General features: G+C 41.1%; 6 protein-coding genes, 1 long non-coding RNA gene and 2 other non-coding genes across 16 annotated transcripts; 4 read left to right on the top strand and 5 right to left on the bottom strand.

Annotated features, from left to right (window-relative positions):
* Nucleotides 1–11,456: 11,456 nt before the first annotated feature.
* Nucleotides 11,457–45,290, bottom strand: LOC124863096 (protein kinase C and casein kinase substrate in neurons protein 3-like). 4 transcript variants are annotated; one of them, XM_047357343.1, is made up of 10 exons: nucleotides 45,088–45,290; nucleotides 40,558–40,625; nucleotides 34,521–34,677; nucleotides 34,192–34,427; nucleotides 22,873–23,028; nucleotides 16,356–16,531; nucleotides 15,966–16,086; nucleotides 15,808–15,878; nucleotides 14,816–14,895; nucleotides 11,457–13,924 (listed from the first exon to the last, which is right to left on the bottom strand). In XM_047357343.1, exons 2-10 carry the CDS (start codon nucleotides 40,615–40,617, stop codon nucleotides 13,815–13,817), a joined length of 1,167 nt encoding a protein of 388 aa, XP_047213299.1. In that variant the 5' UTR covers nucleotides 40,618–40,625; nucleotides 45,088–45,290; the 3' UTR covers nucleotides 11,457–13,814. The 4 variants fall into 4 exon arrangements, with proteins under 4 accessions (XP_047213299.1, XP_047213298.1, XP_047213300.1 ...); XM_047357342.1 differs by lacking the exon at nucleotides 45,088–45,290 and adding an exon at nucleotides 44,703–45,040; XM_047357344.1 differs by lacking the exon at nucleotides 45,088–45,290 and adding an exon at nucleotides 41,207–41,379.
* Nucleotides 43,159–50,341, top strand: LOC124863097. The gene is made up of 7 exons (XR_007037058.1): nucleotides 43,159–43,221; nucleotides 45,760–45,894; nucleotides 47,509–47,591; nucleotides 49,062–49,186; nucleotides 49,759–49,797; nucleotides 49,980–50,024; nucleotides 50,235–50,341. It is a non-coding gene; the product is annotated as an uncharacterized LOC124863097 (long non-coding RNA).
* Nucleotides 49,597–49,688, top strand: LOC124863622. Its single transcript, XR_007037178.1, has one exon. It is a non-coding gene; the product is annotated as a small nucleolar RNA SNORD88 (small nucleolar RNA).
* Nucleotides 49,833–49,924, top strand: LOC124863621. Its single transcript, XR_007037177.1, has one exon. It is a non-coding gene; the product is annotated as a small nucleolar RNA SNORD88 (small nucleolar RNA).
* A 4,334-nt stretch (nucleotides 50,342–54,675) lies between the features above and the next one.
* On the bottom strand, nucleotides 54,676–171,945 carry LOC124863095 (SH3 and multiple ankyrin repeat domains protein 1-like). Of its 5 annotated transcripts, none has more exons than XM_047357337.1 (27): nucleotides 171,651–171,945; nucleotides 137,524–138,063; nucleotides 123,434–123,637; nucleotides 121,434–121,505; nucleotides 121,198–121,306; nucleotides 117,714–117,868; nucleotides 115,664–115,831; nucleotides 114,594–114,710; nucleotides 114,208–114,285; nucleotides 113,941–114,007; nucleotides 112,996–113,165; nucleotides 111,379–111,500; nucleotides 110,624–110,775; nucleotides 108,569–108,682; nucleotides 107,323–107,398; nucleotides 80,897–80,979; nucleotides 80,654–80,778; nucleotides 78,474–78,609; nucleotides 78,299–78,379; nucleotides 74,006–74,014; nucleotides 73,741–73,767; nucleotides 73,597–73,653; nucleotides 73,307–73,422; nucleotides 69,192–69,312; nucleotides 61,264–64,777; nucleotides 56,905–57,795; nucleotides 54,676–55,535 (listed from the first exon to the last, which is right to left on the bottom strand). In XM_047357337.1, exons 2-27 carry the CDS (start codon nucleotides 138,010–138,012, stop codon nucleotides 55,448–55,450), a joined length of 7,341 nt encoding a protein of 2,446 aa, XP_047213293.1. In that variant the 5' UTR covers nucleotides 138,013–138,063; nucleotides 171,651–171,945; the 3' UTR covers nucleotides 54,676–55,447. The 5 variants fall into 5 exon arrangements, with proteins under 5 accessions (XP_047213293.1, XP_047213292.1, XP_047213295.1 ...); XM_047357336.1 differs by lacking the exon at nucleotides 171,651–171,945 and adding an exon at nucleotides 140,999–141,168; XM_047357339.1 differs by lacking the exon at nucleotides 171,651–171,945 and adding an exon at nucleotides 140,999–141,168 and having other exon boundaries at nucleotides 69,216–69,312.
* Nucleotides 171,946–181,656: 9,711 nt separating this feature from the next.
* On the bottom strand, nucleotides 181,657–197,281 carry LOC124862931. Its single transcript, XM_047357138.1, has 8 exons — nucleotides 197,169–197,281; nucleotides 196,082–196,247; nucleotides 194,184–194,293; nucleotides 193,915–194,078; nucleotides 191,746–191,765; nucleotides 191,458–191,594; nucleotides 191,198–191,370; nucleotides 181,657–189,068 (listed from the first exon to the last, which is right to left on the bottom strand). The coding sequence occupies exons 1-8, from the start codon at nucleotides 197,279–197,281 to the stop codon at nucleotides 184,099–184,101; spliced, it is 5,853 nt and encodes a 1,950-aa protein (XP_047213094.1). The 3' UTR covers nucleotides 181,657–184,098.
* A 3,338-nt stretch (nucleotides 197,282–200,619) lies between these two features.
* On the bottom strand, nucleotides 200,620–218,710 carry LOC124862833 (serine/threonine-protein phosphatase alpha-2 isoform-like). Its single transcript, XM_047356985.1, has 8 exons — nucleotides 218,549–218,710; nucleotides 218,190–218,299; nucleotides 207,902–208,033; nucleotides 207,429–207,659; nucleotides 207,231–207,335; nucleotides 206,918–207,141; nucleotides 205,638–205,772; nucleotides 200,620–203,327 (listed from the first exon to the last, which is right to left on the bottom strand). Exons 2-8 carry the CDS (start codon nucleotides 218,242–218,244, stop codon nucleotides 203,208–203,210), a joined length of 1,002 nt encoding a protein of 333 aa, XP_047212941.1. The 5' UTR covers nucleotides 218,245–218,299; nucleotides 218,549–218,710; the 3' UTR covers nucleotides 200,620–203,207.
* Nucleotides 218,711–225,352: 6,642 nt separating this feature from the next.
* On the top strand, nucleotides 225,353–229,120 carry LOC124862467 (claudin-4-like). The gene is made up of 3 exons (XM_047356413.1): nucleotides 225,353–225,490; nucleotides 226,339–226,471; nucleotides 228,016–229,120. Exons 2-3 carry the CDS (start codon nucleotides 226,340–226,342, stop codon nucleotides 228,517–228,519), a joined length of 636 nt encoding a protein of 211 aa, XP_047212369.1. The 5' UTR covers nucleotides 225,353–225,490; nucleotide 226,339; the 3' UTR covers nucleotides 228,520–229,120.
* A 4,325-nt stretch (nucleotides 229,121–233,445) lies between these two features.
* LOC124862366 (coronin-1A-like) lies at nucleotides 233,446–240,752 on the bottom strand. Its single transcript, XM_047356234.1, is given in 12 exon segments — nucleotides 233,446–233,806; nucleotides 233,904–234,119; nucleotides 234,200–234,257; nucleotides 234,605–234,750; nucleotides 234,837–234,878; nucleotides 234,880–234,942; nucleotides 236,060–236,179; nucleotides 236,858–237,039; nucleotides 237,409–237,538; nucleotides 237,619–237,741; nucleotides 239,378–239,581; nucleotides 240,644–240,752. Coding segments are annotated over 11 exon segments (1,371 nt in total). The 5' UTR covers nucleotides 239,576–239,581; nucleotides 240,644–240,752; the 3' UTR covers nucleotides 233,446–233,713.
* Between the last annotated feature and the right edge of the window lie 4,583 nt (nucleotides 240,753–245,335).

Below are 245,335 nucleotides of genomic sequence, written 5' to 3'. Positions count from 1 at the left end.
GCCCAGGGGCACATCAACATGTGGTAGGAGGAAGCTGGAATGAAACCCACAACCCTCGGATTGCAAGACAACCACTCTTCTCACTGAGTCACAGTTGCCTACAGATAGATAGATAGATAGATAGATAGATAGATAGATAGATAGATAGATAGATAGATAGATAGATAGATAGATAGATAGATAGATAGATAGATAGATAGATAGATAGATAGATAGATAGATAGATAGATAGATAGATAGATAGATAGATAGATAGATAGATAGATAGATAGATAGATAGATAGATAGATAGATAGATAGATAGATAGATAGATAGATAGATAGATAGATAGATAGATAGATAGATAGATAGATTGATTGATTGATTGATTGATTGATTGGGGCCTCATCTGTGGTTATTTCTGTGTTGCTTTGGTCTCTTGTAATGAAAAATGAGCCGAGTCTTAAAGGAAGCTCTATTTTTACCAGTCTGTCTACATTCTGGCCCTCACCTGTCGGGAGACACGGATTATGATAATAAAAAAAAAGATCCCAACTGTAAGGAGTTTTCTCCAGAGATAGGCGGAGGATCTCTGTCATCTGTGGGGAGCTTGAAGTAGAGCTGCAGCTCCTCTGTGCTGAAAGGAGTCAGTTTGGTTTGAGTGTTCAATCAGGATGCCTTTAATGCACCTCCCTTTTGAGGTTTTCTGTGGATGTCCCAGCAGGAGGACACCCCAGGGAAGATCCCAAACCTGTTAGATGGACTACAAATTTCTTCTGGCCTAGGAATGCCTTGGGACCTCCCAGAATGAGCTGGGGATGAATCGCTGAGGAGATGGGATGTCTGGGCTTCCCTCCTGGACTTGTTACTTCAAGATCAAGATAAATTTTGTTATTAACGAGGGGTCATTTGTTTTGCAGCCAACAGTGAACAAAGGAAAAATAACAAATACAACTGAAACATGTACAAAAAATAATAATATTCAGGATACAAATGTAGGCTTCTGCATTTCTATTTGGCCTATCAGGTCAAATTAGTGATGATCCCGGATCTGACCCAACCTGATAAGCAGCAGAACATGGATATACCTATGGATGTAGGGATTTTTGAACATTTACCTTAAACTTCTCGTGTCTCTGATTGGTCTGTGCGGTCTGACAAACTGTTACTGTGACCATGGGTTTCTTAAGAAAGTATTTTCCTCCGGAATGTTATCATCGCTGCCTTTGACTGTGTGCGTTAGCTTCCCTACTTTTGATTAATGTTGTCTGTCAAGCTTTCATCCACCTGTAAATCACCTGAACTGTACAACACTTCCATCTACTTAATTTAATTAATGATTAAACTGGCAGAAACCCTGGAAGGAGCCGAGCTCTGCATGAATCTCTTCTCCTGGCTGGTTGATGTACATTTCTGTCTCGGTTATAAATACGTGAGTTTGTGCATTGGGAGCTAAAGGGTCTGACTCACCAGAGGCAACCCTGAAGGTTGTTGTAGTTGACTGTAGGAGTATTCTGAGATGCACACATTTTTTCCCACTGCTGTGTTTCTTTCTGTCTTTCTCATAGTTTTATAACCTAGTCTGTCATGTCTCATCCCATTCTGTCCCTTGGCACTGCAGGAACCAGGAAGCTGGCTAATTAATCTATTAATTTAGGAACTCTCTCTTGATTGGAAAATTATTTCTTAGAATTACTACAATACTTATTGGCAGTCTTACACTGTTTATGTTCAGCTTGTGTGTCTGTGTATTTGTGATTTTTCCATCTAGCTCTTTCCAATTCTTGAGTGTACGTCCCCAGAGGACAGCAGGCGGCCTAGACAATTTTCTTTTGTTCAACAGTGACATACTTTGGTCTATATTTCATGTCACTTTGACTAAACTGCCCCACCGTTGAGATGTCCACATTAAAGCTTGATGCACTCCCCGTGTATGGATTCGGCAGCCATGCCAGCAGAGCACTTTGCCTTGAGAGAGAAATTAAACCCCCGAGGTTGTTCTAAGATAGATTAAAATGGGAGATAGAGCCGAGAGAGCTCGACTCCTGGGAGCGGCGCTAACCAAATATAGAGAAACCTACCAAATGCCAACAGGGCGTGGGCGAAGAGGCTGGCCTTTGCTGATGAGCATGTCTGTACATGTGGGTGGGATCTCACATGCATTATGAGGATTTTCTAGGGATGTGTGTAAAATAACACGCATGCGTGAGATTTTCTGCACGTGTTGAACACATGCAGACGGGATGAAGACTCATGAAGAAGCATGCACATGAACACAGCTAGTGGAAAACACTGCTGTCATGGTAAAAATATACCACACCCTCCTAATTATAGGTTAGTACAGACCCACATCTCACCTAATAAAATGGCTCCTTTTTGATAAAGTGAAAATCTTTACTGTTTTCCAGTCATGCTTTTCTTGGATTTACTGGGTCTCAGTGCTGCGTTTGATGGAGCTGATCCTAACATCCTGATTGACAGAGTGGAAATGGGCAGGATTGTCTACTACTGTATTAAACTGGATCAGATCTTATTAGACAGAATAGGGTGACTTTGTGTCATTTGGTAGGTATAAATCTCAACCAAAAAGGCTCATGTGTGGAGTTCCTCAAGGCTCCATTCTAGAACTGCTTTTATTCAACATTTACATAATTCCACTGGCTCAGATTATGGAGTACCAACATTTCTTAAAATGTCTTTGCTGATAACCGAAACGTTATATTTCTATGCCCCGACTTGACCAGAGTCCACTACAATCACTGACTGTATGTCCAAGAACACAGAGCAATCAAACACTTGGGTTCAGACCAGTTTTATAAACCAAATAAATCAGCCTCCTGCCACTTTAACAACATTTCAAAAATAAAATGTTTCTTTTCAAAACATTTTCAGTAGGTTAGATTATTGTAAAGGTAGAAAAAAACCCAATGAGGGAGCTGTAGCCCATCCAAAATGCTGCTGCCAGAGTTCTGACAAAATCAAGATCTCTGGAGCATTGTCCTTTGGACCTATGCTCCTTGCTCTGTGTCCCTTGGTCCTTGCTTTGTTCTCTCAAACCCCCAGTCGGTCGTGGCAGGTGACCGCTCATACTGAGCCTGGTTCTGGTTCTGCTGGAGGTTTCTTCCTGTTAAAAGGGAGTTTTTCCTCTCCACTGTCGCTACCTGCATGCTCAGTATGAGGGATTGCTGCAAAGTCAACCCCAGTGACTGTCCACTGTCTCTACATGCTCATCCAGGAGGAGGAAATGCTGCAAGTCACTGACTGGATGCAATCTGCTGGGTTTCCTGAGACAGAAAAACTTTTTATCCAATTTGAATAAATAACTGAATCTGACTGCACTGTTCAATGGTTAGGATTATTTGGAATGTATGAACCCGACTGTTGTGAAGTGCCTTGAGACGACATGTGTTTTGAATTGGCGCTATATAAATAAACTGAATTGAATTGAAACCTATGAGACCATCCTAAAAGTGTGTGCTCGTATTTCACAGTGGCATGTTTGTAGAAAATCAAACACAGCATAGCAGTGCAAACACCTAATACCAACTGTGAGACACGGCAGTGGAGGGCTGGAGATTTGGGCTTGTTTTAGTAGCCACAGGACCTGGGCAACTTGTAGTTATTGAATTGACCACAACTTTCTAAGTATTTTAGAGTCATATGTGCTTTTCCATAATGACTTCATGTTTGGAATTAATGAGACATCTGTTATGAAGTTCTGTTTACTTATTTCTGTTAAAAAAATTTTTTAAATTAAAGACCAGAAATTAAAAAATGATTTATCTTGTTCTTATAACTGGCATTTCTGTGTGGGTTTGAACTGAACTTATTCATTTCTTTATGTCAGATCGTCTCAAGTTTAGACTGCAAGAAGCAACAAAAGGAAAAATTAAGCAGTAAACAAAATCTTTATACGGAAGAGCGGATGAAAAGAATTAGTAATGGGAATTGTTTCAAAATCAGAGCAGAAAGGAGTGAGAGAAAAGGTTATTTGTTATGTCTCATGTTTGGTTACTCAAGCTAATAAGTGGCAATTAGACAGCTGCCAATTAACTCTGTCCATCAGACTGAAACAGAGGTAAACCAAAGAAAGAGGAGGAAGGAAAGAAGCAGAGGAGGAGTTGGGGGTTGCGAGGGAACGAGGGAATATTCAAACGACCTGGGAATCACAGGCGGCGTTTTTCTGCAAGAGATGTTCATGCCTGCATTTGCATGCAAATGAGGCACGCGTGCACACAGATGGGGTTGTGTGCGTGTATACGTGTTCCAGCAGAGGGAGCTGTGTAGGCCCATGTCGCTGTTAGTGCTCTACATGACCATCTGGCTCTCACCATCAGACTGAACCTAAAGTTAACCCTCTCACTGCCAGACTCTCCTCCAATTCTATGGGATAAAAATAGACCAGGATGTCTGAGTAAGCATTCAGACACTAAGGAAGATTTTGGTTTGTTTTTTAGACATACTTTGTGAGTTCCTGATCAGTTTTTGACTAATAATCCAGGATATAAAAGGGTGACACTGTAGTGGAGATGTTGTGTAGCTTTGAATCTTCTCTGGCAGCCTCTATGCTGACCAGATTGTGTATGCGCTTCAGGCAGCGGAGACAAGGAAGCAAACGGTTAATTTCTCATTCTGACTGCTGATGCAGTGTTCCAGCTGAACCCCTTGGAGAGCCTTTCACTCTCTCACACTCATATATTCACACACAAACACACACCTAACAGTACACACTGTAGCTCAGTGCTTGTCATTCTTCTGAGAAGCCGCTGACCCAACTTTATTTAGGCTAATTGAAATGGGAGAATAACATTTTCTTGATTGCTGGGATTTTTTTGGACAGTTTAAAATGAAAAGCATGCTTATACAACCAGAATCCTGGAGAGTTGCATGACATAATGACCCTGTTGCTTGATGCGGAAGACTTTGGCTGCTGCACTCTGGATCCTAAGGCATAATTCATGTCCGTTGTCCATTTGGCCGTCTTTTTGATCGGCATGCTTTTGTCTTCTGCTGCCTTCCCCCTCGAGGCTTTGTCCAGCCTGTGCAGTTTAGAATATACTACTTGCATGCTAACAAACTTGTGTTGTGTGCAAATGCTTTCAAATGACCACATTTATTAGTGCTTTTATTATTTAAATTAATAGATTATCCATCTGTCGAGCACAGTGGTGGTCACATCACGCTGTGGGACTGATTTGCTGCCAGAGAAATCGGTGTATTACTTAATGTGGAGGTAATTATAAAAGAGAAATACCACCAAATTCTTCAACTTCAACAGCAAGATGGTTGGAAACTGGAGGGTTTTCTAACTGGACAATGATTCTAAACATTGGTTTTGGAGGCTAAGATCAAGCGTCTGTAATGGCTTTGCCCTAAAAGATACCTTAACTCTGCTGAATATTTGTGGTCTATGCTTAAAAGCCGGGTCTGTGCCAGAAAACCACCAGTTTAAATCAACTTTACCATTTCTGCAAACCTGTAGGCTTTTATAAAGTTGTGCACACACAACTAGGTTTGTATGAAATATGAACTAATCAGGACTGTAAATTTAGACATTTCAGTGTTCAAGTGACTGAAATGAGCTTCTATCATCGTCTGAGGATAGCTCAGTATGGAGCTGCCTCATTTGCATGGAAAGAAACCAGATGAGGTTATCTGATCAGGATGCCTCCCTGGTGCCTCCATTTGGAAAATTTTCCAGGCACATCCCTCTGGCTGAAGACCCCTGGGCAGACCCAGAATTTGCTGGACCGACTACATGTCCCCTCCGGCCAGAGAACTCCTTAGGATTGCCTAGAAGGAGTTGGAGAAAGTCCCTTAGGAGAGGAAGGTCTGGGTTTCTGTTTTGAACCTGGGACCTCTGTGACTCGACCTCTGATCAGTTAAAGACATTAGCTGGATACATGAATTTCAACTGCTGCCAGTAACATGTGGAGGTCCAAAAGTCCAGTTTAACAAGTGCAGCCCAGAAACACAACAGAAAACATAATAAAACAGCAGCGGGTGCACTGAGGACCAGAAGACAGGAAGTGATGAGGATGCTTGTATTCAGGAAACGTGGAGATAGGGAATTTTTCACTTCATAGCAACTTGGGGGAAACGTCTCTCATCCCAAACAGTTAACAACCCACTGCATTATTGCCACCTATTGGCTGGAGTTAACCCAGACATGGTGGTGTTCTTAACCTTAAAACACTGTCAAAAGAACTGACTTTATTCCAATTGTTTTGTTGTCATGGACACAGAAACCGTGTTGAAGACTTATTGGAGATCCCTGGCTTGGATGCCGAATAAATCTCTGCTCTGTGCTCCTTTGACTCCCTTAACCATTTTAGTTATTGCTTTTGCATTTCCAGGTAGACATTCCCACACCAACAGGCTCGGTCGTAATAAACAACAATCAGAATTTGATCCTTATGACAAATTGTCTAAATATATTTTGCACATGAGAACGTTTTGCACTTTTCGCTGGTTGGTCTGTTTTTCCGGTGTGGGAACCCCTGCCCCTGCCCTGTATTGGACTTCAGCTCTGACAGTGCCCTCCCCCAGGCCCGTCAAAGTCCAAATGAGGAAGAAATAGGTTGGCCCAGATAAGAAAGATCTAAACATTCGTGTGCATACAGGGAGGAAAAAGTTATGTTCTTTTCAGCCTACGAAAATGTTTGATTGTTGTCTCTTGTACAAGGAAGGTTAGTCATACCTTTAGCACATGCAGTCCTTGGCTTTAGAGGCACATCATTAAGTCCCATGGTAGCTGCTACAACAGTATACAGAGCTAATCACTGCATGGTATAATTTCAAACATTTGTCAAATGTCCACATCGTGAATATATGAAGTCATTTGCCTCTGGGGATCTATGAGATTTCCTCATTAACTTCTCAAAATGTAATGAGTCACGGAACCGAGTTCTGTGGCTCTGTTAATTATGACCCATCACAGAAGCTGCTCGCCATGGCAACCAGAAGTTCTGCCTGTCACCAAGTGAAAGACGAGGGAATAAAGTGATTTTTTACCATCAGGCTGCCACCGTGCACATTTCTTCCCTCAGACAGGCCAGCTGGGGCTTGTGCAGGTGATCTTTTAGCTCCCTCTGCTGAGAATTAAGGGTAGATCCCCCTTAAGAACATTTTCCACCAGCAATGTGTGTGTAAACCATCATGAATACGGTGCCTTGCAAAAACAACAAAAACATTCATTCATTTGTAATCAGCTCCCCTTAAGTTAACACTTTCTAGAACCACCTTTTGCTGCAAACACAGCTGCCAGTTTTTGTGGGGCATTTCTCTACCAGATTAATATACTAACTGACATTTTTAGCCCTTGTTCTTTAGAATTCTTTAGTTAGATTTAGGTCTGGACTTTGACTAGTCCATTCTAACACATAGATAGGTCGATTTACGTCACAAGTAGTTTTCAGCTGCTTGGTAGGTTTGCAGTTGTGTCATGTTCTTCATTTTCAGATGATGGATTGAACACAGGTCTGTGAGATTGTATTCTTGTGATTTAGGTGTGTTCAAGCAGGAAAACATCTAAAATAGCAGGACACTGGCTTTTGAGGGCCAGGTTTGCCCATTTTCTTTGTTCATGACAAAACTTGCCTCTAAGCATCTCTGTACTTCATGTTATGAAGAATCGTTCTTTCAGTCATCTCCATCTACTTTTTTATCTGCTTATTAATTGCCAGACTCTGTTGCTTCTACCCCCACTAATGATGGCAGAATAGATCACACTCTCCACAACAGACATTTAGAAGATCTGCAGCATCTTGCTGCAAAAACTGAAGAACCTAAGCTTCCTCAAGAAGTACAGTCTGTCCTGAAGGGCAACAGGTCTGTAGTCACTGAGAACAGATGGGTGAGTTTTCTTTGGTACTGGAACAAGGCAGGATGTCTCTCAACAAACTGGAACATTCTCCTGGGCCAGGCTGAGGTTGATCATGATGCTGTTTGGTCACTGATGTTCTCTAACAAACCTTTGAGTTCTTCAGAGAAATCTTAACAAATGCACAGTAGAGTTTTAAAACCTTTTTATTAGTAACAAATATTGAAAACTATGTATCCCTTTCATTATGTTTCCTCATTCACAAATCTGCACTACCTAACATTGGTGTATCCCATGGAAAGTTCAACGTTTATGAATAGATTTAGAGGGATGTGTAAAGTTGTGCATCACAAATGAGTTTCTGGTCTGAGAGTGGGTGTCCACATGTTGACCTCAATGAAATCAGCTATGAAATATCTGCATCTAAGTGTCACCTAATTGAATATAATGTGGCTATTAGCATGCAAGGGTTTTCTCTCATTATTATATCTGACAAACAGGAGTCTGGTAATGGCGTGTTTACATTTTGCCTCAACAATAGACTGAGGAAGAGTTAATGAGCAGAGAGCATCACAGAGCATTGCTCAGGGTCGCCTGTTTGCATTGAAAAGTTGTTTATTTACAGCAAATGTCATGATGTAATCTGCAGATGTGTGTTCATATCAGTATTGCAGTTGGCATTTTTCTTGTTTCCTTGTTAACCGAAGCAGAAAGTTCGCCTTCAGCTCTCAGTAATGTACTAGAAAAAAGGAGACCAAGCCCTGGATTCAGACCAAGTTTCTGCATCACCAATTACAAGCTTTGTGTCTAAGTGGCCAAGTGCTGAAGCTGCCAAATACATTCTCTGCTGGGAGCTCATGACTTATTCGCCTCTTCTCATCCTGGCTTGCTTTCTTTGATATTTATCAAAGTATCAAGACCAGTCGCTTCCATCAGAGCAGGTTTCACTTAAAACCCAAACCAGTGCTTCTTTATAGATGAGTGTGTTCATTCTGGACGACAGCAGATATTTACTGGAAATAACCATTTTCTGTCAAAGTGATCTGTGGACCAACGCCAAAATAAAATCCAGACGTCTTTATGAAGGAGCTGGCAGAGCGCTTCACTGCAGAGGGGAAAACGCACTGGAATCGTGGACTGGGTTTGTCTTCTCTCATAAATGTTCTCCTTCAGCTTGTTTGAAGTAAGATAAATGGTGACTCACAACAAAGTCACTTTAATTTAATTTATTGGTGAACATCGTCTTGACAGATCCTTTGCTGATTTAGCAGTCAGGGGCGGATCCTAAAACATAACATAAGGTGCCAAAAAGGGGGCAGGAGAATTTCTTTGTGGTGGCATCGAATGGCTTATATATTTACATATGCAAATATAATCACAATCAACCACAGGAATATCAAAATCTAAGCAGTGGAAGGCGTATGTCTTGAATGTGCCCCGCTCATCAGCAGCGCTAACACAGCCCTGGCCAACAAGGGGTTCTCTATAGTCCAACCAATGCTTCTGATTAAATCATTTCAGTCATAAATGATAAGAAAAGAAAACACAAAAAAGACATCTTCAACATCCTAATTGGTAGGTGAGTTTGGTAGAACCCAATTACACATTTAATTTTAATTTAATACATTTTTTTATTACAAAAAGGACAACTTTGTTTTCCTATTTCTATAACAAAATGTGTACCTTTTGTAGATTTTCAAGCTACATTTTAAAATTCAGGGTTATTTTCACATATGGTCCATTTTTATGGAGCTAAATTGGGGCCATAAAGTTTGTTCAAAAGAAAAAAATTTAAGCCTGAAAAATAAAAGTTTGTTCAGAAGAAAACAATTTGAACCTAAAAAATAAGTTTATTCAAAAGAAAAACATTTGAACCTGAAAAATTATTTTGAACCTCCCCCCCCCAAAACAATGTGAACTGAAAAAAAAGGTTTTGCAACTGAAAAAAAACAAACAGATGTGAAAATGAAAAAAAAAAGTTCAAAACTACTTTTCAGATTCAAGTTTTTTTTCGATCTTGCAGATTTTTGTTTTCGACTTCAAACTTTTGGCCCTGTTTTGGCGTGGGGGGCGGGGCCTCAGATCACGGGGTTGTGGAGTCATGACTGACAGCTCAACACAGCGGCTGAACAACAAATTCCCAGCTGTTGCATTCAGGGACCGTGGGAACTGGAATTATCTGTAATACATCATCGATATTCTATATGTGATTGGTTTTGAAAGATAACATGCTTTACCGATAGAAGCAGCTTACATGAATACACGACGCGCATCTCAGAGGAGAAAATATGATCTTGACAGATTTGCACAGCATTTTAAGTCCGTGTTGGAGATTTCCCATGCTCTCAACATAAAGCAAAAGAACCGCTAGACTAAGCGACGGTATGAAACCAGATGCAAAACAAGCCGGTATTTTCCAAATATCCTTCCATAAGTACGCCTGGACTTGTTTTCACATGGACTGGACTTAGGTTTCGGTTTCTGGTGCATTTTTGATTAAAACGTGTTTGGTCTTCATTTAGTGAAGTGACTCAGTGGCTTAGTGGGACGGTGGTTCACTTTAGCCCACGAGTTGAACCACCGGCACACCACCCCGCACAGACGCAGGGCGAGCGCGACATCAAGTACACAAGAGGCAACAGTTTCTGGGGCGCTGATATTTTGCTGGACCATTGTGTCCTAAACTATCCCATATCAACCTGTTTATTAATATGACTCATAGCTGTTTTTTCCACTTATACCATAATGATATAACAAACTTTATGGCCCAAATTTAGCTCCATACATTTTTATGTTAAACATCTTACACCAAATTAGGTGAAATTATGTATTTTCCCTGTAAAACACAGAATTAGGAAACATCCATCCATTTTCTATTCCTGCTCCTTCCGTACAGGGTCACAGGGGAGCTGGTGCTGGTCTCTAACGGTCTATGGGCAAGAGGTGGGGTACACCTGGACAGGTCACCAGTCGCAGGGCAATACAGAGACACACAACCATTGCACAAACTCATAGGGGATTCTAGAGAGACAAATTAACCTAACAGTCAAGTTTTTGGACTGTGGCAAGCCGGAGTACCTGGAGAGAACCCAAGCATGCACAGGGAGAACATGCAAACACCGTAGAGAAAGATCCCTGCCCAGGAGTCGAACCCAGGACCTTCTTGCTGCAAGGCAACAGTGCTACCAACTGTGATACCGTGGAGCCCATTTAGAAAGCAATTGTTGATAAAATGACGCTGATTTTCAGGGTCTCTCACACTAACAGATATCCAGTTGTGTTTTATTAATTACCTATGATGAAATATTATAAATAATCCACATATTTAATTGATTGAGACCAAGCCTAGGCTGTGTCTGTTTAATACACTGTTTGGTAATGGTGTGTGGAGCATTAATTTTACATGTCAGTAATAGTTCAAATAGTTCAAATTAGACATTTTATTCTGCCTTATAACATTTAAACATAAATGTCAACATGTCATTATAAGAACATTATATATTAAAATACACAATATTAGACATATAGGAAGTATTGTTATATGTATGTAATGACAGGAATGGTGAGAATGTTACTCGTTCCTGTTGATAACATCTAAATGCTTAGAGGGTTCTAATAAAACATGATTAAATGAGCAGGAAAAAACATCTATGATCAGTTTACTGAGGCCTGTCCTTTCCAAGAACCAACTTTATTTCATTGTAACATTTTTAAAAAGAATTTTACAGATTTTGCTTGATTTTATTTTACACACAGTCTAGTGCTTGAAAATGTTTTTAAAGTATATTTTCTCCAGTCGGTGCTACTCTTCTTCAGTGTTCAATCGTAGTTTTAATCGAACTGTCTGCAATGAGCAACAAGACTGTCATCAAGTGTAAAAATTCCTTCCAGGGGGAAATTATTATCTCTGTTTCTTAAACAACAAGCGTTCCTCCGCTTCTTTCTTCTCCTTGAATTCATGTCAACACTTTGGCTTACCCTAATTTCCCCTCGGGGATCAATAAAGTATCTTTGAATTGAATTGAATTGAAACACGAACGCTGGCGGGTTGCTCGGTTGGTGGTCATTTTGGCTCCCTGTCGGCAGCTGTGTGAACGTCTCAATATGTGTATTTGTGACAACCACAGGTAGAGCTCAGAGGATCCTGAGGGAAACAACGCTGTGATTCACAAACGCACTCTGCCACACACACTTCTACTCAACATAAATGCAGCCGTTTTAAGAGTTTATTTCCAAAAGACACCAAGATTGCAAATGCATAGTTTTCACATGACAAACAAAGATAAAGTTCGTGAATATAGGATATTAGAGAGGGGGTAAGCAAGGCCAAGAAAGCATTTTCTGGGCTGTTTCCTAACTTTGGTAAATATTGTTAAATTTGAAAATAGAAAGATAGAAAAAGCTGAAAAAGATGTTTCATGTTGAAGGAACAGACAAAAAAAACATGGTTGTTAATCTGATGCAATATTATAATAATAATTATAATAATAATAATAATAATAATAATAATAATATAGTTTCACCTATAAATACAGATTAACGAGTGCCACATCTTTGCAGACAGCAGGCTTCACATTCTGCCTCCTATTCATAAAGATCAGCTGGCATGGTTGATCAGATCCAGCCTGATGGTTGGAGCAGTTCTGGTGTTCAGTGTGGGCCACTGATGGGACCAGTAACATGCCATTAACTGAGCCAACGCTGAACTTTCAGAGCTTCAGTTCAGTTTTCCAGCTCATTATTATGATCAGGCAGCAGCTCCTTTTAAGAGAAAAAGGCTTAAAGGCATCCAAAAGGTCCAGGAAACTCTAGAATGGTGTTTGTTGTCTCCAGTGCAGAGCTTGCTCATCATTGTCAAAAGGTGGTTGAGGGTGCATCTGCATGGACTGCAGTCTGCAACAAAGAAGCCCCTTCTGTCTAAGAAAACCATCAATTACAGAGTGAAATTTTGCAGGAAGTGCGAGGGTGTTGCAAGGGAAATTGATAAAACGGCTCAAAGCTCAGAAAATTTAAATTTTGGATCTAAAGTCAGCCAGATCTTAACCCCTCTTGGAACACGTGGATAGCTCTCAAGCGGCAGGTGGAGAAACAGAAGACCAAGTGCTGAGAAGACCAGAATGGGGGACTATCAGTCAAGAATTAGCCCAGAAGTTGCTATTTAGCAAGTCAGAGAGAATAACAGCAGGTATACAGAAGAAGGCTGAACACTTTATGTACTGCATCTTTGCATAAATGTACTGTATTAACATCTAAAAGCCTTTGGAAACATTTAAATGTTTGTGATAATTCTTCAGTTTATTGTAAAAATGCAACGTTTGTGTCAATGCCAAAACTCATGGCCCTGACTGCATGTGTAAGAGCAGATTTACGTATTCTGGATGTCCTGAAGATATTATAAAGAAATAAAGTAATCAGAAAGCTCATATAAAGCTCGATAAAAAGGGAATAGCTGCAATAATTGATTCTGGGTTATGTGATTGCTCCCTTTCAAGTAGTGAAGTGAAAAAGTGGAGGTGAAATGCACTTTTAGTATCAAAAAGTCACAAATTAAGACATATTCAAGGTCAGAAGGATGTGGGCTGATGCTGTGACTTTGTCAGTAAAACTGCTTGAGATTAATTTAAACCACACTGCTTGTTTTCCATACTTAATGCAGCAAGTTCTTAAAAGCATTGTGATAACATTTTAAAAAGAAGGCTAAAATAAAAACAAATCTCGGTTCTGTACCGTATCTTCAGTACCAACTTTGTTAGGGTGACTTTATACTCAAGCATATGTTATCGTTACATAAATGACTTGCGTGCTTTTATCTTAACACATTCAGTAAAATACTTCAGGCGTTACAAATCTGTATTTTTAAAACAGCTCAAAGTAGAACCATGCTTTCATTTATGACAAACATCTCGGTGTAAATTCTGAAAGCACTGATTTTCAGATCAGAACCAGGCTGCAAAGAGGAGAACCTAATGCAGCACCAGGATGTTTTTTCTATATCCGTTCTGACTGTGGCAACTATACCACTTCAACATAGTTGGCAGGATAAAGCCCCTCCCAGCCTTCGTCCTTCTTCCCCCGACACCAGCCCTGGTCATCCTCATCCTCTATCTTCAGAAACTCCTCACCTGCAGGGAGAAAGAAACCATTACTCTCTGATATTCTAGGCTGCTTCCTTCACCTGACTTTTAGAGATTTATGTAATAATTTCAGTGGCAAAGCAAATCACAGCTGGGCCTTTTCTACTTGAAAACCCTTCTTCCACTCACTCCCTATCCTCAGCTACGGACACAGATGAATAAGGTTGCAGGGGAGAGCAAGGCATTTTCAGCCCCTTTGCACCAGATTACGATGTTTTAAAAAAACAGCCAGAACATAGATGGCCTTTGCAGGAGGGATTCTCCAGGGAGCTGTGTGTAGAAGCATCTGCATATTCTAAATGCATTTAGATGCACTGGATTTTATTTTGGGATGTAAGATATAAGAAGCTAAATACAGATATGCATCACATTTAGGATTTGTATTTGTAAAAAAAAATGGATCTATGTATTATGCTTCCACTTCACAATTATGAGCTACTTTGCTTTGGTCTATCACAAAAAAATTCCAATAAATCACATTAAAGTCCCTAAGAAGATGCTGTGTTTGGGTGCTTTGGCTGCAGCTTTAGCTACACAGCTAGGAGTCTCAAAGTCTTTCCAATTTTCCACCACCTTCCCGGCCCAAACCAGCAGAACCAGCAGCAGAAACTCATGAGATGGACTAAGTTGTGTGTGCCTGCAGCCATTTTCAGAGTCGCCGAAGGACTGGCTTTTACAGTTTTACAAGAACCACTTTAATTTGTCCAGTTTGTTAAAGTTTTCAATAAAATAATTATTTTTGTTTACTTCTGCTGCCCACTTAGAGTCTTTTCTAAACAGCTTGAAGGTTGGCCAGTGAATAATACATCATCAGGAGTATTGCCAATAAATGCTATGCACAATAATGCTATGTATGTGTTTGCATCAGTGCCCATTTACCTGCTTTAAAGGAGAGCTCGTCTGTCTCCTGACCGACATAGTCATAGAGAGCTCTCACTCTCACTCCTCCAATCATCACACTGGGCAAAACAGGAAGAAAACACAAAGCAGTTTGATCAAAATTACATCAACACTGCATCTAAAATGGTAATAATAAAATAAACACAAATGCAGGTAAAGGGGAGTTTTTCCATCCTCTGATTTCTTTTACTGAGTCAATGATGTCGAAGATGTTTTAAGTAGCCATATTTAAACACGTTTTAAGCAGCAATTCTGTTTTTTTCTGCTTTTAAGAAGATATTTGGGCTCATTAAAATGGTTGAAGAGCAGAAAAGGAAGTCTTGTCTTGAAGGAGATTAGCTGCATTTCAATTAAAATTTGGGAGGTTGAAGTTTTATAAATTAAATTTTTACTTAAAATAAAATGTCCATCAGGCACATCCAGTTTACTCAGTTTACTGCAGTGTGTGCTCTCATTACGCAGTATATATAAATTTGGTTGGCAGTTGACATTTCTGATGTTTCCAGCCTCAGTTCTCTCCGTTGTGTCTTATTTCCTCCCAAATGAGGAAAAAGAAGATCTGAGAAGTGAAAAAGCGTGTGGTGGTAGGATGATGCTGCGGGGCTGTTTTTCTGCCAGATGAATGGGTTCATTGCACAAAGTAGATGGAATAACGAAGAATGACGTCTACCTCCAAGTCCTACACCTTCATCTAATTCAGCAGCTACATGATTGAACTCAATAGAACGTTCAACAGGTCAGTGATCTCAAACACAAGTCCAAACTGGTTTGGGGATGGATAAAGCTAGCCAATACCAAGTTTCTGAAATATCCCCGATCTCAACACTATTCTGGGTTATATTTAAAAGCAAGGTCCATACCAGGAAACCAGCCAGTTCAAATGAACAATTTTGTCAAGAACAATGGTCAAAGATCCATTTATATGACATTCCTACCCATGGAGCCTGTATGTAAAGACCAGATCCACTAACCTCTTTTCTATCGTTTCTTTCTTTTCCACCTCCTTCTTCCCCTTTTTGGTTTTCTTTTCAGGTGAATAATCCTTGGAAAGATTTAAATCAGGTAATGTTTAAAGCCACAGAACTGAATTTCAGTCTAAAAGGCATGAATGATGGACCAAAGCAAACACCTGGAAGTGAGGCCAGTCAGTCGGCATGCCGGGTCCAAGAGTGTTTTTCCACCAGCGAAGGTCTTCTTGCTCATCGATGCCCATCAGGGTGTTGTGTAGCTCATTGTACACGGCCCTCACACTAAGTGACAAGTGGTGAACAAAAATTGATCATCTTAGTAAAGAACTGCTTCAAATTAAAAAGCATTAAGACTATATAATATCTCTGATCTTAACTATTCCCACCCTGCAGCTGTGGTAGATGTTTGAAAATTAATGAAATGGCTATCTTATCTATGCTTTTCCATTAATAGACGTGCAGTCGATTCACTGAGAAACACTTGTGCATTAATATAGAGTGGAACAGATACCTTCATGGTCTCCACATACAAGCAGCACGTTGCAGCTCACCTCTCGTTGTTGGTGACGTCCAGGTGTGTGTGGATGGAGAGGAAGGCCTCTTTGAGAAACAGAATTCTCCTTCGCTCTTCATCCTGGGATTGGTCGAAAATGGACTCCATCTCCTCCATGTAGCGAGGAACGTAGCGGTTCACCTCCTCCAGGACCTTCTCATAGCGAGCACGGACCTGCAGAATCACAGACCCAGGCAAAGAAATGGTTTTATACAGTATCATGTAGCTAAGACATATTAGGCAACATTCTGTAATATTTGACTGATTTCACAAGTATATACAGCAGAAGTTTTAAACACAACATTTATCATTATATTAATTTCCACAGAGCTAGTCTTGACCAATTGTCCTTGAAACTTTTTAAAGGTAATTTGCTTTTGACTTATCTTGGGCTGTTTCTCGCCCAGATAAGGTGTCAAGCTTATAAAGGGTTAACTCAAAACATCTGAGTCAAATGGCGGTACACTTATGGATACATTTTAAGGTGACACCTCAAACACACTGCTTCCTTTTATGAAATATAAGTCAAGATATCTGGAGGGGACTTTTGGACCTCCACAAGTCTGATTCACCTTGAGTATAATACTGTATGCCTGAAGCTGCCGCAATTATCTGTTCAAACAGCTATATGAAGTATAAACCCAGCATGGGTATGTCAAGCCATCATGCTGCTCAGTAAGGGGACTGGTTCTGCGTCCAAGAGATAAATATGTTTTGGTGGTTTCCTCAGAGAGGAAAAAGCCATCACTCCAAAAGCAAAGTTTGAAAATTTTATCATGGACAAAGACCTTAATTTTTGGAGACATGTCCTGTGGTCTGATGAAACCAAAATTCACAAGTTTAGTCACAATGACCATCGTTACATTTAGAGGAAACTTGCACCATCCCAACTGTGGAGTATAGGGAGAGAAAGAATCATGTTGTGGATGTGTTGTGCTGCAGAAGCGACAGGTGCACTTTACAAAATATATGGAATCATAAGGAAAGATCTTTAATTGGAAATATTGAAGCAAAATCTTAAGACATCAGCCAGGAGATTTGGGCACAAATGGGTCTTTCATAAGTCTGAAGAGTTAAAAAAAAAATCTCTATATCATTATTCCAACATTTAGCAAATACAAGTAATAAAGCATGAAGAGTTCAGTCTGATTTAATCTCAGACAGTGAGAAAAAATGTCATGTGTCTTTGTATTCAGTGTGTCCATAATCTCAGTGAGTGGGTGGGTCAGAATCTCTTCCAGTTTAACACAAAAAAGACAAAAATTATTGTTTTTAATCCCAAACTGCAAGGAGACAAATCAGCGCTTAACTAGTCTCAGTGGGACTAAAGATTATAGACAAAGCAAGAAACCTTGGTGTTGTTTTCAACTCAGAGCTAATTTTACCAACCCCATAAAATCTGTTCAATCAGCTTACTATCATCTTTACAAGACTGCCGGAAAGGAGAATTTCCTGTGTATATGGGAAACAGAAAGACTGGTGTATGGTTTCTTTCAGTAGGTTGGATTATTGTAATGGTGTCTTTACTGGTCTCTGTAAAACCCAATCAGCTCATCTAAAAGGCTTCTAGAGTCCTGATCAACCCAGGAAAATGGATCACATCAAACCCGTTTTTAAATCACTTCCCTTGCATCCCGTTTATAAAATGATGGACTTCAAAATGTTGCTATTGGTCTACAAAGCACTAATTGGTTCTGAACTGTAGCACATTTCTGAGTAGTTTAGGCAGTATGAACCGTAAAGACTTTACTGCAGTTTTCCCGATCATTAAAGAGTGATAAAATGCTAAAACTGTTTGTACTGTAACATTTCTTGATTTTTGTGCATTGCTTTTAATGTTTTGCATATTGAGATCTCTTTTCAGCAACCCTACAAGTGTTTGCTATTTTGATGTCTTTGTTTTTGATTTCCTGTAAAGTACCGTATTTTCCGCACTATAAGGCGCACCGGATTATAAGGCGCACCTTCAATGAATGGCCTATTTTAGAACTTTTTTCATATATAGGGCGCACTGGATTATAAGGCGCATAGAATAGAAGCTACTGCAGTCAAACGTTTGACTGGGGTTGCGTTATGCATCCACTAGATGGAGGTGTGCTAAAGAGAATGTCAACAAAACAGTCAGATACGTCAGTCAGTCAAACTTTATTAATACACTACAAACCAGCGTTCTGATAACTCCATTCACTCTCATGGTAAGGTCTCCTCTACATAGAATTCTATTGAATAGAGCCAATAGTTAGGAATGCATTGGAGTCTATGAAGTTGAAGTTGAAATCAAACGTTAGTTAAAACGTGAAAGGGAACTTTTCCCTGATTCAGTAAACACGTAAAAGAAACAGTTTGATGCACTAAATCAAACGTTAGTACTGTTAACCTTTCCTGTTTCTGTCCCCTGACCGTAGTCTGATGACACAGGGGAGACGCTTTCTCCAGGGCTGAAGTTACTAGTTTCCTCGGGGTTAACTCCCTCACTCATACGTTGCTGAGTTGAGCATGAAGAAACAGCATCAAAACACTGAGTTGTTGACGAGATTCGGGGTTCTTTTTAATGACTTTGCAGCATGTAAAAACACAGGGCTTACAGACTCATACACCGCTGCACCGGTCGCCGTCTCTACCCACCCCACACACACAATAATACCGACGTCACTCCTTCACTCTTGATTCTCAGCTACGGCAGCACACAGCGCCACCTCTGTCCGGAGGAGTAATGTCAACATCTTCCATACACACACACGAAACATACACCCCACACACTGAGCTTCTAATCACATATAGTTCAGGCAATTCCTGCAACAGTACATTCAACCGTTATACACACACAAGTGGTGTTGGACTAGGAGTAAGCACAGTACAGGTGTTTACCGCTATTACTTAGGCGACACCCCTGACTACGGTAGCCGTAATACTGCAAGCGGTGCGGCTTTGTAGTTTACCAGTCGTACTGAAACATTTTGACAGAGCGCCGTGTACAACCAGTATGGAACAACCAATTAACCAATTGATCCGTATACAGGTCCTTCTCAAAATATTAGCATATTGTGATAAAGTTCATTATTTTCCATAATGTAATGATGAAAATTTAACATTCATATTTTTTAGATTCATTGCACACTAACTGAAATATTTCAGGTCTTTTATTGTCTTAATACGGATGATTTTGGCATACAGCTCATGAAAACCCAAAATTCCTATCTCACAAAATTAGCATATCATTAAAAGGGTCTCTAAACGAGCTATGAACCTAATCATCTGAATCAACGAGTTAACTCTAAACACCTGCAAAAGATTCCTGAGGCCTTTAAAACTCCCAGCCTGGTTCATCACTCAAAACCCCAATCATGGGTAAGACTGCCGACCTAAAGGCACCTCAGTGGGAAGTCTGTGGGAAGGAAAAAGTGTGGCAGAAAACGCTGCACAACGAGAAGAGGTGACTGGACCCTGAGGAAGATTGTGGAGAAGGGCCAATTCCAGACCTTGGGGGACCTGCGGAAGCAGTGGACTGAGTCTGGAGTAGAAACATCTAGAGCCACCGTGCACAGGCGTGTGCAGGAAATGGGATACAGGTGCCACATTCCCCAGGTCAAGCCACTTTTGAACCAGAAACAGCGGCAGAAGCACCTGACCTGGGCTACAGAGAAGCAGCACTGGACTGTTGCTCAGTGGTCCAAAGTACTTTTTTCAGATGAAAGCAAATTCTGCATGTCATTCGGAAATTAAGGTGCCAGAGTCTGGAGGAAGACTGGGGAGATGGAAATGCCAAAATGCCAGAAGTCCAGTGTCAAGTACCCACAGTCAGTGATGGTCTGGGCTTGCCGTGTCAGCTGCTGGTGTTGGTCCACTGTGTTTTATCAAGGGCAGGTACATGATTATTTGAAGGTTGACGTTTTTTGTATTAAAAACACTTTTCTTTTATTGGTCAGATGAAATATGCTAATTTTGTGAAATAGGAATTTTGGGTTTTCATGAGCTGTATGCCAAAATCATCCGTATTAAGACAATAAAAGACCTGAAATATTTCCGTTAGTGTGCAATGAATCTAAAATATATGAATGTTAAATTTTCATCATTACATTATAGAAAATAATTAACTTTATCACAATATGCAAATTTTTTGAGAAGGACCTGTATAAGGCGCTCCGGATTACAAGGCGTACTGTCATTTTTTGAAAAAATTAAAGGTTTTTAAGTGCGCCTTATAGTGCGGAAAATACGGTACTCTGGATTGCCTTGTGTATGAATGGTGCTATGTTAATATACACTCACCGGCCACTTTATTAGGTACACCTGTCCAACTGCTTGTTAAGGCAAATTTCTAATCAGCCAATCACATGGCAGCAACTCAATGCATTTAGGCATGTAGACATGGTCAAGACGATCTGCTGCAGTTCAAATCGAGCATCAGAATGGGAAGAAAGGTGATTTAAGTGACTTTGTTGGTGCCAGACGGGCTGGTCTGAGTATTTCAGAAGCTCCTGATCTACTGGGATTTTCACGTACTACCATCTCTTGGCCAGAATTACAGAGAATGGTCCAAAAAAGAGAAAATATCCAGTGAGCAGCAGTTCTGTGGGCGCAAATGACTTGTTGATGCCAGAGGTCAGAGGAGAATGGCCAGACTGGTTCAAGCTGATAGAAAGGCAAAAGTAACTCAAATAACCACTCGTTACTACCAAGGCATGCAGAAGAGCATCTCTGAATGCACAACACGTTGAACCTTGAGGCGGATGGGCTACAGCAGCAGAAGACCACACCGGGTGCCACTCCTGTCAGCTAAGAACAGGAAACTGAGGCTATAATTCGCACAGGCTCACCAAAATTGAACAATAGAAGACTGGAAAAACGTTGCCCAGTCTGATGAGTCTCGATTTCTGCTGCAACATTCGGATGGTAGGGTCAGAATTTGGCGTCAACAACATGAAAGCATGAATCCATCCTGCCTTGTATCAACGGTTCAGGCTGGTGGTAGTGGTGTAATGGTATGGGGGATATTTTCTTGGCGTACTTTGGGCCCCTTAGAACCAATTGAGCATCGTATCAACGCCACAGCCTACATGAGTATTGTTGCTGACCATGTCCATCCCTTTATGACCACAGTGTACCCATCTTCTGATGGTTACTTCCAGCAGGATAATGTGCCATGTCATAAAGCACGAATCATATCAGACTGGTTTCACGAACATGACAATGAGTTCACTGTACTCAAATGACCTCAACAGTCACCAGATCTCAATCCAATAGAGCACCTTTGGGATGTGATGGAACGGGAGATTCGCATCATTGATGACAAATCTGCAGCATCTGTGTGATGCTATCATGTCAATATGGACCAAACTCTCTGAGGAATGTTTCCATTACCTTGTTGAATCTATGCCACGAAGGATAAAGGCAGTTCTAAAGGCAAAAGGGGGTCCACCCCAGTACTAGCAAAGTGTACCTAATAAACTGGTCAGTGAGTGTACTTGCCTTGCCTGTAATAAGTAAATATCTGATTTTAACTATAAATATATGACAAGAATGGAGAAAACCAGTAAAATTGAAATACGGGTCTAACATTCACACTGTGGGCTAAAAGTAGCAGATCTATGGTACAATAACAGAGATGGTGAGATGATACACATTACCTCCAAATTTAAGACTGTGTGATCTGGTAAATCTTAGATCTGTTGTGATCCTTGAATGATCGTTTTTTTAATTTCAGATTTGTTTATTTATCTCATCTTCTCCCTGTTGTTTATTATGTTCTTATAGGTCTTGCTTTACCCTGTTCATTTCTCTGTGTTCATTATAGTCTCTAAGGTGCTCCCATATTAGTTTTTGGTTTACCGTTTCCTTATGTCTTAGTTCAGCTTCTCTGCATGTATTCGTCTCCCTCCCTCAGTTTCCCTGTCTTACCTTCTGCCTCAGCTGTTCCACATTTTCCCCTGATTCACACAACTTCCTATGTCATTCTCCACACCTCCCTCAGTATATAAGCTCACTGGTTCTCGTTTTTCATTGCTGGATCCTTCCGTTACACTGTCTGTTACTTTCCAGTTGCCTGTTTATCCATTCATTTTTCATGTCCTGTTCTCTTTGTGCTCTGCTGTAAGCTTTTTCTCACTATGCTGCTCCTATGATCCTGTCAACACTTTGGTCCAGCTCCAAAGCAACAATTCATGACAACATCAAGGTTTCCAACAAAAAAGAAAAATTAGACTTTTTTACAACATGTCGCCTCCTATTCAGCCATTAGTGCTTGATGGTGCTGGAGCACTTGATTTGCTGTTAGAAACCATTTTTATTGTTGAGTGGGAGTCCCTGATAGAACCACCGTCTGTGAAATTAATAGACAACCAGCTGTCCTTCCTGAGATTTAATCTGTTTTCACGGAAAATTACGGTGCATATTTAACGCCACACAAGAACTCCGAATTTTCAAGTTAGCAGGTAAATGAGTGGAACAGATGGGGATGAATTTTAAACATAATTTAAAGCCAAAGAAACTAAAGGAAAAGAATGCATGAAACTCACCTTCTCAGCCTCTTGCTGAGCCAGTTCTCTCTCCTCCTGGATCTTTTTCTGTTTGTCAATAGAAACATCTGGGTTTCCCTGAGCATGAAAGTCTCTCTCCTTAGCACCATGCTCCTTACGGCTCACCTTATGGTACGCCCTTCTAGCTTTGTCCAACTGTGCAAAAAACAGAATATTTGGTCTGTAGAGATTGTTTAAAACAATGGATATACTGTAGCAGGTCTAAATGAGTTCCTACAATTTTATTTAAAATCAAAGAATTCAAAGCAAACCTTTTGAAACCACAATATTCCTACATATAATTAATTTAGGCATTTTATTTGCTAAATAGAAAACCTGGATTCATTATTTTAATCAAAATATTGCAACCTTGTGGGGTTGCTTTCAAGTCAGGTGTGTTTAACATCAGGTGTGTATAACAAATTTGATACATTGTTGGGACCCAGCCATGGATTTCAACATTAACACTCCGGTACGAAGAGTTTGTTGATTGAAATATGTTTGACTTTAAGTTGACTTATTTTTGTTAATGTATTTTAAGAAATTGTGTGAATTTATTCCATATATGTGCGGAGTTTTGCTGTTCAATAATGTCAGAGCTCGTCTCACACCTTTCTATTTTGTCCTAATACCATCGCCTTACTGGGCTGGTATTCACAGGACAACCCTTAACAGACCGAAATATTATTTGATAAAATATTAAAATATTAATATTAAATAATATTCTCAGATTCATAATCACAACATTTGGCGTCCCTGGGTGGACATTATTATCAACAGCTTGCACTGTACATAAATGTGAATGAATAAACGACAGCTGCACATTATTGATGCACCAAGTGATGAGCTTAAAACCAGCTGTCACTGGTCACAATAGGACTCAAAACATCAGAGTTCTAACGTCAGATGTCCCTGATTATATTTAAGAGAACATTATAACTCGTGACATTCCAGGAGTTAACAAATTTAGACTTTTGTCAAAATTAGTAACTCCAATATCTTCATGCTAATAACAATCAACTCTGCTACATAGGCAAAATTTTAGATGCTCTGACTCAGTCTGGTTTCTTCTGTGTAAGCATTAACTTGAGACTTGGTTTAACTTCAATTAACCTCACTGTCCAGACAGTTGCTGCACATCTATATCCAGAGGCTGTGTTTTGTGTACAACCACAATCTGAAACTGAATTAACTTTGCAGTTAAATTAGTATCTGACCTAATTTTGATGCATGTATCCATTCAGTAACTTTATAGATTTTTTTATGTTTTGAAAGAACAGGATTTATTGCCAGATTAAATCCCAAATGTAATCTGCTGCCATAAAGGGGGGTGAACCAAAAGCCAAATTGCAATTATTACCCTTAAGAGGTGTAGCAATTTTCTTTTTCCTTTGCATTTTAAACAAAATCCCCTTAAAGGTTAAGAGTACTGTCTAATCAATAGTTCTCCCAAGAAAGGTGAAAAAGTAACACTAAAATCACAAATGTCCTTAGAGAAAGGAGTAGCATTGTAACACTTAGAGCATAGTGTTGTCATAAGTCACAGGTTGAATGATCAACTTCTGTGCCCATTTTACACTCATACAAATGTTTCCAATATACAGGTCCTTCTCAAAAATATTAGCATATTGTGATAAAGTTCATTATTTTCCATAATGTCATGATGAAAATTTAACATTCATATATTTTAGATTCATTGCACACTAACTGAAATATTTCAGGTCTTTTATTGTCTTAATACGGATGATTGTGACATACAGCTCATGAAAACCCAAAATTCCTATCTCACAAAATTAGCATATCATTAAAAGGGTCTCTAAACGAGCTATGAACCTAATCATCTGAATCAACGAGTTAACTCTAAACACCTGCAAAAGATTCCTGAGGCCTTTAAAACTCCCAGCCTGGTTCATCACTCAAAACCCCAATCATGGAGGCAGTCTTACGACTGCCGACCCGACTGCTGTCCAGAAGGCCACTATTGACACCCTCAAGCAAGAGGGTAAGACACAGAAAGAAATTTCTGAACGAATAGGCTGTTCCCAGAGTGCTGTATCAAGGCACCTCAGTGGGAAGTCTGTGGGAAGGAAAAAGTGTGGCAGAAAACGCTGCACAACGAGAAGAGGTGACTGGACCCTGAGGAAGATTGTGGAGAAGGGCCAATTCCAGACCTTGGGGGACCTGCGGAAGCAGTGGACTGAGTCTGGAGTAGAAACATCCAGAGCCACCGTGCACAGGCGTGTGCAGGAAATGGGCTACAGGTGCCGCATTCCCCAGGTCAAGCCACTTTTGAACCAGAAACAGCGGCAGAAGCACCTGACCTGGGCTACAGAGAAGCAGCAATGGACTGTTGCTCAGTGGTCCAAAGTACTTTTTTTGGATGAAAGCAAATTCTGCATGTCATTCGGAAATCAAGGTGCCAGAGTCTGGAGGAAGACTGGGGAGAAGGAAATGCCAAAATGCCAGAAGTCCAGTGTCAAGTACCCACAGTCAGTGATGGTCTGGGGTGCCGTGTCAGCTGCTGGTGTTGGTCCACTGTGTTTTATCAAGGGCAGGGTCAATGCAGCTAGCTATCAGGAGATGTTGGAGCACTTCATGCTTCCATCTGCTGAAAAGCTTTATGGAGATGAAGATTTCATTTTTCAGCACGACATGGCACCTGCTCACAGTGCCAAAACCACTGGTAAATGGTTTACTGACCATGGTATCACTGTGCTCAATTGGCCTGCCAACTCTCCTGACCTGAAACCCATAGAGAATCTGTGGGATATTGTGAAGAGAACGTTGAGAGACTCAAGACCCAACACACTGGATGAGCTAAAGGCCGCTATCGAAGCATCCTGGGCCTCCATAAGACCTCAGCAGTGCCACAGGCTGATTGCCTCCATGCCACGCCGCATTGAAGCAGTCATTTCTGCAAAAGGATTCCCGACCAAGTATTGAGTGCATAACTGTACATGATTATTTGAAGGTTGACGTTTTTTGTATTAAAAACACTTTTCTTTTATTGGTCGGATGAAATATGCTAATTTTGTGAGATAGGAATTTTGGGTTTTCATGAGCTGTATGCCACAATCATCCATATTAAGACAATAAAAGACCTGAAATATTTCAGTTAGTGTGCAATGAATCTAAAATATATGAATGTTAAATTTTCATCATGACATTATGGAAAATAATTAACTTTATCACAATATGCTAATATTTTGAGAAGGACCTGTATGTATAGTCAGATATACATATATAGCTGGACATACATTTGCTGGATGTTGTTGCTTTTAGCAATTTCTCAAAACTTTGTTGTTGTTTTGTGTCTGCCAGAATGATGGAAACAAACTCCATTATGAATTCAGCAGATGTGGAGATGCAGAAAGTGGTGGTTGCTGATCTCATCCGTTTTTCTCCAGATGAGCGGGATGTTTTAAATCAGTTTGACCTTGCTGCATGTGATGAGAGGATTCAGGAGTTGGTAAACTTCATTAAGTATCCGACTAGAGAGGCTCTGATTTCAGATGTTCTTTGCCAGCTTACCTTGTTGTATCAGCAGAAATCACAACTGGAAGCTAAAAGATATTTTCAGTTACAGACTGCCCATCAGATGACCCTCGAAAGAGAGAATGCTGTGAAGCTTGAGCTCTCAAAAGCTGAGGAGAGGACCAAGAAAGCTGAAGCAAAGTTAGTGGACCTGAAGGCAGATGAGCTCAAGAAAGCTTCATCCCAAAAGCAGGAACAGGCCCCCACCTTTCAGGTACCAGATTTGCATTTTCACTCACAGCAGCCACAGATGGGGCCAGACTCAGACAGCAGGCATTCAGCACCTAGGTCAGAGTTTAGTCCAAGTGTTCAACTTACTTCCACAGACCTCAACAAAAGTGTTGGAAGTCAGATGGTCTCCAGTGGTGTCCTGCTAAATCCCATTGCAGTGAACAACCACCAAGATGACCAAGTGCCGGACTCAGCGTGCACAAGTGGTCCAATTTGGTGGGAGGAGCACCCTTCTGGCCTGATCGGCATCCCTCTCCCTTCTGACTCTGTGTCAACCCCTAGGGGCCAGGAGAGACACACATGGCTCTCAGGTGACTCAATCCAACCTGACCCACCACCACTTGCCTGAGTCCATTCATTAGAAAGCTCTCATTTAAGTCATGAGAAAACTTGCTTTCTTCCACCATTTCATGAACCTAACCAGTATGACTTCTCAGATGGACGTGGTCCACCTTGGGAGCATGGTGTCCGTTTCAAACAGCTTGAATCCCTTGCTAAAGACATAGAAGTTTTTGATCCAGGTAGCCAGGAGTCAAATATTGAGGCTTACCTGCTTGAGGTCGAACATTGTCTTCTTGACTTGCGTTTTCCTTCTGATCGTGAGAAGCTGAGGCTTATTTGGAAAACAGCTAAGAGTGTTCATGTGTTCATAAAAACTCTTCCTCCAGAAATTAGGGACAGTTATCCAGCTCTCTGTCAGGCTCTTAGAGAGGAGTACTGTGTTTACAGAGATGAAGCCGCTGCCACTATTAATGCTTTGACAATTTTGCAAAAACAGGATGAACCTCCCAGAGAATATTTCCACCGTTTAAAGACAGCTTATTTTCAGGGATGTTATGCTCCAGGTCTTGAAGAAGACCACACTTTTAAGTCTTTGTTTCTTCACAACCTCCACGTTAGCGTGCAGTATGAAGTGACCGTGCATTGCAGAACAGAGAATCTCTCCATGCAGGAGACTCGTAGATATGCACAGCTTGTGTGGGAAACACGTGTCCGTTCAGACAGAGCAGGAAAAGGCAGAGTTAGAGTGTTAAACATTCAAACTGAGAACAGGCCTAAGAAGAAGCGCAAAGTAACTCCCCAAGTGATGCAACAGAACCAGTGGGGTGGTAACTGGCGCCAGCGAAATGACAAGCAGCCAGTTAAAAGACAAACACCTTTTCACAATGCAACATCGAACTGTAAGGTTGGTGGTAAAGAGTGGAGCCACTCCACAGATGTCATCACAAAGGAGTTTGAGATGATCTGCAGGTGCGTTACAACTGAGGTAACGGCATTCCTAAAAGACATGGCAAGAATCAACCCTGTAAAATTTATCAAACAAGGTATGAAGATGGTAAATAATTTCCAACACCCTATGTTCTGTTTTAATCTTTTTCTTTTGTATGGTTTTGAACTTCAGAAATTAAGGCTTAAAAGCAGTATTATTATGGTGTGAAAATTATTACATGACTTTTTTTTTTTTTTTTTTTTTCCTCTTTAAAACATTTTATCAGTGTTAGTCTCTGCCCAAACTTGACTCACTCCTGTCCAAACACAAACCTCTGAACTAAAATGAACTGTTGAACTCTGCCTACCTACAGGAAACCAGTGACTCTTTTCACATGGCTGAGGATGGATGTTTAGCCCCAAAGACTGTGGACTTCATCCCATTCTTCGGAACTAAAAGGGGGGATGTTGGGACCCAGCCATGGATTTCAACATTAAAACTCCAGTACGAACTCTTCTTGAACTTTTCAAAATAAAGTGTATTAACCTTCTTCCAGCACAGCCAGGAAACAGGATAACTGCGGACTTCCTGTGAAGCCCCTACCCAAATAAAAGCACAGCTGTTGCTACATCCGCCCTCTTCCACACGGCCTTCAAAAGGGACCGGATAGGGGAGACAAGCGCGCTGATGTCTTTTTGCTGGCAAAAAGACATAACTCTTCAACTGGATCCAAGAGTGTCATAAGATCACGTGATCATATGCACAAGTTAAGTATGAGTGAATAACTGTTTGTGTACCCAGTATTCATTCATAAAAACGGGAATTAAGGTACACGCCTGGGTTGACTTTCTCTCTCTGAAGCCTGCAGAAGCAAACTGTCCCAGAGAAGTTCCCTAAAGAGAAGCGGTCTCTATGAAGCCAAGTGGAGCGGTCTCCCAGTCTGGAAGGAAGACAGCAGAGACCCCATCACCGTGGTAACGGTAACGTGCAGTGTGGTTAGCGGAGAGAACGGGCCGCTCTCTTCAAACTTTCTCGTCGCTTGGACAACGTTCCTCACCACAGTTCATGAGGTTAAGTGTTTGGCAGAAAAACATAGAAGTGATTTAGGTTGAAATTATCTAAACGTTTTTCATTTTATGAAGTTTGGTTTTGTTTGTGTTGAACTCCGCTATCTTGGTGCTAGCAGACTGTCTGCAGCACACGTGCTCAGGTTGTGTTCTTTGTGTGTTTTTAAAGTTAAGACAAACTTTATTAAAGGGTGATTTGAAACAGAAGATTGATCATAACGCGCTGTCCGCGCTTATGTATTTTAACCCTTTTATTAACGGTATTTTTAAAGGTGTTTGTTTGAATCTGGTGCTAAGCTAGCAGCTTCTTTGTTAGCTTAACTGCTAACAGCTAAGGACATGTGCTTGCTGCTAAATAATATTTACCCAGAAAGGTTTAGTTTTCAATCCAGTAAATAATGTGTCCCTAACATCATTTTATTAAATTTGATAACTAAGTAAACACCATTAAGCCCCATTTCTCCAGAAAGATTTGGTTCTTTTCCAAAATATTCCCTTAATAATATTTCTTCAAATATTATTTTAATAAATAAAGGCAGCTAATGAGACACCTTTGAGAAATGGTCATCCAGAAGGTTGGTTTTATTCAGCAGATCATTATTTAAGACATTATTTTATTAAAATAATATTTTAACTGATCTTGCACTGTGAATGGTTGTCTAAACGTTTGCTGATTATTGCCTAAGTTAGTTCCAAGACTAACATAACTTCATTTCCAGATTCTTCAAGATAATCCTTGGTTCTCAAACATAAATAACATTGCATGGTAATGTTGCATCACTCTTTTGGTCATGGTTCTCAATCATCTTTGATCAACTTGTGTATATTGTACATAGGCCATTAGTCTTTGTTATTCCTTAATTCTGCTTGGTACTTTAGTTGGATTGTTTTAGCATAGTAAAGAGTTTGTTGATTGAAATATGATTGACTTGAGTTGACTTATTTTTGTTAATAAATTCTTGTATTTTAAGAAATTGTGTGAATTCATTCCATATACAGGGGTTGGACAATGAAACTAAAACACCTGTCATTTTAGTGTGGGAGGTTTCATGGTTAAATTGGACCAGCCTGGTAGCCAGTCTTCATTGATTGCACATTGCACCAGTAAGAGCAGAGTGTGAAGGTTCAATTAGCAGGGTAAGATCACAGTTTTGCTCAAAATATTGAAATGCACACAACATTATGGGTGACATACCAGAGTTCAAAAGAGGACAAATTGTTGGTGCACGTCTTGCTGGCGCATCTGTGACCAAGACAGCAAGTTTTTGTGATGTATCAAGAGCCACGGTATCCAGGGTAATGTCAACATAGCACCAAGAAGGACGAACCACATCCAACAGGATTAACTGTGGACGCAAGAGGAAGCTGTCTGAAAGGGATGTTCGGCTGCTAACCTGGATTGTATCCAAAAAACATAAAACCACGGCTGCCCAAATCACGGCAGAATTAAATGTGCACCTCAACTCTCCTGTTTCCACCAGATCTGTCCGTCGGGAGCTCCACAGGGTCTATTGCCAAACCTTTGGTCACTCATGCCAATGCCAAACGGTTTCAATGGTGCAAGGAGCGCAAATCTTGGGATGTGGACAATGTGAAACATGTATTGTTTTCTGAAGAGTCCACCTTTACTGTTTTCCCCACATCCGGGAGAGTTACGGTGTGGAGAAGCCCCAAAGAAGCGTACCACCCAGACTGTTGCATGCCCAGAGTGAAGCATGGGGGTGGATCAGTGATGGTTTAGGCTGCCATATCATGGCATTCCCTTTGCCCAATACTTGTGCTAGATGGGTGCGTCACTGCCAAGGACTACCAAACCATTCTTGAGGACCATGTGCATCCAATAGTTCAAACATTGTATCCTGAAGGCGGTGCCGTGTATCAGGATGACAATACATCAATACACACAGCAAGACTGGTGAAAGATTGGTTTGATGAACATGAAAGTGAAGTTGAACATCTCCCATGGCCTGCACAGTCATCAGATCTAAATATCATTGAGCCACTTTGGGGTGTTTTGGAGGAGCGAGTCAGGAAACGCTTTCCTCCACCAGTATCACGCAGTGACCTGGCCACTATCCTGCAAGAAGAATGGCTTAAAATCCCTCTGACCACTGTGCAGGACTTGTATATGTCATTCCCAAGACGAGTTGACGCTGCAAAAGGAGGCCCTAAACCATACTAATAAATTATTGTGGTCTAAAACCAGGTGTTTCAGTTTCATTGTCCAACCCCTGTATGTGCAGAGTTTTGCTGTTCAATAATGTCAGAGCTCGTCTCACACCTTTCTATTTTGTCTTAATACCATCGCCTTACTGGGCTGGTATTCACAGGACAACCCTTAACAGACCGAAATATTATTTGATAAAATATTAAAATATTATTATTAAATATTAAATAATATTCTCAGATTCATAATCCCAACACATTAGGTACGTCAGCATAATTTTTAAGCAAGTGTCCTTTAGGCAGCTATACTTAAACAAGAGTGTAAGATGGATCCAAATAGCCAATTGCTTTGCTTAAAAGATATGGAAGCAAATCGTTACCATATTTCAAATGAAAAAGCATTTTCAGAAATGCTTTTTCATTTTAAGAATGTGGCAGCATTGTTTGACTCATAAATGAAATTAGTTATCAATAATCCTATTTGCATTTTAATTTTCTTCTTCAAGACTGCTCATTCTTTCACTGAATTAAAATGAAAAAGAAAAAGACATTTGAGATTTATTTTTCAAAATGTACCCCAGCAAATAGATACCAGAATTCAATTTGAAATGTAAAATTTGAAAATGAAAAAGCATTTTCAGAAATGCTTTTTCATTTTAAGAATGTGGCTGCGTGGTTTTGACCCATAAATAAAATTAGTAATCAATCATCCTATTTGCATTTGCATTTTCTTCTTCAAGACTGCACATTTTATGCCATAATCAAAAAGAAAACAAAGCAGACATTGCTTTTTCGTTTTCGTGGTCTGCCCGCAAAGTACTGCCCAGAACTCGAAAAAGCATTCCGAGCTGCGGGCGCAGAAGAGTGACGTCAGCAGCCGCTCTTCCTCAGCTCCCTGCTGACCGAGCTACCCATCTTGTTCGGTGGGAGGCGCTGTGCATGTCTGCATTGCATTACATTGCAAACGTGCCGAGAAATTGATTGAATTGCAGCAGGGCCGAGCTCAATTTGTGGCAGTGGCAGGCAGAACTGGTAGTTCCGGTGGCAGCTTCGGTGGCAAGCTGTGGCGGAACTGCCACAGCTTGCCGCACGGTGGCACGGGATTCCGCGAGGATGCCAGAAGGTGGCAGACCGGCCGTAAAAGCTTGCCAATGCGGTTGCCGCTGTTTTTGTGGAAGCTGATGCTGATTATCGGCAAATGGGATGTCATTGTTATAGCCTGTTACTTTTAAATAATGATATCATTATTGATTATTATTTAATAAACAGCTTTAGACCCATAACATAAGGTGATTGTATTTACTTGACATGGAAAATAAATAGCACTATGTGTTTGTGTGACGTGTTGAAAGGATGACGAAGATTTATTGCACAAACAGCCGGTTTATTATAGAGTATGAGCGGCTATTCTGAATTGTCACTCACAGAAAAATATAAATAAATGCTTAAAAACACGCTGGATGTCCCAGGCCATAAGTCTGCCACAAGGATGCCACAGCCTGCCACCGGAACTACCAGTTCTGCCTGCCACTGCCACAAATTGAGCTCAGCCCTGCTGCAATTCAACCAATTTCTCGGCACGTTTGCAATGTAATGCACTGCAGACGTGCACAGCGCCTCCCACCGAACAAGATGGGTAACTCGGTCAGCAGGGAGCTGAGGAAGAGCGGCTGCTGACGTCACTCTTCTGCGCCCGCAGCTCGGAAGGCTTTTTCGTTTTCGAGTTCTGGGCAGTACTTTGCGGGCAGACCACGAAAACGAAAAAGCAATGTCTGCTTTGTTTTCTTTTTGATTATGGCATAAAATGTGCCGTCTTGAAGAAGAAAATGCAAATGCAAATAGGATGATTGATTACTAATTTTATTTATGGGTCAAATAATGCAGCCACATTTTCAAATTTTACATTTCAAATTGAATTCTGGTATCTATTTGCTGGTGCATATTTTAAAAAATAAATCTCAAATGTCTTTTTCTTTTTCATTTTAATTCAGGGAAAGAATGAGCAGTCTTGAAGAAGAAAATTAAAATGCAAATAGGATTATTGATAACTAATTTCATTTATGAGTCAAACAATGCAGCCACATTCTTAAAATGAAAAAGCATTTCTGAAAATGCTTTTTCATTTGAAATATGGTAACGATTTGCTTCCATAAAAAGAAGCCTAATATGGTCAAACAGCAATAATAATTACAAGAAACAGATATCTGTAACCACATATAGTTATATGAATTTGGTTGGGGTTTGAAGCTTAAAAAACAACTAAGGTTATAGACCTCAATCAGAAATATGCTAAAAAGCATGGCTGATGAGCAGACGTCTTCCTTTAAATTCAAAGAAAAGAGAGCAAACCATTTTTTGTCAGAAAAAAACAAAACAGAAATCATCTGTACAGCAATGTGTTCCTTCTGGATGAGATTACAATGGCTTCCACTATGAGCTCAGATATGTGTTCAATTAATTCTCCAAGTAATTAAGTCACTAAAAACCAGTGGTCTAAAGCATTGTTGGCCTTTTTATGTTTCTGTAAAATTTGGATTCTTTCTAAACTGGATTTGATAACATTAATTAGTTAACCAAATTTGCTAAAAACAATCACAATCACAAAATGTCACGTCTGCAGGTCCATGTGTACACTGATCTGTATCTGCAAGAAAATTAATGCATTCGATGTTCTCATGACCACTGAAAGAGAAAACTGCACGATTTCAGGGGTAGTTATACATAAACATAATCCGCTAACAAGAAGCCACAACTTTAAGTGTGAGCAATATTATTTACAGCAGCTTGGATGTTTTAATGATAAACTACGCAGCCCAAGTTTTTACAAGAGGCTAAGTTCACAACGACACAAGCTCAAGAAGGATTACTGTAATTTTCAGAGCAAATATAAAAGATTGCATTCATTGTATGCTTAATATCATGAGTTGCGAATAGTTTAATTAAAGCAATTAATAAATGTCAATTCCAATTTCATGGATTAAACCTGAATTGAGCGACTCAAGCTGGAAAGGATTTTTTGAAAGAAAATAATCACACATGCAAAATACTACTATTAACTTTTGATGCAAAAGTGCAAAAGAGGCACACTTTTATATTCGAATTGAATATTACCTTTTTAAGCCGTTTTGCCCATGGCTTCTGAGCCCGTGTAAACCCCGTCTCAATGTCCTGGGACTCCTTGAAGCCTCCAAATACCTTCTTGTGAAAGGTGTCCTTCTGCCAGGTCCTGACTCGGTCTGCGTCTTCCGACACCAGGGAGCGACAGATGGAGGCGTGTAAAGAGGCCAGCCGGTCAGCGGAGGACAAAAAACACTGCCAAGCTTTTAAAAGAGACCCATACAGAGGACCTGGTGGAGGAGCAGGAGGCAAAGGAGCCTATTTTTAGATTTATTTTGCATTGTTTATGCATTCATTATTTGTATTGTAGAGATAACACTAACTGGAGTCCACTACTGGTTTCCACTTGTTGCTCCATTCATTGAGCTGCTGAGCATACTGCCTCTCCAAGCGGGCTCTCTCCTGGAAACACGCCACGATGTCGTTACAGGCCTGGAAGGCATCTTCTGTGCGTTTCACGGTGCGATGATAGTTCCCAGGCTGTCACGATGCAAACATGGAGGAGGAGGGAAGGTTGAATAGATGCAAAGATTAAATCACCCGAAGAAAACCTTGACCTTTGTGGTATACGTCTGTCTGTGCTTTGTATCCAATTTATTTACTCAGGGTTTGGTTTACATCACTCCTTGTTTTATTACAAATAGATGTACATTTATAGACCTTGATGACTGCACTTAATATTTTTGCTATATGAAATATTCAGTTTGTTTTCATGGTGACTTATGTTTTTATAAATATATACACAGTCTAGCAACCAATACTGTATAATAAGACAATAGTTGCCAACAGCACATTGTTTTGGTCATTTTGAATGTATTAAAGTCACCAATGAAAAGACTTGCTGAGTTTTTTAACTCAGTACCATGAGCTTTTTTGCCTAATAATGTAATAAGGTGTTATGTTATTATCTGGTTAACATGTAGCTCACATGAGCACTGTTTTCTCCCTGAATTCTAGCTACTGTAAACTTCATTTAACATTAAATATTATCCCCCAATTTCACACATGAAATCATAGATTTAGATATTTAAAGAAATAAACTAAATTCAAAATAAAGGTTTTGTGCAATACTTGAAACTTAAATTGGCTTTATGATGTTATTAAATTTATTACATTTAAATTGGCCAAAATCATTTCATAACTGACAGGTATTATGTTATTGGTCATATTGCTAAATTACAAGGCACACAGATACCGCTTAGAATATTTATAACTCAAATTAAACTTTAAAGGAGGCAACAATAATTAATCTTCAGAGGTATGATTATATAGGTATGATTTAGGTGATTTATATAGTAATATATATCAATGAATACAACACAAACCAAAAAAAGCTGAATTAATCTAACAATCCAAGACAAAATAAAATAAATTTAGTCATGATAACAATATAATCCAAGTCAATGTATGTTAAGTTAAAATCAACAAGAAATAAGCTAAACCATGTTAACAAAGATACACTTCATTAAATTAAGCTACAATAAACAAATAGACAAGCCACGCAAATCTAAGATGAACTAAGATAAAGTAAGCTCCACCAAAATAAACCAATGTAAACTAAAATTAATTAAACCAAGTGAAGACAAGATTAAGTAAGCTAAGTTAAACTTTCATTAACTCAGATGAATCAAGGCAGTTACGGTTAACAAATCTAAAATTAGATGTAAATTATCATTTAAATTAAGAAAAGCTAAGCTAAAATCAGATAAGCTAAACTAAATGGACTTAACTAAAATCAGCTACGCTAAGGTAAAAGTTTACCAAACTAAGTTAAGTGCAAATCGGGATGAATCAACCCCACCTATGACACCCAACGATATAATTAGCTAAGATCAACTAAGATAAGCCATAATAAAATAAGTAAGGATCGCTAAATTAAGCTAAGCTAATAAGATAAGATAAAATGAGGCACATGATGACACAACAACTGAGACGGACAGAGCGGGGGTTCAAACCGGCAACCCATCGGTTACAGGACAAACCCCTACCACCGTCGCCACCAAGAAAAGACAAACTAAAATAAGGCAAACTAAGTTGGTAGCACGGTTGCTTTGTAGCAAAAAGCATGGGGTCTCTCTGCATGGAGCAGGCCTGGGTTCTCTCCTGGTACTCCAGCTTCCTTCCACAGTCCAAAAACATGAATGTTAGGTTCAATGGTCTCTAAATTGCTTTTAGGAATCAACGTGTTTGCATGGTTGTTTATTCTCTGTATCTGTGTTGCCCTGTGATGGACTGGCAACCGGACCAGGGTGTACCCCATCTCTCACTCAATGACTGCTGGAGATAGGCACCAGCCCCCACGTGGCACAAAATGGATCAGACAAGATCTATTTATGAATCAGTTACTTCTGCTAAAGGTTCTTCTTCACTTTACATTAAATACTAGTCCATCTTTCTTTTGAAGATGAGTTACTGCTGCAGCCATGTCACATTTTAACCCCTACTGACCAGCAGTAGCTCTGCGTGGTTGGTGGACGTAAGGGGCAAGGAGTGAGGACAAGAAGGTTGCAGAGGCCCAGCCCTAAGTCTAATAACATATCCGCAGAAGGTCTGTTGTTTGTGGATGTGGAATTTGGAAATATCTGCTATTTTCCTGGCAGCCGCCATCAGCGCTGGTTCTACTGTGCTCTTCGCTTTCTGTCAGGCTCTTTCAGTAACTGGCATGAGGAGACAGCTGGTTAAAAGACACCTCAAACCGTGTGTTGTCACAGTTTGTTATATCATCCGAGGCAGTGCACTTCATGTAAATACCAACGGGTAACACATGTAAGCGAGGTCTTCTCAAAGCTGACTGTTATACCAGTCAAACAGATGTTCCTAATCCCACCGATGATAGAGCGCCTGTTAGTGGACTTGTACACGTTGGCACACACACATAGGCCTACAGTTAATGACAGAGCCAATATAGTATTACAGGCATGTAAACAATTCCTATTGTTTCTGCAACGATATGGATTTAATCAAAGACAGTGCAACATTCCTTTATTTATTTAGTTATCTTTACTTTTAAAGGCCCTCGCTAATTCAACTTCACTGTATTTTATAGTTAATGTCTCATGAATTGCATTCTGTGATATAATAGAGTAAGTTAATGCCGAAGCTTTATAAAGGCAATGTTGGCGCTCATTGTGCTTCTTAATGAAATAATGTAGTTCTTTATATGCCCTAATTGGAACCATTTGGGGTCTTTTACATCCATGCCCTCCTTGTTCCCCTCTCTCTCTCTCTCTCTCCTCCTTTATTGTTTCTTTTTCTCTGCGTCTGTTGTGGTTTCCAGCAACTCTCCTTCTCTCGTCTGCGAATGAAGCAGAAACAGCTGAGGAATCCAGTTTGAGGCCAACAGCACCGCTGCACAGACCCAGTTGGCCAGTTTGAGGCAGATCTAATTCTACTGCTCAGAATCTGTACGGCTGAAAAAAGAGGGATCAAAGAAAGATGGCCACAAGGGTCAAATGTCACATCTTTTTACTTAATATAATATACAATACAGTATTTGAACTTAAAACGCGGCATCTTCTTTTGTCAGTTGGCACATAAATTGTGTTTTATAGTCAATTTTCATCAAAATATTGTTTGAGAACTCAGTTGTATGCTTTTCATAAAATCATATTGTCCAAACATGCACAAAATTGCATGTTTAGGACTTGTAAGGTTAAATGATCTTATAAGCTGCAGCAGCAATAGAGAACTGTAAGTTGATGCACTACCTTTTTCATTAGATGCAACATGTTTATAAAAAGATTTTTATTTTAAACTACTTCAGCCATGAAAATTATGGTCAAATAGGCAATTAAGAGCTGTTTTCCAAAGTTTACCATAAGCCTAAACACACGATCCATGCAGAATGCCGTACAAAAGTTTTAAACCACTCCTCATTTCTTTATTTCTTTATTTATTTTCTGAAGGGCTTTTCAAAGTTTTCTTTGGACTTTAGCTTTCATGATGCATATTTTTTAGAAGACGTACGCCACTGAAGAACAAGAGCTATTTCACTGTTCTTTTTAAGAAATCAGGACTGTGTTTGATCATCTTCAGGCAGAACAAGGGGCTCTCCTGGGGTGCTACTCACACATGATATACTACAGACTGGATTGATATTGAGTGAAAAACCAGCCAAAATCCAAAGAAATACATCATGGGGATCTGTTGGTCAGGATCACTTTAAAGAAATAGGAAACGGTAACAACCAGGGATGATTTAAGACGTGTCCACGTCATAATAAACTCTCCTCAAATTCATTGTAGTGTGACTTTGCAAATATGGAACAGAAGAGACCAAGCTGCAGACTAATGACAGCCAGGCCTTCAGCGTGGCAGCAGGATGATAGACAGGAAGTAGTCTGGAAACACAAAAACACAACAGGAGGCTTCTTAAATTATAGGAGGAGAGAGATCAAAGTGGGGCAGCCCGGTGATCCCAGTAAAGCAGCAGCACACTGTTGAAACAGTCTGCATGTTTGGTTTTAGTCAGTTGAAACATGGTTTAAAAAAATCACAGAAAGAAAAATAGATTTGCTCCCTCACAGATTACCTTTATTTTTTTATTGTCCTACTTTAATGCTCCAGGTCGCTTGTCCCTATGGGAAAAAGTAACTGCCCCCTAAACCTAATATGCGCCACCCTTGGCAGCAACAACAGCCATCAAGCTTTTACATCACCGTGGAGAAATTTCAGCCACAGTAGAGGGTTTTCAAGCACAAACATTGTCTTTCTGCATAACCCAAGTGCACTTGAGCTCAAGCTCAGGAACTGATGACTGGACATTTTCCTACAGAGCGTTCTGATAGAGAGCAGAATTTATGATTCCATCAAATTCAGAAAGTCGTCCAGGTCCTAAGTTTGACTATTGGTATGATTTTTCTTTTACTGAAATGCTGTCATTTTATACCAGATGTAACAGGACACATGCCTTCTAAAAAGTTCAACATGTGTCTTGTCAGTGTGGAGAATATTCTTCTGAGAGCCTGGGGGATCACCAAGATCCTTTTTTTTTGTAAAGGTGAGACGGGCCTTTGTGATCTGTTTGGTCTGCAGTGGTTTTGGCCTTGGAACTCCCCCCTAGATGCCATTTCTGCCCCGTCATTAACTGTGTTCTTTTAGGTCATTCCAATGAAGTTTCTCAACTGTCCCATGTTTTCTCCATTTCTGGATAATGGTTCTCACTGTGGTTCAATGGAAACCTTCGAAATGACTTTCCAACCCTTTCCAGAATGATAAATGTCAATGACTTCTCATCTGTTATTTAGAGACATAATGTATTGCCATTTGAGATGTTTTGGCCTACTTCATGCTGTTAGTAAGTTACTGTTTAAATGGTTTTTTGATTCTACAGGTCCTGCAATAATCTGGTCAGGGTAGGGCTGGTTGCATTTTTTTACCCTTCATAAATTAAGTCATAATTTGAAACCTACTTTTTGTATTAACTCAGGTTATCTTTGTCTTACATTAAAATTTATTTCATGATGAAGTGAAGAGTGATGAAAATGCAAAAACAGAAGAAAGCTCTGAGGGAGGGGGTGGGCTGTTTTTCCACAGAACTATATCACCCTATCAACTAGTTCAAGCATCCAAATTTCACTTTCTGTGTAGAAAACACTGAAATTAAAATCCTATATATAAAGATATACAGTGTATATATATATATATGTGTGTATGTGTGTGTGTGTGTGTGTGTGTGTGTTCCTGTCTTGGCATCACAGTGAGAACCATTTTCCCGATTTCACCATCAAATTGAGGACCGTTTGTACCAAAGTGAGGACATTTTGCTGGTCCTCACGACCTATTTTGCTAACGGTTAGGTTTAGGACTAAGGTGTGAATTGAGTTTAGGTTAAGGTTAGGGTTAGGCATGCACTGGTAATGGTTAGGTTTAGGGTTATTGTCAGGGTTAGGGCATAGAAAGGGTTGAAAATGACTGAAAATCAATGGAAGTCAATGGGAGTCAACACATGGTCCTCACTACATATAGCAAAACAAGAGTGTGTGTGTGTGTGTGTGTGTGTGTGTGTGTGTGTGTGTGTGTGTGTGTGTGCTGCACTGCTGCAGATACGCATTGATACCGGGCAGAGAAACGTTCCTAGCAAAACACTAGATGAGCCAAAAAGCAACATAAAAACCTTCTGCAGAGCTTTTAGATCCAAATGAGGAAGTTCAGAATGCCCAGTAGTTACTGCTGACATTCAACACTGAAAGAAAACCCTTATTTCTGAAGGTCTGCACCCTGAGCAACAAAACTATTTACTCTGTTTTGACTGGAAGTAACATGGCCTTCAGATTGAGAAAGAAAAGCCGTATCTCGCTGTCCTGTCACCCCCCCCCCCCACACACACACACACACACACACACAGGCTCAGTGCACATACCATCCAGAAGCTGCGATGGTTGACATCCTCAGGATTGTTTTCTGATGACGACGTCGACATCCTGTTCTCTGTGAAAGTAAAGCATCTCTGATTAGTTTTTGTATTAACTCAATATCCTTGACAACAACCATCATTTATGTCTGCTAGCTCAGGACCTGGCGGCATAAGGTGGCAGATTACAGAGGATAGTTAAATATTTTGCTGCAATAGTTCAAAAAACAGACATAAAAGTAACACATTTGTCCAACTAGTAGCAGCCAAGGTACTACTGGTCAGCCAAATGGGGAATATTCTAGTCTACCAGCACAAGTCTCAACTATCCCATCTTTGCAATAATAGTTAACTAGTGGGCATTAAAAACACAAGATCTGTCAACCTATGTGTCTATCTGAGTGTCACTAAACTGTAAGGCAGATTATGTTTGGACAAGTTAACATTTTAGGGCTACTTCTACTGGTGCAGCTAAAATATTGAAGTAGTTTGAGTAAATGTCTAACTCATGCAGCTTAGTCATGAACTAGTGAATAAAACCCCACACAACAAGCCATACACCTCTGCCTTTCTTTAACATGTATTAAACATAACTCTGAAACTTTACTTTACATAATTAGCCAAAGCAGACTGTTGCAACTCCATTTTCTTACTGCACCAAGGAATCAGTGAAGCATATCCAGCTCCCAGACCATTGCTCCCTGTCAGAGCTGATATGAGGAAACACAGCTGCTGTAACACGTCAGTTCCTGAAAGGCATAATGGAGGATCTGCGTGCCCAATAAAAAGGTGGAGCCACTGGTGGAAGTTGATTTGTGTTGTAAATTTGAACCTGAAGGCAGTATTTACAGTAAACGGAGGCTGCTAATAATGAGCTCTGACGACTACAGTGAGAAAAAGCCGTATGCTCCCAGCATTCCCAGCTTTGCAACATGAGCCGTCCGAAAATAAATTGGGACTATGACTAAACTCATCCCAACTCTCAGAGTCACTTATATACAGTTGTAGTGCACATGTGTGTAGCACAAACAAACAAATAACCAGTTTCTGCTCTTATATGGTGTATTTACAGCATGTGTTACAGCCTGAAGGTAGAGAGGTTCGGTTAAAGATTTCAAATAAAGCAATTAACTCTCTGTAGTGCTTTGCCAAGTCAGGGAAATCCTTGCAATGGAGTCTATCATGCAAGAAGTGGTAACCGCAGAGTTGTCATACTGTTAAGTGGGAGTGATCCACACTCACTAAACAAAGGTTTTCATCGAGGCTCTCTAGATTCTAGTACATAAAAGCAGTTGAGGGCATCATCGTCTTTCTTGCAGTTATCCACAAAACAGGACAGGTCCAGACTGCAACGAATAATCAGGAATGCAGAGAGAATAATCAGGGGTGACCTTCCCTCCATCCAGGACTTATACAGGTCCAGGGTCAGGAAAAGAGCTGCAAAAATCTCTGCAGACCCCACACACCCTGCACATAAACCGTTCAGAGTTTTACCCTCAGGCCGCCGCTACAGAGCACTGTTCACTAAAACCAGCTGCCACAAAGTCAGTTTCTTCCCCCAGGCCGTTTCTCTGTTGAACATTCAATAACGTACAGAGCAACAGCATACAGATGTTGCAAATGCAGCTTTTTATTTATATATGTGTATATTGTACATTGTAAATTTGTATATTCTGTAATGCAAAAACAAAAACAAAGAGCAAAGTGTACCGGAGTCAAATTCTTTGTTTGTATGTACGAACTTGGCAATAAAGCTGATTCTGATTCTGATTCTGATTCTGATTCTGATTGCACAGAAATAGTTTTTGGAAAATACAACAAGAACCGGGATCTTGTTTCAAGATCTTTGTTTCAACTCCAACACAGAGACAGTCTTAGATGGTAAAAGGGAAATGCATCCACGGTATTTGTGAATCTGGTGTGTACATCCTGAAGTCTTTTTATACATGGCCCTGAATGCAACCCATTGGGGTTTTTGCTAACCTTGCAGTATTTTGAAACACCAAACTAAAAGAGAATATAAAGCATCCAAACTCTCCAAATTAAAGGTAGCACCTTAGCTTTTGTTCCTCTTCAGCATTATGTATTTCCTATTATGAAAAGTAAAAGAGAGATCTGATGAGAAAGCTTCTTTCACCTTTTACTACCTCAGCTAGGCATTAGCTGGTGTTCAGTTCTCGTGTTTTGATGACCTTATAAAAAATACCACAGTGTTACGGTATCTCTGTATCAACCCAAAGATGTAAAGCAAAAATGTCTAACATGATTGTATTGCTTTTTAAACAGCTTCTCATCCAGCTCAAGATTCACTAACTGTTTTTTAAACACTGGTAGTAAGAGCAATGATGTGTTGAGCTTTTCATGACTGTATGTTCTCCCTGTGCATTGGGCGGGGCAGGGGGAGGGGTACTCCAACTCCACAGTGATGGACTGTCGACCTATAACCCCGCCTCCAACTGACCATAGGAGATAGACACCCACACCCCTACAGATGGACGGACGAACGGACGAATGGATGTCCTGTGTTGTTCCTCTGGAAGACTGGTAACCTGTCTAGGGTGTAATCCACCTCCCGCCCAATGATTGAAGGAGATAAACACCCGCACTTTTTTCCGGTTTAGAGCCATGGCTTCACACTTCGAGGAGCTGACTCAAGCTTCTCAAGAGTACTGGGTAAGTGGATGGTCTTATCTTGTGGATGCATTTATAATTGACTCTCTGCCAATAATGCTTACACAGCTTTCGCTTTGGAGCTACAGAGACCAGGTAGCCTGTAAAATTTACTTCGAAACCTCATATAAAAGCAGGACCCTCCATGAAACGTCTCAGGGGATGCAGTCTTCACCAGATCTGGAGATCTTCATAGCACTTAGTGGATCTGGGACAAAACTCCCGTGACCCCCTCAGCAAATCAGCAAGGGTATGAATCTGGTCCACTGTCTCAAGACCTGGGTGAAAGAGATTCTGTTGTCTTCTATCTGAGGTTGGAAAGTCAGCCAGAGCTTCCTACCAACACTCATGCATAAACTTTCCCAGAAAGCCCGATAGCTGAATCATTTTCTGATATAATGAGGCTAAAATAAATAAATCAGGAAGAGAAGTCAAGCCTTCTTGGTCATTTCTGGAAAACATCTCAGTCAGGGCGGACATACAGCATCCTGTCACGAAATTTTGCAGGTTAGTCTGCTTGTTCGTTCACATATTCTTTAAATGTGATTACAGATGTTGTCGTCCTGCTGGCAGCAACGATACAGACGGTTGTTTCTAAGAACAGGGTGGTCTTGTACTGTGGTGTCTGAATGTGACTTTATTCTCATGTGAAAACAGAACTGTTTCCAGTTTAATATTAGCGCAAACAGCCGTTAGGGCTTCTGGTGTTTCTAACCCACAGTTGCTGGAGAAACTGAACTCCACCCAGACAGAGATGGCAATTCTTCCCAGTTTTTCCTCCCTGCAACCATCTCTCCTCTTTAGGCGAACAATTAGATCCAATGATTTCCCTCCACGTCTCGCTGGTTCACAGGACATCACATGCTCCACTGAGAAGACGCTGTCAAGGCTCAGTCTTCCCTGGCTTAGCTCTGCCGTTAGGGGTTGCACAACACAGAGATCTGCAGGAGGTCGCAGAAATATCGAGTGGGCTTCCTTTGAACCCCTGCTGACCTTCACTTCCTGAATCCTTTCCCCACGCTGGCCGGCCCTCCTCAGGGTATTAAAGAGTTCTCAGAAGAACATAAGGGTTGTGGAGCTCTGCCCCCTTGTCTTCCTCTAGCTGTTACGTGCAAATCTTTAGCAAAGATTTTCAGCAGCATTACAGAAGAAGAACTTTACCACATGTGAGCAGAAAGGAAAATAAATTAGTCTACATTTTATCCTTGCTATGATCTCCTTGTAGGCATCTCTGGTGTAATTTTTTGCAGGCTCCTTAAGTCGGTTACTCAACCAAACTGCCATTACAGAACTTCATCGGTTTCATTTTGAGGTTAAAGTCCTTTCAGGGGGAGGCGAATGACCCAAATTTAATTGTCTTGATAACTTTTGAAAATTATGTTTGCATCTTCTCCAACATATTCACCCATTAATAAAATGTGGAAATCTTAAAATTCTTCATGCTGTTTCTTTCTGTTTGAGGACAATAAAGGTTTCTGACTTACCCCTGCCTTTTTGATCCTCACTTTTTGCATGCCCCGATGAGGAAATGATCCCCTACTGTTTCTTTTTTTTTCAGAAGTCCATTATGAATTCAGAAATTTGCGTCTAACAGTTTACACTTAGAAGAACCGACTGGATCTGGAGTTCTGTGGTGTTGTCAGAGTTCATACAGAGCTTCCAGCCAAGCACACTCTTCCACCTCTTGAATCCTGGCTCACACACTCCCTCCTCCCTCTGTCCTCATTTCATCTGTCACACATAACTCAACACACACACACACACGTTGCATGCAGGAAATATATAGCAACAAATAGACGGGGAGCAGAAATAGGAGCCTCGTGACTCCAGCAGATCCTCATCTAAATGAAAACCATCAGAGCTCCTTACCTCTTTTAACAAAAGATACTTCCTGATTTCCCTTTTTTCTCTTTCTTCTTCACTTATTCTCTCTGAAACCTTTCTGCTCTTCTTCCAGCCTCTGCTGCACTTCTCTACGCTGTCTTGTCCTCTTTCAGCTCCTCCTCTTAACCCTCTCCAGCTTTGATTTTCCACCCGTCCAGGACGCTGCTGCTCCTGTTCTTCCCCTTTCTTTGCCCCACTGTTTGTGTCAGATGTTTTTTTCTCCTCCTCCCCCCCCCTACATAAATCTATCTCTCCTCCTTTTCTCAACAGCTGCAGAAAGGTTTTTCTCCTGTTCGTTGTACGTCTCCACTTGTTGGAGGTTGTCTCTTTGATTTAGATTTCTAAATGAAGTCTAAAATGAGTTTAATCACCAAACTAGTTCTTGCATGGAATGGCAGGAACAACAGCTGAATTACACTTCTGTGCATTAGTTTATCCCCTTTTTCACTCCCCTTCACATTCCCTGGGATTTTTGGGAAGGCGAGCCTTCACCGCTGGATGAAACGTCTGGAGTGTGTAAATAAATGTGTTTCTGAGCAGCTTTAAAGTCAAACACCCTGGATGAATAACTGCACACATTCACATATTTCTGACTTTGTGGCAATTAGTCATGAGATTTTGTCCTGCCAGAGCATGCCAGGGTAAATACCTAAACAGGTGTGTTGCAGAGCTCGCACGCAGCGGCACAACCTGCTCCCAGGAAATCTATAATCAACCCTGGAGGGACGGTAGAAGGAAATGACAACACTTCGACAGAGACGCCGCAGAAAACGATGAGGCAGGAGAAAAGAGGTGAGATTGTGAAATTTACACTGCCCTCCACACGTACTGTCACCCGTATGAATTTATTTTCTACGGGGTGATGGATTTGAGTCATTACTAAGTCTCACTAAATCTAGTGGAGGCCACCAGATTTGTATTTATCCTAACATGTTTTACCCTAACTGAGAAACAGACCCACAACATCAGACATCCTCCACCTTACTTAACAGTTGTCATATCTTTACCACATATTTAACCTTCGTTTTACCTCAGACCCTGTTGTTTGTCAGTCTTCAGGTGTTTAAGCTTTTTTAAATGTTGGGCTATGAGTAGATATAAGCAGGTGTAGCAGACAAGTTATTTTTTGTAGTCATTTACTGACTTCTGAATATCAGCTTGCATCAGACTTATTTAAATAGTATGTACTCTCGTATTTACCATTTTGAATAGTGGCTAAAAGCAACAGGTCTCTGTGTAGTGTCTCATTTATACCCAGGGATACAAAAACCCATGGATTACTAATAAAAAAAAAAACTCCACAATAACGTCTTATTATGATTGTTTTCATTATTATTAATAATTATTATAATAAAAACAAGAACCTACCAAATACTTCTAGAAAAACGTATAATTTATGTTGAGATAAAACTTTCAATAAGCAGGTTATGACCACATGATAAAAGATTGAAGATTTATTTTAGGGTTTGTTTTTTAAACATCTTTCCCTTAGGTACCAGTGGATGTGGAGGACAGTGTAAGTTTAAACCTATTAATCACTGGTGCAATTCAAATTTTCAAGGGAGGTTTGCAGAGATATTTTTGTTAAAAGCTGGATGAAGGCCACAGTAAACTGTGAGCATGCAATGTTGATAAAAGTATGATTTCACAAGAACAACGAAGAACCACCTCGGTTTTTCTAAGAATAAAGATATTTGGGGGGGAAGAAGTACAGCAAAACATGCCAGTTTCTGCAGTAAAGGAAGGTAGGATGCTGGGTGGTTGTAGCTGCAGTCGCCCAGCATGCAGGACATCCAGCTGTCACATTGTTCTGATGCTGGAGTCACACTTACAGGAAGATTTGGTTCATCTTGAAGAGGTCAGTAGTCCATCACAGGGCCAGCACAGAACCACATGAGACAAACAACCATAGACCATAGATGTTTTTGTACTATGGCAGAAAACAGTGATTCACGTTCTTTTTATATTAAGACTGTATTATGGAACTACATTAGAGTAAAGAACTGTTCTAAAATTTTTATTAGATGGCACATTACAGCAACTAGATCCTTTATAGCCTCCCTTAAGGTCAAGTTACAATGAAAGTATTCTTGTTCTATTTGCATTAATGCTGTAGGAAATTCCAATATATACAGCCATATTCAATAAATTAGAATATTATTGAAAAGTTCAATCATTTCATTAACTCAGTTCACTAAGTGGAACACATTATATAAATTAATTAGCCACACACTGATGTTTTGAAGCCTTTATTTCTGTTAATATGATGATTTTCCAGTTAAAGCTAATGAAAACACGACCTTTAAGATTATAACATTACTTCACACCAATAAAAATATACATTTAATAAAGAAATGCGGTCTTAAATGAAAGTATGTTTAACATCTGCGTTATTATTTTCCACAGGTACTTTTAATCAGACAACTGAGCCTCATTAGAGCGCACATTCTATGTGTAGAGCCGAACGAGAGTGCCCTCTAGTGGTCACAGTAAGTAACTGTACCTATTTCCAGTAAAGAAGAATGTTCTGAGGATGGATCAGATAAAAAGCACTGGTACTACGCAGATTTAGGACATTAGAAAATCCAGACATAACGCCAACAATTTTATTTAAAATCTGTATGTTCTGGCTTTCTAAAACATAGACAGCCACATCTGTCCTGATGCTCTGATGACTTCCTCAGCCTAACTGGATGTTCTCCTTTTACAACCTGAACGTTTATTTTGAATATGCTCCAAATTTTAGACCCAGATGACTGTGAACACCCAACATCAACAACTAAACAACTTCAAAACGTGGCACTGTAGAAATGTTTATGTCATCTCTGTGAACTGTTTTGTTTCCTACAAATTAAAACAAGTGATTAAACATCCTCACAGAGTACTGACTCCATTTATTTTTATTAGAATTTGCCAGTATATAGGTACAGTAAATGTTAAAGTCAAAAATCTTCAGCTGTTAAGATATTTTTTGACCCTTCTTTTCTTTTTTTTTATTTGTTACAAAGTTCAACATCTGGTGTAAAATCCTGCTAGGTGTTATTTTTTTATTTTATTTTATTTGCCATGGTTCCAATAAATAAATAAATGTACTATAAATACAATTCAAACTCAAAATCTTAATCTGTTAAGTTAGTTTAGAGTCACATCTGAATTTTATTTGTTTGTTTGTTAAAAAGTAAAACAACTGAACATTCTCAAAGAGCAGTGAGTCAGTTTATTTTGGATATTTATTACCATTTATTTAAATTGTAGATTCTCACCAAAAGCAACAAAACTGAATGAACACACATGGAATTATATAGTAAACAAAAAGCATCAAATAACTCAAAACATTTATATATTTTAGGTTCTTCTAAATAGCCACCCTTTGCTCTGATTACTGCTGGTGGTCACCTGAAAAGAGACAGCCAAAGGTTAATATTTCAGTCATCACAGCAAAGGACTGCTACTTTAAGGAATCAAAAATAAAAAATATTTAAAGTTATTTAACAATTTGTTTTGTTTGCTACATAATTCCATATGTGTTTATTCACTCTTTTGATGCCCTCAGTGAGAATCTACGTACAATGGAAATAGTCGTAAACATAGAGAAAACCATTAAACAACAACGATGTTCTAAAGCTTTTGACCGGTAAATAGTTAAATGTTTTATTTTATAGAGTTAAAATGTTTTGCTTTTAAGTGTGTTCTGTCACATGTGTTTTTATTTATGTATTTATACCATCCATTGTCCATACCTGCTTTTGCAGAGGTTATTTTGCCTATCTCCAGTAGTCATTGGGCATTTATTTACTTACTTACAGGAACAGTGTAAATAATTGTTTTGTATTCTAAGTCAAAATGTTTTGGTTTTTTATTTGTTATTTTAAATGAATACAACCAAATGAAAGTTAACCAAGACTGTTACACTTTATTTTAGGCCCAGGGTAAATTTTGTTTCTCCTCCGGTCCACCAGGGGGAGCTAACACGGCCGTTGCGTTGCTAACAGTAGTCAAACTGCGCAGCCTCCGGTCTATCCTCAGCACATTAGAGTTGGAAGGGTGGAGACCAGTTTCCTAACACGCTGCTTTCGATGAAGAGGTAAGAGAAAAGGACTTATGTCACAAATGATACAGCATTTTAACCGAGAAGCAGATTTGTAATTAGCCGTTAGCTGATATGCTCAATATCATTAAAAAAAGTCATTAAATATTTTTGGCTTATTTCTTCTAATTCTAAATGCTTTGGTGGATTAATTGTGAGCCGAATTTAACTGAATAAAGTGTGGATGTGAAGTAAACATCTTTCTCGCTCACAGGGCTTAAAATTCGCCTTGGAAACTAGTTAAAATTAAACTTAACAGTTTTTCTACGGAGATCAGTTTGCTTCCACGTGGACTACACGTGTTTAGCATAGGCTCTTAGCATGCTGGCGAACAATTGTAGTCCGTGTGTCCATAAAACGCAAATGATTTTTAGTGTCTTATAGGTTTAAATGTGAGTTTTTGCCCAACTCTCATGTGATGACTTGCACTGGGCTCTGATTCTGTATGGAGACAGACGTGCATCTCCGGCCTTGACAAGCTGGAGTTTCTGAGGAGAAAATCAACTTTGTTGAACTGAAGTGATGATGATAACTGTAGATTGAACTTGTTTTGTCTCTCTTGGTTTTAGGAAATGCAAACTGTTTAAGTGAAGGTGAACTCTGGCGAGGTGGGTCAAACTACTGCATCATATCACAGTAAAGCCTTCTCCCCTGATGACTTGCACTGGGCTCTGATTCTGTATGGAGACACATGTGCATCTCTAGCCTTGACAAGCTGGAGTTTCTGAGGAGAAAATGACTTCATGATGTCCTGATGATCAAGCTCTAACTAACATTCCTGTCATTTCAGGGTTTGAATGACTGGGAAACACACAAAAGACCAGAGAATAATCAGGTTTGTTCAACTCCATGCTGAATTTGACGTCAGATGCTGTGAATGTTTTCTTGTGATGTTTGCACTGGGCTCAAAAACAATCCGTGCTGACAGAAGTGCAGCTCTGCCCATAACAATGCAGAGTCTGAAGATCTGAAAATGACCAAATGACCTTTCCTTGAAAGGTCATTATAGTTTATTTTGCTTAACTTGTTTTTTTTTTTTTTTAAGGTATTCATGTTCCTGCAGACCTTCTGTCCAAGTTCCTGCCACGTTTTCTTCAGTTTCATATAATGTTCTTTGTGTAATTGCTATTAATAAAACTTGATTGAATTATTTTTTGTCTGTGAGCGTGCATAATTATCCTGACATTCATGTAGTTACTTCATCTCGATTAAAATTTGATATTCATAAATCTTTACAGAACAAAGAATTTCTACATACACATATATCATTAGTTTTGTTAAATTCAGGAAGATCCAATAATATCAAACACCCAATTTGGATGGGTTCTGGGGTTAGTACTTCAAAATGAAAATGTCCTCCAGCTAAATCGAGTTTTTTGGGGTTTTTTTTGTAGAGGGTGTTCTGACTTGGGTCTGTAGTTTAACAAAGAAGTTCAAATTGAACCTCATTACCCTGAATCAGCTGTACTCCAGACTCATTCAGTCTGAATACAGGATTGTTGGAAAACGGGCTTATTTGATGGACCTGTCTTCAAATATCTGATGCATATTTGGATTTTATTGCTGAAATTAACTTTTTGAAGATACACTTGATAAATAGTCTTGTAAAACTTACCTGGTCAAGCAAAATAAAGAGAAACTTGACTTAATACATTCCAGGTTCACACAGCTGCCAGTTAAGTAGGAAGAACTTTGGGGTTTGATCTTTAATTTATTTGTGAATTTTTACTTCCAGAAAGTAGACATTTCTCCTTTTAATCTTCATCTTATCCAGACCTGCAAAATACCTGATCGACACTTGATAGGAACACGTTTGTTTACTGATATGAGACACTTTACAATTTAAAGATGTTTTTCTGTAAATAAACTTAGCACAGATTCAAATGTTTCCAGACTTACCTGTAGCTTGAAGACAAATGTGACTTTTAAAGAGGCTGGAAGAAAAATGGCACAATTTTTCTTCACAGGAAGACAAACCACCATAAACTAGAGCTTTGTTTATCTTTATTATAATTCTAACAAGTTATCTCTTAAAACATTTGAAATTCATATATCTTTATATGAATGCGTGTATATGCATATCACATATACATATATATATTCTGTAAGATACTTTTCTCAGTTCATACTCTCATTTTTTTTTTAAAGATCTCTTAAAGGAAAAGAAATGCTTTCTATAGAGTCAGACCTATTCCCTCAGATTGTAACCTTTAACCCCTGTCAGCTGATATGTAACCTCTAAAATAAGAAACCCAGAACAAAATCCAGAATTATTTCTCAAAAGAGTCACAAAACAAGCGAGATGAGTTTTTGTTGAGCTTAATTTACACTAGGAAACCTTTTTACAGACCTGATAGAAACATCTGGTGGTTCAGCAGGTTTAACAGAAACATCCTCTTTAACGTTCACCAAATATGCTGGAAGCAACATGTAATACCTACAGGTATTACCTCTAGTAGTACCTCTAGTGTCAGAACCTACAGGGTACTTACAGGGGTGTTTAATGGCTATTTACAGGGTATGCATGTGATGCTATTAGTCAATATAAGTTAGGTATCATTAGAAGTTGGTAGTAATATATTTCATAATATCTGGTGTTGAACATTATTTTTCATTGTAATATAGAAAAAAGTACCCGGTAAGTACCCTGCTTGTACCTTGTCAACCTCCCAGTAGGTGCCCTAAGAGTAACCTATAGGTGTCCTGTATAAAGCTCATTAGGTGCCCTGTGAGGACACTGCAGATACCCCACAACTACCTGACAGGACCTGTAAATACTCAGTACATATCTCAACAGGTACCCCTTAAGGACTTGTTCATAACTCCCAGTCCGCTCTACTGTCCACTTGACCGTAAATGTGTGATAAATGTGATTAAATACCTGCCCAGTAGGGGCCGCTAGCTAGTATGAAATGACCCGCTTGCCAGGAAGTCCAAATGGCTCATGCACAAGGACACACAGAACGTACCTTGCAAATTCCACGTTGGTATTACCTTTTAGGCACCCCAGAAGTACCGTTTAAGTAACCTGTGAGTAACTTCTAAGTACAATAAAAGTATCCTGCAGGTACCATCAACGTTCTGACCTGTATTATACATTACTACTGACATTTCAGACATGTGATGGTACATGTAAGGTCTTAATGATGGTGAGGCGACCACTGCATTATATGTTGTTTACAAAAATAATGCAGTGTCATCATACAGGCTCACATAAACTGGAAGAACTGCGAGTGAACGAACAGGCCGGAGCTTGGATCAGTAACAGTGGCAAGATGCAGAGAATGGGTCAAACTGTATAGAAAGCAGAACAGTTAAATAAATACATCTTCATGATAAACGTTATTTGGAAGACAGAGATTCTTTAGAACTTTTTTTTACACCTTAAACCGTATTTAATGACCATTATTTTCATCGTCCTTATTGCTATTTCCTTATGCAGTCTAAACATAATCTCCTGACCCCCTGCTTTTGTAAAAACAAATCACCATTTGCAAATTTACATTGACAGAGTGAAGATATGTACAACGAGATGCATGAAAAACTAAATTTTCTGCAAAAATAGACTCCAAGTTTGATAAGACTGTGTTCTCGGACTCAGAAAGCAGCAGGGGAGGTGAGAGCGTGAAGAAGTCACGAGAGAGCCCTTATAGTCGATCTCAGAGGTTGATGTGCCATGAAAGCTGATGGGAAAGTAAAATGACTTTGGGAATACACATGGCACACAGATCAGATAAGAGGGGCTGGTTGTAATTAGGGTTTGGATAAAAAAAAGTTTTGATATGTCCTGGGCATCCCCAGAGTATCAGTTGCTACATTGTTACAGCATCTGACTAATATTACCAACGTTTACAGGAAAAAAGCAAACTTTGAGGCTTTTAAAGTTACCATGGTCATCTGATTAAAGCTGCACAGTCAAAAACAACAGGATAAAGGGAAAAATATCCATCAATGTGCTTCACATTCTGTTCGCAAGGCTTCCTTTCATGTGAAAACAATGTTCAGGATTCAGCCCGAACATGAGCGCCACCTGAGCCCGTAAGGAAGAAACCGGGACTTTTCTGAGGCCGGAATAACAGTAAGGACGATGATAGTAACGATAAGGAGTAACAACACATCTCGTCATATCAATATCGGTGTTCCAGTGTTCCCATTTAAAGTTTAAAAACTGTAAGAACAATCGTAGTATTAAAATTCGATACAAGCGTTTCTCTTGGATGATCTCTCTTTGTCGCCGCGTGGATTTCGTCAGAGGGGGGAGGCCACTCCTGGAAGGAACAGGGCAGGTCAGGAAGGAAGACGGTAGTTTTTTTTATTCTTCCCCTCCCCTCTCCTTTCAGGTGTCCCGGGTCCCAGAAGCTCTGAGCAGAGTTGTTCTCCGGAAGAAAACTAAAATCCTTTGGAAGGTTTCTTTTCGCGTTCTCTTGGATCCAGTGTAACAGTTGAAAGCACAGTCTGTCTCCTTCGCACACAGGTACGTCTCTGTGACTTTATATATTAGGTGTTAAACTCTGACACAAACAGAGTGCTTGTGTTTATCTACATGTTGGTGTATGCATGCAGGCATGGAAAGCAGTAACATGGGTACCTGACTGTGTGCATATCAGTCATTTATTCTTTTTATGATGTAGGTCTGGGCACTTATTTTTGCTACAAATTTGTGATACAGTGACCAGTCTGTACGTATGTCGTTATAAGATGATAAAGAGCTATTATGGGCCAAAAATAAATAAATAAACGCGCTTGATCCCAATCACAGGATCCGCAGTGAGGACAGAGCCCTACCGGTGATGAGGTATAAAACAAGACGGGACCAAACGCAGCCAGACACACACACAGCGAAGACACCGGTCATTCATCTGCGCCCTGGACTCCTCTGAAAGATGAGGAAGCTGTTGAGGTGCAATCATGGTAGAAGAAAGTACAACCTGTCCTGATTCTTGGGTTTTATGGATCAGGATATTATGAAAATGATCTGGACTTTACCAGGCTCTTAAATTATTCAACTCTAACATCAAATGCACAAAGCATAAAAGATTTCACACTGTTGTTAATAATTAAAGATGAAGCCAATTTGGAAAAGCTGTGTGTGGAACATTAAGTACACCCCTCGCTGCTTCTGTGGGACTTAGGAGGGAAAGACAGAGTTACTTAAATTCAACTGATGTCCTGACCAGTCCTGTTAGCTTGCTGCTCTGGAGCCAACAGGTGTTAACACAATGCCAAGACGGAAAGACATGAGCAATGACCAGAAGCAACTGCTCCCCATCAATTTGGTATGGGTTCTACAGCTATCTGATGGAGATGGATGGGCCCGATACTGACTGGTTGGACCGCATATAGGGCTGAGCCCACAGTATGCTCCTGTGTTACTGAAGTTATTTTTTTACAGATTTTTCTCTGGAAATTTAAGCTTACAGCAAAACTGCCTCCCGACTTAATAAAAATACATATCATAAAATGTACAAAAACAAATGCTTCAAATATATAAACGCTAATATTTTTATTTCAATTTGGCAGATTACTTGAAGTTAAAACACATGGACGAAGCTTGATGTGATGATAGACCTGCTGACATTGGACAGAGAAAGCACATGCAGCGGTGGAGGTTATGTTGGACTGTCGCAATAACTGACGAGAAGACTGTGCATATGAACTTGGTAAAGACCAGATCACTTCCAGTATCTCCTCACATCTAAAAACACGGGCTGTGTGTTATTTTTTACCACGACTCAATAAAATAAAACACACACAAACGAAGCCTCGCTCCTGTGCACATTACAGAACCTCCTCCTTTCTGACACGCAGACATGTTCCTAAAACATCTCACAGGAAACCAAACTCTGAATCCTTTCACGCCTTAAACCTGAACAAAAACAACCTGCCGTCCTAGAGGACTCATCTCTGAAACCCAACACCGATTTATTCCAGTGTAACTAGTTTGTGATGTTCCACTTAATAAATGTAACCTTATAATCGCGGCTGCAGCCATGAAGCCCTACTATGTTCGGTGAGAGGAGGTTTAGTTGGATTGTGTTGCTGTTGGTTGTGTTTGGATGGATGTACGGGGTATTTGTGTGAATCAGGGAGCACCAGCCGGTGTGGGTACGGATCATCAGCTCTTCTTCTACCCTGTTCTCCTCCTCTCTTTGGGACTCCCTCTTTCAGTCGCTGTCTGTGTGAAATCTGTTCGCTCAACAGCCATGGCTTCCTCCCTCGCTGGCTGGCTTCAACCCCTCCCCGTCCACCTTAGCGGCCTCAGCTCCGACTCCCGTCGTCCCTCCTCCTCTCAGTCTGCCCTTCCCGAGGAGAGAGAACAGAAATGGGAAATGGGCTGCTGGACATCCTGAGGACAAAGAGACACAGGACACTTTTAATGTTTCTTTCTTTCTTGTTGAAACACATTGTATCGCAGAACATGACTAAAAAAGTGTGAAAACATTGATTTTCTGTTGATATTGTCAATTAAAAGCAAGTGACAGCTCCTGGAGGGCATTTCAACACTAACCAAGAAGAGGGCGCTGTTTATCTGTTAAAGTAAATCCAAAGTATCAAAGGAATTTCCTTTTTTCCTTGGATTTTCAGGTAGAATATAAAAAACATGGAACAATTCACAGAGACATATTATTTTGCATAGCTTAGATCTTAATAATTAAAATTATAATGGATGCTTATTTCTTTACAGTAATTAATGCATGGGAAATATATCAGGAAAAATGTATGAAAACACATACAGATGGTAATGCATACACCGACTTACTGCAAGAACTGAAGTAAACATTTTAATGAAGAATACTGGAATAAAAAATATTTGAGACTATCTCAAGATTTTTACTTACAGCTGAAACCAGATATTTAAAAATATTATATAAAAAGACGTTTTTTTTCGCTCCATCTGACTTTAAATCAGACTAACATTTCTTTGGGTTTTCCTTTTTTAGAGACTAAATATTCACTAATATATATTCATACTAATATATTCAAAGCCTCCAGTTTCATCAAATACTACGTGTTAGTAGACAACAAGTTAAGTATTGCCAGAAAGTAATTTAAATTAGTTGGACAGAAAAAAAAACATATTGATGTTCTTTGTGGCCTTGAGTTCTGGAGTAATTAATCATAAGTCACAAAGGACGTTAAATAATAATGTAACTTTATTTACAATGTTGCTCAGAAGAGTAGCTGCCTAAAGAATCAGAGACATAAACACTAGATCGTTATTTTACAACGTGTTTCTGTAACTTAAACTGAGGTGAGATGAGTTTTAACCTTCTGTGAATCTGCGGCTGGGACGTCCCATCACATCATGTTAAAAACTACACGCATTTGATGATCACTTATGAGAGAGGCGACTAGATGATCCATGAAATTTAAATCATGGGTTCAAAGTTAGATTGTTACCAAGAGTTTGGGTAGAGACGTTTTTGCTGACTGGTCTCAAACCTCAGTTCCTCCAGGGAACTCATTGGTTTTAGATCTTTCACTTGCGCCTCTTATTTTGCTCAAATTTAGCTTCTGCGTTCTTTGGCTTCTGTTTTGCCCCAGCTTGACTGTTTTTACGTTGACTTATTTCCTGCAAGCGTTTGGTTAATGTTAGGAAATGCAAAAACATTGGAGAAAACCTGTAGGTTTTTGCGGCTCCTAATGGCATTAATTCAGACCAAAAAAAAACATATGTTGGTAAAAATAATGCTAACCTTTAAATGCAACCTTACCTGTCCATTACACTCCTTAGGGCTCGCTCTATATTCATTCTATGGCCTACCCGTGTCACCCCCAGATCCAGGTAGTCTTCCTTGGTCAAAGAGGGTAAATGGGTGCCATCGATCTCGTTGTCAAGAAACCGTTCTCTATGCTCACCAAGGTTGAGGTACGCCAGCCAGTCTGCAACATCGTACTTGGTCCAGTAGGGCAGTGGCTTCGAAGCAAAAGGCTTTGTGGGGGAAGGCGGTGGTAAGTGGGGGTAACTGAGACAGGTGGGTGGTGGGTGAGGGTGCAGGGGTGGAGAGGATGTCCCAGACAGAAAATGAGTCGGAGAAAGAGATCGTGAGACTACTAAGGTGGAGTTAGGAGGTGGAGGGGCCCCAGAGGGGGCGAACAGGGGAGGAGAGGGTGAGAAGTAAGGATCTCCAAGAGGATTCCCAGGTGACGGTGGGGTGATTGAACCGCGGAGGTCGTAGATGGCACTGTACAGAGGTGAAGTAGGGAGAAGGGGAAGTGACGATGGGCGGGGTGGGGCCACTTTGGGCCTCTCTGATTGAGAGATGAGCGGACTCGGAGCTCGTCGGCGCTGAAGAATGTGAGATTCTGCTTTGCGGGACTCTCGACTGGGGATAAACTGGAATTCCAGAGCTTTGGTCCGGTACACAGGTCTGTGCTTGGGAGATGTAGGGTAAGGGGAATAAGATGTTGGGGACAACGGGGAATGTGAGCGTGGAGGCTGAGAAGCGGCTGGAGGCTGAGGTGATGGGGAACGTCCCCAGTTTGGGTACTGGGAGGCCGGGGTAGGTGACGGCGATAAGGATGGCTGTGATAAAGAGATTGGAGACGGAGACTGGGAGCGGACTGAGGGCGGGCTCAGAGCTGAGGCTGAATCTTCAGAAAATCTGTGAACAGAAGCATAAAAAAGATGACAGGAAACTACGACAGAGACCAGACAGCAGTGAGATGAAACAAAGACAATAAAACTGGGATAAAACCAAACGTGGCATTTTTAAACAAGTTTTAGAAAAGGCACAGAGAGCCTTTCTAATTTAAATTATCCTATTTCTGCTGTTAGCGCTCAAAAAACTGCGTATCTTAAATACTTCAGATCTTTGTAAGAAGATTAAAGTTTTGGCACAGTCAGAGGGCATTATTTGATCCCCTGCTGGTGTTGTAAGAAATCTATTGTTACTGTAGTTTAATTTTACTGTAAATTTTGGTTGATAACAGAGATTTTCATTAGTAACCACATTTTTCCACCTTCACATGCTTGAAAGTGTGGATGCTATTCTTTGGGTCAAAGAACACCGTCCAAATGAGGCTGGCTGAGCTGGTTGGTCTAATCTGACTACATTACTTTCCCCCGGCCGCTCTTTGAATCAAATGCTTTTTGGTTAGGTTTCCACATTTAAACACATCTCAGCAGGGTTTTTGGTCTACTCCTCCAGACAGAAACTCTTCTTGGCTGCCACAACTCCTCAAATGTTTTTTTGGAGACTAGTTAGGCCGGTCCATTGACCTTAATGCGTTGCCTTATCCATTTCTTTGTTGCCTTGGCAGTATGATTTGGGCCATCCTCATGCTTAAACACTCAGCTTCAGTGTTCTGGCTGACAAAAGGTTTTATTCAGAATTTTATGGTACATGATCCATTTTAATGGCTCCCCAATGCAGTGAAGCAACAGCTGAGCTGCTAGCTGTCTCCAGACAGATAAAACTGATTTGTTTTAGACAGTAAACTATCTTTGCGAGATGTTAATGTCCTTATTTGCAGCCCAAAATGTGATTTAATTAATTTCTGATGAGTAACACAGATTGAATGTCTATGAAACACCTTTGCAATGCATTGTGAGGCAGATCTTAGCAGATGCTGGTGTTTCTCCAAAATTAGTGCGAGTACTGAGAAACATTTTAGTAGATTAGAATGAAAAATTTTGTAATTGTGTTTTATCACTGTTGCTGGGGCCTAGCTCCAGGGATCATTGGGCGAGAGGCGAGGTATACCCTGGACAGGTCGCCAGTTCATCGCAGGGCAACACAGACACACAGGTCAGACAAGCAGGCGCACACACACACACTCATACCTAAGAGCCCTACCTTTAGAGAGACCAATCAACCTAACAGTCATGTTTTTGGATTGTGGGAGGAAGCTGGAGTACCCAGAGAGAACCCACACATGCACGGGGAGAACGTGAGAACTCCATTTAGAAAGACGCCAGGCCGGGATTTGAACCCAGGACCTTCTTGCTGCAAGGCAACAGTGCTACTAACTGTCGAGTCCCTGCTAAATGAAGGAGCCAAACTGGAACTCTGTTATTCTGAGAAAATAATTTTGTTAAAAAGTCAGAAAAGATGTTTTTCATTTATGACATATGGTAAACCTTTAATATTGTTTCTAGGTTAAATTTATTAACAATAATACACCAGTAGTTGTCTGAATTAAATAAGAAAAATGAAATTCTCCACAGCTTGGACAACCTTCGAAATGTTTTGAAGTGATCTTCATCAATAGTTTAGTTTTCAGAGTTTTTTAATCCAGTCCAGTCCAGTCTGTCTGCCTGCCTGACCAACCCAGGATATTGCCCAGTGTGAGCTCAAACCTTATTGAATCAGTAAACTGGGACTTTAAAATATAACAAGAGGTGCTCTGTGGAAGCAAAATACAAAGTAATGAAGAATAACAGAAGACTTGTCCACTGTGCTGTACGTCTTCACTGTTTCACAACTAGCTGTGGACTGAGGCAAGCTGGGCTCAAGTTAAAACATCGGGTTCTGCTGACACAACAAACCTTCTCCTGCTGCAAGGAGAAAACATGGAAAAAGCCAGAGAAACAGAAAGTGTGGAGACAATTTCTGCAAAACATAGACAGCGTTGCCATTTCCAGTTCATACTCAGCTTTTTCTGGAACGAAATGAAGCTGTTAATTTGTATCCAGCATAGTGGCATTTTTTTACTTATATAAAGTACATTTTTCCAAATGAACTCTGAATTTTACTGTCTGGCAAATGTAGTTTTAGGACTCCAAGAACTAAACTCTACCAGGAGCAAGTTGTTTAGAGTTATGTTATTACATAACAGGCATCACGACCAAAATAAATAGAAATGGAGCCTAATACTGAGTTTTTAGAAAACAAAAATATGTGGGATTTTGTACTATTTATCTATATATATCATAAATATTCATAAAGAATAAACTGGAATGCTATGTTTTTTTTATATAGGTACAAAAGTGGTTTGTGTAACTTTACAAAATGGAGGGATGGAATATGATGGGCCCAACCCAGTGTAAAATACGATTGGACCCTAAACTGACAGCAGATATTGGGTTAAGGCCGCCGATCCAGATGGCGTGGTCTTGTGTTGCTACAGGTCATATTGTGATTTTCTGGAAGTTAAATATTTTAGTCCAAAAATTGTTTCACACACAAATTAAAGACAAATATCAAAAAAACACAGCATGTCTTTTTATTTGTATTTAAATAATGTTTAGAATATCATCAACATTTGTTGTATTTTCTGGGATTTGGCAGATTACTATAAATTTAAACGTTGGGGGTGGAGCTTGTTGCGGAAGCCCTACTGTCATTGGAAAACTGCTGCCCTTCTGTGATAATTTAATTTTAAAACAAAGAAAGGACCCACATCTATTTGTTTGGGGTTTTGTGCAAATAATCAGAGTGGTGGTGGGGGTTACGTAGGACTGAGGAGGAAACTCTGCGCTCTGGAGCTCTGCAGAGGAGGAACAAGGAGTTTCAGCAGCAACAGGAGAACTACATGGAACGTGACTTATAGGAATGCACAATATATCGGCATAAACATCGGTATCGTTCCCATAAGTCAAACTCTGGTAACCAGTTATTATTAAATGATGTTTACTTCCATCTTGTTGCTGTTTGTGTAGGTGTTTCATGTGGGGGCGGGGGTTGACCATACTTGTAGTGGCATGCTGCAGTGAAACCTGTATATATATCAGTTATGTGCCGTAAAAGCAATATTAATCTCGGATATCGGCCCACATTTTTATATCGGTGCATCCCTAGTGGCTTTATTGAATTGTTTTAAAAATCGAACCACTATCTGCTGCTGATGTAGCATCTGGGAATGTTGGCAGCCTGTTGGAAGACTTTGACACAAAGTATGGATATTTACAATCTTGTATTTACCTATAAAGACTGCTAGTGAGAAATGCTATCCATCGTGGCAAAAAGCAACACTATATCAAATAAATGTGCTCTGTATGGGAAAACATCTGTATTGGGAGATCAGATCAGAACCCTAAAATACTGGATCGGAGAATCTCTAGAAATGTGGGGTACAAAGGTGCAGTAAGGATGCTAACAAAAACATGATGTAACGAAGTTCCTACCAACCTGTGTCTACTTAGTGGTCTGTGGCTGCTCCAGCTGTCTTTACTTCTTTGCTGCAGTTTGCTGCTCAGCTCGTTAATAATGCTTGGCTTCATACTAGATGCAGGAGGGTATATCTTCCTTCCCTCTAAAAGCAACGCTGACTGGCTCCCCCCATTGCCGCTCATCTGGCCGTCACCCCAGAGAGGCCTCATTTCAGGAGTGCGCGGTCGCTCATAGTATGGTGATGTGGGACGGCCCAAATTCTGCATGTCCCTCACCCCGTATCCATCTTGACCACTCTCGTCGTCTCCCAGTCCCTCCTCTATTTCGTCCTCTACCTGCCCATCTCTTTGCCTGTGGGAGTGGTAGGATGCAGGAGCGGTGCTGGTCTGTCGATGAGAGTCAGTAGTGCGGCTACCTTCTCTGAACCTGCTGGTTTTTGGGTAGGTGGAAGCTGCTGCCGTTGCATTCTGCATCTCAAAGGTTTGCCCGTCCAGGTAGCTCATGTATGACTCCAGAAAGTCCCCTCCTCCTCGTTCTGTTTCCCCTGTACCCCCACCCATCCGCCCTGTACCTCCAGCTCCGATTCTCTCTCCTCGATCCAGCCTGTCTCCACGGACACCAGCCCCACTTAGACCCAAAATGCTGTCCAGATGGTGGTCACTGCTACTGCGGCTATCAAGCTCCTCAATCCCAGAGTCCACAACTGTTTCCTGAGACTCTCCTTTTTTGGCAGTGAGATGAGGACGGTGGTGCTCACTTGTCCTTCCTGTGATGGTGGTGGAGTGTGTTGAATGAGTGTGGTGTGTTCGCTCTTGATGGAGCTGAGTGGAGGTGCTTGTTTTGGTGGCAGCAGTGGTGGTTGTAGAAGCACAGCTAGCGGTCGTGGCATGGGAGGCAATGCCCCTGTGTGGGACGGAAGTGGCAGCAGTGCAGGAGGGAGTTGGGTGACCCCGGTAAGCTGGGGGAGGTGCGACTGCATGCTGGGGAGGCGTTGGTGAGGATCGTCCAGATGTGTGAGTGCTATTGTAAAGGTGGTGAGACATTGAAAATGGTCTGTGGTAGGAACCGGTTCCAGGAGGAGGTGGAGGCGAGACTGCAGGGGGAGGAGGAGGACCCATGGTTAGCTGAAGGGTTGAGGGTGAGGAAGGGGGTGGTGGATTTGGTGATGTCTGGGAAGGGGAAGGAGCAGACTGAGTCAGATTTGCCACCTCGCTGTCATACGATGTGAGGCTAGATGCAGTGGAGTCGCCTGCTTGAGGAGAGTGTAGAGGTGTGTGGGCAGGAAAGCCACTTATATAATGTTCTTTTTGAGGGGGTGGTGGGGGTGGTGGAGGTGGAGGAGGAGGTGGAGGAGGTGGTGGAGGAGGCGGACGGACTTGTTGTTGCCGATGGATCAGGCTGTTGGAAAGCATCCTGTGTTGGGAGTATCCCGATATCCCCCTGTCAAAGCTGTTTGCAAACTCTAAAGGAGGTGGGAGGGGGTCTGCGTAGACAAATTCATCGTCCGCATCAACGGAGGGAGCAGGAGGAGGAAGAACCATCAAACCTGTCCCAGTGCTTCCAGAAGTGTTCACTGCCTGTTGATTAAGGGTTGCTGGAGGAGAGGGAGGTGTGAGGGACAGGATATAGGCATCGGCTTGACTTTCCATCCTGAGAAAAGAGGGTCTTCGGGGCTGCTGGGCAGAACTCTCAGCAGCCTGCTCTGCCCTCCTCATGTAACCTTCTCTCTCTTTGTCCCTCTCCCTCTCTCTCGAATGGTCTCTCTCCCGATCCCGCGACCTCTCCCGCTCCTTATAGGACGGCTGATATGGCTGAGACTGATAGTGGTGTGTGTGGACTGTTTTGTCCTCAGAGAACCGAACTCTAAGTCCCTCACGCGCTCCTCCCCCTTCCCGCTCCCGCTCCCCACCTTCTTCACCCCATGTACCCCCAACTCCTCTGAGAATTCTGGGTGAGGGTGGACGACCGACTGTGGGCGTGGTAGCTGCCAGAGAAGAGGAGGTGACCAAGTAAGAGCTCGAAGACTGCGTCGTGGATGATACTGGCTGAGTGGTGACAGCAGACGAAGGGAACACCACGTTCGACATCTGGCGGGTGAAGAGATGCTCCGTTCCCCTCCTTAACCTGCTGTCATCCCTTAGCGCACGCTCTCTGGCAGCCAGGGCAAGGCCCAGAGGTGATGTGGGGTCGAGCGCCTTCCCAGTTAGAGGATGAATGAAAGTGGTGTTGCTGGAGGGAGCTGGCTGTCTGCCTGCTGATGTGTACAGATCAGCAGGCACAGATTTGGGCTGATAGTCCAAGGCCGTAGAGGCGTACTCCGGTAGGCCGAAGGCTGGAGGCATACTCCGGGTGTGTTGGATAAAGGTGTCTGCAGAGAACATGCCCTCATCAATTGACTTGGAAGGGCGCAATCGTGTTGACGAACTTTCAGGCTGAGTGTTTAGCTGCTGCTGAGACACCTGAGTCCTTGATGTTCCTCCTAATGCTTCACTCATCCCAAGACTCAGGTCCTCCTCAGCAGACATGAACAAGGAGGCACTCTTACGACGGGCTTCAAGAAATCTCTCCCTGTCTCGGCGAGCCGCACCAACAATGGCGGCCCCAAACTGGCTGGTAAAGTCCAGATTATCCTGGGCTCGAATTGAAGGCAAGGATGGGGGTGGTGGTGCTGGAATGGATGGTGGAGCAGGTGGCTGTGGAGCAGGAGTGGACGGAGGAGGGCCGTGAGGTGTTTTTGTATCACCTGTCTCCCCTGACCCAGGGACATCAGCCTCCACACTGCTGCCCTGGCTGCTCCGTCCACTGCTGCTGGTTGAAGGAGCCTTGACAATTATGGTGGGGATGGGAATGGAGCTTTTCTCCACCGAGTCTTTGCTACCTAGGCTTCCCTGGCCTTGGCGCAGCTCCTCTATCTTAGATTGCTTTACCAGAGGCCCTTTGCCTCTCCTGGTCCCTCCTTTTGGGCCACCTGCTCCAGCTGCACTTCGGTCTGTCCGCTGGGGTTGACTCTGGGTAGTCTGTTGTTGCTGGGGCATTACAGTAGCAATGCTGGACGGGGGTACGGCTGTGCTGTAGCCTCTTCTCAGGCCTGCTGGTTTAGCCCCTGTGCCGGCCCCGATCCCAGCTCCAACAGACTCTCCACTATAGGCAACCTTTCGCGATGCAGTCCTGCTTTGAGCTGTATGGACAGCTGCGTGTACATAAGGTGTCGTGTGGTCTGTTGCTCCACCAGCAGGGCCTGTGATGTGGCCTGTGGTAGCACCACCTGCTCTCTCCCTGCCACCCTGGCTCAGGTGTCCTGACTGGGAGAAGGGCTGGTAGTGCGTAGAGCTGGATGTTGACTGAGACACAGAAACAGAGGGCTGCTGGGACGACTTCGTTCTCCAACCAAGTGGAGGAGCGGAGGAGAACGGAGGTTCCGGAGGAGCTGTCGTGGGAGGAGGAGGAATATCATCTGGACCAGGCACTGACAGACTCCGTGCAAACTTCATAGCAGGAGGATGCAAGAGCTGCTTCTCCTCCTCAGGCACACCTGCAGTACAGGATTCACAAAGAACAGTCCAGAAAAATTAACATGTAATAAATAACAACAAATAGAGACTATAAAAAGTTTTTGGTTATGTAAATTTGTGAGTGTCTGTCTGAATCGGCCTGCCCAAGAAAGTCTGTCCTTGGTTCCTTAATTTGTAAGTATGTAAATCAATCAGTACCTCATATTTCTCAACAAAAACAGCATTACATGGCAAAATTCGCTTGTTTCTCATAAAAGCTAAAAACCAAAGCACATTGCAGGAATATTTACTATTTTGTTACGTTGTAAAAATAAACTTCAGTGCATTTATTCTGATTTCCTGTGATAGACCAACACAAAATAGGGTATAATTGTGAAGTGGAAGAAAAAAGATAGATTGTTTTTTAAGATTTGTTTTTATGCATTTAGATCATCCAACCCTGTTTACTCTGATAAATTTAAATTATTTGCAATAAGTTTCCTCCAGAAGTCACTTAATTACTAAATAAAGTCCATCTGTGTGTAATTTAACTTTAAATGGGAATAAATAAGCCTTTTTTTCAACAACGACTTTCTTCTCACTACTACTCCACAAAGGCCAAATTTGTGGAGTGCTTGACTACTAGATATCCTGCATATCCTGGATTTATACTAAAGAGGGTGCTCAGTGTACATAAGACTGGAGTTCAACCTTCTGTTCTACATGTAAAATTTATTTATTTATTTGGATCCCCATTGGCTGTCATAAGCTTGACAGCTACATTTCCTGGGGTCCTTCTACAGACAGTTTACATAATACAATATCAATACATTTGCATGCTAAAACCATATTAGAACCAAATTAAAGCATCACCTATGACTCAGAAAACATGGCTTCAGTCCTGGGTCTTGGATGGACCACATGACCATGAAAGGCTTGTCTAGTGGAATAATTGTGTTGATCTCTCACATAACGTAAGCACCCATGTAAATAAGCAGGTTGTCTGCTATGACATATATTTCTAAAGAAGCAGAATAATTGATACTTAAGTCTTTCTTCCATCCTGAGCCATGACAGATGTGCATGAAGAGCAGCTGAGCTCTGTCTCCAGTCAAATGGACAACAACCTAATGCCAATCTAGCAGCTTTATTCTGTATAGTCTGAGGTTTAAAAAGGTGTTTTTTGGACGCCCCAGACCACACCACAAAACAGTAATCCAGTTGGGATAATACCAAAGACTGAACCACCAGGACTCTGAAAACAGGGATCAGAAGTGAGCTACATCTCTTTATACAAGACATATTTCTACCTACTTTCTTTACAATTGAACTGATGTGCTTCTCCCATGACAGCTGTTCATCAGCTATTATTCCGAGGAGTTTTACCTCCTGCACTTGCTTAATTTCCATCCCTGTAAACATGATATGAAGTACATCACTGGCATGATGTCTAGATTTAAATAGCATACTCTTTGCATTCAAAATCAATGTTTTCTCATTTATTCAGCCTTGTAGCAGCTGTAGATCTGACTGCAGTGTAAGTCTTAGCTCTGCCATATTACTCGCAGCAGAATAGACTGTAGCGTTATCTGCATAAAGAGTTCAACTACACCTTTTAAAGACGTGTGGCAGGTCATTTATAAAAAGTTGAAAAAGTAACGGGCCCTAAGCAGCTGCCCTGTGGCATACCACACTGTAAACATTTAAGAGAAGAACTCCCATTTAAAAATACAGATTGACATCTACAGGTTAAGTAACTTCTTATCCAGTTTAGTGGTGTGTTAAAGAAACTATATGCAGATAGTTTCTCTAGTAACAGGTCATGATCTACTAAGTCAAAAGCAGCAATAAAATCTAGAAAGACTGCACCCACCATCATTCTGTTGTCAACACTGGTTAGCCACCGATCAATCACCTGTGCCAATGCAGTACTAGTTGAGTGATTTTGCTTATATTCATGCTGTGATTCAAAATTTAATTCATTTACATCTAAGTATTTAAAAATCTGCACGAAAACTTCTTTTTTTATTAGTTTGCTCAGGATAGGAAGGATACTAATTGGCCTATTTACTGCTGAGAAGCCATCACTTGTATTCTTCAGGAGAGGAATTATTTTAGCAGATTGCCATGCCTGTAGAAAGATTTCTTGTGCCAAACTTAGGTTGAATATGTGACACAATGGTACAGCCATCTTACTCACTGCTAATTTTAGTAATCTACCATCCACCTCATTTATTCCTGATGGTTTGTAATCATTCAGATTATAAATAATTTTCTCCACTCCTCCTGGACTCAATAGATGAAACATGAAATTACAATCTTTACCCCTCATTATTGAGTCCTTAATTATTTTAGATGAGGTGCCATAACCACTGTAATTTACAATTCCTTGTCTAAACTTATCAATTTTATAATCAAAACTAAAATAAGTTGCTATCTGTTTGCCTTTTGTTAGAAAAAGGCCATCCACTTCTATGAATGGTGGAGTGTTTGATTTTCTCCAACCCCTTAACTCATTCATCATTTAGTCCATTTCTTTGGGTGTGCAGTTTTTCCTAAAACACACGCTTCCTTTTTCAATGAGTCTCTGCGTGCCATGCCCTGTCTAAACTCAGCATCAATCCATGGAGCCTTATTAGCTTTCACTGTAAACTTCCTTAACTGTGCATGTTTATCCACTACAGAAAGACACAACTCATTGAAAGGTTTGACAGCTATATCTATGTCTTTGATCCCCAACACTTGGTTCCAGTCTATTTCCTCTATCTGACTAACAAAATAATTTTTACAAATTATTTTTCCTATAACTTCTCATCTGAAGTATTCTTGGACCAATCTTTGGTGCCTTAGCTTTCCTTACCACAGCAACTACATTATGATCTGTAAAACCGACAGGGGCAGAATCTGCTTTTGAGCCAACAACACTGTTATTGGCATAAATATGATCGATGCATGTTGAAGATATGTGCCCTGAGTTATTACACAATATTCTAGTGGGTTGTTTAATGAGTTGTTTTATGTCACAAATAAGTGCAGTATCTTTTAGCCTTTTCTTTAGTGGACATGTTTTAGACTGCCAGTCGATATTTAAATTGCCTAATATATACATTTCATTGCCCACTCTGATATCTTTGTAAGCAAAGCGCACAATGCATCTACATATAGTGCATTCAAACCTAATAAAACACTACGAATTGCAGCACACTAAACCTGCACATTCCCCTGACGCACTGTCCCAATCATTAAAACACAGTGGTGGCAACAACATGCTGTGGGGATGCTTGTCTTCAGCAGAGACAGTGAAGCTAGTCAGAGATTATGAGAAGATGGATACAGGGTCATCCTGGAAGAAAACCTGTTACAAGGGCTGCAAAATACTTGAGCCTGGGGCAGAGACTCAGCTTCTAGTCGGTCAGGACTAAACATACAGCCAGAGTTAGGACGGAAGGGTCTAGATCAAATCATATTCATGCGTTAGAATGGCCCCGTCAAAGCAGAGACCTGTGGCAAAACTTGAAAATTAAAATTCACAGATGCTCTACACGTAATCTAACTGAGCTGGAGATATTTTGTAAAGACAAGTGGCAAAACAGTTGTGTCTAGATGTGTAAAGATGGTGAAGACATACCCCAAAAAACCTTTAGCTGTAACTGAAGCATAGGGTTGTTCTACAAAGTATGGACTCAGGGGGTCTAAATATGAATGCATGGCACACTTTTCACAAATTTTATCTGGGAAAAAAAAAAAAGGATCATTTTTCTTCCACTTCACAGATATGCACTACCTAGAGTTAGTCTATTAAAACACACTGAGGGCTGCAACATGACAAAATGTGGAAAGTTCAAGTGACAAGAACACCTTTGCAGGGAACTGTGTGTGTAAAAAATGTTTGGAAATTATATGGTTATTCTGACATCTCGTCACATTTTCATAGGTGAGTTATTCATGTTGTGTTTTATTTTCCTATGTGTAATGCAGCTGAATGTTTCTCATCGCTTATCAAATACTCTTCCCATGATTTAATCCCTAAACAACTACTAATAATAAACTTCACATGGATAAAACCTGTCTGGCAGATAAGAGGATGCAGTGCGGCTAAAGATGTGTCTTTTACTGCAGCAGCCTTGTTTAACTTTTATCAGTTAAATGGGTGACTCCGATTTATCCAACTGAAATTCTTCTAAAGGCTGTGAGCTGCATGTCATATGCTGACTACTCATAAACAATCCGCGAACACAAAAACAGAAGTATGACTTAATTAGGCAACAAATCAGATAAAGTAAAAATACTATAGTGAAAAAGGTGTTCATACAGTATACAGATACAGGTGAAGTACATACTCTGGGCCACAGACAAGACATCGCTGCAGACATGGGTCAGAACATCATAGAGCTTTACTGGACCAGAGGACAGACAGACGGACGAGGGGCAGACGGAAAAAACAGACAACCTCACCGATAGATTTCTGCCGCAGCATACCGTGCTGTGGGCCGTGACCCGAGCTGTACTGGCCACGCTCGTAGCCAAGTCCCAGTCCCGACATCATCCCCATGCCAGACTGATCCCCGTAGTTTGGCTGAAACGATACAGGACATGTGCTGCACAAAAGTGTTTTTCATTTCGAAATCTCTGGCTTTTCCAGCCTCCAGTTTTAGGCCAATATTTGGCCCATTTTTAAAGAGCAAGTCTAAAGGTTGATGTTTTATAACAAACCGATGTATCTACCTCTTTCTCATCTCTACTGAAAACAAATACCCTTCATTGGGCAAGAGGTGGGGTACACCCTGGACAGATCAGTCCATCACAGGGCAGCAGCACGGAGACACACAGGACCAACAGCCATGCACACACACATACCTAACGGCAATTTAGAGAAACCAATTTTCTAAATTGTGCAGGAACCCTGTAATTCCTATTTTATATGAAATGTTAAAGCAAATGAAACAAAAAACCCGAACACAGAACAAGTATTAAAAATAACATAAACCTTACTCTTAGATGGATGTTCACCCAGAACCTGTTCCAATCAATGGGTCTTTTTTCCAATCTTATAGGGGAAAGATATGCAATCATGAACCTGATTAATTGTCTCCATTTTAGAGCATCGATTTCACTAATAAAAAACTGCATTCTTCATCAATCAGGTTTGATCAGCTGACTGATCCGCTTTGCAGGAAGAAGCGATTTTTGTTGATTTCCAGCACATCTGTTTTAGTGGGATTAAGATATGGACTATTTGCTGTTCAGATGTATTATCATCCAGAAAAATTACCTCATAATCACCAAACCTATTTGGACTCATGTAATGAGGAAACTGCCTCAAGTTGATAACATGTGTTTATTGTCAATGTGCTGACCATCTGACCTGCTCGTTTGCTTGACGTGCAGCCCTGCATCATCACTATAGATGAACTGTGCTGGTTTACACCAGCCAGTCACCATGTTTTATTGGGGTGGCACCAAACAAACGTTTTCATCGCAGTCATTACAGTTAAAAGAGAGATCATATTTCTCCTATTTTAGCTTCCCTTCATTGGCTCCCTGTTAAATCCAGAATAGAATTTAAAATTCTCCTCCTCATATAAAGCCCTTAATGATCTAGCTCCATCATACATCAGAGATATGATTGGTCCATATGTTCCTAACAGAGCACTTTGTTCTCAGACTGCAGGTTTACTGGTGGTTCCTAGAGTCTCTAGAAGTAGAATGGGAGGCAGATCCTTTAGTTATCAGGCTCCTCTCCTGTGGAACCAGCTCCCAGTTTTAGTCCGTGAGGCAGACACCCTGTCTACTTTTAAGGCTAGGCTTAAAACTTTCCTTTTTGATAAAGCTTATAGTTAGAGTGGCTTAGGTTATCCTGAGCTACAGGGGTTGGACAATGAAACTGAAACACCTGTCATTTTAGTGTGGGAGGTTTCATGGCTAAATTGGACCAGCCTGGTAGCCAGTCTTCATTGATTGCACATTGCACCAGTAAGAGCAGAGTGTGAAGGTTCAATTAGCAGGGTAAGAGCACAGTTTTGCTCAAAATATTGAAATGCACACAACATTATGGGTGACATACCAGAGTTCAAAAGAGGACAAATTGTTGGTGCACGTCTTGCCGGCGCATCTGTGACCAAGACATCAAGTCTTTGTGATGTATCAAGAGCCACGGTATCCAGGGTAATGTCAGCATACCACCAAGAAGGATGAACCACATCCAACAGGATTAACTGTGGACGCAAGAGGAAGCTGTCTGAAAGGGATGTTCGGGCGCTAACCCGGATTGTATCCAAAAAACATAAAACCACGGCTGCCCAAATCACGGCAGAATTAAATGTGCACCTCAACTCTCCTGTTTCCACCAGATCTGTCCGTCGGGAGCTCCACAGGGTCTATTGCCAAACCTTTGGTCACTCATGCCAATGCCAAACGTCGGTTTCAATGGTGCAAGGAGCGCAAATCTCGGGTTGTGGACAATGTGAAACATGTATTGTTCTCTGATGAGTCCACCTTTACTGTTTTCCCCACATCCAGGAGAGTTACGGTGTGGAGAAGCCCCAAAGAAGCGTACAACCCAGACTGTTGCATGCCCAGAGTGAAGGATGGGGTTGGATCAGTGATGGTTTGGGCTGCCATATCATGGCATTCCCTTGGCACAATACTTGTGCTAGATGGGCGCGTCACTGCCAAGGACTACCGAACCATTCTTGAGGACCATGTGCATCCAATGGTTCAAACATTGTATCCTGAAGGCGGTGCTGTGTATCAGGATGACAATGCACCAATACACACAGCAAGACTGGTGAAAGATTGGTTTGATGAACATGAAAGTGAAGTTGAACATCTCCCATGGCCTGCACAGTCACCAGATCTAAATATTATTGAGCCACTTTGGGGTGTTTTGGAGGAGCGAGTCAGGAAACGTTTTCCTCCACCAGTATCACGTAGTGACCTGGCCACTATCCTGCAAGAAGAATGGCTTAAAATCCCTCTGACCACTGTGCAGGACTTGTATATGTCATTCCCAAGACGAATTGACGCTGTATTGGCCGCAAAAGGAGGCCCTACACCATACTAATAAATTATTGTGGTCTAAAACCAGGTGTTTCAGTTTCATTGTCCAACCCCTGTATCTCTGTAGTTATGCTGCTATAAGCTTAGACTGCTGTAGGACATGACTACTTTCACTCTCTCTGCTACTTTCGTTATTTGCTGTTATTTGAGTTTTAAGTTTTTTGAGTTTCTCTCTGTTTTTTTCTCTTTATAAAAGCTACATCTGGCCTGACTCTGTGTCTACCTGTGACACCTTTCTGTAGGGGGGGCACCGGCCAAGCTGCTACTGCCAACAACTTCATGTTCACCTTCTACAGATGATACACATGGCCCTGTCTTTCAGTGTTTAACCCTGTCTCTCCTAGACATAGCTACTGGATGAGCTTCTATTGTGACTAACTGTGTGTGCTCTCTTTCATTCTCTAGACTTGAAAACTGGCTCAGAGTTCATTTGCTTAGCTGTCATTCTCTCCTAGATCAAGCCACTAAAGAAGCTACATCCACTAACATTTACTTTTCCTTCCCATAGAAAGGACTCCTGGATCAGTGCTTCCTTTGTTCTCTTTGTGTCTCAGCTCGGTTCTCTCAAACCCCCAGTCGGTCGTGGCAGAAAGCCGCTCACACTGAGCCTGGTTCTGCTGGAGGTTTCTTCCTGTTAAAAGGGAGTTTTTCCTCTCAACTGTCTCTAGATGCTCATCCAGGAGGAGTGAATGCTGCAAGTCACTGACTTGATGCAATCAGCTGGGTTTCCTTAGATTTGAGATGACGTGTTGTGAATTGGCGCTATACAAATAAAACTGGATTGAATTGAATTGATACAGGATTCCTCACCGAATATCATAAATACATCCACAGTACCACTGACTCTATAACCCACTGGAACTTGTTTTTTCTGTTTAGCTGTTAATGATGGTTCTATCTTGGCTTTTCTGGATTTAGCTGATTTCATTCAGTTGATTTCTTGCAGTTTGTTTTTAAACATTGATTTCTGTTTCTGCCCATTTCAGGTTATTGTGCAGTTTCTATTTCCAAGGCATTTTGCTTTGAAGAGGCTTTTCGGATCCTTTTTTGGTCCACCTGCATGTTTCCTTTTTACATCCTTCGTCTTTTGTTTGGACCTGGTCCAAATTTTAGACCCAGCTGACTGGGAACAACCAGCATCTTTAGCCACACTTCGTATTTATTGACCTTCATGAAGGAGTTTTAGAATCCTTTTCATTGTTTCAGCTGCCAGCTCCCTTTTTCTGGGACCATGGGTTCTGTCAATCAGCCAGCTGCAACTACTCAGCAGCAGCATCAGAGTCGTTAGCAGAATTAAGCTTGTGCAGGAATTTGTTTCAGAAATGCAAATTACAGTATCAATCTACAGTTTTTCCTCTACTTGATCTGAAAAGGCGAAATCATTCATAACAATCTCATAAGTAATGTTCGGCCATTAGATAAAATAGTTGACTGAAGAGCTGAATGAAAATCCACAAAGAGTAGCGATTTCATATTTTATCCCACACATTAATTAATGTCACAATGCAAACCTCATTGCCATAGAAACTTCTTCCCCTGTCCCTCTTTGGCCCCTGTCCCCGTGTCCCCGACGCCTCGTTGGTGCTGATTGTCTGCTGAGCTGCTGCAAGAATTTCATCGAGTTTATCTGAGAGGGATAAAGGAGTAAAGAGACAAACAGAGAGACAGGGAGAGAGAAAGAGATGTACGGCAATGAAACAGGTATACGGACAGCAATAAAACAGGGAAAAGTTGACAGAACAGATGATGAAGGTTTGGGAGTAAAGAGGGAGATAATCAGGAAACACTGAAGCATCCTTACTCAAAGCCATCTGGTAGACTGTCCGCTTTTTCTCTGAAACTTGTGAGGATTCAAACTCTAAGAGAGGGGAAGGAAACGAGGCCGGTGAGAGTGCCGAGTCATTCTGGACACATATAAATGCACAGTTTTTAACCGGGAGTGTACCTGATTTTTTTTTCCAAGGGGTAGCAGCTGGAAGGAGGACAAAAGGAGAGTCAAGTTTTGGCAGGAGTGAAAGAGCGTTGTTACACTGCATACTAATCATATTCCCCAGAGCTCGACAAACTGAGTCACCCCGTGAAAAACGCACATTCACACCGCCCGCAGCACACAGCCAAAGCATGCACACTCATGTTACAGTAAATAGGCTGCAAACACATATGCTGCGATTTCACGCGAATATGGAATTAGGGCTGGAGCTGACTCCCACCTCTCTCCACTGTCAAACGGTTAGGATCCCGTCAGCGGGGCAGCGAGGAGACAGAGGAAAGGCAGAGTTAGCAGTTAAGCCAGAATATGGAGAAGTGCAGAAAGGAGTGAAGAGGAAGAATTTAGGTGAACCTCACATTCTCGGGTATGACTGAGGTTTGGTGTAAATGCAACAGAGATGGGTTCAGCAAACCACATGTTTTATTGTCTGTAAGTTACTCCAAACATATTCAAACAACATGTTCCTAGAAATTATAGCCAGTTTGGAGACCCTGTGTGCCCTGCGGGATAACTTGGATTTGAATGTTCTTGTTATCGCGCTTCATGACTTACAGGTGAACTGGGATACTGCACCAATCACAGAGGTCAGAAGGTTGACCGCACATCACAACTAAATGAATTCATTAGCATCAGAATCAGCATATGGCAGTGGTTGATGTGGCTTCATCACAAAGTCTGCTCTTTTCACCTTGATTCAAGGACGGAAACAAGCCATGCAAGCCTCACTTGACAAATTAGGCTAAATTATTTTTTAGAAGATTTTAACTCAGAAACATATTTATTTCTTATGCAAAGAAGATTTTTTTATTGGGTTCAAATAAATATTTATCCAAATACATTAATAGTTGCAGTACTATTTCATGTTTACACCTATATACTGTGTTTCAAAGTTATTTATACTCCTCAAACCCAAAAACTGTATTTTATGGGGATTTTATGTGATGGACCAAGTTAAAGCAGTGAACATCTCACAGTTCAAGCTCTGTTCAATCTATCATCTGAACATGGAAAGAAGGTGGCAGAACTGGAAACGTACCAAGACACGAACGTCCACCTAAACTGAAGGCCTGGGCAAGGAGAACATTAATGAGAAAAGCAGCCAAGAGGTGCAAAATGTTATAAGTAGTGGAAAACTAACACTGTGCGTCTACTTAAACACCATTCTTACTGTAGAACATGGTGGTGGCAGCATCATGCTATGCTTTCTTTCAGCGAGGAAAAGGAAGCTGAACAGTTAATGGGTTCATGGTATTCACATGTTAGACTGGCCCAGTCAAAGTCTAGAGTTAAATCTAATTGAGGATCAGTGGCAAAACGAGAAAACTGAAGTTGACAGATGCCTTCCATCCAATCTGAGCTTGAGTTATTTGCAAAGAAGAATTATTAGAGACAGAAAAAAACTGAAGGCCATGTATCCATTTCCTTCCACTTCTCAATTATGCTCCACTCTGTGTTGGTCTGTCACATAAAATCACAAAGAATATATGGAAACTTGTGGTCGTAACACGACAAAATGTGTAGAAGTTCAAGGGGTTGGAATACTTTTACTGTATACATCTTTAACATTAATATGATGAGGTTATTAGTTTTTTATGTCAGATAAGCCACTTGATTACTTTTACCCCTAATCTTATTGCTTGTTGAATTTGATGTAAATGTTAATGTCATGTAAAAAAAAACATTTGAGTTTTCCCTAATCTCTTTGGATTTTTGCTGATCTTCTGACGATCTGTAGGTCTTTTTTTAGACATTAGCTGCTTTTTCACTCATTTTATATCCAATAAATATTTTAGCCGGTTAACCCAGACCTGACCCAAATCATGAAGCAAACAACCATTTAATTTTTAGAGTTCATTGCTTTGCATTCGATTTTTTTTGCTTTAGCATTACATTTGACTCAGGATCTACCAGATGGTCTCATAGTAAACTTGTAATTTACCACAGTGAAATATGTGCCCTTTACATGTATATTTAGTTTTCTAAATCACTGTAATTTCATATGCAGGAGCAACATTTAATGTGTCATATAGTAAATGATAAAACATATAGAAAGATTAAGGTTTCTAACAGGTTGACCCCTCAAGGAGAGAATTACAGCAAAAGGTCAACACAGTCAGGAAGAAGCTCTAGATGGATAACTAGTGCAAAAGAAGACAAAGTCCAAATAAAACCTCTGAAGAAGAGAAACTATTGATGAAGACCAGATAGAAGACTATAAGGTCTGGCTCACAAGAAGCATGAAAAACTTTTTTGTCAGGAAGTTCCGAGTAGGACTTTAGACTGAATCTGTGAATAATTTAACTGGAAAGTTCAGTGAGTATATATTGAGAACAGTGACATCAGAAAAGGGGATTGGTGGGATTTAGGAAACCTGTGCCTTTGTGTCTGAGGGACTGAGGTGTTCATGCTTTGGTCAGTTCAGGTGATCTCACAACCACAAGAGAAGGCAGGGAAAAGGAGGAGATGTGACAACCAATTAGGCAAAAAGGTTTATGTAGTTCAAGACATCTGAAGCGAGGTTCTGTTAAAGGTTATTTAGCATAAATTCACATTAGTTGGCCCTAAAGCAAACTACTATCACCTTAAAATTTAACCTCAAAAAAACCTCCTAGCAGTGATTGCGAACGCTGCTTTATCAACTTCATATATCTATGATCACGTTTTTTGTTGGGGGGTTATTTACTCATTATTCATTCATCTTCTACACCTCTTATTCCATAGTGGGTCACGGGGGAGCTGGTGCCTATCTCCAGCAGTCTATGGGCGAGAGGCGGGGTACACCCTGGACAGGTTGCCAATCCATCGCAGGGCAACACAGAGACAAACAACCATGCCAATACTCATTCACACCTAAGGGCAATTTAGAGACCGGTCAACCTAACAGGCATGTTTTTGGACTGTGGGAGGAAGTTATTTACTCATTATTTGCACAGGAAACGGAGGTAGGAGACGGCGCGATAATTTTTTTCCTGTTTAAAACATGTATCTAGAACAGAACATGTAAATAGTTTCTATTCAGAGTAACTGTCTGATTGTACAGTGGTAGAGTGGTACTGAAATTGTAATGTTTTATTTTATTTTCCAACCATTTTCAAAATAAACAAAATAAAATACACACTTTATTGATTTTCAAACAGCTTTACTTTTAAGTCACACAGTTACAGTTTAAAAGCTTTGTTTTCAGCGTGTGTTTCACACAGGAAGACCATTAATGGTACACCATCTAATATAATTAATCCTCATCTTCTTTAAATATGGATCTGAAAAACTATTTGCCCCCTAACAAATTTCTTCTATTACTGATATTTTCGGTCGTTTCAGTAGTTATCAAATGCTGATTTATTTATTAAAGGAAAACAGCTATCCAACCCACCTGGTCTTGTGTGAAAAGGTTATTGACCCCTACCCCTACCCCTCCTCTCATAGTAGGTGGAACCATGAATTCTGCTCTTTAGCAGAAAAAAATCAAGATGTCAAGAGTTTTCCCCTGCAGGTAAGATATTATCTGCTCACAACTGTTTAACAGAACCTCACTTTGACAAAATCTTCAACTATCCCTTTAAGTTTTAATGCAGTTGTTAGCCTTAGAGAAAGGCCAGCTCACTGACTCCAGCAGCTCTATTTATCATTGCCTTTTATTAATCAGCAGGTGCTCACTGAGCATGCTCAGAACCACCCAGCAGAAGCGGTAAACACCAGAAGATTTAAGCCATCCACAATTAAAACACTGGCAAACATTATGATCTGCGAGTGGGGGCGTTGACCCTCGCTTTGCTCTCTCCTCCCACAATTTTGCCTCAAATAGAGACAGCTTAGCCACACATAATGCTGTTACCATAGGAACAGACCAGGAAAAAAGTTAAATTACTCATCTCAATAATTTTATTCCTGGTGGGATTTCTTCCAGAGGAATTAACAAAAATGTTCAACATAAGCAAACAGAAAAAGGATCAGCTTAGACACTTTGTGGCACCTCTCCTCGAGTGACACCCGTTTTCTGAAAGTGTTTGTGTGTTTATGTTGAGCAGTAAGGCAGTTCGGTTGTCCTCTGACGTTGAAGCTGTGGGAGGGTCAAGGGGGAGTAGGGGTGCAGGAGGTTAAAGGTAAGAGGGCAGTGAGAGAGGAATCACACGGTGGATGGCGACACGTTTCTGGGTGGGGTTACCTGTAGTGGGGGTGCTGGTAGTGACAGTGTGGAACCTCTGAAAAAACAGTGAAATGCATTGAGACCATCATCTGACGCCAGTCTTCATTGTCTTGTTCCTGCAACTAAATAACTGCTGTCCCCTCTTTGCTGTCTAAATTTATCCCTCGCTCAAGTTCGCTTCACACTTTCAGAATCTTTAACACCCCTCAGCTCTGCTTTCACACTGCCTCCATCATTCCTCATTACCTGAGTCTGTTTCTAACCAGTAAAATACCCTCATTCTTTCTCTACATCTCCATAGCAATATGTTCCTTCATCCTTCTGCTTTTATCTGCCAAAAAAAGCTAAATTAAGCCTGTTTCTTACCCATCTCCTCCAGCTCTGAAGTCATTGATTTGGAGCGCAGAGCAATAGCTGGAGTGCTCAGCCTCTTGCTCTGCTGTGGGACTGGAAGACAGGGACGAGGAGAAATGCAGCTGTGGTCAGTCAAGCTGCCCAAGATGAAGCCTTAGTTATTGTGAGTAATTACAATGACTCTTACTCTTCTTCCTCGAGCCTTCCTCCATGTCAGGGTTGCGGGTTACCATGACAACCTTCACCATGAGGCTGTTGCCGCCCTGCCGGATCATATTGACGACCTGCCGATGGCCAACCTTCACAACATTCTGACCGTTGACCTAAGGCATAAACAGAGAGTTGTTCTTATATGGGTTTAAAATCATTTTTAGAGTTTTTATTTATAGTTTTATGGCTATAGGATCAAAATCACACAAAGTAATTGCCCCCTAAACTTAATAACTGGTTGTGTCACCCTTGGTGGCTGCAACTGCCATCAAGTCTTTGTGAAGACTGGCAATGAGTGTTTTACATCGCTGTGGAGGAATTATGACCCACTCTTCAGCCACATTGGAGGGTTTTCAAGCATGAGCACCCTGTTTAGGGTCACCCCACAGTATTTACGTTAGATTTAAGTCTAGATTTTACTAGGCCACTCCTAAACCTTCAATTAGTATTTTTTAGCCATTCAACAGTGGACTTGCTGAAATGCTCTGAATCGTTATTTTCTTCTTACTCTCCTTCTCATCTGTGCCTCCATCACCCTATGGACTTTAACACTTGGGCAACCTGATTTGTGTCCGGTGTGAGCATCTGCTGCAGTAGTTGATGCGCTCCAGGAGAAGGTTTGTTTGGTACACCACTGTTCCATATCGTCTCCATTATTTGTGGATAATGTCTCTCACTGTGGTCCACTGAGGTCTCAACGCCTTCAGAAATGTTTCTGTACAACAACCCGCTCCGGAAAGATAAATGTTATGCATCCAGCATCTCATCTATTCTTGGATTCGTTTAGATCAGGGCATGAGGTGTTGTTTTTTTTTTTTTTAATCTTTTAGAAGCAGAATCAGCTTTATAGGCCAAGAATTTGACTTTGGTTTCACAAGTTCTCAGCATACAAGGTGTCAAGGTGAGGTTTTAAACTTAATGACTCTGTACAAACTGTCAAGCAAGGTGGTGGTAGCATCATGTCGTGGGCTTTCTCAGGGCCAGGGGAAAGGGTGCATTGCACAAAGTGGATGGGATAATGAAGAAGGTCAACTAGCTTAAAATCCTTTAACTCAACAGCTGGATGATTAAAAGTTAGAAAGAGTTGGGTTTTCCCACAGGACAACAATCTTAAACCCACATCGAAACTGGTTTTGGAATGGATAAACCAGGCTGACATTGTGCTCCTTTAATATCCTTCTCAAAGCCTGGACCTCATCTCTATTAAAAATGTATGCAATATGCTTCAAAGCTGGGCTGGTGCCACAAAGCCAATCAGTTTAAATGAGTTCTACTATTTCTGCCAGTCAGAGGGCTCTAATATCAGCCAGAATTAGTTACTGGTGGTTATAAAACTCTGGTTGAGGTGCATCTTGCTAAGATAAATTAAGCAAGAAATTGTGATGGAGTTTGTTTTTGTCCAAATTTGTGAACCCATTTCAATGCAGCTTGATGCTGTGTAACTATTCCTCTATCTAAAAAGAACAGTTAACATAAATCATTAAAGGCCTCGAGTTAATATGATATCCATGTCCATGATGAGTGGATTTTAACTGCTTACCAGAACCAAGTCAATGTTGGAAATATGTCCATTTAGCAACACCATATGAGTTGTAAAGCAGTCAAGAAAGGTTCACACCACTATTGTTAAGAGTGTTCAGATATATAAAACCACCAGAGCTAATGAGAGTTAGCAGCTGCTCCTCCTAGATGAAGATGGAGATGTTCACCCTATCTCCTATAGCTACAAACTCATTTTCTTGGTTAGGATCCATATCCGATGACCACAGATGTGGATTACAAGCTAGGAAGACCTGTAGAGAGAGGTCCATGTTTTAGGTTTAGCTCCCTTTTAATCCCAAGAGATTTTAGCAGTTCTGTAATTTCTTCAGACAGAGCCCCAATCTGGTCATTCTGGACAGATCGCCAGTCCATCACAGGGCAACACAGAGACCCACAACAATGCACACACATACTTAAGGCCATTTTAGAGAAATCAATTAACCTAGCAGTCATGTTTGTGGCAGGAGGCCGGAGTGAACCCAGGTGTGCACGGGCCCCAGGCTGGGATTCAAATAGATTCTTCTTGCTGCAAGGCAACAATGCTACCAGCTGTGCCACCCTGCAGCCCCATGCTAATATTATCCAATAAAGGTTTGAGTTTAAATTATGGCGTACCTCTATGAGAAAATCCCCCATCCTGAGACCGGCTCTCCAGGCCACACCGCCCTCATCCACTGATTCCAAATACTGCAGGGCAGGGAAGGCTGGAGTGGGAGTAAACTCTTCAATAGGAGTTTGAGCTGGAGACACCATAAAATATTAGGATCAGTATTAGGTCTGCAAGAGGAGGTTGTGAAACTACTTTATTACAGCGTATGAATCAGCGTGACAACTTTGAGTTCATCTCAGATTTCTTACCTTTGGCCCCTCTCAGCACAAAGCCGAATCCTTCACTGTCTTTTTTCTGCAGCAGCACCGTCTTCTCCTTGATTATGTAGTCGCTAGCAGAGAGAGGAGGTGAGTCAGAGAGTCAGAAATATTACAAAACCCCAAATAAATAGAATACAGAACTAGAAAATCCTTCAAGTTAAAGACACTGTTCTCTCCGTTTATCGGTCTTCACACCAATACGTAAATACCACTGGACCCACAAATCATCCAGAACTACTAAACCTCTTCCATCTGTGTGCTGGAAAATAGTTGGCCTTGATCTGAAGGAAAGATGCTAAATAGATGCCGTCTTTTAAAGACACAGTGGCAGCATTACTGCAGCTTGGTCACTGAGAATTCGAAACAAGACTGGCCGCCCTGTCGCCATGCCGATGCTCAACTTCTTCATGGCAGCATTGTCCTACTAGAGTCCCATGATCTTTTAACACCTTGCTGCACCCTGAGGCGGATCTAGAGAATCCTGCAATGGCGGCGCTCTATGTGTCAGGATTCCCATAGGAATGTTGCACTGATGCACAGAGCTTTGTGCGGTCACAAGAGAGCTTCTGACGGACACAGACAATAGTTTGGAAAGTTCTGCTGCCCAAACTGAGAGCTTATTGCCTTCAGGGCAAAACTGACGCCATGTGCTTGCTGAGGATGAGGGATTGCTGCAAAGGGAGTGACTTATTTGGATTGGGCTTTCTTATAAAATATTGCATTATATCTCGGATTAAGTTGGATTGTATGTATTTGGATCTGAATCTGTAGTATTTTATATTATTGCAATAAATCATATTGATTTTAATCGAATTGGGAATAAACTGAATACAGTATAATTGGATATGAACTGGATCGGTTTGTCTTGTAAAGAGCATTGAGAGGACATCTGTTAAGATTTGGAGTTATATAAATGAACAGAGCAGAGCTGAACTGAATTCACACTGAAGGAATTGTGTCCACCTGCATCTACTGCCTGTGCTGGCGGCACAAATGTGTATCGTCAGAGTCCACACAAAATCCTTCCAAGGACTGCAAATGGCCCACAGGCCAAACTCTGGACACCCTGGGCCTGATTAACACTGTTCACTCTCTTTTTACTGATTTTCAGTCCAGTTTACAATGATTTTCTAAAAACTTTTGACTGATGCTCACTCAGACTTAGACTCTTAATAAGCAATCCTTAGTTTCATTTTTAATTGAATCTTTAGGCACTTTGTTAGCAGCAGCCATTCTCAAAAGGCATAGTTCGTTCTCATTCAGCTGACTTTTAAAGGTACCAAGGTTAACACAGTTGGACATGTAGGAAATAGTATTTTAGTACCATTAAGGCTTCCCAGGATTGCCAAAGGGACGAAAACTTGGCCAGCATTAGAAAGCAAACTAAAGCACAATGCATCTCTCAGGTCTTTGCTACCTGTTTAATGGTTCTTAAAGACTTGGCTTGCAGATAATGTTTTTAAAGCTTCTTCTTTCATTCTCCTCTTTAATCACCCTTTGAACCAACTTCACATGAATTCATGATCATGTACAAAAACTTAATAAACCTTCTCAAAACCACGAGTATTATTATTGCATTGATTATGACATACTGTCGCTATCATTTTTACATTCAATTTTATTAATTTCTGTTTTCCTATGAAAATCAACTCTATTGATCTGTGTTCACATCTGTCTGAGGTTTCATTGATTAACATTCACTGAAAATGATCAAAAATAGCATTTGACTTTGAATAAACATGATTTTACATTTAGACAAAGGATAATGTTTGCATTTCCTAAAGAATTTAGTTTTAAAAGATTCGAGACTTTTGTCCAAAAGCGACAGTATTTAACAGACTTGAAAGGTCTAACTCCTTGGTAAAAACATAAGGGATTAGGATAGGGATCCTTTCAAATATTGTAATTTATATATTTGCATGTTTTTTTATGCATTTGATGTATGTTACTTATTCTAGTGACTTTACATGTTTGTAAATACAGCATTTTAAAAACAGGGATAACAGAGATTTACAATATTTTTCATCTATCTATGGACGACTTGATGGAACTTAAAATATATCTCTGATGGTAACAAGCTGCAAATGAAAGCAACAAACAAATATTGTTTTTATTCAGAATAAGATGAACATAAAAATAGTTTTATATGCCGCTGCTTCTGGGATTAGCTGTGCCTCACTTTCGTGAATGCTTTTGACAGTAAACCCAGCGCCAGTATTTACCAGAACCAACAGCAGGAGATGCTATATACAGTACCGCTTGTTGCCTCAGCAACAGCTAGAACTGGACACAGAGAAAGTTAGGCAGGTCCACAGCAGAGCCAAGATATGTAATGGTAAACTATTAGTCACTGACAGCAGAGAGCAGGAGCTGGATACGTACAGGTGGAGCTGACTGTGTGACGGTGCTAAGGCAAAACCAGGGGGGATAAACGGTGTATCCACCGTGTAATGAAATGTGCATTTACTCAACTAAAATAGTTATAAGGTGCTTTAGCAGATTCTGTTTTAAGGAAAACATTTTTCCTTGACTCTGTTATCCTTGTCTTGAGCTTTTCTCGTGCAGATAGTCCTCCCAAGTCTGCGGCCTGATTCAAAAGCTGAGCTAGTTTCTCTTGTGTTTCACAGGAGATTATGAGTTTATGGCACTAGTGGCCTTAATTCACGGTATTTCAGACAGGAAATGGGTATGGAAGAAGTGGAGAAAGACATGCAACAAAAGTCCTGAGGTTGGGTGTCAAACCATGTTGTCGACATGAAATAGGTAGGACAAACTACCATGCATGCACTGACTCATACCTAAAGTCAATTTACGGCAACTAGTTGATTTAACCTTCATGTTTTTGCACTCTGAGAGGAAGTCTGGAAGTCAAAGTACCTGGAGAGATCCGCACATGCATTGGGAGAAGATGCAAACTCCAGGTAGAAAGAGCCTAGGCTGGAATTCAAACCCATTACCTTATTGCTGCAAGGCAACCGTGATTTCAACAGCACCTCATTACAGTGATAAACCTTCCCAGGAATGACCTAAATTACTCCAAGAGCGCACTAACGACTCATCAAGGAGGTCACAAATAGATCCCAGAACAACATCTAAAGCTCTGCAGGCCACACTTACTTCAGTTGAGATCAGTGGTCATAATTCAACATTAAGAAAGAGACTGGGCAAAAATGTCAATCATAGGAGAGTTACAAAGTGAAAACTACTGCTGAGCAAAAAGAACACAAAGGCCCAAAAATAACTTAATTATCCCTGAGACATTTGGGAAAATATTCTGTTGAATGATGAGAAGAAAAGTGGAACTTTATGGAAGATGAGCCTCCAGTTACACCAGGTGTAAAGCTAAGAAGGCAGTCATCAGCACATCATCATATCGACAGTCAAACATGGCGGGGGTCGGGTAATGATCTGGGGCTGCTTTTTTGCTTGAGGTCCCGGGTGCCTTGCTTTAATGGATGGAATCCATGAAGTCTACTCTCTAGCAGAAAATCCTGAAGGAAAATGTCTAAACACACTTGGTTCATGAAGCAGGAAACCATCTGAAGCACATCAGCAGGCAAAAAACAAAATTATGAGTTTGGAGTGGCCTAGTCAAAGCTCCGACTGCCAGTTATCACAAACACTTTGCTGCTAAAGGGGCACAACCAGTTTGGGTTAGGGGGCGATTACATTTCCACCCAGGGCTAGGTTGATTTCCATAACCTGGTCCTCTAATAAATGAAATCATCATCCTCTCATTCATTCATCTTTGTCTGATATTAAAATTAGTTTGATGATCTGAAACATTTAAATGTGACAAAAAAATCAAAAACAAGCAATCTGTACAGCACTGTATCCAGACATTAATTTCATACTTTTTCAAACCATGTAGAAACAATGTAAGAGAATAAAAATATTCTATATAATGTGTTATATATAATATAGTACTGTTGACCACAAGATGAGAACTGTCCAGTTCTATCCAGTACTGCGAATGTTCAGAGATTTGTCCTGTTAGAAACTATTGAACCCAGACCCAAAGTTCGGGAACATCTTAGAGGAAAAATAAGAAACCTTAAACAATGATCATGCTATAACAATCCTCATAACAATCCAATATGTCAGATATTAAGGTTTCATTTTATTTTAGCAACTCCAGTATAGTTTGCTGAAATGTCTTATATAATTACAGACTTTTCATAGACCTCAGACCTGACGTAGGTTTCTACCATCCCCATCTGTAACATATCTGCTGTGGTTGTCTTGTTATGAATGAACACGCCATACAAAACAGTGACTCAGAGAGGCAAATATATATATATATATATATATATATATATATATATATATATATATATATATATATTTATATATATATATATATATATATGGTATCTGCTGTAACATACTGTAACCACATGCCGATAATCCCATCATGCACCAAAATAGTCCCAGCCCACTCCATCTGTTCAGTCCTCTCATTTCCTCTTTTTTCACTTGTTCCCGTTCGGACAGCTCCTCCACACTGATCCTCCCTGATCACAGAGTTAGTTTTTCCCCCTAATCACATTTCCTCCACTGAGATCTTTTCCATTCACTCTATTAAGTGTGTAATTCTGTCTATGAGCTGTGAGAGCCACTCTGTCCCTACCACAGCACCATTATTCTTGTCTCCTTTGGTCCATTTCTGCTGCCCACCTCAGATCTGAAATTTTCCCAAGAACCGGGTGAACATATCGCATGTTCTATGTGAAACGTTTAATTTAATGTTTATCGTTCGTTCGTCGTCTTCCGCTTATCCAGGACCGGGTCGCGGGGGCAGCAGACTCAGCAGAGACGCCCAGACGTCCCTCTCTCCAGACACCTCCTCCAGTTCCTCCAGGGGGAGCCCAAGGCGTTCCCAGGCCAGCCGAGAGACATAGTCCCTCCAGCGTGTCCTGGGCCGTCCCCTGGGCCTCCTCCCGGTGGGACGTGCCTGGAACACCTCCCGAGGAAGGCGTCCAGGAGGCATCCGGTATAGATGCCCGAGCCACCTCAACTGGCTCCTCTCGATGTGGAGGAGCAGTGGCTCTACTCTGAGCCCCTCCCGGATGGCCGAGCTCCTCACCCTATCTCTAAGGGAATGCCCGGCCACCCTACGGAGGAAGCTCATTTCAGCCGCTTGTATCCGTGATCTCGTTCTTTCGGTCATGACCCAAAGTTCATGGCCATAGGTGAGGGTAGGAACGTAGACCGACCAGTAAATTGAGAGCTTTGCTTTTCGGCTCAGCTCTCTCTTCACCACAATGGACCGGCACAGCGCCCCCATTACTGTGGCAGCCGCACTGATCCGTCTGTCGATCTCCCGCTCCATTCTTCCCTCACTCGTGAACAAGACCCCGAGATACTTAAACTCCTCCACTTGAGGCAGGAACTCCCCTCCAACCTGAAGAGGACAAGCCACCCTTTTCCGGTTGAGTACCATGGCCTCGGACTTGGAGGAGCTGATCCTCATCCCAGCCGCTTCACACTCGGCTGCGAACCGCCACAGCGCATGCTGTAGGTCTTGGCTAGAGGGGGCCAGCAGGACCACGTCATCCGCAAAAAGAAGAGACGAAATCCACTGGTCCCCAAACCAGACCCCCTCCGGCCCTTGGCTGCGTCTAGAAATCCTGACGCCCTGTGGGGGGTGCTCCAGGAATATGGAATCGGGGGCCCTTTAATGTTTATCCTAAAAATTTTATTACAATAAGGGTTAAATTCACATTGAGCCCAACGTTCTTTAACTACTCAGCTTCAACCCAACACAAAAACTAAAGGCTTTTAACCCTCAACATCTCTGATTGAGGTAAACCCAGGAATAATGAGACCAACAGCTGCAGTAACAATTGGTTTACAGTGCATTTCTAAGTACTTTTTTATCTCCTAAACAATCATAGTGATAATACAGTGCAGATGTCCAGAGCCTTCCAGTAACATAGACTTTCTTGCAATCTCCTACATTGGTCTTAATCAGCAGTTCTCAAGGCTTTCTAAAGGTGTTTAAAAATTTGTAGGTAGACTTTCTCTTATTTTCACTCCAGTTCTTGACCAGTTTCAGAAGACTTTTATTTTTTCTGAGTTAATATATTTAATTATAAAATGAATCATTAAGGGATAAAGATTCTCCTGAACTCAGGAGATGAATATGTTAACCAACACCACTTGTCCCTTCCCTTTGGACAGGTACCGTTTCTGCCTGTAGGGGCAGAACAAGGCTTACAGAACCTTGCAAAAGTAATCAAGTACCTTTTTCCTATCCTGTCACAGTAAACCACCAACTTCCGTGTATTTTAGTGGGATTTTAAGTGATAGACAAGAGTCCAGCTGACAGGTCAGGGAATAAGTTAAAGCAGAATTTTGTTATAAAGCAATATCCCAGCATGGTCATGCTTCGATCTAAACCATGTACCCTGAAAGGACTTGTAGATGCAACTGCAGCCAACGGTGGTTGATTCAGAGAGGCCGAGTAAATGTGCACAACATACGTAAACACAGCATAAAATCCTAACAAATACACTGATGTTTATGTGAAAGAACTTACCAAAGTAGAAGCAAAATGATCACTTTAGTTAATATGCTTGTCCAGGGAGTACACAGAAAAAAAAAAAAGAGTACAAAAACTACAAACTGCCTCCCCGACTGGTGTAAGAATGAGACTATGAACTAATCTGACCAACAAAGCTCCATCTGCATCACACAACATCCTGCAAGAAAACAAAAACAAAGCCAAAACGATCTCTATTAATGCATTCAGTGCTGTGTGTGTAACTCATAAGCTGCCACGTGCCCCCACACTGTGAACAAATACTGACAGAAATAGCTTTAGAATATATAATGAGCAGGCCGCTGGAAGATGAATGTTGCACTTATAATCAGTCTGTTTGTTTTAGCACTTACATCACATCCAAACAGTAACTCTGACTCAGGCTCTGGCTTTGCCATCAACAATAAGTGATGTTAGCTGTCCCAACTAACCGGGTCTGTCTTCTCAACCAACTGTGTCTGACAGCCCTTTAAAAAAACAGCTGTGTCACATTGCAACAAGCATTCTGCAAATGCAGCTGAAAGAGATGCAGACTATTTCAGCCCTCTGCTTCCTTAGATCTGCAGATGTGGTCATGTCTTTTCAGAGTTTCTGGGTAATCTTCTTACATGTGTGACGTCAGAGGATGTCTGTGTGTCAGTGCTAGCACTGTTTGTACTCGAAGTTGTCATGGTTTGGTGAAACGATACAAGAAACAACATTTCACTATGAATGAAAGAAAGCTAAGATCTTGTGTTGAGTCGCTGTTAAAAAGCAGATAAAACTAACTCTGTTTCGAGAGTTTTGTGCAAAGGTCGAACATTTTGTTTCAAAAGCTACCAGACAGTGTCATAAGTTGTCAAGGCCTTCAAAACTCTGAATTTTTCCCTTTCAAATTATTGAATGTTTTCAGATGGATCTTTCAGACAGTTTAGGACTTTGGGATAATCCATACAAAGGATGGACCAGTACAAATCCCAGTAGTTTGTATTTGTGTGCTGTTTTACCAAATCATAAACCATTTAAAAGAAATCTACAATCTGTGAAGATTAATTCAGTCCACCTTTGACTTCTCAGAATACTGCAGTTTCCAAGCAGGACCCAAACTAAGGCGGGCCTATTGCAAAAAAATAGAAGCGAATTTAGCAAAGCTGTCAAAAAAATCTCTATTTATCGTAGAACCATCCAATTCAGGTCGGATCAGTTTTTAAATTTTGATAACTGATGATTAAATGCCCTCCAGAATCTTTGAAAAAGAATGGTAAACTTTTCTTGTATTTCACAAGTAAAATGAATAGTTAACAAATCATAAACTGTGTTTCAAAAAATCAGTAATCAGTGTAAGAAAATGGAGTTTAGGTTTGACCAATATTAAGTATTTTAGATTTTAAACTAAGAATAGGAAGTAGCTAATTGGATTCTACCCCACAGTCCCCTGTGTATGATATTATTCTCCATACATGTTGAGGGTTGTATTAATGCTAATTCAGCCAAACAAGGCCATCCTAGCTAGCAGTTTGTCAAACATTCAATAGGAAAGGTTTGAACCTTAAGAACTTCAACACATTAAACTAAAGTCTGGCTCCTTAGAAAAAAAATTTGTTTGATTGTCAGGAAGCAGTAGTAATTGCCAACAAGGCCTGTTCTCCAAACGCCTGGACCAAGGAGTTTGGTTGGGACACAAAAACCATTTCCTCCAGAAAAAGAAACTCTGGCTGGATTAAAGCCGACCAAAACCTTTAGGGAGAATCTGTTGAGCTCTGATGAAACTGAACGTTAAGTTTTGAGGCATAATTTCAAATGGTATTTTTGGTAAGCGGGCTTGTTTGGACCAGGTAGACCCCTCTTTTGTAAGAGGCCCCCACTCCGGTAGAACATGGGGTTGGAGCAGGGGGTCTGGGTCTGGGCCAGGGTCGCTCGGGTTTGGGTGGTGCCGGCACTAGTCTGGGCTGGTGCTGGGGCAGTCTGCCTGTCTCCATCTCAGAAGGAAGGGGACCACCTCCTGGGTCCAGGGGCTGGTTGCCCCTCTGGGGTATTGGTATCTGGACCTGGGAGAATAAAGTATGTATGGGGAGTATGAGTGGGTGTTCCACGACCATTGTTGTGTGTCTTAATGTTGGCTGTGTGGGTGTGAGTGTTTTTAACCTGTACACATGAGGGTGTGAATATGTGATTGTGACTGTGTGTGCCTGTTTTTGTGTCAGGTTGGTTCTTGGGGTGCTCCCTCTCCAGGATCAGTTTAGGCCACCCATCGAATGTGGGGCCTATTTCCTCCCCACCACACTCCCTCCTAGTGTATTGGTGGTTCTCGGTGTCCGGGGCTGGGTGCTTCGGTGTGTGTCGGCTCACTCTCGTTGGCTGCTTGTCAGGGCCTGGGCCCCCTGGCTCTGTCGGGCCTCTGCTTGGGGAGGGATGTGCCCCGGGGTCTCGGATCTCTGGGTCCATGGCTGGATCTGCTCTGGCGTAGACGGCTGCCGGCGGGGCCTGTGGGCTCGTAGGCTATGCACAGTGGCTGCTGGGTGGTTCCCCTGAGGCTCTCCTCTGCTCTTCTCTGGGGGCATTGCAGTAGTCCCAGCGGTGGTCCTCCAGGGGTTCCCATGCTCTGGGGGGCCTTTGAATGTCTGTGGCTCAGATCTCCTCTGTGTCTGTCCCAGGTCCAGGTGGGCAAGTTTGTGACTCCTCACACTCGCTATTGCATATTTTTATAACCTTCTATACACAAGTGTGCTTACACTTACACCCACAGGTGTTTAGAATCAGATGTTAGCCATAATGCTCCACTTGTGAAAGTAAATCTGTTGGGCTTCTTCTTGGCACTCAGACCACAATTCTGAGTGCTACTCTGCCAGACGTGAAACGTTAAAAAAAATAAAATAAAACTAATATACAGGTCCTTCTCAAAATATTAGCATATTGTGATAAAGTTCATTATTTTCCATAATGTCATGATGAAAATTTAACATTCATATATTTTAGATTCATTGCACACTAACTGAAATATTTCAGGTCTTTTATTGTCTTAATACGGATGATTTTGACATACAGCTCATGAAAACCCAAAATTCCTATCTCACAAAATTAGCATATCATTAAAAGGGTCTCTAAACGAGCTATGAACCTAATCATCTGAATCAACGAGTTAACTCTAAACACCTGCAAAAGATTCCTGAGGCCTTTAAAACTCCCAGCCTGGTTCATCACTCAAAACCCCAATCATGGGTAAGACTGCCGACCTGACTGCTGTCCAGAAGGCCACTATTGACACCCAATAATGAACTTTATCACAATATGCTAATATTTTGAGAAGGACCTGTATATATATATATATATATATATATATCAAAAGGTGCTTCAAAAAATGACATTTAGCAGGAGTGGGAAGATATGACAGCCACCCTCTGCTTTACATGGATCATTTTTGTTAAAAATTAGAATTTTCTGAAGATCTCAAGACGACCACATGTTGATTTACAACCCCAACTGAGGGAATTGCTGCTTCATTGCATATTCGAAAAGAGTTTTAGCTTAAACAAATTAGGGATCAGCAAACAAATTTAGGTCTGTAGCTTAGCTTTTGTAGGTTATACATTTCAGAAGACATACCCATTGACCTGGGACATCATGTTTTATTTTTCTAAAAGCCAACAGAGGGCCAAGCTACACACCATAGACAGCACCGGTTAAAAGCCAAGCCTTTAAACAGATCTGGCCCAAGCAGGCTTCCACAGCGGAGTCAGAAAGCTGCTGGAACTTGTCACGCATGCCGCATCACTAAAATTCCCACATCAAAAGCTGTAGACAGCCTCTCTCACACAAAACATGCCGCACATCAAACCAGACCCAACTTTGAGGTGTTGCATGTCCCTGTGTGACATGACAGCTGGAGAAATTTGCCAAAAAAATGCCTTCTGCTTTAATCCTTTTTTATTTTTCAGGACAGCAGCAAACAGCATTACTTCACATGGGTACACACACACACTTTGGCATATGACTGACATAAACAAACATGCAATCAGCCTCCACATCAGTAAAGGCAGCAGGAATCACTTGTGCCAGTGCAGCACCGCCAGAGGACATTTGTTCAGAGAACGATTCAAAGCGGGGAGCAAGAAAGCGACACACTCACACATGTCCGTGGAGCGAATCACACAGAACGACTGTGCTGCTCACACGGCAGCAGCAGCTCCTCCTCACACACTCACTAAATTGAACACATCGTCTGCACGCATGCTTTGCAACATCTGCCAATCTAGTCGATCCTGCCCTGCCATCCGTGATGTCTACATGCATGCACCCCTCCTTCTACCCCTACCTCCTCATCAATTACCACCAGCAACCAGAGGAAGAGGAGGTTGAAGAGGTATAAAAAGCCATGGCAGGTACCTGTAAATGAACCAGACGCTCCTGTTCACAGGGCCCAGCGACGGCCAGGAAGAAGAGAGGGAGAGGGAGAGGGAGAGATCCTCCTCGCCGCATGCCCCCATCGCCATTTCCTCCCCTCCCTCTCCTCCTCCTCCTTCTCCTGGTCCTTCTCCTTCTCGTCTTCCAGTGAGACAGCAGTGAGCGCGAGCAGCGAGAGAGGAGAAGAAGAGGAGGAAGAGGAGAAGAGAGAGACAGAGGAAGGGAAAGGGAGAGGGCCAAACTCTCCCAGCCCCTTCATACTTAAGACGGAGAGGAGGAGGAGGAATAGGAGAGAGACTGAGGGATTGAGATGGTTAGCTGTGACTGCGGCACAGAGAGAGAGGAAGGAGGAGGAGGAGAGGAAGACGGTGGCTTAAAGAAGTAGAAGAGATACTGGGATGGTTCACAGGGGTTTCGAACATAAACACACACAATCCATGCATGACTCAATCAATCTTTCTTCAACCTCCTCATCCCATTTCATTTTATTCACTCAAACAGTTTCAGTAATGCCATAATTTCTAATTCATTGGGATAGATGTAACTGGGATAAGTCTGAACCACAACTCTACATTAATCTTCAGCCACTTATCTATCGATTTCTATACCTGCTCAGTCCTTGCATGGTTGTGGGGGCTGATGGTCATCTCCAGAGAAGACCCTGGACAGGCTCCAGATACATAAAGGACAAATACAAATGCACACAAACACTCACACCACGGGTAATTTAGAGCGACCACTTAACCTAATGTGAGAACATGCCAACTCTAAACAGAGAAGTCCCAGTTTGGATTCAGGATCCCCAGGATCCTCTTTCTGTGAGGCAAAAGTGCTAACTACCGCCCCACCCTGTTTGTAGTCATCCCTGACACAGTCCCTTGAAGTCCTTCAACTTTTCCACTTTTTTCACATTAAAACCATAAACATCAATGCATTTTGTTGGGATTTTATGTGACAGACTACACAAAGAGCCTTATTGTAAAATAAATATACCCTCTACAGGGTACTCGAGGGTTCATGGGAGTTTGCCCAACTGGTCCACATGTGTTTTGTGGACCTGGAGAAGGCATTCGACTGTGTCCCTCGTGGTGCCCTGTGGGGGGTGCTCCAGTAGTATGGAATCGGGGGCCCTTTATTAGGGGCCATCCGGTCTCTGTACAAGTGGAGCAGGAGTTTGGTCCGCATTGCCGGCACTAAGTGAAGCGGCTGGGATGAAGATCAGTTCCTCCAAGTCCGAGGCTATGGTTCTCGACCGGAAAAGGGTGGCTTGTCCTCTTCAGGTTGGGGGGGAGTTCCTGCCTCAAGTGGAGGAGTTCAGGTATCTTGGGCTCTTGTTCACGAGTGAGGGAAGAATGGAGCGGGAGATTGACAGACGGATCGGTGCGGCTGCCGCAGTAATGGGGACACTGTGCTGGTCCATTGTGGTGATGAGAGAGCTGAGTTGAAAAGCAAAGCTCTCCATCCATCTGGCCTGGGAACGCCTTGGGCTCCCCCTGGAGGTGCTGGAGGAGGTGTCTGGGGAGAGGGACATCTGGGTGTCTCTACTGAGTCTGCTGCCCCCGCGACCCGGTCCCGGATAAAGCGGAAGACGATGAGTACGAGTACGAGATATATGCATTAAATAAATACATTTATCGATAATGTCAGGATCTGTGCCATGTCTGTTTGTTTGGTGCTGTTTACTATGCTTAACCTCTAGATGGCGTGGAACCTGGAGGAGAGGTGACAGGTGTTTTCTATTTCCCTGATTACCTGCTGAGGAATATTTAAGGAGGAGGCTGCCAGCAACTCACTGCCAGAGTGTTGTCTTTAGTGGATTACCTGAACCTGACTTTGCCTTCTGGATTGAACTCTGCCTGGATTGCCCTCTTCTGGAAAGAAGCGATCCAGCTCCATGAACAAAGACTCAAGCCTCTTGTTACTTCGTTTGATCACACCGGCTGGCAGCCTCCTGATTTCTTCGCTCCTTGGATCACCCTCCATGAACCCTGTCCACCCTCCTCCATCCACTGCACCAACTTCAGAAACTCTTGGACCAGCTAACCATCTTGGCACACCAGTATTCACCATCCTCAGTCTCACGGGTAAACAACCCTTTGTTCTCTCCACCTCCCTCTGGCGGATCTCCCCATCTATCCAGTAAGACAGAATTATTATTTAAGAATTCAGATCCTGAGTTACTCCTTGCTTACCGTTCTGTTTATTTTACAGTTGGTATCCCGGTTCCAGTTCCCTGCACATTTCCTTACATTGTAAATAAACTCATTACCGTTAAACTCAGTCTCCTGAATTGCTTTGTGCATGTGGGTCAAAGCTGTTCGAAACATTATGACAGAACACTCTGGCCATCCCGACCCAGCAGAAGCATTCAGGAGAACTCTTTCTGAACAACACCACCAAATCATAACCCACGACTCATCCCTCCGTTCTCTTTTTGAACAGCAGAAACAAACCAGAACAGATCGCTGTTATGTCCCATCTCTCTAGCCAAACCACTGAAACTATTCGTCCCACCTCAGTTTCACAAAGTTTAGGAATGGAACCCATGCAGATTGGGCATACTTGTCTTTCCCCAGAGGAAAAACAGACGCCACCAATCTAACCAGTGCTTTTACTGTGGCTCACCAGAACATCTCCTTGCCAACTGTCCAATTCGTCCCTCTGGGCCAAAAGGCCAGGTCCGTCAGTAAGTGAGGGGAGACTGACGGACCGGTCTCTTACCCCCAGACTTAGTTTGCCAGCCACGTTAATTTCACACCGTCCTTTTCAGAATCTTTCCTCTCTTATTGACTTGGGTAGCGACCAGAACCTTATTGATCAGAGGTTGGTTAATGACGCTCAGATTGAGACTGAGCCACTCCCAACACCTCAGTTAGTTTCATCATTAGATGGACAGAAATGACCACGAATCACTCATAGAACCAAACCTTTGACGCTAATTCTTTCCGGGAATCATAGGGAGGAGATATCTCTTTTTGTGTTTCCCATCTCATTGAATTCTATTGTTTTAGGTTTTCCTTGGCTCAAAAAACATAACCCTCACATTAACTGGGCAGAAAGCCGAGTAGAATCCTGGTCCACTAACTGTCTTTCTTCTTGTCTACAGTCAGCAGTGGCATCACTACCCTCTGAGTCAGGTCCCGCAGAAAATGAGATTTCCGATCTCTTTAACGTCCCTCCACAGTACCATGATCTCAGGTTAGTTTTTAGTAAATCCAAAGTCTTGTCATTGCCCCCGCATAGACCCTATGACTGCGCAATAGATTTGCTTCCCGGTGCCCCCCCTGCCTTCCAGTAGGCTCTATCACATCTCTGGACCAGAAAGAAAGGTTATGGAGGACTATATTAATGAGTCTCTGGTGACTGGGTTAATTCGCCCCTCTTCATCTCCACTCGGAGCTGGGTTTTTCTTTGTGGAAAAGAAAGATGGTTCACTCCGCCCTTGTATCGACTATAGGGGGTTAAACCAAATTACAGTAAAAAACAAATACCGTCTTCCTCTCCTTTCCTCGGCCTTTGAACCTGTTCACGGTTCCACTATCTTTTCCAAGTTAGATATCCATAATGCCTACCATCTAGTTAGGATCCGCCAGGGGGATGAGTGGAAGACCGCCTTCAAGACCCCGTTAGGCAATTTTGAATACCTTGTCATGCCTTTTGGACTAAGTAACGCACCAGCAGTCTTTCAGTGCCTAATCAGCGATGTTCTTAGGGATTTTTTGAATGTTTTTGTCTACCTTGATGATATCTTGATCTACTCCAAGGACATTAAAGAACACACCCATCACATCCGTCTAGTTCTTCAAAGACTGTTGGAGAATAGACTGTGTGTAAAAGCCGAGAAATGTGAGTTCCATAAAACATCTATCACATTCTTGGGATACATCCTGGAGGGTGGACATGTTCGCTCGGACCCTGAGAAGATCAAGGCAGTACTGGAGTGGCCTGTTCTGGACTCCCGCAAGCAGCTTCAGCAGTTCCTTGGATTTGCGAACTTTTATCGGCGACTCATTAAGAACTTCAGTTTGATAGCTGCACCACTCACCGCCTTAACCTCCACTAACATTGTGTTCACCTGGACACCAGAGGCTGACGAGGCGTTTCGGACATTAAAAGACAGGTTTTCTCAGACTCCCATACTGGTTCATCCTGATTCCTCCAGACAGTTTATTTTGGAGGTTGATGCCTCTGATACAGGTGTTGGTGCAGTACTTTCTCAGCAGTCTCCCATGGATAGAAAGCTCCACCCATGTGCCTTCTTTTCCCGTCGGCTAACAAACACCAAGCGGAATTACGACGTGGGAGATAGAGAGCTGCTCGCCATTAAGTTAGCTCTCGAAGAGTGGAGACATTGGCTGGAGGGTGCAAAACACCCCATTTTAGTGTGGACCGATCACAGAAATCTGGCCTACTTGCAATCAGCCAAAAGACTGAACCCACGCCAATCATGTTGGTCACTGTTTTTCTCTGGTTTTGATCTCTCTATTTCTTACAGACCTGGCTCCAAGAACCACAAACCGGATGCTCTTTCCCGGCTTCATTCACTTGACTCTACCGTGAAAGAGGCAGAACCCATTTTCCGTCCCATTGGACATTTGGAGCTTTAGTTTGGGAGGTGGAGGACCATATAAACAATGCCCAACATAACGAGCTGGACCCAGGTACAGGTCCTCCCAACAGGAAGTATGTTCCTACGTCTGTTAGGTTTAGGCTTATCCGTTGGATTCATACTGCTAAATTCTCAGGTCACCCAGGGGTTAGCAGAACCATCTAGCAGAACCACCTTGTACCACTGAAAAAACTTCCATCTGCTTTCCAAACTGCCCAGCTGTTGGTTCAGCATGTTTTTCGCCTTCATGGTATACCTCAGGACATTTTGTCAGATCGAGGCCCCCAATTTATCTCTCGTGTTTGGAAACAGTTTTGTTTGGCCCTTGGAGCCAAGGCTTCCCTGACGTCTGGGTACCACCCCCAATCTAATGGACAGACAGAACGCATGAACCAACAGATGGAGTCCATCCTCAGATGCATGACCACATCTGAACCTCTTGATTGGTGTATCTATCTCCCCTGGGTCAAATATGCAGTAAACTCTCGAATCTCATCTGCAACTGGCCTCTCTCCCTTTGAGGTTTCTATTGGTTATCAACCTCCCCTATTCCCCGCAAATGAAAAGGACATAGCCGTAGCATCCGTTCGGCACCACATACGCCGTTGTAAATGGATCTGGGGAAATGCTACCAGAGCTCTCCTTCGTACAGCGGACCAAAACAAGAAGTACGCTGACCGTAGGCAGCGGCCTGCTCCGGCGTACCAGCGTGGCCAAAAGGTTTGGTTGTCCTCCCGGGACATCCCATTGAAGGCTTTGTCCAAGAAACTGTCTCCTCGCTTCATTGGTCCCTACAGTATCGACTCAGTGATCAGTCCCTCTGCTCTTCGTCTGCGTCTGCCTTCCAGCCTACGTATCCATCCTGTGTTTCAAGTCTCTCAAGTCAAACCTTTCATTTCCAGCCTGTTGCCTTTAGTGGATTACCTGAACCTGACTTTGCCTTCAGGATTGAACTCTGCCTGGATTACCCTCTTCTGGAAAGAAGCGATCCAGCTCCATGAACAAAGACTCAAGCCTCTTGTTACTTTGTTTGACCACACCGGCTGGCAGCCTCCTGATTTCTTCGCTCCTTGGATCACCCTCCATGAACCCTGTCCACCCTCCTCCATCCACTGCATCAACTTCAGAAACTCTTGGACCAGCTAACCATCTTGGCACACCAGTATTCACCATCCTCAGTCTCACGGGTAAACAACCCTTTGTTCTCTCCACCTCCCTCTGGCGGATCTCCCCATCTATCCAGTAAGACAGAATTATTATTTAAGAATTCAGATCCTGAGTTACTCCTTGCTTACCGTTCTGTTTATTTTACAGTTGGTATCCCGGTTCCAGTTCCCTGCACATTTCCTTACATTGTAAATAAACTCATTACCGTTAAACTCAGTCTCTTTGTGCATGTGGGTCAAAACTGTTCGAAACATTATGACAGATAATTATTAAATGTTTTAATTTTTTTAAAACAAGAAAATACTTAAATGGGAAATTATACATTAAAAGCACCTAGAATTATTGAATTATTATTTTATATACAGTACAGACCAAAGGTTTGGACACACCTTCTCATTCAAAGAGTTGTCCTTATTTTCATGACTATGAATATTGTAGCTTCACACTGAAGGCATCAAAACTATGAATTAACACATGTGGAATTATATACTGAACAAAAAAGTGTGAAACTGAAAATATGTCTTATATTCTAGGTTCTTCAAAGTAGCCACCTTTTGCTTTGATTACTGCTCCACACACTCTTGGCATTCTGTTGATGAGCTTCAAGAGGTAGTCACCTGAAATGGTTTTCACTTCACAGGTGTGCCCTGTCAGGTTTAATAAGTGGGATTTCAAGCCTTATAAATGGGGTTGGGACCATCAGTTGTGTTGTGCAGGAGGTGGATACAGTACACAGCTGATAGTCCTACTGAATAGACTGTTAGAATTTGTATTATGGCAAGAAAAAAGCAGCTAAGTAAAGAAAAACGAGTGGCCATCAGTACTTTAAGAAATTAAGGTCAGTCAGTCCGAACAATTGGGAAAACTTTGAAAGTGTCCCCAAGTGCAGTCGCAAAAAACATCAAGCGCTACTAAGAAACTGGCTCACATGAGGACCGCCCCAGGAAAGGAAGACCAAGAGTCACCTTTGCTGCGGACAATAAGTTTATCCGAGTCACCAGCCTCAGAAATCGCAGGTTAACACCAGCTCAGATTAGAGAATAGGTCAATGCCACACAGAGTTCTAGCAGCAGACACATCTCTAGAACAACTGTTAAGAGGAGACTGTGTGAATCAAGCCTTCATGGTAAAATAGCTGCTAGGAAACCACTGCTGAGGACAGGCAACAAGCAGAAGAGACTTGTTTGGGCTAAAGAACACAAGGAATGGACATTAGACCAGTGGAAATCTGTGCTTTGGTATGATGAGTCCAAGTTTGAGATCTTTGGTTCAAACCACCGTGTCTTTGTGCGGCGCAGAAGGGGTGAACGGATGGACTCTACATGCCTGGTTCCCACCGTGAAGCATGGAGGAGGAGGTGTGATGGTGTGGGGTTGCTTTGCTGGTGACACTGTTGCAGATTTATTCAAAATTGAAGGCATACTGAACCAGCATGGCTACCACAGCATCTTGCAGCGGCATGCTATTCCATCCGGTTTGCGTTTAGTTGGACCATCATTTATTTTTCAACAGGACAATGACCCCAAACACACCTCCAGGCTGTGTAAGGGCTATTTGACCAAGAAGGAGAGTGATGGGGTGCTGCGCCAGATGACCTGGCCTCCACAGTCACCGGACCTGAACCCAATTGAGATGGCTTGGGGTGAGCTGGACCGCAGAGTGAAGGCAAAAGGGCCAACAAGTGCTAAGCATCTCTGGGAACTCCTTCAAGACTGTTGGAAAACCATTTCAGGTGACTACCTCTTGAAGCTCATCAACAGAATGCCAAGAGTGTGTGTAGCAGTAATCAAAGCAAAAGGTGGCTACTTTGAAGAACCTAGAATATAAGACATATTTTCAGTTGTTTCACACTTTTTTGTTCAGTATATAATTCCACATGTGTTAATTCATAGTTTTGATGCCTTCAGTGTGAAGCTACAATATTCATAGTCATGAAAATAAAGAAAACTCTTTGAATGAGAAGGTGTGTCCAAACTTTTGGTCTGTACTGTAGATTAGGGGTCTATTTGACCAGAAATATTGTAAAGCCAAAGACAAATTTCCACATATGTGGACAAAAAAAAAAGATGAACTGTCCATTCCTTGTGTTCTTTAGCCCAAACAAGTCTCTTCTGCTTGTTGCCTGTCCTCAGCAGTGGTTTCCTAGCAGCTATTTTACCATGAAGGCTTGATTCACACAGTCTCCTCTTAACAGTTGTTCTAGAGATGTGTCTGCTGCTAGAACTCTGTGTGGCATTGACCTATTCTCTAATCTGAGCTGGTGTTAACCTGCGATTTCTGAGGCTGGTGACTCGGATAAACTTATTGTCCGCAGCAAAGGTGACTCTTGGTCTTCCTTTCCTGGGGCAGTCCTCATGTGAGCCAGTTTCTTTGTAGCGCTTGATGTTTTTTGCGACTGCACTTGGGGACACTTTCAAAGTTTTCCCAATTGTTCGGACTGACTGACCTTAATTTCTTAAAGTACTGATGGCCACTCGTTTTTCTTTACTTAGCTGCTTTTTTCTTGCCATAATACAAATTCTAACAGTCTATTCAGTAGGACTATCAGCTGTGTACTGTGTCCACCTCCTGCACAACACAACTGATGGTCCCAACCCCATTTATAAGGCTTGAAATCCCACTTATTAAACCTGACAGGGCACACCTGTGAAGTGAAAACCATTTCAGGTGACTACCTCTTGAAGCTCATCAACAGAATGCCAAGAGTGTGTGTAGCAGTAATCAAAGCAAAAGGTGGCTACTTTGAAGAACCTAGAATATAAGACATATTTTCAGTTGTTTCACACTTTTTTGTTCAGTATATAATTCCACATGTGTTAATTCATAGTTTTGATGCCTTCAGTGTGAAGCTACAATATTCATAGTCATGAAAATAAAGAAAACTCTTTGAATGAGAAGGTGTGTCCAAACTTTTGGTCTGTACTGTAGATTAGGGGTCTATTTGACCAGAAATATTGTAAAGCCAAAGACAAATTTCCACATATGTGGACAAAAAAAAAAAGATGAACTTAACTTAATAACAAATAAAGAACATTTTCATAAATGATTTCAGCAGTCCATCCAGACCCGCTTCTTCCATACAGGGTCACGGGGGAGCTGGTGCCTATCTCCAGCAGTCTACGGGCGAGGAGCGGGGTCCACCCTGGACAGGTCACCAGTCCATCGCAGGGCAAGACAGAGACACACAGAACAAACAACCATGCAACCCGCTCACACCTAAGGGCAATTTAGAGAAATCAATTAACCTAACAGTCATGTTTTTGGACTGTGGGAGGAAGCTGGAGTACCCAGAGAGAACCCACACATGCATGGGTAGAACATGCAAACTCCATGCAGAAAGGCCCCTGGCCAGGAGTCGAACCCAGGACATTCTTGCTACAAGGCAACAGTGCTACCAACTGCGTGTAGCCCTGATTTTAACAATTTAATATTTAATTGTGTATTTAATAACTTAATCACACATTTTGCAAAAATTCTGATAAATTTTCCATTTGTTTAATGTATTTATTACAGATTACAGAATTGTATTTAACTTATTTCACAATTTCATAATTAATTTATTTTTTGTGTTTCTAATATATTTGCATATGTGTGAATACCCCTAAACAAATACTTTGATTCAATTTCAGCTTTCAGTCTTCTTGTGATCACACTTATCAATCACAGTAAATCTGGTTGACCTGAAATAAAGTACATTTGCCCTAGTGGGATTTTCCAAAATTTGCTTATTTGCTTTCTTTAGTAAAAGCCAGAGTTCAGATGATCAAAAGGATCTCTAGGCATAAATGTATAAGTCAGGAGAAGGTTGCAAAAAGAGAAATAAAAAAACAAAAGATTTCTATAACAAAATGAATGAAAAGACTGACTGGTCAGGAAAGCAGCCAAGAGGCTGACAGCAACACTGAAGGAGCTGCAGGAACTGTGACTAAAATATATAGGGTGGAGAGTAGGGCTGCGAGACAGAAAACAGCCTCTCAAAGAAATCCTCCAGGCCAGGCTACAACCTCCCAGAACATTGTGGTAAAATGTGCTATGGTCTGATAAAATTAAGCCCTCCGACTATAGTTACAAAAGGCATGTTTTGGTCATGTTTGAGCAACAGTGGTGGCAACATTATGCTGTGGGATCACTTCTCCTCAGATGCAGGAGTTTTTGTCAAGGTGGATTAACATTTTAACAGCTCTGAATGCAAGTCAACGTTGACTAAAAAACCTGAAGGTTTCCACTAGACAGCTGAAGATGTGAAATGAGATTTTATTTTTCAGCATCACAGTGACCCCAAGGATAAACCCAAAACAACAGAAGAAGAAAGCTTCAACCAGAGAAATAAAGTGATGGATTTGAATGGATTGGTCAGTGCAGAACTAAATCTGAAGGCTATAGACAAGAGATTTCCATACAATCCCAGAAATCTGGAGAACCTCTACAGCCAAAAGGGTCAGGTCAGAATGTGGCATGCCCTTAGAATCCCACCAAAGAAGACAGAATGCCTAAAGGTGTTTAGGTTCATGGCTGGTAGCCCTATAGCGCAGTTTTTGGTTGATAACCTCTGCTTTATACCTTCAACTTGCACTAATACCATTGTTAGAGGGTCCTGTACATGCACTTAAACAACACATGCACTAATTCCTGTTGATTGCAGTAAACAAAGCATGAATGAGAGGGTACTGCAGAGCGTTTGGATGCAGAAAAGAAGAGCAGAGACAACAGAGAAACAGCTGGGAGACAAGTGGCTGAAGGAGGACAAGGAGAAGGAGGAGAAAAAGCGAGAGACGCATACAGATCCTCTCTGAAAGGCACTCACATCATCTCTCCATCAGAGCTTCCTTCCACGTATGTTTAAATCGTCATCCTCAACTTGCCCTCCCTCCCTCTTCCTTGCCTCTCTGCCTTTTCTCTCCGTTTCTGTCATCCTCTCGATTCCCTCCTGCCTCCGATCACAGCTCTCGTCCTCTCTCCTCTCATGTCTCTGCGTTTTTGTTTTCCTCCCTGCTTGTCAGGCTACACCGCTGTGATTGTGAGTACATGCACAGAGAAGGCTGGGCTGGGTGGAGCAAGTGTTGACAGAAGGTCCACATGATCACATGTTTATGCTGGGCTGCATGTTCGCACAAGGTGTTCTCTGTAGCTCTTCTCATTGAATCCTTCGTAACGGGACCCCGACACGCAGTCGTTTAAACGTTTACATAAAAAAGCCTAATCAATGACTCTCTTATTGTTCTTACAATGTGTGTTTTAAAACTTACTTTTATCAGATTTTGTTGAAATGCACTTAGATGAGGAATAATTGTTTGGTTTTTTTTAAGAAATTTTTTCAGCACTAGAGGCCTTTATTTTTTGATAGTAGGCAGACAGGAAGGAGGGGCAAAGAGAGGGGAGACATTCAGCAAAGGTCGCCAGGTCTGGGACTTGAACCCGGGATGGCCACTTCGAGGACTATAGCCTCTGTATGTGGTCACGCGCTTAACCCCTACACCACCAGCACCGCACCGAATGAAAAGTATTTTATAATTTAAAAAAATAGCGTCTATTTCGTTTTTAGTGTAAAAGCCACTATAAGGGGAGGTCTACTTCAGAACTTAGTTCAGAACTTTTTCAAATTTACCTTTTTACTGTTTGAGCTGATCCTGGTTTTAGTTCCTGTAAAATTGTTACGTTCAGGACTTCTATATGTTTTTCCTTCCAAACTTTCCAGACCTCAAGGTCCCAGTACAATACAGACGTTCACTACTAAGTGAATGGATGAACGGACGGAAGGACGGACGGACGGATACATTTTAGGAAATTCACTATGTATACAACCGCTGTTTAAATAAAAAATATTTTTTTATGCGTTCCAGACAGAAAATAAATGTCAAACTCTTCCAGACTTTTCCAGACCGTCTAGAACCCTGTAAGTTCTGCAGCGCTGCTCAGAAGCTTCTCTTGACAGGATGAGCTCCTGGAAATCTAAACAATCAACATATTTAAGACAAACTATCAAATACTCAACCATCAAAACATCCTGGAGTATATAAATAGTGGTTGATAACGGATTTTTCTACTTAAATCAACATTTTACAGACAGTAGCTCCAGCCTTAATACAGAAACAGTCAACTTTCTACAGGATCCTAACAATAATCACAATCTCCAAAAACACAAGATCCCCTTCCTTCCTACATTCAACCTCTTCTCTCTCGTCTACCACGAGTGCCCTTCACTGTCTGACCTCCAGATGGAGACACCGCAGGGAAGTGAGAGTGATAGAAAGAAAATTAAAAAGTGCAAGGGGGGCCCGCAGTACAGCGGGAAGCAGAAATGGTCAGGAGATGCAGCCAAATATGAAAGGATGAAAGGAGGAAGAGGTGAAACGATAAAAGTAGGCCCATGTGAGGGCGGATCTGACTCAGCCGTTCATGCCTTTATGTCCACAAGAGCTCCATCTATGCTGCTACAATGCTTGAATTATGAATGATGTGTGTGTGGCCACATGTGTACAAACACATGAGTGTGAATTTGCATGGTCGAGGGCGTCTCTTGCATGAAAAGCCAGTGTTGATGAAGCATGTTAATAATATATGAGTTTTAAAGTGAGTGATGGGAGGAAAATACAAAGAAGAAAAGAAGCAGGGCGCACAGTCGCAGTTAGATGATAGGTGAAAGTATGAATAATACATGTGATCAATAATTACAGTATTTCTACATGCAGTGATTTACCATGTTGACAACACAAGATAAATCCAATCACATCATAATAGGAGGACATCATTATGAGACACCATACAACTACAGTGCATACAGGATCTTTCTGTCAGCACATATGCTTTGATGTTACCCAGGTCATCCTGGATATGAGCTTCAGAAATAAACAACAGATTATGATGTCAGAAACCTGAATATGTTTTTATTAGGTCAAAATAAACCTAATAATGAAAGATTTCAGGACGCTGTCAGCGCTTCATCCAGGTTCCTAAACAACAGATGGTAGAAAAGGCTTATTTTATTTGATTTAAAAATAATTATATGTCACAATTCCATTACCTGAACATATTAGTAGATATATTAGGCTAGAAACTTATTTTGTATTGAAAGAGAAGATACAATAATTAATTAAAGCTGCAAGCAGCATTGTAGGCCCTCGCAGCTCAGCGCAACTCGGCCTGTGCAGTGACCGCGGGAGCTTGGCATCGCCACCTGCACGCCACCGCCATGGCCGCCGCTCGATTCCACACGTCGTCACTATCTGGCGCTGAGTGAACTGTTATACGATCTTCGGTCATGCCGAGTTCTGCTTTGGGGAGAAGTTTTCAAAATTTTGGCGAAGTCCGACCTGCCCGATGGAAGCTGCACTCACTTCTTCATTAGTGGGCGGGGCAAGAATTATGTCATCAATTGACTGTGGCAACATGTTCAGCATTGATCAGTGATGATGTATACATTTGAAGTGGATCCAATGATGTATGAGGGAGATAGAGTACTTGAAGTTTCCTAGGGGGCACTGTTGATCCAAATTCCAATGTAATCCAATAGAGCTGTTAGTGGGCTGACAAAGATCAACCATATTTATTTTGGAGTGAATCGGACCATGCATATGTAATTTAGAGCCAAACGTATGGCCGTGGTGTGACATCAGAATTCGTCACAGCCACACCAGTCAGTACTGGAGACTTTCTTACACCATCATGTTATCTCTCACTTGGGACAGTTTCACATTGGACCATCAAAAGGAAAACATGACACTTCCTGTTCTCAGGGGGGGGGGGTGCTTCAATGATGTCAGCATCTGATCAGTGAATATTGTTCAGGGCCAGAGGCAGATTAATCTTAGAAGGTTTTAGGTGTCTGTGACTTTCCTTATAGGAGCTATATCAATGTTTTCTTTTGTGGCGAGAAGTCATATTTTGAGGTGTGGCCACGCCCACGCGCTTTCATATATCAAAAAGCTTTTGATAACTTTTGATCCCCAGTGCCTTAAGAGTATACTGAGTGATTTTCAAGTTCAAAGTCAAAAGCTGTAGGAGGCGTTTGCTCAGATATGTGGGATAGAAACGCCCAAAACTGGGATCAAAATGGCAACTTCAATCCAAAATGGTCGACTTCCTGTGGGGTTTGGACCAATGCTCCAAGAGACTTTTTTGTAGGTCCTGAGAAGTTACATATGTGTACCAAATTTCAGAATCCTCGGTCAAAGCATGGCTTGGGGATGATTGTTTTTTATTTTCTAGGGGGTGCTGTGGAAGAATTAGGCCACGCCCACCAAATATGTCATCAGATCTCTTTTGGGGACTGGAGTAGGATCAATCACATTGAATTTGGTGCAGATCAGATGATGTATGTGGAAGTTAAAGCCAATTGTATGGCCATGGCGTGACGTCCAACTTCGCCACGCCACCATGGCCACGCCCTTTTATGAAAAGTCACTGTGCTTCAAACGAAATTAGACCCACTAGTTATCAGGCAACTGACACAGTTTGAAGCGGATTGAGTGTAGACAGCGAGAGAGTGACCTTTCCCAGTAAAAAAAGTGACTTCCTGTTCTCAGGGGGCGTGGCTTTGATGATGTCAGCATATGACCACATAGGATAGCCGGTAACCCGAAGGTCCTCCTTCATGCCAACTTTGGTGAGATTTGGCGTTTCTTTGTGAAAGTTATTGCATTTTTTCACTTTCGGAACGAACACCACGTTCTTGCACCAGCCACGCCCCCTAAACATGACCGAAAAGTCAGGATTTTGATAACTTTTAATCCCCATGCCTTAACTGCATATTGACCAAATATGAAGGAGGACTTCGTTAAAGTGCAAGGTGAGTAAAAGTGAGAAACGGCCAAAAAATAAGCCAATCCAAAATGGCCAACTTTCTGTGCATTTTAGGGCATACCCCCAAGAGACTTTTTTTCTTGGTTTCAGGAGCTCTACCAGTTTGCTAAATTTCAGATCTCTACGACTTACGGTTCCGCCTATCTCACGTTTGGGGGCGTGGCTAAGAGATTTGGTCACGCCCATTGACGACGACATTACAGAACAAAAATTTCACACGGGGGACAATTTTGGGTAAAAACGTGTGCATCTAGGGGCTTGGTAAAGTCCCCAATTGCCCCGCAAAGACGCAACAGAATAATAAAGAAAGAATAAGAAACACCACGATTACAATAGTCAGTCAGTCATTTTCTACCGCTTATTCCACTGACTGACTGACTGACTGACGATTACAATAGGCCCTTGCAGGCCTTCCTGCTGGGGCCTAATTACATGATTTGTATTTAGAGAATACAGGATATTTTTCATTGTTGAGCTCATATGTGACTGTAAGGTAGCAAAAATTCCAATCATCTAAACAAGATAACCCTGAGTACACATCTTGAAATATGAATGATGTTGGGAGCTTTCATGAACATTTGTCTTGAGCAAAATTGGAGTTCTCTTTATCTCAACTAGAAGACAAAAACACATCAACACAAATAGACAAGGCCTTTGTCTCCAATGCTGGTAGAGGGAAAAACATCAAAACATCTTTGAAAATACTCTGGACAAATGATGTTATTTCACATATTGACCTGAGGTTGTGTTGGACAAACCTTCAATTCAGCTCAACCAGTCGGAATACCAATCAGAAACTGTAGATTTATTACCATGTGAACCAGTTTCCCAGTCCAGTGTTCAGCCACAGTTAGCATAAAGGCAGCTTTCAATTGTTTACAGACAGAATGGAGAAATTCAGCTTTTTGTTCCTACCTTGGAGCATCAAAACTGTCATATGATCCCACAGTGTAATGGCGAAACAACCTTTTGGCTCGTTCTCCACGACTCTCTGAAACATAAAATGACTGAATAACAACACAATCAATAACGTTTGTCTAAAACATTGCAGTCTCTGCGGGAATTTATGAAGCAATTTGCTCCATCTTTTGCACATGTTTTGTATGCAATGTTTGCCTCAAATCTGTACTAGTTTCGGGGCACAGACTTCTCTTCTCCCTCCTGCACTAACCCAACCCTCAATACAACAACTAAGTGGGTCAGAAGTAAATTTTGGCTATTTTAGTTTTGTTTGTTTACCTCTGTATGTGTAACGCTGCTGTAAAATTCAACAATCATAAGGTTTGAATTCTCACTTTTTAGAAAAATAAAACGGCATGCTTAGATAATTTATTTAATTACAAAACTTGTCAATAAAAAGGTTTTTGTAAAGCAAGAAGCACAGGTGGAAACTTTTTCCCTTATTTGTTCTTTTGAGTTAGCTTTCAGCAGGTGGTATTTTTTCTTGCAATCTTTGTAATGCAAACTGTGCTTTTGTTTCAGTTTCCAAAGAAACTTGACCTGCTCTGCCTGCAATTAACATAAATTCACATATTTTCCCTAAATGCACACAGGATGCAAAATTTATTTGGACAAAGTGAGCACAGATTTACTTTTATTTTAGGAGCAGGTCATCCTTTCTGTGCCCTTTGAGAATTTGGTAACACATCTAGAGGCTTTGTGAATCCCCGCCTCTGTGTAAATCCAACATTGGAGCTATCTCCAGCTTCACCAGGTTTGCATTATAGTTTATTGCAGATCTTTAATATTTCCGTTTAGCTAAGCAACCTTTGTGGTGCGAACGATTTATTCTGCAGTTTGCTTTGTTTTTATTTATATAAATGTGTATAAATTTAAACAGCATATTGTATGTAATTGTATTTTTACTTGTATAGTCATTGTACCATTCATTTTTATTCACTTTTTAATGCTTTTAGGGATTTTCCATCTTTTGTATCTGGTCCATCCAGTTGCTGAGACAATAGTGCACATTTACATCCTGATTGACAAACAAAATTATACTTTTTTCATTTCATTTTCACTCAGTTTTAGTCATCATGTCAAATATTTAGCTTAGTGTCGGGCTTGAGGGTGGAGGGAATCTAAAACTGTGGTTTACATTCCATATTTTTCCAAATGAGGTCTCTTATACTTGGGTGTGTGTGAGATCTGTGGTGATCACCTGAACGGTTATCCTGGCTTCGAAGCACCACTTCCTCCACACAGTCAGAGGGGAACCACCCTGTGCGACCTCTGACCGTCCCCTCCCAGTAACCACCCTCGCCGACACTCAACACTAGAGGGGAAAAAGCAGCAAGTCAAATAAAGAAAACACAACATGCACAGTCTCACACACAGGCAACGAGGAGAACAGGAATGAAAAGATAACCAGAGTTATGCAGACAGGAAAATAAAAACTACACAGACGAACATGCAAACGCCCTACATACTCACCAAGACATACATACCTGGCGACACTTTAGACTCACTCACAAACACACAAATATTCATACCTGCAGACATTAGATACAAACATATATGGAGACCTTACACTCAGATTAGGACAGTTTAACAACCTCATGTGTAGACACCTAAACCTCAACCCAAGAACATCACCCACTGGTAGTTTTGTTGGTATTACCAAACAACAGCCGCTCTGAATGAGTATGATTAAGGTTTAAATTTAATAAAAACTTTTTTCTGTTGGTTTGTTTTTGGTCTGATTAAAGCAGGTTCTCACCCTTTTATCAATTTGAAAACAGCAAAGCTTCTCCAGAGGCAAAAGAACAGGAAATATTTTCTAAGTTAGTTTGGTTGAAATAAAACATTTATCAGCTGATTGGCAACTTGAACACTCATTTTTCAGTTAATGGGTGATAAGAGGTGCCTGACCATAACACTGTCATGTTCTTTTAAATCCTTAACCACCTGTTAACCTCTTTTGTACCCTTCCTTTCCTCCCCTGCATAACCCTAGAAAGTATTCACACCCATTGAACTTTTTCACATCACAAAAACACTTGAAATAGTGCATCATTGTAAAGTGGAGGGAAAATGTACAAGGTTTTCCATGTTTTTACAAATAAGAATACAAAAACTTGTGATGTGCATTTGTATTCACCCCCTGAGTCAATACTTAAGTGAAACACCTTTCAATGAGGTTAAAGCTGAAGACTTTTGGGGAACCAGCTTTGTACATATCGAGATATTTTTCTTTATTGTTCGTTGAAATAAATCGCGTTAGCTCGGTCAGATTGGATGAAGAGTGTCTGTAAATAGCTATTTTCAAACACAAACACATTTAGACCTAAACCATTCTATTAATGCTCTGGCTGTATGTTTTCAGTTGTCCTGCTGGAAGATGAACCTCCACCTCTTTCTCAGATCTCTAGCAGATTAACGGGTTTTCCTGTATCCCATCAGCTCTGACCAGCTTAAATGTCCCTGCTTTAGAAAAGCATCACTTCTGCATGATGCTGCCACCACCGTGTTTCACCATGGGGATGTTGTGTTTATGCTGGTGTGCAGTGTTGGGGTTTTGTATGTAGGTGTCATCTGACCGAGGCACATCCTTCCACGTTTGCTGAATGCTTTACGTGGCTTTTAACAAACGTTAAATTGAAATTCTGCTTGCTTTACAATGGCTTCTTCTTCCTAGCTTTCCTTAAAGGTCAAATTCATGGACTGCTCAGCAACATTTGTACCGTCAACAGATGCCCCCACATGAGCAGTGAATCTCTGCAACTCCTCCTCTCTGCAACTCCTCCACACTTCTCTGATTATCTTCTCCTTACCTGGGCTTTCAGGCTAGGTGGATGGCCATGTCTTGGTAAGTTTGTTGTTGTGCCACTCCACGTCCTTCTCCCTGACCTGTCTGCTGTGTTCCTTGGTCTTCATGATGCTGTCCATTCACTAATGTTCTCTAACAAACCTCTGAGGCCTTCATGTTACAGTTATGCAGTACTTTGTGTCATAACAAAAATGTAAAAATGTTCAGTGTGTGTGAATACATTTACAAGGCGTTGTAGCTGCTTCATCCCTTTTTAATCCCATAGCCCAACCTCCTCCATTCCTCATCCCTGCCTTCTTCATCCCATATTTTTCAGTGAATGTGAGATCATAACAAACAAGAAGCAAAACCACAAACTCCAAAACACATAGAATCCACATATATGTGTTACACAGTCAGGAAGAAAGATGTGAGTGTTATCAGAATGTGGAACTGTTTAGATCTTCACCTTTGACCCTGTCTCCTTTACTGAAGCTTATTTCCCGCTCGCCCTGAGCAGAGTGTGATCGAGTTGCTACAAAGACTCGTCCTGGGACAGCGCTGTAGAGGCGTCTGCGCTGGCCTGCGGTTTGTATGGTGGTGGTGGTGGTAGTGGGAGGCCTAGTCAAAGTCAGGAGAGGATTTTAGAGAGTTTTATGCTCCTAACTACAGACAGGTGTTTGTTTAACATCATCACATGCTTTGGTTTAGAGAAAGTGGAAGGAAATCAGGAGAAATAACTGATTTCAATCAGTTATTTCAAGCCATAGCATAAGCTTTATAGAGTTCATAAATCCTATTTTATTTGCTAATCTAATATCTTAATTGTTACTAAATTTTGTCCAATCAACAGTATCAACTAGAGTTGATCATTTAACTTGTGTTTGAGAACAGGTCCATGGCTTAAGCTCTAGTTACCCAGCAGTCTGTTAATACCCAGCTCTCTTTATCCCTCATCCTTACTGCTATCCCTCATGTCTACCTCTTTCATCCCATATCTCTGTCATTAATCCTTCGTTCCAAACTTTTCATTCATCTTTTATTATTACTTCCATTAATCTTCATCTCTACATGATCGTTCCCTTTATCTACATATCATTGATCCCTTACTCATGTCAGTCACACCTGCCTTTTTCATTCTCCATTCCTGTTTTTAATTTCTCAATTTAACCCTTTGTATTCTCATAACTCAAATCAGAGGAGACTCAGCGCCGCCAGACTCACCCCCGTCTCTGACTCTGCCTGCTCCGGTCCTCCTTGTCTCCGATCCTACCTCGGGATGGGGATCGCGTTCTCGCTCCTCTGGGACTGCTGGAACTTCGTAGTGTTCCTGTATGTTTATACCCCTGAAAAAAGGAGAAATTGAAGGTGGTTGAATACACCTAACATCCAGCTTTGTTTTAATATTACTGCAGCGATGTCCAGTGGTCTACTCATGCTGTTATACGTTGTTGTAATATTCAAAACGGATTCCTGCTAATTACATCTAGAAAGGTTTGATTGTTTTACTTTTTCATCTTTATTTTCTTTGCAATGTTTCTAAAAACCTAAAGAAAGATCATTATATACACTATATCAGTGGTGAAACAGTTGAGTGATTATATGACTGCCCTGCAATAATTACAATATCAGATTTAATGGATAATGGAGCTGATGCTACAGGGACCCCAAACAGCCCTTGGCATTTGCTCAGGCCTGGATACAGTTGGATATGGAGCCCTGCGTCAGAGCCAGTCCCTCAGATATTCAGATAGGGAGAAAATGGCCATGGGAGGACCTCAACATTATCCAAAAAGTCCAGGGACAAACATACGGTACATGGCTGGGTTTTGTCTTGTCGAAAGACTGCTCCACGGTGCTGTTTATGCAGAACACCTATTATGGGGCACCTATTATGAACACATGAAGATTACCCTTGGTAACACCACTAGCCATCAGTCTGTGCTTTCTGATTATGACGCAATTCTAAACGCAGCCGTTTCTCCTCTAGTGTTAAATGCAGCCCACACAAGAGAGTTACCCACTGGCTGGTTGATGCCACAGTGTGGTACAATAGGTGGTGCTGGAAGAGTCCAAGGCCCGTGTCGGATGGCGGGAATGTTTGTCATTGGGTATTGTAATGGTTTGCACACGATACAACAATCTTTTCTTGGTGTTTCTTCTTGACTTGGATGTGGTTTCCTTCATGTACCCATTGGTTATGTCATTAAAGCAGCGTGCCATGGTTTAGGACAGGGGTGTCCGAACTGCCGCCTGTGTGCCATTTGCATTTGGCCCCAAAACACATTTCATAATTATAGCACCCTAGTAGAGGAAGCTGATGCAGATGGACAAAAACAGACCTGGATGCACCGATTAATTAAACCTAGCTAAATACAGCAAGAGTTTTCCAATCACTTCAAAAATATTTCTAAAATTCTAAGCTTTTGCTCTTGCAAGACTCTCTCATGTTTCAGATCTACAATATTGATCCTTTGTTAATTTCAATAAAATATTTTATGTTTAGTTTATTTTTGAGGAGGTAACACAAACATTCACAATACTATTGCTTCAGCATTTTATTCAAAAAAGACAATTGTGGTTTTCATCTTGACATTTTTGGCAAAAAGTTTGTACACCCCTGGAGCAGGGTGACACATTTGTTGGAGAAGTCTGGTGACTGTGTCGTGATGCACAGGTGAGTACAGTAGCAACACATTTACTCATTTTATTCTACTGTAATGCCTCTGAAACCCTTTTGAAGGCCTTGAAGCGAGGTGGTCTCCTCAGTTTCTGTCTTATGTCAGTCAAAGTCTTTGATCTCAGCTCCCTGATCAGAGCTCAGAAATGCCACACTGATACCTGCACAGAAACTATGTTGGTGCTCGGAGCATTGGGCACAGCCATCCAGTCTGGCAGGTTCATGCTGCTGTCACTGTTGGCCCGAAGGAAGGGATGAGGATGGGGCACCGCCAGTGTTCGGTTGCTCTCCCTCCTCTGGGGGGCGTACTTTGGAGACTCCACAAAGGGAACTAGGAGGCAAACAAAGACCACTCACCAGATAGTCAAAGACATGATCTGTGGTACTATTCACACTTGCTTATCCAGCATTTCTTTAAGTTTTGCTGCAAAGTAGCCAGATTTTCTTGTCATTGTTTAAATGGGTCTTAATCAATAGTTCTTTGGCTTTTCTGAAACCTTTTCTTTGGACTTTGGCTGCTTCATTTCCCTTTTAGTGTACTACCAAGCTCTCAAAAGGTTTTCATTTATTTCTTCATTAAGTCACTTAATTGTTACCGGATTCAGACAAAAAAAAGCTTGAATTAACCAGTGTGGTGTTGTCATGTAACAACCTTGTAATTACAGTTTGACAGACAGGAAACAGTATTTTAGCATCAAAAATGCAATTCCTAAAGAGGTGTTAGCTGAAAACCTTGCATTTAAAGCACATGTGTAGATGATCAGGTGACACATTTCTCTGGTCTGCTGTGAGGTCTTTAATAGATTTCCTTCATTTTTCTTTAAGGTATCACATCTTTACTTCCATTCTTGTTCTCCATCTTTCGACTCCACAATCAGGTGTGTTTGCCAAGGTACAAGGACCGGACGGAAAGAGAGGGGAGAAGCAGCCAAAGTCCAAAACAAAACAGTCCAAAAAATCCAAAAAGATATTCAAAAAGTGTGAGGAACAGTTCATTAAGATCATAAGGTAAAGTATTACATGGGAATCTTTCTGCATGGAAACAAAGAAAAAGATTGGAGTGTTTTTATCTCCTGAATAATAAACAGATGATGTACAGGACTTACCCACATCTGTATCCCGGTGGTTTTTAATTATTTCCCCCAATTCAAAATGGCCGGACATCACGGCCACCTGATTCAAAACAAAAAACAAACAAACAAAGCACGTTCAAAAAGTCATTTTAACTGTCAGAAAAACAAGGGTCAAGGGTCAAACAATACAATAAGAAAATTATTAGTTAAATAAATATTTAAGTTTTAATTTAAGTTAAACTATGATACAAAATCGAGCTTTAAAGGCTTGGCTACAGCCAATCATCACTCAGACTTAACCTGAAACGGAGTCTGTCCGCTGTTGTTTTTCATGTCTTTGCTTGCTCCACGATACAGCAGGATTCGTGCACAGCTTTCCTGCAACAAATTAAATTAAACAATTAAAATTAAACAATTAAAAGTCTGGCTGAGAAATATATTTGTATGGTTAGAATTCACTTGTTTAGCATTTCCCTGTGAACTCCTATTATTATGGAGAATAAAATAAGGAATAAACTGAATAGAAAATGCTGCAACATTTGAATGAAATTTGCAAATTTGTTTAATTTTTCCGACGAAAACATGACATTTAAATAAAACGGCTCCAGACTGTACAACTTTCAATATGCTCCATATGTTTTTCTTCTACTCAAACACTGTTCTGGCATGTGTGCTTGATAAAATACCTTGTTGTATAAAGCACAGATGTGCAAGGCAGTGTTTCCAGAAGCGTTCTGGGAGGAGGAATCCGCCCCATAGAAGAGCAGGTGCTCCAGATGCTGCGAGTTCCCATTTTGGCAGGCCTGTGCATTGTCATGACGGCAGTGGGGAGAATGGGAAGCAAATAGTGAATGCACCAAGAGACAAAAGAGGAGGAAAAAGCAGGAAAGAAGAACGATTGAATAAAAAGAAGCGAAAAAGGACCCAGCAGAGACAGCGACACATAGAGAGGCACAAGGTGAGAGGTAAAACGTGGCACCAGATTCAATTAACGCCTCCTCCAAACTGAGCAGGCGAGAAAACAGTGAGAGTACCCAAGTGGGAGCCAATCATGAGAAACAACAGGACCCTTCAATCTATCTAGCCAGAATATAAGGAGAAGGAAATTCTTCAAGTTACATACACTGTTATAAGCAAGCAATTAATTCAACTCTACTTATTTATCATTAGAAAAATCACATTTAGTGAACATGTCAACTCAAGTCGACTGGTTGGATCAAATAAAACTTAAGCAGTAAGGAGAAACACACAATCCTCTCTTAAATTGATGGGACAAGAAAATACGAGTCATTTATCTTTTAACTAGTGGTGCATGAATCAATGAAATCATCAGTGCTTTGGGACGGCCGCTTCAAGGTATCAATGTAACGTATTTAATAAAAGCTACACAGGTGCTGAATGTATGGATTAACACAGAGCAAATGATGAATCAGTGACTGAACAGCACAGCTGATGAGACAGATGAAGCAGATAAAGTACGCAGGAAGATTAAATGATGAATACCTTTTAGTTCGCTCTTGGCCTTGAACACGTTTAAATCACCACAGAAGCAGGATGGTTGGAATGAAGGGTGAGAGGCGGATGAATGATGTGGACACACACCGGAACATGAAGTACATTTGGAAACAGGGATCCAGGCACACAAACGTCTCTGCTGCTTTTATCAGAGTCCAAACATACGCTTGTTTTACTTTCTGTTCAGAATCTGATTTCTCCCAGTCGGTGTTGCTTTCTGGCAGGCTACACACGAATGTACCTGATGCGTCTCGTCCCAGCCGTTCTCGTCCCTGATGCCCAGTTTGGCGTGGTGGTAGAGCAGTGTTTCACAGCAGGAGGTGTCGCCCCCAGTTAGCACAGTGTGGTAAAGCGGTGTCAGCCCCCGCCGGTCCTTGTAGTCTGAAGACGCACCCAGAGAGAGCAGAACCTGCAGGGTGAGGCGAGGGCGAAGTGAGACTGCTCATTCCCAGACCTTAACAGGCAGTTTCTTCTTGTGTCGTGTATTTTCTGTGTGGGTGAGTGTGGATTGTTGTTTGTTTATTCTGGCTTCAGAGCAAAATACAAGTCAGGATAATCCTGTTTCAGCCTGCAGACAAACACTTAGACACGTGGACAAAATTGTTGGTAACCCGCGGTTAATGAAAGAAAAACCCTCAATGGTCACAGAAATAACTTGAATCTGACAAAGGTAATAATGAATACAAATTCTATGAAAATGAACAAATGAAAGTCAACATTGCTTTTCAAACATGCTTCAACAGAATTCTTTAAAAAAATAAACTCATGAAACAGGCCTGGACATAAATGATGGTACCCTGAAAATAATCTCACCAAAGGGACATGTTAAATCAAGGTGTCCATTAATTAGCATCACAGGTGTCTATATTCTTGTTATCAGTCAGTGGGCCTATCTATAGGGCTACAGGTAGTCACTGTGCTGTTTGGTGACATGGTTTGTACCACACTCAACATGGACCAGAGGAAGCGAAGGAAAGAGTTGTCTCAGGAGATTAGAAAGGAAGTTATAGACAAACATGTTAAAGGTAAAGGTTATAAGACCATCTCCAATCAGCTTCATGTTTCTGTGACTACAGTTGCACATATTATTCAGAAAGTTAAGATCCATGGGACTGTAGCCAACCTCCCTGGGCGTGGCCGCCGGATGAAAATTGATGACAAAACAAAGAGACGGATAAAACAAACGGTAACAAAAGAGCCCAGAAAACCTTCTAAAGAGGTTAAAGGTGAACTTCAAGCTCAAGGAACATCAGTGTCAGATTGCACCATCTGACGTTGTTTGAGGTAAAGTGGACTTAATGGGAGACGACCAAGGAGACCATTGTTGAAAACAAATCATAAAAAAGCCAGACTGGAATTTGTCAAACTACATGTTGACAAGCCATAAAGCTTCTAGGAGAATGACCTATGGACTGATGAGACAAAAATTGAACTTTTTGACAAGGCACATCAGCTCTATGTTCACAGATGGAAAAATGAAGCATATGAAGAAAAGAACAAAGTCCCAACTGTGAAACATGGAGGAGGCTCTGTTATGTTCTGGGGCTGCTCATCTGGTACAGGGTGTCTTGAATCTGTGAAGGTGTAATGAAATCTCAAGACTATCAAGGGATTCTAGAGAGAAATGTGCTGCCTAGTGTCAGAAAGCTTGGTCTCAGTCGCAGGTCATGGGTCTTGCAACAGGATAATGACCCAAAACACACAACTAAAAACACCCAAGAATGGCTCAGAGGAAAACATTGGACTATTCTGAAGTGACCTTCTATGAACCCTGACCTAAATCCTATTGAGCATCTGTGGAAGGAGCTGAAACATGCCGTCTGGAAAAGGCCCCCTTCAAACCTGAGACAACTGGAGCAGTTTGCTCATGAGGAGTGGCCCAAAATACCTGCTGAGAGGAGCAGAAGTCTCACTGACATTTATAGGAATCGTTTCATTGCAGTGTGCAACAACATATTAAGTTAAGGGTACCATCATTTATGTCCAGGCCTGTTTCATGAATTTGTTTTATAAAATAATTCTGTTGAAGCATGTTTGAAAAGCAATGTCTGACTTTCATTTGTTCATTTTCATAGAATTTTTATTCATTATTACCTTTGTCAGATTCAAGTTATTTCTGCGACCGTTGTGGGTTTTTCTTTCATTAACCGAGGGGTACCAACAATTTTGTCCACGTGTCTATCTTGTCAATATAGACACTGAAGGTTGACGCATCAGAAGTGAAAACTCTTCTCTTCTGTCACATCACAGTGTTTCTGGTGAAAAGGATGAAAACATTTGTGAGTGTTTACCAGCAGGGCTGTATGGCGGTGGCCTCGAACAGCCTTGTGTAGCGGCGTGAGTCCGTCTTTGGCACGGAAGTCGATGTGAGCACCTCCGTCCGCCAGGACCCGGATGGCCTCTCCTCCACCTGGCTCGCACTGCACTGCCAGCGACAGAGGAGTCTCTGAAAACAACACATGGGTTACATTTAGCAGCAGGAGTTTAAGGCCTTAATCGACCACCGTTCACCTGTTTGCTTTTGTTTAGGAGGTATACTAAGGATTTGAATCAGATGTGTTGGAGCAATGAAAGATCTAAAACATGCGATCAAGAAGGCTTGTTTTGTGCCTGCAGGATAAAATTATATTGTACTGGCAATAAATGTCTAAATTTCATACAAGGACCAACGGTTTACATCCAGCAAGAAACAAAAGAGAGCACAGCAACAGGCGGTTGGTTGGTTGGCTGAAACCAGTTCTTCTGAGTTCTTGTTGTGCAACAAGACCCATTGATCTTATCTGACTGAGAACCAACTGTGTCTCTAAACTATCATTGCTAAACGTAAATGCAACCAGATTTTATGCAGCCATAAAGAAGTTTTGATCGATAGTTCTCTGTGCTTTCTGGAGGATTTTGCATTTTCTTTGGACTTTGTCCGCTTTTTATGTCATGAAGGTCTTCCCGTTTAGAAGCTTACTTAGTAGAAAGTAACAAAAAAAATGAGGGATGACCTTAGACCTTCACAAAATGAGGAACAGTAACACGTTTACAGTGGCAGCCAAACGTCAGCACACAGTAAGCTACGGTGTTCTTCTAAACTATACTTATTGGACAGACGGACGGACGGACGGATGTCACAACACTCATCAGGAGACTTTGTCTATGATCAGCATCTCTGAATCTAACAACTAGAGTATTTTGACTGGACTTCTTTTGATTTTTCTATTTCAGGACTACTTCTTCTCTAGGCGGAAAGTAGGTGCTGCTGACACAAGCCCCACTGACACTGAGAGAAATGAGCTCCAATTAAAGACACTCAGTGTGTGGCATCTGGACAGCATGGGTAGGTGGGGTAGAACATTTTCTGGTTATTTTTATCCCTAACTAAGATCTCTGTTGGGCAAGTTGTGTGGAATTAAAAATCAACTTTGCACTTTGAAGCAAATGCTACTGATTGATTGACTCTCTGCTGCCCTCATGTGTTCTGCAGCGGGAGCATGCTTCACACCCCTGATTACAGGCTCCTCTCTGTGTTTCCACACTTGTTCCCAGAGCAGTAGGAGTGACTCCAAGCAACACGCACCGGCTGTAAATAAGCCGTCTGCCATGCTCCTTAAACACCTGCAGGATCTGGGAAAAGCCACCAGTTAGCGAACAGACCTGGCTCTAATCTCCAACAAACTGTTGGGACAACATCCAGCAGCACTGAGGGCAGAAGGGTCGGGAAGGAAGGAATCATTTTAAAGGTTAACGCGTCAGATCAAACAGCTGCATTTTTGATTTAACTAGATTTGGGTCACTGAGTGAACTTGATGCTTTAAGCAAAAACAGCTTTAATTGTAATGCATAAAAGGTTAAAAAGATTTCATTGCATTCTGGTCATCTGCAGTGACTCTCAGAAGTGTACACGCCCCTGTTTAAACTGTAGGTTTTTATGACCAGATCATGACAAAACATTTCAAAACTTATCCCACAATAACTTGACATGAATCCTGTAAAATTCAACTGAAAACCAAAAGAAAAATGAAAAAAAGGTGCATTCATGTGGTTACCTAAGTTTGCCCACCCTTGAACAAATCCTTCGTTGAAGCACCTTTCGATTTAACTTCAGCACTCATTCTCCTTTGGTAGCAGTTGACCAGCGCAGCACATATGGACTTGGTAATATTTGCATGTTTTTCCAGAATGTGAGAACATCCCTTTTCCACATAGTTTCTCGACTTTCTTTCAGATTGAGATCAGGACTCGGCAAGGTCGTCCCACAACTTTCATTTTCTTCTGATGAAGTTATTCTTTTACTGACCTGGGTGAATGCTTGGACTCACTGTGATGCTAAAAAATAATCTTCATTTTCAGCTTCCATGGTTTTTGAAACTTGTCACAATTTTAACCACCTTGAAAAAACCAAAAGTAACCCCAGAGCATGATTCTGCCACCACCATGGTTCACTGTGGGTATGGCGTTCTTTTGTTGATGCCCAATGTTAACACAAAACATCAAGTTTGGTTTTGTCAAACTGTAACAGTTTCTCCCTCAAGGTGAATGTTCTGGATGGTTTCTTTAGAAGAGAACTTATGTCTCGCAGCCCCACTTTTCAGTCCAGAATATAGCTGCAAAGCATACTGAATTAAAACCCTGATTTCATTATCAATATGTGCAAAATCTCAACTGCAAAGGACTACCTGAATGCAATATTTTGAAGGGTATACAATTTCAAGTGCCATGCATTAAATTACTACTTTTCAATAATATATCTGGCCAGAACTGATAAATATATTTACAGAGATCCAGAAGCTTAGAGAGAGTTAGGGAAATTGTGATGATTGAAAATAAAGAGAAGTAAGCAAAATTGTAAAACGCCATATTCAACGATATTATCACAGCAATGTTTTCGTCATACGGGGGCAGCCCTAATCCAGACATATGAAGAGTAGAAATTCCTACAGCTCCTTCAGGGTTATTTTCAGCCTCCCCGACCTGCTGTTATCCTGTTTTTTCACTCCTTTTGAAAATGTCCCTGTTATGCCATGTTTTCTCTACTTACTGATGACTCACTTCGTTATAGAAGTAATACTGTGGAGCTTTTTGTACTCTTCTCCTGACTGAAGCCTTTGTACAATGAGATCTTTCAAATTCAATCTTTGGGTTTAGCTAAAGGAAGAAAACATGGAAAGGTCCAGCTAGGACAGCTAAAATTTAATTCAGATTAATGCACAACTGATGTTAGGTGCGTTACAGAACCAAAACCTTAAAATAAATCAAAAAAACATTAGTTTAGGAGAGTTTTCACTTATGTAATCAGTTTTTGCAGCTTTTTAATGTTTTACATTTCCTCCCCTCTGATATATTTTTTTTTTGTTGTTGTTGAATTGCACAGGATTACACATTATATGTAGAAAAAGTTTTAACATGATTTATCATGGTCTCATTATTTACATCAGCCAGACCTGGCATTTTAACAGGGAGCGGAACACCTTTGACGGCCACAAGAAATTGGAGTTTTTCCATATTTAACTGTGGACAGCAAGGGCAGTTAGAGTCGATCCAACTAGTCGAACATGTTATTGACATGCAGAGATAAATGCATCACCCTTGAATATAGTATCCCACCAAATATTATTACCAAGGAGTATTTTACGGTTGCGACATTGCATACACTGATATTGCAATGAGAATTGCAATTCCGCAGCTTTAAACCTTTAAACCTGTGTTTTTTAGATCGGCTGCTGCAACATCAGGTATAACTGTTAGTGAAAGAGATGAAGTAAACATCAGCTGTGCAGCTCTCCTCACCACCAGTGTCAGGATCCTGATAGTTCGGATCCAGGCCCTTGTCTAAGAACTTGGCCATCTTGTCCACAGCGCTGGTTTGGATGTAATCCATGAATTTCTTCAGACTCGCCTGCATTAGAAGAGGGAGTATTAAAACTGTCAAATCTAATGCAACTGAAAAAAGCATACCAATTCACATAAATTGATATTTTACTTCGAATATTTGATATCAGAGGTTAGATATAAAGATTTCATACCTTGGTGTGCAGCTTGGCCAGTTGCTTCTCATCCAGATTGGTCTGTTTGTAAACCCTGGTTTTATACCGGAACTAAACGGACGACAGAAACAGAGAAAAGAAACACAGAGAGCCTGTGTCCTAAATTTGTCCAACTACTGATCCACATCCACAAAAATGGGGACTACAGATTTATTATAGAGACGCAATTTATCTGGTTCAGCCATTTATACCCGACAGAAGATAAGAAATGGGAAAGAAACTGTCTGCCTCCTCTGTGTCTGATGTAGGATTTAAAAGATGAGTTTACGGATATGGCTTTCAGAATATCCGGAAAATTACAAAGTCCGTTTAGACTCAAAGTAAATGTTTTACATGATGCAAATCAAAAATAACTCAAAAGCCAATGATGACCAATAGGAGGCCTTCTTGATAACAAATTTACATGTTAGCAGGCGGCTGGCGTTGCTTATTGATCTCAAAATAAAAAATATTTTTGTTTTACTTAAATCACCTCAATGAACAGATATTATAGGGGAAGCAGTAGTCGATCAATAGATGATCAAAATCCGCTGATTTGAAGTTTTTCTGGCTTTATCTGTGACATACTGCTGTTAACGTATTTTACAATGCCTTATCATAAAGTAGTGGATAACTGTGAAGTAGAACGAAAAGTAAGATGTGGTTTTCCTTTTTTGTTATTAAATATCTCAGGAGTGTGGTATGCATTTATATTCAGCCCCTCTGAGTCAATACTGTGTAGAACCACATTTTCTATATGTCTCCAGATCCAAGCGATGGTCTGTGGACTTTGGTTGCATTCTAACACATGAATCTGCTTTGATCTAAGCAGCCCTATTGTAGATCTGCCTGTGTGTTTAGGGTTGATGTTCTGCTGGACGGTGAACCTCCTCCTCAGTTTCAGGTTTTATTGCATCCTCTAGCAGGTTTTCTTCCGGGTTAGGGATCTTAGGTTCTTAGGTTAGGGTCTACCCACCAACTTTGACCAGGGAATTGAGTTTTCAGGATTAGGTGCCATGTTAAGCTTCATCCCACTTTCCATTTTGCATTTATGCCAAAACAAATCAGTTATGGTCTCACCTGGCTAGAGCCTCTTCTTTAACATGTTTGCTGTGTGCACCACATGCCTCATGGCAAACATTAAACTGGATTTCTGCCCTTCAACAGCAGCTTGCTCCAAACCACTTAACCATAACATCGAGATCAGATTGTCCTACCTGAGCTGTGGATCTCTGCTTGGTTCTCCTTGCTTCGCCTGTAATTTTAGGTGGATGGCCTTATCCTGGCAGGCTGCAGGTGTCCCATACGCTTTCTGTTTTCAGATGATGGACTCATCTGAAAACTCTGTGAAATATTCAAAGCTTAAGATTTGCTTTACTGCGTAATCCTGCTTAAAACTTCTCCATGACCTTCTCCCTGCCCTGTCTGCTGTGTTCCTTGGTCTTCATGATGCTGTTTGTCCTTATGTTCTCCAACAAACCTCTGAGGGCATCAGAGAACAGCTGGAGTTATTCTTAGATTAAATGACACACAGGTGAGCTCTCTTTATTAATTGTGTCATCTGAAGGCAACTGGTTGAGGTGAATTGTATTTAAGGGGGACTGAATACAAACGTTTTCACAATTATGCAGTACCTTGTCTTAGTCTATCGCACCAAATCGCAAGAAATACTTTAGGGATTATGGGTAGAAAATAACAAACTGTGAAAAAGGTTCAGAAGGTAGGACTACGTTTGTATTGCATTGTATTTCATGGCTTCTTTAAACATCTTTATCATGGGTTTTGATAAGTGTGGAGGACTTGAATATCTTTCTAATGCAGTTAATTGTAGATTGCACAGAGCTACTAATTGGTTAAGAATAAATCATATATTATACGCTCCTTTCATATAATCTGTTGTACTAAAGAACAGCAGTGACATCTTCAGGAAGCACAGCGTACTTCACATTGTGCAGAGAGTTTTTCTTAAAAACTGTGGCAACAAAAGGCTAAAGAAGTACCTCCAAATATGGCACCCCTTTTTCAAAGGACTGTGGGTACTCTCTGAGGGGCCTCTCCTCCTCCAAGAACTTGGCATCATGTCCGTCTGTGGCAGGCTGGAATAGGCCGTAGTTTAGGACGTCTCGCAGGGAATCGGTCAGAGAGCACAGCACCTGCTGTTTGGCCTTCCACACAGTGGCGTCGGGGTTAAACCGCAGACATTTCTGCAGGATAAACACATGTAAAATCAATATGGTGGAAAATGCATGCTCCCCAACGTATCAAAAGCAGTTATAAAAATGTGTTATTCTCATCAATCAGGCATTGATTTACAAAAAAAGAAAAGAAAATGGTCAAGTGTTTAGCTTAAAGCCAGAGTAACATCTTTTTATGAACTCAGTAACTGTGAATACATAAAAAATGTATTTTAATTTGAGATCCGCAACCAAATCTGAATCTAAACCCGCCTCATTTAGGATGAAATGATCTGTCCACTGAAAAACTAAAGAGTAGCATTTAGAGCTTTTCACCTTTCTGAAGAAGGAAGAAATCATTTCGTCCTTAAAGTTATCCATTCACAGGTTGCATCTGCTAAAAAATGTTTTTTGGACTAGTTGGGGAATATTTCTGATGAAAAGATGCCTTTCACATGTTTTCAAAGCATTTTAGTTCAACTGTCATTTTTCTCTGTAAAAAATAAAAACTTGAAGCTTGAATAAAAGAATGAACCATTTTTTGTTTAAAATACATGTTAGTAAGAAATGTGCCTTCTGTGAGGCTCATCAAAACTCGTACTTGGAAAAAAAAAGATTTGCAACTGAAACAATGTGTAATAATGAACAAAAGCCTCTTCTAAAAGTGTGATTAAAATGTATTATTTAAAGTATTTTTTCACTTTCACTGCACCACATCATTTCAACAGCTTCAGACCTATCCATAAATATCTGTTTTTTTAAATGACAAGTGAAGCTAGAGCTTATTTTGAGTTTTCACTTTTATGTTATTTTCAGATCTAGTTTTATTTTTTACAATATAGTCGCAATATCTGACTGTAGAAAACAAGATGCTTCAGGCTGAGAGATTATTCTTATAGTGGCAGATGTGCTGGATATAAGCAGACTGCTACAGCTGGTACCAAGTTTAACATACAATCTGTAATGTTTTGTGACGTAGAAGATGGGCCAACACACAGACAGGACAGTGGAAAAAGCATGGTGAGTAAATGATTGAACAGAAATACAAAAAAATAAAATAAAACGTACAAACTGGGGAAACGGCCACAGTAACAGAAGAATCCAGTAGAGATCCTTATGTTCTGAGGAAGTGGAGAAATGAGCAGAAAACCAGAGAAAATGAGTTGCAGCTGAGGCAGAGCAGCTGAAGGAGGGAGGCTAATTAACCAGGAGACAGAGCTGAACAGAAACGTACAGACGCCCATGGAGAACCTAACAGAAATCTACCAGGAATAACTTTAGATGAAAGGAACGCTAGAATAAAACACAAAACAATGAACTGGTAAGGAAAACGGCAGGTGATAAGAGCACAGAGAAACAAACTAAAGAAAAAAATACACCTCAGGAAGTATTATTTAAAAAGTATCTGAAATGGGAAGTCATTTTATATAAAATTTTTAAAATGTTTGTTTAAATTAAATCTTTATTTTGTTTATTTTTTATGAGATCTGTTTCTATAATATTTAGAACAACAGAAAGTTTGTGCTGCCTATTTAGCTCCCATGTGCTACTTTAATAGTTTATATGTCCTTTCTCATATTTATATTAAGTATTTATTTAAGTTTGTTTTTTATTTAAGAGGTTTTGTGGCCCTTACTGAGCTCAGTCTAACATTTATCTCTTTACACTTTTCTCATATTTAAATTTATTTTGTGATTTTTGACTTTGACCTCACGCTTGGATCTTATGCACTAAATAGGATAAAGCCGTGACCCGGTGATCCTGTTGATGGCACGATGCTGAGGTTATTTCTCCCCTAAACCAGGAAGAGGAGACGGCGTCAAGGTAAACTGGATTGTTTCTGGTGGCAGTGGTCAGCAGAAACGACATGAGCTTCAGTTTTCTGCTGCTTTCGTGTCTGTTGTGGGGTTAACAAACGTCAAAATGCCTAATGGCTCAGAGGCTCAGTCAGCAAAGGGTAACATAAGTCACAGCATGGCTGGCTGAGAGGCAGAGAGACTGTTTTTGGCAGCATTCCTTTCTAATCCATCTCCTCCTCCTCCTCTCTCTCGAAGTGGCCAGTGTGAGGCTGGGAAGCTTTCTGACCTTCAGGCAGCAGCGAGATGATTGGCCCACGCCAGATGCAGGGATCACATTGCGCCTGACTGCAGCTCTTCCTCTCTCACAGAGCGCTCATTGAGTCTTTGTCATTGATCCTAATATCACACAAACACTCTGACACATATTTCTGTGTGTGCTCTACAAACGAGAAAAGAGACCTGCTCCCAGTTTTTTATTAAATTATATTTTATGCAGAGCAGCAACATCACATCTTCTCCCTCTTGTTTTGTTCAGCCGACTCCGATCGAGCACAGCCAACACAGTCGCCACGGCAACCAGTTCATTAGTAGAGCAAGATGCTTGTTGCCATAGAAACCTCCCTGTGTTCCCCGGGATGTGGTACTGCGATGGTGCGCCTGTGTGTGTATTGTGTGAGCACGTGTACAGGTTTCACTGTGGGTTTACGTGTGTGGATAGGTGTGTGTTTTACAGTACGGCAGATTTAGAGCACAAGAGGATAAAGGAGTGTGCCTGTTTGTATTAGATTAGGTTTCATCCAACACACAGGCACAGAGACGCACACAGAGGCCTACACACTTACAGTAGCATCAAAGAAGCTGAAGGGAGTCAGTCTCAGCAGGAGGGGATGAAGGCTGAGGATTCAGCTGGCAGACTAGGACACTACTCCAGCTAATACAGGGTAACATCAGGGCTGTAAATGTCTTGAACTTGGCTTTGCTGTTTAGATTCAGTGTTTAGTAAAGTATCAAAGCTTTTGATCAACATTTATCTTATTCTGCAGCTAAATTGGGTTTTTCTTTCACTGATTACCCTCACTACAGCCAGTTTATAGTGAGACCACAGAGCAGTCTGTACACTGTGCCTCACACACACACACACTTGTTTTGCTATATGTAGTGAGGACCATCTGTTGACTCCCATTGACTTCCATTGATTTTCAGTCATTTTCAACCCTTTCTATGCCCTAACCCTGGCAATAACCCTAAACCTAACCATTACCAGTGCATGCCTAACCCTAACCTTAACCTAAACTCAATTCACACCTTAGTCCTAAACCTAACTGTTAGCAAAATGTCCTCACTTTGGTACAAACGGTCCTCAATTTGATGGTGAAATCGGGAAAATGGTTCTCACTGTGATGCCAAGACAGGAACACACACACACACACACACACACACAGCTACACAAACCCCTACTAAAGCAGGAGCAGCTGAGCAGCTGGACCGCCCTCTGGTGGACAGATAAAGTATTGCCCCCCTGCCACAGTCAGAGCCAAGATTGATATCACCCTTATCTGTGAGCTAAATTACAAGTTTAATATCTTTACATATGAAGAAAATAACGTTCTTGGGCGCTGATGTAAGACTGAAGATGAGTTCAACAACCTTATAGGATTTTTATTTCAAATGAGTCTGTTTTTTTGACTCGTCCATCTCAAACCGAAAGGGTGAAGAACAACTTTCCTTGTACGTAAATGTACATATTCTGTGGTGAAGGAACCTCGTGCAGCTGATTTACAAATGACTTTACCAGTAGTGTAATTAAAAACCCATCTTCTATTATTGCGTTGTTTTTATGCCAAAGTTAGATCTTTGAATTGCAGCTCAAAGCTTTTTTCATTGCTGTATTATCAGTTTCAATAAAAATAATAATTGATATTTATTGTAATAAGAGCTCCCTGACCATCAGCACCGGTTCCCCCCAAGGCTGTGTTCTCTCTCCTCTGTTCTTCTCCCTGTACACCAACAGCTGCACCTCCAGTCACCAGTCTGTCAAGCTTCTGAAGTTTGCGGACGACACCACCCTGATCGGACTCATCTCTGATGGTGATGAGTCTGCGTACAGATGGGAGGTGGACCATCTGTTGGACTGGTGCAGCCAGAACAACCTTGAGCTCAACGCTCTAAAGACAGTGGAGATGGTTGTGAACTTCAGGCAGAACCCAGCACCACCTGCCCCCATCACCCTCTGTGACTCCACAATTGACACTGTGGAATCTTTCCGCTTCCTGGGAACCATCATCTCCCAGGATCTCAAGTGGGAGCCAAACATCAGCTCCCTCATCAAGAAAGCCCAGCAGAGGATGTTCTTCCTGCGGCAGCTGAAGAAATTCAACCTGCCAAAGACTATGATGGTGCACTTCTACACAGCCATCATTGAGTCCATCCTCACCTCCTCCATCACCATCTGGTACGCCGCTGCTACAGCCAAGGATAAGGGCAGGCTGCAGCGTGTCATTCGGTCTGCTGAGAAGGTGATTGGCTGCAGTCTACTGTCGCTCCAGGAACTGTACACCTCCAGGACCCTGAAGCGGGCAGGGAAGATTCTGGCTGATCCCTCCCACCCCGGTCACAGACTCTTTGAGACTCTCCCCTCTGGCAGGAGGCTGCGGTCCATCCGGACCAAAACCTCACGCCACAAGAACAGTTTTTTACCATCTGCCACCAGCCTGGTTAACAAAGCCCGGAAACCACCCTGACACTCTCCCTTTCCCCCACACCCCCCCTTTTTTTGCTGACAGGAAACTTGTAACCTGTAACTCTATGTGTTACATTAACGTTCAGCTTGGACTCCTGCTTTACTTGCACTGCTTTACTTGCACAATGATCACCTGCACTGTTGTATTGCTCTTGCATCTTATACTGCTCTATATTTACTCTCACTCACTTAAAACTGTGCACATATATTTATATTATATTGTAGATATGTTTGTACTGTTTAATTTGTACTGTATTGCACCGACTACGCCAAAACAAATTCCTTGTATGTCCAAAAACGTACTTGGCAATAAAGCTTTTCTGATTCTGATTCTGATTCTGATGATGTTTGAAAATGTGATTAAATGATGAAATCCTGGAAATCTATCAGGTAGCTACTGGTAAATTAGACCAAATTAAGTACGATGATTTGCAATTTATAGAAAACAACTAAAATTTAGTTTGAGAGGGTTTTATTTTTAACTGTGCGTGTCCTCCAGCTGATATGTCACAAGCTTTATAATAATAACTGTTTTGAAGGTTTGAAATAGCATGAATTAAAAGTGAATCATGAAAACTCAACTGTAATAGCAGCACACATTGCACTGTGCATAATGCTTTCAGCATTTGTGTAAAATTTCATATGATTTCTAGTTTTACATTAACAACTTGATGCTGCATTAATCCCAGTTCTTTCCCCCGTGGGTTTTTAATATCACTCAGATGTGAAAGTCTGTCCTGCCTGCTGAAGCCGTGATCACACTTTCCCACTCACATACGCCCACTCTCTCCGTCCGCGCTGCTCTTTATCTTCCCCTGCCTATCTCTGTCTTAGACTCCATCCTCCTTCCCTCCCTTGCCATGTTTCTGGAGCAGCTCCGTCACTTTCTATGCAGAAATAAGAGTCGTTCCTCTCAATCACTATCTCTGTCCCTGTGGCCCTTTTTCCTACAGGCCGAGTGCAGGGGGACTAGAAGCCTTTAATAAGATCTACTGGGAAATATATTCCATCAAATACACACTCACACAGCGAAATGATGCCATTAAGTTTCTTTTCTCCTTCCCACATCCTAGTTGTTCTATCGTTTTCTCTACAAAACACTCACAACTACTTTTTCCTGATTCAGAGAAAGAGCAAATACATTTCCGCTGTCTTTTTATTATTTTCCTCTCATTTCCCACTTTCTTTCATCTTCACACTCACCTACCTCTCACCCCCAGCGCTTTATTGACCTACACTGCTCCTCCTTTCATTCACAAAGACACTCTGCAATGCTGGTGTGTCCTGCAGAGCCGAAGGGCTTAAAGTCTCACTTAGAGACTCAAGAATGCATTTAGGAAACAGGCTTGTTGTTGCGAATTTCAGTGCACAAATCATGCCTGAAGGCTACTACAACTACTGCAAGACTTCATCTCTAGTCACACAGAAAACAAAAACTCATTTGCTTCATGCTGTTTAATATACTCGCAAGCCAAATGCCAACTCTGCTGCATCTTCGCAACTTTGAGAATCTAATAAACATGCAACCAGTTGAGCTTTTACCTCCTGCTGAGGTGGGAGAATCATGCGAACCACTTGTGACACACACAGTCGACTGTCGCTGTGCAAACAAGTGAGTTAATGGACCGTTGCCTTTTTACATCAACAACCAGTTGAAGAGGAGGAACTGGTGCTGAGCATCAAGGCCCAGAAACCCAAAAAGCAATGTTTATGCATGTCAGTGTCATCAGCTATAGAGTGATGTAATACCAGTGTCATGCCTCTGTGCCGTCTCACGGGAGTTGCAGTAAATGCAGTAAAAATGCTGATCATTTGAGATCATTGTCAGTATATATCTGCAGCATGGAGCTAGGGTAGGAGGGGGGCGGGTACACCCTGGACAGGTCGCCATTCTTAAAGCAATACATTTTTTTTTTATGTATTCTTTTGTTCAAATATTGAATCTAACTTCCTGCAAACCCCAGTATTTGGCTTAGTCATAAAATTCCTTTCACGGATGATTTAGAGTTGCATGATTTTCTGAAAATCTATTTTAAAAACAACTATGAGTGACGTGTCACAGTTTTTTGTCTTCTATCAGTACAAAAGATAACACAAAAGTCTGCAGGTTCCCTAGAGGAAACTTCCAACCCCTTATGAAAATTCCCTGAAATCCACAACAAGCACTCATTTGGAATATGCTCCAGTATTACAAGCTGTGCATAAAGAGCTGACAAATGGATATCTGGATATCCTCTTTAAGAACATTTTTATCCAGAAAATGAAGCCTTTGAATGATTGTATTTATTCTGTCACAGCACAGCGAGTCCAATTCAGTTCGTTATCCCACTGCACTGATGGTTGTTGAGTTTCTGCCATTTTAAGTGCTTATTAGAGAAAATAAATACAACATAACTGTGTTTCTTCCAAATCACTGCAAGTGTAAAGCGCCCTGTCACTCCACATAACGTCTGCATCTGTGCTCTACAGTCGCTCCCAGGTCTCATTACTACACAATTAGACAGCAATTAGATTTTATTGAGGGTGAATTAGCTGACATGTAGAACAGAGCAAATATACTGGGACAATGATGGCATATTAGCAGACATTAAAGAGAAACTGAAGGAGAGCTGGAGGGGGAGGAGGACAGGAAAAGCGAGATGGACCAGAGAGGGGAAAACGGTGAAGATTAGAGGGTTTTTTTTCTGAAAGGACGGAGTGGGACGTAAAGAGAAAACAGGAACAATCAGATGAAGAGGTGGAGCCAAGAAGTTACCATCAGGGGGCCTGATTGTGACTCCTGTTATACTGGAGAGAAAGACAAGCAGTTTGTGTCCCTCTTACTGCTCTGTCATACTAATGGTTTTGTCATTATTATTGCTGCTACAGTGGCACCCTGAGAAGCATTTCTATGCTTCAGCAGCATCATCTCAAACTGAAAGCTTTATAAAAATTCAACCTTTGACTTGAGTGAAGAAATAAACCCGATGCTAACAAATACACTTAACAAGATCCCCAGTGCTACAACGATTGCGCCCTAATTCTTGTAAAAATGAATGTAACTGACTGATTTACTCATAGTTTACTTTCAAGATTCTCTTCCCCCTCTTCAAACTGAGAAAGACAAAAAACATAGCATTCAAGTCAGGCAGATGTTCGTTGAGATTCGTCAGTCAGGAAATGGTTTTACTACTCACCTAAACTTTCCTATATCTAGTCTATAAGAGTGCAGAAAAGTTGCATTTAGTCTATCCAGGTGTTGCTTAGATATCTTCATATTATTTTGGGGTATTTTTCAATCCGTTCAGGTTTCTCTATCTTCTATTACGTTTTTCTAACTGTTACATCACAGTATTTGCTGCAGAACAGCTAAACAAGGTCATGGACTTCGGGTTGACCAATTTGCGTATCCACCATTTTTATTTCTCGCTGCGATTTTGTAGTCCAAGCTCAAGTATGTGGAAGCTGCAAGTGGATAAGTCTAAATATTCCTTTGTTGGATATATTAACTTGCACAATTCATTACACCGTCCCCCAGCATCAGAACCTCTTCGAAGTGCCTGGTGAAATTGTATTTTTTATGGAAATGTTCCAACAACAGGGGGGAAATTCCTATGCCTCCACTTCAAGGACGGGTTCTTCAGCAACCTCCTTCAATGTCAAGAAGGATTTGCTGTAAGACTTCGTCTGATTAAGGGTTCAGTTCCTTCTGTCTATGGAAACAACGGACACAGCAAAGCGATAAGCTGCAAATAACTAAAATGACAACAAACTTTATTTTAGACATGAATTTATTTAGTTTTTTTGTCCTGTTTCTGCACCATTAGATAATTGTACTTCTGTTAACAAACTTCAAAAATGGCGGAATGGGGTGGAGTGGAACGCTCTTTGACCTGGAGGTGGGCGGGGTGTGAAGTGCCTCAACAGTATTTCAAGAAACGGCGCCAAAACGAGTTGCTCTCAGACGCTCCTCAGAACAGGTAAAAAAGGAGCCTGTGGAGCTGCAAGAACAAGGAGTTCCACTTTATATAGACCACAGCTGAATGATTTAAATGAGAAAAGGAAAGATTTAAAAGCATGATATGTCCTCTTTAACATGGCTTCAATGACTATTCTAAAAAGCATTGCTGGTTTTTTTTTAGCAGAATAATGATCCAACATTTGGCCAAATCAACACAGAAATGGTTCGGCAGGCACTTAATCCAGCTTAGTCTCCAGAACTTAATCTTACAGAAATCCATGGGGGCACCTGAACAGAGGAGAACATAAGAGAAGAACCTGGCCTCTGGATGATCTAGATAGTTTAAAGACAAATGGTCAAAGATCCCACTCAAGAGAAAGCTTAGTGCTGTCCTATAGGCTAAAGGGGGTTGTCAAAGTAATAACATCATTTTTTGTAAAAACCCGTTATTTCCTAACATGGGATATTTATCTGCCACTGGATAAATGTAGTAAATTACAGGTTAGATTGCTGTGGGAAAAGATTCCTTGCACAACTTTTTACACATATTTTACAAAAGGGGACAATACTAGTGAAAGGTCTATTAATTCCTAGGAATGAATTATTATAATTATGAATAATTATGAATAATTATCACCTATTAATGTTATTAAAACCGTCTCGCTTATGTGTTTGCGTCTTCTGTGCTTGTTGCAGAAATGTATTTATCAAAACTAGGACAGCTTGGGAGTTCATCCAATGATTCAGCTTGTCGAACCACCTTTAGCATTAAGAACTTGAAGCAGTTGTTTTGAGGTGACCTTCTCAGTCTCTTGCATCAGTTAAATCATCATCCCTCCACCATCGTGCTTAACAGCTGATATACTGTGTGTAATTTTCTCTAAACACAGCACAGTGCACGGTGGTCAAACATCTCTGCTTTGTTCAGAATGGTTCATAGGACATAGTTCCCGGAGACAGATGCAAGCGGAGATATTATTCATCTCAGAGAAAAGAATCTTCCTCTTGGCAGCTCCTCCAACCAACCGGTTCAGCCTGTTGTTAACTCTCCCGTCATGAACTGTAACATCTGGCTGGGGCTTCCCCTCATGGGAAGATGGTAAACAGTCTATCTCCAGAATGATGTCCTTTAAGTTGTTTAGAAATGTCCTTATAACCCTTCCCCTATTGACAGGAAGCAAAAGCTGCTTCTCAAGGGTCATTGCTGATGTCTTTCCATCCTGGCATTGTGTTAACACATGGCTGTATAATCCAGAGGAGCAAACTCCTTCTTTCATAGAGGTTGTCATGGTGATGATGACCAGGCTACTAGTGTATTTGATCAGCAGCACCTAGCTGCTACTTGCCCTGTTAAATCCAGTGGAAGAAGCAATGGTGGACCAGGTTTTTCCCATAATAGGAATGAAAACATTATTGTTATCACAACTGTACTTCTGCCTTATCTACCTACCTTCTTGATCTACTCCTGTACCTCTGTTCATTTATCCCTCTCTCTCCTTCATTCCACTGTTGCCGCCTTTATCTGCCTCCTTGCTTCCACCTCCATCTGCTAGAATCCATCATTATCTGTACCTTTTTGTATGTGATGGTTCATCTGATTACTGAAAGCCTGACACTCTCCTCCCAACCTCTTCGACCTAAACACATATTTATGACTTAAATCTAAGGCCGATTTGTTACAATAAATAGCGATATGTGAATTATTTATAGCTGAGATTAAATACATTGAGCACACATTCAACTAACCACGTACCGCTGAAAGCACCAAATGCTCAGATCAATAATAAATCATACAGCAGCGAGAAGAAGGAAGAGGTGTTCAGTGAGGCATTTGTGGTGCACCAGAATGGTAAGTATAAAATATGAAAACACAGACCCATTTGCTTTTATTTCTCCCCAAGTTTGCTGATGAACATATCACAGAGGCCTTTGTTGGTTTAGCAGAACGGGGAACAGAGGAGACAGCTAATGTGTAAAGAATATAACCTTCGGCTTGTCAAACACAAAGGTGGTCTGCGTCAGCTTTCATCTACAGATGAGCAACGCTATCCTTTCTCTCTCCACAATTCTCAGCTCTCCATAATTCAATTATGAGTAGAGTTTAGCCTCCAGCCATAATTCAGTGGAAGAAATCTCTCATCAGAGACACAAGAGTGTTGTGGAACTGGAAGAAGCCGGGCGTCTGGCAGTTGTGTTATAGAAACCGAGTGTTTCTGAACATGGAGGCAGCTGCATTTCCAGCTTGTGAAGCCTTTTCAATGGAGCTCTTGCTCAGCAGTGACGTACAGGCGGAAACGGCTGATTTTCTCCAGATTCTGGGCAGGCCTCTAAAAGCCAGTCACCCCGAAAGGAGCTTTTCACTGCATACTTTACTGCAACATTTAAAAGCTCTTTGGCAACATCACACAAGTGGCAACGCTTCCTCTCCTTTACCCTCTTCTCTTCGCTCCAGCCTCCCTCTTCTTTTACTCTTTCCCAATCCTCTACTGCTTGCAGAGTTTTAGGATCAAATTCCTCTCATCCAGATGGCTCTTTTAAACATTTCAGCTGTGCCTCTCACACTCTATCCCCTCCTCTCTGAAGCTGGGTCACCTTGAAAGTTTTTTTTTGTTGTTGCTGTCAGATCAAGTTCCTTTTTATTCTTGCAGCTGCTGACGGAATAACCCAAAAACGTCCTCTCAGAGTTTGACTGCGGTTTGCACATTTGATGGAATGGACCACAGAAACCGTTACATATACAGTGCCATGAAAGTGCACCGCACTTGAATGTTTCCGATCATCAAATGCAAATTTCACATCGAACAGAGATAACCTGAATAAATACAAAAAGCAGTTTTTAAATGATGATTTACTTTGTTAAAGGAAAAGTACAAGCTATCCAAACCAACATGGCTAAGTGAAAAAGTAATCCACCCTTTTGTAAATGACAAATTAACACCCAGGTCTGATTGCTAGTAGACCTGTTGCTAGACCAAGAAATCACTTAAATAGAACTTGCCTGACAACATGAAATAGGCTAATTTTCTCAAAAAGCAACACATCATGCCTCCTTCTGAAGACGTTCAAGAACATATGAGAAAAGGTCACTGGCATCTATCAGCCTGGAAAGAGTTAGAAATCAGTGAACCGCACCGAGAACCATTACACACAAACCCAGACACAAAATGGACCAGTGGTGAACCTTCCCAGGTATGGCAGACCAGTCAAATTTACTCTAAAAGCATGAAGACTCACCCATGAGGTCACTAAAGAGCCCAGAACAACATCTAAAGACCTGCAGGGCTTACTTGGCTCAGTTCAGGTCAGAGTTCATGGTTAAAAAGTAAGAAACAGACTGGACATTAACTGCACCCATGGCAGACTTTCAAGGCTACACCCACTGCTGACCAAAAATCCACAAAGGCCCGACTCACATTTTCCAAAAAACATCTGGATGATGCCCAAGACTTTCTGTGGAAATTACGAGACATAAGTGGAAACGTTTGGAGGTTGTTTGTGCCGTTACATCTGGTGGAAAACAGAGACAGCATTTCAGAAAAAGAACATCATACCAACATTCAAACATGGTGATAGTAGTGTGATGATCTGGGTCTGCTTTGCTTCTTCTGTAGCAGAACATCCTGAAGGAGAATGTCTGACCATCACTTTGTGACCTTAGCTCAAGTTCAGGTTATGGACAATGATTGAAAGAGTCGACCTCTGAATAATAAACAAAAAGCAAAATGAAGGTTTTGGAATGGCCACTTAAATCCCAAAAATCCTCCAATGAGGCTGGATTAAAACAATTCTGCAAAGAATGGTGGGAAATCCCTCCACAGGGTTGAGAAAGACTCGTTGCCAGTTTCCACAAACGTTTGATGGCAGTTGTTGCCAAGTGAGGCACAGCCAGTTTTTAGGTTTAGGGGTTAATTACTTTTTCACATATGGCCAGGCTGGTTGGGATAGATATTTTCCCTTAATAAATGAAATTATCTTTAGACAGCTGCTTTTTATTATTTACTCAGGTTGTCTTTGGCCGATGTTTAAATTTTTCCGATGATTTGCAGCATTGAACTGTGACCGAAAACCAAACAAATAAGAAATCTGTAAAGGAGAAAATACCTTTTCACTGTGAATATTATAAGATCAGAGTAAAAAAGTAGAAGGTGGCTTTTATCTAACTTAACTACAAGGTCTTAAATCTGATTTAAAACATAAATATTTAAATAAAATACAAGTCAATCATTCTTCTAAGAGCACCTGATCTTCATCTGTTGAGAGACCTTTAATTTGCAAAGGTCAGTGTAGTTTTTCTTGGGTGGCGTCAGAGTTAACCCAGGGTAAAACTCCTCCTAAGGACTTTTCAAAAACGTACCCATATTTTTTTTATTCTAGGAATCTCTTTGACTGCAGCTAATATCAAATGCACTGGCTAACTTCAGAAAAATGTGAGAATATAACATCAGCACTGGCCTTAACCTCACTGTCTTCCTGTTTATTGTTGTTTATGTTTTTATATATGAACATTTAAAAAATCAGCAAATTGTGGTGTGCAGTTGTTTTTAGCCTCACTGAGTCAATACTTTACCTTTTTGTGCAATTACAGCTGCAGGCCTTTTGGGGTCTGTCTGCACCTGTTTGTACATCCAGAGACTGGACAGTTTAGCACATTCTCCTTTACAACTGAATTTAGGTATGTGCTTTGACTAGGCCATACAAACACATGCTCTAAATCCTCCCATTGTAGCTCTGCCTTTATGTTTAGAGTTATTGCCCTGGTGGAAGCCCCAAACTAAAGTATTTTGCAGCCTCAGAAAGGTTTTCTTTCAGATTGTCCTGTATTTAGTGCCATTCATCTTTCCATCAACTCCGACCATGGAGGTTTCTCCACAGTTATGTGCTACTGAGTGATGGTCACGTTATTCCTATAAAACACATTGACGTTTGTAATTGAAATTTGACAAAATGTGGAAAAGTTAAAGGTTTATGAAAGCTTTAACAACTCTAGCAGAGATCAGCATCTAGACTGTATCTAGACAAGTTTCAGTGTCCAAAAAAAGTTTTTTTTACCCTTTTTTAATCTATGATATTTTGTTTTTGTGTTTATTTAATCCTTTATGTATTGCTGTTGAACATAAAGTATTATTATGTCATTTTTAGTTTTGTTTAAACCCAGTTGTGCAGCACTTTAGTTTCATTTGTGTTTGTCTATGAAATACCTCACAGACAAAACTAACATTAACATGCAGGAATTTAATCCACACAATTTATCGCTTTCAAGTGGAAAATTTCAACCTTTTTCTTTGTGTGCATCTGCTTTCTGTGCTGCCTGAGGTGAGCTATGGGACAACCAAAGAAACGATGATAAACTGATGTTATTATTAAAGTTATTCTATGATTTGCAGTCCATTTCGGTTCTGAATGTTCCTGTTGTTGTTTCTGTGTTGACTGCACTGACCGTTTGCTTTATGTCTGGGATGCCGATGCGAAACACCATCATGGCAATGTGGGCGTCTTCAGATGGCACTGAGTTGGCAGTGCGCTCCTTCAACCTCCTCTGTTGCTGCTGCTGATTGGATCCTTGTTGGTGCGTGGGTCCGGGATTGGCTGAATAAGGATTGGCGGTGTGTGCCGGGTTTCCTGGCCTCATCTGTCGATCTCCAGTGGGTCGTCCGGCCAGTTTGCCGGACTGTCTGTGTCCCTCACCTCTGCCAATCCGAGGCATGCCTCCTCGCCTGACCTCCACCATCTCCTCATCATCCTCATCCCCCTCCAGCTCACCGTTCTCCTCCTCGACATCCTCGTCGCGCTCATCCTCTTCCATTTCCTCCTCTTCCTCTTCCTCCTCCTCCTCCTCGTCTTCTGCCCCAGGATAGAGATGTCTGCTGTTTCCCAGCATCCTTTGTTGCTCCTCGTCGCTGGACAGGGGGCTGAATGGCATCGTCATGGCGACAAAGAAGGCGGTTCCAGTGGCCACACCATCATTCCCAGATAGACACTGAGGGGGGGAAAGAAAGAGAGTAAAGTTTATTTGTGTGGCACTTTTCTCTGATGGAGGATTTGGAGACAAAGAAGATGGCTGAAAAGATTTAAAAACCAAGAAGAGTGAGAAATAAGGACCTGAGGGTACAAGGGATGAATTATTCTAATGACTTGGATGAGGAAATGTTTTGTATAGACCACAACCATGCATACGTAGTCCAGCAGTAAAGAGGCATGAACAACATGTGGCAGGTAGACAGACTTCACCATCGAGCTTCTCTGGAGTACAACTAACAGAGAGTCAGAGCCTCTAAAATCATCAAGAGCAGGCCAGCACCTTGTACCACAAAACCAGTTAACATTTACAGTCACTCTGTGCCTCGCCAGGCAGTGACCAATAATTTGATCAGTCACGTATTTTCAGGAGAATGTGTAAACTTAGAGAAAAAGTCACAATTTCATTCAAATTTATGTTCTACTAATAGATAGATAGATAAACTAATAGATACATAGATAAACTAATTTTTCCAGGTAGCATATTTTAAAACATGTAACAAATAGGACAAAACGTAAAATAAAAGGTGAACAGCTTGAACATCGTGAAGTGCCTTTGACACGCTTTTCCCACAAATGCATTGAAAGAAAACATCTTAACATTGAAGAAATAGGGCAGTAATATCAGGATTAAAGACGTGATAAAAAACAATGTGACACAAAATAAGCATATTTCATAGTAAGATTTTGCAAGTCCAAAGTCAGCCGGGAGCGACATCTAAGAGGAAGTCTCCGGTAATTTATTGTTGTTGCGCTAAAGTTGCGCTAAAAACAGCGTTAATATGGTGAAACGGTGCATTGCTGGTGGTGGCAGCAATTCTATGGCAGCAGCCGTTAGTCTGCACTACTTTCCTGAAGCAAAGAGGATCAGAGATGCCTGGATCAGAGCTGGAAAACCAAGGAGGAACAGATGGGCTGGTCCCACCAAGCACAGCCAGTTGTGATCGGAGCACTTTTCAGCAAACTGCTTCGAACAAGAAAACCTCTGAGATCGCAAGAGAAATAATGTCAGAGGTCTGGATATCTGACAGACGAAGAAGAATGTTGAAGCAGAGTCGATAGCCACGCTGTTCAGAACATCTGATGTGAAAAGATCGTCAAAGAAAAGGTTGTTGCTGCTGTTGCTAAACAGATCAGGGCTCAGCAGGTAAGAACACTTCCTTGTTGCAAAAGTGCATTTGGATATCAACAGTTATTGTTAATAATTAAAATCCAAAATTATTATTATTACAATAAGATAAATTACACACACATACATTTAAATAAATTTTTCAAATATAAGTTTTAAAAAATGACACCCCATGTAGTGTCTTCAGATCTTGAATCATCCCTTGTGTCTGCTGCTGTTGCTCCAAGCTGCTAAGCTTCTCCTCCGATTGTTTCACTCTGCGCCGTATATATACTGAATTTACACTGTATCTGCTCCGGTCCGGTCCAGTGCACTGCAAAGCCCACGAACCGGACAAATGCAGATAAATGCGGTAGCAAGTCCAAAACAACTCATTCTGTGGAAGTTAAACCAGTTAAACTGCTTCATTTTTTGTTTTATTCATCCAGATATTTTCATGTGTTTTGTTCTACAATGGGTGAGTTCACACTTTGCAGCGAAGCTATATTTGTTGCTTAATTTGTTGCTTTTAATGCTTAATTGTTCAATTTATAACACCTTAACACCCTAACCCTAACCCAGTAACTGATCTAATTGATCTATTGTTAACAACGGCTAATATATACACGAGTACATATGATTATACGTGTGTATTTATTAATATAGCGAGATCTAATCCGTCTTTAGTGAATTATTTTTGAAAATCCAGATGTTGTGTTCGTTCTGTTTCCTGGTGGTGTGGTGTGGTATGATTCATGCATATTGACTTAGATGGTTGTCGGCACGCCGCAGCACTTGTGCTCTGCCATCTGACTCTCCCGACCCTGCTTCGTCTCTCTGATAGTGACTGAAATATATCTAAAGAAATATCAGATTCTCTGCTGCTGTCTGTGTTGCTGGCCATTGTAGCAGCAGTCAGTTTACTTGCAGGGGTTCCCCTTTGACGTCATAAAAGAGCAACAAAATTACAAAGGAGTAGTCTGGAAATGTTCATTTCAGCAGTGTGAATTTACTTTTTGAAATATTTTATCAATGTTTCCTATCCCCAAAATTTTATTGGATTTATCATAAAAATTAGATGGCATTTAAGCCTACTTTCCAACGACTTAAAACTACTTTACAGGTCAGTTTTTCCTTTCTGATAACTGGTATTAGGTTGCAGGGTATTAATGGCTGACTTGTTTCTATATGAATGGAGTGAATGTTAGAAATGAACACTAACTAAACAGGAAAAAACTAACAGATACTTCCACTTTGTTCACATTTAACAATTTCACGTGAATTTTTCAATATAAACTTCGTTTGGCATTTTTGCCAGTTAGACATTACCAAATGAAAATACGAATGGGTCCAACGTAAATGCTTTTATGAGCTTTTGGTTTTAAAATGATTAATGTATCTCTGTCTGGTAGGTGTTTTACTTATGTTTGATATCAAAGAAATATGGTTTAATAAGTTGGAGGTTCTAAAAGGGGTTAATAGCTCTTCTTAAGTGGAAAACATGAGATTAAAGTTAGTATCTGATTCGAACCATCCTATTCAACGGTTCAGTGTGTTAAATAGCTGGTTACCCAGCGGACGAAACGGAGCTACAAATCATATGCCAACTTCAGCTTGGACAGGGCAATAAAACCCGTTAGCTAACATTAATTAGCTAAAATGTAACTTTGGCAAAAGTTAGAAAAGAAAAGTTAGCATTTACATTTATACAATTTGCAGATTGTAATTAAAGAATATAAAAGAGAACTCCGACATGAAAATCAATTTAAACCATTGTTGATCTACCTACTTTCGATCAGCTGACACTGGCGCATTGGTTAGGACCGTTTAAATAACAACGGTGGGAGGTTGACTTCAGCTGGTTCAGAGTTGGTACGGTCCACTTTAGGGGGGTCTAAACTCCTAATATATGAGTTTTCACTTAGTGTAAATATACGACCACATGTATGGGATATTAACGGCTCTTCTAAACCCCAGTCTGGTATTTTTACCTCATTTGGGGGGGTCGAAGACTTTAAAAGGGGTAGTTAACCCCCCCCCCCCTTTAATAACCTGCAACATGGATACGACCAACCCGAGAATGAGTTTAGCTGTTGAATCTGTGTAAAAACGTTTGAGCTATCCTTTATTTTTTTTATATGTATCATCCAATAAACCAGCAACATTTTCAATTGGTCTTGCTAAATAATTTGCCAGTTTTTTACAAAACATTTTGTTTTTATTCAGCTCTTTACAGTGACTTGCAAAATTATGCATAACCGTTGCATTTTTCAACATTTTGTCCCATTATAACGATGAACATCAGGGTATCTTATTGGGGTTTTATACGATAGAACAACACAAACTAGCACATGACTGAGAAGTGGAAAGAACAGGATAAATGATTTTCAATTTGTTTACAAGAATGAATCTGAAAATTGTGTGTATTTCAATTAGGGATGTTCGATGTATCATTATTTTCGGTCATGTTGGTCATTTTTGAACAGATCTGTTTAATCCATCATCCGAACATGGAAACAGTATGGCACAACTAACCTACAAAGACATGGCTGACTTCACAAATCAAAATTTTGTGGAAGATGAAAGTCGTTTTTTAAAGAACTCTTCTTTCTAGGAATCTGGCCGAATTTATTAGTTCTCGAAACCTCTGACAACCCAGGGTTCAGACTAGGAAGCAGTGTCGTAGTTTAACACTCCTCTCTGCAGCTTCTGTACTGCTACCCACCCATTACCCTATTGAGACAGTGTCTTGCCCACGGCCAAAATTGAATAGATTAAAAAATAATCTAAAAGGAGGATATCATGAAAATCTCAAAAAAATAAACACAACTCAGACTAAAAGAAAAAGAAAACAATTAAATGTGGCTTACTGAGCATAGTATATCTCTCTTCAAAGACTTTGCTAGTTAATGACTTGATTTGTATCAATCAGATTGATTTATTTTGCCTCACAGAAACCTGGCTGCAGCAAGAGGATTATGTTACTATAAATGAGTCAACTCCTACTAATTATTAAAATTTTCACATTCCTCGAAATACTGGGCGAGGCCATTTTTCAGTCCAATTTATTGATTAGTCCCAACCCAATTAATAACTCTTTTGAATATTTAATCCTTAATTTTCCTCATCCAAATTGCAAAGCACTAAAACCACTTCTGTTTGTTGTTTTGTACCATCCACCAGGCCCTTACTCTCAATTTTTAGATCAGTTTTCAGACCTTTTATCTGATTTAGTGTTAAGTACAGATAAGGTTATTATAGTGGGGGATTTTAACATCCATGTTGACACTGCTGGAGGTTTCTTCCTGTTAAAAAGGAGTTTTTCCTTTCCACTGTCGCTACATGCATGCTCAGTATGAGGGATTGCTGCAAAGTCAACGCCAGTGACTGTCCACTGTCTCTACATGCTCATCCAGGAGGAGCGACTGCTACAAATCTCTGACTCGATGCAATCTGCTGAGTTTCCTTAGATAGAAAAACTTTTTATCCAATTTGAATAAATAACTGAATCTAACCGCACTGTTCAGTGGTTTAGATTTAATTTGAATGTATGTACCTGACTTTGTGAAGTGCCTTGAGACAACATGTGTTGTGAATTGGCGCTATATAAATAGACTGAATTGAAAACCGAATTGTATTGACACTGAAAGTGATAGCCTAAATATAGCCTTTAATGCTATCTTAGACTCAATTGGCTTTGCTCAAAACATTAACAAACCTACCCACCTTTGTCTTCATTCTCTGGACCTTGTGCTGACATATGGCATTGAGTGTAAAGACATAACAATATTTTCTCATAACCCTGTCCTGTCTGACCATTTCTTAATAAACTTTGAGTTTAATTTAACCGAGTACTCCACACCTGAAAGAAAATTTCATTATAGTAGATCATTATCAGACAATGCTGTAACAACCTTTTGTTATGATTCTGGCCCGTCTGCTCTCATTCATACAATCAACTCATCTGCTTCACCTGTCTGCTGCTGCGCTGCAGCGCAATTACCGTCATGCCACACACCTGTGGAGCTGCAGTTATATACAGCCCTCTGACAGGCAAACGGTGCCAGAAATTACGAAAACATTTTGTGAGTAGTTATCCAGCGGTCCTTCCTGCCTGATCTTATTCTTTGACCTTGCCTTGCCTCATGGACTTTGCCTTCCTGCCTACCCCTTGTCGGACTGTTTGGATCCTGGTTCATGGCTGTTTTCCGCATCCGGTTCATGCCTCAGCCTGCCTCTTGTCTGACGTCTCTAGCCCTAGAACTCGACCCTATTTCTGTCCACGGATTTCCACCCCAGCCTAGCCACTGGTTTATTCAGCCTGAGCCTGCATGGCTCTCAAGTCTGCCTGGAATAATTGTCAAGAGGACAACCTCAGCTCTCTGTGTTCCTGCCACAGCTTCAGCTGATTCCAGCAATCTGACGTCTGACTGTTGGATTCTTCCCCATAAACTGTCTGAATCACTTTCTCTTCTGGATTCTGAACCTCATTCCCAGACTGAGAAAGTTAGCGGCTTTATCTAACTCTTCAAGTTATGAGTTTTATTCAGTCCCTAACTCGCCTCTCTGTTCTTAGTGGTTCGTGGAAGCTGACTGTTGGTTACCTGAGTGCTGATCCTGCCTTAATTAATAAACCTTTTAACCTTGTTACATTGTGTCTGGCTGAAATTTGGGTCCTCTAGTCCCTGGTTGTAATACCGTTTTATAGAATCTGTTCCACTTTCAATTTCCTCACAGAAACACAGTGGAGGGCAATAATTTTGTTTCTTCTCCTTCACAAATTGATTCTCTTGTTCATAGTGTTACTTCATCATTGCCTGGTGCATTAGACAATGCAGCCCCCTTGAAAAGGAAGGTAATTATTCACAGGAGGCTGGCTCCCTGGTTTAATTCGGAGCTGCGTACTTTAAAGCACAATGTTAGAAAATGGAGCTCTACAAACCCAGAGGATTACTACTTAATCTGGAAAAATAGCCTACTTTTGTATAAAAAGACACTTTGCCAAGCCAGAACAGCTCATTTCTCATCAATAGAAGAGAACAAGAATAATCCTAGGTTTCTCTTTAGTACCGTTGCTAACCTTACACAGAGTCATAGCTCTGTTGGGCCATCCATTCCCTTAGCTCTCAGCAATCATGACTTTATGGGATTTTTCTTAAATAAAATTGATTCTATTAAAAGTAAAATCACTGACATTCTCTTGAAGACGATTAATTCATCCTCAGCAAGTGAGACAACATTGGAAATAACTGCAGAACCTGATTTGTGCTTGGACTGTTTTGATCCTGTGAAGCTTCCTGAGTTATCAGAAATATTAGCTTCATCTAAACCTTCAACTTGTATGTTAGACCCAATCCCAACCAAATTATTTAAGGAAGTGTTTCCTCTGATTACCAGCCCCATTTTAGATATGATTAATCTATCCTTAGTAAATGGATATGTACCACAAGCTTTTAAGGTAGCTGTAATTAAACCTTCGGTTGATCAAGATGACTTGAAAAATTACAGACCTATATCCAATCTTCCGTTCTAATCTAAACGTCTTGAGAAAGTACTTGCTAATCAAATGTGTGAGCATTTACACAGCTATGACCTGTTTGAAGAGTTTCAGTCAGGCTTCAGAGCTCATCATAGCACTGAAACAACTCAGCTGAAAGTCACTAATGATATTCTTATGGCCTCAGATAATGGACTTGTGTCTGTTCTGGTTCTGTTAGATCTCAGTGCTGCATTTGATCCAGTCGACCATAATATTCTCTTAAAAAGGCTGGAATAAGCTGTAGGGATCAGGGGAACAGCACAAGGCTGGTTTAAATCTTATTTGTCTGAAAGATTCCAGTTTGTTCATGTAAATGATAAATCATCTTTAAACTCCACGGTTAATTGTGGAGTACCACAGAGTTCAGTACTTGGGCCAATTCTCTTTACTATATATATGCTTCCAATAGGTGAAATTATCAGGCAGCATAGGATACATTTTCACTGTTACGCTGATGATACTCAGCTTTACTTATCCATAAATCCTGATGAGCCCAACCAGTTAGATAGACTACAAGCATGTCTTGAAGACATAAAAACTTGGATGACTTTAAATTTTCTGCTTCTAAATTCAGACAAGACAGAAGTTGTCGTCTTTGGACCGGAGTCTTTAAAAAAGAAACTGCTTAGTCAATCACTTAACCTGGATGGCATTAAGATGACCTCCGGTATAAAGTAAAAAACCTTGGTGTTATTTTTGACCAGGACATGTCTTTTAAATCCCATATTAAACAGGTTTCTAGGATTTCCTTCTTTCACCTTTGGATAATTTGCCAAAATTAGAAATATCCTATCCAGGAGTGACGCTGAAAATCTAGTCCATGCATTTGTTACTTCAAGGCTGGACTATTGTAATTCGTTACTATCAGGATGTCCACAAAATGCAGTTAAAAGCCTTCAGCTGATTCAAAATGCTGCAGCAAGAGTTCTGATGAAAATTTAAAAGAGAGATCATATTTCTCATTTTTTTAGCTTCCCTTCATTGGCTCCCTGTTAAATCCAAAATAGAATTTAAAATTCTCCTTCTCACATATAAAGCCCTTAATGATCTAGCTCCATCATACATCAGAGATCTGATTGTTCCATATGTTCCTAACAGAGCACTTCGTTCTCAGACTGCAGGTTTACTGGTGGTTCCTACAGTCTCTAGAAGTAGAATGGGAGGCAGATCCTTTAGTTATCAGGCTCCTCTCCTGTGGAACCAGCTCCCAGTTTTAGTCCGTGAGGCAGACACCCTGTCTACCTTTAAGGCTAGGCTTAAAACTTTCCTTTTTGATAAAGCTTATAGTTAGAGGGGCTTAGGTTATCCTGAGCTATCTGTGTAGTTATGCTGCTATAGGCTTAGGCTGCTGGAGGACATAATGACCACTTTCACTCTCTCCGCTACATTCTCATACTACTCCCCAATGTTGCATTATTTGCTGTTATTTCAGCTTCTAACTTTATGTTCTTTATCTTTTCTCTTCCTAGAAGCTACATCTGGCCTGACTCTATGTCTACCTGTGACACCTTTCTGGAGAGGGGCATCGTCCAAGCTTCTGCTGGCAACAACTTAATGCTCACCCTCTATCGATGATCCACTTGACCTTGTCTTTCAGTGTTTAACCCTGTCTCTCTCCTAGACATCTAGGTGATGAAATCTGGCCCAGAGTTTATCTGTTTTTTCTTCCTAGATGAAACGACTAAAGGAGCTACATCCATTAACATTTACTTTTCCTTCCCATAGAAAGTAGTCCTGGACCAGTGCTTCTTTGTTCTCTTTGTGTCTCTGCTCTGTTCTCTCTAACCCCCAGTCGGTCGTGGCAGATGGCCGCTCACACTGAGCCTGGTTCTGGTTCTGCTGGAGGTTTCTTCCTGTTAAAAGGGAGTTTTCCTCTCCACTGTCACTACATGCATGCTCAGTATGAGGGATTGCTGCTAGGTCACTGACTCGATGCAATCTGCTGGGTTTCCTTGGATAGAAAAACTTTTTATCCAATTTGAATAAATAACTGAATCTGACTGCACTGTTCAATGGTTGGGATTAATTGGAATGTATTACCTGACTTGAAATCTGTATAATCCGATTGAATTGACTTAGCCCATTTTAAAGTTACCCACCTTTACACAATGCAACAGGAAACAAAACTCTAATTATTTTTTAACTCTGCCTTCTTCCCTCCCTGTTGGATGGAGTAAGGGGGAGTCAGGTATAGCCTAAACCGGCTCAGTTATGGTTGAGGTGCAAACACACCCTCCATTTCTGCTACCTGTGCAAGCCCTTCTCTTTTCCAATGGTCATAATCAGTCTGACAGAGAGAGGTATTCCGATCCTTGTGGTTTTTAGTATAACAATGGCCACCAGTGTGCTTTATATGGACACACTTTATCAGTGTATTATTTTTACTTAGTACCCCTACACATAGCCCATTCTAAAATGGCCAATCTCTAACATTCAGTAGTTTAATCTAACCTCCCCAACAACCCCACCATTCCAGACCCTTTGTCAAGTGCCTTGAGGCGACATGTGTTGTAGTAGATATGTTGGGAAATGGGAAACACACCAAGTGTGAAAAGTGCTTCACTCATATGAGGCAAAAGTGTTACTTTTTGGCCTACATGGAAAATGCTTTGCATGGTGGAAAACTAGCACTGTATCTCACCCTAGACACCATCTCCACTGTGAAACATAGCAGGGCTAGTATGATGCTGTGGGGTTGCTTTTCTTTAGCATGGACAGGGAGAATATTGAAAATCCTGCATAACTTTTCTTCCACTTCACATTTATGCACTGCTTTGTGTTGTTCAGTCACATAAAATCTCAATAAAAAATACACTGAAGTTTGTGATTGTATGGGATAAACAAATGTTGTGTCTACAAATAAACAACTTGACACAATTTGCTCCCATTTCTTTAGTCGCATCTATAAACAAATCCAAGATAACAGTTTAAAAGACAGTAAAAATGATGTGACATACAGCAGATGATCAACTGAAGGATGCTGAATCACTTCAGTCTTCCATCAGGCCTGTGGAGGTGTCTTTCTTATGTGTTGAATTAAATGTTTTTCTTCTGCTTTAGACAGTTCTTCTGTGGTCCTCCACTTGTTTTTTTTCTAATTTTTAAACACAAACAGGACAATATATTGTCATCGTCACAGAAAACAAAACTGGATGGAAAATTAAAGAGGAAGCAGCTAAGACTTGAAAAGATCTTCAGAAAGCCTGGAGATCTACTGATCTAGACAACCATCAGACCAGAAATCCTGCTCTCCATGTGAACAGACTTCTCTTTGAGACGAGCAGCTCTGCCAACCCTCTTCACATAACACATTATTCACACCTTATGTATAAATGAACCTTTTTGTACTGGTAATTCAAGGTCCCTTTGCCAGACATGCCGAATCCCTTCCTTCGCTGAGAAAAAAGATCCTTGAGACCTTTTTTCTAAACACAATTCTGCTTAAAAGAGGTTTTCCTTCTGTAGAGTTCAGTCCTTGTGTCTGACCATGACAATACATGATTTTTCACACTTTCATGTTTCAAAACAACTCTGATTCTGCCCATGATTCACTCATAAATGCTCACCGAAAGCCCATTTTAATATCAAATCTCCTTATTACTCTTCGTTTGAGTTACTTCTCACCCCCAGCTGAATGTTTAAATAAGAAACCATCATTTCTAGTCTGGCTTTGTTCAATTATGTCTCAGTTCCAGATCAGTGATGAGACATTTTTACATCTGCATGTAAAATCTAAAGCTGCAAAGTGGTTTGTAATTATAGTTACTTGAATAAATTTGTGTAATTACATCAAATTAGAGGCTTCCTTGTTTATCTTTTTTTTTTTTTTTGCTGCAGATTTTTCTGACATCTCTTGTTGCTGATTGGTCAGTCCTCCAGCTAGGATTGAGGCTGTTTGTTATTCAGCTGTTCAGTTCCGTGAGGAGCAGCAAATCCTGAAACGGTGCTCAGAGCCAACGAGGGGCCTTCGGGGAGAGATCTGTAATCTCGCTCACGCTGAAGTGGCTTTTTGGCTCTTTGAGTTGTGGATGTAGCCGGCAGGAGTGGATGACTTTTAAAGCGAGAGCCGTTATATCTACGCTGCACACCTGCAGAGAAAATTCACTTTCTTTTGAGAAGAGATGTCAACTGCATATTAGGGATACTTCAAATATTTCTGGTCATCATTACATCATTTCAGTGCCCCAAAACTGCAAGATAAAACATTTAATCTACATTAATTTATTTAATTATTTTGAGCTATCCTACATTTCAACCATCTGATCCCAACTGTTCCCCCCAGATGACAAGAAACAGCTGGAACACCAGTGTCACTGTCTGCAGTGAAGCCAGTTTTCCATCACCATGGACTCAGAGGGTGTCAGCCATGACAGAAACTCCTGATCCAAAACAGACATGATCAAGCTCAACTGAAATTTGCAGCTGCCCAAAAGTACAAGACAAATGACTGCTGGAGAACGATTTAATGATTAGACGAAACAGAGACTGAGCTGCATTGTTAGTGAGAACATAAAAATGAAGAAGGATGGATACTTCCAAGTTCTCTGACTTAAACTCAACACAAAGTGGTTATGGAATGGATAAAGCAGATTAACATTAAAGGCCTCATCTCATCACTGTGCTCATGTTTGGTGGATTTTGATCTGATAATGAGCTGTAGACACTAGGTAAACACTAGCCCAAAGTGAAGATTGAGCTGACTGAGCAACCGACAACTGCATGATCCAGACTAATAAGTTGTGTCATTTGTAGTAATTTTCTTTTTTTTTAGCAGTAAGACAAGATGAGCGTTTTGTGAGTATTAAGGAGAGAAATTCTCTGTGGCGGTTTCATGTTTTGGGACTTCATTATTATTTTAATTGATACATTTTTTTACCAATGTATTCTAATGTAAATAAACAGCATTGGGTCTGCCAGAGAAGACATCAGCCTTGTTGCAACATTAGGGAAAATGCTTAAAAGCCATCTCATTGCCAAGAAACCAACCAATTTAAAACAATCCTTCCTTTCATGCCAAGAAGATATGTCAAATATACAGCCAGAATTGTGCTAGAAAATTGTTGTTAGTACAAAAACATGCAGTCTAGGTGCACAGTTTCCAAAAATGATAATGTTCAGAATAAAAGTATAACCCTGTATACTTTTTTCTCAGACAAAGCAATTCTTTTCTACAGAAAAATGAAGGAAACGAGCAGAGGACAGATGACAAGACGTTAGTAAGTAAAGTGGGGAGGAGGAGAAGAATAGGCAGCATCTGGAGAGGTGACAGCATGCTCTGGAGAAAAAACGAATGACAGTCAATAATGCATAAGAATAGTATGAATGAGAGGGAGGTGTTTGGAACCTTAAGGCTTTGAGATGTTTGACTTAAAGGTGCGAGAGTTCAAGCAGGTGCAATCAAACATCTAAAAACAATGGGCACGAGAGAGTAAAAGCCAGAACAAGTCAACTATGAAGAAATAATTAATGGAGATGCATCAGTAACAGTTTTTTGAAAATCATCTTGTTGGAGCTGAAACCCTATTTTCTGTCAAACTTTGTGACCTTTGGTGTTTTTCACAAAATTAAAATTAAATTTTTTCGACAAGCTGTTGATTAGAAAGTAATCAATTACTGGACTAAAATCGGCAAAAACCACAAAATTTTGTAAGAAACCCTTGAACAATACTCAATGCAAAACTGTTTTTCAAGCCCACTTTAAAAATTACAAAACAAGGTCTGGATCCTTGAAAACAAAAAGGGGAAAAATACTTTTCCACATCACTGTGCTTGTGTTAACTAATTCTCTGCAAATGTAAGAAATAATTTGAGCATTCAGTATATTATGTGCATAAAATGCACAAAAAGAAGCACCTCAAGGACAGGAATGAAGTAAACCTAATCATAAATGAGTGTTCATTTTGCTCTATGTTTATAAAGAATGGCCAACCATTACAGTACAAGGCATCAGGAAAGGTTAAAGAGCCTCCCTGTTATGTGAAGTAAAATGAATAAGGCACTCGAGTTTCAAGCTGTTTCTAAGGAATACCAGAGGAATGAAAGAACACTTTCATTTCATTCCTCTGGTATTCCTTAAAAACAGCTGCACGGTGGCACAGTTGGTAGCACTGTTGCCTTGCAGCAAGAAGGTCCTGGGTTCGATTCCTGGCCTGGGTCTTTCTGCATGGAGTTTGCATGTTCTCCCCGTGCATGTGTGGGTTCTCACCGGGTACTCCGGCTTCCTCCCACAGTCCAAAGACATGCCTGTTAGGTTAATTGGTCACTCTAAAATTGCCCTTAGGTGTGCGTGGTTGTTTGTGTGTTGCCCAGCGATGGACTGGCGACCTGTCCAGGGTGTACCCCGCCTCTCGCCTATAGACTGCTGGAGATAGGCACCAGCTCCCCTGCAACCCACTATGGAATAAGTGGTAGAAAATGACTGACTGACTGAAAGAACACTCAATAAAAATCAAAGCAACCCTGGAAAACATAACAGGGGAGCAGAGACCAAACTGTTTGAGAAATTAAATGAATGAAAGAGAGGAGAGCAGACAGAGCAAACTGGAGAGGGAGAAAGCCTGGAGGTTTCTGCAGACCTGTCAGAAATCTTACCAACTGAAGAACAATGCATACAGACAAGATGATAACAATGTGAAGGAGCCATTGCTTTGCATAGTGCTGAGTAATCAGAGATAGGCAGAGTGTTTGGAGGAAGCAGCAAGGTGTGAGATTCAGAAGGTTAGCAGGTAGACACAGCCAGCACTTAGAGCAAAGCAGAAACGTGTCAGTCCTGAACTTGAAGGACAAATACAATGACTGCACATTTAAAACAACTAACAGGATTTTTGACCATAATGACTGTAACTATTGTTATGGAAATTTTTAGTGCCTTGCTTTCTTTGCTCCTTGATACTCTTCAGGAACTGACAAAAGTATTAGAACCCCTCAGTGTTGTTCCATTCTTCTTTTATTTAGTCTTAGAGTAATGGTTTCTCAGCCTTCTGCTTGCAGCTGTGTGAGATGATATGTATGCCACACTGTTAAGATTATGTCTAGGACAACAGGTTTCACCTCGTCTCCCTGGGTCTCATGAGAGTTACCTTGAAAACTGTTGTAGCTTATAAAGAGAACCTTTGCATTGTATAGGCAGAACAATTTAGCAGCACTACTGAGCGCATCTCCAATGCTGTAAAAAATCCTTCTCTCTTGCAAGATTATAATAAAGCCGATTCTGAGTGACAATCATCGGTCTCTGTCTTGGTAAAAACAAATTTTTCTACTATACTATTGTTCTGTAATACCACACCTCACCAGGGCGGTTTGGCCATTATTTCCTGATAATCAGGTGGACCCCCAACTTGGTAATTTCCATTAAAATTGGCACTTATTAACAGTTATTCAAAGGTAACCAAACCCATTGTTGCTCAACATCATCTGTGCCTGCTTATCCTTGCAGGGTCACATGGTGTGGTGGTGTTACACCCTGGACCCTATCCAGGGTGGGACATCGCAGAGCAACACAGACACACAGTACAAACAACCATGCACTCACACACTCACACTAAGGGCAATTAAGAGAGACCACTTAACCTCACACTGCAAATTCCATGCGGAAAGAGCCCAAATGGGACCTTCTTGCTGTAAGTGCTAACAAATGCTCCACCATGCATTCCCTAGTAAAATTCTGCTAAATTGTAATAATTCATTTAACTGCAAGAACTTTTTTAAAGCAGCTTTAATTCCATGTTTTTACAGAGCAATGCCTGCTCAATCGAAATCCACCCACATTCCACTGATCAGATCAGCACACTGAAAAACAAATAACCATTTGAAAGATGACGGTGTGACAGACCCATTTTTCATGCCTTTTTGGCTCTTTATTCAAATTTTTATGGCAGATATTAGTCTGATCCCAGGGGATGGAAAAGAGAAAATGAAGGTGCAGCTAAAAGGCCAGAACGAAACTTTAGAGATTCGCTCAACATCTATTAAGCTGAAACAGGTCAGAACATTACGGAAAATTAGGAAGTGATAATCAGTTCCCGAGAGAAAAGTCATGAGTCACACATGAAAGACCTTCATAATGAATGCTCTGCACGTGAGGGCTTTTCTGTGCCTCTTGGAGTGATGATGAAGAGGGTGATGAAGCGATTACACTCTGCCTTACACTCAACAGCTGATAATCATCTCATCTTTATATCTTTTTTTTTTTTTTTCCTTTCTGAATCTGGCTCCCCTGCATGGCCTTGATGGCTGGCTATCTTCAACTTCTCCCGGAAGTTATGTAAACATGGCGCTCTGCTTCTTCTGCCTCCTCCCTTCCCTGAGGACATCTGTGGACCTGCTCAGAACTTTGTGGCCGGTTGATGAACATTCCAACGTACCATCAAGGACAATGGCCTCTGTGACAGTGCTTCATGGACTTACTTGCACACACTCACTCGCACACACACACATGCTCAAGATAAACATATGCACCCCTCACACCACCTTCACCGTTCCCAGCATGATGTTGTTTTGTAAACTTGTTGCTTCTTTGTGCTGAGGTTTTTTGCAATCTCAAACTGTGTCCTGCTAAGGATAAAGTGTGAAATATGATTTGTTTTCCCCCTATTGTCCTAATGTGGCCTCTTTTCTCATCTAGCAAGGGCAGCGCCTGTGAGTGGGCAGCAAAGCCTCGGTGACCCGTCCCCCCCCCCCCCTTGTCTTGTGTCATGATGTCTGATTGGATCGGTTGTACTGGGATTCTAATTTCCCCTCGGGGATCAATAAAGTATCTTTGAATTGAATTGAATTGAATTGAATTGAATTGAATTGAATTGAATTGAATTGAATTGAATTGACTGGGGGAGAGTGTTACCCCCCACCCCCTCCACTCTCCTTGGAGAACTGTCAGTTCCAGGTCACATCATTTACTTGTTCAGTCTTCTAACCAACTTCAAACTGCATTAACCAGGTCAACCTTCACCTCACTGAGCACAGAGAGATTAGCTTCACACCGGGACTGAGAGCATCTCAGGCCAGATCCAGTAAATTACATTTCAAATTAAAAGTGGTGCACAAAAGAGGAAATGCTTTTTAATTCAACATGTAACATCAAAAAGAAGACTGTTGTTACAACACATGGTGTTATACACTGATCAGGCATAACAATATGACCAGTGATGTGAATAACATTGATTATCTGCTTGTCATGGTACATGTTATTGGGTAAGATATATTAAGCAACAAGTGAACACTTTGTCCTCAGCTGATTTGTTAGAAGCAGGAAATATTGGAAGCACAATGTTTTGAGTGAGTTTGATACAGGCCAGACTGGGAAGGCTAGATGACTGGATCAGTGAATCTCCAAACATGCAGCTTTGTGGGTTGTTCCTGGTCTGCATCAGTCAGGATTTGTCAAAAGTCTTCCAAGGAAGGAACAGTGATGACCCGGCTCAGTGATGCACAAGGGGAGCTAAAACTGACCCTTGTCCTCCCATTCCACAGATGAGCTACAGCGGCTCAAACTGCTGAAGAAATTCATGCTGGTTCTGATTGAACACTGTCAGGACACAGAGAACAAAAATAACCAACAATGAGGTATTCAAGCATAAGAATCAGATACCAGAATGAAAGAAGGTGGCCTGGATCGATGAATCATGTTTTCTTTTTCACCACACGGATGGCTGGTTGTGTGGCCACGTAAAATGACACAGTGGGGTCAGCGAGGTCCAAACTTTCAGATTTGCTCAAGAACAGTGGGTAGATAACGTCATGGAACAGGTTATCATGGCTCAGCAGCTGCATCAAAGCCTTACATCACCATAACCCCCTTAGCACCAAGTTTGGTCATGTTTTTAGTTCCAGTAAGAGGAATACTTAATGGTTTGATACCCCAAGATATTTTGGAGAATTTTATGCTCCCACTTGGTGGAAACGGTTTTAAGATGGTTCCTTCTTGTTCCAAAATGTCTGCACACCAATACACAAAGCAAGGTCAGTGAAGACCTGGCAGCACAAGTTTGATATGGAAGAACACTCGGTTGCAAAGAGTTCGGACCTCAACCCGACAGTACACCTTTGGGATGAATAGAGTGGAGACTGCAAGCCAGCCCTCTGCATCCAACATCAGTGTCTGACCTCACAAATGAGCTTCTGGAAGAATGGTCAAACGTTCATATAAACACACTCCTAAACCTTGTTGAAAGCCTTCCCAAAAGAGTTAACAGATGCACATCTCTCAGTGACACTGAGAAATCGCCTTGGGCATTCACTAAATGTCTGAAGATCACAATGACTTGATATGGACGTCAGCTGTAAGTTAAAACCTTACAACCTGAGCTGCAGTATAATCATTCTGGTTGTCAGTTTAATCAACGTGCAGAAAGAAACAAGTCATGGGCAGCTCTGGGAGTAACACACTTGTCAAAGATAAAATATTAAAGAGTTCATGAACAGGGAAATAGTGAACAGAGCCAATAACATCTTGCATCACAGAAATCCTGACGTAGGAAAAAGTGCTTAGGTTTCATATGAGAAAGATAGATTTTAACCCTGTTTAAAGTAAAGGGCCATATCTCTTGTAAAATGCTAAAACTTCAAATTATTGATTATTTTTATATTATTTTATATTTATAAACTTTTCATTGAATGACAAGTACTGATGTTTTATTACGTAATTAATCTCTTAATCTATGTACTATTTCTGTTGGCATTATGTTGTTGTTTAATGTGTAAAACAAAGTCAAATGAACTCCTACTGTAGATAAAATGCAGCATCTTTCTCAACATATTTTGCTGATCTCTCATAGTAATGATGTTCTTCTGACGATCCTGACTGTTTTTGTGTTGTTTATATAAAGTCACCTGCAGCTTCGTGGGACAAAAGACATGATCATGTGAGTTAATCACTTCACCCCCTTTTAATTAAAACAATCTATAATGAATCATAACAAGGATTAATGCTTAATGTTCTGTAAAAACAAATCTTGATGTGAAACTGTTTAAAATACATTTAATCTGCAAAGCAACTCCAAACTATTCTGTTCCATCCCCGACGTTCTGGCACAGATTCTGGGATATCCAGGTGGCCTCTGAACCCCAGAATCTGCTCCCATTCCTGCTTCTAAATACCCTTTTCCACTCAAAATTACCAATAGGTCTTAAAAGTCATAATTAGACCACCAAACATAATCTTCCTCTTGACTTCCCAGAATAGTCTTTACAAAATAATAAGTAGTCTTGAATACTAAATTTACAGGATGTGGCTCCCTAAATCTTAAGAGAACTGAGTTTATCCTTTTAATAAATCATTGAAATTAAAATAAATCTACTATACTTTTTAAATTGAAACTTCCTGGAAAGGCAAAGGATTCATCTTCACACAAAATAATTTTAATAATAAATTGTATTTGTTTTCAATAACAAGGTAAAAATTATTGAGCTGAGGAAACTGCACCACTTAAACTGAGTTATAGTTACAGCTAAAGATTGGAAGAAATTCATTCTGCGTGGAAGCAAAATATGGAGCAATGAGGGATGTTTGGGACTTTAGCTCAGTGCTATTTGGCTTGAGTGACAAATAAATCTGTTGAACTCAAACTTAATCTTGAACTCATTTATTAAACCACACTTTTTATAGTAGCGTTGGTTCATGGGCATCAAAAACAGGGTTTTGGGGCAACCTTTGAGTTTTTACTCTAACGGGACAGAAGAGAGAGGTAACTTTGCTGGTTTCTTTCCAGAGTCTTGACCTGGTTCCACTAATCTTCAGTCAGTGTGCAGTCTGTGGGACGCCATCAACAGACTTAAAAAACATAACCAGCACGGCGACATTCAACCTTCTTCCCTGCTTATCTTTTTATCTCTCCCGAACACACACGGATCTCCGTATGCTCCGTCTCGCTCTTCCTCTCTGTCTCTCTTTTATGTAGGACATAGTGTGTATATAGATGGATATTTTCAGTGTCTTGGTCCCCAGGAAATTTCACTGGGAAACTTCCAAAGAACACATCGCCCCAGTTTCATGCCACGAAACTGGAACGGCCAATTTCCCTCCCTCCTCATTTGACATTGATACACAAATGGACACAAATCGTCCCATCACTCTGTCTGATAATGCACGTGCAACAACAACTCAGAGACACCACAGCAGTCCCTCAAGAAAGTGTCAATACAAGCAGATTAATACCAGACAATTCTCAGGATAAGATCTGTAAAACCTCTGGTCAGATGTTCCTCCAGACCAAAAGCAGCCTTGAGAAGAACTGCACATCACTCGAAGGCCTGAGGGAGCCAAGCAAAGAATGAAACAACCTGATCTACATGTGTTTTTTTGTAACCAGCCTTTGTGCCATTAAACTAGACTAAGGGCCAGTGGAGGAACAGTTACATCAATGTGGTCAGGAAATTAAACAGAAAATAGGTTCAACCCGTTCTGTGTTAGATCGTCCCTAAAACACAACACTAACAGCCTTATATAATGCTACCATATAATGGTAGCATTATATGTCACAGTCACCTGAGTGAAAATGTTCCCTTTTATATTTATATTTTTATATGCAATTTTTGCTGCCTATCTGGGAAGGGTTATATGGTCGTTACTAATTAAAAATCTGAAATCCATCATTTTACAAGCAGAAAGGGTAATATTAACATAAAAAACATTTAAAACAGCTGCTGATCTTCCTAGAAGAGGGTGTTTCAGCAAATTCACCCCATGGTCAAAGCGTGCAATGTTTAAAAATTAAAAAAACCCAAAAAGCTCCATCTTAGACTGTACAGACCTCAATTAGCATGTGTTAAGCTTCATGGACAGAAATCCAAACACAGTAAATAAAGCATGACTATCAAGCATGATGGTAGACGAATGGTGATATGGGCTTGATTTGCAGCTACAAGGCCTGGACACCTTGCAGCCATTGAGTCGACCATTAACTCCTCTGGATACTAAAGTTTGACCAAAACAGGACAACGATCCAAACAGCAAAAAACCTACAACAGAATGGCTGAAAAAAGGAAAGAAACAATGTGTTACAACAGCCTAGTCCAAGTCAGGATCTCAATTTCAGTTAGATATTTTCAGAACTTTTAGAAAGCTGTGCCGAAAACCTCCATGAATTTAGGGAACAATGGAAAGGCGTATTGGCTAAAATTGGTCCACGGTGATGTGGCTGATAATGGTTGACAGAAACCACTTGAGTCTGATGTAAATATTGACACAAACTTGCATGAGCATCACGCTAACAAAGTGCCATTTACAGTAGGGCAGATACTGGAGGATGATATCAGGGACATCTCAGGATTTTTCCAGAACCAAAACTGTCTAATATCTGACGGGCCGACCCAATCCAGACTCAAGTGTTCATCTCATTACAGACTAATGTCAACATCCCTAAAGCTAATCCTATAAGAAATAAACTTTTTTAAAATAAGCCTCCACAGGAACTCTAAGCCTGCATTCATCGCTCTCTTTTTCCATTTAAAAGAAGCACCATTTTTTTCAGAAGTGCAAATAATTAGGGTAAACCAATTTAACACCACCCTGAAAAGTCCTCGCTTGGAGACATCAGTGTTTTATAGTGAAGTTAGGGGTAGACGTAGGTAGATAAATGAAATGAATAATGAATAGTGTGTCTGTATTTGAAAGAAAGTATGCTTCAGTCTACTAAATCAGGTTTTGGCAGAGGCAGTGGTGCGGGGTCATCACATTGGTGAAACCAAAAGTTCACAGACAAATTGAGATGAGATTCCAAAGTCAGTAGCAATCCCATATGTCCACTCTTAGGAAACAAACGTTATCTGCCAGGATGATAACACTTGCCCCCCCTGGAGCGAGGTTCACCCCAGTGAACACTTGAGGGATCAGCTTTGGCGTTCCGTTCTGCGACAAAGACACCGAGACATCCACATCGGTTAATCTGAGGAACGTGAGGCCTTCCTACAGGATGTAGCCAGTAAGGAAACACAAATGTTCTGACTTTTTGTGCTACATTTCTAATTATATTCACCCAAACTGCTTTGTATCCTTTTTTAATGACTAGAATTATTAAAACGTGATACAAACATATGTACCTATCCCTCATTTTTTGATGTTTTACCTCCAACCATCAAGGGCTTTCATGTAATTTTTTAAGTGCTTCTGATTAAAAGTTCTTCAGGCTTTCTTGATGTTGTTTATGGTTTTCTTCTGACTTTAGCTGTGTTTTCACTCATTTCAGTGCAGAATTATTCTGGCAATAAAACAAATGCTCTAAAATGTGAGGAATGGACCAACAGATACTGAGAAAAAGTGTTTGCCCCCTTACAGAGTTCTCTAAAAGGCCTGAGTAACTTTTTATCATGACCACGTTGAAAAATCACAAGAAAGTCTGGCTGCTTGGAAGGAAAGGATTACTAAATTGCTTAAATTTCCCATAGAAAAGTTGTGGACAGAGCTGAAAAAGGTGTGTGTGTGAGCAAGGTGGCCTACAAACCTGACCCAGTTGCACCAGTTCTATCAGGAGGAATGGGCCAGATTTACAAAAAAGTATTGTGAGAAGCTTCTGGATGGAAACCAAAAACATTAGACCCAAGTCATGCAGTTTAGAAGAAAATTATACCAAAAGGAAATGTTTCTTTGAAGAAATGTACAAAACAAATCTAAAAAAGTCTCTCTCTCTCTTAATATTCTAGCAATTAACAAAAAGAAATAATATAGTTATTCCCATCTGACCTGAATTAGGAAAGGTTTATTTAAATTTAAGGAAAGATTTTCAGAACAAAATGTTATTTCTCTTTTTATACAGTGTATGTAAATATCCAATTTCAAATGTACATTATAGTAGTTTTGATCAAAGACGTTTTCAAAATGTTAAAATTCTCATTAAACTAGTGCCAGACCAAGGTATAGACAAACTCAGCTGCTGCATAGATAAGCTTTCTGGGCCAGTAGCGGGCACTCAAGAGTCCTCGACTTCTCACACAGGATGCAGAGGGAAATCTGTCTCATAGCTCATCATTAAGGTATTTCAGGTGAAAATGAATTATTGACCTTTCTAATAAGTTTTTAACCACTGTACCCAAAGAGAAATAGTAGATTTTTCAAATATTTTATGATTAATATTATTTAAAAGAATAAATATTGAAAATCTACCAGTTGCGGCTCTGACTCAACACCAACGGCATTAATGTGAATAACACGCCAACTGTTTGCCAATGCTTCTCTTTTCTCTGCAGAACAGATGAGGGGAAGTCAATCATCCGGGGAGCTGCAGAACAGAGAACACATTCAAATAGTCTGCTAATTAATTAGCTTTATTCATCATCGCTACTGGGTCGACACGGAGCCTGCTCTGCTCGCCGTCATGTTTGCTGCCTGTTTCAGAGAGCTGAGTAACATCCTGAATAACACTCGGACTCGTCGGTCTCGTCTGGCGAAGCGGCTGAAGTGGCAGTACCTGCTCCCTGCTCTGGGGAGGCTCGATCAAGGCCAAGTTGGGGCAAACAGTTGGCAGCACGTGAAGAGGATTTATGCATAAATGAACCAGAATGGGAGTAGCTGCAGGGGAGGAGACTGGCTGAACATATGATGAGCCGTGAAATATTAAAAGCGGATGCTGCTCCACTGCTCCAGGCAACAAATAAGAGGCTGAGCATGCTCTATACCTCCAGGTCCCTGCTTTTTGTTTTCTAACAGTCCCATTGAAAGCCAACTTTACATGAATTTTTAGATCACCTCTAGTCCTTTAGAACCTCATCAGAATTCAGCTGAGGAGGTTCTGATCTGACCTCCAGGGAGCTGATTAAAGATGAGCTCTGGAGTTGGTTTATAGAGTGTTTGAAACATAAGAGTAGGCAGGAGGAGAGAGATCCATACTCACTTTATAAGAACCCAGACTGAGGCCAAAAGTCAGACAGAGCGGTCACAGCGTGAGTAAGTCTTGTCTTAACAAGTAGAGGAGGTTTGAACCCATTGTGGTCAAGCTTCGGATCTATTAGGAGCTCTTCTCAGAGGGTCTAAGGTGCAACACTTCAAGACTTTAAATTTAACGTCGGTTTGAGGAGAAGCAAACAGCAGTTGCTGCTTGTTTCTGCATTCATCTCACCCCAGCCCAAACATCCTTCTCCTTTATACCAACACATTCCTCCATTACTACATCCATTAACTTTCTCTGTGGTCTTCCTGTTTGCCTTCTTATGAAACAAACATTTGTTCAAAATAACCACTAGACTCAACATGAGATGTTCTCTACCTATTTGACTCGCAGAGAAAATCAGCTCCTCCCTTCTGCCATTTTGTCAGCGCCGCTGCCTTCAAACCGAACGTCATCCAACGTGGTGTAAGTCTTAATACCAAGCAGGTATAAAAACTAATTTTATGCCATGAACAGTAATTTGTAATACTTTATCTTTCAAATATCTAATAAAGTAAGAATGGTGCAACAGAGTTGTAAACATATTTATGCTGCAGTTATAAAATAAATAAATAAATAAATAAATATCTGGCTCAAAATTAAGGATGACCATAACAAAAACAAAATAATTTCAAAAGAACTGTCATTAAATAATTAGTGACTGAAATGCAAAACAGTTAAAAACAAATAGAAAAATCTAATTATTATAAAATCAAAATCTAAAATAATTAGAACATAAATAAAAGAAAAGTGAACAAACAGGGATAAAAAACACTATAAAACCAAAGTTTCAAAATAGTCGAACCATATACAACATGTCTAATATTAACAACAGTCAGTTTAATTCTTAAAGACTAAACTATAGTGAATAAATACATAAAATGAATGAAAATATTTAGACAGTTTTTTTGACAAAAATAAAAATGCACCCTAAAAACGTTTATGAATAAAAAATCTAATTATTTGACCAATTCTATTATCTTTTTGCACATTTTAAAACCCTGATACCTCTATATGGGTTCATCCTGTTCTATAATTATTTTTTAACACGTTTAATCCTGTGTTTTTACTGGATTGCCAAACAAAACCAGCTTTTAATGGTGCATTTATATACATCAGGTTTTTAAAGTGGCCAGAGAATGGTGTATCGGTGACAAATGAGGAGTTAAATGACTTCAGGCCAGAGGATGAGAACTAAAACTCACCGCAGTGGGAGAAATCTATCACATCTCTGCAATGTAGGCCAATCAATATGACTTCAAACAGCTCCCACAAGCTGCATGCCCTTTAACTCCATCGATGGGTTCCTCTCTCCAGTATAGATTCAAACCATCAGCAGCAATCCTCTCATACCAAGTCCTCAGACATCACAAATGGACCTCAGTTAGTCTGTGTATTATTTCCAGAATGTGTTTCTGGGAGAAGGGATTTCTCTTGGACCCACCATGATCCGACAGGCTGGTGTCCGGCCGAGCTGGCAGGATCCACCTCATGTATCACTTCCCATTCATGCTGCTGTTGCTATAAATACTGCCAGCTGTGTTTCCATTATTAATGCATCGTGATGCCCTAAACCTTTTTCTCTGGCCCTGAACACTGCCAACTCATCATCTCCCATGCATTTTAAAACACCCACTGCTGCCTACTGCTGGTACGCACCGCCACCATGCAGAACAGTGCAAGGCTTTTCAGTTTCTGCATACACTGCTTCCAAGGAAACAGTGTATGCAGAAATTAAGCCATTAAGAGAAAGACTTTGTTGAAAAAGTCAAAGAGTGAAAAATCTTGAAGAAACATGAACTTTATAGGTAGATAGGTAGATAGATAGATAGATAGATAGATAGATAGATAGATAGATAGATAGATAGATAGATAGATAGATAGATAGATAGATAGATAGATAGATAGATAGATAGATAGATAGATAGATAGATAGATAGATAGATAGATAGATAGATAGATAGATAGATAGATAGATAGATAGATAGATAGATAGATAGATAGATAGATAGATAGATAGATAGATAGATAGATAGATAGATAGATAGATAGATAGATAGATAGATAGATAGATAGATAGATAGATAGATAGATAGATAGATAGATAGATAGATAGATAGATAGATAGATAGATAGATAGATAGATAGATAGATAGATAGATAGATAGATAGATAGATAGATAGATAGATAGATAGATAGATAGATAGATAGATAGATAGATAGATAGATAGATAGATAGATAGATAGATAGATAGATAGATAGATAGATAGATAGATAGATAGATAGATAGATCATTTAAATTAGCCTCCACAGAAACAAAATGAGAGGTGAGAAAATAGTTTAAAGAGGTCGCAGAGTGACAAAGAAGGAAAAACAAGCTGTTTTTGTGGTGTCAAAGCTAATCAGTGGACTGGAAAATGAAGAGTGAACAGCCCAAAGCCTGTGAACATGAACACAGCTGTTACACTGTGACAGAAACTAAGCGACGCAGCTCAGATACCCTTCAATCTCAAGAAGCCAACCTGACACCAGGTGAAATCTGTGTGTCATTCAGAGTGACAGCATCATCGACAAAAAAACTCGCTCCACTAAACAAGAGTCTCCGACCGGGCGTACAACTCAAACAACAAATGAAATTCAACCATATTAGCCTCTCAGCAGTAAGAGAACATGAAGCATGAGCTGCTGTTGGATAGAATGAGAAACATGCTTAAGATTCTGCCAATCTGAAGAGCTACACTCAAAGCTTGGGTGGTAAATGGATAAAACGGAATCCCCCCAAACAAAGTGTTTTGTCTTTAAACCTCTAGTTGTCAAAGACTGAATGTTTTTTCATATTACTCTCAGAATGTTTGGTATTTATCCTGCTAAGCGCCCTAAGGTGTCATTCATCCAAAACAGAAATGCACTCACCTGCCACTTTATTGGATACACCTTTTCTACTGCTTGCTTCCACAAATAGTGACTCAGCCAATCACAGTTCAGTGCCTTTCGGCATCCAGCATTGGTGAAGAAATTATGCCAAAGTTATAATTCAGCATCAGAATAGAGAAGAAAGGGGATTTAAGTAATTTATGGTTGAAGGAGCCAGGCAGGTCAGTCCGATTATCTATTAGGATGTCCAAAAACACCCACGAGACCTCCCATTTCCTCTGAAAAAGAATAAATATCTAGTGAGCGGCAGTTGTAAGGACAGAAATACCTTGTAGAAAATCTGGGGAGAATAAGCAGACTAGCTGTGAGATAATAGAAAGGCAACAGTAGCTCAAATAACCACCAATGGTAAACTGAAGCTCAGTTTGCAAATGGAAAACTTTTGCCTGGTCCGATGAGTCTCAATTTCAGCTCCAACATTCAAAGGGGTCGGTCTGAGTTAGGTGTAAACATCATGAAAGCATGAATCCATCCTGTTTTGTTTCAACACACAAACACACAGGTTACACCTCATCCGACACTCTCATCATCGCCATCTTGGGCCGCACCACTTCAGTGCTGCTGTGCATCTGCTGCTGCTGCTAAAAATAACGATCCTACTTTGATGATGCAGCAGTAAAAAAAGTCGCCCCCTCCCCCCAAACACCTCTCTGTGGCACATTTAGCCCTAATAAACTGAGGGAGAATCCATGATGCATGAAGGGGTCTGGCCAAAGCTCCACCACCCTCAGTCTCTGCATTACACTCCCTCCAATTACCATCAGTGGACTGCTTTAATGGGATAAATGGGATGTGGTTGTGAGGAGTGCAAGCAAGGGAGATCAAGAGAGAGCTGGTGTTATTACTGAGTATGTTGCAGTACCCGAAGACACAAAATCACACTCCGAACAGTCTTTGTGCTGATCAAATGTTGGCTTGAGGCAAATCGCCACTGCTGAAACAATTTTATCACCAAATAAGCTGTAGTGACTCCATGTTGGCATGGCTATAGCCAGAGAGAGAGATAGAAAATGTTCTTGGTTGAGTGAGAAAATATTGATAGATCTGTCCTCTACATGCATTTAATGCTAAACTGATATAAAATATGAGTTATAATCAGTCATACGTAGGTTGCTTTATCTGAGGAGATCAGTACATTACAACAATTACAACAGGAGTCAGATCAAATCCCAGAAATTTAATAAATAATTAAATGCAGAGAAGACACACACAGTGCACAGCAAAAGTATTCACACCCCATGACCTTTAGATACCCATAAATATAATCCAGTGCAGCCAGCTAACGAAAATTAAGAATAAGATTCAAACCTACAAAGACATTTCTATTTTTTTTTACATATTGTTTACTTTTTTAGTTTAGCGAAGAACTGTTAATTGGTGATTACTAACTTTCTGTTTCCCTGGAGTATAAATAGGATGCAGCTCAGAGGCCCATTTCATTCAGCCACTCTTCTAAATGGGAAAGGCAAGAGAACATCCCATTCAGATAAGAAAGATGGTTAATCAGGAAAGAGTTTCCAGAAAAGAACATCAAGAGATCATGAATAAAATGTTCTGCAATAAACACTCCTGGTGGGTCTGGTAGGACCAAAACAATAAAAATGTTGAAAAGAACCTCATGCCATGGTAAGTACGGTGGAGGATCTGTGATGCTGTGGGCCTGTTTCTCTACCAAATGCCCTAAGAATCATGAAACATCAGGACATTTTCAGTAAATTGTGTAGACTTTGACAGAAAACTGAAAATGAGACGCCACAGGGTTCACAGGATCTTTGAACCGGATCATGATCCAAAACATCTGATCAAATCAACACAGACATGATTCAGCAGAGAGAAACTCAACCTTCTCCAGACCTAAACCCTCTAGAAAACCAGTGAGACGAGCTGAAGAAAAGTGAACATAAGAGAGGATCCAGGGTTCCTGGACGATCTAAAGAGACAGAAGATCTGTCATAGACCCCTCTGTTGGTATGCTCCAACCTTGTGAAATGTTCTAGGACAAGACTTAGTGGCGCCAATAACTGTGGAAGTTAAATTTAATTTTTCTGAACTAGTGTGAGATTTTGCTACTGCAATAAAAGTTTAGCTGTTTCCTCTTACTTCACTTTCTGTTCATTCTGACACTAACTCAGACACCCTCTTATCTCAGATAACCAAGTACTAACCAATCATTTTGAAGCGCCAACTGGACAAATGGCTCAGCAGAGAGTTAGTATCCTCACTGATGTGTTATTTCCTTCACTGACGCCAAGAGTTTTGTCCCAAAAATCTCCAAACCATTGTCTCTCTTCAAATGGGAGGCGCTTCAAGGCCGACAGGCATCAATTTTCAACATGTCAACATTTTCTAAAAAGTACTGTGAGTAATGGTATCACCTCTATCTCCAAAACACTCCAACAACCCATCAACGCAAGACAGAACCATCACTCTGGTGTGACGAAGAACCCGTAGGCAGTGACATGATTTATCGAGACTGATTCAGAACCTGTCGCTCAAAGTCAGATGGCTGCAGGTAAGAGACAGAGGGGAAGGAAATAATACGAAACAAGAGAGAGAGGACAGAGCTGAAGTAGGACAAAGCGCAGGGGAGGCCTGTCTGTCCCAGATCAGTGGCTTACCACCACTAGGAGATGGAGGAGTGAGAGGGAGAGAGAGAGAAAAGAGTGAGAGATTGAGATGTCTAAATCTGGAGGTATGAACTGCATCACCCTGAGCTGTGCTGCAGGAAGAAAGCTGAGCTAAACTCCCATGCAGTTGAGCAAATAAACCAAGAGGGAGGCTGCAAATGATAAACCCCAGAGAAAGTTAAACTCTGGCAAGGTTTCAACAAAAAACAACTGAGCAGATGGCCAATCAATCCAAAAGAAACTGTATTATTTCTCATTATGAACCTGCCTTAATGTAATACAAAAAATCGTCATCAGCTAAGCTCTGCCTTTGTGTGCTCATAAGCTTTCTTTTTTTCATGCTCACTGGTACCGAATATGTGTTCTGCAGAGATTGTGGCCCCCTGATCCCCACGGAGGGATCTGCATGGCAGGAAACGCCAATTCGCTGCTGAGTCCTCCGAGTCCATCCTGGAACCAAACTAAACTTTGCTGACACAGATGGAATTAATGGTACTTCCCCACTAACATGAGCTGAATGTCAATTCAAACTGCTGCCACCGAGTATGGGTTGTTTACTGGACCTTGGCTCTTTCTTTGTGCCAAATAATGTTTGAAGCAAAGATGACATGGCAGTCAGCTCTCAGTTGCAGCTAAATTGGCTTGTTGAACCAGATCAGCTCAACTTCCGCAGGCCAAATTATCTCCCAAAGAACAAAATCAGAGCTGAGGCCTGTAAAGCCTTTGGAAGATGGTAAATAAAGACATTAGAGCAGTGACTCACCCAGACATGATGTTATGATTTCCTGTGAAGTACAGCCACTCATAAATCTGTCTTAGAAAATGTGACTCAATCAGTTCAAATTGGCACTAATTGCTTTCCTCATATATGTTAACAGCAGTGTGTTTGGCACGTTGTATGAGCAAGCTAGGGCCTCAGACGCCCAGTCACAGAACTGCTCGTCTTCAGTTATCCTTCATTTCTTTACATTAAAACAGTTACAGAACCTGGAGGAAGGCTCCAATTTGGATCACATTCCTGGATATGTCGATGATTTCATTAGGAAGTAGCTGCGGAGCGCACAGGAGAGGATATACACTGATCTGGCATAACAATATAACCATCCACCACCCAAAACACCCATCAAGGCATGGAGCCCACTAGACCCCTGAAGGTGTGCTGTGGCCTCTGGTGCAAATTTGTGAGCAGCAGATCCTTTAACTCCTGTAGGTTGTAAGGTGGGACCTCCATGGATTGCACTTATTTGTCCATTTACCCATTGAGAATTGGGGAATGTGGAAGCAAGGGGGAAGCACAACTCAAACTGGTTTTTGTCCTGCTCCTATCATTTCCAGCTTCCTCCCACTTTGCAAAGATGTGCATCTCTGTATAATTGTCTTTAGTTGCAAGTGTGTGTATGTTAAACCGCCTACCTATTCAGGGTGCACGGCACGTTTGGAAGCAAGGTCAACACCTTAAACTGGTTTTTATGCTCCTCTAACTGTTTCCGAACCATTTTCTTCTTTGTGGTTGGGAGCGTTATCCTGCTGAAAGAGATTGAGCATAGTCTGTTTCCAGCAGGACATTGCAGAACGCATCACACCATTTCTACCTCCTTACCTTCTTCCCATAGTGCATTCTGGTGCCAAGGTAAGTGATGCACAAACACTCAGACAACCACATGATGTAAAAGAAAATATGATTCATCAGTTCACACCACCTTCTTCCACTCCTGGTGTCTAGTTCTGATGCTCACAAGTCCATTTTTGCCACTTTCGGGACAGGGGTCAGCACAGGGGCCCTGACTGGTCTGCAGCTACACAGCCCAATTCAGATCCAACTGTGTAGACAGACACCTTTCTATCAGAACCTACATTACTTTTTCAGCAGTTTGAGCTACCTCGGATTGTCTCTTTAAACGGACAACACGGGCCAGCCTTCCCTCCATCTATGCACCAATAGGCCTTGGCTGACCTTGATCCTGTTGCCAGTTCATTAATGTTGCTTTCTTCGAGCATTTTTGATGGAAACCGATTACTGCACACTGGAAACATCCCACAAAAGCCGTAGTATCGGAGATGCTTTGACCCTCAAAAGGACCATCCAGCCATCACAATCTGGCACTTTCAGCTCGCTTAAATCCTTAAACTTCCAGCTTCTTAAACATCAACAGAGAACACAGTGTTTACCTGCTGACCAGTAAGTCCCAGATATCAAAAGATTACATGATGAAGAGATAACTAATGTTACTCAGTTCACCTTAGTCATAATGTTATGTGTAATTTGGTGTAAGTGGTAGCACAGTAGTACCAGCAGTTGCTGGAGTTTTATAGGGGGGATGCATGTTGGGTTTGCATGAAGCTCAGTGGTCGTTTTTGAAAATCACAGCATGTGGGACGTACAGACGTACCTGTGCTTGAACTAGCGGGAGTATCGGGGCACCCCTTCAAAACACGTCATCCTGCACGTTGAGGCAATTGCACAATAAACCACTCAGCTTTATGTATGCCTACAATGCAACACTATCAAACCGTCACTTAATAAACTTGTCATTCTCAATTCAGGGTGTTTCTTTTAGAAGTGCCAGCTCCTTGCAATCAAATGATTTACATACTTCTTTTGTATCAAGGTAAGTTTAAATCGAACAGCTCTTTCTTGCAGCTTAAACTTTTTGTCTGTGAGTTGCACCCAGACTTTTTGTAATCTTTTAAAGTGGTCTGATCAATATCTCTCCAGGCGTTTTGAAGGTCTGTCAACGTTTTTCCCCAGACTTTGGCTGCGTTTTTGCTAATTTCCTTTCCAGTACCTGACCAAGACTGCATAATTTGTAGCATCAGGGCTAAAAGAATAATATCGCTAGCAGATAAATACTATGTAAAAGTCGTATCTTTTAAGCACAGGAAAAAAACTGCAAATGTATCATATTTTGATTGATGTTCTACTCCATGTTAAGTTTTCTCCCTGAGAATCACTTTGTTGGTGATATAACAGGATTTTCTGTCCTTCAAACTGTTATATTTGGTATTTTCATAAATTCAACTAAAGAAATAAGAACAAATTTTGTTATTTTTCGCCACAGATCTTTCTGCAAACGGCCAGGTGCTAAACTGATTATGAATGCAAGAGCAGACAAAAACCTAAAAAGGACTTTTTAAGCACGTTTAAAACCCCTGAGGAGCTGTTGATGAAAACCACTTGAACAAAATACCAAAAAGTCATGCTGCCCTACGTGACAAAAGGGCTGAGCACCAATTTAAGCACCAATGGGAATGGTCTAATCTGGCAGTAATTTGTAACCTGTAAATGATATTTAAATTATGTTGTGTAAGGATGGCTCATCTGGAAAAGGCATCACAAGTTTCTTTAACTTGATGGAGGTGGTGCCAAGAGATTAAGTGATTGATTAAATTTCCTGGTACACTGGTGTGGCGGTGGCTCAGCGGTAAAGTGGGTGACACATACACTGACGCAGCTGTCATGGGTTCAAGTACTGGCCTGTTGACCTTTGTTGCATGTCTTCCCCTCTTTCTCCAACCCATTTCCTGTCAGTCAACTTACAAAATAAAGGGCACTATTCCCACAACATAAAACAATAAAATTTCTGGTATGCAGGATGACCTGATATGTGTGGACCTCCCAAGGCACCCACTGGTTTTAACATCCGTAAACATCTCTACTCTACTTTAGTCTCTGAACAATCTAGAGAGATTGTACAAGTATTGTTTTGGACTTGCTATCTCCCTGCACATCAGATCATTTAAACACTCATCCCTTGCCTGCATATACCCCCAAATTACTTCCAAAATTACCACCAAATCAGACCTTTTCTTTATTGGAGCCTAACTGTTGGCAGTCAGTTAATATATTTTGCTCCCAAGCAGCCAAACTTTTTGTGATTTTTAAAAGCGTTGTATATAGAAACTTAACTCAACTGATTTTTCCGGTCCATGTTGCACTTTAACCTGTCCGAGCAGTACCCGGCCTCTTGGCAACTGACTACCAGAGATAGGCAATGTGTGGAGTTTTAATGTTCTCCCTATGCACCTTTGAGATTTTTCCTGGTACTCCAACTTCTTCCCACTTTACAAAGAAAACCATGTTAGTATATTTTCTGTGTGTGTGTGTTAGACTAGCTACCTATTCAGGGTGCAGGCCCCCTCTTGTTCTATGACTGCTGGGTTAGCAGCTATTGATCACTTTAAAAGATTGTAAGAAAGTGCAGCTCCCTTGAAGTCAGATGTAAGACAATTTGAGATGGTTTAAAATGAGAAAACAGTATGGTATGTAGGATGGCTAAGTATAAAAAAGACTCCTCGACATTTGTAAGTAAAAAGAGTTTTTGAACTCTCATTTATTCCCACTCCACACTGACCCAGCTCTTCACTTCTACACCAACACAGCCTAATAGTGTCTCCAAATCGATGCATGAAGGAGTTTCACTGCTGTAAATTGAGCTCAATGCTCTGCTGTTTGAAGAAGCGCTCCTCTGTCATTACCTTCCTCACATACAGAATCTGAATAGCATGTGCTGGTTACTATGATAGTGCGTGGGTGATGTCCCTGCATTGTCATTGTCCTGCAAAACCCAAAACTGCACTCACGTTTGCAGCATTTAAACGCCTCCAACAACAGGTTCTTCCCTGAAAAACTTGTGCTTTTGTGTAATTACATGCACCTTGTAAAGTGACCCTTTCAGCAGAGACAAAGGCATCTATAGATAGATTAAACAGAGGTGGAGATAATGAGAGGACGGAAGCAAACACACTCATTCTGCAGAAAGAGCCATTTCAAGTGAGAAATGCATCTGCTGTTTAATTCACAGAAAAACTCCTGCTACATCTGCTCTTGAGAACTAATATTTATTTATTTTTTTACATGCATCTGTGTTCATGCTCATTCATGCTTGCCCTGCCTGTGCACACTACAGTCAGCATGTCAGGGGAGCTAAAGTCTGATTAACTGAGTGATTTTATGCACCAGTTGGCCTTTTAATGTGAACACTGAGCTGCTCTGTGCACCACCTCATTTGCGAACCTTGACAGGCAAGCAAATGTATGTGGGTGGGATTATCAATTTGTCACAAAGGTAAATCTATGTTGTGTCATATTGTGTTTCTACATCTGATGCACAAACATTTTCCTCCCCTTGCAGCTCTTCCCACAGCTGTGGGAAAACCATTTTTGTGCTTGAATTAAGGTGTAAACATTTCTCTTCCATTTTGCATTCTCAGCAGATCCACTCATTGTTTTCTATATCCTTTTATTTTAGTTTTTCTGCACATTTATTTCTTCCATGCACTGATGCTGACAGGAGAATTAATGTTTCACATCAATGCAGTTAACTTGAACATTCGAAGCCCCCTCCCAGCTCCTGCTGCACGCACAGACATACCCCCTACTGACTCCCTCCACAAACATGAAGCCACATCAGAAAGCAAGCGTCCTCTGTTTCCATGCAACTCCGGAATGACAAAGAAACAAGGAAAAAGACAGGAAAGAGTCTTACTGTCTTTTATAATTCCTGGTGAAAAAGGAGAATTCCCTCCACTGGAAAGAAGAAAGTGGGAATAAGAGATGGGGGGGAGCCCAGCAGCTGCCAGTTGCAGAGAAATGAGGAGTGAGTAGAGACGAGCAGGAAGATGCAACAATAAAAACCTTCCTCCTTCAACACTGACCGGCACGTTTAAGAGATTACAGTTTGTCCAGTGTGCTGCTGGACCCTGAGGAGCGGAGCGGCATCATTTTCAACAGCTCCTCGCCTCTCCTCCTCCTGCAGCAGCAGCTCTGTAGTAACACTTCTATCTCTTTGGTCCGACAGGCTCCCCATCCTTCGTTCTACATCCCTCCCCTTCTTAAGCTCTCCTCGTACTGGTTGGCTGAGTCTCTCACCCGCCTCCCCTCTCCTCCCTTACCTCTCTGTCTCCCTCCATCTCTCCCCTCCTCTGTCATTACCCGGATACAGGGTATACCCCTCCCTCCTTCAATTTGTCCCCCCCCCCCTTTCTTTCTCTCTGTCTTTGATGTTTGGGAGTTAGACTCTTAGCTGTGAAAATAACGTTTTTTTTTCCTCATCTTTTACAAAAGCTGAGAACAGAAAACATAGAGGGATCCACCCAACCTTGCAGAGACACTCAGATACATAAAATAAAGAGAAGATAATCCTGTAATTACCATGTAAGACAACCACACACTGATCTTCCACAGCTTCTCATCACAATCAACCAGAATCAAAGACAAATTAAAGCACAATGTGGAGAAGAGCAGCCGGCATGTGTGTATTCTCACACCCACAGGAATATGAATAAGAAATGAAAAGATGTGTATAAGAAGATGATGAGGGAAACCACTGCTGCAATGCTTATTATCATACAGAGGAGAGGAGCTCTGTGGGTGGAGAAGGAGCTTCCTACAGATGAACTAAGCTGAATAGCAAAGAGAAATTAGCTCCATTATTTCATCAGTGGTCAGATTTGCTCTGATGAGTTAAACTCACTATAATTGCTTAATACTGGGGCAAACAGGGAAGATAAGAAGGCTGTCTGCAGGATACCCACCTTCAAACACTCAAACAGATGTTTTTTCAGTCCGATCATGATGATGGGGGGGAAGAAGCTCTCGTTGATATTTCACCAAAATCTTAACAGTCAGAGGCATAGTTGAACTAAGCAGCTGCTGAGGGGCAGCAGGTTTTCCCACATCTTGGATCTGGGAACAACATCACAGCCAACCTCACTGTGTTCCTGTAGCAAGTTTGAAAGCCAGTAGGACTTGCTAATTGTTGTTTGTAATGAAAAACTGAACTACTATGAGCTATAGCAGCCAATGACCTCATATTTCTCTTTAGTTTTGCATTCGAACTCAGATTATTTCCATGTTTAATGTGACATATACCTTGAACAGATCCACTGAAAATCACATTTTTAAAAGGTGACAGAAAAAATAAAAACACTGCAATAGCCTGGTGGCATTATTGTGCAAACCATTAAACTACCTTGCTGAAGCACTTTCTAATTCCGTTTTAGCAATCACTTTCTTGGGTTCTTACCTGCCATCAACCATAGAAAATCCGATTAACAGTAAATAAAGTTGCCCACCAGGCTTGTTCTTGGTCATTTGCTTTCTTTAACTGAAGCCACAGATGGCAGAAAGGTTACAAAGGCTTTAAATCATGATTCAACCAAGGTACCAGTCGGGAGAAGAGAACAAAACAATTCCACAAAATTAAATATGTGATGGAACACAGACAGTCAGCAATATCCATCCACCCATCCATTGTATGTACCTGCTTGTCCCTGCAAGGTTGCATCAGGGTTGGTCCCTAATCCTTCACAGGACAACATAAAGACATACAGGACAAAACAGAGGTAACTTAAGAAACCAGTTAACCTAATAAGCAAATGTTGGGGATGTTTGAGGAAGCTGGAGTACCCGGAGAGAACCCACACATCAGGGGAGAACATGCCAAATCTTTCTGCAAGGCAGCAGTGCTACTAACTGCACCACCATGCAGCCTGTATTGAACCTGATCTATATCGTATTAAAGGAGGTAATAAAAAAGGAGAAGAAATGAACATGTTTTTCAGCAAATCAGCTGATTTGTCTGGCTTGAAACTCAAAACTTCCAGAGTCAGCCCGTTTTCAAATTTCCTGACGTTTTCCAACATAGAAAATTTTTAACAATTGAGCTTTTTATGACTTAACATTAACATTTAGTCAAAATAAAAATTTGGGGTAAATCCTATAGTAATCTCTTTGCTGATGATCATAATTTAATGCTATAAATTAATTATTATAACAATTATTATAATTAATAATTTCCTTGTGTTTGTGTCTAGGCTGGGGTAATAGCTTACCCTTTTTGTCCCTTAAATTTACAGTCTATAGAAACTCTGTGGACCAACACAACTGACAGACCAAATAAGTACGCCTTACAGTCAATTTGTGGCCTTTGTTGTCAGTTGATGATAAAAAAAATTTGGAACGCGCAGAAAACAAGCTTAAAGAAATATTAGTGAAGCTGTGGTGGCTAGTTGGTGATTGTTCCTACTGTTATTGGGCCCTCGGACACAGTTTTGCTCCGGGTCCCCTTATAACCTTCGGGTGGCTCTGCCCAAAGCTTTTGGAAAAAGAAAAAACAAAACTTTTTCCACATTGATTCCCAGCCGGATAACCGCCTGATCCTGTCGAGAGCTTCCATAACCACTGCTTCAGAGTCCAGTGATGACAGGTCCTCAGTTTGCTTCTCCTCTCTGAAGCCCTTTCCTGCTCGCATTGAGGACATCCTAAATTGCTCGATATTTTAAGGCACATTTGCAGCTCTCCATTAACTACAGAGTGAAAGTGGAATAAATTCTAACAACCTGATGTTTACAGAGGATCCCTGTGGATGGGAGAGAGCTGGGATTGAGGTATCTGAGCAAACAAATGACTTTTTCTTCACAGCATACAGTTGAATTTTATATGTTTGAATGAATTTTTTGTTTACTTTAAAATTATTGTGTTCTTTTGTTGTTATAATGAAATGCATATTTTGCTCCTTCATAAATAAAATGAAATGAATATTGAATTTGGGGAATGCAGGCAATAACTGTGCAGAAGCAACTGTTGCTGCCCATAAATGTTCAAATAATTTAAAGTCCATCATTCTACCATGTGGAAAAATTCTAGGCATCTGCCAACCTTCCCAGGAGTAGACATTCCAGCAAATTCAACCCAAAATTAGATCATATAATCCTCAGAGAACCTAAAACAAACCTCAAGAGCTCTATTCAAACTCCAAGGCCTTAGTTAGCATGTTAAACAATAACGTTTATGACAGGACAGCTGGAAAAAAGCTGAACCAACAGTTGCCTTGTTTAAAGGGTAGGTATTAAGAAATTTTAGACACAAAAAACTCAGAATTAGTCTTTTCATTGCTTTTTTTAAAGCAGATAAATCATTTTCAAAGCACCTTTTTAGACATGGTGTTCGGATTGTCCATAATGAACACCATGTTCAAACATAAGGGTGTCCATCAGTGCACTTGGCACCAGGACACCCTAGGCAGGAGGTCAATGATCGACTTTGTTGTCGTATCATCAGACCTTCGGCCGCATGTTTAGGACACTCGGGTGAAGAGAGGGGCTGAGCTGTCCACTGATCACCACCTGGTGGTGAGTTGGGTCCGCTGGAGGAGGAGAAAGCCGGACAGACTTGGCAGGCCCAAGCGCATAGTGAGGGTCTGCTGGGAATGTCTGGCGGACCCCTTGGCCAGGGATGTATTCAACTCTCACCTCCGGGAGAGCTTTGACCAGATTCCGACGGATGTTGGAGACATAGAGTCCGAGTGGACCATGTTATCCGCATCAATTGTCGATGCTGCTGCCCGTATCTGCGGCCGTAAGGTTTGCGGTGCCTGTCGCGGCGGCAATCCCCGAACCCGGTGATGGACACCGGCAGTAAGGGACGCTGTCAAGCTGAAGAAAGATTCCTATTGGCTGTGGTTGGCTTGTGGGACTCCTGAGGTGGCTGACGGGTACCGTGGGGCCAAGCGTGCCGCGGCCTGGGCGGTGGCAGAGGCAAAAACTCGGACCTGGGAGGAGTTCGGTGAGGCCATGGAGAAGGACTACCGCTTGGCCCCGAAGCGATTCTGGCAAACCGTCCGGCGCCTCAGGAGGGGGAAGCAGTGCTTCGCCAACACTGTTTACAGTGGGGGTGGGTAGCTGCTGACCTCGACTGGGGACATTATCGGGCGGTGGAAGGAGTACTTCGAGGATCTCCTCAATCCTGCCATCAAGCCTTCCCTGGTGGAAACAGAGGCTGGGGACTCGGGGTTGAACTCTTTCATCACCCAGGCTGAAGTCACCGAGGTGGTTAAAAAGCTCCGCGGTGGCAGGGCTTTGGGGTTGGATGAGATCCGCCCTGAGTACCTCAAGTCTTTGGATGTTGTGGGGCTGTCATGGTTGACACGCCTCTTCAACACTGCGTGGCGGTCGGGGACAGTGCCTCTGGATTGGCAGACTGGGGTGGTGGTCTCCCTACATAAGAAGGGTGACCGGAGGGTGTGTTCCAACTACAGGGGGCTCACACTCCTCAGCCTCCCTGGTAAGGCCTACGCTAGGGTATTGGAGAGTCTGGCCGATAGTCAAACCTCGGCTCCAGGAGGAGCAGTGTGGTTTTCGTCCCGGCCGTGGAACACTGGACCAGCTCTATACCCTCTACAGGGTACACGAGGGTTCATGGGAGTTTGCCCAACCGGTCCACATGTGTTTTGTGGACCAGGAGAAAGCATTCGACTGTGTCCCTCGTAATGCCCTGTGGGGGCTGCTACAGGAGTATGGAATTGGGGGCCCTTTACTAGGGGCCATCCGATCTCTGTACAAGCGGAGCAGGAGTTTGGTTCGCATTGCCGGCACTAAGTTGGACCTGTTCCCGGTGCATGTTGGACTCTGGCAGGGCTGCCCTTTGTCATCGGTCCTGTTTATAACTTTTATGGACAGGATTTCTAGGCGCAGCCAAGGGCCGGAGGGGGTCTGGTTTGGGGACCAGAGGATTTCGTCTCTTCTTTTTGCAGATGACGTGGTCCTGCTGGCCCCCCCTAGCCAAGATCTACAGCATGCACTGGGGCGGTTCGCAGCCAAGTGTGAAGCGGCCGGGATGAAGATCAGCTCCTCCAAGTCCGAGGCCATGGTTCCTGGGAATGCCTTGGGCTCCCCCCGGAGGAGCTGGAGGAGGTGTCTGGGGAGAGGGACGTCTGGGCGTCTCTGCTGAGTCTGCTGCCCCCGTGACCCGGTCCCGGATAAAGCGGAAGACGACGAGTACGAGTACTTTTTAGACGAAAAAAAAGCCTTTTTAGCCAGTTTTCTTTTGAGAACAGGACGTGAGTACCATATATGCATGACAGCTTTTTGAACCAGGAACATAACCTGTTTTTGTATTTGAAAAAAAAAAATTTTTAAGATATTAAAAGATGCATTGAGAGTCTACATTTTCCCTAAAACCCCAGCTGTACGATAACGATGGGACAGATTCATCAAACTGAAAACAATGGACTTCTCCTTACTGAACAAAACCAGTGTTATCAATTCAAAAGAGTCTTAGTTCCCACAGTTCACGAAACTGCCAGGGCAGAAGTCTCAAGCAGGAGATCAACAGCCAGACTAACCATTCTGAACAACCACGCTACTCGATGATAAGTATGAAATTTGTTGGGGGGGTACAAATGTGCTTTTTAACTCGGTTTATGAGAATAAACACCATTATCTTTTACAGTAACTGATATAAGTTAAGAAAAATAACAAGAATTACTCTTACTTCATCACATTGGTGCGCAACATGGTCAACACCACATGCAAAAACATCACTGCAATAAATAAAACTAAAAATAATAAATACTTGTTGATTTTTTTTCCGTTTGATTCGGTCCATTACATCTACCAGTTTCATTCACAGCTTCCACCTTGTCAGCTACTTAAGACTTAACATCAGACAGACTTAAACCGGTGTTGGTCAAACTGATGTCCCTGCAGCTATATGAAGGACAACATGTATCCTGGCTTCCTCCTAAGTCTGAACATGATGTAAAAATGGAGATATCTGCTCTTTACAGGGAATATGGCAACACCGCCTAGGTTTAATTAACATCTGAATTACAGAAGACTTCTGGATATTTGTTAAAAAACAAATGCCTGCAAACCTCAATGAAATGAGGCAATATTGTAACACAAGGTTCCTCCACAAGAATGTGAGGAACTGATAAAGCCAGACCAGAAACAATTACTGAGAGATCTTGATGCTGAAGCTTCTTCTGCAAACTACTGAATCAATGGTTGGACTTCAGTCTGAATGAAGTGCCTCAAAACCCCCATTCTTCTTAAAATGATCTGTAAAATGGAAATGAGTGGCAAAAAAAACAGACAAACACCAAAGAAAAAACCCTTCAAGCCCCTTTAGAAAGTCAGATGAGCAATTGATCAGGAACAATTTGAAAGTCCACAGAGACGTTTGGCAGCTTGGAAGAAAAATCAGAGGAAATGAGAGGTGGTTTAGAACTTTTTCACAAGACTGAATCCATAAAATACATATAAAAATGCCTCAGTGTATGCCCACATCAAATCTCAGGCATGATAAGGCATCCTGTGCTCCTACACAAAGTAAAACATTTCCTTAAAGTGATATTAATAACAACAAGCATCCAACAAATTCAGTGCCATTAACAATCTATCTATTAGCCCCACGCTGCGCATTCAAAATCAGATGTGAATGAAATAAACCCTCGCACCGCGGAGGCTGTCCACCTCGTTGCTCACTCTGTGACTCATGCAGAGGTAACTTTCACACTGCAGGTATTAAAGCCACTGCTGATATACAGGTTTCATTAAAATGGGTTTGTAGTGATTTGAGTCTGGTTTGAGTCAGCATATGTTTGGTTCTCTGACTGATTGTATATTGAAAAGTAAATTAAAACAGTGTTGTTTATCAGCTCATTTTAGACCGAGAGCATTAATTGATGGACTTAGAGCATTGTAGCAACCCTAATAGCAGTCAGACTTTAAAGAAAGTGGCTCATATAATGAGAGCTGTGGCACTTTCTACTCATTACTCAGCCTCCTCTGTCAGACACACAGGAGGTTTGTTGCAGTCAGAATGGCAGCCAGTCACCTGTCACCAGGGACATAGCCTGCAACACCTCTCTGAACCTTCCTCCTTCCACTCTTCTTAGTGTTCTGCGCTTCAACAATCACTGATTGTTTTTTCCTGGCAAGTTAGATAGAAAATCCTAGTTATGAAGCACAGTCAGCCATTTTGCAGGGCAGCAGCTGCAGAGTCAAACGCACCCCCAAGGGTGGATTATGATCCCCCGAGTACACCATATGCAGTCATGTGGACGTGTATGCACTCATGTAAGGATTTACTGGAGCGATGCTGCGTTTAGGAAAAAGATGAAGGATAATGCTCAGACCTGCAGTCATGGCCAAAAGGTTTAGCAGTGAAACAAATGTTATTCCATAACTTTTTAGGCAAACAAATTTTATGCAAAAAGTACCTACAGTGAAGCTCCTTCTTCTGTAAAACTCCCATAATTCTGTTTGTCATTCTGGATATAAACTTCTGGACCAAATCTTGGCTGATGGTGACCCATTCTGGTCTCCCTAGTGCTTGGCGTTTATCTCAGTTAGCTGACCAAAGGTTCTAAATGGGGTTAGGATGTTTGGAGTTGCCTGACTGCAGGTGCAAAATCTTGAATACCTAATCTTTGAGAGACCTTTGATCCACAGTGCTACATGGTGCTCCACCATGTCGCAATAACCATCCATTCTTGTACTTCCTGTGGACGTTCAGTCTGTCCAGGATGGTTTTCTTGGACAGAAACAGCTTCTTTGCTGCTTCTTTATGCCACAAGGCAAACAGGCATTCAGACCCACTGGCTGCCAAGGCTGAGCAAGTTCTGGACTGGTGGCAACATTATTCTGTAATACTCCCCAGGAGGAGACATCTAGGAGTCTACTGGACTTGAGAACATGTGGGAGAAGGTACCGTGACTGTTTGAGGGTTAATGCTTAAGCATTTAGTGGGGCCTTTACATTTGGATTTGATTTCATATATTTCAAAAATACAACTTCAATGCATAATTGCTGCTTTTCAGCATATTAAAGACATCATTTTGAAAAAAGCCTTTTTCTTTAAAACTAATCATACTTTGACCTCATTTCTGTCCCTTTTCACAATGTTCTACTGCTATTATGGCAAGCTTTTAAAAGTAAGAGCTGTATTTTTACTCGAGATTCTCTCATGTTTTCTGTACACGCTGCCGCTTTAATGGGTGGATATCTGGAGGAAACCTTATTTTCTCCCTTTTAACATCAGTATTTGTCACTGTGTCATTCCACCCCTTTAACTGTAAAAATCTACTATTCCCCCACTACTGCAGATGCATGATCTCCCTCTCATTCTCTTTACTGCCGTCATTATGGGAAATATGTTACACTTGGCAGCTGCTTGGCTGAGAGCTGGAAAGAAAAGACAGAAGTGGGTCATATGCTGCAAAAGAGGAGAGAATTGAGGGGAGAAACGCTGCTTTTAGGATGAAAGGAGCAGAAGAGAAAGAACGAGGCGAGGAAGAAGACTCGTCTTGAGCTTTGAAATTAACTAGATGAATATTTTAGAGAAGGGAACAAACACTCAAAGACAGAATCAGTTTTTGTCTGAACATTGAATTGCAGCTTAAAACTTAAGGATGTAGTATCATCATCCTTTCACGATTACTTTAATCATGATCAGACACAAACCTAAGGAACACTTCAGTTTCGTGTCTGCTTCTCTGTAGCAGTAAGGGAGAAATTTGTAGAAAAGTTTAAAGCAGGTTTATGTTCTGAAACAACATCGCAAGCTTTGAGCATCTCACAGAGCTCCGTTCAATCCAGAAAGAGAGTGGACCAACTGCAGACCTACCAAGATATGGTGGTCGAACTAAACTGAAGGCGCCAGGAGCGCATTAATCCAAGAAGTAGCTAAGAGGCCATCTCTGGAGGAGCTGCAATGATCCATAGCTCCTGTAGACAGGACAACTTCTAGCCGTGCACTCAACGCACCTGGGGTTGAGGGAAGAGTAGCAAGAATAAAGCAATTCCTGTAAGAAATCCATTAAAAGACCTGTTGACACCAGCCATGCAGAAGACAGAAAACACGTGAAAGAACTTGCTCTTGTGAGAGGAGACCAACGATGAACCTTTTGACCTGCATGTAAAATTCAGTGTTAAGCACAAACCTGCACATCACCCTTAACACACCATTCCTACAGTCAAAAACAATGGTGGCAGCATCATGCTGTGGGGATACTTTCCTTCAGCAGGGACAAGGAAGGTGGTTAAGATTGATGGAGCTAGATACAGGACAATCCTGGAAGAAAACCTGTTTGGCTCCAAAAGAAAGTGCGGAGGAGGTGCATCTTCCAGAAAGACAACAACCATAAACATAGAGGCAGAGCTACAATGCATGAATGGTTTAGTTCAAGGGTCTGCAACTGAATCAAACGACAAAACTACCTGAAAAGAAAAACTGTCTGTCCCAGGTGGTGACAGAAATATTTGACTGGGCTCCAACAACAGCATTCCTGCGCTAAAAATACAAAAAACACATTAAGATACACATAAGAAAACTAATTAAAACACAGTGGGGGGCTGTTAAAAGCAACTGTTAAAATGTGCAAAAGTACAGTTGTTATTTTAAGGTCTTCAAGGTGGAAATTACCAACGGAATAAATTACTTTTTGTAAATGGTTTCCAGGCCAGGGAAAACTTGAAACCTTCTGCTTGACGGGAGCAGCTGGAATGAGTGAAGGGGCGGATGAGAAGATCTGCTGCCAACGTTGAGCAAGCTCTGCACAGGCGGCAATGTGCTTCTGCAGGAGTGATTCAAAGCTTTTACAAAGTACTAAAACACTGCAAAATATCACATAATATAGTATTAATGTTTGAAAAGTATGTGTCAGCATCCTTTAAATGTTCAGGTAAAAAAAAAGGGAAGGATAAAACTACAAAACAGAATCATCTTTAATGATATAGGCTACATTTGTACATTTCTACAACAGACTTCCAGTAGGACTAACAGCCAATTAGAAAAAAACGAGCTAGTTTCATCTGCAACAGTTAAAAAAACTGGACGTCAAAGTCTTTAAAATTAAATACGTCATGTAAATATCATCATGTCCCATTAAATAACAATAACATTAAAAAAAACCACATTTAATAGTATGAACAATCAATGTGAAATATAAATTACATCAAAGCACCTTTCAAAGAGTGAGGATATTAAAATAAATAATTGGCCTTTTTTTATAACAAGACAGTACGTCATAATGTGAGGCTGTGCAGTCAGGAGAACACTCCCACATCTGTAGCTTCATCAACAAAAACTATAAATATGGTAACATCATAAAGGAATCCTTCTGTGGGATCAGAAATAACGAGAACAGAGAGCTGGGTTTAAATGAGACGATTGTCACATTGTTGATGCAACAATATCAACAGCTTAAAGGACAACTGATGAGGTCTTCCACTGGTCCTGGATTCATTGAGGAAGTCTTTTCTGCACGCTGTTCATGCACATATCTTCAGGTGGTGGACCAACGAGTGACCGCCGCGTCAAACGCATGCACAAGCTTTCAAAACTCAAGAGTTTACAAGCAAAAAAGTGAAACGAGAGCTTAATGTGGGTAGAAAACATGTTTCAACGGGTGCTTCAGAACATCACGAGAATATCAAAGACCGAGGCACAAAGCTGCCTCTTTAAGGTCCACCAAAACGAGTACCGGCTAACAGTTCTGGTGGATTCTGTCTCTACAGCCACTTGTGTTATAGAAAAATTCATACATCTATGTTACAGTACAGTGAGAGCGATTTCAATGTGTACAGCGCCTTGCAAAGGTATTCAGACCCCTTGGACATTTTCACATTTTGCCATTTTACAACCACAGACTTCACTGTTACAATGCATTTCTAGTCAGCCCAACTGAGCAGGAGCAGGGGGACCTGGTCGGAGTTGAAAAGCAGCTGGATGGAGACAAATACAGGACTATCCTGACAGAAAACCTGTTAGAAGCTGCAAAACACTTGAGACTGGGTTAGAGGTTCCCCTCACAGCAGCAATAAACATTCAGCCAGAGCTACAATTAAAAGGTTTAGATCATAGCACATTTATGTTAGAATGGCCAAGTCAAAGTAAGGAGCAGCAGAAAGCAGAGATATGGTGGGGCAATCTTTGAGCAGGGCAATTGCTAGTTGAGCAATCTCCAAATCTAGCTATGGATAATTGGCAAGAAGGGGGGGGGGCTGCAAACACTGAAGAATGTGCTCTGGTCAGATGAGGCCAAAACTAAAACTTAAGACCTACACATTAGAAAACACTATCCTGACTTTTAAACATGGTGGTGGCAGCAGCATGCTATGGGATGTCCTTTTTTTCCCAGCAGGCACAGAGAAACTGGCCACACAGGGCACTCCTGTAAGGAAACCTGTTAAAGACTGCCACAGACTTGACCCTGGGGCTCACATGGAATGGATTAGATAGATGGTTCTCAATCTGTGGTGCAAGTACAACTCATGGTACTTCGGCTGCCTTTACTGCTATAGTCAACCAGGAGCAAGTGCTGACAGCTAGGAATATCATTCCCAGATCCAAGGTTTGGATGGAGGAGATTTGCTGACTGGTCTTTATTTACCTGGCTAACTGCTATTAGCCACACAAGCTAATAATGACCCATTGCTCTGCTTTTCATACAGACTATAGCAACATGCTGATTAAGGGACTGTAAAATGTATGAATGATTTATGTTACAAACTGTCACAAGTTAAAAAACAAACTATATATATATATATATATATATATATATATATATATTTTTTCCATATGCAATGCCAATTTGTTTTGTTTTGTTAACCAATGACAAAGTATAAGACCTGCTGTACTACTGTTTTAAAACCTAATTACTTAGGTGGAACCTGTTAACGGCTTTGTGTTTGCCTAGTCAAAGTCCAGACCTAAATCCTACTGGGAAAACACTTGGAAATATCTGCGTACAGACGCTCCTCATCCATTCAGACGTTTTACGTTTTTTTTTTTTAAGCATTGTGTTTTATTTTTCATTTACTTCATCTTCACGTTCTGCTTTGCGTCGGTCTGTCACAGAAAATCTCAATAATATACGTTGAGTTTTGTGGTTTTAACGTGAAGAAATGTAAAACGTTTCAGAGGTAAGAATAGTTTTGCTAAGAACTGCACTTGACCTGTAGGTTCAAACTTAATGCTTTAAAATTTGGTATTCTGAGCAAATTGTAGTGAATAGTTCTTTGTTAAATCAGAAGCAAACTCTGTTCAACTCATTTGTACATCAAGATAATTCGTTAGAAAAAAGTCATTTAGTAGATTATGAATTGAAATGTTTACAAAAACATCAACCAAAATCTAAAGGTTTCACTTCAGTCCGAGTACTGCAGGTCTAGGTCGACCGTACCGTCCGTCACCACCAGCCGCACCCTCTTGGGTTTTGTAGCCCCCATGGGGTGTGATGTAGGAATTGCTCCATAGTGTGAAGCGCCCTGATGTTCCCCGGGCTGGCACTGCTGCGGCATGTCCTTACCGCAGTGTTCGTCCTGACCTCTGAGCCCTGCAAACCCGCCCAAAGAGGATGGGTTGGACAGCTGGGGTCCACAGGGCTCAAGGACCAACCGCCCTTGAGTGCCTGAGGGCTCCATCAGGCAGTGGTAGGTGTAGTTGGTAGGGCCCAGACCCGGGTAGCCCTCAGGACCGTCCCTCAGGCCTAGGGTCAGCGAGTGGTCCCCACTGAAATTCAGTACATAGGGAGGACCTTGGTAGCCGTAAGCGAAGGAGGCGGAGGACTGAGACTTGGCCGCCGGTGCTGGTGTACTAGGAGGTGTGCTGTGGACCAGCTGAGGGCTGCTGTGCTGAGAGATGGGTGAGAGAGAGGAGCTGTAACTGAAATCATAGGCGTCCTGCTGCGTGTAACAAGGCTGGTGTTTGTCCGGGGTTTTAGTCAGTTTCAAATTCTTGTCCTGGGGGGATGAGTAGCAGTCGGAACCTTTGCTGGGAAAGAAGAAGGGCCTGGGCAAGTCAGAGAAGTTTTTGTATCCCATGTTAGTTTCACAGCCCTCCTGTTTGTCTGACACCATCTTAAGTTTACCAAAAGACTCTGAAACAGAAGAACTGGGTCTGCTAAATTGAAGGTTGGGCCTAATGGGGCTGCTTGAGGAACCGAGATGGCCGACATCTTTTCCAAACCCCTGAAAAGAAATGTTGCTTTTTTGAGACATGTTAGCAACACATTTCTGACTATGTTGGATCTTTTCAAAAGCACCTGGCTTTGCATCGAGGGTGGACCCGACAACCGAGCCGCCGGTAGCCATCGTGTCCTTACACGGCGCACTGTACAGGTTCTGGGTCTGGTTTCCTCCCTGAAACTTCAGAACCCTGTGGATAACCGTAGAGGGCTTCTCCTGGAAGTTGAATGGACTTTCAGAAGGATTGGGATTTTTTGTAGAGAAGAGCGGAGGGGAAAGGAATCTGTTCGGCATTTGAGATTGCGTTCCCCTAACTGTGTTCGGCTGGTTGCTTGGAAATGACTGGGATTTACTTGGAATGCTCATGCGATGGAACGGACCCGGGGTTTTCAGGTTTAGCTGGGTTTTTGCCTGGCTGGTGCTGGGCCTGAGGTTGGTGGATGGTTGGCTTAAAGCGATGGGAGTCTGAGATGAAGTTCCACTGAAAATGCGAGGTTTGCTGGCGACAGACAAAGGCTGTTGAGTGTTGAGGTCTTCTTTGGAGTGCCTTATTCCTGGATTTTTGCTCATAATACGATCTTTGCTCACAACGTCAGCTGAAAACCCCAAACTGGGATTGGGGCTGTCTTTGGAGATGTCTTTAGCTTCACTTTCCACTTGAACAGAGTCACTTTTAGAAGGAACCAAGCCCGGGAAAAACTGCAGATCCTCACTGGTGAAGTTATTCCCTGGACTGGGAGGGCCAAGATAGGGAGTTTCTGTGGTCCAGGTGTCGGCAGGGCTGTGAGAGAGGGGGCTACTGAAGGGGTCAGTGGGTGGATCCAGGGAACACAGATCTGACGGCGAGGAAGGGAGCATATTCTGCGGCTGATCGTATCCCTCAAAGCCGAGGCACTGGAAGTCCAGGATGTCGTCGCAGCAGTTGGTGAAGCTGGGCTCGGCGGACAGCATGTTATCAGCAGCTGGGAAAGGAGGAGACTGGGACGGGGTCTGGATCGCAGAACTGGAAGCACTGGAGCCGGCCGCTGTGGGCTTTTCCAGCGTCTGAGATGAACACAGGCCCTCAGAGAGCCTGGAGAGGCTGTTGTCAATTTGCTGGAGAGTGTGACTCAGACAAGTGGAGGGCGTTTCCACAGGCCCACTCTTGCGCTGTTTGTCCATTCTGAGCCTCTGTTTCCTCTCTCCACTGTTTGTCTCTGACCTTTCTGCGATTCGCTCTCCAGCTGAGGGTATAGCTTCAGTTTTGCTCTCGTTGAGGGGTGAAGACAGCGACAGCGGGGACAGAGACAGTGAAAATGGGGGTGGTTCTGTTTTTAGAGGGGCCGGATTGCTGTTCAATCTCTGATGAGACTGGCGCTCATCTTTAAGAATCCCAGAATCATTAACACCTTTCTCCTGCTTCCCTGAAGTGTGACCCTTCACTTCCCTCTTAATATTAAGCTCAGCTGTTAGGTCCAGCTGTTTGAGCCCTTTCTTGCTGTCCACCTCCCAAATATCCTCCACCTTCCTCCGCAGTTTTAGTATCGGTAATGAAAGACTGTTTGAACACAGTTCTGGCTCCAGCTTTTGTTGGGAGGCACTCTCATAAAGGCAGCAGCTTTTTAAAAGATGATCTTCAACTTTAGTTTCTGAAAGCATCTCCCCAGTACCGTTCAGACTCTCTACTTTCTCTGGAAGCGGGTTCAGCGGGGGCTGGCTGTCAAATTTCTCTTTAATTTCAGTTTTGTTGTCGGAAAATTGACTTTGTCCGGATTTATTTTCACAAACTTCGTCTGATTGGACGTCACTGGAGCACAGTGCAGCTTGGGTTTTGATGTTTCTTTCGCTTCTGCGTATTAAACGATGAAGTCTGCTCTTCGACTTCTGATTCGCCTGTACGTGAGCCTCCATCTCTCTGTTTAAGATGGACACAGAATCCATGATTGCTTTAAAAGGATCGCAGGCCCTCATCGGGTCATCGTCCTTTTCCGTTTTTAGCGCCATGCTCTCTCCCTGCACATCCCACACCTTCCCTCTTCTCCTCTTGAGACGGATCTTAAAATCCAAGCCTGCTTTTGTCTCCTCTGAACTGTTTTCTTGAGAGGATGACGATTCCATGTTAGTTTGTGATTCCCATTGTTGGATCTTAGGGGCATCTTCTGCAGGATTATCACTTTGAACCTTGCTGATATCCTCCTGCTTCTCCAATTTGCATTTCCGGACTTTCCTTAGCAGGTGGCCTCGGGGAGATTCGTTAGCTCTGGAGCGAAGCACTCTTTTAATAGAGGGTTGTTTTTGGATCCTTCTCGCCTTCGATTGTTTTTCTTTTTTGACTTTGCTGCCTTCTCCTGAAGACGGGGGCGGGTTCTGTTCTGGCGATGGAAGTGACGCCAGCTCAGAAGTGGTTTTCTGAACTGGATCAGAGGCAGAAGTCACGCCTTGCTCGGAGTCGACCTCCACAGAGCTGCGAAACGTGCGTTTCTTCAGAGGTATGTTGGACTGTGGATTAGCATCTGGGTGGAGCTGAGCTTTAACTGAAACGGGCGACCTGTGAGGTAGAGAGTTGAGGGAGGTGGCCGGCGGCTCGCTACGCTTCGTTTCAGACTGGATCTGCAAACCTTTCTCACTCGAGTCCATCGTGACTACAACCGGCAGCTCTTCGCACGGGGCTCCTTTGCTGCTTTGTGTTTCGTCTGCTTTCTTTTTCAGCGCCCTTCGTCCTTTCATAAACCTCCCCTTAACGGAACGTTTGCACACCCCTCTGTTCGATTCTGCCTGCAACCTCTGATCTAAAAAAGATTGATCTTTCCTTAATATATCAGACAGCAGAACCTTTGCCTGTTTTATAACCACATCTTCGTGCTGATCATTAAAACTCCTCTTCGTCAGTGCTGATACTTTAACTGGATCTTTCTCTGTGTTTTTAACACCCTGGACGTCATTCTTTCCTTTATTTGCTGCTTTCGACACCACTTTACATTCAGCCTTGTTTGCTTTCCCCACTTTTTGAGCTTCACTTTCAGTAGCAGTTAATGGAGGGTCTTTTTCCTCTCCCTGCAGCTCCGCTTGCACTGTTTTTATTCCCATAACTCTGTCGGCCTCCTTCTTCTCCTCGTCAGGTGGATTCCCAGCGACTTCAGCTGCATGCTCTTTCTGAACAGCTGTTCCATCTTTGGCCTTGGAAAACATTTCCTTCTGTGCTTGTTTGCCTTTAGCCGTGCAGACGTCTGACCTGAAAACACGGTTTCTGGGCAGATTCCCAGGTCTGGGGCGCCGCCGGCCCTTTGCTTTCCCTAAAACGCCACCTTTCTCATCTTCTTGGATTTTTCCAGCCTCAGACCTTTGTGGGACTGATAACCTTGTAAGTTCGACTGTAAGGTATTGCTTCAGAGATATTACTGGATTGTCAACAACCTTTTCCGATCCATCCATGACTGTCTGACAGGCTCCCGAAATGGATGAAGCTTGGACAGCCTTTAGCTTGGCGCCTGGATTTTGAGGTGCAGCGGTGATGCTAGAGTTAACTTTATTGTTTTGACTTTCACTGATTGCTTTGTCCATGTTCTCCTGTTTTGTTGCATTGCAGGTTTTGTCCCCCCGAGCAGACAGAGAAACTGTTGTAGTGTTACCTAGGTTTGTGCTACTGGACTCTGTGTTTGTCTGCTGCGTTTTATGAACCATGTTTTTGGCTCTGGAGCAGATCTTCAGTTGTCTGGCCTTCCTGTCCGCCACTTTGACAGATTTCCCATTAAAGCCCAAGCTATGTACTGCGGGTCTGCTCCTTCGATTGGCCGACATGGAGGAATTTAAAGTAAAGCACTTCAGATTTTCCGAAGTGCCGTCGTTTTTCTCACCACTCGATTTGCTTTGCTTCAACCCACTTGGCTTCACCTCCTCCAGTTGCTGCAGCAAGGCCCTCTCTTTGCTTTTAGGATCCTTACAGTGGAGCAGGAAATCCACCGAGTGGCGCCGTACTCTGATCCGTAGGTCCTTCAGAGTGACCTGAGACAGAGGTGGAACGGTCCTGTACTGCTTCACCACGGAGGATTTCAGCAGGTGGTTTCCTGATCGTCTCTGCTTCTCCCGTCTCCACCTCTTGGTTTCCGTCAGTTTTCTGTTCTTCAGTGCGTTTCTCCTCATCTGCTGGGTAAAGGAGTTCCTGGAGGGGATGGCTGGGAATAAAAGAAGGATACAATTTAGCAGCCGGCCTAAATCCCATTACCTGCTGAAATGTGCAAACATTGAGGTGGAAAAGAAAACTGTTCTGGTCCGAAGTTTTCACCAATATCAATCATTTTTGGGTTTGAATGTCTGTTTTCCAGGGTGCAATGATTATACAACAAGCAACTTCTTTAAAACACACAGCCTCAGATATACAAATACATTCACTTAAATCTGTTAATGGATGGGGGTAAAGGTCAAATAACATATTCTACCTTGAAAGAGGCAAGAATATTAATTTCTCATTAGTAAACATGGTGGATTACAGCTGGTAGTTTCTGTATTCCGGCATATAAAGGATGTATTTCACACTACTCACTCGGATGGAAAATACTCAGAACAACAGGAAAGTCTGAGGAACAGAGGGAAGATCTAAGAACAAAAAAGTGTGGATGTACCACTCTGGAAAAAGACCTAAACTGTCCCCTTCAGGAACAACCCAGAAACTTTTAAGGCTAAATACTGCAATGAACTGGGAGCTGCTCCAACTCCAGTTTAACTATCCACAGTACAGCCAAAGTCTTCTGGAGAAACATCTACGATGGAGATATTTGGCTAAAAAGACAAGAAGCAGGTTTGGACACGGCAAGATGAGGCTTTAAAACCGGGAACACTGTATTGACTTTCGCGCATGGTGGTGGCAGCATCATGATGTGGGGCTGTTTCTCTGTCACAGATGCTTAAAGTAGATGCAATCATGGAAAGGGAGGATATGTACAATGGGGGTGTATGTATATATCTGAGCCTGTAAGAATGATTGCACCCAGTTCCTGTTTCTAAACATAATTGAAGGTTGTTGTATAAGAACTTCGCCATGGAGAAGACCGGGATGGGTGTATGTAAACTTCTGACTGCAACTGTATAATCAGGCAGAGAGAAAACAAATGTATACATAAAAAAACATCTCAATGCATCTACAAACATTTCCCATGATCTGCTGAAGGAGCCTTTCCACTTAAAGCTGTTTAATCGACTTTCCTTAATTGATCCTTTATGGCCTTTATAGTAGCAGAGAAACATGCAGTCAATGGGTTTAAAAAGTGCTTGAATTTATTGTGGGTAAGTCTGTGAGGGTTTGCTATGATAGGTGTCAGCACACAAAGAAGAAGGAGTCTAATTATTTTAGGTTTTGCCATTGTGAGAATATAAAAGCAAGTCGATTAAAACAAAAAGGATTAATTTCAGTCATTCAGCAACAAAAGTCCAATATCACAAGAATATGTCTTGAAGAGAAATATTTGCTCACACCTGGTTGCATTTGATCATGACATGAAGCGGCGGGACGGAGGTAGGGAGGAAGGAAGGAAAGGAGGAAGGGAGGGAGAGAGAGAGAGAAGATTGATGAAGGAAGGCAGAAAGAAAGGGAGGAAGGTAGGAAGGAAGGATTGATGAATGAAGAAGGTTGGAAGGAAGGAAGGAAGGTCAGAAGGATTGATGAATGAAGAAGGTCGGAAGGAAGGAAGGAAAGAAGGAAGGAAGGAAGGGATTTTCCAGCTTTCAGCATGTTTGATTTAAAGATTTTAGAAACTTTTAAGATTATGATCAAATTTTAGTCTGAAATACAATAAATGGCTCCGTTACAGACAGTCTACACAACCTAAGCAGGTTAAATATAACTCCATCCACTGCAGTTGACAGAACCTTTACGCCTACATACGACCCAGCTTCAATAAGCTTCAAAACAGCTACTGTTGACAGCTTTTAACTTACTTTTGAGTCAAACCTAGAAGGTACCCCCCGTTTGTATGGGGATTTATAACACAAACTGGATTTCAATGACCTAAAGAAATTCTTTCAATTCGTCCTGACAGAGCAGTTTACTGTCCGGGTTCATGGGGCGCTGCGGGTTTATCAGAACAAAAATCATGCCCAAACACGTCAGCCAGATCTATAGCACAATTTTTCCAAACAAACAGTACATTTATAAAGCAATGGATAAATAAATGAACACATTTAAGAGATTTAATTTTAAGAGAGAGATTTGAAAATCAAGGGGGTTTAAGACTTTTTAAGGCCAGGCCAAAAGCCTTTATTTGGATTTTATTTTTCTCCCCGAAAATAAACCTGGATTTCTGGTTACCTGTGAAGATCCCAGAGTGGATTCCTGGCGTCACTGGTCTCGCAGCAAAGTGGCCTTTCTCCCTGTGTTGACGGAGATATCGCTCTCTCAGGCGGTACTTTTGGCCCACGGCTTCCTTAGTCTCCTCGCACTCAGGTTGTTTCCCTCTGTGTTTGAAGTGGCCCTCTCCATTCCTAAAGGAGATCCAGATCAAACACAGGCTCTCATGAATGAAATCTGAGCTGTGTTTAACACGATGCCTGTTGGATTAGCAGACACACCTCTCACAGGTGCAGCATTCACACATTTCGTTGCCTTCACCAAAAAAGCTGGCGCCATAGTAACAGGTGATCTCTTCCCCAGGCGAGATGGGTCGGATCACTTCCACACAGGCGATGTTTTTCTCACCAGGGACAAACTTGGCAGGTGCAAAAGGGGAAAAAAATGGATTAGACAAAGGTTGGTCGGCCCCCACAGGGCCCAAAAACAACAGAGGTGTCAGAAAACAGAAGAAAAGGGACACTTTCTGTAGTAAAATGGTAAAAAAAACCAGGTTAGCAGTGTGTTACCTTGCAATTCGGTTTGCAGTCTTCAACCCAGGAGGACAAAAACAATGAGAGATAAAACAGATTTCAGTTAATGACTCGATCGCAGTATACATGGCAATTAAGACTTTGCTTATTTTGAAGCAATTCTGCAGTTAAGTTTAACAAAGAGGTAGAAATACTACAATGGAACAAAAAAAACTTAAACCAAACCATTTCCGTAACAAACCAACCACACGTTATTTCAGTCATAACAGCTTTAGTGTAAAAATACTGCGGATTAATCAGATTTCAATCAAGAGGGGGTTAATTTCAGACAAGCCTGTAGGCATGAAACATATTATGCGTCTTTACTCACAAACTTGTTTAATCAAACTGAGTCATGAAGTCAGGTGAGCCGCCCTGAGAACGGATCGATTCTGGAGGTTATAGAATGCAAAACAACGAGGCGGTGGCCCTTTGTGGATCTTTTAAAAAGGTCAGAGAACGATCCATTTAAGTCAACGCATCACGCCTGACGCGCACAGCGTGTTGAAAACAGAAAGGTCTGAAATAACGAATCTGTTCGTCTTCTGTCTATTCAGGATGTGTTTAATGTCAGGTTAAGAGTGTGGGATTTCTCGCCATCTGCGGACTCACTGACAGCCCGTTTCACTCTCCCAGGTCCAAAAACTATACAAGACCAATTGCAATCAATGTCGGTTCATTTCTGGAACAATTGTTAGTGACCCACCGATCAACCGGCCAGTTTGTTAAGTGTATTAAAATTGACCCGCCACCTGTTTCTGGTCCTTGAACGCATCAACAAACAGCATCTTCCCTCATAAATTCTGTTTTAAGCTCGGTAGAAGTCGGATAAAGGCTGCTGTGATACATAAAGGAGGATAACCTTGTAATTACGGGTCAGAGAACAACTCCCTTCCCCCGCCACCCCTCCCCCACTTGTTGCACACCGCTGGTCAGCTGGCTGGCTCAAAAGGATTACAATCGCATCTGCCTGGAAATCTTTCTGGCTGTGGAAAGCAGTCATGTTGTGGTAATTATGCATGGATAGGGATGGTAAACTCATCATGAAAAGAATCAGTCTTACTGTCACAATAACGGCAATTTAATCATTTCTGTAAAACCCAAAAACTGATGATATAAATGCCATTTTTCTTTGCTGCTTGAACAGTTCCTCCCCTCTGCTGGTTCCATCAGATCATCAATAAAAACTGTCTTTACGTTTAAAAACATGATCGAATGCAACCACTGCGTGCTGCTCAGCACTGTAGCTGCACTACTGAAATGAAATGTTCTAGCCGAGTTCCTGATGAAGGATAAACATCATTCGATAGATTTAAAGTCCAAAAAACAAACAAGTCATCACAATAAATCAATAAATACCACCACACATCATCATCATCATCACCAGTGGAAACTAAAGGAGCGCCCCCTCCAGTCTTATTGAAGTAATGCAGTTTTCAAACTGCAGTTAGCAAGCCATGAGTGCTACGTCTCCTAAGCAGCTGACTGCAGGTTCTGTCGGAGCACAGAACCCGACTAATTAACCATTTAATTCCAACTTATATTTGTGTTTCTCTCTAAAGAACAGAAGAAAAGAAGGTGCAACGTCCTTCGCGATAAGCGTCTTCTCTTTATGTTTGTGTATCAAAACTAAATTAACAATAAATAAACACTTTAGTGCAATGTTTTATCTTATTTTATCTTGCAGCAGTAGGAATATCTGTTGCTTCTCTTCATTTAAATGAGAACATCTTTTTTTTGCTTAACATAAATCATGTTATGCATTCTTGTTTACATATTTTTTGCAAAAACCGTAAAACCTTCATGTATAGCAACAGGAAACCTGCTGAGCAGTTTTCTCCTATGATGATATTTAATTGTTTGATTAAAACAAATTTCAGCAGAATAGGCTGGTATGAATCATTTTCCATAGGAAGAAAATCAGAACCTGTGGCTTTGACCTCTGAGAAACCAGAAATCTGTTTAGGTGAAATAAAAAAAGCCTAATTTGTGCATTTCTGCTCCCTGCCCCTATTACTGTCCCCCAGTGTAAAGAAATGAAATCTTTAGACCGGGGTTCTAAAATGATCAAAACCTAAATTCCAGAAGTAAAACATCCAATCACCTAAGGTCTGACTACCTGTGCTCAGACACACGTCTGTTGGGATGAGATGTAGACGAGCTCACCGTGGTTGATGAAAGCTGCAGGCCCCAGCCACAGCTGAGCGCAGCGCTTGCGTGTGGAGTACATGACGCTGAAATCGTTGACCCCCGCCCTGAGCACGGCGCTGTCAGCGGGGCTCAGCTCTGCAATGCAGCCCAGTAAGACCTCCACGCGTTCTCCTACAAACCTGCAGAACACACAGTGCAGGGTTGCACAGAGCTGCGGTTTAACAGTCCCAGGCAGGACATGGTGCTCTAACTGACAGCTGACTGCTAGAGGACAGAGTGATTACCAGTGCCTCGTGGCTGTTATTTTTGCTCCATTGGTCTCTGATGAGTATCTGTCACACGACTCTATCTTGATCCCACTATCCAGCAGGAAGGCATTGAGGTAGCGATAGACCTGCAGCCACATCAAACCACAGATGAGGCAAATTAATGCAATAACATTACAATAAATAAGTATTAAGAAAAACACATGAGAAACTTGGTATGCATGAATCAGCCTGCAAACATGCGCTGCGTTTAACTCCTGGTGCAAAGCTGGTTCTTCCTAGCCTGGTGATTAGCTCCGTTACGTTACAGCAAGGGTCTCCAACTCCAGTTCTTGAGGCTGTTGTCCTGCAATGTACATGCTTCCCTGATCCAAAGCATCTAAATGGCTGAATGAATGCCCAGCATTTAACCAACCTCTGCAGCGTCCTGCTACTGACTTAAATATTTGATTCAGCCAGACAAATATCTAACAGTTGGAGGATACCGGCGCTCAAGGAGTAGAGTTTGAGCCCCCTGCCTCACAGCAATAAGGTCCAGGTGCTTGGATGCTTTCCTTGTACATGCGTGGGTTTTCCTCTACGGTACAGAAACATGAATGTTAGGTTTTCCTGTCACTAAACTGCCTTAAGGTGTGAGTGTGCATGCATGCAGTCAATCTGCCCCATCGCCAGTTGGAACCCCCCTTTTTTTACCCACACGTTTCCATTTTCTATTTCCATTTCTGCACCGATGCATTTCTGGAGACAAATGATTATTAAATCATTTAACTCTAAATGTTACACCCTATTTCTTGATATTTTGGTTCAAATCTTGCGTACAGATGAATAGCATCTGAATGAGCATGGTTGTTAGCCCTGACCTCTGCAGGGTGAACAGCACCTTTCGTCTGTTAAAGAAAAACCACATGCATCTCATGGCAACTAAGATAAACCAGCACCTAAATGCAACATGTGTTTGTGTCTCTGATAGTGTGAGAAAAGCCCCACATGCAAGAGAAACTGAATGGAGGCCGATTTGTACTTTTCAGATATGAAAACTGAAGGTGAAAAGCTGAGAGTAAAAGATTAACATCTGTGTGGAGATTCTATGACAGCTGCTTTTACGACTCCCCACACACGGGTACAAAGGGTCGCACACATGTACATTGATCTTTTTCAAATTTCCACATTTATCTGGACTGAAAAGGTCATTTTCCTCCAGCAGATTCTTTAACAATCTGGTGATTTGAGGTCAAACTATTTACCTAAAAGGTGTTTAATCGTTTGCACGTTCAAAAAAAATCATGAATCAACACAATGCTGAAGATGCCTTCTGGTTCGTCAGTGTAATAAATTGTAATAAAATCTGAACCAACTTATATCTCTAACGCCTAATCAAATTTGGACCCTACACTAAATACTGATTCTGTAAAGCACAGTTTGTGATCCATGCTACCTTTAATTCGGCTGTAACATGAAAAAAAAATAAAAAAAAGGTATTTCAGTGTCTATTAAATGCATCTAAACCACAGGTTAAGAACCACAGGACCAGTTGTTTCAGCCCTTAATTTAAGCACCTCTAAGGTCGTGAAAAGCTGTGAAATTGTCCTTTTTGTTTGTTGAGAAACCCACTAATCTGTGGGTTTCTCATTAATGACTCAAAAACCCAAAAGATCAGTGAGTTGATGATGCAAAGGTAATAAAAAACACATAATTTAAATAAACAGAAAGAGTCTGATTTGTTTTTTTTAGGAACCAATTCCTTTCTTCTAGATAGTAAAAATAAGAGAAATAAGAAAGAAGGTCCAAAATTTCAAAACAATTTCTACTCAGTTTTTTTAGGCCCATAATTCTGTAGATTTGGAAAACAATAAGATCTAATTCCATAATTTTCTAGACTTGTCCTGACAGGATAGGAACCCTGGTTAGATGCCTACATGTTGTCTCAGCAGCTCCTGTCGATGGCTCCCCAGAGCGTTGAAGTAGTCCCCGGCAAGCTCGCCGACAGTCAGCGCCTCGAACGTGGCGTTGAAGTCGTGCGTTCGCTGAAACCGCAGCAGGGTCTCCTTGAGAATACCCCAACGTCTGATCTCTGGTGCCGGACTAAAAACAGAAATTATTCACTAATTAAAAACAATGAATAAAATCGGAGAAACAACTGGAAACATTTGGCGAATCCATGCTGACAACGTAAAAGAAGCATAACCACGTACATTTTAACCAACCGAGACCAACATTTAAAGGTGTTTTTGTCATCACTAAAGGCAAAGGGAAGCAACACACAACTCGTCCTCCGGCTCTTTGTCCGTGTCTGTTTAACTTGGATTTGTTAGGATATAATGTAATACACAACACAAAGGAGTTGATGTGTGACTCAGTGAAACTGATCAAATATATTACTAATTCTAATAATAATATTTTCAACATTTGTGCTGAGGGGAACTGGATAATGCAACAGGCTCTACTCATGCAACACCTTGAACTCCTAATATTTTTGTACATTCTGACAAAACTGTGATTATACAGACATCCAGGATGAACCTGCAGACAAATCATCATGATATCGGACTTTCATATTACATTGCGAGTGAGCACATGCTTTTCTAACCTGAGTAAAAACCAAATGTCCACCAAAATCTGGAAAAAAAATGTAATTTATTCATTTGAGGAGAATGCTGCTTTATTTCAAGGCACATTGCTATTATTTAGCTGTTTTTAACAGTAAACATAATAATCTTACACACTATTTGTTTGGCTCGATAAAAGACTACTAAAGGTTTATTAACTTGCATTTTTTTAGCCACTGTAAAAATCAAGAATAATCAGGTTTAATAGCAATATCTAGAACAATATTTATTGATTTTGGGTCACGACTTTTCAGATTACAGCATAAACTGAGGGACAAAATTACAACCAACACATTGAAAATGCTCCTAGAGGTAAAACTGTTTGTTTTGACGTGCAACCAACTTTTAAATGCAACCAACACACTATTTGACAGCGCTTGTTTAGGCTTTAGGTTACCTGATGTTCATTTTGTGGGTGCTGAAACCCAAAAGCGGGTCCAGCACCAAACTGGTGGCCAGGTCATCGGTCTCACACAGCTCCTTCACACTCATTCTAGTGCACCCGTCCATCGCCTCCCACCATCAGCATGCTGCAATCACAGAGGTCAAAGTAACGCAACAACAACCAACAAGACAGCGATGAGTTTTCTTTTGCATTTCTGCACGTTCAGCCTACAAAGAACATAATATTCCCAGTACACTGGTTGGATTGGTTTAAGTGCTGATGACAGCCGCACACAATCTCTCCATGCAGTCTGTGGTTTATCTTTAATTTTCAAGTTTAATTTATGCGATAGCAGAATAATAACGGCCACTAAGGTCCAGTTAGTTTCTATAGGGTATTAGCTCGCTGTGTTCTGGTCAGAGGAGGGAGGAGGCTGTACATTCAGCGGCCTGCAGCTAACCGAACATTTCTGCCTCAAATAGCTGATAAAATCTACATCCTGCGGTCTGACGTTTAAAACAGCCTCCTCCTTTAAATACGCAGAGATACATACGCACCTGGGAGCCTTTGGTAGTCAACGAAAGTACCACCAGGTAGACAAGTTATCGCCTGGAAGCGAAAGTTAGCCTAGCACCATAAAGTAGCTAGCTTTCCGCCGATCAGCTGCAAACGAAAATGGAGTCTGCTCGCCACTCCGCGTATTAGGTGGCTGGACGGCGATAACAAAATAAATCCCGGTGTGAATCCCAAAAAGTAGAAATGTACAACATTCCAGTGTAACTGGAAGATTTTTTTTTTTTTTTTTTTTATGTGTTGCAAATTAGCGTTGCAAAAGATCGCATAAAAGTTGATGAGAAACCTCCAGCACAACCAAACTACCCGTGGCCACGCCTAGAGGCTTTCCTATTCGCTGAGGGCAATTTCAATTACGCAAGTGAAGCGTTCCGAGCTCTCTTATTGGTCAGCTTGTTAGTGGGCGTTACCGCCCAAGCTGGGCAGTGGTGAGAACCTCTTCTGCAACAGCGAGCTGTAAATCATGGGAATTCCGTATATTTACTGGCTCTTACATTACAAAGAACCGAGTCGTTCGGCTCCTAAACGTCCCTCCACTTTCCAATTTCCCCACGTAGTTTTCTGGTGCTGTAGTGTAGAAATCTTTCCCACAAAAGAGAGCTGTGAGGGGGGCTTTTTGGATGGACTCTGAACTTTGGTAGTTTAGGAGTGGGAGATTGCTAAATATGTCTTTGTGGTTATTTTGTTCTAATCAGTCCCCAGTTTAAACACCTCTGCAGTTCATATTATCTGTTAAATTGAAATTATAAGACATGAGACGTTGGTAATTTTGTCTACAAACAAATTAAAATTCAGCCACTCACAGTGTTTACATTCAAATATTATCATCCAGCCTTAGCTGGGAAAATTGATTGAATGAAGTACAGACTTACAGCATCTGTGGTGGCAGAAAGAAAACACTCTCATGAAAGCCATATTTTAGGTTTTTAAGCTCATGTTTTGATCTTTCAAAGTTTTATTTTTTTCCTGACTTTCCTTCTCTCCCCAACACACACACAGTCAGCAGTCAGGATTACCACAGATCATTAAAAGACTTACTCTAACTCAAACGTTTTCACAAAGATTACATTGCCAGTTCTTGTCCTTTAAACCCTATTTGCCATGTACAACATGAGATGAATGCTACATTGGGCTGATTTCACAGCTTTTAGTCTCATTTTTTAGCCAGATGTTGCAGTGGGCATACATTTGAGTCACCAGATTGTAGGGATACTCCTGCACGGCCCATTTGGACTCCACAAAAACACGGTCTAGGTAGTTAATGATATGATCTAGGCCATGTTATGCGCTATTCAGTTATTATATGTGAATTAAACTAATAAGTAATCTTAATAGTTTTTATTTTTTAGACAGAAATTTTACTACTTATGTTTAGAAATGTTTAAAAATGAGCATCAATGCAAAATTTTATCAGCTCTCCTCTGGCAACAGACCGCCTTAATGTGTCTGTTGAACCGAAAGGTGTAATCATGGTATGCTGTCGCACCTGGTTGGTTATATGGCATCATTTAAGTCAGTGAAAACCTTAAGCCACTGCTAAATGTAATGAAACCCTATTTAAAACAGCGGGAATCAGTTCTGACTGTTCGTGGAACTGAGTCGGCACATCCAGCTGGCTCGGTCATGACTGACACAGCAGTACTGCGTGTTATGCTGGAAAGCATCTCAAATAATCACAATAACAAACAGATCACAGTCAGCCAGGTTACAGTTACTAGGAGCAAAGCCATCACATGCTCACTAGGGAGGTATTAGAAACTTAATCTGCAGGTTTTTACTGCAAGTTAAATCTACATTTCAGACATTTATACTTACTTAAATTAATATGTTTTTGTTGTTGTTGAATTTGTAGCAATTGAACTTGAAAGAAAAGACAGTTATGTATAATCAAAATGCCACTTGGCCATGTTAGAGCTTGCTGTTATGTGGATGTTGCCAGGAATTCGGTCTCCAATGGTGTGAACAAGTTTCAACTGGAAAACAATCCAGAGTTGTGCCTCTGCATATCCTAAAGTATCTGAAGTATTTGAGCACCCACAAACAGGAAGCTGCTGAGACTGCATAGGGAATTATCCAGTCAATCCATTACTACTACAGTACTGTTCTGTAAACAGAATGATAGCTGCATTAAATGGCGTTGGGACTCACTCTGAAAGGGTAACCTCATTAAACAGTCAGCAGTTGTGGATATTTCTGGCATGTACATGCATCGGTTATTTAAAAAAAATCAGCATGAATGGAGATTATGTAGTTCTTGTTCTGGATAAACTTTTTATTTTATGAGTGTTTCACTAAGCCTAGCAACATTATATGGCTAAATAGGGATGAAGCCATCGATGCTCATGGTGCAAACTAACACAGGCATGGATTAAACTGAGCCTTCAACTTCCTTACATTTTGTCACATTACAAACATGAACTTGAATGTATTTTACTGTGATTTCACTTAACACACAAACACAATGGTACACAACTAAATGTCTTAATGTAATCAGACTTCTTTACTTTGATACTGGAAGAAACATCTGTCGATGGCTCGAGGCTGAAAGTGGTTTAACATGCAGCCAGAACAACAATGGAGTGCTTTAAATGACAGCATATTAACGTCAGAATGGCCCAGTCAAAGTCTAGACCTAAATCCAACAGAAAATCAGTGGCTGGTCTTAAAATATGTTAACACTCACCATCCAATCCCGCTGAGCTTAAACTAATTGCTTAGAACAAAAAAATTTGAATTTTTAGATTTGCAAATCGGTTAAAGACTTGCAGCTGGAATTGTCACACATGCCATCATAAAGTGTGTTAACACTTAAGTTGTTTACTTACTTTTTTAAGACACCTTCATCCCTTTTCACATGATATAAGATGCAAAGAAAACACAAACACACACATACAAATTCAATATTTATTTCTACCTTGAAACAGATGAAAACAAAAAGATATACAAATAAAAATACTGTCAAGTCATTTTCTTATTTAATCCTAATTAGAATAATTGTAATGTAATGAATCTAAAACTACCTAGCAACAGTGCATGGCGCAAAAACATCCCTGATTGATTAAAAAGCTCCTACACCAATAAGCTTTTGTTATCTAAGCTTAAATGTTACAGAAGAGTATCTATTCAAAAAAAAAATATTCTGGAGCAGATTATTGGTAGTAGCATAAACAGAAAGGTAAGGTGAAAATGTATGAAGCCGCGGTTTGTACAGCTATGAAAGTGGACGTGAAGTTCTGCAGGTTTCATAAAAATGTTTGGTATTGTTAATCTAAAACTGATAACCCTTACATCGGAGCACTCTTGCAGTAATCTTCAAACTTCACACCAAAACCTGCAGGAATAATTGTCATCCACCTTTCATTTACACAAGAGAAACATTATAGATCAGAATAAATGAGTTTCTACACAACAGAGCACTGAATGTTACTCATTCTGTGGTCAAATTGTTTAAACATGGTCACTTTGGACCAGTTTTCCTGCAGTACTTCCGTTCATGCATGCATGTTAATTATGTAGATTTGGCTGCCCTGTATATTAATTAAATTTCACTTCCTGAGTCTTAGATGCAAATTGAACATGTGCACAAAGCGAAGTCTGCTGGTTTCCACCAGACCTCTCAGGCACAAAACAAGGGGTTGTTATGTCAAGTCAGCCAGAAAACAATGCAGAATGTTCAAAGAAACTAAAATAGGAAATAAAAAAATTAAGCATTTTAAAAAAATTTATATTTTAAGTCCCGTTTCTTTATCCTCAATCCTCATTTCCCTGCCGTCAGTCTGACTGGTGTTCAGTGGTTACAGAGAGCTGCAGGTTTTCTATCTGAACAGAGGGTTGATGACGAAGGACCGACAGAAGATAAAACTGGAAACAGCAGCAGAAAGTATGTTCCGGCTGGTGGAAGTGGGCTGTGAGATTACCCTGAAGCTCCACAGAAATGATTATTTAACCGCTACAGCATCCTGCTTATTATTTTAACCGAACACCCAGCATGGTCAAATAAACGTAAATATTCAAAAGTGAAAAAACAAACAAAATAAAAGCTGAATTTTAGAAGTTTCATCTCAGGGTCGAGGGGTCACGGTTGATTTGAATGAAAATTTTAATCTGTTTATGGCTCTTTTCCCAAATTTAGGCCACATGAAACTGGGAACACAGTCAGAAGCAATCGGTCATTCTCTATATTTACGCTTTTTTTGTTTTAAACATGGCACAGACAAGTTTTTAATGTTTGCTTAAAAATAAAGCGTTTTGCTTCACTTGTAACTTTAAGCTATAAGTCTATACATTTATCTTAAATATATTATTCCAGTTATGGTTTTCATATATTACACACTCACACTGAAAGGTTTAAAGGGCTGCCTGGAGCCATCGTAGAAGAAAAACAGGATTTATTTTAGTTGGTTTTAACTCATGAATACGTCTCGTTCCCAGTTCAATGCGGAGTTGTGCTTGTTTCTGTAAGATGTTTTCTACGTTGGGTGATTATGCTCTGGATCAGAAGAAGACCTCAGATGACAACAGTAATTACAAAAATAAGCAAACATTTCAATAAAAAAAGCAACATCAAACCCACTTTGTTCTTCCTGCAGCTTTTTCCGATTCCATGTTTGAGTCACACTGAAGCCACATGTAAACGGTCTAAACCCGTTTAGAAATCGGAGCAAAAATCACTGATATTTGTTATTTCATACTGACTGACAAATTCACAACAAATGAAGAGCAACAACTGACAAATAAGTAATGAGCGTAATGATGTTCTTCAAATTAAAGGGTACTTTTATTCGTCTTCAGCTTTGAGTGAGCTAAAAACAAGAAGAAAATAAAATAAAAACCATTCTGGTCTCGGTTATCTACAAAAACAAGCCAAAAAGAGCAACAAAAAAAAAAGCATCTATAGAGCATACATGATCGTGGTCTCACATGATTGGTTCTGAAAATGGAAGAAAAGAAAATAAATCCAGTGAATCCAGCCCAGATGGACATTCACCTGCACATGTATCCACCTGTGAACTGCGTGCCGTTACCTTAATAGGGTGCAACCAGATCTCCACCCACTCCCCCCACCACACAGACCTCCTAAACGTGACGTAGAGTAAACAGCCAACGCTCTCTTCTTCTCCCCCCCCACCCAATGATTTACACGATGAATGGGCAAAAAAAAAAACAAAAAAACACAAACATCTTTACAGAAAAAGAACAAGAAAACAGGACATGAAAGGGAAAAACGTACACGGTGAATACAGCAACGTCCTCTGGATCATTCTCACTCTTTACTCACTTATCCACACAGAGAAATACAACAAAGAGCAAAATAAACGTTTAAAAAGTGTTTCATTCAGGAAAAACCCGACTGAACCCTGGTTGTCTTTGTTGCTGTTCAGTGCCAACGAAGGAACAAGTTTGGGAGGTAGACAGGAAGAAAATAAAGGTGTTGGGCCGACAGAGGTGGTGAATCATAGGAAGAGGAGTCAGCGGGTGTTATTTCTTGGCCTTGGCAGACTTGGCTGCATTCCGTGGAGGAGTGATGGGTCTTCCCAATCCCACACCTCCGCCGCCGCCGCCATAAGGATACAATTTCTTATCCGCTGGCTTCAAAATCTGCGAGACAGAACAGAAAAATCTTTGATTAAACCCAGTGGCGGATCTAGAAAGTTTTACATGCACGGGCAAAGGAGGCACAAAACATCTAGGCATGGAGGCAATGCTGGACCTCTTCATTGAAGAATGTAAGAAATCTCTTCAACAACACATCCTAAAGAACACTTTAAAACTATTTATTGTTATTTTCTTTTCTAAGAAACAATGACAACTTTTAGATATCATCTTTGCATCTTGATACATCTTAAAAAAAAAAAAAAAAAAAAAGTTTTCACTCTGTTTCTGCGTTATAGGATTTACTTTTATTATAAACAACAAATTATAACAAATTGACTACATCTATAAAGTCCAGACATCTAATATCCCTGCACTGGAATTTAAACCCAGAATAAATCCATACCCGGTGGTCCAGCAGGATAGGCTGGATTCCCTGACCTTCCATCTCTTTTCATCAGTTTCCTCTGCACCGTTTCTTTCTCTCCGACTCTGAAATCTTCTCATCTTTTCCTCATCTTGTGTCACATTTTCCTCATCTTCACTCATTTCTTCACCTGTTGCACTTTCAGAGTCCTCCTTCACCTGTGACCCTCCTGGTCTCTCTATCATTCTTCCTTCCTCTTCTTCCTCTTATCCCTCATTTTTTAGGCAAAGACACTGGAGATGTCTCCTCTTTTCATTTCCTTTTCACTGTGATCGGCAATGTGCAAGCATCAAGATTTGGAAAAATTAGCCCACTTCTTACCACAACAACATGAAACCAGAAATGATCACATAGACAGGTCGCACCAGCAGTTATATTTAGCAATCTTATTCTCATGGCAGCCAGTTTATTATTTTCCCGATCTGACCGACCGGATGTAACGTGGTTTAATTGTGCCTCATTGCCGTGATATTGATCTTTTAGAGCCGTCAGTGAAACTGCAGCCCCTAGAAACAGCAAACCCAAACTTTTGTTTTCATAACTAAACTTTTTATGAACTTTCATTGTGCTTATTGTCAACTAAACTAACAAGGGAAATATGCTAACAGTCTTACAAAATGCACGTGCGTGAGTCACTGTTGTCAGACGATTATTAACCGTATTACAGCGTGAACGTCGGTCACTCCAGCTGACATTTCATTCATTGCAAACTTAAGTTGACTTTACTGTTGTGTTAAAACATCACCTGGATAAACTGACTAACTACAAAAACCTGGACAGCTCAGTTGCTCCCCTGTGCTGGGCTGCCGGCAGACTGCCTCGTTTCTAATGCCTGGAACACAGACGGTGTTTGAAGCAGGGCCGTAACTACGTTTTTCAGGGACCTCAGATTATATCTAAAATGATGTAGTTTTGGTAGTTGTTGTTTAATTTGAAGGCTGTAAGAGGCTTTTGGACCAACAGGTGATTAGTAATTACAAGTATTTTAAGGACATAAAAGGGGTTCTTCATTTTCAGCCCGTTTTCTGCCCAGGACCTAATTTCTCAATCCTCTGCCAGTCATTGGTGGGTTTACTGGGTATGTTTGGGTTATTTGTCATGTTGCAGGGGTTTAGTTCTGCTTCAGTTGTATTAATTTTTTCTTTAACACACCATCTCACATTTTCCTTAAACACCCTCTGATCTATGATAGAATTACAGTGGATTTTTGGTGGTGAGCTGGCATGGTCCTGCTGCCACACGACATCCTCAAACCATGACAGTTGCACCTCCATGTTCTATCCTGTTCTGGTGTCCACATAATGCAGTTTTAAACTCATTTTTCCACAGAACATTATTCTAGACATTCTCTCTCATTGATGGGTCATGTTAGAAGGCGGATGTTTTAAATGTCCTTTTACCCTACAGGAGAGACCTCCTTAAATCCCCCATCAGACTCATTAGCTGCTTCAGTCTTCTTTCTGAAGCCTCAGACAGCTCTGTGGGTCACACCATGGTGTTCACTACCGCTTCAATCATTAACACACCAAACGGATATTTAAACAGGGCAAAGCTCCTTTAAAATGCTGAGTAATGAAGTTCTACTCATCAGCACCTAATGTCATACGCCTGTGTGTGAGTTCAGCCGTTTTAAGTGGGAATATTTGCAGGAATATTTACAGGACATTTGGACCATGGGATAGGAAATAAAGTCTGGGAATACAATTATTTTTCCGTTCTTATCCTGACATATGAAATACATAAAAACCCACAATGTTTTATGTAAAAACCCCGGACTTAAAGGTCCACAGAAGAACTGACAGGCCTTCAGAAAACAAGGAGACTAAGGTATGAACAACACTTTTACGGGCACAGCACATGCAGACAGAAAATGTTCGTGTTTTAGACACCTGGAAGGAACACATGAGGGTCTCATCCACGCTCATCATGGCGCCAGCGTTGTCAAACTCTCCACAGTAGTTGGGAGCTGAGAAAAGAGTGACGAGTTGCCTCTTTGCAAAAAACTCGTAACCGTCCTCAACCACCTTAGGAGAGAAAACTACAGTTATAACAAGCTAGAAAAAACGGAGTAAGAAGGATGGTGTAAATGGTAGTTAGGAAGACTGGATGGGCTAATTCAGCACGTTTTACTTTAAAGAGGGGAGACACTTTCTGTAGCATTGTTAAATAAATTGTTTTTACAAAGCTGCAGACTGGAAAGGTGATGATAATCATTAATGCACATATAACAACAAAAAAAAATTGCAAGGAATAAACTAGTCATTTGTATCATTTCAGTTCTTCAAAAAAACATTTTAAAACCCATTTTTTGCTGGGTTTTAGTGGCTTTTTAAGGCATTATAACTAAGCTTGACTGAAAATGTTTCTACAATCAGGCTTTGTATACATAACCTGTGAAAACCTGAGACTGTAAGGAAGTAGATATGCAACAGGAAACATCCAGTTGACTGGAATGGGTTGATTTTAAGACTGATCGGCCATAACCAGCCGTTGGGCAGTTTAAAACTCCAATCTGAACTTCTAGTCAGTGATTGCACCATATTCAAGCCATTTCAGGTCATTTTGACAACACTTCAATGCTGCCTCTGTAACCGAGCGAAAAACAGTCCAAGCCTCCTTAACAGGGTACAGCAAAGACAATCGGGTTTGTCCTTTTGACCTTTTAACATGCTTGATTTGGAACCTTTTGGAGAAGGATCGGCATTCTCCAGCGAATACACACAAAAACTGCTGTTCCTGTAAAGCTAGCCACACTAATATACGCTAATATAAGTAGCTAAAGCCTTTACAGCCTAAATACTGAACTTTTTTTTATAATTTTGTTTAAAAATATGAGAAACTTCCTGTTTTCTTGTGACTACTTATTCCATGAAGGCCTTAAAAACATTTTAAATGCTCTTCTTGTATCACTTTATAGCTCTCAGAGAAATCAGCTTTATAAAAAGGACAGATTGACCCAAATATCCGAGGATGGGATAGGAAATAATGTTAAGAAATAATGATTTTTCCCCCCTATAATTATCATGGAAAATACCCAAATTCCATACTTTCCAGACATTTCCAGGAACCCTGGTGGAAGTTACCTATTCTGTGTCCTAAATAGGCTCCATTTTCAAAAATCATGCAGAATACCAGAATATCAAATTATCCAAAATATTTAAAGATCTACCTGATGTGCCCTGCATATTAGGTCCATGTCATGTTTGTGCAAAAATTTGGCCACTACATCTGCCCCGAACGTGAAGGAGACCCCACGATCGTTTTCCCCCCAGCCCAGCACGTCTTTGTCTGGATCGGCCCACAGCAGGTCACACAGCAGACCCTGGTCGGGCACATCTGTGGGCCGCATGACTCTGCGGATCTGCTCCATCGACTGAAGATCTGGAGAGAGACCTAGAGAAGATGGGTGCGGAGATGAATCCCTTTTTAGTTTTATGCTTTAAATCTATTCTTCTAAAAAGCATCATGTAGTAAAGGGGTACCTCCATGACAGCAGAAAATCTTCTCATCTACAATAGCAGCCACAGGTAAACAGTTGAAGCAGTCTGTAAAGGTCTTCCACAGCTTAATGTTATACCGTCGCTTACCTATTGTAGAAGAAAAGAAAGCATAAATATGCAGCATTAATACAACTCCGTGTTTTAATGTCATACATTATACAAGCATTAATTTGTACTTACACTCATCATAAAAGCCGTAGATTCGATTAATGGAGGCGCACTCGTGGTTGCCGCGCAGCAGGAAGAAGTTCTCGGGGTATTTGATCTTATAGGCTAGAAGCAGACAGATGGTCTCCAGCGACTGCTTCCCTCTGTCTACATAGTCACCCAGAAACAGGTAGTTGCTCTCTGGAGGGAAGCCTCCATATTCAAAAAGTCGGAGCAGATCATAGTACTGACCATGCACATCACCTGCAGGGGGCAGCAGTTGTGCATTATATGAACACAGCATTGTGAAAGTACCTCAGTGTGCAGCATTTGCAGTGAAATTAACCTTTAGTTACATATTAATAAACTGTTACTCTAAGCCATTTGTCTTGTGCATCATCACACATCTATTATGCATACTACTGCATGTCCTTTCCACATAGTTTTATTTCGCAACGTTGTAAACCATCTAATAAAACTTCCTGATCCCGTTCACTGAAACTCACCACATATTTTTAAAGGGGCCTCTAATTCAAGCAGGATTGGCTGGCTCAGGAAGATCTCCCTGGACTTGAGGCAAAGGCCACGGATCTCGTTCTCTGTTAGCTGAACATTCTTCCCTGGCCGAGAGCCCTTGACTGGTAGGAGAAAAAAATGTAATATTTAATGGAAGAAACATCAAGACAAACATGTACTCTGAGCTTCAAAAAGAGGCCTAACAGAGATTGACATTCAGCTAAGCAATAAAATGTGATGCTTGGGTTTTGAACCAGACCACCAGACTGGACGGTTAACACCTCCCACTAGCCAAATGTTGTCAAATTCTGTTTGCAGATCAGACTCGCAGACATTTCCACAGGTACTCGCGTCCTTTTAGAGGTATTTTTTTTGTTGTTGTTCTACATATTCTGGAAATGAAAAGATACCGGCAGGAAAACAAGCTGATTATATGGAGGTAGCAAAAGAGAAAATTCTGATGTGGAGAAAATATCTTGTAGTCAGCCGTAAAGCGAGGTCATTCAGTTTATATAGATGTTGGAACCGAAGCGAAACTAAAGACATGAAACCACTTCCTCTTTAATCTGATGCTTCTGAAATGAATCTGGCAAACACATATTTAAGGGCCTTTTGCCGTGATCATATGAATCAGAATGGTTCGGATAGCACTCATTCAAATTCACAGAAATTAAGGAAAATGGTAGTAATAAACTTAAATTACCTTTATCTCACAGCAAGTGAACATGCTGTACTCGCCTAATTCGCTTGTGTTATCTAAGGAATTCAGCAGGTTTATCGAGCGTCTGCTTATCAAGCATTTTCACACGTTCCGCACACACTAGATAGAGGAAAGGCAAAGATGAACACAAGAGCCATACGTTTACAGGCTTTTTCCAACTTCCACGTCCTACTACATGCATTTTAACTGTGAAGAATAGTATGTAATCTTACAGCCAGACTGCATTGATTCTGACTCAAGCATGCCAGCTGTTAAGTCATGAGGAGCAATGAAAGAACGTTTCAGACGTTCGTCCATTGCACCCTGAAGCTAGACCGCGCCAGCTGGGAGTCCTGTTAGTTTCTAGGGATGACAGAATCAATGACAGCCCAATCAATATGCTGCTTGGTCCCAGCGGAGCTCCCAACAAGCCCAGTCACAATTCAAACAAGCCCAGAAGTTCACCTCAAGCTCCCGACTAACACATTTTACACTGAGCAGAAAGAGGAAACAGAAATGCCTTCAGGCATTGGATTGGAACGTTTAACATGGAGGTCAACGATAATGAACCCAGGATGGGACATCACCTTTAACTGCTACAGGAAATCATTATAGGATAAAATTACTGCAGAGCAGTGAGAAGTCTTCTGTTTGGCATTATGTCCATCTTTAATTCAAGTTTTATCTTTAGAATGAATCATCTCGCCTCAGTGAGACTACGTGCCAGAGTAAAAGTGCAATCAAAAAACTAAAGAATGGAAGGCCTTCTAAATTTGCATCTAAACTCTGGAAGCATGGATAGTAATATAAAGAAAATAAGCCTAGATATTCAAACTGAATACAAGGAAATTTCAGTATTTAATTCATTTTCTGTCTGCTGAGCATCACTCGTGGTGCAGCGCACATTAAGATACTTTCTAAAGCTTTTACAAAGGGGCAGTTACCAAGGTGACAACTGATCTTGATTTAACGATGTTGCAGCCAAATTACAGTCTGCAGCCTAAACACACATCATGGCCCAAATCAATCTGGTTACACTTCTAAATACGTTATTTAAGTTTAGAGCTCATGAGTCTCTCTGCGGATATTTGAAAGACGTTTTGTGTCGAATCATTTGCTCTATTGACGCTTTGGTCAAAGTGGAACGGCTTCAGAAAATGTTTCTGTTTAAATATTGCGGCTGTCCTGCCGGGTCAAAGCAGAGCCTTGGCTAGCATCCTGGTGACTAGTTAAACAGACCAGAACACTGAAGACCAAATCCATCAGGCTAGAAGTCAACCTGCGAGGCAGCAGCTGGTTGCTGGAGTCAGAGGACTTCTGCCACGCTTTACTGGTGCAAGCTATGAGGGTGAAAACTAATCATCTTCATATATCCTGCCTGAGGCAGTTATAACGTCCAGAATACAGCTGGAGCTACAGACTTGGAGCTGTCTGGCAGTTCAAATGTCCCAGTTTCATCTTCTCTGATTCCTGTTTATATCTGCAGGGGAGCCTCTGATATTATGTCTGATATTACATTAAAGTGGTAACCCAAAACATTATTATTAATTGGTAATTTAGTTTTAAAATGATAAATGACTACCAAAACCTTTATCGAGGTAATCATTAAAACCAGTAACCATTTCAACTCCTATAATCTTCCATCAATAAACACGTATTCTAAAACCTTACCTTCATTTATAAAAACACCAGGAATGCACCACTGTAGCTTCATCACGTTTCATCTCCCTTCCCATCGGTAACACAGAAGAAGAATGTCCTCCAAAATAGCATTCTCATTTAAACTTATTTATATTTTCTTCATCTTGTGAAGCGGTTTTGTACATGTATCTAAAGATGAGGTCAATGCTTGTATCTCTTGTAACAAATGAAACAAAACTGATCAAGAAAAGGGGAGAATCTAGTTGAAATACAACTATTTAATTAAAATCAATTACAGTCGTTATGTACTCCTCAGTAAGTACATCGCTGAAAATAGATATGGGGAATATTACAGCTAAATGTTCAACCTGATATTGGGGAGAGAGAAAGGAAGGCATGTGCCCAACTTATTGCCACAATCTCAGAATAGAACAAACAACCTTTTGCAACTGTTGGCTGCTGTAACACGCAGAGCTGAACAGAGGTTAGATGGTAGGAATCACCAAGCGGATGCAGAAGGAAGGCATGACTGCAAAGGGACAGAAAAGGCAGGGAAAAGTAGATATAAATACCGCCCTGCTGCTTGGTACTTTAAAGCAGGATTAGCGAAGGCTAAGCCCTGACAGAGCTTACTCCAAAGTTAGCCTCAGAGTCAGTGGGCAACAGTGAGGGGTTCATACAAAAGGCTTTTCACCACATGGGCAGAGGGCTGAAAAAGACCGCCGCTGCAGTGCAACAGGAAAGCTGTTTTCTGTGGTTCAGCACAACTAGTACAACCACGTCACAGGCCGCACTCATCAGCACTGCGAACAGTTTGCTTCGTTTCAGATCTGTGCAACTAATCCACTTGTGACTGCTAATTATCCAAACACATTTAATTGGTTTGGTCCTAAAACACAGTCAGCAAACAGGAAGCTAACCCTGGTGTTCACAAACAATAACAGGACAATTTATCAAATCAGCAACTGAAGTAGGCGAGTTTCTTTATTATCTTGTGGTTTTGAACAAAGCAGATCAATACCAGAGTAATACAAGCAGAGGAGTTTGACCAACCAATAAAAGCAGAAGCACCAATGGGGGGCAAAAAAGTGTTGCATAACAGGATATAAATACTGCCACTATCTGGCGTGTTTGTTTTCTCCTGTGTTTGGCAGACAACCTTATCACAGTCCAAGTACAACAATCCAGGCACTTGAACACGTCCCACAGTCAGAGTCAAACTCCCTGCAGGCAGCTTTACTGCCACATGTATAACCGTCTAATCCCATTCAGCTCCAGCAGCTCAGACGAGGCTGATCAGGCAGGGCCTGTATGTTAGAAGGTAAACAATCTGACTACATTTCATTACAGCCATGGGTCTGGGAAAACTCTGCATTTAACATTACTGCCATGGATTAAACAACACTGATATAGTGACATGTTGAAGATACAAGAAAAGAAAAAAAAAAATACGACCTTTAGGAGGCCAAAGGTTGAATTATTGAAGCTATAAAGCTTGCATTTTAAAGATGAACTGTAAATGCATTTTAAAGTGCGTTAACGTTTGGTCAGAGCAGCAAAATGGGCCATCATTAAACTACATGGAGACAAAGACCTGGAGGTCCTACAAATAAAGTCTGTCATTTTAAAACTAGTTTTAACAACCAGTTTTATATTCCATTCTCCTCTGATTTTGTCTACTAGTATAAACAAATGAACTTAAAGAAAAAGCTGAACTTTTTGTCTGAAAACCTAAAACAAATAAGCTAAATGTTAATGAGTTAGCAGCGTCTCTCCCTACGATGAGATTTACCGTCTGTTTTCCCGGGTATTTACATCTTCACCTCTTTTGCAGTAAAATTATAAACAAGAAAGTTATTCTGACCAATCATAATTTATTTCTGAAAAATCCCCATTTATGAAAAGAAAACACACCGACTTTAATAGAGATGCCTGTTTATGTTCTTGGTGCACAGAATGCAGCTTTATCACAACCTTCAGTGAAAGGAAACCAGGACAATCTCAGCTGGGTTTTCCAGAAATCAGGCTGAAAGTTCAGATTTTAGAAACAAGCGCAACACCAGCAACCAATTTTCAACTAGTACTGACTTCAATTATTTTAGAGTGTTGCTTTTAAGCTCGATGTTGATCATTTAATTTTTGATTTTTTACAGCATTTACTGTCTTTGGTGACTTTCGCCCCACTCATCTTCCCAGCTTTAAGGCTTCTTACCACCTAGGGCTAAGGCATCCCAGAAAAGCAGCACGAGGTTCCGTCAGTTTAGACCTAGATGAATTATTTCTGGTCACAAGTCAGTGATATTTGGGTTACATAAATAAGAGGAACTTGACTCACCGACAATTTTTCTGTCAAACAGCCACACAAAACCTTTTCCATCCTAAGAGTTTATTTGAAGTTAAGAGAATCTTCTCTTCTGATCAAGGATGCCGCTAATGATTGTTTGGGATTTTTCTACAAACTAATTTTTTGAATAATTGATTATTCCTCCAAAAAATGTATTTAGATTTTTAAGAATAAAAGTTATTTTTTTGCATTCCACAAAAACAACACAAGGTTTTTGCTCTTTATCAAATTAAATTCCACCTCATCAAATCCAAATGGAAAAACAAACTCTCTATTACACCTTTTAGTTCAATTGAAATACAATAGATCGGGACTTTGACTAGCCTTCGTTTAGTATGTATTACTTTTGAATTTCGGGTATTCATATTAGATTCAGACATTCAGATTTGAACAAATAATTGTGTTTAAAATGTATTCCAAAGCAGGAAACTCTTACACCCAGCTCATTAGGGAAATCAGACGCTCTTCCACCATGTTTGTTTTGAAAGAACAGGGCGTGCAGAGCCAGCCAATGACTCGAGCCGAAGTCCTCACTTAATTAAAGGGACAGTAGCGCGCACACAGAAGTCATGGCGCATCCAGAAGGGAGAGGACGCATGCCATTACACACTGATTAGGAAGAAAAAAGGCGTAACGTTTGTAAAGAATAAATTAAAACAATCACAAAAATGATGTGCTGACTAAAAGGGGATGAGAGGGTTAACCACAAAAGGTCAAAAACACAAGTGTGGTAGAAAAGGGGGCACAACTGAGGAGGTGTGCAGCCGTTTGGGGTTCAGTTCATAATATTGAGACAATTTTTGCATAACCCGCTTCTTTTCTTTGCCCATTTCCTGTATGATTACTGAGAATAAAAGGATGCCACTTAAAAAATGCTGAAAAGGGAAGACATAGCCAACAGTAATAACATCTCACATGAGAAGGTTGTGAAGCAAGACCCATTAGAGTTTGACAGGGGATTCACAAGGCATGAACTGCAGCTGGAGCCTTTGCTTTAAGAGCCACCACACACAGATGACTCCAGGACATGGGCCACCACAGAAGCTGGAGGAAGATGAGACTCCGGAGTCAAAGCAATGTGGGCTTCCTTAACACCTCAGCAGAATCACAGGCTGATCGCCTTCAAGCCACGTGGCATTGATGCAGTATTTAATGCAAAAGGAGCCCTGACCAAGTATTGGCATATGTACAGTACATGGAAATAGTTTTTAGGAGAGACCTTTTTTTTATTTGAATTAGTTCTTATTCTTCTTATGTCATATTAAAATGTCAGAGAAACTGAATTTTGAGCTTTCATTAGCTGTAAGCAATAATTACCACAACAAACAGAAACAAACACTGGATATATATCACCCTGTGTATGCACTGAATGCACTTCTAGGGAAAACATATTTCAGAATTACTTAACATTTAGAAGAACAATTTCAGTTAAGTAGTTTGATTAAATAATGTTAATATTGACCAGTTTCCAAGCTACAAGACAAGCTAGTCTTAGAATAAGTTCTTACTTAAAGTTTCTTTTCCTCCCAAATATTCATGACACTTTGAGCAAAAACATTAATATTTTGTGCATATAGGATGATGTACTGAAAGAGGTAGCCAGCTGTTTCCTTTTCAAACACTAGTTGTAAGCAGTGGTACATCATATCTATGCTCTGGTGGCTCCCAGTTATGTATCGTATAAACAAACACCAACCTGATACACCAGAAAACACACCAACACCAGACACGAGCTTAGGGCAGAATGATTTTGCCGTTGTGTCAGTGAAATTATTTTTCGTTTTAACAGAGACCTTTTCCCTGTACTGTATCCCCACACACACACACACACACACACACACAAGCTGTAGTCCAACCTTCAAGAGAATGGAAATGATTTTACATATGAAACGATAAATAACCTAAGCCAAGACGTCTGGTGGAGTATTAAGCTCAACAGTCTGAAAATCACAGTAATTAGCAGCCGAGTTAGTCTGCACAGCATTATGGTCTACAAACATCTGGAAAATGGATGATTTGTTTTACAGCCCTAGTCTGTGTTCTGGCTATTTGTAATATTCAACAACAAACGTTTAATCTAAATATGAAAACTGGGCAGAGGGCTGATTAACAGGATGCGACACTTATGCAATGGGAACAAAACTGTTAGCCTTATTTGTCATTCCTGAAAGCTTTAAAACAATATGTGCTGCAGGCCTGTTACACAACATATGTGAGCATATTAACACGCAACTGGATGCATATTATATGTAAATTACTGATCATGCTTCTTGAAGCCATATTCCATTGTTGGGGAATATTTTAACCTCTTCCTGAATCACAAACCATGGGATGGAATCAATCAAATATTGGAATCTGGTAATTTACCATTGATCAGTTCTGAAAAAAAATCAAACCAACAGCATGTAATTGGATGCACTTTTTTAGGTTTAATAAAAAAACACATAAAAGTTAAGGGGCTTGTGCTAAATGGGAAAAAGTTTGAAATTTTATCATTTTCTGTTAGATTCAAATTATTTCCTCTATCAAATCTGGTATGTGTTTTAGTCTTTTGGGAAAAACTGTAACTCAGCGGGCCCAGCCACAAAGAAAACTGGAACTACCTTCGTTGAGGAAACGTCTGATCAGTGCATCTCTACAAAGTAATGTCTACAATGTAGTGGACAATTTGGTTCACTGGTAAATTTACCAGTATTTACCAAAGATACCTGTGGGTCAGGGACGAACATTCACAAACAACACCTGCTGCATTTAGAAATTAGGCAAGTTACCGTATTTTCCGCACTATAAGGCGCACTTAAAAACCATTAATTTTCTCAAAAAATGACAGTGCGCCTTGTAATCCGGAGCGCCTTATATATGGATCAATTGGTTAATTGGTTGATCCATACTGGTTGTACACGGCGCTCTGTCAAAATGTTTCAGTACGACTGGTAGCCGCACCGCTTGCAGCATTACGGCTACCGTAGTCAGGGGCGTCGCCGAAGTAATAGCGGTAAACACCTGTACTGTGCTTACTCCTAGTCCAACACCACTTGTGTGTGTATAAGGTTTGAATGTACTGTTGCAGGAATTGCCTGAACTATATGTGATTAGAAGCTCAGTGTGTGGGGTGTATGTTTCGTGTGTGTGTATGGAAGATGTTGACATTACTCCTCCGGACAGAGGTGGCGCTGTGTGCTGCCGTAGCTGAGAATCAAGAGTGAAGGAGTGACGTCGGTATTATTGTGTGTGTGGGGTGGGTAGAGACGGCGACCGGAGCAGTGGTGTATGAGTCTGTAAGCCCTGTGTTTTTACGTGCTGCAAAGTCATTAAAAAGAACCCCGAATCTCGTCAACAACTCAGTGTTTTGATGCTGTTTCTTCATGCTCAACTCAGCAACGTATGAGTGAGGGAGTTAACCCCGAGGAAACTAGTAACTTCGGCCCTGGAGAAAGTGTCTCCCCTGTGTCATCAGACTACGGTCAGGGGACAGAAACAGGAAAGGTTAACAGTACTAACGTTTGATTTAGTGCATCAAACTGTTTCTTTTACGTGTTTACTGAATCAGGGAAAAGTTCCCTTTCACGTTTTAACTAACGTTTGATTTCAACTTCAACTTCATAGACTCCAATGCATTCCTAACGTGCGGTTGGCTCTATTCAATAGAATTCTATGTAGAGGAGACCTTACCATGAGAGTGAATGGAGTTATCAGAACGCTGGTTTGTAGTGTATTAATAAAGTTTGACTGACTGTTTTGTTGACATTCTCTTTAGCACAGCTCCATCTAGTGGATGCATAACGCAACCCCAGTCAAACGTTTGACTGCAGTAGCTTCTATTCTATGCGCCTTATAATCCGGTGCGCCCTATATATGAAAAAAGTTCTAAAATAGACCATTCATTGAAGGTGCGCCTTATAATCCGGTGCGCCTTATAGTGCGGAAAATACGGTACATATATTTGAAAGATACCAACATAAATAATGAGGTACTTGAAGAGGAAAATCTCTCCATGCTTGGGTGTCCTTCACAAGAACTATAAACAATTAAGTTAGAGCAAGAAAGAGTTCTCCGTGATGGGGACCGAACTGACTCTCTGGTTGTGGAAAATCAAATAAGTTCTTTGAATGTTCTTCAGATAAAACATAAATTAAAGGAATTACAAGATTATCAACATTTATGCATCAATTTGTTTTCCCCCGTCATTTGATTTTACTCAATACAAAATAAAGCACAAAGAAACAAATGGAGTTGAAGTTTTTGACCGACTGATGGATTAATACTGTGGACCCATTTTAAGTGAAACAGTAAAGGCTAAATATTTGTTAAGTGTAAGGCTTAATAGTATCTAGCCAGTTCTGTACAATGCATTCAGCATATGTATATATTCTACATTTTACATATTTTCAAACTCAGGTTCACAAAGCCCTTAAATGTGTACTAGAAGAATAAAAATTTATCTTAAAAAAAAAAACAACAACAACATGGATTTTGTCCAACCTGTACATACTGACAAACCCGAATGTTTTAAGCCACAGGTTTGCTTTTGCAATTATTCCTAATTTAAGAACACAAATACTATCAAGGTTGTTTTTAGTCTTGTTGCTTTTGCACTACATTCCACCGCACTTTTTCCTTTCATTCAACTTTCCATTTGTGCGTGGACACAATATTCTGAACAGCCAGTTTCTTTAGCAAAGTTCTTCGACGCTTAGCGTCTGAGAATTTAAACTTCGGGTTTACATAACTTGTAAGCAATAATTATAAAAAAAAATAATAATAATAACAGAAACACTTGAAATATATATCACTTTGTGAAGCCACAAGTTTTACTTTTTGAATTACTGAAATAAATAAATAAATTTTTTGCTGATTTTCTAATCAACTCAAATGCAGCTTTATGTGTTCTGGTATTGTATACCGGAAGCAGCAAGCTAAAGATAATGTGAGGAAAAGTGATCCTTTAAGGAGTTAATGCAATGGTTTTTCAGTGTGGTTTGTAAAATGTAATTAAAAATAATAAACATACATTTATTAATACAATCGGTTATAATTTAACTATTTAAAGCTTTAAGTTTTCTTCAAACAGGAAGGAAATTTGTATATTCTGTAATGCAAAAACAGAACAAAAGAGCAAAGTGTACCGGAGTCAAATTCCTTGTTTGTATGCACGAACTTGACAATAAAGCTGATTCGGAAACATGCAACAGATAAACCAGTTTAACAGAATAGACTCATAGTAGATGCCCATATAGTCACCATTAGAAGATGTGATTTATCTACAATACGTCACTGTAACGTCACGCATTTCTTTTAATTTACCCATTGAAATGCATCTCCAATGAAAAACAAGGCGAGAAAACAGGCTGTGATAAAAAAAAAAAAAGGGTACGCTTTGTTCAAACAGAATTAAACCTATGATTGAGATACAACCTTTGATCCGATAAAATCCAACCCCTGCGAAAAAGAGCAACACCAGCCTAATAGATGACTTTACCACACAGACACCGTCTTCGGGTTTACATTTCTCTCCCGGGTAAAGGTCTAAAACAATTCACCACAACATTCTCAAAAGAAAACACACATTCACACTGGTTTCAATTCCCCTTACCTTCCAACAGACGCTGAATAATAGAGTCGATGTTTAATTTGTCCGGCTCCGCCATTTTCTGAATTTTCTGACGTTATCGGGAAGTGAGACCTCGGTTTAATGCGTCGCACCTTTTTAAAATTCAAAAGAGAGAACAAGAGTAGATAGACCAACTGTTATTTTTCACGAGGGTCATCAGTCGCATTCAGAAGCAAACGACACAGACAAACCGAGTAACAGGAGCACAATCAATTAGCTAATCCGAGCTAAAGCTGCTACCCAAGTAGCATAAGCTACACTTTTTTAGTAGCATCGGGACAACTGTACCGCGACTACCAGCCTCTGTAATAACATGTAACGATGACAAAATGTTCCCCAACCTTTTCTTCTGGGCGATGCCTATCCTCCCGATACGGAAAACAGGGGGGTGTTTATGTATAAGGTTAAATCTTGGCCCCCTGATCTCCTGCTTTGTCCAGGTCGCTCCACTCTTCTCCCCCTAAGAACTTTAAAAGAGGGCCGTTTACAGCCGAGAGTCTTCGGTGACACACTAGGTTGAATCAAACTCTTCAGAGCTTTCTCAGAAGCTCATTGGTCACACAGCTCAACTCCTTGCATCTGATAGGTTCATTGCTATGTCTGTTTTAAGAAATCTCCGCCCACAGCAGTTTTTAACGGCTACAATGGCAAGCTCATAAAAAAAAAAAGCTTTAATCGCGCCACCTAGTGTTAAAATTTGTAGTTGCAATGCTTCATGATTTTATAAAAAAAGATTTGTTTCATATTAGTGAATGTGCTGTTTTAGATAGATAGATAGATAGATAGATAGATAGATAGATAGATAGATAGATAGATAGATAGATAGATAGATAGATAGATAGATAGATAGATAGATAGATAGATAGATAGATAGATAGATAGATAGATAGATAGATAGATAGATAGATAGATAGATAGATAGATAGATAGATAGATTTGTATTAATAAACACCTGCAAAAGATTCCTGAGGCCTTTAAAACTCTCAGCCTGGTTCATCACTCAAAACCCCAATCATGGGTAAGACTGCCGACCTGACTGCTGTCCAGAAGGCCATTATTGACACCATCAAGCAAGAGGGTAAGACACAGAAAGAAATTTCTGAACGAATAGGATGTTCCCAGAGTGCTGTATCAAGGCACCTCAGTGGGAAGTCTGTGGGAAGGAAAATGTGTGGCAGAAAACGCTGCACAACGAGAAGAGGTGACCGGACCTTGAGGAAGATTGTGGAGAAGGGCCGATTCCAGACCTTGGGGGACCTGCGGAAGCAGTGGACTGAGTCTGGAGTAGAAACATCCAGAGCCACCGTGCACAGGCGTGTGCAGGAAATGGGCTACAGGTGCTGCATTCCCCAGACCTGGGCTACAGAGAAGCAGCACTGGACTGTTGCTCAGTGGTCCAAAGTACTTTTTTCGGATGAAAGCAAATTCTGCATGTCATTCGGAAATCAAGGTGCCAGAATCTGGAGGAAGACTGGGGAGAAGGAAATGCCAAAATGCCAGAAGTCCAGTATCAAGTACCCACAGTCAGTGATGGTCTGGGGTGCCGTGTCAGCTGCTGGTGTTGGTCCACTGTGTTTTATCAAGGGCAGGGTCAATGCAGCTAGCTATCAGGAGATTTTGGAGCACTTCATGCTTCCATCTGCTGAAAAGCTTTATGGAGATGAAGATTTCATTTTTCAGCACGACCTGGCACCTGCTCACAGTGGCAAAACCACTGGTAAATGGTTTACTGACCATGGTATCACTGTGCTCAATTGGCCTGCCAACTCTCCTGACCTGAACCCCATAGAGAATCTGTGGGATATTGTGAAGAGAACGTTGAGAGACTCAAGACCCAACACTCTGGATGAGCTAAAGGCCGCTATCGAAGCATCCTGGGCCTCCATAAGACCTCAGCAGTGCCACAGGCTGATTGCCTCCATGCCACGCCGCATTGAAGCAGTCACATTAGAAAATGTATTAATGAGAGTTTTGACTGTTATAACAAAGAGCAGGATTCCGATTGTTGAGATGATGAGTTCAAACATAGGTCATTTAGCCATAAATTTGTTTTTGACGTGGTACCATAATTCTCTGTACCAGGTTTGACAAACAAAGCTGTAATTCCATTCAAAGAGGGGCCAATCAGTGTCTGGAAACCACTCAATGATATGTGAGCTGATAAGGTGCAAGACACCTTCTTGCATGAAAGAAACAAAGCTTGTTCTCACTCTTCCATGTATTGCAGAGGGTTCTACACAGACAGGACAACAACAACTTTGAGTTTTATGATAGTTATTCAAAATGTCCTGATATTTCAACACACTCTAAAAAGGTTCCCAGTGCCTTTTAAAAGAAAAACAGGCCCAAAGCATGACAGATCCTCCACAGTAATTAACTGTGGAAATGTGGGACTTTTCCAAGCCAACCTCACTTGGAATATTTGCTCCTGAACAGCTGAATCTTAAGTCTCATCTGACTAAAGCACACATTTCCAGTCAAAGTCCCAGCAATGTTTATTAAATTGCACATGTTTATGTTTGTGGTAGTAGTATAGAAAAGGCTTTGTCCTGGAATACTTCCCAAACAACAGGTTAGCATGAAGATTACATGTAATCGTTTTTACCATCTTTCTGGTATTCAGGCATTGCCTTTTTGGGTAACTCTCAGTCTGGGGCTCGGGCTTAGAAATGTGCTCCAAGTCCAGCCTGAGGCATCAACATCTATTGTGTTATCAGTCATTTTTTGTCATGTTAGAACCATCTGTGTTCAGTCCCCTGTTTATTAATCCTTTTCCCTCAGCTCCTCTGTTCAGAGTCTCACCCAGCTTTCCAGAATCCTGCATTCCACTAATTAATCATGCCTGGTTTTCATGTCACTCATCCACCTTTCCAGTACTTCAAAAGTCAGTCTGGTAGTCAGTGGAAGCTGTTGACATCAGGTAAAAGGTGATGTCAGCCATTAAAAAAAGCGGTTGTTCATAACAAAGCAACTAGTGTTTAATGCCTAGAAAACATGGAACAGTGGTCAACCTTACCACGAGTGGCCCATCTACCAAAGATAGAAACCTGGTATCTGCAGAAATGAACAGATGACTCTGCAGTAATTTGGAGTATCAGAGATGGACAAGAGTCTGAGTTTCAAAACGCTGGTGGACCACTTTATGGCAAGGTGAGAATAATCTCTTCTTGAACATGAGTAAAACAATACTGTTGTGCAACAGCACTGTTGCCTTGCAGCAAGAAGGTCCTAGGTTCGACTCCCGGCCAGGGGTCTTTCTGCATGGAGTTTGCATGTTCTCCCCGTGCATGTGTTGGTTCTCTCCGGGTACTCCGGCTTCCTCCCACAGTACAAAGACATGCCTGTTAGGTTAATTGGTCTCTCTAAATTGCCCTTAGGTGTGTGAATGAGTGTGCATGGTTGTTTGTGTGTTAACCTCCGATGGATTGGCGACCTGTCCAGGGTGAACCCTGCCTCCAGCCCATTGACTGCTGGAGATAGGCACCAGCTTCCCTGAGACCCACTATGGAAGAAGCGGTAGAAAATGACTCACTATTTCTATTGTGGGAGAAGACGTGGAGGAATGTAAACATCACCTGGACAACAGACTGGAAAACGTCTTGAGGGGTCTTCAGCTGTGCTGCAAGATGCTTCAGATAATATGTTGTGGAGAGAGCAATCTCTTCTGCCATCCTCTATAGGGGTAGCAGCACCAGAGACAGAGACTAAAAAAAGGTTAACAAGTTGATGAAGAAGGTTGGTTCTGTTCTTGGAACTGCTCTAGAGCTTCTGGAAATGTGCAACAAACGAGGCTTCATAAAATGAAGAAAATGAGGGACAACACTGAACTTCTTCTTCATGAGACTGTGATCCATAAATAGAGTGTCTTCAGTTAAAGGATTCTTCTAAACCCCTGTAATACAGACCACTACAGAAGATCCATTCTGCCCTCAGCCATCACCATCTACAACAGCTCTTTGAAGAAACTTGGGTAGTTTTAGTTAACTTAATTTAATTTCTCTTTGGGATTAATACAGAATTTTTGAATTGAATTGAATTTATATGAGCTGAATTCAATTGGTGTAATAATATCACGAATTCCAGAAGTGGCTTCTGAGTGTAACTAATAGTGGGGCAGATGTTGTCTCTGACACCACACCCATATTTACTGGGAAGTCTGGGAAGCTTCATTTAAACACCTCCTTAATATTGCAAATAGGCTAAGGATTACTAAAATATTAAAACAAAATTCTGAAAACACACAGTGACTAGTTGTGAATAAAGAAAATATCAAATCTATTATATAAATGCATGTTTTGTTATACTTTTTTTTGTTTTGCTTGTTATTCTGAGGAATTCATTTATGTGTCAGTCGCTTTTCAATTGCCAATTGCATTGCCAATGCTGTCCTCAATCTGTCCTGTGTAATTGTATTTCTGAAAAATGTCTTGATTCATATGAGTTTGGAAAAGCATCATTCAAACTCTGCAGTAAGGATCAGAAAGAGGAGCTCAAACAATGACATCATATTATAAGTCAGTGTTTTCATATATAAGTGAGAGCTCCGTTTGCAGCCAAGATTTCTTCACCATTCATTGAATATGCATCAACTGCCTTCCCCAGTTCTAACCCTTGAGTATTTAGGAAATACTCACTCTCAAGCAACACAGCTCTTTTTGAATCGTTTTGGATGTACCATTGAAGACCTTAGTTTTCTTTAGATCAGGGGTTTTCTACTCCAGTCCTCGAGTCCCATTGTCCAACCTTTTTAGAAAGCATCCCTGCTCCAACCCACATGCAATGGAAGGCTAGATTACTTTCTTGGCATATAAGCAAGTTCTGCAAAGGCCTGATCATTAGCCATTCGTTTGATTAAGGTGTGTAGGAGCAGGGACCAAACGTTGCATGGACAGAGGCACAAGAGGACTGGAGTTGCAGACCTCTGCTCTAGATGTTCCCCCATGGTACACTTGGACAGATGCCATAAAGTCCACCAAGCCTAGAAAAAGACACCAGGGTTATCGGATGACTGGGACTGGTCCTGTACTCTAAGAGCCAGTTTGAATGCTCCACTAAACTTTATGCATTCAGTCAGCTTTGACAGAATATGTCGGTTTTTGTCCGCTTCCTTATTGAGATTCCAGACACTTATAATACATGGTAGCACTTGTCAAGCTCTGTTGTAATATTACCGTGCACAGTGTAAATAGGGCTTGCTTGACTCACTTGTTCGGAAAAGTGCTTTATAACGCTCACACCTGTGGTTCAGATACCACCAGTGTATACACTGGATCAGAACTGCAGATGCAGAAAGCAGAAGATCGTGTTCCCTATGGAACAACCACATAGCCATGTCTTCTTCATATACCATGTCCATGAAAATGTCCAGTTACAGAATCTTCCCTCTGGCTGGGTGTGTTCCAACTACAGCAGGATCGTACTTCTCAGCCTCCCCGGGAAGGCCTATGCCAGGGTGTTGGAGAGGAGAGTCCGGTCAATTTGCCATTAAACTAAGAGTAACTTACCAAACACCGTATTTTCAGCTAAAAATACTCAAAACAGTACACAAGCTTACAAAACATAAACGTTAAATTGCAAACCAAGTAAATGAATATTAATCTTTTTGGGGGGAACTATTTTTTAGGTAAATGTTTTTTTTCTTAAGGGTGCAGCCCCACCTGCCCATATGAGCCGACCGCACCTGATGAATTTTGCTCTAAAACCCTGAAGGAGAATGCCCGGTCATCAGTTTGTGACCTTAAGCTTAACAACACTTGTTTTATGCTGCAGAACAATGATAGGAAGCACATCAGCAAGTCCAGACTCGAGCTGAGAGGATTAAACAGGCCGTTCATGCTTGAAAACACTCCAATGTGGCAGAATTAAAGCAATTCTGCAAAGAAGAGTGGGTTAAAGTTTCTCCCCATTGGTGCGAAACAGTCATTACCAGTTATCCAAAATGGTTGATGGCAGTTTTTACCACCAGGGAGGCACAACCAGTTATTAGATTTAGGAGGTAATTACCTTTTCACATATGGCCAAGATGGTTTAACATCGTTTTTAACTCCATAAATGAAATCACCTTGTTAACACTGTTACTTGGATTGTCTTGGTCTGGAGTACCCGGTGAGAACCCACGCCTCCCACAGTACAAAGACATGCCTGTTAGGTTGATTGGTAACTCTAAATTGCCCTTAGGTGTATGAATGAGTGTGTGTTTGGTTGTTTGTGTGTTGCCCTGCGATGGACTGGCGACCTGTCCAGGGTGGACCCTGCCTCTCGCCCATAGACTGCTGGAGATAGGCACCAGCTTCCCCGCGACCCACTATGGAATAAGCGGTAGAAAATTACTGACTGACTGACTGACTGTCTTGGTCTGATATCAGAAGCAGGAAACCTGTGAGTAGTTTAATTCAAAGTGAGAATTATTATTTTGAAGATAAGGACACTATTGAATTGTTACTCCATATTATCTGTAAAGGGGACACACACATCACATCAGCAAACATCTGCCCCAGACTATCCAGACCTTTCTTGGCATTGTGCTATTTCCATCACATTATGTTTTCCCGATAGAAGATAGCTATTTTCAATGTTGCTGGAGCCTCTCTGATTTTGATCTGGATATTATGCAAACCAAAACAACTAACATGTCTAATTTTAAAGCTGACATTCCTTTTTATTTCTTCATTGATCTCTTTCCCGTGATCCATGAAACCCATATGGTGAGTCAAAACCTCAGAGTCTCGGCTTCTTGAGTTCATCTCCTCACATTCGTCATCGGTTTTGACACAAACAGGTGTGGATGTATGGGTAGGGAACTGGGATAGCTATGGAAACCTGCTTGGGATTTGTTTGTGTCGACTGGGTGTACTGATCGGAAAAACTGGCAATCCTCCAGATGACTCATTTTGTGTTTCTTTCAACTAATGATGGATGCAATAAAACACTTTACACAGCATCATCACTGTCGCAACAGGAAAAAAGAATTAGATTTGATCTTGAGGAAAATTTCCTATATTTTCCTGGAAACTTGTGAGCTCCTCAGCTCCATCTCCAAGAAGGGGAAAATAGAGGGTACGTGTACATGTCTGCACTGGTTTCAGCTCCATATCTCCTCCTATGTTCCCCTGTTTGAAATGGAGCCCCACCTACACCTGACATTCTTCTATAAGTAACCACCATTTCCTCGCAAAGCAGCTGCTGGACGCCTTGTGCACCGGAAAACATCTAGAACAAAGAGCTTGACAAACACAGCAAAACCTCAAGACCTTGTCTACAGGCTTTCAAAGAAAAAAGAACAGGTAAGTAAGGATTTTATTTAATATGAGCTGTGTGGGGAAACAACTTTATAAAATCTTTTGGGATTATATTGTAGTTATTGACAAGGATCTGAGACAAATATGAGATTCATCTTTTCTATTTCTTCTCCTCTGATCTGAAAGTTTATCATCCAGGTTGGGCTACATTTGCCTTAAATGTGCAAAACTAAATAAATAAGTAAATGAGAATTTTTCCTGCCTTGATTTAAATGTATTTAATTTCTTGCGCCAAACTTTAACAGGGCTGTTGATTCTGCTTTATTTCTGACTGGATTTGAATAATCTCCTTTTAATCTAAATACTTACTAGTTAAGGTCATTTAATGTTTGTGTCTTTTAAATTACTTACAAAAAATTAAATACTAAAATATATTTTAATATTTAGACAAAAGTGCCCAATTCAACCGATTCAAACGATTTCACTTGTAACACGGGTACCAACATTCAGATTAAATTCGTAGATAGGATCTTAAATTTAAACTCTTATGTTGGATGTTGTGAGGGAGTGGTTCGGTCATTCCAGGGTGGAGATTGAAGATCTCAAGCCTGTCTGGGCATGAGTTTGATTTGAAAATGTAGCCCCTAACCACAGTTTCTGTAAAGACATGCACAATAATTTGTGTTTGTCTGAGGGAGTGTTTCCAGCTACAGCTTTAACAAACACTTACAGATTAACTGTAACAAGGAGATAACAAAATAAGATTGATGTCTTTTATTTAAATTGCTTCAAAGGAAAAAGACAGCAAAATGTCTTTAATCCTGAAGTAAGTAAAATGTTTAATATTCTAAATAAAAAAAGTAAAAGTAACATTATGTATGGTTTTTTTGTAGAATGGGATCGTCAGGAGTTCAGATGGTATGTGTGGCCCTTGGGGTCATGGGGCTGATTGGGGCCATTGTCTGTTGCGCCCTCCCTCTCTGGAAAGTGTCAGCTTTCATAGGAAACAACATCTTGACCGCACAGGTAACCATATATTGTGATTCAGAGACAATCAAAATATATTTTATTGTTGAAATGATCAGAATAGTTATGTTTTATTAGCTTGTATGTTTTATTACTCAACAATTATTGTATGTGCAGTATTACTGAAAGGTCTAAGCAGCAGAACTGTCAGGTATTTAAACATTATCAGAACGTTTTTATAAGCTTAATATCCATTTTTGAGGAATCATAGTTCTCAAAGTCATTGAATCTCTTAGATTTTAATAGAATGAGGAAAAAACGTTGTTTGGAAATTTTTTTCTTCCATTCTTCACAAAATAAAAAATCTGACTGATTTAGGTGAAAATGGTTTCCCTGTTTTAGGTCAGTTTGCATTAGCTTCATTATTTATTTCAATGAATACTATAATAATTCGAGATAATTTGTTATCAGATTTTGAATTGACTTTAAACTGCATGACTTAGGTCAAACGTATCGGCTATCCTTCCACAAGCTTTTAAAAATAGTCGACCGGGATTTTGGTCCATTCCTCCTTACAGAACCGGTGTAACTGGGTCAGATCTGTAGCCCACTTTCCTCACAAACACCTTTTCAGGTCTGCCTACTAAATGTCTATGGGATTGGCATCAGGGCTTTGTGATGGCCACTCCATAACATTGACTCTGTTGTGCTTAAGCCACTTTCTATCATATTTGGCTGTTTGCTTGTCATTGTCCATTTGGAAGATCCATTTGATGCCCACCTTTAACTTCCTGTCTTGGTATGTTACTTCAACATTACCACACAATGTTCTTTCCTCACGATGCTTTCTTCTTTGTGAAGTTCACCAGTCCCCCCATTGCAAAACATGCACAGAGCATGACACTGCCACCCCCGTACTTCACAGTTAGGATGGTGTTCTGTGCTTTGCAAGCATCCCACTTTCCTCCAAATGTATCAAAAGTCATTAGTCGGACACTTAAACTTTAGCTTTATCAGACCACAGGACATATCTGTGTGCATCTATGAACTGTAATCTGGCTTTTCATGGTGTGAATGGCTTCCTCCTCTCTGAGTGGCCTTTCAGTTCTTGCTGGTAAAGAATTAGTTTCTCTGTGGAGATTCGTCTTACCAGCCTTTGCTCTGAGATTGATGCAAACATTTCACACCAATTTGTGGAGGAGTTGCTTTAAAATACTTCAAAGGTGTGTCTCCCTTTATTCTAAATATCGTGAATTAACCAATCAGAAACCCACAAAGTCATGACATTATAATCTAGGCTTTCCTAAAGTGTTTAAATCAGAATCAGAATCAGAATCAGAAAAGCTTTATTGCCAAGTACGTTTTTGGACATACAAGGAATTTGTTTTGGCATGGATAGTATTATTAGTATTATTAGTTTACATAAACTTTCAATTTTAAAGAAAATTCAAAAACATTTTCCGCCAAAAAATCTCGCATTATTCTGGCATTTAGTAAATAGAAATGAAATAGTTTTTTCCGTCTGATTTAATTTCAGGCAGTGAGAAAAAAAATTATGTCTATAGTGTTTGTAAATCTCTGTTTCTGTGTCTCTGGGTGAGTAGGACTACCAAGATGGTCTTTGGATGCAATGTGTGAAGCAAAGCACTGGACAGCAGCAGTGCAAAGTGTATGACTCCTTGCTGGAGTTATCCTCTGACCTGCAGGCCGCCCGAGCCATGACCATCATCAGCTGCATGCTCTGCGGGCTCAGCCTCCTCGTCCTGTTCTGCGGTGCCGATTTCACCACATGTGTGCAGAACGAAGACGCCAAGCCCAAACTCAGCCTGGTGGCAGGGGTGGGACTGCTGCTGGCCGGCCTCCTGGTGATCATCCCGGTCAGCTGGTCGGCAAATATTACTGTAAGAGACTTCAACAACCCCTTGTTGCCGAATTCCCAGAAGAGAGAGATGGGAGCGTGCATCTACATCGGCTGGGCAGCTGGTGTGCTGTTGATTCTGGCTGGAGGTCTGCTCTGCTGCTTCAGCAGGCCCAAATCAGGGAGCTCTGGTGGAACCGCCAAGTACTACAGCAACAGTGCTTCAGCTCCAAACAAAAACTACGTGTAGAGGCTTTAAGAAACAGACTGGTGTCCAATAGATAGTTAGACAAGGGGATTGAGTTGGTAAAAACTGGGAAGATGACACCAGAGATTGCTTTAAAAGCAACATGTAAATACTTTATGCTAATAACAACTGGGTCCAATTATTACTTCCATATTTTTAACTGTTGGTGCTGGAAGGCGTATACTCTGTATATTTTTATTTCCAACATTTTTTGACCTGTTCATTTGTTTTTTTCATTTTGGCAGAACTGTTAAATTCCCTGTATTTTTCTTGAAGTGGCACTTCAAATTTGACTTTAAAAATACATTGAACGCAGGAAAGAAATATTAACATGCAGAAAGTGACTCTGTAAGCAGGAAAATTAGACATCACAGTGATCTTTAGATGCAATGTGTCCAGATAACAACCGCCCTAACAATACTTATGTTTACTTATTTTATCCTGTGTTTCTATCATTTCTGTCAGGATTTCATCATTTTTGTTCAGAAGGCTGCCAATGTAATCTCTAACCAGATGTACCTCAGAGAACGATTTTATGATTGTATTTTTCAGATACTCCTCAGCTTCTGCATTATTACCTTTTATTGATAAAACATTTATTCTACTTGCTTTGTTCTGTTTCTCTTTTGTACAATGATCACCAGAGATTATTAAAACGTGGGCAGAAAAAGGTATGCTTGGAAAAAGGAATAAAATCTATCTAAAACACAGAAGACCGGATTTCCAAAAAATTAGCATATTTTAAAATAAAGAATTAAAACAATTAACAAAAAATAAATTCAAGCTAGATAGGGGTTATGATACCATTATCTTACTTCTAATTAATACTTAACAATAATACTAAACTTAATACTAATACTAAACAATAATATCTAAACGGTAATAAAACACTGATTTAACCTTTTGGGTCTGTACTGAAAGCAGTTTGCTAAGTGGAAGTGCAGAGTGATGAAATAATACATAAAACGTATTCACACCGCTTTAAGATTTGTACATTTTGTCACGTTGCAACCCCAGACTTTAAAGTACTTTATTTGCTTTTCATTTTTTAAATATAAAATTAACCAGCTGTCTAAAGAAGAAATTCAATTAATAAATTGTGTTTAATTTAATCTTAGCATAAACCCAGCATTAAAATGTAATAATTTATTGATAATAAACTCCACTTTTATGAGATATTTTACTCCCCCTGCTTTTGTTAAGCAGGTCCTTCAGGTCATTGGTGATCCAAGGTTTGTTATTGGGGAAGCATCTCACGGTTCTGGTGGGGATGATGTTATCCACACAGAAGTTTATATAGTCGGTTACACACTCAGTCATGGCATTGATGTCCTCTCCATGTGGCTGGCACAGTGCGTCCCAGTCTGTAGCCTCAAAGAAACCTTGCAGAGCTTCTTCAGCTTCCTGTGACCATTTTCTCACAGTCCTCTTTATTACAGGTTGCCTCTGAACAAGAGGCTTATATTTTGAGCAGAGATAAAAAAGATTGTGATCTGATTTACCTAGAAGAGGTCTTGCTGAAGAGATGTATGAGTCCTTGACATTTACATAAAACTAATTCCACGTTTTGTTTTCTCTGGTAGAGCAGCTGACAAACTGTTGAAACGTTGGAAGTGTAGCAGAGAGTGAAGCATGTTTAGATGGCCCAGTCAAAGGCCACTCTAAACAAATAAGATTTTAATCTTGATTTAAAGCAATTTAGGGTTTCACCCTTTTATAGCTGTCTGGAAGTTTATTTCAGATCAGTGGAGCATAAGAACTAAAAGCTGCTTCTCCATGTTTGGTTCTGGTTCTGCAGAGTAGATTTGAGCGAGATGACCTGAGAGGTCTGGGTGGTTGATACACTGACAACAAGTCTGTAATGTATTTTGGTGCTAAGCCATTCAGTGATTTATAGACTAACAGAAGTATTTTAAATTCTATTATCTGAGCTACAGGGAGCCAGTGTAAGGACTTTAGAACCGGGCTGATGTGCTCCACTTTCTTAGTTCTAGTGAGGACGTGGGCAGCAGCGTTCTGGATCAACTGCAACTGTCTGATCCACTTTTTAGGCAGACATGTGAAGACATCATTGCAGTAATCAATTCTACTAAAGATGAACGCATGAATTAGTTTTTCCAGGTCCTGCTGAGGCCGACCTTGTTGCTGTCTTCATGTTCCTCTGAAGGTTCAGGTCTGAGTCCATCACGACACCCAGGTTTCGAGCCTGATTGGTGGTTTTTAGCTATACTAACTGAAGCTGTGTGCTAACTTTTAAACGCTCTTCCTTTGGTCCAAAAAAAAAAATTGGAACAATTTGTTCAAGGTTGTAAGGTGTGACCCTTAGGGAAAAAATTATTTTTTTATAGAAAATTACTCAAGTTTGAACAATGTAGGAAACTCAAATGATTGTTAACAACAGCAGAGGGTTTGCTTTTTTATTTTGAGAAATACAACATCTTTCTGTCCTTTTGCACTTAGTTGGACACAAATGCCCGGTTCGCAGCCTTGTGTGAAGGTGCTGGGATGAAGATCAGCTCCTCCAAGTCAGAGGCCATGGTTCTCGACCGGAAAAGGGTGGCTTGTCCTCTTCAGGTTGGAGGGGAGTTCCTGCCTCAAGTGGAGGAGTTTAAGTATCTCGGGGTCTTGTTCACGAGTGAGGGAAGAATGGAGCGGGAGATCGACAGACGGATCGGTGCGGCTGCCACAGTAATGAGGACGCTGTGCCGGTCCGTTGTGGTGAAGAGAGAGCTGAGCCGAAAAGCGAAGCTCTCGATTTACCGGTCGGTCTACGTTCCTACCCTCACCTATGGCCATGAACTTTGGGTCATGACCGAAAGAACGAGATCCCGGATACAAGCGGCGGAAATGAGCTTCCTCCGTAGGTGGCCGGGCACTCCCTTAGAGATAGGGTGAGGAGCTCGGCCATCCGGGAGGGGCTTGGAGTAGAGCCGCTGCTCCTCCATATCGAGAGGAGCCAGTTGAAGTGGCTCGGGCATCTATACCGGATGCCTCCTGGACGCCTTCCATGGGAGGTGTTCCAGGCACGTCCCACCGGGAGGAGGCCCAGGGGACGGCCCAGGACACGCTGGAGGGACTATGCCTCTCGGCTGGCCTGGGAACGCCTTGGGCTCCCCACAGAGGAGCTGGAGGAGGTGTCTGGGGAGAGGGACGTCTGGGCGTCTCTGCTGAGTCTGCTGCCCCCGCGACCCGGTCCCAGTGCATGCCTGGGTTCTCTCCGGGTACTCCCACAGTCCAAAAACATGACTGTTAGGTTAATTGGTCTCTCTAAATTGCTCTTAGGTGTGAATGAGTGTGTGCATGGTTGTTTTTTCTTGCGTGTCTCTGTGTTTTATGTACGTATATTTCTATACAAATATTCTGAAATAAAACAAACTTGCAATGGATGCTCCCTCTTCTTTCCCTGCCTGTAGGCCCTAGGGAAGGGACATTCTAGGACCACTGGGGTTTCTCAGTGACTGAACCAGAACATAGGTCATTGGTTCAGGCTAGGATTTTCAAACAACAGCAGGTTGTAATGTTGATTTTTCCTTAATCCTTAATGGGATATTTCCAATTACTCAAGATGAAAAAAATGAAATAAAAACTGAATTTGAAAAGCAAAAATTTAACATAACATAAAAAAAGATGTAAAAAAAAAAACACTAAAACAAAAATAAAATACCTAAAAACTGCACCAAGTGATTTGATTTTATGTTTGTGTTTTAAAGAATAGGATCATCGGCAGGGCAGATTATATGTCTGGCCCTCACAGTCACTGGACAGGTTGGGGTCAATCCAGCATGGTACCACTATGCTCACTGGACCAGTGTTTGGTACATTTGGAGGTGTGGGCAGGTGCCTAGTCCAGCAGGAAAATTAAATCAGCATCTCCAGCAGAAGGAAGCGTGAAGTGCTCTACAATGTCCTGTTTTAGATGGCTGCATTAACTGCAGACTTCAGAAGACCCAGTGGACCAAAACCAGCTGATGACATGGTACCCCAAATCATCACTGAATGTGGAAACCTCACATTGGACCTAAAGCAGCTTGGAATCGTTGCCTCTCCACTTCTCCTCCAGACTCTGGGTCCTTAATTTCCTAATTTACTTTCATCGTAAAAGAGGACTTTGGACCACTGAGAAACTGTCCCATCCTATTTCCCCTCAGCCCAGGTGAGACACGTCTGATGCTTTCTGTGGTCCAGGAAGGGCTAGCACTGGGAAGGTCCATGTCCTGGATACAACACAGGTTTTCTCTTTAGTCTCTAGGGGTGAATGCAAACCTTTCTAACGTCTTCCTTGCTTTAGAGTTTTGCTAAATAACGTGAGCAAGCAGGTTTTATTGTCCTTACAACCTGAAAAGGGAATAGAACTCATAGTTTCTGCTGAATTTAACGTTTTCAGTCAAATACTAAGTTCTTCTTTATCTGAAGGCAAAGAAGAAAATCTGCTAACTCCAGAAACTATGAAATATTTGTTTTTTAAAAGGGTCATAAAGATCTATTTGCTCAACAGCGCCATTATTTTGAGGGGGATTTGGTGGCCTCTATAGGGCCATAAAAACCAGAAAATTATATTGTTTATAATAATTAATTCATGTGGACTTAAGTGAGAAAAGGATGTGAAATTGTTTTGATGTCAGCTTTATGTTTGGGTTTTATTAGCCGTATAAAAAAAAATAAAAAAAAAATGAACAGAAATAAGTGCCTGAAATAAATCAATCTGTGGGTGATGAACCTATATAATACATGAGTTTTATTTTTATTTATTTAATTACTAAATAAAATAATCTTTTCAGTAATCATTCATTGAGAAGACCCTGAACTTTGAAAGCACGGGTTTATTTTATTTGGTAGGAAGAGTTCATATTTGTGGGTCATTTTAACTCACAACTGTTACTTTTCTATTTGTAATGTAAGAAGAAATCACAAAGAGTTAAACGGAAAAAACACTGGAAAATACAGAAAACATTTATTTTTAAACACATATATTAAAATATAAATCAAAAATTGTTTCCACAGACAGAAAACAAAACAAATTCAAGCTTCAGGCTAAAACAACATTTTATAACATCTGCTGTTTTAATCTTCCCCTTTAATTCACAACCAAAGGTTAACACCACATTTGTTCTTGTCTTTTTTGGCTCAATTTTTTAACTATTTACTTTTTATTCTTGTTTATGTTTTTCCTTCTCTAAATTTTCAGAATTGCTATCCTTTAATCTTTGGTCTCCAGCTCTCTCACACGCTTGGTCAGCTCCTGTAAAGCTGCTTTCAGGTCCTGCACCTCCTTCCTTAGAGAATGGACCTCCTGAGAAACAAACAGGAAGTGAGCGTCATGATATTAAAGTGCAGCGTTGAACATAAATGGTCCAATTCAGCACCATGAATCCCAAATATTTTCTCACCCCGCTGCTCTCTGGTTGGCTCCCTGCAGAAGCAGTCGTGGTCTTCAGGAGGCTCTTGTGGACTTTGAATTCCTTGGCCTTGGTGGTGGCTACAAACCCATCCTTTAGGGAGATCAGAATGGGCGGAGCGTCTTTCCCAGCAAACCACTCGTCAGCTTCAACCGAGGGCTCAGGGCCGATGGTGTCTGGGTACAGGTCTTCCTGGAACAGATCCGACTACGAAGCAGGAGGAGGAAACGATGAGCTAATCGCAACACAACCTTCAGAGGTGTGTTTTGCTGTGTTGAAAAACTCACCTTGCGTGGTACTGTCATCACTATAGGTTCACATTTCCTCTCATGGAGTTTGTAGAACCTAAAGACAGAAAGATTTGGATAAATGTTCCCTATTATAGCTAAAAATATGAACAAAATGACACATTTCTGCACCTGTGTTAAAAGTTCTTGCATGAAAACAGTAATTTGGTTTTATTTTATGCCGTAAAGTCCGAATAAATTGGAGCAATTTTGCTAAACTTAACATAAATATATTCCTAACTGGAAACCTCTCCACCTAACTTTACAAATATGGTTCTGCTGGTGGCACCAGAGGAAACTGTGTGACTTTATTCCCTCCAGGAACAGTTTAGGAAAAAAGGGTGATGGTTGTGATGAAATTTCTGTCTGGGTTAATCAGCTTATGATCCGAGCAGCGTTGGTTACCTTGCGATTTCGCACTTGTTGACCTCCAGGCCTCTCTTGGGCATGTATCCCATCCCCTTCTGGCTCTCCTTGCTGCTGTACATGGACAGGTAGTGGACGTAAGGAGCCTCATCTGTCACTTCGAAGTAACGGATACTGCTGTCTCCCTATTAGCCGGGCATCACAGAAAAAGTTAAACTGTTTGTGTCTGTGTTGGTGAGAATCCCAGACGGTTTCCCAATTTGAACCCTACCTTGCCACAGAGGTAGACGATTCCAGTGTCTGGGTCAAAAAAACGGCAGGAGGACGCCGCTGCTTGTGTCCAGCTCCTGCAGGGTCAGCGCCTCCCCAAAGTTGGTCTATGAAAAGACCAGATCACATATAGAATAATTACTGCTTTCATAATAACCAGAAGAATGCCTTATATAGAGTAGACAGACTAATGGTAAATAAGGGATTTATTTAATTGTTGCTTCTGTGGTTTCTTGCAGAGAAAACACCCTGTGTGCTGTAATCTGGCTGCTGTGAAACAGTTGAGTAATTATGTTCAGTGCTTTCTTTTAACAAATAATACAACTCTGAAGCCTCTGGAACTCTAGAAAGTGGGATTTTGTTCATAGTTTTGAATCATCTCTAATTTTGATGTTTATCTTTCATTGACCCAGACGTTATATGCAGGTTCTCCACCCCACAAAAAAACACCTCAGTGGTTTGGTGGACAAAGCTGCTCAAAGGTTATTAGTCATTTTAGTTAGTTTTTCATTGAGCCAGACATTCTTGTGGCTTTTTTAAGGTCGCCTTTCTGTTGCTTTCCACACATTCCCAGTTCAGATCCTAATTTCTTTCACAGAAATGCTGGTTGCTCAGGTACAAGGAACTTAAAAGCGAAGGGAGAAATTAGAGTTTAAAAAAATTTAAATTTAAATTTAAATCTTTGGGTATTTTTGTTTGCCACAAACTCACAGGTTTTTCTACTTTCTTTAGCTGAATCAACAAGAAAAATTCCCCAAGCTTTTGGAGTTTGACAGACAGAAAATAGTGTTTTAAACATTGACAGGGTGATTCCCAAAGAAAATTTGACAAACGGGAGATGATCAGATGGAGGATGATGCATCTCTCAGGTCCTGTGTCAGGTCTTTGTCCTGCTGCCCCGAGATTAGAGACTAGATGCAAAATAAAAAATTTTTAAAAATGCTGTCAAAATGCCTGGAGATCCTTTAATTAAGACCTTAAAAGATTACAGGAATGTTTGGCTCAATGGAAGAAAAGCATTAAACTGACTCCTTTTAAACAGCTTCAGTGACAAAACTACTGAGATATAAAGCAACAAACACATCCCAAATGTTCCACTAGTAGTTTTAGCATTAACTTTCATGTTACAAACTGCTTTATTATTATTTTTTTTATTTTTATTATCACTGATGCTTGGGTTGAGCTGTAAAGTTTTCACTTTAAAAAGGATCTGCCTTCACTCACCGGATCCCACAGCGCCACCTGCCGCTCGCTCATGCGACTGAAGCCGGTGCTCAGGATCTTCCCGTCGGACACGAACACGGCTCTCACAGGCCTGGAGCCTTCGTGAGGTTTCTCCTTCTCCTGTAGGAGGCGCAGTAAAGCAACGTTTCACACATGAAGATTGTAACAATTTCTGATGCAAATGTTACAAAACTTATTTACAGTTAGTGAATATGATAAATTTGCAAAACATCGATTATATCTTTTTTTTTTAATCTTATTTCCCAGATTTCTTTTTCATGTTAAAGTATTTTATATCTTATCTTCTGGCCTGTGACTTCTATATAAGTTAAAAACCTTTATTATTTCTTAATTTTGCCCTAGTTTTTTTTTTTTTTTTTAAAGTATTTTGTTTGTAAAGTCCATTAAATTAAAATCTCTTACCCTTTACAGTGCAATGTGTTAAAAAGCGATTTGAGAATTGATGGTTGTAGCGAAGGAGCCTTATAACATTATTAAAATATAAGCAAACACAATATTTAATACCAACTATTTCCTAAGTAAATAATTAATTTAGGAACAACCAGGAGATTATTATTTTATTTTATTTTTGCAATTTTACCCAGTTTTCTCTTATTTTAAGCCTTAATTTGGAAATTCTTTTATATTAAAATCACCTCCATAAGAGTGCAGAATTATAGAAGCAATTCCAATTTATAACAACTATTTATTTACAAATTGATAAGCTAAGAACAATCAGAAGATTATTATTATTATTATTTGACATGTTTGGAGGTTTGGCCCAAAGGGAAAACTTACAAAGAGCACGGTGCCTTCCCGTGGTTCCAGCACTCTTAGCTTCTTGTCTTTGCAGGAGGTGAGGATCCTGGAGCCGTCGCTGTTCCAGCAGGCGCTGTAGATGAGGTCAGGGTGCACGTCGTCGATCCTCACGACTGCCCCTCCCTGGGCCACGTTCCACAGGATTATCACGTTGTCAGAACCTGCACGGGACAAACAGGTTCAGGTTTTCTGAGCAGTGAAATGTTTTAAGTTTCAGCTCTGCTTGTCATAAAACACGGGCTGAAGTTGGTGCGGTGATAGAGAACAGGAAGGAGGTCTAATGTGCAAAAAAGTGATAAATAAATTGGTTCTGCATTAAAAAAAAGCTGCTAAGTGGAAGTTAAATGTGATAAAGTAACATTTGTGGTGACAAATTAAAGATTCAAGTTGCAATATGCTGGCTAACTTGATGAGATGAAGTGTCCGATAACTTCCTGTTTGCATTGCAGCATAACATACATAACATTCACCTCTATCTGGTTCCTGAAAACAACAGTTCCCTAACACATCATTTAAAACTCCGTGGTTACCTGCACTCAGCAGCACGTTGTGGGCGGTGGGGTGCCAGTTCAGGATGCCGACACGCTTAGAGTGGCCGTCCAGTTTGACAACAGGCTCTGTAAGCGGTGAGGTCAGCCCACCGTCTGGGATCTCCCAAATCTAATCACAAAAGGCCACATTTGATGAACATGAAACATTTAGGAGCATGTTGAAGGATGTAGGAGTTTCTAAAGCCCCACCATGACACTGCAGTCCTCAGATCCACTGGCAATGATGTTGTCATTGTGAGGACAGAACTCGATGTCCAGAACCGGACCTGTGTGGCCACAGACGGTGGGGTAGGACATGTCGATACGTCCCGTCTGCAGACAGTAACATCAAGGAGATTTAAGGTCAATAAAAAACAGCACTTTACTGTGATGAGAGGTGTAGAAAACGATTAGGAAACTGCAGGTCAGCTGAAAGATTCCTCAGCGTTCCCTTCAATTGCTTCTAATGTCTGGTAACCAGGTTAAAGAGCAGTTTAGGGCCAAAAAGGGAAAAGTCTCAAGCTTTTGGACAGCTAAAATACACTTACTGACAACAGTAGTGAAACAACCACAGGGAATTGTTCTGTTTGGTTGTAATTTGGTGCAAATGCAGACCAGTGATGGGTATGTAAATGAATCAGTTTGTGAGGAGTCAGGAGTGGAGCAACAGTAATACAGGCAGTTGCAGGAGCATCTGACCGTCAGTCGAATCAGTAAGGGAACACCAGCAGACACAGAGGTGCATCAGAGCCATGTTTCAGGTTGCATTAGTACAAGTGGTTAGAAATGCTTGACATGTGGGGTGCGCTCTTTGCAACATGGTGCAAGATGACACATATCTAGGTGTCCTCATATACTAGGACATCTGTATACACCCCAACTGCAGGGTCACTGCACAATACAGCCACCTGGTCCCATACAAACCCACAATGAAACCCCAATCAAGCTCTCTCAGGTGCTGCTAACACTGTCTGATACATCTATGGAGACCTTCATTCGCTGTTCTGACTGAAGTGAGAAATCTAGATAGTTTCATGTGTTTTATGTGTTTTTTGTAAAATACACACCCTGAGGAGGATTTTTTGGCTTTGGAATGGAAAAAGCAAATCCGATCAAAGTTTCATTAAAATAGCAGTAAATCTATATTGCTGTATTGCAAAATTACATTTTTATTCAGTTCCATTCTAGGATAACTATTTCGCCAAGGTGTAACGAAATGACTTTCCTTAAAGATGTGAGGCTCTTCAAATGACCTCAAATTCTCATATTTTAGTCGACTAAATTTACTGTGAATTTAGTTTTACGTTTTAACTACCAAAAAAATGCTTTGTGAACTTTTTAAAAAGGAGATTAAGCTGTAGTGTTTGCTAGAAGTGTGATGAAGCTATCTGAAACTGAAAAGGCCGCAGTTTAGTCTGAAACAAATCATTTTAAGTTCATTTCATGAGAATAAAAGGGACAATTAGCATTTTTAATTACATTTAAGTCTTTTTCAAGGAGGACTTTCCTTTGTATGATCAACTTAAGTTGCCAGTTAAATGCCAGTTTCCGTGTTCAATGAGTTCAGTGATTTTGACCCTCATTCAGTCCACAGAGAGTTGCTGTTTTTACAGCCATACAGAGAAATTCAGAGCAGAAGCTACAAAGCAACTAAAATACTTAAAACGTGAAGGCAGAGCAACTGTGTAGAGGCAACATCCGGTCTCTGCACTGACATAACAACAAACTCCTAATATGGTGAAAACTCAACAGCAGAGCAAGTGACGTCAAGAAAGACTGAAAAGACGGCTTCAAACTTCCTTTTTCAGTCGGCTGCATGATGGTGACGGCCAAATTCAAATTAGAAAGCGCAAGCGTGGCGTTGCAGATAAAAAGAACTTGCATCATAGTGGTCGACAGGTTTACAAACTGAGCAGTGCAGCAAGTTGAAAAAGTAAAGCAGAGGATGTGTTTTCTATATGTGGCCCACCTTGTTGAGGGGCAGCACCATGAAGGCTCCCCCACCGCTCGCGTCCACAATCATGGAAACAAACTTAGGGTTCACGGAGCAGAAGTTGCTGTCCCAGGTCATCGTGGAGATCCGGATGTCATCGTAACACTGGTCGGCCTTCACGGCCTGCCCGAAGACGTGACGGAACTTACTGGCTCTCACAACTTTCCTGGACATGGTGAACTGGGCAGGAAGCAATGAAAAAAGTGTTTATTGGTTAAACACAACATGAGAAACTGATCTATTTGAAATGCATGGTATTGGTGGTCAATCTAAGAATGCATTATATTTCTGTTCTTTATTCATGCAGTCTAACTTCAGCAACTTGAAGCAAACTAACTGGTACAAAGCTGACTGCACTGCAGGAAAACTAGAGAAAAGGGGAAGCAAAAGCTTTCTCAACTGCTTCCTCTTGTCCGTCTGTCACTGTTGCCTTTTCTCTCTTTAATTCGTGCCCTGCTGAAGTATTTCTGCAGGCTGACACAACCATACAAGGAAATATATAAAATATAAGACCAGGACGTGATTCTATGATTGGTCTGAGATTCACATCTTGTGAGCCTAAAAAGGTAAAACAGTAGGCAGAGCGACAGTTACACCACATCCTTGAAGAGAGAGAAACAAGACTACTAACTTTTCCTTTGTCCGCTTTCTCATTCAAACTCGCACATTTTTGTCCCCCAACCCCACCCCTCCATCAATACATACCTGAAATAAATATCTTCAGGACAAAGCTGAAATACTTGTCAGGATAAATGCTCGACATTTACTTCAAATCATCCAAAATTTGACCAGAATCTTCCGCATCCTAAACAAGTTCTGCATCATTTACAGTAAAGCCTGTTCAAAAATTACAGTACATAGGTTTTGTTTTACCTCCATTTGTAGATTTTACTTCCTGAAATCTGCAGCCGCGCCTAAGCTCAGCACAGCGTACAACAGTTTTGCTGCATGTGCATCACAAGACATCTGAGGCATCCCTGCATCTAATTTAATAAGGCCTTCTGCAAAACTAGCTGTAATTTTATCAGGAGTCCAAATGCAGTTCAATAACCCGTCCCTGGCACTGTGTCCCCTGCTGTGACGGGCAGCAAATCCCCAATGTGAAGCAAGAGAAACCCAGACCATGTGGCATATGAGGAAGAAAGATCTTTAATTTAAATCAGTAACCTTCTGTCACTAAATGATGTCTTCAGAGATTTTAGCAACTGAGGAGTTGCTGCATGAGTGATGCTGCGGGCTTACCTGGGAGTCGTGTGGGGGAAGAGTCGGCTCAAGAAGTTTCAGCGGTGCACTCTGCCACCAGAGTGAGGGCTCGGAGGAGACGGTAGGTTAAAGTACATCACAAAGTGACATGAAGGAAGTGAGAATTTCAAATGAAGGTGGAAGTGGGAGGTGGCTCCTGTGACATTTCAGGGTTTAAAAATCTGCAGATGGCAACAGAAAAAAACATGCAAACATCAGGAGATTGTTTGCAAGATTATAAACAGATAAAAAGGACGTTAAAATAAAGAGTTTGGTTGTGTGAACATGCTGAATTATATTGTGTCGAAGCTTATTTGAAGAAAACTGAGTCAAAATTCAAATTTTTGGCAGTTTCCTGTTCTGGGGCATATAGGTTTGTGTTAAGACAATGCCAGGATGGAAAGACATAAGTAATCTTGGATGAGACATAATAGTTAATAATAGTTTTTAATTTGAGGCATAAATAAAGATTTTTCACATATGGAAAACAGTTAAGATGAATCTTCCCAGCAGTAGACTTTCCTGCAGATTCACCCAAAGATCATACCGTTTATCGCTCAAAGAAACAAGCGAAGCCCAAAAGCTTTGTCTAAAACTCTACAGGCCTCAGTTAGCACAAGGACAGCTCAAAAAAGTAGAAATGGGTCAATATTTTTGTGTGTTGTTTCAGAAAGTGAAACTCATATAATAAATTTATTACATGTATAGTAAAACAATTCACAACTTTATTTCTAGTAATTTTGATAACTTTGGCCTACAGATAATGAAAACCCAAAATTATGTGTCTCAAAAATGTGGCTATTCTGAAAAAGTTAAATACTGCATTCCTAGAAAGTTGAGTGGAAGGAAAAAGTGTGATAGGAAATATCTATGTGTGCTATGAGTTTGTTGGCACAACATGCTATAGTGAAGTTATTGACCATTTTATACTTATTTTAATGGTAAAGAAAATGACAAAAAAAACTATCTAAGTACATTTTCTTAAAGTAAGAGTTGTAGTATGATCAAGATGAGGTGATCTAAGTGTTTTTAATACAAAAACGTCAACCTTCAAATAATCATGTACAGTTATGCACTCAATACTTGGTCGGGATCCTTTGGCAGAAATGACTGCTTCAATGCAGCGTGGCATGGAGGCAATCAGCCTGTGACACTGCTGAGGTCTTATGGAGGCCCAGGATGCTTCGCTAGCGGCCTTTAGCTCATCCAGAGTGTTGGGTCTTGAGTCTCTCAACGTTCTCTTCACAATATCCCACAGATTCTCTATGGGGTTCAGGTCAGGAGAGTTGGCAGGCCAATTGAGCACAGTGATACCAATGGTCAGTAAACCATTTACCAGTGGTTTTGGCACTGTGAGCAGGTGCCAGGTCGTGCTGAAAAAATGAATCTTCATCTCCATAAAGCTTTCAGCAGATGGAAGCATGAAGTGCTCCAAAATCTCTGAGAGCTAGCTGCATTGACCCTGCCCTTGATAAAAAACACAGTGGAACCAACACCAGCAGCTGACACGCACCCAGACCATCACTGACTGTGGGTACTTGACACTGGACTTCTGTCATTTTGGCATTTCCTTCTCCCCAGTCTTCCTCCAGACTCTGGCACCTTGATTTCCGAATGACATGCAGAATTTGCTTTCATTCGAAAAAAGTACTTTGGACCACTGAACAACAGTCCAGTGCTGCTTCTCTGTAGCCCAGGTCAGGCGCTTCTGCCGCTGTTTCTGGTTCAAAAGTGGCTTGTCCTGGGGAATGTGGCACCTGTAGCCCATTTCCTGCATACGCCTGGCTCTGGATGTTTCTACTCCAGACTCAGTCCACTGCTTCCGCAGGTCCCCCAAGGTCTGGAATCGGCCCTTCTCCACAATCTTCCTCAGGATCCGGTCACCTCTTCTCGTTGTGCAGCGTTTTCTGCCACACTTTTTCCTTCCCACAGACTTCCCACTGAGGTGCCTTGATACAGCACTCTGGGAACAGCCTATTCGTTCAGAAATTTCTTTCTGTGTCTTACCCTCTTGCTTGATGTGCTATGAGTTTGTTGGCACTACAACATGCTATAGTGAAGTTATTGACCATTTTATGCATATTTTACTGAATATTTGGCTATTTAGGGTATAGTCTTTGGGAAATTCCAATTTTTTTTAAGTATTAATTTCCAATCCAAGAAATGTAGTATGAAAAACGTGACATCACATACACATACAATGATTTTAATGACAATACACCTCTCCTTGGCGACTTTATTGAATATTTCTCCATCATATTTTTCTGGTGTTGCAATTTGCAGACGGTCCCTGCGCATTAGAGGAGCAGCGATCTTTGCATAGAGGCCAATGCAAGTCTCCCACCGCTGTGTGAGGCTCGTTTTGAGGAAAATACGATTGATGCTCACTGTCTGCCTTGCTGTGGTTGCAGAGAGGTGTTGGTTTTCTAGAGGCAATGTTCCGCTGATGAGTTATTGATCCGGAAAAGCCGAATCTGTGAATATCTTTCTAACTTTACCGAAGTAAGTTGGCGACCAACTTCCTCCAGACTGTCCAATATAGTGGAGTCAACCTCCACATCCATCTCAGCTTGGAGCTGATGGAAATCCTCCATGACCCGTGCAAAACGAAAATGGAGGTAGTCATTTTGGTCAATATTATTTGCCAGTGACCTTAAATCATTGGCAATGGCTGTAAGAGAACCCTCCATCGTGCCTACCAAAAGAACTTCGGTACCGGAGTCCAGGCAGTAGCAGCAGGATCGGGATCATACACACAATTCTAACCAATGGTGCTGAAGACAAATGTTAGAACCACCCACCTCATTAACACACGGAGACAGAAAAGCAGAAATAAATAAATGTAGAAATACAGAAATAAATGTAGGAATAAATAAATAAAAGTAGAAATAAATGAATGAATAAATACGTGAATGTATAAATGCACAAAAAGGAGAAAATAAATGAATAAATAGATAAATAAATACATTTATATGTGTATTTATTTATTTTTAGATTTATTCACTTATATATTTATATGTGTATTTATTTATTCTTATATTTATTTATTTATACATTTATATGTGTATTTATTTATGTATTTATTTTTTACATATTTATTTTTCGTTTTGTCATTTTTGGTCCCTCATATGTCTCCACTGTATTTTGGACTAAAACAACTTCAACTGCCCTGTTTCAGCTGCAACCTTCAGCCACTGTTACCTCCAGGCTTAAAAACACACCATAAATCTAAAATTACAAACGAGATGAAAGAAATTTCATGCAGACAGGTTTAAAAATATAGATTTAAGTTTATTGCACAATCGTTGCTGGAGACTGAGGAGTTTGAGAGCCAGTCTGTTACACAGGACGCTAACGCACATAGACCTAATGAGGCACTGTGGGAACGCGTCCCGTCAGTGCAACATCTGAGTATAACTGAGCAGTGTACAGGTTACATGCTTGCATGGGTTCAGCAGGACAGTTCTTCCATTCACACGATCATAGAAGGTATGGCGATCCAAAGAAAAACCTCTGGAGAACTGCTGCATTGCCCCCCAGTATGACACATGGTGATTCATTTCACCTGGCTGAGGTATGGCTTCAGTCGTGCCAGTGTCAGTGCACATGAGATTCCACTAGGTGGAGCCAAACTGACTTGTAAGAAAGTGGGGCGGTGCTGCAGACATGACAGGACTATAACAGACAGACCCTCCTGAAAGCCCCCTTCACACTAAAAGAAAGGGCTTCTCTCGTTACATTTGCACAGAACTGCGCGAAAGTTTTAAGCCACCTTTAATTTTTTTTTTTTTTTTTTTTGCAAATTAGTGTTTGTGTTATTTTGAACTGATCTTGATCAATTGTTTGGAATTTAAAAAGGTCCTCAAAGGTCTCTGTGGGATGTCGGTGCTTATTTACACGTTTTTAGTCCAACTCATACTGGATTAACAAAAACATTCCCCTGAACGCGGCCTAAAATTGAGTAAAAAAGCAGGTAAAGTCCATACAAAAACTCTTTAAGAAGACCTTTAGAAAGTACTGATCACGACCACTTTTAAAGACGACTGAACACTTGAGGCTTCTTTGCAGCAACATGTAAAGAAGTAAAGGCAGGCCTAAGACTTTTGCACAATTCTGTAGACCAGTGTCAAAGTTAGGATCCACAGAATTACAGATATAATAATAATAATCATCAGTTTTTAACAATACAGATAGTTCATTATAAACAGGTTGTCAACAGGCTATCCGGCACCTGTGTCATTTAAAAAAATGAGTTTAGTTAGAGATGTTTGACTTTTTTCCATTTAACATACAGACAAAAGAACAATCACAAGCCTTCTGACCCAATGTTTCCTCTCTTCTGCTTGTTACAAGGACCAGACTAAAGCCAGCAGGTGGAGCCACGTTTCAGACAGCAGAGGTTACGGCGCCCTGATGTCGGAGCGAGCGGATCAGAAAGCCGATTCTTACGTGACCTTGGCGCGTCCTTCGGCCGATAATGCATAGATTGACCGGTGGTGGTCAGGAGGGATCCCCATGCCCACCAGGGAGGTCATGAATGTCTTTCTTGTGTGTCTAAAAATGTGGTTATGCTTTAAAAGTGGCTCTACATTGAGCATTGAAACAAATTTAAGGATCTTTTCTGTTCTTTACACATATATGGACACAGCTAAACAAAACGTTTCTGATATCTGAAGCACAGCAGTGAAGCCT

This window comes from Girardinichthys multiradiatus, chromosome X, assembly GCF_021462225.1.
Source record: "Girardinichthys multiradiatus isolate DD_20200921_A chromosome X, DD_fGirMul_XY1, whole genome shotgun sequence".
Classification (NCBI taxonomy): Eukaryota; Metazoa; Chordata; class Actinopteri; order Cyprinodontiformes; family Goodeidae; genus Girardinichthys; species Girardinichthys multiradiatus.
This window is presented reverse-complemented; position numbering and strand designations above follow the sequence as displayed.

What these genes read in the sequence shown, in the direction of transcription:
- LOC124863096 (XM_047357343.1), bottom strand. Translation starts at nt 40,617, where the DNA reads ATGTCGACGTCGTCATCAGAAAACAATCCTGAGGATGTCAACCATCGC. An exon ending in CTGACTGGCCTCACTTCCAG is followed by an intron (nt 15,879 to 15,965) that starts GTGTTTGCTTTG and finishes AATCTTTCCAAG; the next exon opens with GATTATTCACCTGAAAAGAA. An exon ending in CGAGCTCTCCTTTAAAGCAG is followed by an intron (nt 13,925 to 14,815) that starts GTAAATGGGCAC and finishes TTCTCCCTGCAG; the next exon opens with GTGAGGAGTTTCTGAAGATA.
- LOC124863095 (XM_047357337.1), bottom strand. Translation starts at nt 138,012, where the DNA reads ATGACGATGCCATTCAGCCCCCTGTCCAGCGACGAGGAGCAACAAAGG. An exon ending in TGGGGGATTTTCTCATAGAG is followed by an intron (nt 78,610 to 80,653) that starts GTACGCCATAAT and finishes TTTATGCCTTAG; the next exon opens with GTCAACGGTCAGAATGTTGT. An exon ending in GCTGCGGCAGAAATCTATCG is followed by an intron (nt 64,778 to 69,191) that starts GTGAGGTTGTCT and finishes CCTGTACTGCAG; the next exon opens with GTGTGCCTGAGGAGGAGAAG.
- LOC124862931 (XM_047357138.1), bottom strand. Translation starts at nt 197,281, where the DNA reads ATGGACGGGTGCACTAGAATGAGTGTGAAGGAGCTGTGTGAGACCGAT. An exon ending in ACCCACAAAATGAACATCAG is followed by an intron (nt 196,248 to 197,168) that starts GTAACCTAAAGC and finishes TTCTGTTTTTAG; the next exon opens with TCCGGCACCAGAGATCAGAC. An exon ending in ACTGCAAACCGAATTGCAAG is followed by an intron (nt 191,595 to 191,745) that starts GTAACACACTGC and finishes GCACCTGCCAAG; the next exon opens with TTTGTCCCTGGTGAGAAAAA.
- LOC124862833 (XM_047356985.1), bottom strand. Translation starts at nt 218,244, where the DNA reads ATGGCGGAGCCGGACAAATTAAACATCGACTCTATTATTCAGCGTCTG. An exon ending in CTACGGCTTTTATGATGAGT is followed by an intron (nt 207,336 to 207,428) that starts GTAAGTACAAAT and finishes CTTCTACAATAG; the next exon opens with GTAAGCGACGGTATAACATT. An exon ending in CCCTCATGTGTTCCTTCCAG is followed by an intron (nt 203,328 to 205,637) that starts GTGTCTAAAACA and finishes TCTGTCTCGCAG; the next exon opens with ATTTTGAAGCCAGCGGATAA.
- LOC124862467 (XM_047356413.1), top strand. Translation starts at nt 226,340, where the DNA reads ATGGGATCGTCAGGAGTTCAGATGGTATGTGTGGCCCTTGGGGTCATG. An exon ending in ACAACATCTTGACCGCACAG is followed by an intron (nt 226,472 to 228,015) that starts GTAACCATATAT and finishes CTGGGTGAGTAG; the next exon opens with GACTACCAAGATGGTCTTTG.